Source organism: Excalfactoria chinensis, chromosome 3 (assembly GCF_039878825.1).
Source record: "Excalfactoria chinensis isolate bCotChi1 chromosome 3, bCotChi1.hap2, whole genome shotgun sequence".
In the NCBI taxonomy this organism is placed as follows: domain Eukaryota; kingdom Metazoa; phylum Chordata; class Aves; order Galliformes; family Phasianidae; genus Excalfactoria; species Excalfactoria chinensis.
In genome coordinates, this window is record NC_092827.1 from 28427956 (window position 1) to 28695452 (window position 267497).

Consider the following 267497-nt stretch of genomic DNA (forward strand, 5'->3'; position numbering starts at 1 on the left):
AACATATCCAGGGATGGCGATTCAACCACCTCCCTGGGGAGCCTATTCCAGTACCTAAGTAGTAGTTCTTGTTTTATTTAGCCTTGTAGCCCTGGCTATATAAAGCTAAACTATGGCTTATGATGTTATCAAAGCTGAGGTGACCTCCTGAGCAGATAACCATCTCTTCATGATCCCAACAGGATGAAGCTCACCACATACCAAACACCTATACTGAAGAAAGCTATTTGCTAACACTGAACTGAGTGCCACCACAGCTGTTCATGGCACATGAAGAATTGTGTGGCTTTAGCAACTTTGTGCAGTCCAAGTAGTTCCTGAGGTAAAGATTCTCTCTGGCTGCAACAACCATCCATCAGAAACATCAAGCAGGAAAAAAAACCTGAAACTGGTGAGCCTCTCTTTCATTCTCTTCACCAAACGCGTCACAGACTAAATTTTGTTAAAAGCCATATTCATACCTCAGACGGTGGAAACCTCTCCTGCTTTCATCCACCAACCTCAAGATACCACAACCCAAATACTGATTTTAAGACTATTCCCATTCTGGTTGACTTTTGGTACCCAGCATCTCCAAATGGTGGAATAAATATCACTACCCAAACAGAACATGCAGGCATCAGACTCAATGGGCCTTTCAAAAAAATGAAGAACCACATAGAAATTTTCAGTAGTTTTATTGAAAAATGCCTCTTTCATTTCAGAAATAAATAATATAAGGCAGTGAAATTCACAATTTGCAGTTAAAATATAAAAGCAGCAATTCTATATCCATAGTCTTGCAAACAATTTCCAACTGCTTTTGATAACTATGAAAAACTGTATTCTGAAAATCAAATTCCATACTAAATATACAACATAAACATGCAATTCCATCTCTGCAGGATTGACTGCAATTTGGCATAAATGATGCTGTGTCTACAAACAAGGAGATTTCAGGCATTATTAAACTGTATCCAGTTGATACAAAGATTTCAGCTACTTAATGTTTGTGGTGTTTAAAGAAGATGTATAAGAGCAGTACACGCTCTGCAAAGTGTAACTAAGAATAGAAGAAAATGACAGTGATATCAGAAGGATAGAGAAGTTTGGGCTTCTTTCTTTTTCAGCTAGATAATGCAGACTTGTGACCTGACTGAACTGCACACATGCATTTGAAAAAGAAGAAAAATGTAGAGCTAAAGCAGACAGTCCTCAAAAACCTTGCAGCAGCTCTGTGGTTATTTTTGGTGTTTTTTTCCTTCTTCTTTTTATTCCTTTTTTTCTTTTTTCTTTTTCTTTTTTCTTTTTTTCCTTTTTTTTTCTTTCTTTCTTTTTCTCTCTTTTTTTTTTTTTTTTTTTTTTTTTTTAACATTATTTTAAGGAAAAGGCAGCCCTGGGATAACTGAATGCAGATATGAACCTGTATGCAGCCCCTGTAAGCAACAGTATTTTACAAGCATGTCCAGAGCATAATGAAATTGCTAGTTACACATATTGCTATCCCCACACAAGCGAGATACAGAACAAGGGTGCGTCTGATATAACAAGACCAGAAAGCTACAGTTCTGCCAAACAAATGATGCACTCTCCCTGTGTGTATCTGCAAATGCAAGTATAGCAAAAACCACCAACCAACCCTCCCCCCCACAAAAAAAAACCCCACAAAACAAGACACAGATCTCTTATGGCTTTGTTTTTGCTTTTCTTGACAGCGATCTTTTCCAGCGCATGTGCTCAGGGTACTCTGGTGAATGCATTTCAACTCCATAGTCCTCATACTCGTCCTCTCTCCTTTCTGACTCCATGGGGACTATGAAGGGTTCACCTTCAGGCTGATAGGGTCCGCTTTCAGGCACGTATGGTTCTGGTTGAAAATAGTTGTCCGATTGAACATTATAGTTATCGCATGTCTTTGAATCCACAAATACCATGACAGTTAGTTTGTCTACACAATGTTAGTCCAATCTTATTTCCATATAATAAATATATAAATTAATAGTTCATGGGGGTACTTTTCAGTTTTGTTCATTTATAACTTTGGCAGCAAAATATTAAAAACTTAAAAAATTAATTTTTAAAGGCTTCGTATTTATAATACACAAAACATTGCAGAAAGAGTCTTAAATTATGCAAGGGACTGAATATTGTTCAAAAACAAACAAACAAACAAAAAAAACAACGCAAAACACCACACAACAGACAAACAAAGCAAAGCAAATAAAATTATTATTTTACAGCTAATTCAGGAAACCCAAGCACTGGACTTTATTTTATACTGCGTAATTAATAGAACACATGGAGTACGTAAAATGGACAGGAGGGCTCAGCATGTACTATTTTTCTCTGAGACTGGGAAAATAAATGTACACGTAACTATCGCCAGCGGCAATATACAGTACATGTCATTTTCTTGTGCTGTTCCTCGAAACAAAGCGAGTTACAGCTGGTGCTTCAGGAACACCAAAAACTACAGCAAAACAGAAGAAAAATAATTATAAAACTTTTGTAGTTATAACTGTAGGTACAGAATCCAACAAGATTACATACAAAGAAAAGGCACATGCCCCGATTCCGACATGTTGGTAACAAGCAACAGACAGATAGATTTCTTACGTTGTCAAAGATGTTATTCTGGCATACAGCAAGCAGCAGCAGGCTTTTATGCAAAAGCATCACATAGAATTGTTAACAGATTTTAGTGGGTACAGTCCCATACAAATCATTTACAAGCCACAATTAGTTTACTATTTACATAAGTCATTTCTCATTTACCGGGTTAAATCTGTCTCTTCAAAAGCCATTACCTTTGTTGGTTAGTAGTTTTAAAAGCCTCCTTCACCACTGAGACTTTAGATGGTCTGGGTCTTTTTTTATAAAAGAAAGACTGTCTATTTTGTATTATTGAAATGCAACAGGCTGAATGAATTGACATCACTGTCCTTTATCTCATTCACAAGTCGTGTTAGTAAAAGGAATCTCCCCATTCTATGAGGCCAACATGGTTCAAAAACCATATCCGTGGTGAAATATCCATACGGACTCATTTTCTAATAAGCACGTGCGCAAACATCTCAGAAACAGGATTTTCATGTATTCAAACTGTAAGCAGCACTGGCGACTTAGAAAATGTGTTAGCCGAAACCTGAAACAGGTCAAAGATGATGTTAGTCTTTTAAAAAGTCCATCTGATGTGCAAAAACATACTTTCATCCAACTAAATACATGACAGTTAATTAATAGACATATATTTATATATGTATACATATCTGCTCACTAGAAAGAAGAACATTGCTGAATCACAGGCACAATTTTCTTCCTCTTTCATTTAAATAAGAATTTTGTGAGATATTCACAACCATCTGGCTCTTTGGCCAGCAGCACTGGGTCTGCAAGTGTGTACATATATATATATATATAAAATAATATTTTTTTTCATGAGTACATGCACAATATACTAACAGCAAACGATATTCAATACTAGTATCACATACACTAATTTTGAGATGTTGCAATGCATAGTTATTAATTTGTTAACAATAGTGTGGTCCTGCAGGATCCCCACATAAAGCATACTGGAATCTTTCCAGTCAAAATTGGTGACCCTGTATTTGGTTCCAGGAGCAGCCTACTGTTTTAAGATTCAACACAGAGCAGAAGGCTGGTATGACCGAGGGCTAGTCAGAGACTCCATTGGGTTTAAAACAGCAGAAATTTTAGGACAGTGGTGTTTTTCAGTTGCACTGTACCACCATGATTTCCTTTGTGGGAAATTTTGATTTCAGGTATAAATTTGGTATAAATAATCCTGACATTGCTCAAAAAGAGACACACGGAAATTGCCAGCCACAGCATTCTTTTTATTTTTCAAGAGAAACATGGAGAATTCAACCTTGTTCTGAAGATTGGAAGGGGCGGGGAGTGGGGGGGAAAAAGAAGAAGAGAAAATGGTCACTTAAATCCTATGCAAAACATTTTCAACTAACCTTCTATGCTAATAAAAAACAAACAAATAAATAAATAAATAAATAAACACTGAAATACTTTGTTTCTACTTCCTAAAGTGAATCACACATAACATCAATTAAATCTGCATCCAAATACACATGGCTGCTCATATGCCTGCACATTACAGTGAGGCAGGCCTGCTTACTACAGCATTTTCCTCTACTCAGTACGTTCAGGCCAGCAGGAATGTCTCATGTAAAGCAAGTCAATATGAACAGCCACATCTGTGAAGGCTATTTATGACAAAGAGCAATTTGGTTATTCATAACCTACCTGGGAATCCTTGGCCATTATAAGGAATGCTAGCACACTGGGATGAATCACAATATCCTGGTGGCCCTGGAGGACCTCGAATACCCGCATTTCCAGGACGACCTGGAGGGCCGGGTGGTCCTCGTGATCCTGTAGAGCCTGGTGGACCTGTTCTGGATTCTCCCTGTGGACCTAATTTTAGAATTGGAAGGTTGGGGGGTTATTTCTTTTAAGAGCCAGCTTGATAAAAACAACTAACATTATTGCTGTCTAGACTACAAGGTCTATGTCATTGGTGAGAAAACATTTGCATTGTATAGCTTTATGAGGGTCAACAGAAAGAAAAACAAAACTAGAAATATGACTCATCATTAGTTGCTTCCCTGTGTGTGGCTTACATAAGGATTTTTTTTCACAGAAACCGATTCAGAAAGGTTCCAGCCAACTAAGAAACATCAATGAATTCTCTGGTTTATTTCCCCTCTGTGTAAGATAGGAAGATCTCAAGGGAAGCTACTAGATTAGACAAACACACTGGATTTCAATTAAAATATCGGAGTACATTAATTCTGCTACCCTGCAGCCCTAGGATAGATGAGGTAATGTTTTTTTTGGAACAGGTCTTACTATAGTTAGCAGAAAAGCAAAGCTTCAAGTAACCGGGATCACAATTTGCTGCATCTTATGAGTCTTGTAACAAAAAAAACCCCACATATTTAGCCTAGTGAACTAAAAGCAGAAACAAATGATGCAGCTAATTTCAGCCAAGGCATCAGTGAACAAAGCTGCACGATGGAAAGAGCAAAAGCAACAGTAAAATCATCAAACTCTAACATCTAGTAATTCTGTATATGGGCTTATTTTGCAGTTCTTGGACAACTCGCAGCTCTGTAATTACAAATTAAAGAAGAAAATGGATCCAGGCACTCTGAATTTGTACAGTGTATTTTCAGGAAATTTCACACTTTCACACAAACAAGCATGCCAGAAGATTAATTTGTAAAGGAAAAATAAATATCTACTAGCCACATCCAAAAGTCTCTAAAATAGCCCATTTCTGAAGAGGATCCCAGTAAACTCTAATGCAAACCAAAAACAAGAAATGCACAAAGTAAAGCACATTCCTTTACCATATACAGCCTGGTTCCCTATGAAGAAATGTTGTCTTTTCTCCTACTTTTTTGTAATCTGATTTTAATTAAAATGAGAAATATTTACCAGGTGGTCCTGGCAAACCTCGTGGTCCTTGAGATCCGGTTCCTCTTTCGCCTTTCTCTCCAGGCATTCCTACAGAATTTTTTTAAAAAGCAATAAAAACCAAGGGAAGGAAACTACATTAATAAATATTTCTTCATGCTCTCTCACTAATATTAATATTTAGTTCCAATTATTTAATAGAATAGAGCTGGTCAAACCTTATTTTGTACAGATGTCCCAGTGTGTACTTAGGGAATTACTTAATTCGAATATAAATATACTAACCTAAAACCAAAGTAGGATGTAGAGGTAATTTAGTGTAAATAAACTTTTTCAAAGCATAGAAAAGTATTTGAGACACTTAAAATGTCACAGAACCTTATTATTTTAAAATGCCAACAGGAAGTTGTTTTCAAGCTTGCATATTTCTGTATAAAGTATGCTTTACACTTTCTCAGAAACAAGTATGAAGAAACAACATTCAGAAAGAGTTCATAATTCAGAAATTCAATATTCCTTGCTTTAATCAAGGTCCTCTTTTAAAGATATAAAATTTATGCTAGAAAGCATAGTGCTGAGTCTATACTACAGTTAAGCAGCTGGTATAAGCAAGGGCAATGCCATAATATGGCATAGACACTTCATGTCACTGCAGTGATTCAAGGTAGCCACAAATTAGATATAGCCATACGCTCAAATTCACTTTAAAGTCGCGTCCCTCTCTCAGGGTAGTGCAAAAGGCCAATGACATAGAATTAATTCTTTCAACTCCTTTTGGTTCTTTTTAATGACTCGCTCTCTCTCTTAATCAGATGACTATTCTGCAAAGAGTTGTGCTATTCCAAACAGCCTTTCAAGATGTAGCTGTTTAGTGCCAGAAAAGTTCTGAGAACAATCTCTTTCCTGGGATATCCTGTTCATGCTTGATACAGCAGCCAAAAAGTTACACCAACTTGTGTTTTATGAAACATGAGCAAGGGAGAGGCAGAGGACAGAACTGGTGTAATTAACCTTGTCCACCAGGACATGAACATTTCTCAAGCAATCCGACTGACCTAACTGGCTTAAGTGTGAGCTTCATAGCCTGACATGGCAAAAGGATCAGACTTCTCTTTTGGCAGTCTCTCCACTACATCCATTGTGAAATATACAGCTGCCTTGGACATTACCTCTTTCACCAGGTGGTCCTTGGACCCCAGGAGGCCCTGGGAATCCTGGTCTTCCTCCAGGTCCAGGCTCTCCTCTTGACCCAGCAGCTCCTGGAGGACCAGGTGGTCCTGGTGGCCCTGGCTGGTTACGATTTGAATAATAATCGTTCGGGATTTGATTCAACATTTGATTGAATCGGCTCATTTGGCCTTAAAAATGAAAGAGAATACTTCAGTAAATCATGTGAAATGCATAATAGTCTCTTCTCAGAGTGGGAAGGCATCTCTTCATTAAATCCTCTCCATATGACCATTCCAAAAATTAGTGCTGAACTGGACTAGATTAATTAGGAAAACTTAAGATGAATGTCTGATAAGAAGGCTCAAAATAAATGGAGGAGGGAGAGAAGGAGGGTAAGTGGAATTCTGGAAGCTGACAACATTAACAAAAACTAATTCTAAAGCAATTAAAGTCACAAAAATATGCAGTTTACAATCTGCTGCTCCTCAGAGCTGTAGTGACATTGTTTCTACTCTGAAGAACAGAAATGACTTGTCCCAGTTCAACCAGGGAAGAGGATCACATTTCTGTGCAGTCTTAAAGCTCAGAAGTTTTCACAGACATGGGATAAATTACTTGTGTAGATTAAGCAGGACACTGTGATGTGCATGAATTTAATTTTCAAAGAAAATTCTCTTTGAACAAGACCAACAGCATTGTGTAGCTATACAGAAAGAAGCCCATTAGGGGAGGGGCCACATCTGTCCCTCCCTGAATTGTATTATTCATCAATCCTAGAATAACCTTTAACCACACTTTCATGGGATGCAGAGCTGCATTCTGTAACTACTCCCTGTGTGGCAGTAAAGGACTGAAATTCCACTTGGAGTCCTTATTGAAAGCAATAGCATTTTTACTTGCGTAGCATAGCTGACCTTGAGCACAGTGTTTACCCAAAGCACATCTTTCATTTCCCAATAGCAAAGCACCCACACACTTGGGGGTGGGGGGTGTTCAAGGAAAGACTGGATGTTGTGTTGAGGGACATGGTTTAGTGGGAGCTATTAGTAATAGGTGAACGGTTGGACTGGATGATCTTTTAGGTCTTTTCCAACCTTGGTGATTCTATGATTCTATGACCTGCTGTAAACATGCCTTTTCTCACAGATTCCCTCCTCCTGAAGACCTGATTAATGTGAAAACTTACTTTATAACATAGATCTGTTAATTTGAGAAGAGTGTGACAACAGGAAAGTCACCTGCACTGTACCCGCAAAGGTATTAGACTTGTATATACATTTCCAGAGGTCACAGATTAGTTGATGATGAAGCTGGCCATTTCAATCTGGCAAGATGTAGTGCTACATCTTTCCACCAAATCACTGGCATTGGACAACCAACATATCACTCAAGCTTGTTTTGCTGTGTGGCCAGTATGCTTCACCATCAGCGTGAATCACTGTTTTCCTTTTTAACAAGGAATCTGGTAGATTAGGATGAGAAACAAAGCAAGCAACAGTGTTTACCATTTATCAATTGTTCACAAACTTGTCTTGCAACTGCTCGCATCATGTTCTGAGAAGCAATGTCACCCTAAACAATCAAAATCAAAACAAGGGTTTTATTACAAAGTGTCTGTGCTTTTGGAGAGATGGCAATTAATTAAAACGATCTAGCAGAAAATGAGTTTAAAGCGGACTTACTCTGTCACCTTTTTCTCCCTTCATTCCAGGTGTACCCTAAAGTAAAAACATTACAGTTATAATTTTATACTGCAAAATAGATGGCAGCATACTTGCACAGGAATATAGACAGAGAAGGTCCAAAGTAGAAATATTACTTAATACAGGGAAAAACAAACAAACACTGAAAGAATACCAAGACCTGTACTTCAGAGCTACTACCTAGAAGAATTACATCAAGACTGACAAAAACACCTACCAGATGTACTAAGTACCCAAGCTTCTGCTGAGCAAAGCTTTCTTATCTGGAAATTAGGTAAGACAGACATTTATGTATGATGCATGGATGCAAACTGTGCCATGGATCTTATATTTTCAAGTGGTTTTCAGAACATTAAATTAGTCCAGGAAAGGGATTCGTCAGATCAACGCAACTCAAGCCACGTTCTGTCAAGTTAAAGGTTAATCACTCCAGGGGTGAAGCAGCCTTGGAACACAGGAGACTGCAGCCTGAGACACACAGCTCTAGAAAATGTTCTGACTGTGAAGAAAACAGAGCGGGTCTTTCTTGAACTTTATATTTCAGAGGTGCTAAAGGAGGTGCCAAGAAAGACAAGCCAAGTAGTCATCTTTTGTGCATGATCACATAGAGAGAGAAGAAAAACTCTGAAGAAAAAATTCAAATGAGGGCCAAAGAAGCTGATACCTTCTGACAGAGGAACATACTGGAAGTTTTAAAGCTGAATTTCTAGCCTCGCATTTCTGTAAATGGTGAATATCCTTGTATGATTTATATGTGACTGTTTGTTTTAAGTCTTAAGCCAACTCATAACTAAAGCAGAAAAGACAGGAAGAATAGTATGTGTCAAGGAAGGGTTAGCTGTCTCCTTGAACCCACACTAAAGAACTGAGCTGTGTTTAGAGTGCTATGCACAGATAACAAACAGGACAGATAAAGATGACTTGAAGTGCTTATTCTACTTACTGTGACAGCTTCCCCACTAACTTGCAAGTGTTTCTAGTCTTATAGAGATGCTTTATGGTTGTTAACATTTGCAAAGTACTAACTGTTGCCTAAAGCTATTTCTATTTGCCTTCAAATGTTGTTTTGGTTTCTTTGATTTTCAAGAGTATTGTATAAGAAACCTACCAGGAAGACTGATTCTGATTTATATACATGCATGTGTCTATTGCTGGAAAAACATCAGGTATGCCATAAAGATGTTTTTAAGTGCTGAACTAGAGATACACACACACAGTTTAATCTGCAAACACATTTGTGCATGCAACTCCCACACAGTGCTTGAGATTTTAGTCTTATGTTTGCATTCCACTGCTAGTGAAGAAAAGCATCAAGAGAGAAAGCCATATTTTCATAGGAAAATTTAATTACAATGCTTGGCATGATCGATTTGTAACGATTTTCAAAATAAACAGTGATGATCATATTTATGGCTTATTTTGGCCTATTTGGTGCGATTTAGGTCACAGTAAAAACTGTAGATGCCCATTTAAAATAAGGAGTCAATTGCTTTAGCCACTGGGTCACTCTGAGATATTTAAAAATCTGCAAAGTGATTCTTTCTTTCTACAAAAGAAACTTATTATTTAAAATAAGAATAATAAAACCAACCCTGCATTTAGCACAAGTCCTGCTTAGGGAGATGTCATATATATGGCCTTTCCAATGCTCTTCAGTACTCATGGAGGTAAATGCTACATGTGTGAAAAATTCTAGAGTAATACAAATAAAACTTCACCCTAAACCATGGTTACTGAAGTGGCCAGTGTGAGTTCTAAAGGTGACTTCAGTAGAAGCAGAATTAAGCCACAGTTGAGCCTTCCTAAACATCTGTCCTAAATTCATCTGCCACAGCATGTTCACAGCACACCTTTGCTTGTTATTTAAGCAAAAAGGTACTACTGTGAGTTCAAATAGGTTTTCACTTGTAGTATATTTCCCACGCCCTTTGTATAGGTACCCAGACACCTAAGTATTGCTGTTTTTTACATCTTAATATTTCTTTAAGGAGTCTGTTTATCACTATTAGCAAAGCAAAGGCTGTGTAGGCTGCAGCTGTTTTTCATAACATTCCTACGGTACCCACAAATACATTTCAACACAAGACAACAAAACATTCCATCGCAGTCACAGAGGATACAGTTCAAATACAGTGGCATTGTTTCATAAATTTCCATCGAGGTTTTGGACTAAAAAAATCCCATGGGCAATGTCAAAGTGTAAACTCATTAGGTTGCCCAAGCTTCTCTGCAGCAGTGATATATGTTCTTACCCTCTAGCATATCATGGAAAACATGAGGTATTAATGAGTTAAGCAGTTGCTATGTAATTTATTTGCATCATATATCACAACTTGTTCATGCAAAATGAATTGTATAGACTCAAAGAAAGATTTAGAATGGTCAGACTATGATTTTTTTTATTTCATTTTATTTCATTTCACTTTTATCACTCATTCATTCTTTATTTCATTTCATTTCATCCTAATAGACTAGACATTATGAAAAAAATATTTACTGTGAGGTTGGTGAGACGCTGGAACAGGTTGCCCAGAGAGGTCATAGATGCTTTCTCCCTTAAAGCATTCAAGACCAGGTTGGATGGGGCTTTGAGCAACCTGATTTAGAGGGAGGTGTCCCTGTAGGGGGCTGGAATTAGATGATATTAAAGTTTCCTCCCAGCCCAAACCATTCTATGATTCTAAGATTCATTTTTATCCTTTTTCTGTTTAGTCCACAGGGAACAAAGGTCTGTCCTTCAGCAAAGCCATATGATGAAACAGACCACAGATCTGCAAATGCCATAACCAAAATAAACTTCAACAATTAAAACCATCAGGAAAATGTTACACTGTTATCTGATATTCTCTAATTAAACTTATTGGTAAATGTTGATGTCCTGAACCTCTAAAAAATCCGTACTTGGACTCTCAGTTCAACAGACATGCTTTGGCAGGGGGGTTGGACTCAATGATCTCTAGAGGTCCCTTCCAACCCCTACAATTCTGTGATTCTGTAATGCCTTGGTTCTAACTACCATGTCTCTGAAATACCTACAGAGTAAAATAGTAGGTTTTTTTACTGCACAAATCATTAACAAATAACCTGGTGCTTCTCCTTCTGCTTACAATTCAGCAATTTTTGCAATTTAATGAAAGCCTATTTACTTGAGTTTGTCTGCTGAGTACACAGTTATAATTCCTACTCATTTTATTGTCATTCCTTTCAAGGCTTTGATAGAACAACTTTGTGTTGTTTTGACCAGAAACTAATCAACCACTGTATTTTCACTCACTAGGTAAGTGCAATCTTTAGAAATCAGACCCTGACTTCTAGTTCATTGTCCTGGCAATATTTTAATTCCTTCTTCAGACTGCCTTGAGCCAAAATCTCTGATGATTAGAAAAGATTTTGTTCCAGAACAAATGTACAGACTTGCTCCGATGCAATGCAAACAAATGTCCTCCAGCTAGAAAAATGCTGAGTCTATTCATTAATTGTAAGCAATATACCATCAACTTTACAATTCACTGAAATCCAATGAGCCTCATTATTCAATTTGTGACCTTGCAAAGAGACACCGATTTAGACTTATGATTGGAAACACCTAGGCTATTCCTAACTAATCTTAAAACGTAAAAATTAGAAGCTGACTGCCTATGTTAACAACAAAGTTCATCTCTCATTTGTGTATATTGGAGATATAATTTCAAAAAGATCATTACAACTGCTATTATTGAGTTGCTATTTGCATCTTCCTCCTGCTTGGCTAAATTCTGCTTAAATTTCAGTTTATTTTCTTTTAATAGACAAAAACAGGCAATTTACCAAATGTTTGCCAGCATTTTGAGAAGCAGCAGCTGCTGCTGACATTCCGCTTTCTTGATATCCTGTGCTGAGTGAGTCACTTGGGGTCAGCGCAAGGAAATGCTAGTTCATGCTGCATGTGGGATTTTTCTAAGCTGTGGGATGAAGGCTGGGGCTGTAGCAGAATTCTACAGCTGAAGATGGACAAAACAAAGGAAAGCTGCTATTTTCATTTTAAAAGATAATGCGTTCTGTTGTTTTCCCCAGACGAATGCTTGCTGCCCACAAGATCTGCCAGTTTTCTGCTTTCAAGGCACCATCTTTTTGATACCTCATCTAGGATCTCTGCATAGATGGATGCAAAATAAGTAAATATACTCCAGCAGAGAATGGAGAATGCTTAAAGAAAATGCACTGGACTCAGAACAAACGTCTCCTTTATGAGCTCAAGATTACCCTTTAAAACTTTTCAGTCTGTTTCATTCTGGAACCACCAGTCCTAATAGCACCTTATATATACAACATAGATGTCTTGTACTGTTTTTTTAGGACTTCCTAGATCAACAAAGTCAGACTTTGCTGTCACAAACACCATGTCACAGAGTCTGTTTTATTAGCAAGACAGCTCCACCATAAGAAGGAAGTCTGCTTACTCATTACCATTCTTTTTTTCCTCACACCTATAAAACAACAATACCATCGCTTTACTACTCTGGTAATCCAAGATTTTCTATTTCCTATTACACTTATACACAGAAAATGAACAGCCATTTTTTCCTCATCCAATATCCTCCTTTAGCTTAATAGCTCTTTCTTAGCCTTGAAGGTTTCTACCACATAGTACACATGTTGACTTAGTAGTACTGAATTCTGTCTCACTGACCAGACAGACAGACAACGGATCACAGAATGACACAGAATCACAGAATACCCGGGTTGGAAGGGACCTCAAGGATCATGAAGCTCCAACACCCCTGCCTGGCAGGGCCACCAAACTTCCACATTTACTAGATCAGGTTGCCCAGGGCCCCATCCAATCTGGTCTTGAACACCTCCAGGGACGGGGCATCCACAACCCCCCTGGGCAGCCTGTTCCAGGACCTCACCACTCTCCTAGTAAAGAACTTCCCCCCAACATCCAACCTAAATCTTCCCTCTTTCAACTTAAAACCATTTCCCTTGCAGATATTTAGTCTTTTCTAGAATAAACCATCTGTATACATTACTGACTCATTTATGCTCTTCCTTTCTCAGTCATTTTGTTACTACACTGAAAACCCACATATGTCTCTCCTGGAAGTACGTAAAAAGCAGATTATAATATCAGATTTCCCATTTTCATGTCAATAGAGTTAATGCTTCAAGTTTCAGCTTGTTTTAGAGTCAGTATATGTTGAGGTAGATAAATGATCGATAGTGATAGGACAAGGGGGAATGGTTTTAAACTGAGACAGATGAGGTTTAGCCTAGATATTAGGAGGAAGTTTTTCACTTAGAGGGTGGTGATGCACTGGAACAGGTTGCCCAAAGAGGTTGTTGATGCCCCATCCCTGGAGGCATTCAAGGCCAGGCTGGATGTGGCTCTGGGAAGCCTGGTCTGGTGGTTGGCAGCCCTGCACATAGCAGGGAGGTTGACACCAGGTGATCACTGTGGTTCTTTTCAACCCAGGCCATTCTAAGATGATTCTACAATTCTATGTTTACAGCCACATTATTGGTGTGGTCTGCCTCAGCTTAGCACCTTAGTGGCATTTCACACATAAGAGCTTCAGTTGACTGCATTCAATCGGAATATAATTTTCATGCAACAGTGTATCCTTGGTCTGAGATGTTATGTGCTGCACTTTGTAGGGGTCTATCACCCCTCTTGTGGAACCTTGGGTAGAAGAAAAAAATTGGTATGATCTCATTGAAAATTATTTGTATGTACCAGCAGCAATGTGAAGCCTCCTTATTTTTCTCCAGGACATGAAGTTAGAAATCCAGGCAGGCATGAACTATGACTCAGGACATTACAAGTTGTATTTGGCCACAAGTATGCACCTTTGGAATTCTAATGCAGGACACAAAGGAAAGCATTGAAATTCTGTCCACCAGGAGTCTGATAAAACATCTGTGCAAGGTGCAAGCCAGAATTCCTGCTGGGATCTGTTCTAGAAACATAAGAATTGCTAAATACAACGCAGAGTGTCACATTACAAGAAGCGCAATAATTGGAAAAAAATAAATTCTAACTGAAAGGAACTCAGTTTAGGAAAACCTATGTGTGGCGCTTAGGCGGGCATTGACTGCCTTGCTTTGTAAGAGCACTGAAACTGGCCTTGTAGGCAGATTCCCTTCTAGTTACATTATTTACCTTCAAAATGTCTTTGCTGCTGCAATGGTGCAGCAATTCAATATCCAAGGTGAAGGAAAATTCAGATAAACTTGATGCTTTGGGACTCATTTGTTGGTAAACCACAGCACCCTGTGTCTCAGCTGTGTTCGCCAACCATATGACCTAGCATGAATATCACATGAAGCTTAAAATCCTTTCTAAAATAGCCAGTGTCCTCTACTGCAAGGAAAATGGGGTATATAGGCTGACAAACGCAGACAATTCAGCAAGACTATGAGAAAATAACCCAGCTTCCTGATGCTCCTGGGAACTTAAAGTTCCTAATCATCACACTGCCAACCTACAGTATGTAGTCCTACAAATTACCTAGCTGCTATGAACACAAAGACATTGAAGTGGGATGGAAAATTTCTGCTGACTGACAGACACTGAGATACAAAAAATGAATGACTTCACATTTCAGTTGTTGTCTCCACTCCTGAATCAAACATAATTCCTCAGGGATTATATAAATGAATTCAGTTCAAATGTCTTCTGAAACTATTGATCTTTCACCCTAATTTAAAGTGTACTTACTTTCGAGGTTTGAATAGAATCCATGGAATCCACTCTCAAATCACATTGTAGAAAACCAAAACATTTTCAAACAAGAAGTGATTATATAACATTACCAAAGATTTTCCACCTTCAGCCATGTACCACGTTTTTACTACACAAACACACACATATGACTTTCCAGCAATTTTACTGATCCCATTCTTCAAGCTTATGCAGTGTAGGAATATATATCTTGGCACATGATAGTCTACAATCTTTTTAGTGGAAACCAGAGACCACAGTTTCCAGCCCCAGCTATTAAACTCAGCAAAAAGTCATACTATAAAAATAAGATTTTTGAAAGAAGGCTTGTGGTCTTAGGTCAGCTTCAGTGTATTAACCACCATCATAAGTGCAATACAAGCATTTAAAATAAGGGTAAGTCTTCTTATATTCATCAACAGTGTAATTTTAAAATTGATACTCCAAATGTATCATTATCTTACTGGTGTCCCACGGTCTCCTGGTTTCCCTGGCTTTCCACTTGGACCAGCAACTCCTGGAACTCCTGGGGCACCCTACAGAAAAAAAATACGTAAAATGAATTATAGAAACTTACTATGACATGATGATAAGAAATGTACTATGGTGTTAAAAAGATCAGAGCAGTACTGAAAAGGGCTCTTATCAGTTTCTTTCTGTTAAGTAAATATCAAGCTTGAAAAATTCCCTCCAGAAAATTAAAAAACAAACAAACAAACAAACACCATTATTTATGGAAATATGTTCTTCTATGCAACAGGCATTTCTGAATCTAAAGATGCAGAGGTATCTACTGAATTTCATATCTCTCTTAGTGACAGGCTCCTGAAGGAATACAATGCATTTGTGCCTACTAGCTTGCTCTAGCAGGTGTGCAATCCATTTAAAAGTCCGTTACAACAAGTCCATAAAATTCATTACTGTTATATCAATATAAACAAAACATCAGTGCTAGGTTATGTGATAAAACCTCATCTATACACCCACAGAACAGCACAAAGGAGGAAAGCAGGAGCAGTCCAAATTAATACCCTGCCCTGGAAACTCCTAGGTCTATTCAAAGGAACAGATTGGTATCAGTAGATTTAGCAGTGCTTTTAAATTTTGTGGTTAAGGAATGAGGCAAAGTGCTTATTTCCTTTTTAACACTGAAAAAAAAATAATAATTTCAAAACCACTGGAAGTCAAGTGGGTAAAAGCAATGAAAACCAGACAAACTTTCTTGAATGTTTATGAATAGAAGCTCTATACAGCTCTCTGCTCACCTTTTAATAATAATTTATCAGATCCATTTGGGATATTAAACAAAGGATCCATTTCATATTTAACAGAATTTGGAAATGCTAGCGTAGCTCTCTCTTGGCTCAGGTTTCTCCATTCATATATATATATATTCATTCTTTGTATACCAAAGACAAAATTGTACTTACTGCTGGTCCTGGTGGGCCTCGGGGACCTGTGGGACCATCTTTTCCTGTGAAACCCTATTCAAAAACAAAAGTATGATAAGAGATTAACCTAAGATTGTAGCAATCTCCTGATTAAAATGGTCCTTACAATTATTTAATCACAATACTCATGATTACTACTAGCATGCATTTTAAAACCTATCCACAATGATATTTACAAAAATAACCATAACAGCTAGAGCGGGGAAAGGCTAAATATGGAACAATAAGCTTGAGCCAATTTAGATATTCAACTGCTGTTGATTAACTGAGAATGGAATTAATATGTATTAAATTAATATCAATATTTTAAGAAAAGGAATTGCTGCTGCATACCAGCGGAGGGTTTCTTTTTGCTGTTCTCTCACTTACAGATTAACTGAAAAACCTGAGATTTCTACTTAAATGATGAATAACATCTCCCTCTCAGCTATTTTCCCTTCAAAAAAAGATGTTGAGAAATCCCTTTCCCAAACTAGCAGTGATGATCCATGGCACATTAACCACCCAACACTCCCACGGTATATTCTTTGACAAATGTCTATCATGTGGTTCTCCATTTTGATTTCTGGCTATAAATACCCAGTAAAGCGCAATTATAAATGCATATATCAGCTATTAATTTAGACTGTCAAAGTAAGTCAGTGCTTCAGTCATCTCAAGAGTAATGTGGCACTGTGAAAACAGAAGAGATTTGCTCAGTTGGTTCCAAAGAAGAGAGGGATTGCAACAACCTGTAAGCTTCCCCTTGATTATGAAGACAGTTCAGAATTCCCCCATCCAAAGAAAAGTTCTTAACTTCAAATAACAGTGGGCTAAGTAGAAAACTTGACCTTCACACTAACATTACAGACACATTGTTTAAGGATATAACATTTTGCTGATGTCAAGAGAAGTAGACTTTTCGTGAGATCGCCTACAGCAGCAACAGTATGTGAAAGACAGCAGGGTTGAGCACCTCAGCAGACTCCTACTCAGGAGACTTGCTGCTCATCAAGTGCAGGCACCTGAGAACCTGTTCAGGTCAGTGAGTCTTGCAATTTGTAAAGAAACTATCCAGTTATCGTATGGTTATCTGGAGAGGTTTTCACCTGCAAGTTTTTCCAGTCCTTTCAATTTACCTCCCCCAGTTGGATGTAGATAAAAGGACTCTCTGAAAAAAAGTACTTGAAAACAGAAAGCTGTGATAAAGAACACAAAGAAATAAAAAGAAAAAAAAAAAAAAAAAAAAAAAGAAAAGAAAAACAAAAAACCACCATATTATGTGGTCTTTCAGGAAGGTAACCGAGGAAAACTTACCCTTTCACCAGGAGGTCCCACTGGGCCAGGTGGACCAGGTAAGCCTGGGGTTCCCTAGAGAGAAAAAAGAAATGATAAACTGCATCAGAAACAGAACGAATATACCTGCTAAGCTAATTACCCCAGTGTCTATGCACACATTTAAATATTGGTCTTTAATTTCACTCTTTGACATTTACTAAAATAAATCTTTTAGGAGAAACAATTTAATTCATTTTTAATAGAAGAGTCTTCACCCTCCCTTGCATTCTTAGTGCATTTTACTGCATTCTCATACACTTAAACATAATTTTTCAGTACTACAACCAGAAGTCAGATTTATCATAATTATAAATATATAAATATAATAAATATAATTATACAAGCATGTCTAACAGATGTCAGCTAATCTTTTAACACCCGGTGCTAGCCTAACTGCAGTCACTGGTTTGAGTGTTTCTATCGAAACAAAATATTAGACTCTTCCTTTACTGTTCCTTTCTCTGATCTACTATTTTTAATACTGTGTTGCTTTATAGTGGGCATTGTATATTTTCTTCCTTGTAGCTTCTGGGTTAAGAATGAACACAAAAATAGCACACGCAGGAATGATCTCACTCAACACTCTGTAGGATCAGGGGAATCAACACTGAACAACCTTGTATTATATGGTCCATTTCTTCCCTACTTCTGTCTCATCTCATTCAACTGTAGCATGTCTCTTTACAGGCTATTGCTGCCTAAGTGTATATTTCTCGAAGTTATAAAGAAACACACGTAAAGAAATCACACAATTGGTTGTGGAGATCATTAGCCTAAGAAAATCTGAATTCCAAAACTAGAAGGCAATTAGACAACTCTACTGAAGAAGAGCTCTGCAAAGGTTCTGCAACCTGTAATTTAGGAAGATGCTTAATTACAAGGTGGTCAGAAGTTAAGAGACTTTACTGTGTAGATATAAGTGTGCTTTTCCTAATCCAGTGATCTTTCCTTGTACATTCACAATTGGCCAGATATATATAAGGTTTGACATCTGTTCTTTTAATCTTGCTCTGTTTAGAATGGTTTAGAATTTTCAACTTTTCAGATTCCTAAGTGTAACACGATAGTGTTTCCAAAACTACTGCTTTGGAAGAAAAAATTTCTGCAATTCCTAGCAATGTCAAAGGCAGCTGTCCAGCAGCCAATCCATGTCAGGAATAGTATAAAATAGCAATGTTTTATTATTATTATTATTATTATTATTATTATTATTATTATTATTATTAATATTTTTAAATTAAGAAACAACTTACTGATCGTCCTGGTAGTCCAGGCTGGCCAGCATCACCTTTCATTCCTTGACGACCCTACAGCATTCGTAAATGATCATTGCATTACAAATTCTAAATTGCATTACAGAGTATCAAAATAAATAATCTGTGTAAGCAGATACCAAAAATTATCCAACAAATTTCAATGGAGTCCATAAGTCATCTATGTACTACAGGAAAAACAAGATACATATACCTCTTGATTGAACTAATACTCATAACATTTGCAAACATAGGATGACTGGCTGATATTATAAAAAAAAAAAAAACAACACAGGAGAGAAGGAAGGAGTGCAGATTTCAATAAGGAAGCATCAGAGACTTTACAGTAAGAGAGACCTTATAGTCTCTTTTACTATTAATATATTTATTAATATAATAATAATAATAATTTAAAATGACATTAATAAATATATTAATGTATTAATTGTTTATATTTTATATTATTTATATTAATATATTTATTAATATATGTTCATTTTTATATATATTAATGTCTTCACAAGCAGCAAGGTAGGAAAAGGTAATGTTTTCTCATACCCCATCTTTCTCAGCTGACACATGGAGCCACCCACACCCACAAGAAGAGGTAAAGACTGGATCTTTTTTGAGTATGACATTTTTTCTGTGATCTATAGTCTAAAACTTCTACAACACAAGGTGTGGGACCATATAAAGAGGCACTGTATGAATCTGTGAGAAAATTCAGAACAGCACTGCACACTTAAGTTTCCTACAGTACAGTCTGATAGTATTGATTCATAGAACTTTAAAGCCTAGAAACCATATAGAAAAGTTGTAGAAGATAAAATGCTGTAACACAATGTGCATAACAGCAATCCAATCCCATGCCTTCATAAGCACCTTATAAGCACATGCAGCATCCAGAAGGAGGATTCTGCTGTAATGGAAAACACTTCTTTCAGACAAAGACTTGCTTCACAGTACTACTGTATCACAGGGAAAAATGAACATTAGTGCAAAGCTGCTACCCTCTTCTCAAGACCACTGACTGTATGACACTGTCACCCACACTCCAAATGGCCACTCACCGGTTCACCTGGGATTGAAAGCCCATTGGGACCCTGAGGACCTGGAGGACCTTGGGGACCCGGAGGACCTGTTTCACCACGAGGACCAGGTGGCCCCTGAGAACAGAAAATTAAAACAAGATTATCAATGGCAGCAGTTTCTTATATCTGTAAATGCCAAATCCTTTGGGTTAGGCACTTAGGATAAGTCAGCAGCCTGGAGACCCACTGATACTTCAGAACATGATATTCTCTGATTCAAGTTGGCAGTCACAGGCCAACACATGCTTCCTGGCAAAGTTAAGTGGAAGTATAACCATCTACTCTGTACAGAAGAAAGGACAACAATGCTGCAGAGTGTGTAGTACCATCCACATACATATGATCCAGTCCTCTGATGTGCAGTCAGTGCCTTTGAGGTATATATACTTAGGCTACGTATACATAGTCTTAAATAGCTGAACTACATGTAAATAATATTACCAGTTACATTTTTAATATCCATTCTTAGCTCAGCATGGAACATAGCGTATAGATTTTCATACAACATATCACGACGTCATAGATGCATTCCAGAAAGATACTTACAGATGATCCAGTCAAACCCCTTTCACCTCTCGGACCTTTAGCACCTGGCCCACCCTAAATGAAACATTTGGAAAGAAAACATATCTTTTAGTTCAGAGAAAGCAAGGGTACATCACACTGGTAAGTTATTAATCATTTTAAATCAAATTCTTACATGAAAGATCAAAAATATGAAGTGTTCAGACCACAGTGCTAAAGAGCACAAAAGATGCATTACATAAAAATTCAGGAAAGCCATATAAGCTTCAGCCTAGCCAATTCAACCCATTAAAATTACTGTCAATTTTGTCTTTGCAGATATAAGCTTCTTTAATTTATATTCATTCTTTTTAGATAGAAGAATTATCAGAGTCTCTGGATACCTCCCTAGTGGAATGCTAGGCAACTTAAGCAGGCTTCATACTACACACACAGCATTTGGTTTCAAAGCAGAAGGACTACTGGGCTGAACTGAGCTCCCTTATATTCATAGTATAGGAGTATATCCATTCCACAGATTATTATCAAGCCACATTTAAAATAAATAAATAAATAAAAGTCACTAATTTATTTGCCTGATAATGACTCTTTCCTTGGAATGAAATACTGACCTTGCAATTAAGAAAAGCATTTGCACATTCTACTAAAACTTCCTGTACACAGAGCACAAGACAGCTGAAATTGTGACAGACTCTTTCAGCCTATCAAACAATGAGGAAACATTCACAGTGATTAAACAGGAAGTATGGGAAAAGGCTTACAGATATAGGCAAATGCAAGTGGAAGGAGCAGTTGTATTATAAACTAAGACAAAATGAGAACAGATTAACATGAAGTTATGAACCTGTTGACCGCCAGCTGTCTCTCTGACTGATCTTAGCTTCACAAAATTTGGTGGATGTTTCCACTTACTCAAGAAATGTGAGAACAGGATTATCAGACATTTCACAAGTCACAGTGAAGTAAATCAGCTGGTGTTAGTTCTTTCTGCACAAACCAAAATTACCTTTTTATTCACTTTGATTAATCTGATACTAGTTCCATAAATTAAAACATGAAAAATTATATACAAAAATCTCTATTGCAAATGGTTCCTTACGGCAGGTCCAGGGGGTCCTGGAGGTCCCACACTGTCTTGAGTACAGGTGCAAGCATTTGGAAGAGCTGGGCATTTTGCTTCATCTCTCTGAAAATTCAATCACAACTCTTACTGTCAATTTAAATCAAAATACTTGTTGGTAGCGCACTTTGCTTCAATAACAAGATTCTCCATTATCTTGGTTTTGAGTACAGTAGAACTCAGAGTGAAACGGTGCCTTCCAAATATTTTTCATATTTTTAGCAAATTATTTTCTATGCAAGCAATATAAAACACTAGCAACAGAAACACTGAATAAACCAAATTCATATGGAATTACTGTTTATCTAATATTTTTTTCCATTAGAAAACCAGCTTGAGTTGATTATGCAGCTACTTTTTGAATGCCAATCCAACGTACTTATTAAAGCATATAATGTAGCTATTTATTTCATAATAACTAGGATCTTAAATAGCACTGAAGTGCAAAATATAAGCTTAACACTTTTCACTACTACCCTCAATCTAGCATACTGCAATCTTTCTCAGATGCAGAAGTATGAAATACAGAGTTGTTCACTGATTGCTCTGACAACAGAGATTTAAATGTGTTATCAGTGCAGGCTAATACTGATATTGTTAGATTTGATATCATTAATGATGTTCTGAACAGTCTCTAGTTCATATGTACTTACCATAGAAGGAAGATCACAGCATCTGTCTCTGCTAGTCCAAACTGGACTGCATACAATGTCAAAATTCTGGATTTCTAACTGTAAAAGGAAGGAGAACCCTTGAAAAATAATGTTATTTACAAAATCTAGTGGCAGTAGCATTAAAATTGACTTCTAAAACAACCTCTAATGTAATGATCATTTGTTCACACATTTGGGTTTTTTTTGTTTCTTTTTTTTGTTTTTGACAGTGACATAAAAATTCTTTTAAAACATTATTAAAAAATAACCCTACTTAATGCTGAAACTAACTACAAGATCTGATGCTTATGCATGTCCTGGAGCAGAAGGTGAACAATACTTAAATTATAAGTTCTGCGGAAAGGCTTCAAATAGGGACATTAAGAACAGTTTACTTCACCCTAAGAGCTATAGTTCTGTAATTTCATATACAACCACACATTTGGAGGTGAGCACCAAGAATCTTCTTCAGTTGTTGTTAGGTTTTGCACACACACACCAGATTGCAACCTTAGATCTTCTAATACAAAGCCTGACTAATAGCATTAATATGCAGTAAGTATAGTGATTAATTCATCAAGATAATTGATGTGCCCTCCATTGCAGCAGCCACTTCTTTATAGGTTTATAGATCATAAAGCCAGAGGGGATTACTCTGTCACAAGACAGATCACAGGACTTGCCAGAATTAAAACCATTTCATTACAGAATGTCATGTAGGAGATTAAAATAAAACAATCTTCATTTAAAAAATTTCCAGCAATGGAGAATCCACAGGAATAGTTACAATAACTAACTGCTTTCCCTATTAAAAAGAAACAAAAAATGATATTTATTCTCACATTTGAATTTAATTCATATTTGAATTTACTTTACTTGCAACTTTCAGCTATTAGGTTTCAGTTTTTGCAGTTCTGCTAGAATAAAAAACTATCAAGCCCATATTTCTCAGTTAAGTACATTCAGTCTTGCAATACAGAAACATAAGCTTTGGGTGTGAGACTACTTATTTAGCAGTTCTTAACTTCTAACATATTTTCTCACAAAAGGATTTGCATTAATGTATGGATTAACATTTATCTCTTACTGTTGCTGATCTCCGGTCACCTTTCAGAAGTTTCCCAAGTATTTCATAGCCATCAGTTGTGATATTCCCAGCCTCCTTAATTGGCTTTTCCATTATTTCACTGCAGTCAATGTAAATCTTAATATTTGATGAAGTGACAACAATATGAACCTGAAAAAAAAGTTTAATGCACTACTTAAAAAAAGCATATTTAGTATTTTAACTAGTATTTCCTTGCTTAAATAATACTGTTTTAAATCTTATTCCTGATAATATAATAATTTACTTTCAGGACAGGGAAAAATTCTAACATTAGTAACTTCCTTAAAAGGTGTTAAAGATCAATAAGATGAATACTCAGGCACAGCTATTCAGTACTATTTAATATAACATTTGAACTGCAATGTTCAAAAATTAAAATCCTTTCTTGTAAAAACGGATGCTTTAGGACTGCATAAAAGTAAAAAATAAAAAGAATTATAAAGTGGAAGTCAAGGTAAGCTCTTCTTGTTCTCTTCTAATGGTGGGAGCCACACAATAGGTTTATGGGTCTGTGACTGGCTAATAGGTTCTGTCTCTAGTTCACAGAGTAGATCACTTATGATCCAAAAATCCAGGGTTCCATTTCCTCAGATGATTCATTAGTAGTTACTCTGAGATATAAGAAGAGAACAGAATAGCCTGTCCAGAAAATATACATATATATAAGGGACAAAATAATGGAAAAAGCAGAAATAAATTTCCAGGATATAAATTAGACTGCAAAAATGTTTGCCAAAATAAGGCAAAAACAAAGGAGGAAGGATTAAAGGATTAATTACTGGAAATAAATGAAGTTCCAGAGAGAGAAAAGAATGGCTATAACAAAGGGAGGAGAGTAATTTTTCAAGGAGAACAGTGTTTGGGTTAAACACAGTAAACTGTATTCAGAACAAGAGAAACAAAAGCAAAGGTTTGCAATCTAAAAATCTGCAGTGATTTATCCCGCAGTGACTGTACAGGATTAAATATAAGACAATTTGTGAATAAACAAAAGGACAATCTATTGCTCAAAGTAAACAAGAGACCTAATGTGGCCACATAATAAATACAGGTGAATTTCCTCTCTATCTATAAAAACAGAAGACCTTCAGACAACTCTAATACAGAACCAGGGTTTGAGTTTTTAGTGAGTGCAGTTGATAGAAAAACATCTTAAGGCAATGTAGAAGTTTTCAGTGGTTTTATATAGCTTACATACCACAAGTATTTTATATACATTATAATATTAATATAATTGTTCAAATCAACATATTTATGTTTTAAGGCTTCTGTCATCACTGTATATAACCCTTCAGAAAAATACTGCTATTCAATGACTACTTTAAAAAAAAATGGCATAAAGTGGAGACAAGGATTCCCTTAAATGTCCTGAGTCAACAACTGCCTGAAAAATCTTCTGGGAAATTGCTTGTTGGTTTTTTTTTTCATATTAAATATTTTCCCATGTGGATTGTCTCCAAGGCATCAACACAGCTTATCTCAGACTCTCTAAACATTATGTACTTATGCTTTATATCACTGGAATTAAGGCTTTCAAAACTGTTCTAATTTTTTGTCAACTGAAATTCAATCAGCATCACAGTTCAGTTCTCAGAACTGTGTAAATGAGTGTTTTTTTTAATTAACATTCCTAACATTGTTCACCAATCAAATAAAAAATAGAGTGGGAAGATAATGGAGAGAGTTTAAAGTATATTTTGTTTATAATTAATTTTTATAAACAAAATAAAATAAGTGGTATGCCAAAACTTGAAATTAATAACTTGAAATACATAATAAACTCAGTCATTTGATCATACACATGAATTTTACAGGTAAATGGCAGCATCAAATGACACTACAGATGCAGTTTGTTTGTTCAAAAAGGTACTAAATGTGCAAGACTTTCTATTGGAACATTAACTATTTGTCACAAATTAAATAAAGCAAAATACATTTGCACAGAGAATGCATGTTACTTCATTTTCATTTGCACACAAAACTTAGGAGGCAAATCTATATCGTATTGCTGAACATGACCATCAGTTTGAAAAGGTTCAAACATCAGTGACTACTAGAACATCATCTACCCATCCAAAGAAGCAGCAATCTAAGCAGTCAAAAATATTAAGGACTCCACCAAGACACCAACTCAGTCCATTCATTACTGATTTAATGCCAGTTCTGAACTCCAGCTTAAATTTCATGGCCTAGACACAAACCTAACACAAATCTACTGTTGACAGTAAATAAAACATAGAATCATAAGATAGCTTAGGTTGGAAGGGGCCTTTAAGACCATTCTGTTTCAATTCCTCTACCATGAGCAAGGTTACTAACCACTAGATCAGGCTGCCCTAGACCCCATCCAACATGTCCTTGAACACTTCGAGGGATGGGGCACCCACAGCTTCTCTGGGAAGCCTGTGCTGGTACCTCACTACTCTCAGTGAAAAATGTCCCCCTAAAATCTAACTTAAATTTCCCCCATTCTAGTTTAAAGCCATTTCCCTTTGTCCTATCACTATCAGATCATGTAAAAATTTGCTGTCCCTTCTGTTTACAAGCTTCCTGGAAGTACTGGAAAGTGGTAAAGTTCTAGGTCTCTCTGGAGCTTTCCTTTCTACAGGCTAAACAGCCCAGCTCCTGCAGCATTTCTTTTAAGAAGAGGAGCTCCAGCCCTCTGATCATCTTTATGGCTCTCCTCTGGACTCACTCCAACAGCTCTGAGAACTCCACATCTCTGTATTCAACGCCATTTGATTTTGTTTTCAACAAAATGTTACCAGAAATGCTCACTTCAGTGTCTAGCACACTAAAATAAAGCATCACTTCTGACCATTTACAGTGCCAGAAGGCATGAATTTTTACAAAAGCAAACATTTAATTAATTTAATCTCTCTCTCTAAGATCAAGTTTGATAGCATTCTGATTTTCTGCTAAACGAACCACATGAATAAGCTATGCAAAGTATTATCCCATATGTACATCAGCAGAAAGACATAAACCTATTATCAAATTTCCTGTGGCTAACTACTGCAAAACTGCCATCAAAAAGGAAGTCTAGCGTGGTAATAATAAGCAAGTAGAAGAAGTATGTCTCTCCAAAACATTCAGTTATAAGTTTAATGACTGTCTGAGGCAGTCAGGATTTTTCCTATGGGACGTGCCAGGTTCAACAGTTTTCACCATAGCTATGCTACAGAGAGCACTCAAGTATGCCAAAATAAATCTCTCCGCGCACGGTTAGGTGTAGTTAGCTGTGCTTCACTGAACGAGCCAGTAAGTCATCTAGCAAAAACCACAAAAATGTTTGACATTTTGGAAAACATCTTCTCGTCTTTTAAAGACTTGTCATTTCTTTGAAACTAGATGGTAGAAGAAATTGCAAAATTACCTTATGAAATGTGTTAATCTTACTTTCCTTCCTTCATCCAGTTGAAACTACTGCTAGCCCTTATTAGGAACTAATCAACATGGTTGATACATAAGGCTTTCCCAGCGCATGAGCTGGGGAGTCCCATGATGCTATCATTAACATGACTCATGCAGCAATCTCAGTAATCATTCTGGAGAAAGCCTAGAGAAGTCTGCTCAGTTATGTGGTGTAAAGTCATAAGTAGAAGCTATTTAAGTCAAGGTTACTCCAGTTACATCAAATGCTATCAAAATCTGAACTTTTAATTCCTTTCTGGGTAAAGAAGAAGGGAGATCAGCATACTGCATGGTTCACTGTGCTTAAGATATAGTCGCACAAGCAAGAATCTGTAGTTTCAGAGCTTTAATGTAATTTGCCAATAGCTGCTACTTCTGAACATTTTTCACAATCTTCAGATTGTTTTCTTATGTGTGAGTGTATGTGACAATTAAAATAATGCAAAATTCTTTAACTGCATTCATCAAAGAATGTAGTAAACAGTTATACAAGAATGCTTTTGTTGCTGGGGTTGCAGGTTGTTCCCCATTTGCACTGATTCACAAGCAGAACTTCAATATAAGTGCTATCAAAGAATTCTCTTCACCTCTATCACATCTAGAGAAACTACAAGGAAAAACGTGGCTCTGAACATCAGTGAACTTAGCAGTTGACACTTAAAACAGACTGCTGCTGATGCGGTATGTAGAGAGCTTCATATCACTGACCTGAATAATGCAAGTCTCATCTCTCATACTGATATGAATGAGAAATTCTCAATGCTATTCTGTGTTTTCACTACTCCTTGGCGATAAGGTGGCACAACTTTTAAATCAAAACAATACATAGTCTAGCCTTTGCTGACAGTTTGTTTTTTTTTCCTCACCCCAATAGATTAACACAGCTCCTGAAAATTCCAACCAGTCCAACTAAGCTACTAAAAAAAGAGAAATGCAAAAAGACAGATGCCAAAGACAAAATAGAGGCTGTATAATGCCGGTGTGATCCAAGCCTACTCCTAAGTAGCAGTTACAAATGTCACAAGACAAACATTTATTTACATATATGAAAATAGTCATTAAGTAAATCATAATCACTTCAACAATTAGACAAGATACATAAACAGTTCGGTAATTACCCTCTCCCAAGTTCTGAAGAAAACAATAACTCTTATAGTACTGACTGATTTTATAGTGCTGTGTTTTAAACAGATCAAGTCTCAACACATTGTAATGATGCCAGCTTTCCCTGCCTTCAGCTGTAGCAAAGCATGCTTCACAACCTGGCATCCAGTATCAGAAAGTCAACAGAGGCAACCCCTTATCAGTATTCCCCAAGGAATGCTTGTAGTGATTGGTCATGCAGGAGAGGGTATCATAAAGAAAACAAATGCTATAGTGCAGCCATATTTAGTCACCAGAGGAAAAACTAAACTAAACAGAAGGGAGATAAGGGAAAGCGCCAGAATGTGCATTTCAGCTTACTGACAATGATGCAAATTGCAAGACACTAAGACACTTACTTGCCTTAAACACATATGTTTAACAGTGGGCAAATATTTATGAAGTTGTAGTTTTAGGAATGCATGTAGCCTGAACTAAACACTTCTCAGTGTCTAGAGGTAAGAAAGTCTGGCAGGATCAACTTGTCATAATTTGATCCACAACATTTAAAAGCAAGCACAGAATTGCCACATCTGTAGGCAAAGGCAAATTTCAATGGCCATTCTGACAACTAAAAAATGTGAGTTCCACTGTAAATTTGAATCAGATTATACAATCTATTATGTGTTCTCTCTCACTGTTTTTGTTCCTTCCAGTAATATTACTATAATCATTACATATATTATACTACTCTATAATATATATATAGTATTATTATAAAATAACATGGAATATTTTAGGTCTAGAGAATCTAAAGCAAAAAATATTCCAACATCCTTGTACACATAGAAAATAAGTAAATATACACGTTATGTTTGTTAATCATATAAATCTCATTCATATTCTATTCAACTACCAATATTGGCTCCTTACTTTCATTTACAAGCCAGTAACTACTTAGTTTCTGTGGCTACATCTTCCTCTTCTCTCAATGAATCCAAATCATTACATTCCACCGTCCCAGAAAAAGTTTTCTCATCAAATCTTTCTTTTCCTTTTTCCTATTTTATCTTTTTTTCTTTCTTGAGTCAGGTAGGTTAAGATGCCTAGTGGCATTTATCTCTCCACTTTCACATTGCTGACAAAGCCGTCTTTTACACTGGTTCAACATAGGCCTTACATTCTATAACCAAAGAAGAACTAGAACTTCAGAGAGCTTGAATTATGTGATCTGTAAGCCTGTGTGTCACAGAATCACAGTGACAGATTTGTAAGTGTTGGAAGGTCACACAGATAAGCATGAGATGTGTTTTGAATATCTTCAGATGAGGAGATTTGACAGTCTCGTTGTGCAACTCATTTTTCTCCCCCAGCTCTGACACCCTCAAAGTGCTTTTTCCTAAAGAAGTTTCAACCGGATCAAGGAAGGCTTCCCATATTCCAGTTTGTGTCTGTTGCTCCTGTCATCTACAGGACTATAAAGGAACTGGATACAACTGGCAGTAGCTTCTGCTTGCTTGTGCTCTGTTCCAAAGAACAGCATTTCAGAAAGTAACCTTCATAATTTCAATCCTTTACCTTGTGGAAGCTTCCATAAAAGATTTTCTTTACTTCATCATTATCAAAAGTTACAGTTTGAACTTCTCCCCTTGTATCCTTGTTAAAGAATGACAACACTTTGCTGCCAGCTGCAAAAAAATAATAATAATAATATATTTCATTTTAGATGTAAAGCTGAAATCATCATTCTCAGATGTACTTGTGGATAAAATGTGTAGCACTCTGGTGAGTAAACACAGACTATAGCTGGTTCAATTGACATGGCTACATAGATGTACGTTCCTTTGTTTTGAGAGGTAATACCAAAGGTAAAAGGTATATTAGTTGAGAAATTAAACTGTGTACAAAGTAAAAAAGTATATATTTTAAAACTGAAATTATTTAAATCTGTTACCATGTAATAATGCTTTGGTTTTGGAAAGATTCTGGAATAATACATGCAAAGTAATGTAATGTATGAATGTTCGGTTCAATAAGTATAATCATCCTTACGATCAAGCACAACTCCAACTTGTGGCTTGTAATCTCTGTCCGTAATTTGCCAAATAGCAAAAGGTTCATTGGGGGATTCAGGCAGAAGACGGAATAACATGATGATAGTGTATGCCTGTGGCAGTCCCTCTGGGTGAATCTCCCTGTTAAGACAAGATGAAGATATTTTTTTCACATGGAAACGTATGAGGAAAATAAACAAGCTCTTTTTCAAACAAATGGGGTAATGGGGAAATAACAATGTTTAACAGAACTGTGCATCTTAACTTCTAGCTCTGTAAAAAAAAAAAAAAGTACTAAGTACTTTGTGATTTTTTATAATGAACTCACAGCTTATCTTAAGTTGGTTGAGGCACCATGATTATGGGGGCAGCCAGAATGTGACGAAGAACCCTGTGAGATTTATTCTTGCAGCAAGATCTACATAAACTACACATATTTTGAATACTTTGATGGTTTCTAAAAATCTGTAGTCTTATTTCACCTGGCTCATTTTAGACAAGCACTGGAAAATACTCTCTTTAACTATGAATGGCTTTCAGGAACAGAGACAATGAAAGAAACAGTTAATGTATTCCCTGCAGTGAGTGATGTATTTGGGCCCCACCTCAGCCACTGGTGGCTGCTGACATTTAGATCTGTGATGTTCAGAGTGTTAAACATTAAAAAGTCATAAAGCTGGGAATAAACAAAAATACACAGCTGATGGCCTCCAGCATTTTTTGAAGGAGACATGCAGAGTGCAGGAAAGTAGCTGCAAGAAGGAAGACAGATCATGTGTCTCCTTCACCAATTAACTGGAATTGAGAGAGGGATTAGTATCATGAGCATAAACAGATAGACCTTGACATGAATATTTTAGGCAAAACTTAATTACCCACATGGTTAGGAACACTTTCCAATTACAGTCATATAAAAAAATCAACAACACACAGCACAGTGCAAGAAAGAAAAAAAATAAAGTAGATATAGCCATTCTATTTATATCTCTAATAGCAAGTTATGTCAAATATGAAATAGCTATTCTACTAGGATCAGCATGCTTTTATTGCCTTGCTGACTCAGTCTAAATTGAGTTTTATATTCTGGCTTCTATTGAAAGCTAAGTGCCCCAGATACTCTGCCAAGTCTATTCCACCTCCTACAGCAGGCAATAAACTGCATGAAAACATTCTAAATGACCTGAAATAAACAGAAATGTTTTTGTTGTTTGTTTTTTTTTTTATCTTCTTATCATCCTACTTCTCCTGTTTAATGCATCATTTGTATTTATGTAACAGAAGCGCAAAACAAGATACTACTGACTGGTTTTATATGTACTTCCCTAAACTGTAAAAATCCAGGCTGTCAAGGATCACTCCCATAATTGTACTGGCACATCAATGAATTCAAAAGATCCTTTAGTCCACTCAGCTTTTAAAGCTGTGAGCTGAGAAGGCCAGCAAAAAAGAAATTGTTACTTTGTACACCCTAGTACAAAGCCTGTACATGTGATCTGATCTTTACCAATCTGGCAGGAGATTTCAAAGGCCTTTACAACAACAACAACAAAGAATAATTTTCATTAAATTAAATAGGAGTAATGGTATATCTTCAGGCATCTTCAGGCCCTTTCTGAAACTTAACCTTAAGTAGAAGGGTGAGGAAAAAATGTAGAAGAAAAGGATTTACTAGATTCCTCCTAGTAAAACTGCTAAATTTCTGGAGTGTCTGTGATAGTTGGAAGGAATGATCACTTATTACTCTTCCATTAGAAGCTGTAAGTCTACAGGCCCTTTAAATCTCCACTCCATTGGTCAAATACAGCAATTCAGCTACAAGAGAAGATACTCCAAATCAGTGGTGTCAGAGTGCTGCTTTCTGCAATAAGTGAAGTTCACCTATCTACACTGAAACCATTTTTCCTTGGCAGTGTAGAGCTTTTTGTATTGAGGAGGCTGCTGCTCAACTCAGCCTGCTGCCAGGTTCTATACTGTAAGTAAGTATAGTGGTTAAGAAAGACAGTGTCAAAAGAACAAAAAGCAACTGGATTAACAGAAAACACACTGCAAAGGAAGAAACAGATAAGCATTTAACAAGAACAATGATGGATGTTCTTTGGAGTATTTTTCCCAGATTTCAGTAAAAAGAACATCAAATAAATACATTTTCCATGAGACACTAATGCTACTAGTTACAAACTCAGTTTATCCTTCCCCACCTGTTTGCTCTGAGTCCTTCTCATTTACTTACCTTATTGGCTGGCTGACAAAGGCATTTTTGTGGAGTCTATATGCTACATAGCTTGGGAAAGAGCCTGATTCCAGTGACACACCTTGCACAGAAGCAAAATGCTTCTCTGTCAGATTATATGATTCCAACATCTTGAAACCTTTAAATCAGGAAAGAAAAAACAACAAAAACACTTTAGAGCTGGATAAGACAAAAATGAACCTATGCAAAATATAGGCAGTTTCTTACCAGGTGAAGTATATCCTTCCAAGTAAATAAGAGGACAAGCTAAAAGAGATGAAAAAAACATGTAAGTTAAAGAATATGACCCCTACCACAATTTGAACATGTACGTATTTAGACAATTTTATTAGCAAAAATTCTGCACTAGTATAAATTGGCAGCCAATTATTGCTACAGTTGTTACACTGTGTTCTGTTCTGAATTAGATGGACTGCTAAAACCTTTACTCATTACATTCAGTTGGATATTTCTACCATGACAAATTGTATGGGACAACAGATGAACCCCCAAAATATTTTGAGTCTAATTCCTAAGAAGAAAGGGGCACAGTGACTCAATCTTTCCATAAATATTAGAGGCGTGAGTCAGGCTGCATATTAGCTGTCAGAATCACAGAGAAAAACTGCAGATTTATATGGCTCCTAAGGAGCCAGCATATGAAGTTCGGGAATCACACAGCTGCAAATGACAGGCCTGAGAATATTTTCATTTTTGCCATTGAAGGATAACTCTTGAGTAAACAACTGACATTTAATTTCAGTCATTTTGAAACAGCATCACACACTTCACCCACGCTCTTACAGAAGACTGGACCGGACCAAAGTTTAATGAGACCAGTTTTGTCCCCCAGTTCATATTAGGCATCATTGTACTTCCTTATAAGGAGCAGAACTTCTGTCTGTTGCTTTTGTTCTACCTATACTTTTGAAATGTCAGACAAGATTACACTAAATGCAATAGTTACTTTCAATATTAACAACAAACAACTTTTGCTCTCTCAAACTACATGCAGTTATTACAAAACTTTTATATGCAAACATGTTTTTGAAGTATTGTAAATTGATTTACAAGTATAGCAGCATATAAACAAATGCATCAGTTTGGGAAAAGGGAAAATGTATTTTCTGCTCACTTGAGGTAGCTGTCTCACACACAAAGGTGACGAGGTTATCTTGAATCTTTTCAAATGCATCAAAGTCATCAACAATAAATACATGACGTTCACTGGGCTTGCTGGCAATCTTGGCCAGCTCATTGTAATCCACATCAGCCACACCAACCACAAAGACACTGAAGCCTGTAAAAATAATGTTTGTTACTTGAAACATAGTAAAAAATACATAACAATTTTTCAGGTCAATATTTCACAAACACTATCATTGTCTTGTCTATCCACTGCAGTATCCAGCCTTCATTATGAGTACACATTCTGGTCATCCTTTCACTGTAACAAAGCTCAGGAGGGTTAAATTGCTTTTTGCACCTTTCTTTCAAAATTTTCTCCTCTTTCCTTCACTGACTGCTATCAAGGACAGATTCAGGATGCAATTCAGCTCATCTCCTGAGCTTGTAAAGTTCAGGATAAAAGAAGCTGTTTTTCTGTAGATGCCTACCTGTTGCTCTCATCAGTAAATATAATAGTGCCAGCACCTTAGTCTAGACAATTAGTAGATGCAAAAATAAAATTAGAAGAACCCAGTCCCTAGAATTTAATTACATCACCAGGTGTAAAAGCATAATCTTTCCCTTTGTCAGGTGATTTTCCTCTTCAGATCCTTAAAATGGAGTCTCCTTGCCTTTTATGTCAAGCTTCTGTTCTATCTTATGCCCTTAACATAATTATTTTTCTGACTCATCTCTTCTTTTCCCTTCTTCCACCTAATTCTCTATATGATAATTCGACCTCTTTTTATTGTACCAGAAAACAGGAAAGAATAAAAACTGTTCGTTACACAATTTATCACTAAAAAGAAAAATTTCTCCAAAACAAAACAAAGAAATTAACAAGAAAATGCACAAAAATGTTGGTTGGAAGTTGAAGGAAGCTGAACATTTACTCTAAGTAATAAGCCCATTTTTATTTGCATATTGAATTTTTCAAAAGGAGATGGGAAATAATTGTCCCTCTGTGGTCAGCACTGATGAATCGCTGGCTGAAATTCTCTGTCCAGCTTTGAACACAATATTTAAGATGTAAAGTAACTGAAGAAAATAGCTAATGAAAATGATAAGAGGTTTGGAAAACACAATCAGTAGGAGATTGAAGGAAATGGATTTGTGTTTGTTTAGTCTAGAAAAAAGACAGAAAGAGGAAATGACAACAGACTTCAAGTATGAAGGCCTGTTACAGTGTACAGTTATCAACTGCTTTCCTGGTTAGCTAGGGAAATGAAGACAGCAGCTTCATTAGCCTGAAGAAACACTTAGGTAAAGTGTGAGGAAAAGCTTTCCAAATATCGGCATAAGTTAAGCACTAAAGCAGATTATCCACATGGACTGTAGAGATTTTTATGAGTAGGTTAGCCAAACATCTTTAGATGTCATATAGATGGATCTTATTGTTCTAGATCACAGAGGAAGACAAGATGACCACTTGTGGTTTACATGACAGTGATTTCCAGAAGGAAGTACATCTTATTCAGGAAACTGCATTCCTGGTGGTTCATGCAATGAAACGCAAGACTGTTGGGCAAGTTCAGTAGAGGATGCTGAGAGCAGGGAAAAAGGGTACATGCTTAGACACACATCTGCCACACTCAGTGTCAGTAGTGCAATGTTTCTCAGCTCAAAAGGCAATGAAGAAGTCAGTTCAGATCTAACTGCAGAAAAAGCACTTCCTTTCCCTGGAGCTCCTGTAGTTTGTGTCAAGGAAAACAAAGCTCAGAAAGCCAGGCCCATCTTAGCAAAAGCACCAGGATGGAGTAGTCTACACAGTGATGCCTGGGGTCCACGGAGCAAGGAGAAAGAAGTAACCAAAAGTCAGCCTTATACAATAGTATTCATGAGGAATTCCTTGAAAGCCCTGGGAAGCCATACTCTCCCACAGAGGAGAGGATAGAGAAAGAAAAAGTAAGTCTGGTCCAGAAAGTCTAAATTCTTTAAATAGTTCTGAGTCATTCTAAACAATCAGAATAAATTTCTGAATCCACAAATGGTAGGTAAAGAATTCCAAGACAATTGAAGCACCACTTATAAATTGCACTGGTTAACATATTAAGGAAATGAAATAGCTTGGTACAGTGAATTGCTTACCAGAGTGCTGTATGACCGTTGCTGCTTTCCTCACCTCATCCTGTGAACGACCATCTGTGACAACAACAAGTACCTTGGGAACACCTCGCCTCATGCCGCTCTCCCAAGTCAAAACCTTTTCTTTGATAAATGTTAGGGCTTTGCCTGCAAAGTGTACAACAAATGAGTCAGACATGTTATCCATTTCCCATGAAGAAATCCCTTACTTTGACAGTGACAGCCACTCAACTAAAACAGAAAAACCTAATCCTTTGTCCATTAAATATCAGGATAATTAGGCGATTTATCTTACAAAAATAAGATTATTGCTCAGAATTACCTGTCCGTGTGTTTCCTCCTCTGTACTGAACATTTTGAAGAGCTCCCAGGGCTTGAGCCTTGTCATCAAATGTATTCAGTTTAAACTCAGATTTTGCTTCATCGCTGTATTGCACAAATGAAACCTGGGAGGGAATGCATCACTGTGTTCAGTCACATATCTCCAGTTCAGACTCAATTGAAATATGCATTGTGGTACATTAGTAAGCATTAAATAATTGAAAAACTGTTCCCACATACGTATAATGCACACACATACATCTTTATGTAAACAAACACTGTCACAGCAATGTACACACACATTTGTTTCCTTTGTGCATAAAATGATTTTAAATATGGATGATTAAGAGATTTCTATTACTATCAAGCCAGTTTCATAATATATTCTCTCTGCTTTTGAGTAGCTATATAACGTCTAGAAAATTAATTTGTAAGAAACTTTGAAGCAAAAGAGTGGTATTTATTGCACCCTAGCAGCAACCTTATCCAGTTTCACATAAGTAGAAAAAATGAGTAATGGTTAAATTAAGAAGGCTGACAGAAAATGTCTAACCATAATCAGCAAAGAAAACTTGGAGGTCTACTCCTCTTAGCTGTTCACACTTTAAATATTCTTGAACTGAGAAATTAAAACACAGTCCTCACTCAACACTCTGACTGTCCTCAGAACAGATTTCTTATAGCCAAAAGTTATTGTATAACAACTAGATTTATTATCTATCTTATCCCTTATTATCTACAGAAAACCTCAGCCTCCTTCTAAAATGTATTCAATGGAAATAAGCAACCTACCTGGATTCCAGCAGGATTAATCAAGTCAAAGGCTCCTACTGTATTAAAAACAAACTTTACTACTTTATTGAAGTTATCATCACCAATACTCCAGGAGGCATCAGTCAAGAATACTATATCTGCTTTGGCACCTCTGCATACTGAAAGACCAAGAAAAGGAGCACTTGAAATATGCCATTTATAGCACGATGAAATAAAGAGCAGTGCTTCAAAAATTTGAAAGGTGAATATTTAACAAACTTCTACTACCATACCATCAAATGGCAAGTGTTTTATGCTTAATATGGAAACATTTATTAATCATTCTCAAAGAAAGGTGAAAGAATTAAATCAATAATCAAATGCAAATGCCTAAATAACATTTTTTTCTGAACAGTTTTTATAAAAATTCCATTGAAGGCTATGCTGGCAGATTTGTGATAGATCTACAGAATACCTTGATTTTTTCCCCAGATCTGTGTATTCACCTTTCCATTCTAATCCAGGAAATTTCAGAAACCAGTAAAGCAAATGGAAGCAACTAAGAAATTGATCACAAACTTCAGGCCCTAAATTACTGTGCTAGCTTTAAATCTATTTAAACTTATGAAAAATAGAATTAAGCTCTAAGGCAGTGCAGCAACAATGTAAAAATACTAAATAGATCTACAAATAAACCTACCATCTCGAGCTGGAGGGATTGTGGGAGGTGGAGGAGGAGTAGGTGGTGGAGTTGGTGCCTCTGTAGGTTTGAGAACTGAAATAAAATAAAATTTTTTTGGCTCAATATAAATTATTTCATTCAAGGAAAACTCCAGATTATGTATTATATTACCATAGAAAAAATCATAACTTTTCTCACTAAATTTTCTACTGTAACAAAACTTCCCCTCAAACTCCAGTTAACATTACACTGACAGAAAGAGGAAGAACTACTTAAAAGAAGTACTGAAAGACATTTAGAAACAAGACAAGTTCTACCACTGAAACAAGACAAGTTCTGTATTCAAAACTTAATGTTTACATTATCTATTACCTACCCGTATGTTCCCTCACAGAGACTGGAGGACCCTCAAGGTTAGGGGTCTGAACAAAGACAGTTGCATTGTATTCTGTGTCTGGTGAGAGGCCAGTAAAACAATGGCTTGTTTCTGATCCACGTACTGTAATTTCCTGTCCTCTAGATCCTGGAAAAACAAAGACCAATGGAATGAAAATAAGAACCCACCATTCCCCTTGCAATGTGTGTACAAGTGTAGAAAATGGAGACTTTTTGAGAGGAAATTTGGATAGGCTGGATAGCAGTCTTATTCTTGTTCCATAAAAGCCTCCTAGACCAAGATTAAGATTATGAACCCTGGAGCATTCAGAAAAGCAGCAACATTCCAGTGTGCATGTAAAACTCCAGTAATGAAAGCTAACCTGATAATAAGCAGTAGTTCACTTTGCAGCTTTTTCACCACCACAGTGTACGTACAGACCTTCAAAGTTCAATAAAATGCAGCATGACTGATAGTGGAGGCTTTCCTCCATCCCAAATATGTCATCCTGCCCCCAAAATATGACAGCTATGTTTTAGAAAATGCAAAAGTTCACTTACCATCAGATGGGTTCAGCTTTAGTCTGTAAGAAGTTGCTGACCGGTGAGCTGACCATCGGATACAGAAAGTATCCCAGCCAATTTTATAAGTTGTTAGGTCTGTGACATTCAAGTATACTGTGAGCAGAGAAAGACAAAAATTGCTCTTTGGAAAGCAGTACACCAAAGATGTTAAAAGAGCTACATCACACTTAAATATTTATTAGCAGTGCTGCTCCAAAATCTGTTTCTGGTTTGTTTGGTTTTGTTTTTGTTTTTTTTTTTTTGCTTGTTTGTTTGAAGGTTTACAGAAGGAAAGAGCAGTTCCAGTCCAGTTTCTTCATATTATCACATGCCCTACAGATAATGACCTAGTAATTTACAAAGACACAAAGCCTGATAACCTTTCTTGGGAAACAGCCCAATTTATCATTTTTTACCCATGTAAGTGGAGTTCTTTGCACAATAAAAAATTTCAACATATCAGAATCTGACTCATATATGGCCGTATGAAAAGAATGAACTTAGTCAACAGAACTCAGGATAATTGATTCATGTTAACTGAAGAAACTTTAAGAAGCTTTTTAACTGAGTGCATTGACAAAATTATCTCCTTTTGAAAAGGTGAAGTTTCAGTTCCTGAACTTCCCTGCATAATTATGACAGAGTAGCAAGAAGTCTAAACCTGCTTAGCATGCTTACATTCTGTAGTATCCTGAATATAACTACAGACTGAAACTAACAATAAAATTTGAGGAAGCAGACTTGAAAATTTTACATTTTCAAATCATTACTTAAAATTATATTTCCATTACTGTTCTGAAGCATAGTGTTTCTAGAAACTACATCATGGCCAAGTGCCAAGTATCCTCTATAAGAGGATATACAAATCTTCTAACAATTAGCCAAGAAATACTGTCTTAATCAACATTATCTCAGATCAGTATACATATCAAGCATGACTACAATAAAATTATTTTTACTTACATGTAGTGCCTTGATCTGTCAAAGGTATGCTCATTCCAGAGTCATACTGGGCATAAACATTCACGTCATAAGTTGTACTGGGAGACAGATTATGCAAGGTATAGGACGTCACTTCCCCTACAAAAACCTCCATGGGCTCATTTGAACCTTGAATTGAAAGGAAGCATCAAGAAAATGCAGAGAGAAAGATTCATCATAAGTGAGCTACAAAATTATCTGGCTCCTTTTACATGTCATTATCATTAATCATCTCATTTTCTTGAACAAAACATGAATTTACAAAACATGAATCTTAGAACCTAATTATCTTTCCAATACTCATCTCATGTATGCCAGCTCACATTCTCAAAAGTACAAGTGGTACAAAAGAGACAAAAACCAAGTCTGGTTTTTCAAGTTACTTCATCTAGTCACTGGTTAGATTCTGTAGTAAACATCAACACAGTTCAGTCTCTTTAATTGACTGTATGAAACACTGTACTTTGTTGTGCTTCTTATAAAATACTTATAACAAGTCCTAAGCTTCGAGCAAAATAAGTTAATAAAGGAAAAGAAATAAATCTTTAAACACAAACATTTCATAATATGTATGATTTCTATTCTGATCTCCCATTATCTGCTCCCTGTTTTGAAAGTGCTCTACTCAGAATGAATGAATTTTCTTACCCACAGGCTTGTATACAATTTTATAGCCAAGAACAGGGGATGGTGAAGGATCCCAAGAAACTCTGAATCGTGTATACCATTCATCAGTTATATATATATTTTGAGGAGGAAGCAGACCAACTGAAAACAAAGAAAACCATTCCAATTTAATAGACTAGTGACTGGTTTTAAAGCTCTAGAAACTTATATTGCAAATCTGTAAGGAAATAACCACATCATAGAAACTATAAGCATAATGACATCTTAACAATGTTGGAGTGCTCAAAAAATTTATACCTTACATTTTTAAAATAATATTTTATATTAAAACAAATTACCAGTTCTTCCATTTCCAGTCAACTGTCCACCATCTCCATCTTCATACACAGCCACAACAGTTATTTTATATGGTGTATCTGATTGCAGTGGTTGTAGTATGACATTATTTCTTATGCCCGGAACTGTTGTCTACAACATATAAAAGAAACACACAAATGAACTCACAATATTGTAACTAATCAGTTATGACAGTAAATGGAACTAAAAAATTGTCTATTTTTTTATGTTCACTGCAGATAAAGTTGTTTGATGATGTTGAACATCTTTTCCAACGTAAAGGATTATATGACTATACTTAGACTGAGATGCTGCATTTCCTCCCCCAGATTTCAGCACTGTTCCCTCACAGAAAGGAAAAGTCAGAATGATGTGTTTAGAGATGCAAATAGAGAAGAAAATGCTCTTAAGACAAGGAGGGAAGACAAATCCAGTCACGCTACTCATTAGTTTCAGTTCTAACTCTTCATTATCCTCATGGATACCACTGTCTTAGGAGAAACAACAGCTAGAATATTCAGCAATGTAAAAACTTGCTCATGCAACACCCAGTCTCTTCAACTTCCCAGTGTAGATGTGAACTTCTACTTCATTCTAATCAAAATGTCTGCATAATCCAAAACGTAACTCTGCTCCATAAAATGGCCATAAAGCACTGGAACTACAGCAACTGACTTGAGGTATCTCAATAGCACGTCCCAATCAACGTATTCCATTATTACTTGAAAAAGTATTCAGTTGTTCAAGACTTACTATTTTTACAAAATCACCAATATTTCTTTTCAGAGAAGATGTATATTCAAAGTTAGTTGCATTCTGAATAACATGTCCAATATTGAATTTTCTACCAGTAATTTTCAACATGCTTTGTGTAATATACAAACAGCTAGAGCATGTAGATAGATTTCAGACAGCTCTCTCTATATTACATTTTAGCTGTCCGAAGGAATTCCATCATTGACCCTTATAGGATCTAGGTCTGCCTTTGTTATTAACACTCAGAGAATTTTATACATACCAGATTAACCCATGCTATCATTAAGCTGCAGGAAATTAAACAAAAACACAATTCATGTTGAACCTTACCAAAGCAAGCTAGATGCTGAATGAAAGTTAACACTGCAATCTTATTAAACCTTACCAATGTTTTTTCAATTTATAAAATGCAGACATGTTTATTCTGTATCTTAGAACACTGACTTCATAATGAATAGAATATGAAATAACAGATGGCTATTTATTGTTGAATACTACTTGAACTCAGTGTCAGGAAGCAGGCTTTGCTTAGAATCCTCTGATTAATGAGATGACTCATGTCTTCAACATTTTTTATACAAAAGTTGGTTCATTAAACTGTATATTTTTCTTCAATTTTGTGAAAAAGAAAAAAAAAAAAAAGTACAAACAATTACTTTTCAGCATTATCAACAATGAACTAAGAACCCACAAAATGTCCAAAGTGCACTACAGATAAAATAGGTGTTTTTCTGTAGCCTAAACAATCAACTGAGAACATCTTGGTGCTTATAAAATAATTACAACACTTACATATTCATCAATAGGATCTCCCACAGTAGGTGAATAAATGATTCTGTACTGCTGGACTGGCCCATCAGCATGGTCCCACTGTACAGAAAGGCTGTTAGTTGTCTCATCGAACACTCTTATATTCCTTGGCCCACTGCGAGGCACTAAATAAAGAAAATACAGAAGGTATAACAATGGCCTGTCACATCAACTTGTCTTAGATGAACATGAGGATTTAAAGGAGAAAGCAGCAAAACAGTAGTGACATATGAATGCCAAAAACAGTTCCTTTTTACTTCATTTCTTGAATTAAGTTTAAACAAGCTGAGCACAAGTAACTTAAGATGTGACACAGAGGTTTTGGTGTTTAGGCTTCTTCAGCAAAACAAATTAACATTTAGAAGGTAGATGTGTACAATTTTTGAGTAAAATGCAGAAGTCAAAGCACAATTTTTTCCTCTCCATCTTAATGCGCTACTTTTTCAATAACTGATATTTATTAGTAATCACATTTTAGAGTACAGTTTTAAAATTCTTAAACATATATTCAAATTAGTCTTATTTCACAAATGAAAATGAGTTTAGTGATTATGCACGCATCACACCTTCCATGCAATATACCAAAAAGCCCCCTTCCATGGAGGCCTACAATTGCTTCAGCCATAATTCAGATCCATTTATCTCTGAGTTGCACTGAATGGTTTACACAGTTTGTGATTGTAACCAATTTTATAAATTCCTCACACATTAATCTTGACATAGATCTCACAAAAGTGCTGCCTCTTACATGTTCTTCCCTGAGCTTGGCTTGGATTTCCTTCTCCATCTGCATACAATGCTATAACATTTATTGAGTAAGCAGTGTCAGGAGTTAAGCGTTCCAGCATCACATCACGAGTGTTGGCTGGTACAACAATCTGAAACAGAAACAGAAAACACCTAGATAAAAAATGTTTGATTTATACCATGTCTCTTAAAATGAGCAATTTAAACAACATATAGAAAATTCAAGAACTGCATATTTTGTAAGAAGAAGTTTAAAATAACCAAATAAGATAGATAAAAATTCAAGAACAGGTACTGCAGGAAAAAGAAGAAAAGATAAATGCATAAGGAACGCTTATTCTGCAAATGGGAGGGGAGGTTGGTAGATACTAGCAGGTACTAATTGACAGGTTACTACTCATGTGAATATGCTGTTACACAATACAGATGCAGAGAGGTAAAACTGAGCTTCCACTTTCATTATTTTCTGACTTTACCAAGTATAGGTTATGTCTTAACTCATCATTACCTGCAGTAATATAAAAGTTATTCAATTCTCAGTTTTAAGTGGGAGAACCTTATCTCTTATTTATTTCATTTCATCAAAGCAAGCTTTCATTTACAATATAATAAATTCTGCAGGCAGAATCATTTCATCAGGGACCCTTCTAAGCCAGTAGTTGTCCTAAATTCAACAGCCTGTTGCTTTTCTACACTCATTGAAGGAAGCAATATCTTCTGCACACTTTTAAAGAACAGTATAAAAAGTAGATTACTTACAGATTCTGATGGTCTTGGGCCAGACAGTGGAGAGTAATTAACTCTGTATTGCTGTACGGGACCTGGAGCAGGTTCCCATCGAACATTCATGCTGTTTGGTGTGGGATTGTAAACTTGAATGTTTCTTGGTGTTCCTCTCTCCACTAGATAGGGATAATTAAAATTAAGTTTTACAAACCTTCTTAAACACATTCCAATTCTACTCGAATTTTCAACCACGCTCAAAATAAGCTGAGAAATGTATCAAGATAAAGACATCATTTGTTTTACCCTAATATCTGTGCATCTAAGAATCTTAGTTATGACTAGTCTTTACAAGCATCTCTGCCAGGCAGCAGGGCAGCTACTGGCACTAGAATTAAAATGTTTCTGTTGTATATAAGTAAACTATAAGTTAGCTTCACAATACAAGAGCTGAGGTTGCCAGAGACAAATGAACTGAAAGCCTACATTCAAATAAGCAAAGAAAACAAAGCAGAGCTAAAACCATAAATTACGTGTGTAAATCAAATTTTACCTTAGGAAAATTAAACTTCTATAATTTATATAACATAATTAGAACTATTTAGTTTCTAATGATTTGAATCACTCACTCACACACACACATAAAATCCAACATTTTATTTAAAAGGACTATTTTACTTACAAGTTCTACCAGTATCAGATGTACGTCCACCATCCCCTTCTGGGAAAACCGGAATCACAGTTACAGTGTAAGGTGTGTTGGGTTCAAGAGATCTGAGGATAACATAGTTTGTGTTTCCTGGTACTGTGGTCTACAAATTTAAAAAGAAAGGTAGAGTTATGACATATGCATGAAAATGAAACAAGTTCAGTTTTTTGTATCTCCCTTACTGTTAATACTTATTTTTAGAATAATGCCTGCCTACTGCCACAGCAGTGAAAACAGGTAGAAACAATGCCTGTTGACTTTACAGCTTTTTGTACATCTTTAAGCCAGCTTTATGGTCATGCCCTAAGAATAAAAATAAATAAATAAATAAATAAATTGTGTAGTATTAAATCTGTGTGCTAAGAACCTATCACTGGAGGTCAACTATATAACATCCAGCATCACTATTACAGACTGGAATAAATGTCTTTTACAGAGATGTTCTGCATTTTCTCCACGGTAGATACAAACAGAAAAGCCAGTGTGTAGACAATTGAGACCAACTTCATTCTATAGAATTTCCCTCAGCAGCACCATGGATTGCTTTTTATTTGGGACAGTTAGCAAGAAGGATTTACCATTTCTTCTGCACCTCCAGCTGTAGGTCCATAAAACACTTTGTACTGACGAGGATTTCCTTCTGCGTGATCCCATCGAACATTCAGAGTACTGGTGGTCGGGTCATAAACTAGCATGTTCTTCACAGTAGTGAGAGGTTCTGAAACAGGGCAATAAATAGTCAGGGATTTGGGACCACATCCTCTCACCCTATGCTATCTGACCACGTCCATGCAATGTCTCACTAGGACATAAAAAACAGCAGGTTTAATAGTTCATGTCAAATGTTGTCTTCATTAATCATGATACATGCAACTCAAAAAAGAACAAAAAAAGAGATCACAGAATCAAGGAATGGCTTGGGTTGGAAGGAACCTAAAGGATCATCAAGTTCCAACCCTCCTGCCACAGGCAGGGTTGCCAACCACTAGATCAAATACTGGATCAGATTGCCTAGAACTCCTTCCAGCCTGGACTTAAACACTTTCAGAGATGAGGCATCTACAACCTCTCTCTAAATCTCCCTTCCTTTAGTTTAAAAGCATCCCACCTTGTCCTATCACTATCTATCTGTGTAGAAAGTTAATTTCCCTCACTATAAACTCTCTTTAAGTACTGCACAACTGCAGTGAGGTCTTCCCACTGTCTTCTCTTTTCCAGGCTAACCATTTAAAAAAAAAAAAAATAATATATATATATATAGTAAGAAAAGTTTATTTCTGGATATTATTTTAGAAATTCATGGTAAGTTCACTAGGATTGTTTTCCTCATTTTTCTCCAAACGTTGCTATGTTAGACCTTCCACAGCACGTTCAAATATAAGCTAGGTAAAAGTTAATAATTAACTTCATCAATAAATATACAGTTACTTATACAATTAAGTAATTAAAAAAATAGTGATTTGTTTTTTACACCTAAAGTGCTGGTAGAAGATCACTCAGTGCTTTCTATAGAAGGACAAAAACAGTATCACAGAAATCTATCAAAGCACAAATAACAGATAAACATGATAAATTTCACCACAGAGACATTTTCTCCACTGATTTGAAAAGCAGTACATCAAATCTGTTTCATATCTTACAAGATCACATGCTACTTACTGGTTCTGCCTCGTCCTGTCATTCGACCCCCCTCACCATCTGCATACATTGATGACACAGTAATAGCATATGGTGTGTCAGGCTGCAGCTTCTGTATTATTACACTGTTCTGCCGCCCACCAACCATGGTCTGAAGTAAAACAGAAGATTAAAATGCTTTTTTATGCTGCCTTTTATATGCTTACCATTATAGCTAAGGAAGTAAGAATTTGAGGCTGAGTGGAAAACACTGTGGTGTATTATACAGTCTAATCCCATGTGACTAAAGCTGACAATAAGCATTGAAAAACATTTTCAAACCTTTTCATATTTATCTTATCAAGTAGAAACTGAGTCTGGTGACACAACAACAGTATTCTTTAAGGTTCATTCATATTTCATTTATTTCACTTACAAAGAAACTTTCTTATTTCTACTCAAGTGTCCTAAACTCTCTTCAAACCATAAATTCTTCCAGTCTCCTACTGTGGCTGACTTAATATTTTTGCATCTATTTGCCTTTCAAAATCTGGCCCTAAGCAATAGTGATGGTCTCTGCAGTTTGGTATGTAGTTTACATTTGTAGAGCTGTATTCCAATCACCTGTGGTCTCCCCTGATGCCAAGGACATCAGACGTCAGACCAGTCTTAAAAAAAAACAAACAATAAAGAACTTCTAGAAATTCAATTTTGAGTATGTCAGTGGGGACACTGCTACAGTAACAGCAGTTTAATCAAATATCACATTGACCAAAAAAAGCAGACAAGTAATTACTATCATATGACAGACAATTACTTGCAGACAGGCACTAACATGCTATGAAGAGAACAAGAAAATACTCAGAAAGAGGTATTTTCTCCAGCTGCCACTGCTGGACTCCACCCAGTTGTGAATAATTAAGTCATTAAGATTCTTTGTCACAGCTTAAATTTCCACAGAATGCTCTTTTTTTTCCCACTTTAGTAGCAGCAAGTATAGATATTAATTAACTGTGCTGCCATTCCTTATTCTTTTAATGATTTCTCACTAAACTTGCATTCAAATCTTCATTTCATTAATTGTTCAATTACTTCAACTGAAACACATATTCTTTAGAAGAGGATAGAAATGGGTACACAGGCATGTAAGTACCCAACTGATTTATAACGTTCCTAGATGTGCTTCTGAACATGGCGATCTCCAATTGCAGGAACAAGATAAATGCATGTGGTTTTCATCTGAGATTCTGAGTCATGTGGCAGTAACCACAACAGTCTCCCAGCACAGAATAGGGCATCTTTAAGTAGCACTTGATTCTGATAAACAGGTTGGATGAATTAACATTCCCGGGCTGTTTTTCTTGGACCACAGGTAATCAGCACAGTTCTTGTTGATGATTCAGGATAAGTTGGCTGACTTCCTGGCTTTCCCTTTCAGTTCAGCTGCTTGATTACATTAGAAGACAGTAAAATACTCTAAAGTCTTCTTTATCATGTTTCCCATGGATTCGTTTTTGCAGTTACAATTTCTCAGAGGTTATTCTGTTCCCAGCATGGTGAGAGTACCAAACAATTCTCTGATTTTTAATAGCACATGAAAGGCAATACTATGTAGGTAGTCATGGTAGTTTATATTGTTGATTGAGATAACTATCTATCTGCGACTTGTATGTGCTGATTGTTTCTTTGAAAGTAGTGCCTCTTATTTTATTATGTTGGCCTATGATGTCAGAGGCAGATATTGGTAGCATGGCAGTAGAGGTTGAGCCTTTCCACCAATATTCCATTACATGTTGTTGCCATGTGACAGACAGCAGCAGAGGGACAGTCTGACAAAACAGGGTCTGACATGCAAGTGCATAAGAAGCAAAGGTGCATCACTGGATTCCGCCATGTGGAATAAATGGCACCCACTGACATCCATCACCCCTTGCTGAATGTTAATGGAGACCAAACAGTGAATGCAAGGCAGTGAGTGGTATGTTCCAGCAGTGGCAACAACAGTGGGTCATCTCTGCTTGTGCAAACTTTTACAAACACAGCATGCAGGCTCTTGTGCATCACTGGCAAAAATGCATAGCTAATGGTGATGAATGTTGAAAAATCGCCTTTTGTAGCAGAGAATTTTCTCTATCAAACAGTGCTCCTCCTATCTGTTGTGATTTCCATAGAAATAAATAGGAGGCAATAATTTTGGATCAACCTACACAGTTAAAGCTGTAGATTATATGCATTTTCACAAAATAAAATAAAATGGGCTATAACCAAAACTGCTGGGATTTTTGCGCTCCAAAGAATATTCTATCTTGGATTTGAAAGCAGAGAAAGAAAAACGTGAGATTACATGCTTAATTACTATAGTTAAGTTTTCACCTAAAATATGATTAAAACACAGCAGTGCTTTGTAAATAAATTACTCTAAGTGATCAATTTGCAGAACTCCCTTTAAGATAACTACAGGACTTCAAAAGTAATTACCGACTGTTCTGGGCTGTCTCCGTTGATAGGCTGGTAAATGATCTTGTATCTCTGCACTCGACCACTGGCAGGATCCCACTTTACAGTTAAACTGTGTGAAGTTGCATTGTACACTTGAAGGTTTCGTGGACCACTCTTTGGGGCTGAGAAAGGTAGCAAAATAAAGAATCAGTATACAATTCAAGCAAAAAGCAAGGACAAACACTTCATACTTCTAAGTTCTGCATGACTGCCAGACCAAGAGCAGAACATATTAAGACCAAAACAACATAAATTGCATTGTTTGTAAAATAATAAACATGTGGTAACCTAGTGTTTAGTAGTCTTCCAAATACACAATGCTGTTCATTAAATGATCTCAGCTTTTTAATGTCAACATTCTTCTCAGTTTAGAAAAAGGTAGCTATGAGTTTTCTGTATTAATACCATACCTGGAAATTCAAATTCTTACCTGGTGTTGTAATAGGTACCAAGGGTACTAGAAAAAAAATAAAAAAATAGAAAGAATGTTCAATATTCCTGTATACATATGCTTTTTGATTTAATAACTATGAATAACAACTTGCAAAAACCCTTTGATTACTTACATGTTCGTTCACTGCCAATCAAGTCATCGCTTTCTGATTCATCAGGATAGATGGCAGTAACTGAGACTTCGTACAGTGTATCTGGGTTCAGATTTTCAAAGAGCAGACTGTTGACATCTCCATTTACAATACTCTTGTGGGGGAATAAAAAAAAAAAAAAAAGAAATGAAATAGAGGAAAAAGACAGAGAGTAATCCGAGTAATTTTTTACATGGTATCATTACTACAAATGGCTTTGAATGTGTTTTCTAAATCTTCTCACTGAATTTCAATTGGGCACAAGAGGAGGGCTTGCAAGATACAGGTGATTTATTATTTACATTTCTGATTCTTAAAATATGCCCTCTAAGAGACTGCCCTCAAAATCTTACTGTGATTACTCTTACCTCCTCTTTTTCTGATCTACCATATGGTCCCCAGGTTATTCTATAGAGAGAAACATCTGGAGCTCCATGATCCCAAGTTCCTCTGAAACTATTCTTGGTTATCTCTGTGATTCTCAGATTGACTGGTGATGGCACAGGCTCTATTGCAAGAAAAGGAAAAACGTAACTAAAAAATAAGGTTAAATCAAGGAATTATACAAAGAATTTGGAAAATTATACACAAGATTCAGATCTTAATTGCCAGGATCACAACAAAATGCTTTGGTATAACCCAGCCCATCTACACTAAGTAAATTGCCCTTCATAATTTCACAACACCAGGTCATCACCTGATAAAACAAACAGTTCTACTGACCTCAGAACAACTTGCACGCCTACTCACAACAGTTGAAGTTCCAACTCTTAAGCTTTGTAGTTAGAATGAGTAATTATGAACTCCCACATACAGAAGAGAAGCTCCTGCATGAGTCCCTCCTAGATCTTAAAATTCCTTATTTAAGCCAAAAGAGTAATGACTGAATTACAAAACTGAATTAGACAGAATTCACAGAGGTTAACCATAGGTTAAGGAGGCAAAAAGTTACAGCTACTGGAAAGAAATCAGTAAAAAAGTAAAACCAGAGAATTAAACTAAAAATAACTTTTGGCTGATTTTTCCTCTTTATGCATTCAGATAAAAAAGTAACTACAGACTACAGGCTCACACAAAAGCTAACTAACAAAACACACCAAACTTCAAAAAATAAGGGAAAAAGAGAGACAAAAAAGGAGACAGAACATATATTTTTTTTCTTTTTTCACATCAGAGTAATGGTGCACGTTAAGCTAACTCTGCCCATTTCTATGTATTCCTAAAACACGAGACAACATCAAGGTGAAAGCTTCCCTGATATCAGCTTGCTCTTTTCAGTTTGTCACCTCTCTTGCAATAATACCTGGTCTGTGCAACACCATTTTCTTGTGTCTCTTTATTACTTTAGCATTGCCTTTATGATTCCCTGGATAGCGTCTCTAAAATTACAGGCTGATTTATTATTCCGTGTACAAAAACTCTGGTATCAGAAGCAAAATCACATCTCTTTAAACCTCCACTATGTCCCAGTTTCCCACTGACTTTCCAAAATTTAAAATAACTGCACAGACTGAGAAAACCTTTCCTCTGCACTCACAGTCTCTCACTAATTCTAGCCCTATGGTTCTTCAGTGCCTTAACATGAAAAATTTAGCTTCAGCTGCTGCTCTGTCTTCTCTTTGAAGATTGCAGCTTCAGTGTTTGCTGCAGTAAAACACAGTTCACCTGGGATTTCCAGGCACTATTATCCCGTAAATAATGCTAAAATCAAAATATTTCTCAGATAGATGAAATTATGTCTCCACCTTAACATAACAATACATTGCAACACATGTAAATAGAATATAACATAAAAATTGAAAGAAGGGTAATAAGGAAAACTTACGAGTGACAGCCTCTGCAACTACTGGTAGAGATTCCCCTTCATCATACACAGCAACAACCTTCACATTATACAGTCTTTGGGAAGAAAGGTCGGTAAGAGTAGTGCTTGTTTTGAGTCTGTCAACTTCCACCTAGGAATAAAAATAGTGACTTAAGAATTTCAAACTGTTCTATTTCTGACTCTGAATTTGATTTCATGGTAGGAATCCTTGTACTGAAGAAAACTGTAAAGTATTTTCTACAGAATGTTGTCATTTGTCCCCCTATATTTAGATCTGAATATTGAATGCAATCTACTAACTGCACTTGTGAAGCATAGTCTCTCAAATATTACTAAACTACTTGTAATTCTTTCCCTGCTTTCGTCGTTTTGGAAATGAGAATACAGATTGCATCTCCAGAAAGTTCCTAGTCACTTACAAAAACACAGTTAACTCTCAAAGACTTGATTCAGCTCTAGCAGTGAAATTACAGTAATCTTGCACATAACTGTAAGAAATATATCCCTACCAGTGAGCTGCCAGTGGGCAGAGGGGCTAACATACCTTTAATCTACAATTCTTTTCTCCTTATTGTAAGCTGTTCTTAGAGCTTGGCAAGATAACACTGAAGCAGAGAGCAGAAATGTTCATTTATCAAAGCACAGAAGAATCTCCAGTCAGTTTTTACCTCTCTTTAAGAGAAGGTGGTAGAATACATAAAGAAATTAATCTCATGCTAATTCAGATTCAGAGATATCAGTACACTTTCCTGACAGCAGTCACCAAGAACTGATGTTCTCTGCTCTTAATAGAGGCTTGTAATATTGCCCTTACTACTATTTTAATAGCCCAGCTCCTCAAAATAAAAAAGATGGTTTTATTTTGCAAAAAATTTTCCTTTTGGTTACCTCCTTTATGTCAGCTTCATCAGCTATTTTGTATCTTATGATGTATTTTCTGACTTTCCCTGGGGCAGGATCCCAAAGGACATTCATGCTGCTGTGAGTAACATCCCTAATTGTCACACCTCTTGGTCCAGGCAAAGGCACTGTAAAAATAATGACAGTAGTGAGTGAAAAATGCTATTCGCAGCAGAAGTACAGGTCCCCAGAAGGAATTAAATTAAGTATTTTCATACACTGCATTGAAATTAAAGCGCTTGTTTTCCTATAAGTTAATTGCCCTGACCATTAAATGAGATAGCTGTAGAACATCCTGCCCCAACAATAAGCAAAAAGGCTAGAAACAAGTAGCTTCATGTATGTAAACTATAAGCACAGTACAGAAGTATCAGAATTATCAGAGACTAAAAGCATAACCTCAGATGTTCAGTTAGGTGCTTACCATTTTTAAGAACCTAAGAATAATAGTACTAAGTGCATCACACCCAGAAACATGCCTCTTGCAATAGGAAATCTTTAAGAAAAGATGTTTAAGGAAAGGCAAGCTATGTCTAAGCCATTTTTAGATCAGTTTTTTGCTTTGTAAGGCATGTTTTCTTATCTTTGGCTAATATTTCCAATTTTATTAACATTTGGGAAACCCTTGTCCTTGTGTATTTTGCATCTCAGAGAATGTCTCTAAAATTGTGTTTTACTGCAGTTCTAAACGCAAGCAAAAATGCATTTTACTAAAAACACTACAAAGCTACAATCTCATTACTAAAGGGGAAAAAAAATCCTCCATAAAAACAAAACAAAACAAAACAATAATAATAGTAGTAGGAACTATTTTCACTGAAATTGCCCTTTAAGATCTTTTGGAAATGTAAGAGCAGTGTAAAATGCATGAAATACAGAAAAGATGGTCTTCTAAATGAAACAGAGTATCTAAAAACTGCTGCATGAAATAAAACCAAAGTTCAGTGCTTCTGAAGTAATAACAACAAAGCAAAAATCAAGATGTCCATACGTGTCACTTCCTGAGAGGTGAGTGGGTCACTGGTGATATCACCAAACAATACATAAGCTGTTAAAGTGTACTCAGTATTGGGGATGAGGTCTACCAGCTGAACCTCATTCACCGATGGTCCAACACGCATCTGCACATGAAAAATAACACATCATGTTTAAAAACTGAAGACAGCAAAACGGAAAAGCAAGCAATGATTTAACTTCAAGGGAATTTTGTTTGTGAGATTCACAGTATATTTACAGCTTCCTGACTGATGTCATTGTATACGATACCCCAGTAAGTTCACTGCGCTTTGAGTACAACATATCAGTCTCTTTTTTGCTATTGTGATATAACAAGGAAATTTTCAGTTTATATTGGTAGAGAACAGGAAGCAAAGACAAATTCTCTTACCTCTTTCTCTGAAGTTGGGACTGTGGCATTCACAGGCTCATATGTTAACAAATAACCAGTAGCTCCATTGACAGGTTCCCATCTCACTCTCATGGAAGTTGATCCAATGTCATAAACATTCAGGTTTCTAACTGAGGACAGTGGGTCTGTCATAAAATATACACACATATATATATAAATTTTTTTTCTACCTTTTTCACTTTTCACTTTTTATCACTTTCACATCACTGATAGTACCACTAAAAGACTGCACAAGGGAACTGAGGTACAGTATTTGTATCAGAAATTGATCTACAAGTTGTAGTAATTTAAGTGGTGTTTAACCTAAGAATGAAAAGTGGCCATCCTGTTTTGATTGTGCTAGAGATTTGCTACGCACACAGCTAGAATTATCTTACAAGTCTGCACTGGAATACTTGAATATTCTAAAATGCAACATTAACTCACAGTGATCTAATAAGAAGCAGTATGTCACTGTGATCTATACTTTTAAAAGGATTTTATGTGCTTTCTTTACTTCTGTATTTCTCAGAATTACCACAGTCTTTATAAAAATCATTTATGTACTTTCAGGATTTATGACAAGACCAATGCAAAACAGTACAAGAAGTAAAAATGTAACCCTAACATATTATATTCTTGAACAGACAGCAAAGTCATCCTATGTTGCATTCAGCATCAACCTACCTAAAATCAATCATACAATTAACAATAAAAACATAATGGTTGTGTCTCTTAAAAGTGATTTGTTTTGAGTGGATTTTTAATTAATCTGGTAGAAATAGAAGAAATTTTGTATAGCATTCCATCTGCTAACTACAGGAATTAATTATCTAGTACGGAAATATATGGAATATATACTTGTATATGATCAGATTTATAAACTCTGCCTTGTAACTCATCAATATTGCAGTCGTCTAAGAAGATGTTATACCTGTGCTTTATGAACTGAGAAGGAAGCTGGGATAAACATTTTTGACCACTCCACTGTTTCTCTTTGCTACAGCTTTCCAGACAAAATCTCAACAACTAGTATAGTACAACACAATTCATGCTCCAAGTTCTATTGGACAGTTCTCCACCTATCATTTTGTTCTTAACATGTTATTCACATTACACTTCTTACTTACAAGTTGTTTCCCTGCCAATTAGAGGTTCACTGCTTTCGTCTTCTACCACAGAAAACACATTAACAACGTATTCTGTTTCAGGTGTCAGATCTTTCAAAACAGTTGTAGTTTCCATCCTACTTACATAAAACTACATAAAAGAGAAGGAATGTTAACAACAGTACAGAAGACATGTTTGTAAACTTGTCTCTAAAAAAAAAAAAAAAAAAAAAAAAAAAAATCCATGTGAAACTTCAGAAATCAGATACTTGTTTTCAGCAGGGCTGTATATTTCTGATATTTCTGGCATGTATTCTGCACACTGCTTTCACTCATGGCATTCACTTTCATATTACTCAGCAACATAAAATGCCATTGATAGATGCTCACACCTTGGAAAAGTATTTTAAACACTGAGGATAATCTAGGTGGTTACATCACATGCCATTAACACCACCTTGCAGGAAAAAACCTGTACACTGGAATGGCTGCTCCAAACCAAATTCACAGTCCAAATTCCAAGGTCATGTTTTACAAAGTCCAAACTCTCCACAAGTCATATTAGTTAAAATCTAAAAGCTACATACACATTCAGAGCTAGACACATAGAGATGCCTAACTTCATTCTCCTAAATACTATTCTGACAGGTTGAAGAGAACGAAGACCAATTCTGCATCAAGGATTGCCTCTAACTCGCTATTTGTGTAGAGAAATAATAATCACAGGATGAGTTTGGTCCCGTACATTAAACAGTTGAATCTGTGCCTAAACAGATCCTCCGAAGTACCATCAACAGTGTTAGCTAAGCACTACATGTCACAACTCATATCATCATCTTTTTTTTTTTTTTTTTTTTTTTTTTTTAACCAAGGAAATGGATTAAAAGAACAGTAAACCAACCTGAGAGCACGCTCAAAAAATTTATACGATAGACTTAATTAAACCTATATATTATAATGGAATATGAACAGAAAAGAATTACTGGAAATATCAATAAACTCTTCTTAATAAATATATTTGACTTCTAGATTAATGATTAATAAAGCCACCTTTATGTTCCTACTTTATGAAATTTTTCTTTATCATTTATTGAAGCATGACATTCTTGAAATCCTTTTTCATTTACAGCTATACCACACACAGACCCTAACAAGCAAAGAGTTCAGAATGACATTCTAAATGACTTCCATGTGATGTGGAAGGCCCATGTTATTATGGACACCAGAGATGAACATTTGGTACTAACCTGTTTAGGGGGACCTCCAGTGGTAGGGTAATATTCAACTCGATATCTATCAACACTTTCTGGAGGTGGACTCCATCTCAGTCTGAAAGAACGAGGTGTTACCTCTGAAATAACTAGGTTAGAAGGAGGTGGCAAATCACCTACAAGTGGATACAAGTTAAAAAATGTATTAATTGTATTAATTTATGTCATCAGGAATTGAAACACAAGGTATAATAAGACCAAAAAAATATCGCTTATGAAACAACAACAAAAAACAACAACCCGCAATGCTTTGCACATTTGTTACCTCTTTTTTTCCTCAGGAACACTTAAAACAACTGAGTAAAGAAATGGCTCATCATCACGCTCTCAGCAAAAAAAGAGTTGCTGAAATTTTTGTTATTGGATGACTGTCTTCAAAGTATTTGCCACACTTAGCAACATAATTACTTACTATGGGAAAAAGTGGGCATTTCCAGTCATGTCATGCTGTGTTAGGTTTGACAGTCATTGTTAAGAGGAAAAGAACCCCTGAAGGGTAGACTAGGTGGTCTGAACAAATTCCCAACGCTAGCAGCTGACAAAACAGCTCAAGGCTACGCAGTGTTCCATGTAATATAAAAGAATTAATAGCTCAAGCATATAAATGGAAAAAGGACAAACTAGATTGAAAATGGAATGTACCTGGACCTTTCACGCTATTACACAGATTTGTGGTTACATCCTCAACAATGGTAGCCAGAAAAGAGAAATCTGCAACATTGTAGGCATGGATGTCATCTGGATCTGTTGCAATCTGCTTCAATTCATTTTCATCTGCGTTTTTAATACCTTACAGAGAAGACATGAAAACAAAACTTGTTAGAAACAACAGACATGAAACGTAACACCATAAACATGAATTCCTAAATACATTCATTAAATTCCCTTCTAAATACTTATGTGTTTTTGTTTCCCCATACATTTAGCAGAGGCATGAGAGGGAGATGTAACAGGACATATAATACTTACCAATTGCATAAAGTTCCACTCCCTCATCTCTGAGTCTTCTTGAAGGGGTGACTACGTCATCTTGTGATTTACCATCAGTAATGAGAACACCGATTTTGCGAGCTCTGGGCCTCAAGCCTGCATCTTGTTTAAAGTTGTTTTTTAAGATGAAATCCAAGGCCATTCCTAGCATGATACAAAGAGCATAACTATCACCATAAACCATTTCAACATACTGGTAAAGGCCAGTAATTCATTGCAGTGACTTCACACTGACAACATCATTTCACAGTTTAATTCTTCAAGGACTCAGTCTAGTTGTCGGTCATCATCTACATGTAGCAAATGATGTTATTTCAGCTCTCTCAAAGTCTTTAACATCATATCTTCTATGCATTACCTTTCTATATGACTCCCTTTAGCCTCCCTGCTAGTTCCTCACCTTGTCTTCACATCAACCCTCATATGGAACTATCTTTTCTTCTTTTCATATGCTCAACATAAACCCAAACTCATCTGATTCTTCAACACTTACAATCTTCCATCCTTCTCTCTTTATCCATATCTACACAGATAATGCATGCCCATGTGCTATGAACATTCAGTTCCAAAAATACTGAAGTTAACCGTGAGGCCCTTTCATCATGGATGAATTTGAGCTCACTGAAGAATACTAGGGTCAGCTACTGGAACTCTTTTTCATGAAGCTTAAAGAAAACCCTCACAGTATGACATACCTGTTAGAGTATTGCCTCCTTTGTATGGTAAGTTGGCTACTGCCTCTAACAAAGCCTCCTTCGTTCTGTAAGCATTGAGATTCCATTCTGTCCTGGGATCTCCACTATACTGTGCAAGACCTGGAAAAAGCCATTATTATTCAGATATTACGTGGCCATGCAGCAAATATGCCTCATTTTCCCTTCTACATGTGATGACTTACCAATCTGTACTTTGTCAGGGCCAATATCAAAAACTTCAACAATACGGGAAATGAAGCTCCTGACAGTTTTAAAATTTGGCCTCCCGATACTCCATGAGCCATCCACCAGTAGCACGATATCAGCTTCTGCTCTGGTTCTACATTCTAAACCTGTCGTGTCAACCAGAAAAGTACAGCCTTAGTATGACAACTTCCAACCAAGAAGAAAAAAAATACAGCCTTAGCATGATAGCGTTCTTTCCCCATCCTCTTTTATATGACATATGTCACGAATTAGTTTCCAAAATAGCACTAGTTTTATTCATTGGAACTCTGCCAAGTATGACCTATTTGTGAATGTTATTCACACCAGTCACTGGTTCCATGGCAAAAGCTACGTAAATTTCTTCATGTATGTTTCCTCTGAGAAGTCTTCTAAAATACCAAGGGCAGCGCTCTTCCCTATTGTCATTTCAGTATCTATTTTGGTCCTGTAAGATGGCTGACAACCATCCTTCAGAGCTTCAGAGGATATGTAAAGCACTACAGAGCTAACCACTGGCATGGCAGTAAGCATTATCAGATTACACAAATAATAATGATTTTTGTCTACTGTGGACGGCTATACTACTGCTCAATTTTTCAACTATGTAGTAGGGAATTAACAGAATATATTACAAGCATTTTCAAATAAATAGCATTTTTGAATTTGGGGGGCAAAAGACATAGTAACACAGATGGTACAGGAGCTCGCACATATAGGAAAGAAAGATTACAATTTAGAAGACATGTACACATAAACAGAGACAAGAGATAGAGTGGGGACAAGACCACACACTTATATAAAGGCGCAGTGTTCTGAAAAGGTAAGAAGTTATTTCAGATATCTTCAATTTACAAATTACAGAATACAATATGCATCAGAATGTTTTCATCACAAGGCAAATCATAAAATATTTATACAGAGCAGAAAGACACAACAATTATATCCACAGCCATTTCGCCATTTCAAAAATAATAATAATAATAATAATAATAATAATATAATAAAAAATCCTCGCTCTCTCTCTTTTCTTGTAGATTGTGTTACCAGCTGCAAATTTTCTGGCTTCCTGCCATCAGAGCTTCTGGTCTTTATATGGAAGAAATCCCATTGAGAAAAATCAGCCACACTCATCACAGTTGAAAGATATTGTGATTTCATATATGTTCCACATAATTGATCCAACACTGCAGACTCATGAATATAACTATTCCATGTACCTGGGGGTTAAAAGCATGATCCTCTTCTGCATAGAAAATATAGATCTAGTCTTTAGTCAGGACAATAAAATAAGTTGGGAGTAGAGTTTAAGTAAAACAATGTTAGGTCAAAAAATTGCATGCATAACTTTTATATAGAAATAAAGCTTTATGTACAGTATTAAAGTTAAATTATTCTGAATGTTATTCTTCTTCCAACTATCAAAGTTCCCTAGATGGAAAATTCTAGCAAAAGCACTTAGGCTGATTTTTTTTCTCTTTCTACTAATAAATAATGTGCTATTACATTTGCAGTCACAGATATAAAATTCATTTTTCACAGTTACCATGACTAAAATCCATGCATTACTAAAACTAATTAGCTTAAAGAATATAACACTCAAGACAGAAATGACAGCTGGCATAATAAAAAATAATGAACCACTCCATGTAATTATTTTTCTGCCAGACTTATTACAGCTTTAGTGTAATGTCACTGATGGCCTATTATGTAGTTTTTCTTAGTTTTACCCTCTTGCATTACACCTAGTGGGACAGCAGTAACTTCAGAAGTTTCTAAATGTGTTGTCAATAAAAATGCTACAAGGGTATTATTTTCACATAACTCATGAAAAGAGGCTAAGTGAGAAGAATACAGAGTCAGAGAGCTTTTTGTTAAAAAAAAATAAAGCCCTGAGAGGCCTTTGCAGTTAGCTTCTTTTTCCTCATAAAGTTATCTATTCTCCCTGATGGTTATACAAATCTTAAAACAGTAGAGGAGAAGTATTCACTTCTGCAGGTATTCTTGGCTATTAAGAAGCAAAGACCTGCTGCAGACAAGCACTTCATGGTCTCCATGAAGGGGGACTGAACCCTGAAATTCTCTTCACTCAGTAGTAATTGAAAGTGTAGTGTCCATACCTATTCAGTGAACATACAGAGGCCTATTAACCACATCAAGGGAGCTGCTGTCATAACAACCACTAAACTTCTCATTGGAAGATTACCTACACAGGAAGATAATCCCAAGAAGATACTAGAGAACACCCAGCAATTGCATTACTGTACTAACTCTCCTCCTTCTGTAGTAAAAGTGATGAAAGTTCTGTTGCATATAAACTTAAGCATTACACAATAATGCTGGGACATCCCCAGCTATGAGATGTTTTTTCATTACGCCACCTTAGTTTTTATATGGTCAATGGAGGCAAGAAAATGGCTAAAGATCAGCTTAAAATTCTTTGTTCTACTCCTGTGAACACCCTTGTGGATGAGCAATGATTTCTGTTCAAGAATTTGACCTTATGTAATTCAAGACAGATGTGGATGGCTTGAAAATGTGATGCAGATGGCTTTCAATAATCAGCAAAACATGGGTTGCCTGAATTATCATTTTTGTAAGATCATCTAAAGGGTGCAGAGGACTAGAAAGATGAACTGGGACATATTTAGAGGTAATTTCAGATCAGAGGTTATGTCATCAGGTCAGGGAGTATACTGAATCCTGTGAATAAATATTTATGTGCATCATAAAAACAATAGGAAATGCTGGAAAACTTTCAGTCTCTTTTATCCAAAAGCCAAGATGCAATTTTATTCGATTCGGTCATGCTTACCTCTAGATAAAAATGGCTCCGTAGTAGTGTCTGAAAGAGTGGTCATCTCTTGTCCAACCAGAGGGTTGCTTTCTCCTCCATCAAACATTCCAAAAACATTTACTTTGTAGGTAGTTCCTGCCCTGCAATAATTAAGTGTATTGTAACTGAAGATACTTGGCTGGCTAAATGCTGATACTTCATTTAAGAAATCTTTACCAGTTTACTACACAGAAAAGAAAGTGCTAAAGTGTGAAGACTAGTTCTTTAACAAGACAGGCAATTTTTCACTATTTCAGAGTTGGTTGAAGATTCTATACTTACATTAATAGCTTTTTTGTTCGAGTAATTTAAGATTCTTTTAATGATCCCATTTTTAATGTGTATACAAGTCTAACATGCAAAAAGGTCATAACAGACTTTGACATTCTCTGAAGCCTACTTCATAAATTCTGGCCTTTGATAAAAGAAACAAGAACTAAACTAGGCTTTTTTACATGAGGTAAGGGCCCTTTGGAGAAACTTTAGAAATCCCAGCTGTCTTCTCCAGCATCCCATTAACACTCTTATATGTGAAAATAATAACAACAGTTTTGCCCACATCTTTGCCTTTTTCAGTTACTGTGAGAACACCAAAAGTTATGTGAGTAATCCCAAAACCTGTTCTTGTCAGATTCTCTTCAAAAACTGCACCACAAAATCCTGATAACATATTGACAGAAATACTTTCTAGTTTACAGTAGATTTTAACAGGTATTACAGTCCTAGATTGCAATTAAGCAAAACCCTAAGCTAATAATAATAACCCTAATAATAATTATTATTATTATCATCATCCATACCTAAGTTCCTCCAAAACCACAGTGCTGTCATAGGGCCCCACAATTAATTCTCCAAGATTCCTGTCATCTTCAGTAGGGTGGAAAGTCACTTTGTACCCCTTCACTCGCCCAGGGGCTGGCTCCCAGGTTACTCGGAAGCTGGACATAGTTGAATCAGAAGTTCTCAAATTTCTAGGAGGCTTAAAGGGAGAGGCTGTAAGGATGGAAGAAAGGGATTTAAATCAGGCCAGCTTCTGAAAAAAACTCCAACAACTATGCTTTTATTTAAAAATGCAGCAAATCCAGCATTAGTGGCATTTCTATGCTCTTTGTGCCTTTCCTTTGACACATAGACAATAATCAAACAAGAGCAGTTGTCATGGGTTACCCTAAAATCTACCTGCACCCATGACAGGGGTAGGCCAAGTTTGTTATCAAGGCTCTGTCCAGACAACAGATTGAAGGATAAACAGCAATTTATTTCATCCATCTTAAATATCTATCCAGTCTTGCAATGAATGCTGACAGTAACTGGACTAACCACCTTGTCTCTATGATAAAGACCAGATGATCAGATTAAACTACTACTTTGACGTGGCAAAGAGTAGGCAGAACACATTGACTGAAAGAGGGAAATGTAAACAGCTTCTTCAAACCAACACCAGAAAAGCAGAGTTTGTGGCAGGCAAAAGTCACACTCCTCCAGCACTCCGCCACCAGTATCTCAAGCTTCTCAAACTGCTTCATCCTCAAGAGTTCCAGGTCCCAAAGGACAGGGCCCTGGGCAAGGGTTCTTTCACAGAAAAGGTTCTGCACTCAGGGCTTGGCAGCTCAAATAACTTCACCAACCACAGGGATGGCAGTATGTCAAAAAATAATTCCTCAAAAGAGTGACAGCCAAACAGATTAAGGTTTTGAAGTCAAGACCTACTTCACTTAATAGCTATGCAGCACAGGTCAGTACTCACAGGTAGAATAGTTAACAAGCCTACCGTTAGCTTCTGCCTCACTTTTGGTTCTGTGTAAACCCAAAGTGCATTCCAATATCAGAAATAGCACAGTAATGTAATCTCAAAATAGCAAAAATGGGAATCAGATTAACCAGGAAGTAGCTTTGGAATGAAAAGCTAAAACAAAACAAAAATGGTTGGGGGTGGAGGCAGCTTTCTTACCCCTGTGCCTATGCAATTGTCTGCCTACAGCTGAAAGATAATAGATGCCCACTGAGTGAAAAATACATATAGTAGATACAATACCCTTTCTAATAAAAAATGCAGCCTCTTTGTATCATTACCCATGACATCACAAGAGCTTCAAACAGCCAGATCATTCAGGCTCCCCTTGCTTTCAATGTGATTGCCATCACAGTTATTTACACTTAAAGCACCACATCATATCTATATTAAGATGAACATGTGAAAAGTCAAAAGAAGATGGATGACCTGAGATTTAATTCAACGTAATTTTGAAGATTGAAAAAGTAGGCGTTAGTCAAGAGCAGATCAAGTTTTTGGAACTGCTTTACATCAGTCGCATTCTAATTTAGTAAGACTTCCTGCAGTCAATGTGGTGCCGTTATCTCCACTGCTAGAAGACTTGTTTCTTGCTTCCCACCTCCATTCAATATGGTGTATGTCCAAAGATTAGAGAATGTCATGGAGTTTTTACAGTGTACCTCAGCCTACCTCTGCACAGAAAAGGCATAAACATCTTGGAATTTTTTCTTTTTTGGTAATAGCTTTAGATCTGGAGAGCAAGAGACCATTTCCATACAAAACAAAAGACCAACATCAGAAACAAACTAAATGAGGGGTAGAAAAAATATTTTTGTTTTGAACTCAAAAAATCCCCTCACCAGGAATTAAAGTACGTTTTAGAGTTGCTGGTTCTGAGAAAGAAGACTGCTTGCACAAAATTTTGTGGTCACTGAGGTCAGATTTCCACTGAAGACTCTTTAAAATCAGCTAGTGATTTTTTTTAATAACTTCAGGTTTCCCACAGAAAATACATAAGGTAGCTATTTAATTGATATTCCAGACCAAAAATGTAAATAATAATAGTAAAAAACCCTGACGACATTTGATTAAATGCTGTCTTCCTTACAAAACACTTTAACTTCTGGTGACAGCATTTCAAACAAGTCTAGTATTTTAATTCAGAATATACACATTTATATACTCAATATAATAGCAGATAGTTGTGTTCAGCTCTTGTAACAAAACTTTAAATAAAACAAATGCTCCTTTCTACCTGTAGTATTTTTTTTCAATTTGTCTATTAAGTCATGACCTTGGCAGTCCCCACCACAGGTTCTTTATGTATCACAATTGCCAGTTTACAGCAAAAACCTTTGATTATCAAACCCTATGTAGACACATTGTACATACCTGTTGTTCCTTCTGCTTTTCTTGATTTTCCTTGTCCAAAATCATAAATTGGAACAACACTGAGGTCATACGTAGTTCGAGGCTTAAGTCTCTTCAACACTATGCTTGTGGCAGGAGCATTTACTCTTCCAAACATCTGCCTTCCTCCGCTGCGTGGTCGGTAGTACACACGATAAGACAAGACCTTCCCAGGTGAGGGCTGCCATGAAACTCTCATTGTATTCTCTGTCTCGTTGTCTACTGTCACAGTCCTGGCACTCTCTGACACTTTTCAGTGTAAAAATATGGATACATGTTTACTTTTTCACATAATTTCAAATGCATGCCTACAAAATGTGTGCAGCTTTATTAAAATTATTTTTTACTTTCATTAAAATGACGGTATTTCATTGGGAGAAACAGAGGTAACTCGCTTAGGTCATTGTTAATTTCTTTTATAGTTGTAACGGACTAAAAAAAAATATAAGTTCATTTTCTATTACAAACAAAAAAGTATAGATTATACAATGACACAGCATAACTAGGAGTTCTATTTGGTAGCACTTTGTGGTAATCTGTTAACTAATGGATTCAGGACTCTCAAGTGAAACTGATTATTTATATGGACCTTATAGTTTACAGACAGTACAAACATTAGGAAAGAACTGAAGTAAAATGAAAGGTATGTAATACTGCCTGCCAGTCTGCACAACCTATCTAGACTCTGGCAAAATACAATCTTCTTGGCATGCCAGAATCAGTCAGCATCTCAACACACATTAAGGTAGTCTTTGCAGGCTACAGTATCCTGTCCTGGCTCTGTTTGCACAAGATGTTAGACTATGGTCTGAGTCTCTTGATAGTCCAGGTAGTTCATTCCTTCAGGCAAAAACTTACTGTAAGAAACCACAAATCATATGGCTAAACTGCCTTCTTAGTGAAGAGAGGGTGCTGCTTCTCTTGGAGAATGAAGAAATATGTGTGTCAGCAGTCTGCTTTGAGTCTGGGGCATCATCTTTTACTAATGGCAACAGACACTGCTCTTGTGGGACCTTAAGAGCAGCTACACTGGGTTAAAGGCTGACCTAGCTCAGCAGCCTGCCTCCAACAGTTTTCAAAACATGCCTAGGAAATAATATAAAAATGGTTAAGCATACATGATGCTTCCCCAGAGCACTGCCTTAGACTTTGCCTTCACATGGACCCCTCAGGCAACAAGAGAAACATCAAAGCTGATCCTCTCAGGGCATCTGACTCCTCTAATTAATGGTTCTATTCCTGATCTCTGAAGACTTTTCAGTTTGCATATACTGCAAGGGAAGCTTGAGCTGCACAACGTTTTGCAAATAAGTAAAAAGAAGAGCCTTGGGAAAGGTGAATAACAAAGATCTACATATGCATCTAGCTGACTAAAGTAAGCCAGTTTATGTAACATTTTTATATCTCAGCAAAGCTTTCAATATATTCCTCATATCATTCCTCTGGACAAAATGTCCAGCATACAGCTAGACAAGTACTTTGAGTTAATAACTGATTCTGCAGAAATTTACCTTGCCTTCCCTACTTACTCTATCCATACTGTTTATTCCAGCTGATTTCCAGTAGTCACAGTAAGATTCAAGCAAATGAAAAGCTGTCCTCATCATAATTACTGGACAAAACCACTTCTCAGGTTGGAGGTAATTCTTGCTAAACTGAAGCCTACATGTTACAGAAGAGACTTTCCTTCTTTAACAGTCAAACAAAAAGCTAGAGTTGATTGATTTGGTGTGGGATTTTGTTTTGGGTGACTGTTCAGTAAACAAAACTGAAGACAAATAAGGTTCATTTTCATTAAATTATGATAATTTCATCAAGAGCGGAATGCTACAAATGGTGGTTATGCTGTAGTATGCTCACCATCAGTAAAGGCCTCTCCTTCTACAGGATCTCCTTCTCCACTGTTGTAGGCTGCATATACTGAAATCCTGTACTTAGTCTCTGGCTCCAAGCCGTCCAGCACTGCATCCACTCTATTTCCAGGGACAATCTTCTCTCCCATTGTGTCATCATAAAGTGATTTCCACACTATCCTGTAATTATTAACTGCTCCTGGAGCTGGTGTCCATGATAACCCAACTGTAGTGTCAGTTATGTCTGTGGTAATCAAATTGCGAGGAGAACCACGTTCTAAAATACAAAAAAGCTGACGTTAGCAAAGTACAAATGGAAAACTAGGATGACCATAAGAGCAGAATCAAACTTTTTTTTCCTCATCTACACTAGTTCAAATAATGCACATTAGTTGTTCCAGGAGAAAACTGACGGTTTTATTCAACAAAATGATGAAAGTTAACTTTAAGATGGAAATAATCTATCCCATACTATGCAGTTGTGCTTTAGAACTTGCAAAATGAAAACTATCCTAAGCAAAAACTTGAAATGAAGCCAGTGCTTATATGTGCTGCAGTTCATTTGAGCAAGTTTTAACTGTCAAATAATTTTACTGCAGTCATTCATCTTTTTTTTGTTTTTTATTTATTATTTTTCTTTTGGTGGGCAAGGGTAAATGAAGAAGACTTTTAACAGAGTTAAACAGTCCATTCAAATTCTCTGACAACCTCATTTTTTATTATTACTATCCTTCTCTATATGAGTACCGCTTGATAGATCTATCGCCTATTTCGTTTTATCTGTTTACAACTAATTTGCAGTGCATTTACATCAGAGAAGAAATAAGTCACCATCCTTCCATTCATACCTATTTTTCCCCTCACCATAGTTTGTACAGCCAGCTTGGAATGAAGGAAACAGCTCGTTAGTCTATGAAATCCAGTTGTCAGCTTGATGACTGAATCGTGCTTAAAAATGGAGTTCATTGGTCTGAAGCGGTGCAGTAAAAGAAGTACCTCTGCTTAATGTTTAACATACGTTTATAACATATGTTCAATTTTCCTACTGCTGGCTTTTGAGGCAGGAAAGGAGTCCTGACTGTTGGTTTTAATGCAGTGGCCTCACTGTAGCAAAATCTGCAAAAGGAATCTACAAAACCAGATCCATATACACACAGAAGGACTTGGCTCTTCAGTAAATGTTCTATATGATTTCTCTCACTGTACAGGACATTTCTGAGAGACTGCTTAGTGAGAGAACCTAAACCCTTGAGGTGGCCTCACGGCACCGTAGCTAAGTTTAACCTGCAGTGATAAAACTATATCCCTAAATTATACCAAAGTAACTAAAGGACCGGGTTCAAATTCTTTGAACACAGAGAAATTCAATACCTTTCCACTACTTAATCTCATTGCAAGCACAGACCTCACTGTTTTCAGAAGTCTGAAGCAGTTTCGATCCAAGATAAAGCAACAAGTTGCTCACAGCCATAGTCTGCATTTTCAGTTTTCATACTCATATGTCCTTCACTTCCACTACAATTCTGCAATGTTTCCAAACATAAACCCACAAGAACAAAATAGGGCTACTGTACAAAGTCTTCATTTTGGAATTATTGTGTTGTCAGCACAACCTCATTAACACTGAAACCAGTGAATCCCATGTGCCTTAACGATGAATGGAAATTAATATCAACTTTTCTGAAGGCAACGATGATGGTACAATAACAATTATCAGTTATATAGATTACAGAATCAGTGGGTACCATTCCAATCGCCCAGCTGACTCTTTCAAACATAGTTAACTGAGCATATTAAATAATTCCTTTGTGCTGCAGGGTTTCTTTTTTTCCATCTTAATTCACAGCCATGGAACATCCCATCAAGTTTTTTTCTGAAGTTAATTCTTTTTCCATCCTAACATGGTATTACAATTTTATTCTTCAAGTCACATTTTAGCTTCACGATATAAATTAACACTCTTTATGGTATCTTCTCTTGAAAAACAAGTTAAGATACAGAGATTTTGGTAAAGTTCAATAGTTTACCCTTTTACAAAAATAGCAGTTGCGTATAATGAAAAAGTTACAGTGAGAAGACCCAATTCAGCTCATGCTTTGTGCTGTTTCAATGAATTCAGTGACTGTGTTAAATTAAAGCCAGGACAGAATCTAAACTCCAAAGGCCGATTTTCCTGGAAGCCTGAAAAAGGATTTGCCTTCAGAAGTAAATTACACCGATTTTTCTGTCTGCTCTTAAGCTTCTACTCCCAAATCTTGGCTTTTTTTCATATAATAATAATAATAAAAAAAAAATAAAAAAATAAGGCAATCCAAATGGAAAAAATATGGAAAACTTAACTTGGTAGAATGCACAGATGGCTCACAATAAAAACCTTTCTTTCCATATTTTAATGTAATATAAATATACAAGTTACTTTATTTTGGCTACTTTAAAACAAGGCTCTGCCACAACATGATTTCAGTAATAAAGTATCTGCTACCACAGCACAATTTTTTCTAAGTCTACTCTTGGACATTGCAGTTAATGATATACATTGGAAACACTGCAAAAAATAACCACATATTTAAAACTGTTATTGATTAAGTCATTATTGAGGTCATTAAACAACAGAGGAAAATAATATGTTTGGAATAGTCTGTAATGAACACCAGTTACTGTAATGTGTTAGTTTTGAAGAAAATATCCTCTGGAACTAAATGCCTTTTTTTATAAGGCAAGGTAAGAGAGGGAAAAGGGATTGGGATTCCTACCAAACCACCAGACCTAAATGGAAAATTCTGACTTCAAATACTTGGAAACTGCTGACAAGACAACTTACCTACTAAGGGAAATTAGACTTTTTATATGTTACACTGCAACTGAGAACATTTATTTAACATAACACACTAACTTGATTTGCACCTCGTGTGTGAGGTGAAGTTCACAGACAGCTTTGTTCTGTTTCAATAGACTCTCCCACAAGTGTTTTTGTATGAGGGGAGCAGCTGTGTTTGAGATGGAGTTCAACTGTAAGTCCAAAATTATTATCCACCAAGTATTATCTAGGCTGTTATGTTAAGACTCAAGAAATTCATTCACACTCCACAATAACACTAGTATAATTTAGTGACCAGAAAACATACGAGCAGACCTATGAAGCATTTTTCCATTGGATTAAAATAAAATATCTAAATCTTGTGGGTTTTTTTGCTTTTTTTAAACCTACTGCTGTAATACCGTAGCAGTCATTCTGTTCTTTGCTGCACATGTTCAGAAATGCTCGTTTTACATCTGCTTCTCACCTACGTCTTTAAACAGGGCAGAAAAAGAGTCCATGTAGTTCCAACTCCCACACCATGGGCAAAGACACCGCCCTCTAGACCACGTTGCTCAAAGCCCTGTCCAGCCTGGCCTCATATGCATCCAGGGAGGGGGTACCCTCAACTTCTTTGGGCAACCTGTTCCAGTGTCTCACCATTCATCCTCACAGTGAATAATTTCTTCCTTGTATCCAGTCTAAATCTACCTCTTCCAGTGTAAGTCCATTTCTCCTCATCCTGTCACTACCTGCCCTTGTAAAATGTCCTTCACCAGCTTTACTGTAGGCCCCCTTCCAGTACTGGAAGACTGCTATTGCGGTCCCCCCAGAGCCCTTTTCTCCAGGCTGAATAACCCCAGCACTCTCAGCCTGAAACTTAAAACCCCTGACTGAGGAAGCAAGACAGTCACTTACTTAAGGCCATCCAGATTCTCCTCAGTGGTACTTAGCTGAGAGCTACCATCTTTTTACAGTAACTGTTTATTCCTACCATCACTCCAGGCAGGTACACTCCCAAAAATTAAGTTGGTGACTTTCAGACACGTGCTTTTACACCCAGTTCTGGACCTTTGCAATGTCCAGTTTCCATATTAAGTTTTTCCACTGCAGTATGCCAGAGACACAATATAATATTTAAGTAGTTTCCCTGTGTCTGCTTGGCTTGCTTCCCACAGCTCTCTAGCAATCACTGTTGTTACTGAATACAAGGCCGTGTGAATCAGCTAATATTAAAATGTTAGCATTCATAAAAATCCAGTGGTTTTATTCAAATGCCCTTTCCCTTCAGAAACATTTATACAACTCCAGCTGGTTTCAGTAGGAGCTGTACAGGCAGTTTGGGCCCAAAGTTTAAACAATTTTCTGTACATATTCTTAACACTAGCTTTCAAAATTGAGTTTTAAATGTCACACAAATCACCGTTTCATTTAAGTTAAACAGAGAACTGATCTATGTCAACATCCTAAAAAGTCAAATCAGCTAAATAAAGGAGAATTCTTCTACTGAGACATATATCAGTTTTTTACAGCATACAGTGGGATACATCAGGATATCCCAGGAAGTCAGCAGGATAGGGCACTGCAGCAGAGCACCAAGTGCACACAACAGATGAGATGGTGCCACAATCATGTTCAGGTTTACTCCAGTGGCCAAATTCTCCTCAGCACTGGAGAAGGCACTTGCTTACTCCAGGAGTATCAACCCTCCAGCACACTGGCAATGTGAGACAGGATGTGCATGGGGCACAGAGGAAAGTTCTGAAGGACTTACTACACAAAACAAGCTTGACATTGTTAGAGCAAATCTCTTTCCCTTCTGTTACTGGGAATGTAAAAGTTTGAGAAGGTGAAACCAAGAGGACCCTGACTCAAATGAGAGACTCTTTTTGTTCAGAGTACTGAAGTCCACACTCTAGGAAAAATCCAGCAGGAAATCACAGTCAGCCCTTTTAATATTTTACCTATTTTTCCAACTGTTAGTGAGTTCATGCAAGTCTCAAATGTGTAGGAACACTTTTTGGTAATTCTTTCAGCCTTCCCGTGTTGATTTTTATTTCTGGTAAATATTAGATTTGCTACATAAACCTACGATAATTTTCCAAAGATTAACAAATGTTGGTTTCAAATGTCAGACTCAGAAATCTTGGAATGTATAATTGTAAAAAATGCATGATGCAGCATTGTATCTCCTGGAGACACTGAGTTCTTGTTTCTGTCAGGATGGAAGAACTACGCAGTTTGAACTTTACGCAAAGTCCCTGTGATACGCTAAAAACCTCATTGTAAGAAAATGTCACATGAATTTGTACTATTCTGCCTGTAGGAGGCCATTCATTTCTAAAGCATTTTTACGTTACTATAGAAACAGCAAAAGCAAATCATTTATTTACCAAAGAGCCACTATTCATTTTCTGAACAACAGCAACAAAAAATGGATCCCTCTCCCACCAAAACCCTCAAACTTAGTCTCTAAGAAATGTACATAGCAGAAAATAACTTATAACTAAAAGCTATGCAATGACAACTTTTGTCTCTAGTGCATTGTTTCAGTTAAGCCCAATTCTCACAGCACAAAGAGCCACTCATCAAACACGATGGCTGGAGTGGGCCCTACATCACTCAAACACAAACATTCTAAAGGGTTACAGGCTGTGACATAACTGTATGAAATCTGTCATCCAAAAATAATAAACCATGCTGACCATGCTGTGTTTGGTTAATTCTGAAGTGCACAAATGGAACAAAGAAAATGCACTGATATCTCTGCTAATGTAGACTAACAGTCACAGCTATTTTAAAAGAGCCACCAGAAGTGTTACCAGGCGAGGTGGTGATACAGGTGGAAATAGTTTAAAATATCAGTGTCAGCAAGGTGGGATTCTGACCACTCAGTCTTTTCCTGAAAAAAATTTGTGCTTAAAATGCTTCAGATTTCTATTGCATTTCTGCTTAGAGTCAGCAACTTTCTTCAAACTGTTCTGAAAAATACATAACTGCCAGCAAGAGGACACTCATAAAAAATTTGATCAACAAATGTCAAACTTTTCAGTCATATATGATGTTTAAACATTTCTGTGTAGGCTGCTTAATCTAACAGTGACTTTGTTTTTCTTTAAAATAACTGCAAATAATTTAAGTTGATGTATTTAGCAGCTAATGTACAGTATGTTCTTTTCATCTGACAGAAAGCCTTTGGGCAGAAAATGAAATTCTTGTCAGACTCGCAACTGCCTCTCCCAGATTAAGGAAAAAAAAAAAAGATTAGAAAAACAGTAGCTCTCACAGAACTCTCAGTGACTGCTGCAGCACTTGCACGCACTGCTGTCACCGTGTTTGCCATTCCATTTTACTTCTGCTTTAAGACAATTTGGATAAGATCACACATCCCCAAAAACCTGAAAACCAAATGGATTGTTTGGGGGGGAGAGCGAGTTTTCCCTAAGGCTTTCTTGTGGGTATTTCTTGCTTGTTCTTCATTTATCAATTACCATCAAATATAATGATTTCTACTAATTTGTTTAGCTCCCCTTGCTGTCACAAGCCTTGCTCCATCAAATGGCAAATGGCAGCCTGCACTTTAGCAGTTTCAACGTCTTTGTGAGCTGGAGGGAATGTCAGCCAACAAAATGTGTCTGAGGAAAATTTTTCCATGGCACCGTTATAGAAGGGCTCCAACCACAGCTGTCCAGTGATGGATCACCATGCAATTTTGAAAGAGCAGGTATAAAAGTGGAGCTTTCTGCAGTACATTTTTTGCACGTGCAGTTATGTTTACTGCAATATGAAATATAAAGCTCCAGAATTATCACCTCTGGGTGGTTACTTCATAACTGCAGACAAAACCAGCCAGTGATTCAAAGAGGCTGTCGGAAAGATCAGGGCACTCTAAGTTTCCTGAAGTCTGCATTGCTGAAGGAAAACGTAGTGTTTTTTACCTTTAACAGAGGGGGAATAATACTTATTTGCTAAATTGTGGATATTGTGTTGTCTATGAACAGTTAAAAAAAGTTCTGATCCTTTCGCATATCTTTGTGCTGGAACAGATGGCAAACAGTTTACAGAGAACATTAGCTACAGTTTCTTGGGGGAATATTTTCTCTCTCGCTTTTATGTGGAGAAACAGTAAGGGCAAGCATACACTTAGTACAAAAGAAAAATGGAAAGAGGAATAGAGAACAGGCTGATAAATGATATAAAGTGCAAACAATTCTAGGTTTGTATGGATTGACTTGGCTGGGTATCCTGAAGAAAAAACACCTAAAAGCATTGACAAATTGCCGTGTAGGGCAAAGAGGAAGAGGAGGACCTTCCAGAAGCAACTAATAACTGCTCCAAAATACTTTAGAGATAGCATACATAACTGAAGGACCTTCACCGAATCCCTAGGCAGACATGTTCTTGCAAATCACATTAGAGAAGTTTAAGAAATTATCAGCTGTAAGATTTAGGTTTTCTCTCTCTGCTGAAGGCTACTCTTGCAACTGAGATAAAGTCACTGCCCATGTAAGTTCTCTTACTACATGCAGTGCAAAATAAATCATTACTGAAGGCAGTAAGAATGTTTGTCTACACCCTTAATCACAGGGGACCATTTAGTGATTCAGAAAAATTCCACAAACATCTGAGAGTTTGCATTTTTCATTTCCTGTCACTTTACTATACACTAGCTGGAGAAGCTACTGTATTTTCTATTCTCACTTTACTGTTAGTGCTGAAATGTTCACTGTGCCCAAACTGACTTCTCTCAGATCACGTATCAATACCAGAGGTTCACAATTGTCCCAGTTTGAAAAGCAATCTTAGCCCTAGCTCCTGCCATGATAACAAACTGAAGTGGCCAGCAACTATGGCATCTGACTGAATGGCTTTGGAGAGCATTCATATGGTGAAGACATTAAGTAAGCCCCACAGGGATTCCTGATACAGGAAAATACTCAAGTACTCAGTACTTCAGTGTTGGCAACGAAAAACACCTCACTATTTTGTTTTTTAAATGCTATGGCTCGTGGAAAAAACTAACCAAAATACTAAACACTTTTTTTATGCTTCCTTTCACAGCTTTTTTGTCATTACTGTTGATAAGTTTATTTCTCCAGGAGTTAAGACCTGTCCAGTTCCCAACCTCAGTCAGACAAGTTATTTCGGCAAATGATTATTCAAGTACTCAGTGCAACATTTTCTGGAGCAGCAGTGACAAGGTTTTCCAGTTTCCAATTTCCAATGTTCAAACAGTATTTGTTTGAGACATACCTTTTTAAATGGTATGAATAATTTTTTATTTGATGTTCTCCCAGCTGAGAAACTGATAGAAAATAATGCAATTAAGTTGCATGCAGCAAGGCACGTGCCCTTCTAAGATGCAACATCCATTTCAAACTCCACCTGAATGCATAAAAACTACTACTGAACTACAAACAGTTATCCTCTTAACTTCCTTGACTCTTTAACCAGTTTTCAAATTGTTTTTCTTCTTATCAGCAATTTATTGCAGCAGGCCGTAGGAAGTCTACATGAGAATCAGAGCCCTCCTGCAGGAGGGAGCACTGGAAGGACACCACAGCCTTCATCTGAGACTCAATTCTGTTTTTCTGATGGCACTGTTTGTTTTTTTTCAATTCAGCTGTATTTCACCCACTGCTTTCTTTTTCTTTTTTAAGAACAGATTTTAACTGAAGCCTTACAGCAGATTAAAAAGCTAAGTTTATTTCATGAACTCAAAACACTGGGGTACTGGGGGGCTGGAGCCTAACTCACTACTCCTTTTATAGTCAATGGACAGAGAAATGTTCCTTTGAAGGGAAAATAAGATCTTAGATGGACTACCTGCCTACTGAACACATCTGTCTTTTTTCATTAATCACAGAAGAATCCTAGAGATTCCATGCTGCAAACTTCAGCATTCAAATAAGTGCCCAAATTGGAACTGATTATCTTTTTTAAAGTAGGTTTCCTGATTTGTTTTTAAACTTGTGCCATAAAGAAAAAGAGAAACTGACTGTCAAGTATATTGTTGCTATAAATTCATTAGTGTCAGTGAAGGAATTTTAATTCCATGTAAATCATCTGTAAGATGTTTTCAAGTACCATGCCTAGAGAGCTGGAATACCAGGCTTTAGCAATACATACCTGGCCAGCATAGAGCACAGTCCCACTTCCTTTCATGGCCTAGGAGGCAGCCTTCCCTATCCCCTGACAATTAACAGATGACACTGAGAATGCTCACAAGGACCAAGTCTGGGAAATTCTCCATTCAAAAGTATAATGAGAGCAGTCTCCCCTCCTTATAAGTCTTTGGTTCTGATTTAGGCACTTGCCGGCATCCTGTTAATGCTCAGCACCAGGTTCTTACTCCTCAGTTATAAGCAAGTTCTGTTTCTTTATTCCTCTACGTATACGAGAAGTTGTTTCTCTAATACAAAATGGTTCCTGCACATCTTTCAGTCTCAGTACAGAAGAAAACCTACAGATTTTCAATAGGATGGAACATATTAACCATAGTTCTGGAAAGTCCCTGTAAGGAGATCTCTGTAGAATGTATTTTTACCTACTTTTCATTCACATATTTACTTCTGCAGAAATCTCAGAAAGATAATACATTTTAAGACATCTTAAACAGTAACCATACAAATGAATAACTGTACAAAACCAATAATTACCTTCAAGTGTTTCTCCCTCTCCAGAAAGGGCTTCTCCTGCTCCAGAGGCATACAAGGCGGACACAGTCAATGCATACCTAGTGGCTTCATCTAAACCTTTCAGCACTTTAGAGGTAGTGTCACCTTTCACAGTCACTTCCTTAGTTTCACCTCCTGCGACTGGTGTATAAGTGATAAAGTACTGTTGCACTTTGCCAGGAGCAGCACTCCAAGACAGCTTCATTGTTGATGTTGTAGCATCAGAAACTCTCAGATTTCTTGGATTTCCCCGGACTGCTCAACAAAAAACATTGAAAACAAATTGAAGCAAATTTTATTTCTAGGTTTAGTTTTCAAATTACCACAACATAGATTTTAATGCTGAAGAAAATCATTCCTGATTAGCCTGCACTAACACTGCTATATTATAATTTCATTGTAATCAAGAATGTACAATTCCATCCCCACTTTCCCTCTGCAAAAAATGCTCAGTAAAACTATTTTGATTCTTTTTGTTTTTCTAGATAACTACAGACTCAATCCCGGAGCACTTATACGTACTAGCACTTGAACACATGCTCAGCTTCAACACACCAAGATCCATACAGAGGTCATTGACTGCAGAATCAAGTCAAAGACAAGCAATAACACGTGAAATAAATACCTTACAGTTATCTACAGATTTCTTTTTGACTTTAGCTTTTCTGGCATCTACTAAATTAAAATCTCAATGAAGCTTCACGAATGATCAGGACATTCATGTCTCTGTATTCTTTGGATTTTGTTCAATAAAGCGTGACACTTGCTAAAAGACCATTAATGTTATGTCTAAGCCAAAGTTAGGGGTACAGTGATAGCTTTAGTAAATTATATGCTTCCCATTCCTTGCTTCCCATTCAGCACAGAGTGGGCACGAAAATAAACACAGTTTGTATTGCTGACCACATAATCATGTGGACAACTAAGTAAACATACATGGAGACTCTTCACCCAAATTACTTTGCCGTAGTTGGTTCTGGAGATTCAATATACTATATTTGAAAAACAAATATTGGTTTTGATAAATTCTATTGGCACTGAACATCTAACACCTCTCAATGAGATTTCAGTGATTTTATAATTCTTTGCTCATATAAGATATCTATCGTCAATATGGATTATTCTCTTTTCAGTGTGAATACGTTAACACACAGTGAAGTTTTCTCAAGCACACTATGTTCATAACATTGATCATATACCTTCATCAGTTTTTGCATATCCATTCAGTGCATTGCCAGGCCCAGACTGATACTCAGCAATAACAGACACTTCATATCTTGTATCTGGAATCAAGTTCTGCAGAGTAGTTGATCTTTCATTTGCTGAGACAGTCAATTGTCTCCTTTCTCCTCCAGTAAGTGGTCTGTATACAAGCCTGTACCTTAGAACATTTCCTGGAGCTGGAGTCCAGCCAACTATAAAGCTGTCAGTGGTTTCATCTGTTATTCTTAAGTTTCGAGGAGCACCTTTAACTGAAAAGAAAAAAAAAAAAAAAAAAAAAAAAAAAAGGAAAAGCACATATAATTTGTAAGATGCAGTCTCAGAGACAATAATTGGCTTGTTGCACATGAAGCTGTTTAAAACCATTGTGTGAGCCATTTAACTTAGTCCAGTCCTTGACAAAAGTTAAGTCTATAACTCATATGTCATTTCATATCAACGAGGTAGACACATAAATGCAGAACTTGGGTATTGGCTATTCTGACATACATTAACATCTAGTGCAATGCAAGTTGTATAGTAGTGGTTAGAATTTTCCTTCAGATTAGTTTTAATGTTTCAATTTTTATCATTTGCTATCTGAAGTATAATTCAGCTAACAAGGTGTGCTAAAGCACTGTTCTTCATTGTTCAGTTACAGACCTATTAAGAGTGGAGCGATTAACACTCCTGGTTTTAAAGAGACGAATTTATTTTTTTCTGGTCAGAAACACAACATTCTATTTAAAATTATTTACAAGACTTAAATCAATGTTAGTTGTCAAGAGAGCTATCAGGACCAACTTGCTGCATGGAGCAGATCTGCATGGAGAGCTGATGACCTTTACGTGATTATGGAACTCGGTCTTTTCAGACAGGTTAAGGTTTCATCAGATTAAAATGTATCAATTGCAACATGAGAACATTGATTATTTTTATTCAAGTTATTCCACCTCCTGTCCCTTACACCCACATATTCTATCAGTGAAGAATTCGTCTTGGAAAAGGAAAGAGTTCTGTGTGGCAAAAACATTCGTACTGGTATAGTCATGGAAATATGCACACCAACAGTGAAATCTGTATCTTCCAAACTTGCCATCCAAACTAAGCAATTTTATAAATGTGTTTTTATATCAATTCTAAGAGGAAAGTGCAATTAAAAAATTTCCATGCTGTTTCTTTTGCTCATCAAAGGTCACTAATGACAGCATGGAATAAGGAAACAGAGTGGATTAATATTAAAAGAAAAAAAAAAAACAAAAAACAAAAAACAACACATGGTTTAGGCTAGACTGAGTATCTAACTACTGGAATAGAAAACAAAAATGACCTTAATATTTCTCCTTTAAATCAGTGGAGATGCATCTTAGCAACTCCGTCAAGAAAAAAGAAGTACAGCTACCATGCTTGAATTCACAGCCATTGATCACAACCTCACACTAACATCAATGGAATTTTTGAATCAGTAAGAATTATTGGATCAGGTCCACTAGGTTGTGATGAAAAACAGGTGGACATAAACCCTTTAAATCTATTGCATATAGAATGGAATTTCTGTTAATGTAAGCTAAACATGTAGACACAGCAAAGTACATAGGTACATACTTGACTTAAATGTATTAAAGTCAATGCACGCACACTCCAGCATCAGTCATACTAAGACTGTGACTACTAAGACTAATATATGACAGTGAATTTATTATTTACAGCACAACACTTTATTCAAAAATAGGTCACTGCAGAGAAACAAAGCATCCATCTAATTTTCAATCAAATCTTAACAACCCAACATTGGTGTTCTGCTGGGATTTTGTATCTTTAGCAAACACACCCAGAGACAACAGTATGTATTCTCATCTCACATAACAGTACAGCTTCTCAGCCCTTGCTGGCTGTTTTGCATAAACACATTCTCTTAGTGAAGCACATTTTTATTGGAACATATGACTCTTGTACATCAAAGAACAAAGGAAGCCTACCTTCTAAGGTGGTTTCTTCTCCATCTAAAGGAGGGCCATCGCCATCTTCATATTCAGCAATCACACTGACTGCATAAGTAGTCTCAGGCAGCAAGTTGGTGAGAACTGAGCTAGTACTTGAAGCTGGTACTGAAACAATGAATTCATCTCCACCGATTGCTACTTTATATTTAATGAGATACGACAAAACCTCAGATCCGGCTGCAGACCAGCTCACTTTGAAACTGTCAGATGTTACGTCAGAAAAGACCATGTTCTTTGCAGGTACGTAAGCTGTGTGGAAGTGAAAACATTCAGTTAAGACATACTTGCTAGAATATATATTTTTAACAAAAATCTCTAAAATCTGTGAAAAAATGACCCTTGATCATTCAACTTCTTCTAATTGACAAGATATTTTGTTGTACATGCAACAGTATTTTTTCATACTTGCTTATGGTTATCAGATTATATGAAGATGATATCTAGTATCTCTCAAATTATACAAGAATGAGAAGAAGCACCAGTTCAGTGATTTCTAGATCAAATGAGAGCATCTCACCTAAATAAAGGTCGTTTGGAAAATTTAAGTAAGAATATAATAATCAAGCTGGGTTCTCTCTTCTACATGTCTCATGAACAGCAATAACACTTTGCCCTCAGTGGGAACTAGGAATCCTAGGGTTGTTTGTTTTTTAATGTAGATTAGAAATAGGACAAAATAAATCCCAATATGTTTTTAGGAATGGAGTCAAAGTGGAAACAAGGAACTTGACATGAGGCACAAACACAAACCTGACATCCTGGGCTTGTTTTGGTAGGCCTAGTCAGCCTAACAGTGGGGATGTTAAGACTGCTTGAGCCCTCTAAAACAAAGGCTGCTTTGCTGGTTTGTTCCTCAAAGCTATCCTGAAACAAAATGCTTATTTTTAAAGAAAGTGGAGTTTTCAATGCTAGGGACTATTCAACATTAATGTTCTAATAAACATAAGCAGGGACACTGAAGGTGAAACTAATCCTAAGTAACTTTAATTGAACAAAAGCTAGAATTTAGATTTTTTTTGAATAGCAAACAGTATGCAGGCTTGCCAAGCACAGATGCATCTGAAGACTTTCACGTCCTTCTTTATTTCAGGATTTATAGTCAGAATGAGATCAATGTCACCTAGCATTCGCTGACTTACATCATCTTAGTTTAAGCCCATCTTCCTTACAGCTAGGGAAGACAGAAGGCCAGTTTCCAAGGCATGTTTACCTTATTGTAAAAATTGATCAAATCACCTTCTGGAGATGCCTACATCATTCCATGGCCTTTAAAATTCTGTAACACAAGGTCTGATTCACAACTTCACTTTGAACAGCTAAAGAATGAACTTTACTAAGTAACTGTTTCACTAGAGACTTAACTGAAGCTACTTTGCTACAGGGTAAAAACAGAGGACAACCATACTGAGGTCACTCCATATCAACGTACTCTAAGAAGTTTCTAGGCAGTTGTGAAGGGAGGAAATATTTCCTCCTGTTGCTTTCAATATACATCAAAATAACAACCAAACCCCAGCTATTAAATTTTTTATTTGCAAATGGTCAATTTCGACATTAATTCTTTTATTTAGCTAAAACAACAAGGCATTGTTTCACTCTTTTTTCATTGCATTTTCTATATTTCTCTAAGAAGTCTTTACTTACATTTTTTCCTAATTGCAGCCAGTTCCTGCTCAATCCGTAGGCAGACAGACTGTGTAAGTTCAAAAGATATTCTTTGGAAAGCATCAAAATCTTCCACTGTGTAAACATGGGTTTCAGCAGGAGGTGATGCAATTGCTTCTAACTCTGTACGCACTGCATCCTTCACACCAACTGCAAATATTTCTACGTCTGCATCCCTCAGCTTTATTGCAGGTTCTTTAAATGCATCTGATGATTTTCCATCAGTGATAAGAATCATGACTCTTGGCACATTTGGTCTTGATCCTTTGCTGGTAACAAATACTTTTTCCCTCACATATGTCATTGCTTTGCCTGTATTGGTAGATCCACCTCTGTAGGGGAAGGTGTTAATAGCTTGAATTATGTCTTCCACTCTGTTGTATCTGTTCAAAGAAAACTCCATATGGGGATCTCTGCTGTACTGGACAAGACTTATCTGTACTTTTCGAGGCGATATCTCAAAGCTTTTAACTAACACTTCCAAAAAGGCTCTTACTTTAACAAAATTGGCGATACCAATGCTGTAGGAGCCATCCACTAAAAACACAACATCAGCTTTTACATCCACACCACGTGAGCACTCTGTAAAGAAAAAGAATCACCACTATAAACAGGTGTTCAGTAATGTTGGTATTTCAATTGTATCTGCAGTCCATGCATTATATCCAATTGCTTATAAAGGAAATAAACCATTCCAAGTAAAGCTCTTATAAACAATACAGGTATGGTATTAAAGCAAATATCAGAGGTTCAGACAAAAAGCTACTGCCTGGAAATAATGCAGTAGTTCCTAACTCACCCACTTGAACTTTGACTTGTTGTGTTTTCTCCATTATAGTTATCGGCTCGCTGGGGGTCAGTCCTTTCATTGCATAAACATTAATTTGATACTCTGTGTCTGGAGAGAGATCTTTAACATTCAGAGCGGTAGTCTGAGGACCCACACTCAGCACATGTTGTTTTCCACCAGCTATCATTGGGATGAACTGTACCCGATAGCCTGTTATTTGGCTTGTGGATGGATCCCAAGTGATCCTAACAGATTTTGAGGAGATCTGAGTGGCTACTAGATTTGAAGCAGGCTCCACCACTGAAAGAAATTGGAAGTAAACACAAATTATTAATTGCAATTATAAACATATTTATTTGCACATTTTTATTTCTTAAATAAATTCAGTCATCCTTACTTAAAAATCACACCTATTTTTAGCATAAATAAACATAACTGAATTACAGGAAATCTCACAAGGGGCATCAGAGAGAGGGTAAAAATATAAACAATACATTTGTGGAACCCCAAGTTTAGTGAAGTCCCAGGAGAAATATTCTTTTCCTCTAATCCTGTTTCACTCAGAAGTGAAAGCAATACCCATAGGAACACAGGAGAGTGCCTGAAAAAATGTAGACCTGAGCAGATCATTGTAACAGCAGAGTTATCCTGCTACCTTTTTGGGCAATGGATTAATACTTATTCAGAATCTTACAGAGACAGAAAACTGCAGTGACATAGCTTGATGTCTGTGTTCTTTCAGGATTCTTCAATTTATTCTTTAACATTTAACCTATTGCATATTCTGCCCTTTCATCAAACAGATTTTTCCTTTTCATGCATTTTCTCCATAGAAGTGAAGCCAGTGTCCAAACCAAGTGTAGAAGACTCTGATATCTGATCATCATATGGTTGCCCTTGAAACTACAGAATAATGGAGCTATTCCAAAGCTACTGCGTTACACATTTTGCCCTCCCATATTTAAATGCACAAAGCTGAAAAGCTATAACCTGCTAAATGAAGCAATAGATGAAACACAAAAAAAAAAAAAACAACAAAACAAAACACAAACAAAGCAAAGGAAGTAGGGCTAGTCTCCTTACACATGAATCAGAATAAACTGACAACAGTAACTGCATTTATAAAAGTATCTCACCTTCTTCTCCACTAACCAGTTCACCCAGCTGTTCATCCACTCCAGAGCACACTTGCAATATAATTTCATTCTGTATATCTACAATTCCATCAAAATTAGCCACATTGAACACATGTTTCAGTGAAGGCTGAGATGCAATTAGCTTGAGTTCTTTTGCATCCGCTGCTTTGATTCCTAGAAGTCACAATAGACAGGACCATGTTAAGAGGCTGTAAAATACAAACAACACCTGTGAATGTACTGATAAAATATCAGAGTATGATGAGGTACAGCTGTCTTAAATTCAGTTCTCTCTAACATCATTATCAGTAACCATACCAATAAATATCTAAATGCAATGAAGTAATACACTCCATTTTCAACTTAAGAAAATAATATGGTAAGGCCAAGGGTCAAACTCAATTTGTCAGCCTTCTTAGTCTCCATGAAGGAGCTACAAAACTACTAGTAAGTTAACACAACTCATATGTTCCATTCTGAAGGTTACAAATACCCGTTTCAAGGCAAATATATATGAAAAGATTGGTATAGCAAAACTTCAAAACCAGAATCTGCAAAATGTATAACTGATTGCTTTAGAAATGCTAATCTCTCAATCATCAAAAACATACCTAAAGAAAAAACTTCAACTCCTATGTTGCGAAGCTCTCTTGCAGGAATTTCAACTTCGTCTTGAGCTTTTCCATCTGTAATAACAATTGCTACTTTGGGAAAGCCTTTTCTTGCTCCAGCTGACTCAGTGAAAGTGTTTTTAACCAGGTAATCAATAGCTTCACCTGAAAAAAAGACAAGTTGTGTTTTTATTAGACATGCATGAACTAAGACTTAAAGCAAATTTAAAATAAGAATTACATGCTGCGTAAACACATATAAGGGAAATATGTACCTGTCATTGTGTTGCCACCTTTATAAGGTATCCTTTTAATTGCATCAAGAAGGTCACTTCTTCTGAAATACTGATTTAAATTGAACTCTGTTCTTGTATCTGAACTGTATTGAACAACTCCAACTCTTGTCTTTTCTTCCCCAATGTCGAAAGCTGATACAAGGGCGACCATGAAGTCCAGAATATATCTGAAGTTATTTCTCCCTACACTCCATGAACCATCTACCAGGAATACTAAATCTGTCATGGCACTTATGGAGCATTCTGGAACACACACATACACAAAAAAAAAAAAAAAGCAAAAACAAAAAAAAAAACCAAAAAAACCTGTTAATAGATGTGCAGTTGTATTCTTAGAAATCAGAGAGAAACATCAGAGAGAAATAGTGAATAAAAGATAAAATGAACAGATTTTGAATAGACTCATTATTCTCTGGAATTATCTTACTTAGGGAAGCATTATTCACCTAGGTGAACACAGACAAGGGACTTTTAGCTGTCATTACAACAAGGGAACTGGCAGCTACAAAATCAGCTTTGAGATACCTCTCATTTATTTCACAAGATTTGTTATCCCACAGCAGGTGGTAACTTACACATAAATTTTTTGGAAACAGTTCAGTGCTAAGGTAATGCCATTTTGTTACCACTTCTGCTTTCCATTCTAATCATAATTCATAATAGCTCCATTGCATCTTCTGTAGTGCCTTGAAAAGACAATGTATTTTCTTGATAGAATAGGATCTTTATAGAATCATAGAATTTCTCAGGTTGGAAAAGATCTTAAAGATCATCAGGTCCAACCTCAACCTAACCACACTACCATAACTCTAATCCTAGACAGCTTTAAAATTTAACTTTATTGCAAAGGAACACAGCTTAACTTTGTAGGTCCCTGAAACTTAATCTCACTTATGTCTAAAACATCTGATAAACAAAATACAAGACGCACTGATAGACAAAACATCTTACTCTGTATTTGATCTTCAACCTTCTTTTCCTCTGGTATGCCTGGACCACCTGTCTGAACTGCATAAAATATAATATAGGAAGGATTAATAAAGGAAATCAAGTTAACTTGTTAAAATCAAAGAAAAGCGTGTAAGGAATTAGGGGCACAAATCTGACAAGCCTCAGAAATTGAATACAGAAAGGCAAATTATAACTACATCACATGTAATTGAAGAATTGACAACATAGCATTCAGGATAACAAAAAATAGAAAAAACGTAATAATTAGAACTCACACATTTCCAAGTAATATCCCCCAAATAAAAAAAAAAAGGGGGGGGCGGGGGGGGAGGAAGAAGGCTGAGAGGCAACCTGATTGCTCTTTGCAGCTCCAAGGGGAAGGAAAGGGAAGCGGGAGGCCCTGCTCCCTATGACTGATGGCAGCATACGCAGGAACAGCTCAAAGCTACATCTGAGTAGGCTCAGACTGTACACTGGGAAAAATTTATTCATTGTTCTCAGACACCGAAATAGGCTTGCTTGCAAGGTAGCTGGTGCCCCATGCCTGTCAAATATCAATAAGCTTTCGGACAATGCCCTCAGTAACATGCTTTAACTTTTGTCTAGCCCTGAAGTGGTCAGGCAGTTGCACTCAATTATCTTCAAAAGTCCCTTCTTATCGAACTACTCTATACTACTCCATTCTCTTCCATAACCTGTATTAAATGTACTTACTTGTTAGTTGGCCAAAAACAGGTAGACTCTCTTCTACCTCATCATATGAAGCTATTGATACTACATACTCTATATCAGGTATAAGATCTGACAAGACAGTTTGGGTTGTGCTAGGTGAAAGAGTAAATTCTTTAGTTGGTCCATCTGCAATAAACACATAAAACAGTTAATGCAGTAATTATATCCAGTAATATCAGTGACAAGTTGATAAAAAAAAAAAAAAAATGCAACAGAGAATAACCTATCTAAATATCCAATGACAATTTTAAAATGATACAATTCTGTTTTCCTGAAATATTTTGAAACACGAAACTTCAAACTAAGCCATTTTCAGTACTGAAAAGAAATTACTGAATTTACTACGCATGTGTCTCAGCACCACACAGCTGATTGCTCACACTCCCCACTTCCTAGTGGGATCGGTAAGAGAACTGGGAAAAAACAAAGCAGAACTTGTGGGATGAGAAAAAATTATTTACTAATATAGATAAAAGGAAAAGGATAATAATTTTGACAAATATAAATGTATATAATGAGTGATGCACAAGTAATTGCTCACCACCACCCAACCGATGCTGAGCTAGACCCTTAAGCAGTAAAAGTGAGCAAGATGTACTCTCACCCTCTTCAAAACTCTTTCCACATGATGTCATATGGTATAGAATACCCCTTTGGCCAGTTTAAGTCAGCTATCCTAATTCTGTTCCCTCCCAGCTCCCCAGGCCTTTCTGTGGATAGCCCTGGCTCTGTCCAACACAGCTTATAGCATCAGATCAGATACCCAGAAGAAATCAATTCCATCTCAGCTGAAACTAAGAAAAAATACACATACAAAATATAATTTAACAAGTTACTGCCCAGTTACTGATTATATCTCCAAGTGAAACAATAATTAGTGTCTTATGCAACCATTATTATGGCTGCATTATGGAAGTTACATGGCATCATTATCTGACATGTAATATTTCCTTTACGAGATGTACTTGAAAGAAGACCAACACAATTCCCTAACTTTAAGGTGAAGGCATAGAAGAAGAGCACAGTGAGGACTTTACCTTCTTGTTCCTTGCAAAGGAAAAGAAACCAAAACTTATTACTTACAGTCCCCAAATGGTAAATGCTAAGGAAAGAAAAACTCTAATTTGGAACAGTCGCTGCTCCTTTGTGTATGCCCTTTGCTGTTACCCAAGCTTCAGAAAGATGTCATTCACTGTTCTCATAACTAACTTGGATAAAGTAAAATTGTACTCAAGATTTCAAAAAAAACAAATAACAAAATGTTATTGAACTCACCATTTGTAGGAACCACAGTTATCCTGTAACCCACTATTGCATCTGGTGGCCTTTTCCATGACATATGAACATTATGTTCATCTATAATTGTAAAATTCAAGTCTGACGGTGGATTAACTGCAAAAGATTTATACCGGATAGGTGTTTAAAAGTTTGAACAAGCTTTGGCAAATGAAAAAAAAAAAAAATAATAATAATAATAATAATAATAATATTGAGCAAAGCTTACTAAAATTGTCTTTGCATAAATTTGTTTCCAACAAATATAAAGATATGTTGTTGGAAAAAGAGTAAAATAAAAGCTGACAAAATATGACACAACATCAAAGAGTATACACGTTACAGAGGACAGCACAGAACGTATGTTTCTTGAGTTGCCAAGACATTCAAGAATGGCCAGCAAAATCAAGCACAATAGAAAACACATTTGGATACATGTACAACGAGTTCACAGATAATCACCACATATGCAAACATTTCACATAACAATTAAAAGGAATTTCTGTACATGCTGGGTGCAATCCGTACAAGCATGCCAAATCACAACCTGCTCACAATACCAAGAGATCATTAAGAACATTGAGAGAACACAGCGCTCATCTTAATCAGACTTCAAAGAATTGGTCTGCTTTTGAGTATAGTCTCTGCACAGCCATATTTCTTATCAGTTTCACTGAATCTAGAATTTGGCAGAGAAAAAAAAAAAATTAAAGAATTCAGGGAATACAAATTGGCCATTTATCGCTCAGTAAAACAATTTCTGATAGGGTCTAGATAAGAATATGCATCTTAAATGTATATCGGTCATAATGATATACTGATGTATCATTTTATTTCAGAATAGGAAGAACTCCACCCCTTGGTACCTAGAAGCCTCTAAAGTGACATACTTTGCATATGGCTGCAAAGATTGGAGGAACTAAGAGGTGGATAAATGAGGACAGGAATGGTTGGAATTTGCTGACGTATCTGAGCCGGCGTGAGAGCTCATAAAAATAGGATTCTACATGTTTACACCACATTACTGTAAAAATTCAAAGGTGTAAACTACTGTTTTCTTGTTCCCCTTGCAGCAGGTGCACCCATACTGCTAGTGGCATTTTAACATAAAATGCCAGTATGGTTCCATACAGCACAATGGTTAATTATGAAAAGACAACACCAAAGTATATTTATGGACATTCATTTTACGGAATCTATAGAGAACAGCAAAGAGGGCACCAGTGATCCAAACAAATGACTGCAAATAAACCTTATAGGAGCTGATGACAGAAGTAACTGAACAGTACAGAAAGAAATAGTTTACGTATGCTATTTTGCAGCATCATGCATATGTAAATGAAACACTGATTATTATTTTTTTAGCTTCCCACGATGGACAAAAGCCTCCATGTACGAGGTTCATTACACAAAGACATTTCATAAATATTTTATAATGATATTCTCTTTGTAAAAGTGTCATGCTTACTCATGCAATATTTTACTGACTCACTGTCAGTGCATGGTAGGTGTATTACATATTATTGTTTAAATAGGTCTACAAAATAAGATGAGATTCAGCCATACTTTCCTTTACTACTGCAGACCATTTTGCAGGCATTCTTAATAGGCAGATCTCCTCCATTTCACAGAAGATCTCCATCATTACTCAACTAAGACTTTTGCCTAGCTTTGGAGCACAATTTAAACAGCTGATCAAGAGATAAATGCTAAAACACATACTTATGAACAGACACCATCCAATTGCAGTAAGTAACTCTGAGATTAAAAAAAAAAAAAAAAAAAAAAAAAAAAAAAGGAAAACAATTTTGTAGGCCATCTTTTTTCTTTTAATTTGCTGTTATTTCCAACCATAGGATAATATGGCTTTGTAATGCTGATAAAATAGATAACTAGTATTGAAGTAATTGTTATTTTTCCTATTGTCCATACACAGGCAGTGAGATTAGACCATTAAAATGTGCATGCACATTTTATCCACCATTCATTTTATGAGTATCACAATGCTAGAGATTGCAGGCTGTTTTCTTAGTATCAAAACCATGCAACACATGTTAAAGAGTACAATACATTCAGGTAATAAATAAGAATATCATTATAAAATATTGTTTCAGTAGCAATGGCTCAGGACAAATTTAATGCAAAGGCAGAGACAACTGACCTGAGCATGCTTTTAAAAAATATTCAGTACATGGAAAAAATAGCACCACCAACCTTGCAAGTAAAATGGTATGTTGCAGCAGAGACTTTAGGCTTTAGCTGCTGAAGGACAGCAGCAGCCCAACTTGTTGATATCCAAATGACCGGATTCCAGATAAACTGAAAACATGACTGTGAGGAAAAGTCTTCAACATTTTAAAGGATTTTAATCCATTTTATGAAAATTCAGATGTGGATCTTGGCAGTTGAAAAGAACAGTACATCAGTATATAATTAACACGTCCATTCATTCAGCTATTCACAGCTTTTTAGAACAGCAGTTTTGCAGGGGACATCAGAAAGTCCCCTAGCCTTTCCCATGATCAAGACACAATCAGCCATCCCATGTCATTCCTGACATGGTTGCTCAGATCACATTTTGAGACCTCCACCATTGGCAAAACCACCTGCTTCCCACAGAAATTACTTCAGTGCCTTAATTCCTCTGTCCCCATAAAGTTGTTCCCAACACTAAGCCCAATCTCTGTTGTTGCACTTTATATCTGTTCATCCTTGGCATATGGCTGGCTCAAAAGTTTTAATCACAGTGTGCTTCTTCCATGGAAATCCAAAAAGGAAATTAGTCTGAGTGAAGAAAAGTGAGTTTGGATCCAGTGTTGTCAAAATGTCTTCTGGATGGCCTGCAAGTTTTGATACACAGAACCTATACAACATCCACTGCCCTTCACACGGATTGAATTTAATCCATGTGAAAATGGCTGTGGGATCAAGACCAAAGAACAGTCATATGACTGAGAGATGCAAGTTGATCTGAAGTACATCAAAATAGTTACATGGTAAAAATCTTACTGTCGTCATCAAACAGAGCAACTCCACCAGCCCTCCACAAAATTCTTCTTCTAGACCAGAACTCACCTCTAAAGAAACAGGACAGGTGCAATATGAAATCAGACCAGGAACTAAATGGCCCTTGGTCTGGTGGGGGTTTGCCCCATTGCAGGAACAGCCCTTAAAACTCCATTTCACAAAGGCTTAAGTTTTACCTGAGCAAACAGTCTTGACGTAGGACTACCTGCTCAAATGAAGCTGTGCACATATGTAAAGTGTAGTGACAGTGACAGTCTATCTAGCATTGCTATATCAAAACATAGGACAAACCTCTCTCTGACATATCAAAGTGCAAGACTGTGATTGTAACATGTGACAATATTGTACTGTTCCCTTCATACAGTGATTCCATTGCTACTGCACAGAAATGCAGGGCTCCCCTACAGCATTCCTGTTCAGTAAAATCTTAACTTGCTCTACTGCAGTGTAAATTTGTAATGTTTACAGTGTTAACTCTCACCACTCTTAGAACTATGAGATGACAGCTTCCTTGATTGCATATCCTATCTTACAGACCACAAAAGAAAAAAAAAAAAAAAATTAGATATACTTCATTCATTCCTTCCATTACATGCATATAATACAGCAGTATATTTTCTGAAATAAAAAGAGAACAAAGCATTTCCTCGTGTTATGTATGTCTTAGACAACTAGTTTGTATTACTCAACAGATTATACATATCTGTTTATCAACAGACATGCTGATAAACGTGACTGCTAGAGTATCCCAACAAACATCTTAATAAGATAGAAGAAAAATATAATCACCAGATCAAGCAATTCAATTTGATAACCAATCTTAAAAGTAATATAACTTGGAAGTAGCTGCACTCCAAAACCCTTATGTGACACAAAAACTGTAATTCCAACACTGAAAAAGATTTTTGCAAATTAGCATGAAAAATAACATATTAGTTCCTGTTAAAATAGCATACAGGCCATGGTAGTGGAAGAATAAAGCCACTTGTGGTCTCATTGAGATAAGCTCTGCTGAGGCTGGAAGAAGCCCAAACTCCTCATGTAATGTTTTCTTCATATTTGGCATGAATATGACACAGCTAACTAGATCACAACCCCAGTCAAGGTCCTTTGAAGTTCATCTTGTTAATATGAAATAGGAGAAGGAATGAGTTATAGCTTATCAGTGTAGAAGAGAACAGCTTCTCAGTCTTGCAAGATCTTCACTGCCAACAGTACATATACTTTGTCACCCGTAGGTCTGCATTTTTTGTTTTTAATTTCACACTCTATGTGAAATTTATCCAAAATGCAAGATATGCAGCTCACGTAAGTGCATTTGGAAAGAAAATCATTTTAAATGTGTATCCTTTTTTTTTGTACATGTAATTATACACATTTAAATGTAACGTAACAAGTAACTGCGTATATATGTACACACTACATGCATGAATATTTCCCAAATTTTGGCATGTGTGTTCACATGGATGTGTGCACGTGGGTGTATATACATAAACTCACATGTACGCTTTGCTTCTAATTCTAATTAAAAGTGAGAAAAAAACCCAAGAATTTGTAGTCAGTGTCATCCATATACAAAACACACCTTCACACTTAAGACTAAATGGTTCTCTCTTCAGGGATTTGAAAATCAACAGCTAATTTCTCAAAGGATAGAAATCACAGGTCAAAAGGGAATGCACTAACAGTCCCACCAACCAATTCCAAACCTGAGTAGGTGGTTAACCTTAGGAATTTCAGCAATCCTGGGCTCAGTGATGCCCTCCTTCCCTGTTCTCTAGAAAACAGACCTTTCAGGTCTGAACCATTCCCAAAATACTGGAAAGTCAGAACCATCACATGCTCAATGGTTATGTAGAACCAATTATTTCCTCATTCCTCTTCTGTGCCTTTGAAAATCCCTCTACATTAGCAAATGTCACACACTACAGAAGCCAGGACACCATAATAGCACTACCTTCTGATTATAACAAATGGGTTATTTATAAGGAATCAACTTGGTTCAATTATGACTATAACAACGAAAACATAATCTTTTAATAGAAGGACGCAGATTTCCCTCCAGCTGTATGCAATCACAGATGGAAAATACACTGTGTCAGAAAGAATTCTTGACGCAAGGACATACACCAAATACACCGCAGTTGGGCAGTGCTGGACTGAATTGGCAAGAAACAAAGAATGCATAAAATAAGGCATCGTACACAAGATGCTTAAGGTCATAGACAGAGACCAGAAGGACTGCAAATTAGAACAGGTAGAATTTCACTGTAAAAGTAAAAACACAGAGCTTGAAAACATATCCGCTGACTTGTCCAAGGTAAACAAGTAACTTCCACAATGAAATGCTATGAATGCATGACTATGTGTTGGTTTTACCCATTCTACTGTCACAGTAAGTATCCAAAGAGAAACCCTTGCTTTTCCATATCAAAGCTCTAACACCATTACTGCACCTCTCTGCTTTGCCAACAGCAACAGAGCACTGCTCTTGAGAAGAGCTCACAGAGCAGCCGTGATGAAGAACCAGCTTCATCCTGGAGCATTTAGGAAGTGGAACAGCAGTTTCAGAAACAAAATATCAGATCTACTGCCAGGACAGACTGAAAAATGGAAGCTGGAGGAAGGCAGAAGAAAAGGAGCATGTTGTGATTCCTTCCCTTTGCTTTCACACCAGCTTCCCATCACAGATCAACAACCTTGACCACATTGAGTGCTCTTCTCCCTTAACCCTCTCACACTTTTTCATTCTACCAAGTGCCTGCGCACAGAAAGAAAACTCAGAGTGCATCTCTTGTTACCAAGGTAGCAGGAGCCAAGGGAATAAAAGAAGAAATCTAAAAACAAAACAAAACAAAATGCAGTAAAGTACAGTCACGGAACTGTACTTAGCACTAGCAGCCTGAGACAGGACTGGCAAGAAGAGGGTTTTGGCACAGCGTGGTTTGGAAGTTGAAGGAACAGACTGAAGAGACAAATATCTGTAGGAGAAAATCAGTTCAGCAGACAGGAGTTAAGTTGGAATGAGATCAGAACTAAAGTGACTGAGATCCAATATGCAACGTAGAAAATGATGCAAAATAGAAGCACAATGTTAGAAGAGTGCAGAAGAATGGCCCCTATCGCCCAGTCAAAAACCACAGTGAAAAAAAAGGCTTTACAACAGCAGCTCTCACCAGAGCAAGTCCTAAGGTACTCCTGATTTTGAATTTCTATTTTCAGCTTCACTGTTTCTCACTGTACTTCCTACATAAGGACACTTTCCTGCTCTTGCTTCAAAACCTTGCAGCTATGAGAAGTTGCCCCAAAGCCATGCACTTTATTTAATACAAACTTCCAAATGCAGAGCAGCATAAATCTACCAGGAGTCCCCAACAACTGACAAGATTAGGCTTTGTCCATTCCTCTGCTTAACAGTGGCGCACACACTGAGATCTAAACAGCCAGCTTGACTGATAATATAGCTAGCTTCATCCTTACAAAACAGTTGTATGCTTCTCCAACACATATATCTAGCTTTCATTAGCACTCCTCAAACTGTGGCTGTTTCAGTCCACACCACAGCTAAATGAAATGCCTTCACCCATTTTGAAATAGCTCACTCCTTAAACATAACCAGTGGTGCAGCACAACAGCAACATCACTCAAGCACTGAACGAGCTCATTCCTAGAAGTGGGAAGCATGCACAAATACATCCACTCCCTTCTTCCATCAAAACTGTACATTACTTCTGCTTTCTCTGGCACAGTGGTCCCGCATTTGAAACGCAGTTCTGAAAAGACTTTAAATGACCTTTCTGGTTGTTCAGCCAACAACAACGTAGCATGAGAGGGAGGCAGTGAGCTGATCCCCTCCTAGGGCGACCAGATGTATTACTGACAATAGAAATGCCATACCTCCCAGAAAATTGTCTCTTTTATGCCTCTGTGTCTCATGACAGCAGCACAGCTGTGGGAAGAGACATCTCAGAGGCCTCTCTCACACACTGTACTTTTAGTAGCCATCACCCAGGGCAACTAGGTCCAGAAACAGAAAATTGTGATAGGCCATGATCAGAGAATTTTTTTCAGCTCAGTATGGAAATAGGAGGAGGGGAAAAACTGAATTACCAGACACTGGCTTCTGTTTTTCCCAGTTCAAATACAGGGCACACTCTATTGATGGAGCTGAGTCCCAGAGGTCAGACCAAGTCACTTCAGCATCCAGCAGGACCTTGCATCTTTGTATTTCTCTTGGCAGACACTGCTAACAGAAATGCTGTTACTACTGCCTGGCTCACACAGAGGAGGTTACCCTACACTTACATCCAAGGGTGGCAGAGACATCACAGCAAGCACTGTATATCCCCGCAGCTGTAGGCAGGGAGCTGCCAAGGACTGACAGGAACCTCCAGCAAGACCAGGGGCCCATGAGGAGAAGAAGGAGGACGAGGAGGAAAAGAGAAAGCCGCTCTGGGGACAGTGGTGCAACAGAGTCTCAGAGCCCAGCAGCCACAGCAGGGTCTGGCTCAGGCCCGGCCACCCTTTGGCTGCATATGGGATGCGTGATACAATGACATCTGCCCAGAGCTGTCCCCCTCAACAGGACCATCGCGAAGGCCAAAGAACCTGGGGAAGGGTAGGGCCGCCCCAAGGACTCAGTCAGGGGTCGCCCCACCGAGCATGGGGGGCCAGAAGACCAGTGGGGTGAAGGCGAAGGGGCCAGCCCAAACAAAACACAACAGGCGCGGAGAGCCAGACTCTGTTGGAGCATTTTATTTCAGAGCTGCAGGTGGTCGGGTGGTGGATTTCTCCTTTCCTTGCTCAACGTGACTAACCACGACTGCACAGCCCAGCGGCTCCGGCAGGCACAGGACAGTGGTGTGGGCCCCAGCAGTGCCCGGGGCTCCTCGGGACACTGCGTTCCCCTGGGGCGGCCGCCGGCCTGCATCTCTGCTGCAGAGTGGTGTGGACAGCACACCAGAGAGACAGAGAGAGAGAGCTACATTCTGACTGACCAGCCGGGAGAAACAGAGCACAGAAGGAGCTGGGCAAGGAAGGAGAGGCGTTCCTCTGAAGGAGAGAAAGAGAGAAGGTGAAGGAGTGACATTCAAAAAGAGAGAGGGGAGGTGGCAGCTTGGGGCTGGTGGGTTGTCTCATGGGGCACCCGCGCAAAGGGGCAGGGGGGGGATGGTTACCTTCAGCCTCGATGGAGGAGAGGAGGGTGGCGGCACACAGCGCAGCCACCGCCGAGCACAGCGCTGTCCTCATGTCTGCCCTTTCGACTCACAACAACATGAATGAATCTGCAGCAGTAGGGGCAAAAAGAGGAAGAAAGGAAATCATATGCATGGATTAGAGGGTTGCGTGGGTGTATTCATGAGACATAAGAAAGACGAACGGGGATTTCACTTTGTTCCCTTATCCCCGGCACCCACCCACGGGACCAGGTTAAAACCTCTAGACTTGAAAGCGGTCCAAAACTGTAACAGATCTGCATGACTAACTCAAGTCCAGCCTCGCAATAATGTGCCTTTTGTCACCAAACCCTTTCTGATCACGGTAGCACACACAGCTCTAACCTCGCCAGGGTTAACGCGATGGGGGCAGCGCAGTGAAGCTGTGCGCCTCCGCACGGCAGGAGCCAGGAGGGAGCTCCATGACTTCATCGCGAGTGCGATGATAGCTAATTCAGAGGTCACTGCTGCCTTCAATCAACCAAATGTCTCTTTCAGCTGGGGATTTTATTCGGCTCCTTTTTCATAGCTGCTGAAGCACTTAGTTAGCTGGGTTTTAGTGGTCTCGAGGCAGTTTGGAAACCGTAATAAAACTTTTTTTCGAGGTGTTCTGCCTACAAATGTGCTATTCTTCATTTCTCGAAGGTCTGAAATAGATTATACAGAAGTGTATGTAACACAGCTGAAACCTGACACGTCTGTCTAGCCACGATGTTTCAACATCTGATAATTCATTTACCCACTCTAAGAGAAAACAGATTTAAAATACACCATAAAGAGCAGACAGGCCAAAGAGTCCTGCGATCCCTGCAAGTTGTCTAGCAAAATAGGTGGGACTGGGACAGGTTAGCGGCTCTTAGATGCAAGCAGCTCTGCCTGAGTTAAAATAACCTAATAACCTCTACCTGAGAGTTCAAATAACTCTTTCTCTGCTCAAAGTCATGTCAAACGGCTCCCACTTCCTCCAGCAAAACTGAATGAATTTTCTTCTAAGTAAGGGCTAGTCTGCATGCCCCTCCTAGCATGTGCATATAAGTGTTTTTTTAGCTCAGGAAATAGGGAGGGGTAATTTGGTTGAACAAAGCCATAAACGCATCACATATCATCCATCATAATTAGGCTGGAGGAAAGAGAACTCCACAAGCAATTAGGCAACAGATTTTATCGGGAAGGTGCTAAGAGCAAAACAAAAGAAAAATACATAACTCGTTAGCCCACAGAAACAGCCAAAGGGGAAAATATTCTTCTGCAATCTAGGGAACTAGCCAGCAACGCACATTCAGAGGGCAGATCCAGGAAACGCTACCGAGATCCAGGCATGCCTTTCCCGGTTATTGACACCGAGCCTGAAAGGCTTCTGCCGGCCGTCTGCAGGGCAGCTGGGTGCACTGCCTCAGCCAACTGCACATAGCATTAGAGCGAGCTCAAAGCAAAACCGAGCGATCATTTCAGTCCAGCGACACCTCCAGTGCGTAAGCAGAAGAGCAAAACTGACCGCGTCGAGTCCCGCACACTAACACGAGCACCAAGGCTGGCATTAAACAGCCCTAAGCTCCGCGATCCTGCCACGGCTCTGCATGGGAAGCGGCTGTGCTCTCGTGCAGCTAACACCTTGTGCAGAGAGTTAAGGATCGCCTAAGCCCAGCGTTTAAAAGGACTTTAGTCCTGGGAATCTTGCGTGGGCTTGGAGTGCCATCTTTTGATCCTTGAGAAGAGCAACAGAAGTCAGTCATCTCGCAGCGGCATCTCGGAGCGCACTACTGCTGCAAGTCTACTGCTCCCGGTCTACATTTTTCTTTTGTGCAATAAAACTTCTCAGCCAAACACCCATTGCCCGCCTCGAAACACTCCGTTTCCTTCTCTCAAACCTGGACGTGTGAAAGCAAGCCTGCAGGCTGCAGGGAGAGCTCCCTGTGCGGGCTCAGCTCGACCAAAAGCCACCTTCGCAGCACGATCACAGCTTTTATCTTGAAACCACTCTAAGAAAACACCGGGTTTGCACCAGTAGCAGTCTGATCTCACGCTAATTCAAACCCGCAAAGGTTAGCCATAGCATTTCCAAACGGTGCAGCGAATGAAATTTACTATTTTCAAGCTGTATATATATATATACATATGTATATACACGCACCCTCCAAGAAACAAAGAAAACAAACAGGAGAACCCAGTAGATGGGTCAAAAGGCATAAAAACTGGGAGGAGAAAGAATGCCGTGGAGCTGCAAACAGCACGGGAGAGGCAGAGAGCGATCCCCGGCAGCCACTGCCCGGGCATCCCCAGAGGGGACGGGGCTCCCGGCGCCGGGCAGCCCCGGCACACGCTCCCAGCCCCGGCTGCCGCCGGGCTCAGAGAGCCGTGCGGGACGCGGGAGGAGAGCAGAGCCCCGCTGCCGGCAGCACCGACCTCCGGGGGGCCTGTGGGGGCTCCGTGCCGGTGGCGGCGCCCGTAGCAGCGGCCGTCGGAACCGGAGAGAGGGAGTAGGAGAAAGGATGAAGCTCCGGGGGCACCTGGTGGAGGGAGCGGCGCGTAGCAGCGGCGGCGAAGGAGGAGCGGAGGCAGCAGCCGGGAGCGGGGGAGACGCCTCGATGACCGTAGCTCCCGACGCGAGGGGTCCGTCGGGGAAGACTCGCCTTCTCCAAGTGGGAAGAGTCTCTCTTCAATCTGCTACTTAATAGAGGGCTGTTCCCAACTCTCAATTTACCCTCGTAAGCGGTTACGAAACTGCAGGGAAGGTGGACTGCTGCCACCGGATGATATATGCGCCGCTCCGCTCCAGCAGGGAAGGGGATCCGCTTCTGGAAACTGGCGCATACCTCCGCGCATTCCTGCGGCATGAGGCGGGCGGCAGCGCGCCCGGGGGCAGGGGCCGCCCCGCCGCCCCCTCCCGCCTGCCCCGCCGCGGCGCCCGGGGGGGAGACGGAGCGAGCGGCGGAAAATGTGAGTCCCCGAGCGCGTGGGGTGTCCCCGCGGGGAACCTCGAGGCGGCACGGCGCGCAGCCATCAAATAAGCCATTAATAGCCATCTTCACGCAACCAGTCGCGTTCGCCCGCCAGCCTAAGCATCCTACGTACACATACCGTGCGCGCGTTAGCCCACCTCCTCCCACGTACGTTTGGGGCCCTGGGGGCGAACCCCTCGTACTGCCCGACAGCGAAAACCTTCTGCACCAGTCGCTCCTCCCGAGCCGGGAGCCCGCAGTGCCGAGGGGCTCCGCGGGGCTTCCCCGTTCCCGGGCGTCTACCCAGGCACGGAGCCGGGCAGAGCTGTGAACAACCGAGGGGGCCTCGCTCCCACCCCTGCGAAAGAGGCTCCTCGGGCACTCCCGCAGCTAAAACCACGGGGTCCAGGGACACAGGGGGAGGCTGCGGCTAGAAGCCGGGGCACGCAGCCCGCCTCGCCCCCGGCCTCCCATGCCGCGCGGCTCCATCCGCGGGGCGGCGGCGACCCCTGGCGGTGGCGGCGGTGTGGAGCGGCCCGGCTGTGAGCGCAGGTGTGGGGTGGCAGAGGGTCGGGAAGGGGCGGGCTGAGAAGTACAAAATAAATGTAGAGAGAGAAATAAGAAAGAAGGGGAAAAAAAAAATTAAAAAAAAAAAAAAAGAAATTAAAAAAAAAGGATTAACGAAGGCCGCGGGAAAAAGAAGACAAAGGGGAAAAAAGGAAATGTCAATGCAAAATTGAGGAGCAGGCCGACACTTCCCCTCAGCCTGCTTGGAAGAGGTCTGGGAGATTTCATGGTGTGTTGGCCCCAGGTCAGCTTTCTGCACGGACGTGAGCTTCCGAAGGATCGGGACGGGGCCCATCTGGGTGGAAGTGGCCGATAGCGGGGGCTGATAGCGAGTGGGAGGACGGCTCCTGGGCGCTTTCCTCAGGATTGGGAGATCAAGGACGTGTCGACAGGAGGACGTGTCCCTCCCGAGCTGAATCCGGCTGCCTTCATCCCTGCAATAGTCCAGGAATCAGCAACAGAGTCCGAATGCTGAAAAGGAGGTGATAACCAGAAGACGTGCACTGACATTTCCAGCCACTTTGGAAGTGAGTCAGCTGCTCTCAGGGACATACCATGGCTTCGGCTGTCTGGTGTTGATAACACGTGCTTCCCAAAAGCAACATCTCTGCTGATAAACCCTCAGATACTCTTGACCTGTTCACCCTTTGCCCAGCTGTCTGCTTGGATTTTCTCCTTTGGCGTTTTGTCTCGAGGAATTTCATTTCTTCCTATCCAGAGCTGATACGTACAAAGATGGGTTTTCTAAGAAATTAATGTCGAGGTTCTAATTTTCATCTAATTTCCTGAGCAAACACACCAAGAACATCAGTGTCATGAAAACAGCACTTCCAGGAGATCGCACCCCATGGTTTGCTATGAAACGGCCTTCCACAGGAGATGAAATAACACCGGAGAGGTGCTTTGATCACTTGTGCACCAAGGCCATTTTTCACAACATGCTGTGGGTTTCTCCGCCATGGGATGACCGAGATTTTACATCTAATTGTTGAAATCAACTAACTCAAATGATGAGAATGGAAGATGGCATGTATTATTCTATTAAAAGATTGAGTCACTTGGAGAGATTGTTTTAAAATGCCTAAATTTTTGCTGTTGGTTTGATATCTGGATTCACATGAGCGAAGGCGCTGGAATCAGCAGACCTCACTGACACTGACACCATATGGATGAGTGATGTAGGTGTGACGAGGGCACTGTCCCCCTTTTCCTCAAGTTGAGCAGATTTGCTTCACTTTTTGGAGCAAAATAAGGCTCAAAGATGGCAAGAGAACGGAACTCATTGACTCCAAGGGCAGCAGGATTTCATCCTTCCATGATTTTTTCCAGCCGTACTGACCGTGTTCCCACTAAGATCGTTCACGTGCAAAACATACCAACCAACTGCATTTTGGGTTCGTGTGGCCATATATCACAGCAATTAAAAGGCAAAACGGGTTGTTTTTAATCAGCTCTGTTGCTATGTACATTCATAGGCTGAGTGCATAATATGTGATGCAGAAGGCATGTCTGAAATGCATAAACATTTACTAACACTCTCCTGCCTGCTTGCTTCTTAGACAAGTGTTAAACACATTAAGACCATGCACTCCAGCCCTGTCATTTTGTTTGCTATTTAAACTGAAGAAAATGAAACTTTGGGACAAATCTCAATGTAAAAATCGAGACTTGAACGTGTGTTTATACTTTTAATAATGTTTCCCGTCTCTTTTTTTGGTTATGCAATAGCAATTTTGCAGGAATCCAGGAATTCCTTAGAAAATTTGGACTGGTTTGGGGTCTAGACTGAACCGGGCTACTCTGTGCTTCTGGCACCTCTCCTTGTTTCCTCAGGATGTGTTGCCAGGGCAAAAGAAAACAGGACGTCCCACATTTCAGGACCTTGAATATCGTTCTCCATGTGGATATCACACTAGATTTGGCCTCTGTGGCTTCCTGACAGTTGCAGCTGCTCTTATGCATGAATGTGATAGAAGCTTTATTCATATGTATGCATACAGCCATGTAAGCATTGCACAGGGGGGAATCCAGAAAGGTGTAAGCTCCTTGAATATCAGACTGCACAGACACAGCATTCAGTGCTGCCTTGCAGGCTAAGCTGCTACCAGTGCCCTCTGGAACCTCTCTGCATCTGTCCCACCTGCAACTCTGCCTCTCTCACTGCATACATCACTACAGCGTATTGAAATCAGACATCGCTGTAGTACAGTCACTGAGGAGGCTCATTCTTCCCTTACAATACAAAGGTGGACCTTTCCAGTGTATTGTTTATTCCTTCTTAAACCAGCCATCACGTTAATATTGCACAGTATTATATCTGCATCCATCAGATGCTGAAGGCAAAACATGGCAGCCAGCTTCCTACAGGCCCGGCCTTCCCTGAGAGATTTCCAGTCAGTGGCACGAGAGGAACTCAGCCTGGTGTTTATTTATTGGGATAATTTCACTTCAGAGTGGTATTCAGAGAGCAGCCCTCATCTGACCTCTCGTAATGAGGAATGGCTTCTTACACAAACAGTGTTGGGAGAAAACTTGGTCTGCCTGAAATCCACTCATTTACTGAAGCAGTGCCCCTGGGGAGTGCCACAGCTATGGAATTGTTCTCTGCCTCTCCAGGTGTGTTTTCCTCAGCGACTGTTTATCTCTTTGATTTCTGCAACTGATTTTTTTCCCATCATGTGATGCTCTGAAGGAAAGAACGTGGCTCCAAATAAGCAGAACTGGAAAAGCAAATAAATCATTCAAATGCAGAGGTATAAATAGAAGGGAATGGGGCTTCTTGATGTGATCTGGGAGTATTATGAAAGCCAGCTAATCTTTAGGCGGGCAATTCTTTAAGTATCAAAACTCAATTACTAAAATCATTTAAAAAAAAATAAATGCAATAATTGTATAATCCCTTCCATATATATTGAAATGCATTTCATATTAAAACATCCTTAAATTAAGATGCTTCATTTTGAAGGAGCTGATTCATTGGTTCACAACAGGATCCTGATCTTCCTGTCTAAGAGGCACTTCCCAGTGAAACCAGTGCAATTTTCCTTAATGTATATGTCAAGTGTCACACTACATCATACTGCGTTCCAGTCACAGTCACAGGGATAAGGGATTCCTACTAAATGATCCTCTGCTTTAAGTAAATTGTATATGGTCTACAGTTGGACAATGAGTACAGCGATCAGAGATAAGTCAACAACAGACTATAAACCTGATAATTGAAAAGAAAAATGATTTAGAGGGGGAAAAAAAAAAATCAACCCAACACTGGAGAAACCTGTATTTTCTGATGAACCCCCCAAAATAGTCTTGGTTTAATATGAAAAAAAATGTTTGTGTAATTGGCATCTCTGCAAACTCAGGCTGAGAGTAAAGAAGTGGACTGGGAGTTTCCTTCCTGCACGTGGCTGCCAAAGCTATAGACTCCATCAGTCTTGCTCAAAAATCTTCTGCTGTTCCAGCACGTCTGCATGTAGATTTTTGGCTTTTTACAGAACTTAAGGGCAGTTGCACTCCATGGTCATTGCCTCTCCTCCTTCCCATCCCAGCTCCAGTCCATCAGCACCCAGACATGCAGGTTTGCATACTCACCACAGCTCTTTGCTCTCCAAAAGAGTAAAAGAATATTCACAAGGGGCAAAACAGGGGGCCAGGACGTGGCCAGGGAGCACCCCAGGCACCTGGATAGTCCAGGTTATAGGTTCATCCATAAGGCCTATGGATCTTCTGTATCTGTCACCTGCCACAGGAAACTCCCGTTGATGAGCATGGAAATTCTGAGGTTTTGTGGAATAAAAGAAGAGTGAAGCAAGAGCTCAGGTCACAGACTTTAAAAACACTGCTTAGGAATAGCAGATATCTATGAACTCCACGTGAGCTAACGTTTAAAAAGAAATGTGTTTCTCCTGCACAAGACATAATTGTATAGAAACTAAAGGGGAAAACGCACTGAGGAAAGCAATGCAGATTTAAATTGCTATTTTTTAATGCAGCTTTGTGGCTGCTGCTACCCAATATGTTGAATGCTGACAGTTCCAAATACCAGAACATAAGATTTATTTGGATTATAAATAGATGTTGCCCTGTGCTTCAGTATCAGGAGCACTCTGTTGTGTAAACAGAAAACAATTGGGTTTGGTTTCTGCTATTAAAGGATACTTGAAAGCTGCTACTCACCCTTTGCTGGCAGCCTGTTTCACCTGTTGGTGTTCAGCATCTCTCACATGTATCAACACCTCTACTGTTTGCAGAGAGACTTCACAGGAAGCTGTTAAAATGTCTCCTCTCATATGCCCTTTCCTCCACTCTCCTGGACGCGTTCCATCTGGCCTCATTACTCTGTTAGTCACTCCCATTTATTGAACGTGCCTGATTTCTGTTATGGTGTATTCTTGGTCTGCAGAAACATGCTTGCTGCTAGATGCAGGGTCTTCTGTTTTAACGGCTATGAAAAACAACAACAACTACAACAAAATGGACAGTATTTTTAAGCAAACAGTTTCTCAGGCACAAATCACATTCTGAAATGCTACTCAACTTTACTCCATTGTTCCAGTCCTCCCTGGTTACAAGTTACAAGATGAAATCCCTTTTACTTTTTGTGCTACGAGTGGTTCTTAGGACATCAACTTCTAATAAACAGAACATAAAAATAAACATAAGCAGAACACCCTCTCTAACCTCAACAGAAACCAAGAAGGTAGACAAGAGGTTGTGCTCCATAGCGTGTGTCTCACCATCACAGCTTTGCTTCTCAAGTCTGTTGGCTGTATCCATTGCTCTGTCCTGCATGGTCACTTCAGGTAGCATTCAGTTCCAGGTTAAGATATCCACATTGAGGACCTAAACTCCTCCAATGGCTAATAAAGACCAAGTTAAGGAAATCAGCAGTGCCTGAGCAGATTGGATGTGATGTTGATCAAGAGCTGCTTGGATGAAAGTGTTTTCTAGTCCCAGCCCTTCTGCTTTTGGATCTCAGACTGGTACAGAAAAGTAAGGGTTGTGAAAGAAGTTCCTGTCCAACTGTAAAATAGATCAAAAGCTGCTTTTACTGCCTGGTCATATAGTTGATGTCCCTCTTGCACTATTCCTGAGTCTTGTGACTTTCTTTTAGAAACTGCTGGGGTAACCAAAAGTTGCCATTCCTTTCTTTTTTTCCCTGAAATATGGTAACTTAGTTTGAGTACTAGTTCTCAAAATAACAACATCCATCAGTGCAATTACTACAAGCTTGTTTCTATTATTTCTATTATTTTAATAGAAGAGATTCTTGGTACTGCTCTTCTAAAAACTCAAGCTATTTATGTAAAAGCCTGAATATAAGTTTAAGAGTCTAACTTTAGGCATCTGTTTCTGAAAACCTCCGCCAAAGGGAGGAGGTGTACCCACCTCCCAGCACACTGCACTCCAGCACCATGACACAGTGGCCCCAGGCAGTTGCTCCACACGTACCACATATTAGCACAACAGATTATATTTAGCAAAATGTGCTCTACTGCTCCTAAGAGATCACTGAATAAACTGATAACACAGTTGGCCTGGCTCCTTTGGGTCTTGTAGCTCCCTGCTGGGCAATAGAGATCATTAAAGTGTTTAATCATATAATTCCCTTTTGCATAGTGTTACAATAGATAGGACTGCATGTGCATGTGTCAGCCTTTCCAATATAAACTTCAGGTCCTGTGGCATTAGTCATCCAGAGTAAGTGCATGCTCATGTTGAGATGAAACGTTGTGGAACCATTTTGATACTACATGAACACAGATAATTCAATTAATGAAAGAGTACATTTAAAGGTCTTGCAGGAACCCCAACCTCCTCTTCACACCCCACTGGGAACGAGAGCTGCTCACAGGCACTGGGTTAATTTGGTTAATTATAGAGAGATCAGGTGCTTAGTTCCCGCACAACCTAGCTTTTGTGGGGAAATTGGGAAAATTCTGTGGAAAATGAAAGACAGCCATCTACAACTATGTCTTTTTTTTGTTGCTGTTTGGGATGTTGGTAACACTGAGCAAACAACCACACACCCCTTTCAGCCCTCAGAAGTGCCATACAAAAATTTTAATCCAAAGAAATAAGGTGAGACGGTTCAAGTTGTCTCTGGATCTTTGTGACAGCTGAAGCACGTGAAAAGTACTTCAACTGAACACCTTCAGCAGCTCTTCTGCTGCTCCTGGTGAAATCATGGGGAGCTGCACCTGCAGGTGAGCTTCACAGACAGCCTCAAAAAGACTAAGATATCTTATTATTGGACTGACATATCTTCCTGCTTCCCCTTACTTTACGTGTCCATTAGCAATCAAACAAGTGTTGACTGAAGTGATTGCTTATTGTTATTATTTTGCCTTATTTTTTTCTGTCCTATTGTACTGTCTTTTATCTCAACTCACATGTTTTACCTTTACCCAGTTCTCTCCCGCATCCCTATGGGGGCAGAGTATGCAAACGGCTGTGAGGTGTTCAGCTCACTACCAGGCTAAACTGCAATATTTGGTCATCCCATCTATGGTCTGTAACAACTACATTTAGAAAGACTTATTTCAGGTAATTCTAAGCCTCCAAGACTCCTGTTGTCTTGTCTACTGCAGCATCTTCTAAATTCTGCTGCATGTAAAGCTTAAATATTATTTGACCTTCACTGATTCAACATTTTTAGTTTATTCCCACCATCATCAGAAAGCCCCTTGTCTTTTCTGCACCCAGCAAAGCTTTGACAATACAGGGAACAGATGGTTTCTCCAGGGAAAAGAGCAAACTGGTTGTAACAATAAAATACCAGGATGGGAGAGGAAAGATAATTACAAGCACTGCATACGGCAATCAGGAAAGGAAAGATCCTTTCACCTTTCTGAAAGTTCAGATTGCTGGCCTGGAAACTCAAAGAAGGAAACACATCAGGAAAGGATAGACTCATCCCTCATCAGGAGTGTTCTCTATGAGGCCGCAGGCTACAAGCAGTGGGAGGGGATGTTTTATGAACAGAGTGCACTGTGCACAGGTAGTGGCACTCCCCAAAGAGCTGAGCTCAGGACAGCCTGGTTGAGACTGCGTGGGGTAACAAACTTCTCTCATATCCTTCAGCAGTCCTTCAAGTGAATTCAGCTCGCCACAGCACTAACAAGCAGGAATCCTGGCCAAGTAGCTTTTAGGGGATAATGTGCCTTATGGAGAAAAGAGATAGGAGCGTGTTCTCGCTTACCAAGTTTGGCAGGGAAGTCTGTGATCAACCAGTCTTAGAGAAAACCTGCGACCAGGAAGAACAAATGTGGAGGAATGTTGAGACAAGACCAAAAAGCATCTCACAGCTCTTTGGTGCTGCCCGACGAGCTTGAAGTCTTGAACACTTGTATTCAGACAAACAGCAGAGTACAGCCAAGGGATCCTTCTCAGATTGCATTTCTGGACAAGCCATTATTTTTACAGCAGCTTTGGCTGAATGATGAAAAAAAAATAAAGAAAAAAAAAAGAAAAAAAAAACGAAAAAAAAAGTGAAAAGACTCAGGCAAGCTAGAACAAAAAGGGGTTATTATTAAAAGAAATCTCCTTTGAAATAAACCAATTTCACAAGTACGCGCATGAAAGATATGTTGGTTCTGACTTACTCATCACATACACGCCTCACTTGAGGTCAAGTCAGGTTGATCAGATTTGATTTTGTGTGCCTTTGAAGGTCTGACTCATAGTAGTAGTTATGAAGATAAACCTCCAGCTCCTTCATATATAAAAACATTGGAAAAAATGGTAGAAAAAGGAAGGATGGCTTAATGTGAGAGATGCTAAAACAAACTCAGTCTTCTCCTTGTTCAGAGCAGTGACACCTGAGGTGAACAACATTGGAGAAGTGGTATTTTCACTCTGAGATTTGGGGAAAGAGAAAGAAGTACAGGTAAGACCATTTACTTAGAAATCTCTTTGGCATTTTCATTTTACTTCTGAGAGTTTGTGAGAGTTTCATGCTCTCTTTTAGGAAGCTGCAATATTGCATATTAGACTCCTGCTGGGGAAATGTGTGTGTGTGATGGGCTACCCTGGATGTATGTGTGTATCCAGTAGCCAAGAAAATGTAACCCAGGGCACAGTTCTAAGATAGCTCTGAGCCACCTTCCCAATGGAGAAAGTAAAACATGTTCTGTGCACCTGGAGTCACCAAAAGGGATGTTTAGCCTAGAAAGACATGATTTTTGATTTAGTTATCATCTGTTGCATCTGTCTGTTTGTTATTCAAATGATCACTGCTCTGCGTGAACATTGCTTTTCATTCATTCAAAGCTGACACGCCAGAAGTTTTCTGTATTAACCTTAAAAACATGTAAATTTAACAGGCTATTTAAATAATGAACAATAGGGTGGCAAGGAAAGTAGCAGAGGTGGGTTACTCACTGCCTACCCTGTTGGGATGGTATTTAGAACAATCCAGCCCTGCAAAGGCCATGACAGCATTCCCACAGCCTTGGCTTCAAGAGGTTTTTCTCCTTCCCCTGGAACATAAAATGACAAAAATCACAGCTGCTGTTTCTAACTAACAGTTAAAGTGAAGAAAAAAATAATAAAGTTGACATGAAGCAGAGCTTCTCTCTGGAAAAGAGAAAATACTGCATACACGAATCAATAACAGGGCCTGCAGTAAGGTAGCAATATTGTGCATCAGCATAATATCTGGCTCCGGTATAACATCTAGCTTCAGAAAGAACTGATGGAAGGGCAGTAATTAAGCATGATGGTAATAGAAACAGGCAAGGAAAGCGCATAATTTGAGTGTGTTTACTGGTTAGCGAGCTGTGACTTATTACTTTTTTTTCTTTTTAATCAAGTTAGCAAGGAATTGTACAAACTGCTCATTTTAATTTCTTCTGCTCATAAAAAACCCACAGGGACCCAAAAGGCGTTCAGATAATTCTGATCATTTTCCATTAATTTTAGCCCTAAAGAAGACAGGGCTGCACCCTGCAGCTGCTCCCAACATCCCAGTTGTTCTGTGGAGACACGGGGCCACGCCTTCCCTTGGGGACAATGTCCCCTCTAATCCTGCCAGGACAGCCAACCCACATGGACCAAAGTGATATTCAATACTGCATAATATCACGCTCAGTAAATAAAGTGCATAGAACCACAGAATATTCCCAGTTGGAAGGGACCCACATCACCGAGTCCAACTCCTGGCTCTACGTAGCATCAACCCAATTCAAACCCCGTGTCTGAGAACACTGTCCAGACTCTCCATGAACTCTGTCAGCTTGGGGCTGTGCCCACCACGCTCCAGTGAAGAACATTTTCCTCATTCCCAACCCTAATCTGAGCACACTGGCCCTTCCCATTTGCCTCAGGTTTAACAATCATATTCTGATTGTCTGGAATAGCAGTGAAAAGCTTTAAGCCAACATTAACCCAGAAGAGGCTTAAAATAGCACTGTGATGGGAAGTTAGATTTCTGCGTTCACTGCCACGTTTTGAAAAACCCACTGTGTCCTTAAGAGGGAAACAATGGATGGAACAAAATATGATGAATTCTGGTGGATGATTTTAGAAGTCCTATTTGTTACACAGCCAACACTAGACTAACAAGGACATAAAGGGAAATAGAGGATTGTTTTGTTACCATAGGATGTCAGTGCCAGAGGGAGAGACTGACGGGAATCGCGAGATCCCACCCCAGCAGATGCCTCTCACCTCCCTGGACCATTAACAAACGTTCCACATACAGAACTGCACAGTGGGAATATCCCACATATGAGAATGGTGTTTCCAAAATACACCCTTCTAGGATATGACCCTACATCCAACTTCCATCCGTAAGCGTGGGACCTGTAAATGCTCCTGAATGCCACTGCAGCATTGTCTGGATGGTCTGAAGTAAAACAAGTTGAACCACACAATGAAGCCCAGGTACTGACTTGACAGCAAGACCAAAAAGGCCCAAACTATGTTTAGGAACATAAAACCTAACTCAGAAATAGTTTCTCAGAAATACACTACCTCAACAACCGCAATAGTTAGCCCAGTATGAGGCACGAGGGGAGCTTGAGTTAAATGATTCTCATGTCATCCACCAGCTTAAAAAGATGCTTCCTAGAGGCAGCTTCTATATAGCAGTCATTCTCAATAACAGCATGACCTACTTCAGATGCAAGTTGTTCCTAAGAACATGACAGCAAGTAGTAATTACAACTGGGTATCCTCAGGCGATCTTCCAACAACTGAAGCTGACAGCCAACAATGCAGAATTACCAAATTCTCAACTTACAAAACCTACATGGAAGTGAGATTTTGTCTAATTCTGCTTATTTATTTCAAGATAAATTTGCTCAGCTAAAGCAAGACGAGATTTCTGTAACAAAGAGAAAGTGTCACTTTCTTAAAAGGATTTGGGGTATTTAACTCATCTCTGAAGTACCAACATACTGTAAGATACTTAAGGTACATGTAAGGTGCTTACAGTGAGAGTGGGGCAGGTCTCTTCTCACTGGTGACAAGTGACAGGACGAGGGGAAATGGCCTCAAGTTGCACCAAGGTAAGTTTAGGTTGGATATTAGGAAACATTTCTTTACAGAAAGGGTAGTTAAGTACTGGAGTAGGCTCCCCAGGGAGGAGGTTGAATCGCCATCCCTGGATGTGTTTAAGAGCCATTAGGATGCGGTGCTCAGGGATATGATTTAGCAGAGGGTTGTTAGAGTTAGGGCACAATGGTTAGGCTGCAGTTGGACTTGATGATCTTCGAGGTCTTTTCCAATGTGGGTAATTCTATGATTCTATTATAAACCACACCAGAAAACAAACAAACATCCACACAATTAAGAGATCTGCATATTGATAACTCACTGTACACACACCAAAAGTAAAATGCACTCTATTGGAGAACATATGATATAGTTCAAACCACCTCAGAGCAACATAAGAGCTGCTTTATTGATTGCAGTTAACATGTTATGGTTGGATTAGGATTTCAAGCATTAAACCAGATGCTTATAGTAACTATAAGCTGCCATCATAGTCACATGGAATCGGACGAAGAGATGCTAGTTACTAGGGCATCCTGGAGTCATTTCTGCTTCTTGGGCATTGAAGCCATCATCAGTTCATAAACAACATAGACTGCTCCTGAAAAAAAAAAAGAAGTAATTTCAGAGTTAGCAGCCAGCTTTCCTTTCCCAGAATGCAGACGACAATAAGCAACTGCACCTCAGACGCAGCACATTTCCATAACCGGACCTCAACAATTATTGTTCTTTTTTTGCAATTGGTATTTTATAAAAACAAACAATTAAAAACAAAAATTATTAAAAAAAAACCCTCCACGATCTGCATAAAAGAACCTAAAAGCAAAAAAAAAAGGTGAAGAAAAAATAGTGGTGTGTTACAACTACATTTTATTCCTTTCCAATGGATTCCTTTACATGGATTCTAAAGGAGTATCCAGTACATAGTACTGTGTTGGTCAAGTTGAAGATTATACCAAAGAAAGTATTTTAATCTTAGCAGGTTAAAAAGTGTACTAAAGCATAAATGTTTTACTATGAGCCTTACCAAAAACTGACAAACCCATGGTGAATCTGTACAACAGACCATCCATGATCCCACCTTTAAGATACACAGGGAGGCCATTATCCTCCTAATGGAAACAAAGAGACAAAAATAAATCACTTAAATACAGTTCCTACAATATTAGGTTAATGTAACCGGAACTACCCGGAAGGTTTCTTTCCCCAAACTATCTTTAGTACTTCCAGAAGACTCTGAAAATCTTGAAAACCTCATTTACATTGAGCTCTGTGCTTCAAGTTTTTGCTCTGGTATCAAGTGAGCACCTGCTATCAAAGTGTAAGTAACAGGGTGTGTTTTCATTTCTAAAACAGCAACTGATACATGCTTGAACACTGCTGGCACCATTTGCCAGACACCTCAGGCCCACAGTAAGTGATTACCATTCCTTCCCATAAGTCTCCAACGAATTCAAACTCTGCCATAGGGAATAGGAGCAGCCTCTCTCTACCATTACTTGTTCTTAAACAGGAGACTGTTTTGCTCCACCTGAAGTGACACTCCCTGAACACTGGATCCACAGGATCGTTATCCTTGCTGGCAAGTTTATGCTGCTTTGGACTTCAAGCCTGCCCCTAGCTGCTGACAGCTTAACCTGCTGTCACACAAGAAAGGAATTCGAAGAAGAAACAGTATTTGGCAAGCAATATAATATGTAGAGATTGATTGCCTGTCAGCAGAAACAGAATCTCTGACCACCCTCCTTATCAAGATCCCACTTCCCATAGCATTCAGTGAGTACTGCGCTCCTCAGGTAGTGTCTCAGCAAGACTGACCTTCTCCATCAGCAGAAAGGAAAGTGGCAACACACAAAAACTACTGCATTGTTAAACTATTAACACTTTGCCCCTTTCACATTGCTAAAGCCCAGCCTCACCTACCCTCTGTAAGAAATTACTGCTGAGGCACATAGCTGGGAGTATACTCTTAAGCACCCACTGCTTCAGCATTTGCAAAACCACTACTGCTCACTAGGTGGCACAGCAACCTGAAGAGATGTATTCAGTATCTCAGTACATAAAGGGAAGCTACAGGAAAGAAGGGGACAGACTCTTTAAGGAAGGCCTGTGGTGATAGCACAAGGAGAAGTGGTTTCGATCTTAAAGGGGGTAGATTTAGGTTAGATGTAAGAAGGATGGTGAGGCACTGGAGACTTTCAAGGTGAGGCTGGATCAGGCCCTGGGCAACCTGATATAGCTGTGATGTCCCTGTTCACTGCAGGGGAGTTGAACTTGATGGCCTTCAGAGGTCTCTTTCAAGTCTAAATCTGCTAAATCCTTGTCATCATATTGCCAGTGTTTTCTCAATACCTGGAAGAGCTTTTGTTTCTCGGGAACTCTGTTCTCCAGCGGCCTGCGCGAAGCTGTGCTTATGGTCCTCTGGGAAACTTGACGAAGACTCTAAAATAAAGGAAAAACGGTATATTTGAAACAGTGAAAATCTTTAGTTATAACCACAGCGGTATTGAAACCGCTCCTTTTACAATTAAGATGGAAGTGGAGGGGGGGGGGAGAGAAGAAAAAGCCATCAGCTTCACCCCAAGGCAACACGGGAGCCCCCCTTTCACGGTCTGAAGACGTTCTGCCGCGTCCCAACCCAGGGCCTGTTTGCAGACAGAGCACAGAGGTGCTCAGAGTCTTCTGATGCCCACAGTGTGCTGATGAGTCCCCTGAGCCCACAGCCCCACCGCCCAGCCCGCATCCCGGCTCTGCACTCAGTAGCCCCCCCCTCCCCCAATCCCGGCCCCGCTGCCCTCGCCGCCCCTCAGGCCAGCCCGTGAGACCGGGCAGCTCACCAGCAGATTCCGCCACATCGCGGCTCTTGGTCCCTTCACCTCCTGCCGGCAGCAAGGGCAGCGGAAACGGAAGCGGCACGAAGCGCCGCCCCGCAACGGCAGGCGGCGACAAAATGGCGGCCGCCAGCGCTGAGGCTGTAGGGGGGGGGGGTCAGCCCCGAGGGGGCGGGGATAAGAGCGGCAACCCTGGGTGGGCTGCGGCACTGAGGGTATAAATGTATATATACCCTCAGTATATAAATATATATGTGTGTGTGTATGTGTGTGTGTGTGTATGTATGTATATGTGTATATATGTATATGTGTATGTATATATATGTATATATATGTATATATTTGCACATATACATGCAAATTGAACTCAAAAGTCATTTAAGTGATTCACAGTGTATAATTGCAGATGGGGAAGGAATACCAGAAGTGTATGAACACGAACCTGTTTGAATCCGAAGGAAGAATCTTCTTGCCCTTTAGGAAAAGACTCTGTTAGCCTCTGGTTTCTGCACTGCAGATCCTGCCCCTGCCTGACCCTGCAGAACAGCCCTGCCAGAATGCCACTTCCCAGCTCGCTGCGGTAGCAGGGCACTCAAGTCTGGGTATTAAAGTGCTTGTGCTGGTGCCAGAGCTGATGATGAATAATCTGTGTCAAAGACAGCAAATCAGTATTTGGCACAGTACAGAAATAACAAACTACATCCCAAAGCACAGCACTCCCCAGTCCGATGGGCTGCCTCAGAAAGGTGCTATAAAAGAATACAAAGATGGAAAACTGAGCTGAGTGCAATATTAAAAATACCATTTATAAAGTACAGCTGTAGGGAAAAATGATGCACCGCCACAAAGGAAGAATTCAGATGTGTTGTTTAACCAATATTAATAAAAGGATCATCATCTGCGGAGAAATAAATGTTGCCTCATTTCTGCTATGTGAACTATTTCCTGAAATGTCTGAATCCGAGCTTCAGAGCTATTGCCTGAAGTTCACACTTAAAGCTTGCTGTGCAGTTATGTACTGATCAAAGCTACAGGAGGGTTGCCTGGAGCAAGCAGAAGGGCTGCCTTCAACACTCACTGCTTTAAGAAGAAACAGCTTGAGGGAAAGGAAGAGAAATGGCATCTTGCAGCCACAGGGCAAAGGCATTTCACTAGAAGCAAAGTCAGACACATTTTCCCTAACAGGTTAATTTTAACATACATTGTATTGAAGAATAATGAAATTGGTAATCAAGGCTGTTAAGCCGTTTTGTTTAAGCCTGACCGAACAGGGCTGTTCATCTGTTTCTGATTAACAGTTTAATCTTTTTTTTTTTTAGCAGGGTTTAAAACGATACACAAACATCTGAGTTCACTTTCAGCCTACCTGTCAAAGTAGAAAGCCCTGGAGCAGTGGGATAGGTGGACATGATAATGTTTGAGCTTCTCCTAGATGCTTGCTTGCCTGCTGCATGATTTGTTCTTGCATATGAACTAGCTGACTTGCCCAGTTAAAAGCTACACTGTTTATGATGAGAGAAAACATGCAACTGGAATCATTTTCTAAGTTATTCTCAGTTGTAGAATACACTAAAATTGCATTAAAATAACGTAGTATTACACAGCATAAGCTCTGCTTCAGGACTTGGGTTTTTTATGGACTGCCATGCAGTAGGTCCCTCATTCTTATTTCAGTTTCACATCTTAGGAAGAATACTGCTGGAAGCACCATGTAGATACAGACAAGCAGCTGCCTTCTGGGATGCTGCCACATAGTTTGCTTTCAGCATCAGAGTCAGCAGCTTGAAAAGGAAGCACTCAGGACCAGACATGGCTCTGAATAGCTTCACTTCCAGCTAAACAGAAAGTCTCTGATTGCAGTAAGAAGCTGGAATGTACTACTTCTCCCCAAAACAGAAGCTTTATACAATGGTTCACATTACAAGTTTCCTGTCTTTCTGTGATCATTCCCCCTACAAAGCTGAACAAGGATTTGTTCCAATGTTTACAAGCGTCTGCTGTCTACTCATTTAACTACTTAACTCTGGATGTACGCCTAGAAACAATCATATTCTCATTTCTTCCAAAAATATCACGTCTCGATCTTTCATATTTTCCTAACAGAATCAGCAAGATCATCAATGATCTTCCTGGCCCTCCAACATTACTTCAAACATCTCACCATTTCATTCTGTGACATCCAAGCACTATCAGTTAGTCTTGCACGTAACTCTTATACTAATACTAAACTTAATACTAAAGTTTGCTTCGAGGTCACATTTACCTGAAATTAGGGCTTAGAAAGAAGAAACCCTATCCATTTTCTTTCAAATTAATTGCTATAATAATAATAATCCCTTTAGCTTCATTTGTTATGAGTCATGCTTTTATTTCTGCTTACTTATATCCAGCATAAAATGAGAATAACTATTTCCAACAGCAGAAATTGGCATAAGGTAAAGCAACAGACATTATTACTATAATTCATGTGCTGGTTGAGCAGAAGAAAAGAGTTTCTTATTTGCGACTCAGGTCATATAAGGATGCGAATTCTTATCAGGCTTATGATCACAGTCAATCTAAATCAAAACTGTCAAGAGCTCCCATTTAAGGCATACTATGCTAATTAGATCATATTCTGTGAGCTACAATGCATGGAACTGCTACATGAAAGTACTTCTGCTGATCCAAGGAAGAGATGTAACTGGGCCTTCTATCTTAGGAGTCCATAAATCGACCACATTGCTAAAAAGAGAGCTGGAATAAAAGGAGCATGACCATTCACTTCCTCCCCGTACCAAGCAAGAGTTTTCCTTTGGCAGGCTGTTCAACACAGACACAAGCACTCAAAAATGTCATTTTATTTATTTTTAAGTAACTGTTTGTAACTAGGTCCATACAGCCCCTCATAGGACTACCTTGATATGTATTTGTTGTTATTATTGTTGGGACATTGCTGAAGGCTTTTGCACCGTTGCCCTCTTCCTTTATAACTCTTTAAAGTTAGTTCAGTTGTGGAGAGCAACGCGCAGTAACAAATATAGAATTTCTATAAAGTAAATACAAAAGATATTGGTCTTATGTAGGACCAAGGTAGGATCACATTTTCAGGCAAGATTACAGACCCCACGTCATAGCAACTGCAGACAGAAAAAGAACAGAATAATTTTCAGCACATACAAAGTACTCCAAGGTCACAACTTGTCCCTCTTAAGCAGATGCCTTCCAATCAGTATATCTTACTTTATTTTTAAATCAATTCAGTGTTAGGTTTAGCCACGTTTTTCCATTCAGACACTTCAGCTGAATTCCCAGTATCTGTGTGTCTACAGATGAGTAACACTGATGTTGCCCCAGTGCAGGAAGAGCATTTGAGAAAGGTGCAGTTATTAACGCCTGCAGTGAACCCAGGGCAAACACCCGAGCTTTCCTTGTACTACCTGGCAGATTCAAGATGTTACCTGACATTAGATTGTCAAAGATTTCTATAAAAAGACAAGTCTCGTGTTCTTCGAGGCTTAACATTCATAATTAAAGCAAAACCAGGCTGCTGACAATGCGGTTTCAGTACCAATGTGACCTTCAGAGGCAAAGGCTACAAAGGATTCTTCACATTCAAGTTTTAAGGTGATAACTCTTCCCTCTGACTCAGCTAATCACAACCAACAGCTCTCCAAATAGCCCAAAGCAATTTAAAAGTACCCAAGGGGCCCTCTGCTTTGCTACAGCTATGCAGATTTTAACAAGGCTGGAAGGAAGATGGGCACACACAAAGGATTTTGTTTTAAAAGCTCCTGCATAAGACAGAGACAAATCCTAGTTTCCCACATTAATTTCTCCAGGAAAGATTCATTCACAAGTAGGCTCTCCTAACACCACCCGCTTCCAGGAAGCCTGTAATCTCATGCTTTGGGCACTGCCTCAACAGGGTGGGATTTGGAAAGTGCCTGGCTGGCACTTGGAAAGGAGAGGCATTGCTTTCCAGATCTGAACGCCAGCAGTGGTGCAGAATGGATACCACTGAAGAACCAGGTCACAGGTGGTCAGGTCCAACACATGGCACCGAGCACTGGGACAGCGACACTGCCCTGACAAGTGTCAGATAGGGACACTGTGGCTTCATCTTTGAACGCATGACACATTGGCACCTTCCAGGAAATACAAAGTCTAAGAATCCCAATAGTTACCTACATGCTCCCAAGGCAAATGAAGAAGAGTAAAGCAAGAGACTGCAAGTTAAACTTAACATTTTGAGCTCCTCAGGCATAGTGTTCATATTGTCTGACAAGTATTTCGTGCTACAGGCTTTCCGAAAAAAGGCTTTATTTGTAGCAAGAACCAAACAGACAGCAATTCTTCTCCCGGTGCACTTCATTAAGAAGATCCAAACAGCAGTGACAGCTGAGCTCAACAGGAAAAGAAAAAAGCACTGAAAAACATTTCAAGGTAGAGATAGAGAATTATTGTTTTCCATTTTGAACGTAGCCCAAAAAACCCAGCATTCCCTACTCAGAAAAGATAAGGGGTCATGAATAAAGCAAAACATTTACCTTTCAAGTGACAAACAGTTTAAAAATCAAAACATTTTAGTGAGCAGTAAATGGAAAACATCTCACTTGTTTACTTTGTTTTGGACTAAACTATTCTACAGAGGAATGCCAGCTTAATGTTTTGTGCAACTTCTCATACTTGCAATATACAGAGTTCTATATCCTTATCCTATATTTCCAGCAACAGATACAACACTGCAAAAAAAAAAATCTAGAAGACCTGAATGTTTAAAAGCCCTGCATTGCCACAATGTACTGTGTAAGCAAATTATATGCCTATACAGAAAGCCAGCACCATGGAAACACTGCTTCATTCTGCAGTGTATGCAGACCTATACACGTGTAAACCGCAAGCTGAAAAAGATTACACAAGTAATTGAGTAAAAATAGTTTTGCATTTCTGTTCTAAATGAATACAGTGTTGTATAAAGCTGGCTGTAGGTGTTGCATTGACTTTTTTCTGTAACTGTCTGAGAAATACAACTTGCTTAAAAAGCATTCATTCTTCATGAGAACGGCTTTTCACCCGGATGACAATAAATGCATGTTCAAGAACAAAGTAAAATCTCTTAATAAATGGTTTGCAGAATTTATTAGGTCTTTTTAATACACTCAGTACTTATGAAGCTAGTTGCATATAAAGTGATCTCCACCATATACATTACAATTTCTGTGCATCATCTAAAAAGAAGTCAGATAGTATTTTACAGATTAGCTAGCTTCAGATTAACCCAGAAGTGAACCCTCCTGCTGTTTATGACACTAAACCTCACTGCTTCTAACCGCAATATTTCAATCAGGTTTCACTGCAAACATAAGCTGCACTGGAGTAACAAAGATCACCGTCATCAAAACTTCTCCATTTCTACAGTTCAGTATCTCAACACTGCAAGAATTTATTGTGGCATCTATTCCATATAAGGAAACAGAACGTGAGATTTCCTTGACAACAAAGCCTGCTCAGCAGAATACACGTTTCAAGAACCTCTTTTAGTGAAAGGAATTCACTCAAGTTTGTGACTGGAACAGACATTTTAGATTCATCTTGCTTACTGCATGGAGGTACTCTTTAAAAGCAAAACCAGCAAGCACATCAGGAAAACTGCTGTTGGATATAACTTAAAGCAAAGAGAACAACAAAACAGCAGGTTCTACCTGCAACGAACATCTCCCAGTTTAGAACAAAATTTAAGAGGAACTCATACAGATAATTAACAAATAGGTTTCCTGATGCCTTTATAAAATGCCATTTTACTGGCCAGACACATTTGTTGCAACTATTAAAAGGAATTCCAGGTGTTGCAATTCGCACTGCATTTAAAGAACCTAATGTAACAAAGGACACAAGAAAAAACATTTAACTGCTAATATAAATATATTAAAATCTCATCCAGAAGAGTCCATGCACACAAGACAGTAAATTGAAAAAACACTTAAGACTTGCCTTTTCCTTTCAAAAGCACCGACACTCAAATTCTGCTAAGTTAACAATTTACATGGTATCTTACAACGGTCTTCTTCACAATCTGTATGTACTGAATCATACTGACGTTACACAGCACATGACAAGCAGCAGATGCATCAAGGGAACCGGAGCTACATGCATCAAATGGCCTGCCCAGCCAGAGGCAAACATCAGAAAATTGTTTCTGACAAATGCAGAGATACAATCAATACAGCTAATTGTAAACCTGTCATTCTGAGAGTTAATCCACAGCAAAGGGAAAGGAGATCTTTAGATAAAATTATATACCCAGCCCCAGAAGTGACATTAGCAGAGATTTATCTTCCAACAGCTGGGTCCGTTCTGGACTGGCCTTGATGCACATGCAGCATGGTTGCTTTCAAAACATGACATTAATTGGGAATGTCTGCACTGGTGTTTCTATTTCCGTATTTGTGATGAATGATCAGCAATACAACTCCTAAGAAGAAGCATATGGACCCAACAGTGATGTACGCAATGCCCAGAAAGGGGTTTTTGCCTCCCATCCATGAGATTGTGCTTAGGATCATTCTTTTTCGTCCATCAAAACTGTGCACGGGATAATCTGAGAGAAAACAAGGAATATAGGAAAACAAGAAACACGAAGTACATTTCCAAACCTAACTTAATCAGGCACACTAACATGTTGGATTATCTGACTCAGGCTTCTGACACAAACAGCTTTGAATACTCAAAGTGTAAACCCTGAAAACGTAGCTGTTCTTCTAAGCAAAGACTAACTTGGGCACAGTCAACTCCTCCAAGAAAAATGCCACAGGGGTTATCCACTTTGTAAGAGAAGAGTAAATGCATAGTTTTATGGGTCTTTTGAAAGCAACTTCAATCAAACGAAGGAAATACACCGAGGAATTGAAATCTGTATTTTAGTTTTTCTTAATGAATTTATGTAGACTCTTTTTTTACATGGACTCTCTGCTGTTTTGCAGGGAAGAAAAATATTGCAGTAACTACCTTAATGATCTTCAGGAGCTTTCGGGTTTTAAGAATTCAGTAACTATGACAACCTGCCTCCTCTAGTCTCCTACATAACTACCTCATCTTCTGTGTGCCCAAAAAGGAATGACAGATGTGCACCTGATCCACAGCTCTGGCCTCTAAATTCTGAGCTCTTCACCTCTAAATTCTGCCTACCCTAGGTCACATATTGTCATTATGCCCTGAAGAGTACAGGTTTAGAATGTATACTCCAATTTCTAAGCTACCAAGTCTTCCATTCTTTCCTTTGCTGCATTTCTCTCTCAATTTCTTTACAGCATCCAAGACATTAAACTTTCCTCTCGTTGTGAAGCTAGTAATTTAAATTTATGCACTGATTTGAGCAGTCACAAAGAAGAACAGGTTGCTGTGGAGCAAGTCTATGAACAGAGTGATCTCTGCAGTACACAGAGCCATGGGAAGAGGCAAAGTAGGCCACGACTCCTGAATGAATGTTCATTTTCTGCATCCCTGAGAAATCTCTCCCCCTCGTATTCAATACCCTTCACTGTTAAAGCACTCCACAGAAAAGCAAAGAATTAGCAGCACATATGCTGAAAAGTAAAAAATGGACATTGCATTTGAGCATGTTACCAGCCTGAGCATAAAGTATGTCCATGCGGCACTTCGCAAACTGGAAAAAAATAAAACCTGTGACTTAGGCCATGTAACAGGTTTCAAAAAGACTGAACAGCTCAAGCAAAGAATCACCTGAACTATGCCTATGCATCTTCCTGTTAGACAAAATGCAATCTGTCTGCTTTTGTATCTACCCAAAAAATTATCGCATGAATATGCTCCCATGCAGAGACTTCAGCCTCAATCCCTTGAAGCAGGCAGCAGGGACTGCAAGGAGCCACGTACGTGAACAAGCTGTGTGAGACCAAGGGTGAATGAGACTGACCATACCCCTCTAAGCACTCAAGCATACTGAGAAGGCACTAATGTCTAGACTAGTGTCCTTCAAAATTTGCTTACTGGGCAAATTTTGCACTGAAATATTCCCTAAGATTAACATATCATCTCACAAAGGCCTCTTTAGAAGACTGGGGTGCTGTTTGTTTTTTTTGTCCCCTCTACTCCATTTTGTGACCTCTGAAAACAGAAACAAAAAAAACCCAAATAATATTTTCATCCTCGTTAAATACATAACGCAGTTCTATGAGAACTACATAATAGTTTAAGAAAATTATGATTAAAACTGTATTTACATTAAAGAATATGAGCCTAAGTGAAAAAATTTGCAATAAGGCTACAAATTTACAAATCAATCCTGTATTAGATTGTATGCGAAGATCCAGCTAACTCTACAACATTGTGCTTTTCTCCCTCCACCCTTCTCATCAGGCAAGTGTGATGTGCTTTCAGTTAAAAATGAAACACGAGAGGGAAAATCCTGCATTTCTAAAGAATAATATTCTCAAAAAGATACTCAATCTCCCTGGTGACAGGATGAGGGGAAATGGCCTCAAGTTGCACCAGAGTTAAGTGTAGGTTGGATATCAGGAAAAACTTCTTTACAGAAAGGGTTGTTAAGCACTGGAATAGACTCCCCAGGGAGGTGGTTGAGTCACCATCCCTGGATGTGTCTCGAAACCATTTGGATGTGGTGCTCAGGGTCATGACTTAGCGGAGGGTTGTTAGTTAGGGTAGCATGGTTAGGTCACGGCTGGACTTGATGATCTTTAAAGTCTTTCCCAACCTGAGTGATTCTATGATTCTATGAAAGTCACCTTGGCAAAATCTTGACCATAAAGTCAACTTCTAAAATATAGTAAATTCTTTGTGACTTTCTATATGGTATAGCCACAGACATACCACAAGGCTGAGTGATCGCATGAGACAGGAACATGGATTTGCAGACTGTCACATCCCTCCTATGCATCAAAGAAAGCTTTCTCTCTTTCCTAGAACAATCAATTTTGGTTTTTAATTAGAGCTACTTCTTATTTGAGCATAACTAGCTCAGACAGCTCCATGCTTCGGGTGGCCATTCTGAAGTCAAAACGACCCAGTCATTTCCCATTATGAAGCTACAGAACTGAATTTCATGATCTTAATGGAACAAACACAAGTTAGTCCTATAAACTACATGCAGAAGACAGTAATTATAAAGTCTCATTTGATTTAAACTTCCTTAAAAGTCTACCCACGTAATCCAGCCAACGCTCTGAGGAGTTTTTAAGGGCATTTTCAAAGGATACTGTATGTGATATTTAAAGAATATTTTCCAGCCTGTAGGGTAGGCTGTAAGTTACTCTTCCTTTCAATGAGACGATACAGCTTACGAAATGTTGGCAGAGCAGCAGTACGCATCCACACAATGAAGTCTTCATTGATAAAGCCATTGTTGTCAGGATCAGATTTGTCCAGCATATACACTGGTTCAGGCCAGTTTACTGGTTTTGTTGTACCTAAGATTAAACAAAAACAACAATAAAACATTTCAAACACAGGACTAAACGAAGCACTGGGTCACCAAAACTCATTCTAGTATCATAACAAACATGCATTAAATCCTAAGCAGTATGAAGAGCCAGGCTGGCTCATTGTTACTGCAAGATTACTGAACTGCTCAGGAACATTAGAGTACGGTATCTGCCTTTCCAAGGGTAACATCACTTTGGTAAGGTCACTTGGCCGTGACTAAGCAAGCAACACATATCAGGCTAAACCTAAAGCTATTTTCTATCTTACATATACACACAGACCCTAAAGCCCAGAAGGAAAACTGCTTTTAGACTTTGTCAAAGAAACTCCGACTTACCAAACTGTACTTAACTACATTTAACCTTATAAGCGAGAGAAATGAGTTAATCTGATCAGAAATAATTTTAATAAGCACTGCAAGATCTACCAGTAGAAACATTAAAGAAGAAAATATCACACAGTTTGGTTAAATAATCACAGGATTTCTTCTGAAGTTAAAACCATGTATTATAGCACTGCACTTAGGAGGATTTTCTCAGTATTCAAGGCATAAAAAGTTATCAAGATCTATATATATAATATATTTATAGCAGAATTTGATTTGATATTTCAAGATCCCAAACGGCAACAAGTAATTGAAATATCACTTAAGCCAGGAATCTTTACACCATCTTAACAAATTGGATTAGTTGCCAAGGCAAAACTAATCTGATGCCAAGCAACTGACAGAAAGAGCTTTCATGAAACTTCAGTAAGATTAAACAGGAAATAAGCCCAGGTTCTATTTTAACATGTTAAATGACTACAGTGAATTTAGAAAAAAACTATATTAGTTCTGCATTAAATTTGCAGCATCCACCATTGACAGACAACTCTTCCAGAATGCAGAGTAGTCCTTAGCTTGGACTTCTTCATAAAACAACAATATTATTAACATGTTCACTACAGTGTCACCATTGAGGTAAAATCCATGGCAATCAATGTGTATGAAATCTTTTGTTCTTAAAATTTCACACATTTCTTACCTTGGAAGAGTGCAGTTAAATTCTTTCCATCTCCTGTGGGATTCCTGAACTTCACATTTTTATCTGTCCACCACGCAATGCCTTTTTTAATCAAAGGAATAGGGGTCCTTGTGTCATTTTCAATGTGGTACAATTCCAATGTATCTATGGAGAAAATCAAATAGGAAGACCAGATAAGACTGGCTTTTATGAGATGAATAATCCTGATAGGCAGTAAAATAATTATCTGCAGGAAAAACAAAAACAAACTGCCACAATCAAAAACCGTTCTGTAAGAATCCACACACATACAGAGCAGTGTGTTATACATGGATAGCATCTTTACCTCTATTCCACAGCCATAACAGCCACTCACAACAGATGTTTCAGTCCCTTGTGTGCTATCAGATTAAATTCACTGTGATGGTTATTAATGATATTTTAATCTGGGCAAATTCCAAACAATTAAGGTGTGTTAATTCAAAACAAAACAATCCACGATAATACACAGAATAAAGCAACAGCACAAAGCACACACAACACAAAAACACCTCAGTGCTAAACTTAGAAGCGTTACCATACCATTAAACATACTGTTGGCAATAGCCCCACAGGGAGCAATGGGTTTATCTTCGTTTGTGCGGTAAGGTTCACATTCCTTACTTGGATTCTGACAGTTAGAAAGAAAAAAGGCAGATCAGTCTGTGCTGGTTTATACTTCAGTACTTCACACACGTACACAGCTCACACTTACTACAAAATATTCTCAGGAGTGAGGTTATTTACATATACTTCAGCATTCATTGCTAATCGATATGATTGATTTTTGTCCTTTACAAGCAGGAAAATATTCTAGATAAAATATGAATAAAGTCAAAAATCTCATGATGGTCATTGTCAAATTAAGACTGTGCTTGGAAACTTGGAACATTAAGTATTCCAGCATTCTTTTAATAAAGTTCCTCCACCCCCCCCAAACTCCCAGTATGCACAAGTGTTAGAGATAACACACTGCAGTAAGTAATGAAGCACAGCATAAAATGACAAGATTGCAAGCACGCAAATATCAAGCCAAAAACAAGCACCCTGAAATCCAGTGTCAGACATCAGCTGTAACTTCCTGGAACTGCTCTTTTCCAATTTACATGCAAAAAGAAGGAATACTTTTTGCAGGAGTGAGAACCCACATGTACTTCTACTCCTTGCCAAAATTAGGAGAAGCAATCTGACTCAACACAGTGCTTTGAGCAGAGTACAGAGTAGTGAGGTTTTCCAGTTACGCGGACGTTCAGTATCATACCAGATTCTGTAGAATCAGATGTGTTTAGCTGCAATATCCAAACCAAGTGCTAGGCAACAGTATTTTATACTGAAAATAAATGGGTACACATAGGTACTTATCATCTGAAGGTAAAGAGTTTAAAGCTCTTTGATTTTGAGCTGTTTGAGATACCGCACTGCTGCCCACTGAACAAATAACTGCCATGAAGTTACAGCATTTTACATTTTTTAATAAAAAAATATATAAATTCCTTATTGTTGTTTTCTGGAACACAAAAATTCTACAGCTACATTATTATTAAACTACATATTCTGCCCTGTGATAACTTATGCAAGTCAGCTGTTCAATGCCTATTAGTATCTGTAAATATCAAAGCTGGAATACCTACAAGTAATGAGCTGTTGTCTCCGTTTAGCTGGCTGTCATCTCGAGATTTCACATAGCGACGGTGGTTTTGATAGAAGTTGGAAAGTCCGTAATACATGAATACGTTACTCTACAAGAGGGGTTTTGATTCACACAACAGATCAATAAACACACAAGCATGCTGGTTAACTGAAAGCTGGAAATTCAACCTCTCAAATTGTATTTACTTTAGAGTAACACTCAAAGGAGTGATGCTCAAAGACTCTCTTTGTACTGAGTACACACAATACTATCCCAACAAAGTCAAACAATATCAACGTGCCATAAACCAGCAGCAGGATATTCATCAGTACTATCCCAGTTCTTATCTTGTCTAACACCAAGCACACAAGCCTCATTATTTGCCTCAGAGCTTGCATCTGGTGCTGCTGCTTCCTGCTGAACTCAGTTTAAGTTGTGCAGGAATGGCTCATCTACATGTCAAGTACACGACACCCACCAAGGACACAGACAGTAAATCCAGATGTGTAAAAGACAGGTATCCCATTTAACACTGTGCAATTCCAGATAGAGAGGCACCAAAAACCATCTCATCTCTGCTAATGAAAAGACACACAGCCATCAAATCCAAGTTCATAGGAATACTAGAAATAATCCTATAAGACAGACACAAAGTAAGGCTGTGGGAATGCAACTTTCCTATCACTTACAAAATAAACCACATCAGCAGTTCTCATTTAACTTTGCATGCAAGGTTACATACCTCAAATGGATGTTCCAGTGTGAAATTGATTACGCAAGTACAAGGCGGTGTGCTATCCCAGGACACATTCAAACACTTGTTGCAGGGACTGGAAGGCTCTATTCCTGTATAATCAATCTATAACAGAAAAAAAATATTCACATTAATTTAGAGTGGGAAAGCAAAGAAAATTGATTAAGAAGCCAGAGAAATTGGTGCGGCATTTATTTTGCAACATTACTACATCCCAGTTCCAAAAGCCGTTTGATGATCTCATGGTCCCTTCTAACCCAAACTATTTTGTGATTCTGACTACATATTCTGTTTCAGCCTCAGACAAATCTGGCACCAGTGTGGGCCATTAATGCTGGAGAAGAAGAGGAAAAAGAACAAACAAAACAACCCACCAAAACACACCGAGCAGATACTCAAGGCACCACTTCATTTCCAAACACACTCAATATATAACAAGCAGATCTAAGCTGCTACATGCTTTCCAGAGAAGTCTCGTTTTTAAAAGCCTACAAAGATATTAAATAAGAAAAAGGTTTTGCTTTAGAAAACTTTTATTTACTGCCTACGTTTAGGCACTCCATCAGATTTTTCAGAGACAAAGATAATGAATCACAAGAATCACAGATCACAGAATGACCCGGGTTGGAAGGGACCTCAAGGATCATGAAGTTCCAACCCCCTGCCTGGCAGGGCCACCAAACTTCCACATTTACTAGATCAGGTTGCCCAGGGCCCCATCCAACCTGGCCTTGAACACCTCCAAGGATGGGGCATCCACAACCTCCCTGGGCACTCGAGAGCTCTCTTAAAACAGGGAAGGTGAATACACAAATGCCAAAACCAGTAAAATACCAGATGAAAAAGAAAGACGATCGCTGTTAATGTAGCTTATCAAGTATCTGTCTTTTAATAGTTTAGCAACAAGAACAAAAAAAAATTACCTGAAATCTGCACATTTGGGCTACCTTTATGATATACAATGTATCCTGAGCACCTGGGGCTCTAATCCTACAGCCCTTGCCAACAGAAGTTGCTTGATTGCGTTACACTGCTCTCTCCTGCATAGCTGCAAGCAGAAGGAAATAACTGCCTTGGGTTCGGCAGGTTAGCGCTATGTGTAGGCGAAAGATTCCATCTCTTTATAAACTATTATTTCTACACTTAAAAAGAGGTTCCTACTTAGTAACAGAACTCAGATCAGTGCGACATGCGACAAGTTACCAAAACAAAGTGCTCTGAACTACAAATCCTGCTCAGCTTTATGAAAGACCGCTGCAAATGGCATCTTCTGATTTACAGTTGTGGTCAAACATTACTGAGAATCAGAATGATTTATAATCTGCCCAAAACTCCCTATTAAGGGTAAATTAAACAAGCAGTTTCAAGGTTCAAGGAACAATTGAAGCCTATTTCCCTCTGGATCTTCTTCAAGGTCTCTCTCCCCACAGATTCTTTGATATCTGCTAAGAGCTGCATCTCTTTCTTCAGCAAAGGCATTTCAGTGATCTGTGATCTGCTGCCAGACTTCTGACAGATGAAACCTTCCTCTGACAAGCCCAGCTGAAATAAGTCAGATTCAAGAGCTGTTAGGTGAGGGAAAGCTTAGCCTCTCACTAAATGAGATGCTGCATTTATGCTGAAGTAAATATTGGACTTTCAGTATTTGAAAGAAGCTTATAAGCAGAAGAGAGAATGACTGCTTATGAGGGTGGGCAGTGATAGGACAAGGGGGAATGGGTTTAAAGTAAGACAGAGGAGGTTTAGGTTGGGTATTAGGAGGAGGTTTTACAGAGGGCGGTGATGCACTGGAACAGGTTGCCCAAGGAGGCTGTGGATGCCCCATCCCTGGAGGCATTCAGGGCCAGGCTGGATGTGGCTCTGGGCAGCCTGGTCTGGTGGTTGGCAACCCTGCACATAGCAGGGGGGATTGAAACTAGATGGTCATTGCAGTCCTTTTCAACCCAGGCCATTCTATGATTCTTTATTAAGTAGCTCTTCCTCAGCACTCCTTCAGGGCTTGGTCCAGCTGCAGCACAGGGACCAGCAAGATCTAAACATTTCACCTACATGAAGAACACGTTACTTGTTATGTCCCATGAACAACTGAGTGAAAGTGACAGAGGTATGTTTTCATCTCTTGACAAATAATGAAACCACTGCTTCGAGAACACAAGAACTGATGCACGGAGCCAAGGCAGAAATCCGTGTGACCCAGCACCAGGGCTCCAGAAAGCAACAGCAACAAGAGACTACAGACTCACAGGGAGCTGGTAACTCCCCAATGGCCCAATGGCTGTTCAGATTGTTGATGTCCTTCTCAGCTCACTTGTTTCTGTAGTGCAGGAATAACACAGCTATTGTGCATACACATTCTCCAGACCACCTGTGGTCTTTGTAGGCTTCACAACTGTTACAACTGGATGCTACTAAAGAATCATAGACTATCTTGAGTTGGAGAGACCCATAAGAATCACCAAGTTCAACTCCCAGCTCCACACAGCACCCAAATATCAATCCCTGTGTCTGATAGTGGTGTCAAAATGCTCCACAAACTCGGACAGCTCGGGGCTGTGCCCACTGCCTCGGGCAACCTGTTCCGTCCCCACCACCCTGCGGTGCAGATCCTGTCCCTAATCCCCAGCTGCCCCTCCCCTGACAGCTCCATGCCGTTCCCTCGGGCCCTGTTGCTGTCACAGAGCGCAGAGCTCAGCACTGCCCCTCTGCTCCCTGTGAGGAGCTGCAGCTGCCATGAGGCCTCCCCTCAGCTCCTCTGCTCTGGACCTGCAATTACTATCCTTGGCCACTTCCTGTATAAAAGGCATCCAATCAGTCTGTTGTTTTGTTGTTTTTTCCCTCTATATCCTCTATATCTAATCTCGGCAGATTTCATTAAGTTCTGCATCATTTTGATGATGGGGCGACTAGAACCGCACACGGCACTGAAGATGCACACGACAGTCACGCACCTCATCTCAGTTCCTCATTCCTAGCAGTGCCTTCGGGTCTGGCTTTAATTACTGTTAAACAATTCACAGCAGCAACCACACCACCGGGATGTGCTTCCTGTTCACTCAGTATCCTGAGCATTGCTCAATTTACATCACATTTTAACGTGCTGTCAACAGTTCTTATGACTTCTAAAAACAAACGAATGAAAAAATAGGCCCACATTGGCCTTCAACAGTATAGGGCAGAAAATAAGCACTTCTGAAGCTTTTTCCTCGTGTTTTACTCAAATGAACAATTTCCCACGATAGACCGCCTTGAAACAGTGAGAAAAGGACAGAGAACAACCAGCACACACACAAAAAAACAACCCATTATCTTCATACACTTAAGATTTTGGATATCTTCCACATTTAAATTCAAGAGAGCTTCTAAAGGAAATCAATGGAAAGGCCACATCTCACTGCTTGCACTCACATAATAACAGCGCAGTTCTCAGAGGCTGCGGCATCAAGTTCCAGGACAGGCCTAGGGATAATATGAACTGTACACAAATATGTATTTGGGGACATCAATTATACACCCCATTCAGTTACAATACACCAAGCTTTCAGGCTGCTATACACAGAGGCACCTCATGAGCAGGCTATTGTCTGAGGTGGGTGTAAATAAGTAGCTCTGCTTCCTCCCCCAGCTACAATTTTAAATGAGCTTAGTCACTGCACCTCGCTTTTAGAAGCCTTGTCTCCCACAGTTACATCAGTGGCTCTCTGGGAATAACATCTGGAGGTTACTAAGAAAAGCCAAAGCACCAGGTAAGGACCTGAGGTAGATGTGCAGGTAGTAGATGTGCACACACACTAACCCTCCTCCACAATTACTGTATTAAAACACTTCACTGAAAAGCAGTAGGATCAAAGAACACAACACAAACTTCCTCCTTTTACTTGCATACCCAAACTGTTTGATCACAACATCAAACTCACAGACCCTATTCCCAGAACCATAATCATCAGGACCACAATGATCATCCAGTTTCAATCCCCCCTGCTATGTGCAGGGTTGCCAACCACCAGACCAGGCTGCCCAGAGCCACATCCAGCCTGGCCTTGAATGCCTCCAGGGATGGGGCATCCACAACCTCCCTGGGCAACCTGTTCCAGTGGATATACATACAGCAACAGCAGAGCCACAAGGAGCCAAGGAACCATTAAGGCTGGAAAAGATCCTTAAGATCATGTAGTCCAATCATGAACGTAACCACCGCCATTTCCCCACTAAACGACATCCCTCAGTACTGCATCTAAACGTTTCTCGAACTCCTCCAAGGATGGTAACTCTACCAGCTCCCTGTGCAGCCCATTCCAGCCCCTGACCATCCTTCAGAAGTTCTTCCTAACATCCACCCCGAACTTCATTTACAGTTCTGGACTCAGAGGAAACTCTGATGAAGTTGTTATCCTTAAGGATCAATCCAGATCCGATCAGAATGAAAAGACATGGGAAATATAATTGGATAATTGGATTTCCCCTCGTCCTGTCACTTGTCACTAGTGAGAAGAGACTTGCCCCGCTCTCACTGTAAGCACCTTTCAGGTACTGGAAGAGAGCAATAAAGTCTCCCCTCAGCCTCCTCTTCCTCAGACTAAACAGCCCCAGCTTCCTTAGCCTCTCCTCATAGGGCTGATTCTCCAAGCCCTTAACCATCAAAAAAACACGTTAGCCTGCTTTTTCTTTTAATGCTTATCGATGTAGTATCCTGCTGAAAACAGGCACCTGCATCACCTTCCCGAGGGCTGTAATGTGGCACAGACAGCGGCGTGTTGCGAACAGAGCAGCGTGCTCTGAAGTACCAGTGCCAATTTCCAGACGTGCATATCCCTGCAGCTTCCAGGCAAGAAGCTTAAATGCAGCACCCAGACAGCGCACAACACGCCTCACACTTCTATTTCCCCCTCAGTCTTTCCTTGACAGGAACTTTAGTTCCTGGGACTCTGTTTCCCAACCTCCTCCCGACACAGCTGTCACCTCCCGCTTCCTTCTTTCCTCCCTCCCTCCCCCGGCCCGGCCCTCCAATGCCCCACAGCTGAGGGGAGGCCCGGTCCCCGCGCACCTCGTACTCGCGGATGTTGTTGGAGGTGACGAAGATGCCGATACCGATGGGGATGAAGATGAGGCCGATGATGAAGAAGGCCGGCAGCACCGTCCCCGCCGTCAGGATGGGCTGCCAGGCGGGCAGGCGCTGCTGTTTGAACGCCGTGTTGTCCGGCTTGCGGGTCTTCACCGCTCCGCCGCCTCCCCCCGCGGCCACGCCGCCCGGCCCGCCGCCCGCGGGATGCCCGTCCGCTTCCTCCTTCGCGCTGTAGTTGACCGCCATGGCGCCGCCCGCCGACACCGCCGGCAGCCCCGCCCGCGGACCCACCACGTGACCGACGGACGCCGCGCCTGCGCTCTCGGGAGAAGGCGCGCTGTTGATGACGTAACCGTGGCGTCCCGGTGGACGGGAAACGGCCGCGACGAAGCTGCGCATGCTCAGGGGAAGAGCGGCGTCTGTGCGCAGCGGAGCAATACAGGCCGTGCGCTCATTGTCTCCTTCCGCCTGGCCGGAGCGCAAAGCGCATGCGCAATGGCAGCAGGCGCCTGTCCCGCTCCCCCCGCCCAGCCTGTGTCTGCGTGTGCTCGTGCTGCTGGCTGTGGGGCTGCTGGTTGGAATCGTAGAGTCATGGAATGACATGGGTTGAAAAGGACCGCAATGATCATCCAGTTCCAACCCCCTGCTGTCTGCAGGGGCACCAGCCACCGGACCAGGCTGCCCAGAGCCACATCCTGGCTACATCCTTGAATGCCTCCAGGGATGGGGCATCCACAGCCTCCTTGGGCAACCTGTTCCAGTGTGTCACCACCCTCTGAGTGAAAAACTTCCTCCTAATATCCAACCTAAACCTCCCCTGTCTCGGTTTAAAACCATCCCCCTTTGTCCTATCACTATCCACCCTTATATGCACATGTATTTCTGAGCGCCTGTTTTGTCCGGAGTGGGGCACAGCACAAGGCAATGCAATGTAGATATTGTGTATTTCTCCTGCTCCTCGGCTGCAGACGGGCACAATTTCCCCCAGAATGAAGTTTGATACTCAAATACACCAACAGGGAGCGCTGGGGAGGCGGGCGTTTGGTGAGGAGCAGCGCCGTGAGGCTGCGCCGGATCCTGCCACTCCACAGGCATCTACAATTTGAGAGTGATTTGGGGCTCCAAGCGATTATCCAGGGCTCGAAACTGAGTCACATTCCTTGCGGCATCTGTGCTTGCAGCTGTATCTCATTCCTGATGTATCCCTCTGAGCTTCTGGCAGCAAAGCCCCTTCCCCTGTTATAACCCTTTTCTCTCTTCTGTCATCAAGTCTGGCAGCTTGTGCTCCCCCAGCCTCCCAGAAGATCCAGTGAGGGAACAGAACTGCATGTAAATCTGTGCTGTGAGGTGGCAGGAGGTTTCCTTGGATGCTGTCAGGTTCAAGAGGGCCCTTTTATCCTCTGCATTTTATTGACTACTCGGGGAAAAGCATCACGTTCCCTCTGTGCCACTATGTCACCTCCTGGACACCCAGCGTCTTCATAGCTTCCGTCAATGAAAGATCACCTCAATGCAGCCACCACAGAAGCCTAACGGAAAGGCATCCCTCCATCTGTGCAAAGACACAGGGGACAGCACAGGGCACCACGTTTTGCAGTCCCAATTGGATTGGTGCTGGGAACTCTGGCACAAGGTTCATCAGGTGGGGCCTGCTGTCCTGTGGAGTGAGAACTAAATGCACCTTCTGCTTCTGTGAGCAGGTGGTTACATTGGGTACAAGCTGTCGGCCCTTGGGAAAACTTACTTCCATTCTTTAGAGAAATAAAGAATATTAGCTTTAATACTTCATTATTTAAGGGCTGGGGAGGAATTTGTAGGACAGGTCTCACAGGGAGCAGCTGAGGGAACTGGGATTGTTCCATCTGGAGAAAAGAAGGCTTGGGGAAGACCTTACTGCTCTCCAGAGTCACCTGGATGGATGCTGTGGCAAGGTGTTTGGCAGCCTCTTCTCCCAGGCAATAGCAATAAGATGGAGGGAATGGCCTCAAGTTGCACCAGGGAAGGTTCACATTGCCTATCAGGAAGAATTTCTTTTCAGAAAGAGTGGATTGAACTGTATCGGAACAGGCTGCCCAGAGAAGTGGTGGAGTCACTGTTCCTGGAGGTGCTTAAGGAAAGGATAAATGTGGTACTGGGGGACTTGGCTTAATGGGTGATACTGGTGGTAGGTGGGTGGTTGTACCAGATGATCATAGAGGTCTTTTCCAACATCAGTAATTCTGTGATTCTGTTCTCTCTCTGTTTTACTTTACTGCCTGTAAGCTAAGCTCTCGGTTGAATATTATTGCTCAGGTTTATGTTAAGGCAATTCATTTATATCCAAGCAAGTACAACCTACAAAGTTCACAGTCATGCAGTTTTACACTGAGGTGCTGTGCAGTATAGTGCGCTTCAGATTGATTTGTGTGCAGTCGTAAGAAAAACAGATACAGAACAAAAACTCCTAATAAAAATACACATTCGGAATGTTCCTTTTGAATGTGTGGGAAGGTGAAGTGATTTATTAGCTCTGCAATTTGGCAGCTGCGTTGGTGGTATAGTGGTGAGCATAGCTGCCTTCCAAGCAGTTGACCCGGGTTCGATTCCCGGCCAACGCATTCCAAATTTTTGCAGGCAGTGTTCTCTTTAGTCCTTCTGGTTGGAGAACTGGGATCCAGGCAGGAGGAGAAGAACAGACTGGTTGAATGAATTGAGTGGGTTTGTGATTGATGTCATGCCCAGCGCTTTGGGTGGTGTGATCTAGGACAGACCTTAAACTGGGAAAGCTGATGTAGGATAGGATACAACTGACCAGGAGGGGTAGAAATATGCTTGTCAGCAAGCTGGTATGGCTCATCACCAGGATTTTAAACTAGATTTGATGGGAGAAGGGCCTGAATGTATTGCTGAGTAACAGAGAAGACTCAGGGAACACTGCTACTTTAGGAGGCAGTGGTGGGGAAAACCTCAGATTTATCCCAGGAGGTTTTGGGAAGGCTCTGCCCAGAAGGTAACGTGGCCAAAAGCCCAGCTGAAGTGCCTCTGTACCAACGTGCTCAACATGGGAAATAAGCACGAGGAATTGGACACTACAGTGCAATTGGAAAACTACTGTCTTATTGCAGTCGTGGAAACATGGTGGAATGACTCACATAACTGGAATGCCATGATTGAGGGCTATGAGCTCTTTAGAAGGGATAGGTGAGGTAGGAGGGGGTGGGAGAGTTGCCTTCTGTGTTAAGAAGTGGATAGACTGCAAGGAGCTGGCTCTGAGAAACAGTCATGATCAGGATGAGAGCTTGTGGGTTAAAACTAGAGACAGGACTAATAAAGGGTATCTGGTGGTCGAGATCTACTACAAGCCACCTGATCAAGGCCTCCTTCTTGCTTCAGCTGCAAGAGACATCATGCTCACAGGCTGTCATCCAGGTAGGGAAGTTTGCTGATGACACCAAGCTGAGTGGTGCAGTTTATGCAATAGAAGGGTGGGACGTGGACAAGTTCTAAAAGCAGGTACATGAGAACCTAATGAGGTTCAGCAAGGCCAAGTGTACAGCGTTGCACTTGGGTTGAGGCAATACCAGGTATGAGTACAGACTGGGAGAACTCATTGAGAGCAGCCCTGCAGAGAAGGACTTGGGGGTCCTGATGGACAATAAGCTGATTCCAATCTTATTAAATCTGCACAGATATTACAAAAATGACTGTACTGTAGTTAATCTAAAAGACCGTCAAGTGGCATTTACTTTTTAATCGTATTTCATTAAGTCTCCCTAAACAATCTTCTTCTGGCACTTACTCTATCACATTATCTTCTTATTTCTAAGAAGAAAAATAATTGATGCTTTTTAAAGTAAAATCGAAAGAAATAAAACTTCATGCTGTTATAACCACTAATACAGAGAATAGCCAATTAAGGCTAATAAAACTGCCAAACAGATCAATTCAGTCAGCAAATCTACATAGGAAAAAAAAAGCATTAAGTGTAAAGCCTTCAACATAAAACGAAATGTAACTGTTCAGAGGAAGAGCTAAAACTGAGCATTTCACAGTAGAAAGTGGAGTATTCAGGCCAGTAACCTCCATTTTCTATTTCTGTCATCTTTTCTACATCACAGATTGTTCGACAAAACAGCGAGTTTTATCTCCTCTTTGTGTCCAACTGTTTCTCACAATGAGGCAAATGGAAAGCGCGGTGTAATAGAGTCTTCCTATAGGAGTCAAAATATGCCAGATTTTTTTAATAGATGTCGTATTTTATCACCTGTAGTTATACTAAAATAGGGCTTTGAAACCTTTGTAGGCAATAATAGTATTTGAAGGGAAACGCTGATCATTCACTGATTTTCCATTGCTTAAAAGTTACTGCTATCCATAGTCCAAGGTGGCCTCCGCTTTGTCTTACTGTGAAAGCTCTTCATGATTACTTCCTTTGTAACAGCAATAACTGTAGAAATGAATCCCATTTTTAATCCACATTATTACCTTTCTTCCTGAGTGTCCCCTGAATATCGGCCAATTACGTGGCTAATGCGCTTTCTTAATTTGTTTTAGATTCAAATACAGATTTGGTAATGTGCAAAATGGGCAGGAACATAAATGCATAAGATGAAATACACCTGTCAGAGCATGTGTGAACTTGACTGACTGGATGCCTTAATGAAATACTTTGCTTCCTGCAAAGTGTCAAAAGAGGATTTATTATTCTATCTGCATAAAGCAGTATCGTTGATGCAATACTGTATGTCAGCAATGATCTTTTGTGACTGGGGTTGCTATTCTCCTTTAGAGTGCTGCAGTTCATTACCATGCATTAAAATCTAAATGACTTCAAGTACAACACGACTGTATTAATGCTTTAAACAAATCTTTATTTTTTTAAAAGCTTAAAAACTTAATGCGTTTGCGAAGCCGTAAATGTTTGTGTATTTGTTTAGGACTCAGAAAACAACAGGGGACAGCTTATGCATACACTCACACTGAATCAGCTTTAAATGAACATCTAGACAAGGAAAAATAGTTTATTCCTTGATTGGAATTCCTTCTCAAATCCAGACTCAACTCTGAAGTATGACTGTACTTAGATTTTACCCATAAGTAGAAGTTCACTTCAGGCCTGTCAGTGTCACTTTCAAATAGCTGGCACTTCCATTCCTGGTGAACTCGTGGATAGTTCTTACTTCACAAGCGATGCTTGGAAAATAGGAGATTTTGGTCAGTACTACATTCATTCTACTGCACAGTAAATTGAAATGTGGCACACAGTAAACATGCTTTACCTGAATTTGTTACTCTATGAAAGCTGGAATATTGAACTCACTCTAAAATACTGCTTACAGACACTGCTGTGTTTATTGGCACATATTGTCAGCTGTGAAAACAAAACAAAACAAACAAACAAACAAAAAACCACCACAAGCCTCCTTAACAAACATGGTGTACCAGCTGAAGCTCTGGTGTAGTCGAAAGCTATACCAGGAAATGAGTTTTGCAAGCAGAAAAGGCTTTTGTTTTGTTTAGAGTATCCAGTAGCTCCCTTGCATATCAGCTAACTCTTCACAGTGCAGATCAGCTCCACAAAAGTCCATCCAGGTTCCAGAATATCCTGGCTCTCTAGAATTTCAGTACTTGGTACGGAGCTCATATCAAGAAGAGCCAACAGCTCCCATGATTGGCAAGCAAACCAAACCATGAAGATCAAATTGACTACATACCACTGCGTTATTCCAGCTTCAAAGGTAGCTGGCCTACTCTTCTCAGTGGGACCCTGAGTTAATGCACTGGCATCCCACTTTGCATCTCCTGAAAGCAATATTGTTTTCTCTTCTAGAAACCAGTTTATCCCAGTAGCTTCTACAGTAGCTGTAGCGTTTGAAATATGTGCCAATGACTTAGATTAAAATAATTAATTATGAACCACGTAAGAAAAAAAAAACACCTCACCCTGCAGGGGTTGTAACCAGCTTTATGTGTAGTTCTTTCAAACATCATTTTAAGTATAGCTGCCACAGAGCTCTCTGGGTGCTATTTGAAAAGCTGCCAGTGTAAAATGCACAGTTCACCACATGGCATCTCATTCATATAGTCCTATATATATAGTGATATAGATCACGTCAAGCAAATGTATCTGCCAAAGCAGCGAGAGCACCAGGTTAGAAACAATGATGTCATTAAGCACGCGGCGATAGATCCCTCATTGTATCACAAACAATATTAAAACCAGTTTGACTACGTGCATCACTGTGATACCACAGTGGAAAGTAGTCAGAAAAATTAACTTCCAAAGCTTCCCTGCAAGCAAAGACATAACCAAAAATACTGCCAACTTCAGGAAATTAATTTCAAATGGAAACACTTGATTACATTTGCATAGTTGTGAAAATTTATTAGTTACAGTGTAATGAAAATCAACTTGTTTTTTTTTTGGTACAGGCATAAGTAAAAACATACATTGTATAGAAAAACATCACAGCTTTAAAAACTGACTTACGTTGTCTAATATGAGTAAATCTAGTTGTATTTCAAGGCATTGGCCTTTATACTTAATTTTATGCCAAACCATCACACAGTGCAAGACATACAATGCAATAGTACAAATTCCATACAGCAGTCATCGGAGTATTTAGTCTCACAGAATGATATGGTGGCAAAAAACTTTGCTGAGTATTTTTTCCTTTTAAACAGAAAATATTGTTGAAGTTATTTTTTTCCTTTCTTTACATTCGCTCTACTAGAAAAATATCAGGTCGCAGATTTAACAGTGTATTCTACAAAGAAACGCAGCACGGACAACAGGAATTGCAACGTTGGGACAGGTACTTTACAGAGAATATTAAAAAAATAAATTATATGGCAAACAAAATCAAGCACGTGCCTCAGGCTTTGCAAATAAAAGTGAGATTCAGCTGGCAGAAAGACTGCTTCTCTCCCTCTGGCTGTATCAAAACAGTTTCTTAGTTCTTAAAGCTCTATCAAGACAGAATACATCAAATCTAATGGAAGCAATAAGTACTCCCATGAATAATCAGTAGCACAGGTGACCCTGGTGTTGATGGTAGAGGGCTTCTACAGTGATCCATCCAACTGGTTAGGAGGGTAGTGCACACAGAGAGTATATTGGGGTGGTAACTCATCTAGAGCTCATGCGTAACTGGTGAATGATGACACTCTCTAAAAGAAAAGAGAGCAAAACATTTGGTTTTATGAAACTGGAAACAAATTACAAGTTACTGTCATGAAGAACAATGTCATTAGCAAAGTATTTTTCTTCTGGAAATACCTTGCAGACTTTCTCTAACATCACTGTTTGGTAAATACTGCCCTGTTTAGTGCTGCGGTGAGAAATCTAACTAGTACCATGCGAGGGCTCTGGAGCCCTTGGCTCCCACTTTACTGTCAAATCCATCACTTGGAAAGAAAGAATAACGTAGCTGAATAAATTGAACCCCAGGAACACGAAGGCTCAGCCCCATACCTGAGTCCTGTGGAGGACAATTTGAAGTTGGGTATCTTGAATCCTATCTATCTGAGCAAAACCATCAAAAACCTGCTGGTGATTCTAAAGCAGGGATGAGAAAGAGGTATGCGGTCATTTGTTTTTAATTGATTTTTCCTTAGAAACTGACGCTGCTTTTATTCAGCAAGTCTGCTGAATTTTGCTATTGCCTGGAAGATAAATTTCAGCCACAGTATGCAAAAGGAAGTATTATTTGCCTTCTCTTTGAAAGGCACAGTTTAGTTTTGCCCCGAGTGTAACATGAGAGCTCTCTGATCCATTTCTAGGTTCTTTTGAAAGGCTGGCTCACAGCTTGGTCTTCGGTTTTTCTATTTAATATATTGCTCCGACAGGCGATTTTTAACAGAAGAATTTAGCTATCAGTCAATGACATTATCTCTGAAAAGAGGTATTTTGCCCATTTCAAATAATATAACAGCACCGATGCTAACGAGAAGTACGATAATATGATTTCATAAATGCTCATTTTCTTAATTGAAATGCTGTTGGGTTTTTTAAAAGATTCTTTCCTCTCTTAGTAGCCTGAAGATTTTTCAACAAGTGTGCAGCCCAAGAAACTGCACTAACCGTGCCATTATCCCCTTGGGCATTTCTGTTCACTCTTCGCCTTTGATTGCTTTGATATTTGAAAGGAGATTAAGCAAGTTACATTAGATCACTCATTTTGTGTAATCATTATGTTGCCACTAGATGGCAGATTCCAGTTAGGTTTTTCTTATGTGTGTTGACCCAGAAAAGCACGGCCGAGGCAACACCCAAGGAAGTATGGTGTGGCAAATGAAGTAATAGATTTTCCTACATGAAAGCGTTTCATTTTTATATAATTTACATCCACAGATGATTTTCAGGAATATACGTGTGCTTATTCTCAGAAATTCGAGCAATGAAGACTAAAGAACATCAAACGGCAGCAAGAAAAATGACAAGCAGAGCTGCTCTCTCACTTCATGCTCTTAAGGAATATTACGCAAAAAGCTGCATTTAAGATCAGGTTATAATATCGAATGAAATCTCCCATTCATGTCAATGGGAGTCACGTGAATTCTATATGAAACACTTTTCCTTAATAATCAATTTGGATGTGGTCTATTTATTCATGGTTTAATAACAAAATTCTAAGAATTGAATGGTCTGTAGAAACTATCACCTTCCTTGTGAAGGCTTGATACTGGATGAACAGCAAAAATACAGTGGGTTTCTGAATCAGCTGTCCTCCTACAGACTAAATATAATCACTTTTAAAGAAAGTCAGAAAAATATTAAAAATAAATAATTTCCATTTCTTGTATTTATTTGTTCATTATTTTCTCACACTCGTTTATGTGCATGGACTAAGTTGTCATGTTTTTTTTTTCCCCTAACCATTTAGCTTGCATTACATCGTTATGTATAATATGTATATGTATGCATTGTGTACATAAAATCACAGAATGGTTTGGGTTGGAAGGGACCTTTAAGATCATCTAGTTCCAATCACCTGCTATAGGCAGGGACACCTCCCTCAAAGCCAGGTTGCTCAAATGCACTACATACTACATACTGTAGCTACTAGAAGAGGTATTCAAACAGTTATTAAACCGAAACTACAGTAGGATAGATTTTGTCACAGTTCTGTAGGAGTAACCTCTGTAGGAATACGATATTTGTAGGATATCATTATATACATTTTCCTAGGCTTTTAGGTCTGAACATTTCAAGGATCTATCAATTCACTTAAACGCAACTGAATTTATTCTAATGACAGGAGAACAAAGGTAACATAAAATGATCGTTCTGATTTCAGTCTCTCAGTGTAAGCTGGAATATCTCAGGCAAACACAGCATTAGCGATTGGCCTATCAAAAATACCAGTTCTCATAATGAAGCACATCGACTGACATTTTAATATATGTTTAATGTATGTATGTAAAGTTTAATTTCTTCTTACAATATATACAAACAAATAACATCAAATGATACATAAAGTTGCACATCCAAGTAAAGAGAAGCAAATCATCTATTGGTATCTCTATTTTTATAAGCCCGTTGAAAAAGAGTTCTTAAAGTGAGGAACCATTCATACCTGAATGATTTGTACCTGAATGATTTTGTACCTGAATATCAGAGCTGACAGCTCTCAGTTTGAGAGTAGTTAATCCTCATTGCATCCTCCAAAAAGCTTTGTAAGGGCAACGTAGGTAATAATGGAGATTAAAAGTGAAGTTAACATCTTCAGTGAGAAAAGTTGGATAGAGGTCTGTCAGAGTGCGCTCAGTCAGAATTAAGGGAAAGAGGGTAACTCACACCGATGCAGGGGAGAAAAACATTTCCCTAAATGAAAACAAGTTCAAAAGATGAGCTCACAGAAACTCCTGCCAGAAAACTACAGGTTTCAAACAGATTCAATGAAGTTGGCCACTGATGTGTGACAGGAACATATAATTGGTCTGAAAATTGTCCCGGCTGCTGTGCAGATTATGCCAAGCACCTGAAACACCTCAGGATGGTAGATTGCTTCTTTAAAGACGTGACTTTCAGCTTCTGATCAGAAAATGCTTGTGTAAATATTGAACACGTTTTAGAACACAAGTAGCACATTTCAAGCAGTAATGTGATTTGGCATCTAATTAGCATGAACCAACGTATTCATGTGACTTCTGAGATTACTCACATGCGACTAATTGCTATGGTGATGTATATGCTGTGGGCACATGAAGAAGAGTCACAAAGTGTTTTGTGCTTTTTGAAGAACCACATTAATGGGCGCCACAAAAGGAAAAAAAAAGATGCCCAAAAGAAATAAGAATCTCTGTTTTCCTTCTACTGTTTACTTTGTTTAACAATATGAAATAACTCCTCTAGACACTGGAGATGAAGTTCTGCTCTCCCTCATTTTCAGTCATACTTATGCAAACACTGCTCTGCTTGTGACCGCATTAGCGATACCCATGTAACAGCATTCAGGTGGCAGGATCTAATCTTGAGAATGCAGCAGAAAACTTTGTTATGGGTCTACAACCAAAATCTCACACATCACTGTATGCTGATCTGTATCTTGTCACGAGTGGGTTGACACCTTTCCTGTTCTCCTGCCATTCTACCTGAGCCATATGGGTTGGAATTATCACTATGGCTTGTATGGCTGTGCAGTCAGCCACAACAAAGCATTTCTCCTTTTGGCATTGAAGCCTAACCAAAAAAAAAATGTTCAACAGTTCCAAGTGAGTATGAACTTAGGCTTTCTTAGCACCAGAACAGGTACAAGGGAAAGAACTGATGTCAGAATTTAGGTGCATGCTAACCCTTTCTTCTGTTGCAAGTATGCATATTGATTAGTTAACATCTATTACTGACTTATTTTCTGATTTAAAGGGATGAGGACAGAGATTGCAGCAAGAGATGTTCATATTAGGTACAACATGTTGAGCAGGAAACCATCTAAACCTAGCCAAGAGAGTAATGCAGAGGACAGAGTTGTAACTTCTGAATCCTGCCCTGCCTCCGCACATGAGGTGTCTTGCTAAGCCTTGCCAGGGGCTCCTTCCTCTGTTCAGCACTCAGCAGTCTTCTCATGAGAAGAGTAGTAAATCCGTCCCTTTCTCTCAATATCCTGAAAATATTTGAAGTGTTTAAAAGAAATGGAAATTTTCACTTCTTACACGGACAGTCCTTGTTAAGAGTAGTATTTCATAATACTACTATAGGTTCAGATTTCACTTGTGTCTGATGGGATTCAAATCTGTACCTCCCTGCTTTCAAAGACCACTGTATTTACCTCCGTTATTCTGAGTTGAGTGCATTTTGCTATCGAATCTGTTCCACTGCATTGAAAAAGTCAAGACAGGGAAAAAGGGAAGGGAGAGAAAGAATGAACATGAGTAATTCCCGATGATCACCTGAGTAGAGGAAGCTGGTTTTCTCCACTGTAACCCACTCATGGTAAAATACACATAAAGAAGCCCTGTAAATAAAGGCTCGATTAATTTCCTATGCATTTATGTCTGACAGTTTGATTCTTTGGTGCCTAGTGAAATCTGAGGTCTGAACAAGGCTTGCCCTTGTGGCATTTGTGACATCACTCTCTTGTGTTTGTTCTTTGATGCTGCTTGAAGGTGAGCTCATGTTGCATTCTTTCACACGGTGGGGTTCTGCTAAGGTCTTGCTCCTCTTCTCAGTCACCCTTTTCATTAAACTTGAAGAACTTCTTATTCTCGGACCTCTGTTGTTTTGTCAGGTTTGGCTGAAACTGGTGGATGTGTTCAATGTTATTCATCAACAGAGGACAGATGGATGAACACAGACATTTCATCTTAGTAGCCTTCTTTTCACAGAAGGCCAGGCTTAAAAGCAGCCTTTGGAAGAGGGACCAGAATCTGGGAGGACTTCCCCCCTACTTCAATATGCTGATCACTCAACCACTCTCCTGTTTCTGCTCAATGAATACTGAACTCCTCCATGCAGAACAGCACAGCCTTTACAGAAGGGAATGAGAATGCCGTTGTCAGTCCCTCAGCTGTCAGTGCTTGCTGAATTTGGTGGAGCTGATTGGAATTATCTCAGGAACTGCTGAGAAGAGGGTCCTGAGTCATGTCTTTGAAGAACAGATTCAATCAAAAGCTTGTTAAAATAAGTAGCACTACTATGTATCCCTGTGATATGTGATCTATTAGGAGACGTTAATGATTCTACAACCACTTTAAAACAGCTACTGGTTTCCCACACCTTCTCCCTTTCTTTTTCTGGCCCAAGACCTTGCACCTTGGCTAGGTTAAAGTTAGACTTTTTGTCAGTTGCCAGATTCTTTTCAGTTCACATCAGTTCTCCAGGTAAGTTCTAACACTTGTGCCAACTCTTGGGCCAACCAGATGGAAGTCAGTATTATCTTGGGTTGGAATTGCCAAAGACAAGACAACAACTTCTGACTCCAGTGGTTGGTTATGTCCTGACTTTAAATGACCGTGAAATTGTGCCTTTATTGTTGATTTGATGTCTTGAGAGGACATGAATACCTAGAGTATGGATTTCAGTTAGGTTCAGAGCTTGCACTGCTAGTTGGGCCACCAGTAGGCCAGTGCAGCGGCAGAACTTCAGGTAGATCTTCAGAGCGTCTCTGGTGCTCAGACAATACCAGGAGAGCTGGGAGCTGAGCTGGGGCATTATGGACTGTATTTAGGCTTGGTTGTCTAAATCACCCTTTGGAGCTGACCTACTGAACAAGAGAACTCTACAGTAGTCACTAAAAATACAGTCTTCAGATTCAGAAGAAATTCCAATAGTATAAAGACAGTTACGCTTCAACTTTGAAGACTTCTGAACTACAGGCTTTCCTTTTTTAAAATAATAATTTTTAAAAGTATTATTATCTTACATTCTTTCTGCCTTTACAAATCAAAAATCTCAGCTCAGTCAGAACATGTTCGAAGTGCTGAGTACAACTAAATACGTATCTGTAGCTAACAGTCAAACTAGCTGCCTGATTCCTACTCTCTGGAATTCTGCTGGGTTGACTATGGAGCAAAAGCTCTTTTTTTGTGTGTATGCTGTCCCCAGGAAAAATAACAGCATCCTTGGTCTGACCTGTCTGGAATTTCTCAAATCTGTCTCATATAATCCTTCTGACTCTATAGAGCAGCTCCTAGCTTGTGTCTGCAGTCCTGCTTCAGCTGTGCTAATTTGCGTGTCTTGGATTTCAGGTACTGTAAGTCTGGCTTATTTCTGAATTAGTTTCTCAGACCCCAGGCAAAACAAACCATTTTTTTCAACCACAGGCACTCTCAGAACATTGCCCTGGGTAAGGCAACAGTTAACTAAGGAATAGGAAAAGGATATGAAAAGGAAGGCTTAAGCCAGCTGTAGTTCATCACTGTATCCACATTAGCTTGGGGCTCGTGTTTGCAGTATTATTTAAATGATTGTTTTGAACTAAAGATTTGTTTGAGTGCCAGTATTTAGAGGGTCTATCCAGCTAAAAGCTCTTAATAAGTTTTCTTCTAACATCTGCTTAAAAGTCCACGTTACAATCAGAACAGTAAGATCTCAGTAACCATTTATTGTCAAACCGAGGCTTTTAGCTTACAACAATTAGTTGAGGGGATCTGATGCACTTCTGGAATGGTGACTTATATTGCTTGATAATTCCAGTTTCTGAGTTTTATCTGAAATAGTGGGAACTGAGTGCTATAAAAATTTGAATCTGATTTTCAGGTGCCATAGGAACCAGAAACATAAAACTAGCAGGTACTGCAGGTGCTGTACAGATGGAGAAAAGGGAGCCTATTTCTTCTCGTATGTGACAGCAGCTTTTGTATCAGAGACAAAATGTCCTTCATGTTAATAATAAAATGCCAGCTGTATTCTGGGATAATGGCCATATCTGGATCTTAAATTGGAGAGCACTGCAAAGTGCAGACTGAAGATTAAACATTGTTTGGATTTAATATGATTTTGTCGACCTTCTGTGGCAGATTCTTCCATCACATTTCTTCTCCCGGACAGAAAGCTATTTAATATTTCACACACTGATGCATTTTTCTTTCCGTGAATTGTATTTATTATTTATTGGTTGTCTTCCTGCTTTTCATTCTGAAAGCTATTCCTAACCAGTCCTATACAGCTTTCTGTGGTGGTTGAGGTATACAAGCTTTAAACCCTAATTCATCAGCCTGCTCAGCTCAGTTTCTTTTTTTGCAACTTTCTTCTTAAAGGAAATGCCCTTTAATAACTTTAGTGTTATTAAATAAATCATTGTAACAACCATCAGTATTCACACCATTTCCATGCTGGAACAATTCCTTAAAACATGCTTAAAAATGCAAACATATAAATGAAGAAACCAAAAAGAGAGAAGAAGAATCTCCATGGTACTCTGAGGCAGTCTGTACTTAACACAGAATACTTCAAACAAATGAGAATTGACCATAACTTAGCTATCAGACTTAGCTATCTCTTTCCCTGACCATACCTGAACTGTGTCTTTATGAAGCAACTGCTGCCACCAGCAATCTGTGTTGACACTTCCTCTAACACATAAGGATGCTTGACAGCTCAAGTTTATCTATAGAGCACAAGTCCATCCAAAAGAAAAACTGCAAGCCCAGTGAAGTCAACTAAAGGACTTGCTTCATAGACTTTCATGGTTTTTGGAGCAGGCACAAAGGGACTTCATTGATTGTAGCCAGATCAACGTTTCTCTGAGGCTTGTTTTAAAAAGTAAACACCTTTTGGCCCACTTCCTTCATCTAACCCCAGAGATGGCAGTAACCCAGTCTAAGCCACAGAAGAGAGACTCAGTTGTAAGCACTAACTACAAGTGTAGTCAAGGTTTGGAAGAAATACACAGCTGTTTGTGCTGCTGCTGCGTAAATTGTGCAACCTCCCTATAGCCCTGAATTTGGTCACTGCCTTGAGAAAGCAGCTCACAGGGAGAAAAGCAGATCTAGAGGAGAGATTCCTAGAGAGAAGACTGGTCACAACCTGTGGTCCTTTCTCTCTGCCTCTGCAGTATGTGAGGCACTAGCTTTTACTGAAATAAAAGCTCAGGTCCCTAGGTACCACAGCATCTCAAAAATGTGGTTACAGGCAGGTGCTCCACAGAGAAGCCAGGACAGAAAGCGATCTGTTATGCTGGAAGATAGTTGTTTAAACGTGACTGATCTTCCTTCGGTCTATTAAAAAGTCACCAAGTCAAGCATTAAGAATTCCTAGGCTGGATTAATAATTTGGTGAAGTTGCCCATTCTCATTTCCCAGGCTGAATGCATTCCTGATGTACACTGCCTTTCTGATGGTTCTTTTCCTCCTTCAATAAGAAAACAAAAGGATGTTGTTACTCAAGTAGTCATCACACACACTCATTAGTTGGTTGTGAGTGACAGGTGAAGGGCTTCGTTAGTATGGAAAATCATGAGCAACTCCACAGACAGAGGGCTGTAGTTCATGGTAGCAGTAACAGCTGCAGAACATACCCCCTGAACCTGCCATCAGCCCTGACCCCCGCCCAGGGAGCCAGAGCCACTGGCTGAAGATTTCTTCAGTTCTATTTTCATAGACTGAGTCTCGGCACGAGGCTCGAATTTTGTCACATTTCCTGCTCCCGAGGCTGCCACTACTGGCTTTCCTGCTTTCATACCTTTTGACACGGGAATACGGGTGGGTGTAGGTCTCAGGGATGACCCATCCTGTGCTGTCTGCAAAAGAGACACAGAGAGAGAAATGACATGAACTGAGGAGTTTTTCTTCTCACATATTCTTATATATTACACTTTTTACAGTTTCTTCATTTACCGCTCAAGCAACAGTGTCCTAAATCCTGCCTATCAGCAAGTGAATGTTCACGTTTGAAATGTGTCTGTAGCAAATACTACTAGAGTAGGACCAAAGGCACAATATCAGAGTGAAACTAGTCTTCCAGAGCCAGGGACCAGTGTTTTAGATCATCATATGGATGGGAATCCCTGCAAATCTCTGACATTGCAGCGCACCACAATGCAGGGCTCATTCAGAGGCTGCTGAACCAAAGCCAAGCTGTCAGACAGGTACAATATTAGCATCACATGTGCACACTGATGAGCACAGGCCCTCAAAATAGAATAGCCACATGAGGGTAATTTACTAATTGCCATATTTTCAGAGCTGGGACAAGCTCTCTCAGTCACATAAATAAAATTGAACTTTGCTTCCCCTAGTTCAATGGGCGATGACTAGGGCTGGTTATTTCTTCACTGGGAAGTACAGGGGTAGGAGGAAGCAAATAGGGCCAAAACAGAGAGACCAGGCTAAGATTTGAATTTCCCTTTCCTGTTGCTGCAGGAAAAAGGATGTGGGAAAGAATTCTCTTCCAGGAGTCACAGCCACAGCTTGCTGACCTCTGGGTCAGACCTTGCCAGGGCTACCTCAAGGCAGGGCAGACAGCCATTCTACCAACTCTGTCTTGGCAACAACCTCCCTAGCACTCTTATCCTCAAGTTTGTGGACTTCAGCAATAATAAACCAAAGCCTAGAACAATTTTTAATGTTTCTTTATTCTGGAGAGAAGCCAGCTGAGGACCCAACCCTCCTGCCTGGTGCTGGCAACAGCCACAGATCTGTGCCCAGCTAGAGTGCCAGTCACAGGCCAGGCAGGCCTCCCACAGCTCTGGGAATGGCAATCCACATCCACGTTTAGGCAACTGAATTTCATTGTGTAAAGATACAAGGACCACTAGGATGGGACAAAAAGATTCAAAGACAACACGTCTTTTCTGCCCAGATAATGTTGGCCAGAACTGGAAGTTACCCCCTTACAGACCATGACCTCAAAGAAATACTCGTAATCATGACAGTTCCGAGAGAAAAGCATCTCCTACCTTCTGCAGCATGCAATATAGAAATGTTAACAATGACAACTTGTGCATCTCTGCTGCAAGTCAAGTTTGGCTTTCTTTATTTTCAGATAATCAATGAATACGTTGTTCTCACAAAACAGAACACGAGATTCAGAAATCCCAGCTACAGCTGTCTGCTAAATGACCAAATCTTGCAACTTAAGGTATATAAACAAAATAAAAGCAAACCTCTGAAGAACACTGGGTTAGAGGACTGCATTAATTCTAACACATATTCATTTACTTTAGAGTGTTTTTTAAAAGTGCTCCATGAAGGAACATTTTTCTCTCTTGAAGGATTTCCAGCCAGGAGCATCAGAGCCGTCTGTCTGCACCCCGAGTATTCAAAGGAAAACCATTCCTTAATCTTCTAAGGCCAGTTCAAACCTCTGTGTGTACACACATACACACACACAAAATCACAATTGGAAAACTTGAATGCTGTCTGCCTGGCAGGAAGGAAGCCATTTTCAATAACTAAAAGCAACACTTACAATAGTAGTCTAAAGGCTAATATGGAACTCACATGTAGATGTCAAAACAAGTTAGACCCATACAATTCTGTAGGGCAAAACATGCAAATGCATTCCATCAGCCTTGGAAAATATGTCAACATCCCAGGGAACCTAAATGACAAACATCTTGTGTTCCCTGAAAGAGCTCCACAGTCTGTAAACATGAGGCAATCAAACGAAGTAGCTGGAATCCCAGGCATTTCTTCAGCTTTATTCGCATGTAAATTATTAACGAAGGATTTGGGTGCTTTCAAGTTACTCATTTCAAGCCTAAATCGCTGGAAATCAGTGTGAAAAGGACTCTAACTGGCTTTACATTTTTTTTTAGCTTCCTTCGTTGTGGCATACAAACATGTTGATTCTATGGAAGCTAATGCCCACTTCCCAGACAGCTGCAAGAGCATTTTGTGTTTGTTAAGCCAAGGAAAACAGCATAAACGTAGCCCTTCAACAAGCCATCCCCTTTGGCAGGGTAGCACTGGAAGCAGGCAAGGGACACGGTACACTTCAGCAACGTCTGAGACAGAAAACACATACAAACGTCTGCCTCTTGGTAATTCCTTCCAAGAGCCAACCTGCAAGCAGTCCCCTCCAGCCCCGTGTGATCATAGGCTGTATCTTTTCTTCAGGTTGATGCAGGAATGCTCTCAATTCTGACGCAGCCTGCAGAGAGGCTTTACAGGAAGGCAGGGTGAATTTACAGTGGCTCAGACCTGGCTATATGTGCTACTGGAACACTACGGTCAACTTTACTGTATTTGATGGATGTGCAGAAGGAGTGAGAGTATTCATGTATATGATCGCTTTTGGAATATTTTAATAACAAAGATGTGTTTTCAGTATTTGCTCTTGATCAGATCAGAGACCAGCCTGTCCTAGACAGAAACGGTTCAATTCCCTGGCTGACATAAAAGCATCTATTGCAATTTGAGATGCTGTGGGCTATTCAAGCTATCTGCACAAGGCCAGTTGATAAAAGGGGATCTAAAGAGACCTGCGACCTCCGATAAAGCAGCTGGAAGCTAGGTAGGGTACTTGAGAGTGCTTGAAATGGCACAAAGGAGGTATGTTTAGGTGACTAAATCCTGAAAGGCAGTTACCATCAACTGGAAGCTTAAGGGTGGGTTTGGGTATTGAAATCAAAGTGGCTATGGTTATATGTTAAACACTGAATTCAGTCTAACTGGGATAGCCTCCATCATATCAGTATGGGGCTGAAGGATGCAACAGAACTCCTACCTTGGAGGTCCAGGGAATCTAAACAGAGTTTGTAAGAAGGGGACAGACTCTTTAGTGGGGTCTGTTGTGATAGGAAAAAGGGAAGTGGCTTCAAACTAAAAGAGAGGAGGCTGCATTAAGGAAAAGGGTTTTTACAATAAGGGTAATGAGGTGCTAGAACAAGTTGCCCCAAGATGTGGTGGATGCTCCATCCTTGAAGAAATTTAAGGTCAGGCAGGACCAGCCTCTGAGCAACTGATTTAGCTGTAAATATCCCTGTTTATTGCAGGGGAGTTGGACTAGATGAAATTTAAGGGACTCAAATGAGTCTGTGATTCTATGAAGTACCCCCAAAACTTCGAGACCCCGCTCAGAGAAGCCAGTGAGTTCAGGTGCCAGGGGAGACAGTCACAGAGAGATACCTCTTTTGACTGATCTTTTTGGTTAACTGCTCAAAAACCTCCCAACTCTCCCGCAGGAGCCTGGTATTTCTTTAGACCAGTGTCCCCTCTTCTCTATGTCAAAACCATCACAGACTCAGAAAAAGGCTTTACTAAGAGAGACGGATAACTGCAGCCACTCTACCATATGGGTTGCTGCCAATCAACAGTAGCACCCCTCAACTCTCCATCTGATCCACCATGAAGCCACTGTCTCTGGTTTTGGTCTCTCGAGCAGGCAGACACCACAGGCTGAACCTTGAACAGTACCACATGTGCACTCTATAGAGTTACCTTCACCTGCAGTACTAAAGATCGGTCTACAAATTAAAATTGGAAGATGGGTTAAATGTTTTCAAATATAAAAACAGTAGCTGCAAACTTGTTGTTGTGACAGATAAGAGCTAGAAATTTCAGATTTTCCCCTTTGCACTGCATTAGAATACTGTAAAAAATACCTTGTACAAAGAGAGCTAAGAAAAACAAGCAAAACCAGTGAGCCGAGAAAGCGGCTTTGTTGTAGTTTGTCTTCTTTGATTTTATGAGCTCATACCCTCAAAACATTACCCATGTTGGTTTCTTCGAAGGTTAGTAAATGATTACACCTTATTTTTCCTGTCTAGGGGTATTGAATGTGTTTATAAACCAGCCACTTGCAAAACACATGGTGAATATACAACTTCTATTTTATTCAGAGTGTTAGGGAGGAAAAAGCACTGTTGGGCTTGTTAGAAGTTCCCTGCTAATCTGACGTGTGCCTTAAAACACAAAGGAAAGCAAAAGATAAAGTAAATCCAATGGTTGAGCTAGTTCCTTACACTCCAAATCAGCGATGAAGTGATGAGAGAAACTACGTTTTAGCCAGATGAAAACAAAAGAAAAAATGTTTTGTCTGCCACAGTTCAGTGCATCGCCACAGAAGAGTCAAACATCCAGTAAAAAAGAATGGGGAATTCTCAAAAATAGGCTTTCCAAGCTTCTGAGAGAGAAAGGAGTGTATAAATGAATTAACCTGAGACTTGAAAAAATGAACAGTTGCTTCTAGAATACAGGAGTCCCTGTAAAACATCTCCAGTGAACTATACATGTGAGGAGAGATTGCACATGCAATCCCAAATAGATCAGCATGGCAAATGCAAATTTCTATGAGTCAGAGGCCTTAAATGGAATGGCAACCTCTGCCTATAAGTGTGGAAGTACTTCCATATCTTTGAAGGTACTTTAAATACATTTTGACATTTCAGCTTGGCTAAAGAATATGTTACCTGAGTCCACTCCTAAATGACACGTGCAAATGAACAGGGCATGACTGTTCAGTATATGTCAAGACAGAGACTGTAACCAACTAAGGTATTGCAGTAAAAGGTAATAAAAATCCCCAGCATTTTTCTGTAGCCCGCAAATGAATTAACTGCCCTATGATGTTGTGGGAACAACAGAATAAACAAGTTCAAAACACAGAACAGATAGAAGAAAACACCACTACAGTCTGTTAAACACAAAGATGTGGCTACAGGCTCTGGTTCAGAAAGAAATACTTACCTACTGCCAATTGGGAACAGACACTGACGAAAACATTACTCTCTGTTTATCCACTTAAAATAGTCTTACCCTAAGTAACTGCTACAGGCTAATGTCTAGCTAAATAAGCTTTGGGATTAATACGGTACTGCTGCTTTTGTGTGTTGGTCAAATTCTTTTTCCCAACTAAAACATTGCAAAATGATGTCCAAGGCCTAGTAAATCTTTAGGGAGGGAGAGCACTAACAAAAAAAGGAACCAACATAGACAGAAAGCAGCAAAATTGTGGTAGAGAGAGCACTTAGAAAAGCTGATAACATTAGTGGGGCAGGAAGAACCCTAGTATCCACTGGCTGAAGGAGAGTTGGAGCACAAAACAATGGTACCAAGTCTGGCTATTCATTCCTTCAGAGTCCAGTATTACAGCAGATATTGATTAATAATAAATATAACGAGATTCTACCAAAGAAATATCAGCCTGCACTATCAGATGCTAAGGACTCTCCAGCTGGGCCAAAAACCACTAAGAGTATTATCAGAAGTCAGAATCTGTACTTAGTAAAAATTGCTGTCATCTCCATCATTCTCCATCTCTTTCTCACTTGGAATTTTACAGGACTGCCATTATACTCAGTAGTTTTGCATGGACTTCCTTTCAAAATTACTCCTTTGGGAGATAATGACAAAAGTATACTAAAGGGTGCTTATAAACAGGAGGAAGCCCAACTTTTTACATGAGCAGATAGTGATAGGAAAGTGGTAAGATTTAGGTTAGATATTAGGGAGAAATTCTCTACTCAGAGGGTAGCAAGGTGCTGGAGCTGGTTGCCCAGAGAAGTACTGAAAGCCAGGTTGGATGGAGCCCTGGGCAGCCTGATCTGGTGGGGGCAGCCCTACCCATGGCATGGGGTTGGAACTGGGTGGTCTTTAAAGTCCCTTCCAAACCAAGTCATTCTATGATTCTGTATCACTGTCCAATGCTGACATAAAATTACTCATTTCCATCACAAGCAAATTCAGATCTTATAGCTAAGCCTATATATGAAACACATGTAGGGCAGCCTAGAGTTTCTCCTCTTCTCACTTATTCTTTCCCTTTTGGTCTCTCAAACCATGAAGGTTACAAAATGGGACTGTGCTGCTTACCACTGACTGCGTTCCTCGTGTGGAGGATGTAGTCACAGGTGTTATAGTGATAGTACTTGTCACCTTGCTTGCTGCAGGCCGTGGGGACAGGTTGTTCCTGGGTGACCGTAGGACAGTACCAGTGACAACTTCTTTTTCAGCTGCTATGTTCACTGGTCGGACTGTTATCACAGGACTTGCACTGTCTGGTGCAGCAGCAGGAGAGCGCTTAAACTGGGAACCCAAATGGATGTGGATTTTGTTGTCTTCTGTTGTAATAATATTAGCGTTGGAGTTGTATTTACGGATCGGAGATGGGACAGTTTGTTTTTCTGGCGTTACTTTGAAAACAGCCCTTCCCATGGTCATATCTTGTGACTGCGGAGAAACAGAGATTTCTGCTGGTGCTGCAGATGTTGACACTGTCATAATCTGAATTGGTGATGCAGGTCTGTCAGCGAAAGGTACTCTGCCTCCCTCTGGAGACTTTTCTCTGGAGAATGTTGTTATAGTGACTGGAGACATGGAACGGTCTGGGCCCAGTGGGCTTTCATTTCCTTTTCCTTTCGAGGGCATAATATTTGGAGAGGGAATGATGGTTATCCGTGGCTTCTGATTTCCCAAAGTAGGAATGACAGTGGTACTTGAAAAAAATTCCTCTGAGGTTGGGCTGGTTATCTCCAAAGTAGCTGTGCTGTTCTCGTGGTCTGGTGTCACCCGAATATGAAGAGGCTGACCCTGCTTTGGTGAAAGGACAACCTCCCCAGGATGTGCTGTGTTACCGTGGGTTCGGGCTCCTTTATCTGGACTAGTCTGAGCGCCAGGTTCCCTCTTTCTCATCCACGGTATCCAGGATTTCCTCATTGCAAGTTCATTTGCTGCTGGGGGGTATCTCTCAAGCACTGAAGAACGCTCCATGGGTTTTTTCAGACCTACCTGTCGCAGATTGCTCATAATGTGGTTCTCCTCCTGGAAGGATTTCCGTATAAACACAGCTGGAGTTTCTTCTTCTGCTGCTTCACTGCTCACAGCATCTGTTTGCACACCTGTGGATGTCACAGGAACATCAACCATTCTTCGTCCATTTATGCTGGGCCTCAGAGCACGGCTGTAACGCTTAGAAAGTTCTAACTCTCTCGTTAGATTCAGAACTTCCTGCCCCATGCTCTTGTTTTTATTTTCTTCTTCTATAAACCTTTGCTGCAGAACTGAATAATCAACTTGGAGCTGAGAAAGCTGGTCTTCTTTGTTCATCAGCTCATGGATTTTTTCTTTAAGAGCTTGAACTTCTGCTTTCAAATCTCTGCTTTTAGCCTCTTCCAGACGAAACCTGTGCCTCAGTTCTGCCTCCTGGCTCACTGCTTCACCTTTTTCTATTGCTTTGTTTTTGGCAATCTGGAGCTTCATCTCCTCCAGCTGTTGAGAAAGTAAGTTAGCTTTATCCTGCTCAGTCCTAAATTTCTGCTCTAGCTGATCATATTCATCTTCTGTCTTCATCAAATCTCCTTCAACCACTTCTAGTTGTTTGAGCCGTTTTTTCAGTCTTTCAATTTCAATAGTAAGTTCCTTAATCTTGTTGTCCTCCTGGCAGCCATGCTCTGGTCCTTTTCTGGCTCGACCTCTTGTAATTTCTCTCTCCACTTCCTCCATACCATCAATTCTTTTCTTTAACAGATCAAATCGACAGCTTAGTTCTGAGGATTTTTCTTCTTCACTTTTCAGTTTAACAATTAACTCATCCCTTTCTTTTGTCAAAACAGACACCTTTTCCTCCATTTCTGATTTCAGTTTCAAGAATTTCTTACTTTCTTCTATCAGTTTCTCCGTTACATCCATAACTTTCCCTTGTTCAACTTTAAAATTCTTGTTTAGACCCTCAACCCTTTTTTCCTCCTGCTTTATTTTTTCCATCATATTTTTCCGTTCATCAACCAACATTACAGTAAATGACTTCAGCTTCGTTAGGTCATCTTTTAAGCTTATTTCAGCTTTTTCCAACTTACTTTCTGATGCCTCGAGGTCTTTCACTCGAGTCTTAACCAGTTCCAACTCATTTATCAAATCCTTAGTTAAATTCTTCTCTTTCTCCAAGTTTAAGTGTAGCTGAGTGCATTCAGACTTACTTTTACTGAAAGCCTCTTCCAGCTTCTCTAGTTCTGACATTCTCTTCTGCAACTTTTCCACTTCAAGTTTCAACTCTTTGTTGTGGTGCTCTTCCTCCTGCAGTTTATTTTTCAGCTCTTTACACTGGGATTCGGTTTTTGTGATCTCTTCATCTTTTCCCTCCATTTCAAGTACACGCTTGCGGAGGTTTTCAACTTCTGCCATTAAACTAGAGTTCCCACATTCCCCTTTTGCTATTTTATCTCTTAGTTCCTGAAGTTCCTCCTCAGCTTTTTGAAGACTTCTGTTTGTTTCCTCTAGCTCCTCTATTCTGTGAGTCAACCCAACCAACTTGAGCCTTAGCTGTCTATTATGTGACTCTTGATTAGCCAGTTTAGCAGTCATCTCTTCATGTTCTTGAGAAAATGATGATGTTTTGTGTTCAAGTTCTGTTTCTAACCGCATCAGTTTTTGTCCATCTTCTTTTGTTTTTGCAGTAACAATTTTAAGCTTTTCTTCTTCTTCCTTTAGTTTTTGATTTAAATCTTGTATTTTCTGGCTTTGTTGATCAAGTTGTTCAATATGCATTTGTCTTTCATCCACCAGCATGAGTGCAAATGATTTGAGCTTGACTAGTTCTTCTCTTAGTTTACTGAGTCTCTTTGTGTGTTCTTTCTCCTTCCGGGCTTGATAGATCTTCTCCTGCTCCAGTAGTTTCTTTAACCTGAAACAAGTTAGAACAAATGCATTAAACTACAATATATGTGTACTTGGTGCATTTCTCAATTTGGTGTAATTCTCTCTTTTTAATTCACTTTCAGCAAGTTTCTTTTTATACCCATTAATAACCTATGTCATCTTTCAGCAATTAGCAACCTACCACATTTACATTCCCCAGCCAAAATATCTTAAATTACAAATTTAACTGAAAACTGTATCAAATCATCCTGAATTCAGACACTGGGATTTTATACACATCTAGATAGCAGAGACGTCAGTTTTTAATGCTTTTATGTTTATTTCTCATTTAGGATGACGTTGGTAAGGATATTTCATATCCTATCAGGATATAGTTATTATCTACTCACCAATCCATTTAATACTGAGAGAAATTTGCCAGCACAGTGATAACGGATGTTAAAAGGTTTGTTCTCCTTGTCACATTGCCATCTACGGGAGCAGATGCTGACTACAAAAGTCATCAAACCTTTGGCTACAGCTTACCTTAAATGTATTTTCAAGAAATACAAAAGCACAAATCAGATTTATCCTCAGAAAGATAATATAGACCTACATTTTCCAGCATGGCAAATTGCATTATCCATTACCCATGCAACATTTCAATGGGGAAATGAAGCACACTCCCTATTTTATATCTATTTATATTGAGAATACACTGACATAAAAAATAAATAGTTGCAAGTAACAGAGGGATATATTTCTTACTAGTGCATTAATGCAAAAGCAGCAGTATGGTTCAAAAAAGATGACAGATAGGTATGGTGAATTTAATGTGAAATGGCACATTTTTCAAGCCACTGTCAAAGCACCAACTTCATTATAAGGAAGTGTAGTGTAATGATTCAAATCCACTTGCTTTGCTCACCTGTTCATGAAACAAATTTCTTTGTAACTGCAACACACAGTGAAGTGCTAACAGCAAAGCAATTCACCACAGTTTCAGTTGTAGCAATTGAAACCCACAAGTTTCAGCAAAGACCAACTTTATCAGGAGGGCTGTCTGAACTTCTGCACTGTAAGTGGTAGTGAGAGAAGCACGGTTACATATTCCCCTCTGCTGCCCCAGGAATGAAGTGCTGCAGAGAACTCTGGGGCTCAATATGGTGCACCAAGGATGTCTCCTGAGCCCTCACCTGAACTCTAAGCTCATAAACCAGCCAGCTATTAATGTTTCACTCCTCATCCCTCAGGGACCAGAAGGAACTGGAATGAAAAGCTATGAGAAAAGAGAAGGAAGCCAGAAAGCAGAACAGGATACAGTAGGTAGGGAAGGAGAGGGCTGAAGAATGCGTTCGAAAACAAATCAGATAGGATGTAAGAGAATAGTAGGAACCAGCAGGAGAGAGAAAAACAAACAAACCTTGCAGCCAACCTTACTGGGTCACAAAAAAAATCTCTTTAGTTTTGGCAGCTCTTTGGAAAGGACTGAAAAGACAAGCTGGTCTATGTACGCCTCATTATGGGTCACGTTGGAGTATCAAAAGCTAAAAAAAAAAAACCTGCTGCTATTCACAAGGCACTCACTTTTCACACTCAAGGACAAACTTTATTAGCATGCAATCTATTCCCCAGCTACTTTATCACACTGCTTTATACTAAAGGCTCTGCCAAGAACTCTCCCTATCTCCCCCAGGCTACATTTTTAAAGTAGGACACATCCTCTCACAAAATATTTTTTGCCACAACAGAACAGTGGGAGCCAGCCTGGTGGGGCTCTGAGCAACCCATCTCCCCAGTCATTAACTTGTATATGAGAACACAAGATCTCATAGAAAGAGAAAATTTGAAGGTGGCCCCTATCAATTAAAAAAAGAAAACAAACCAACAAAACAACAGAAGACAGCTTTGTTTCTTTTTTAGGATTTTTTCCATTTGAAAGCCTATCTGCAGATGTTCAGATCATTGCTTATGATTCTGAATTGCCAGGCTGTTCATAGAGAGGATGTGTGTGATTTTACCTAGCAGTACAGGTAGCCAGGATGCGATGCAGAGCACAGAGCAATTCACTGCCCCACAGTTATCTGAGAGCCTATCAGGCTGAGAAAGTCCCTCCCTAGAAAACAAAAGGAATACCTGCTTGTTAATGTGAGACAAAGAAATGCCAGGGATGAGGCTGAGCAACACAAGAAGAAAGCACAACAGCACTGTCACCACGCCATGCCTATCAGGAGGCTCAGAAGTGTGGAATAACTGGATCTGCAGCACTGGGAAAGGCAAAAATAAACTAGCTTAGCTGCGATAATACAACCTGGTGACGTAGCTTACATGTGCATATTGAACAGGGTAGGAAGCACCATGGAGTATTTTATCTGCCTCAGCTTTTAGAAGGTGGAACCAGACTGCCCAGGGTCTGACAAGTGAGCTTTCACAGAACGCTGATGCTTGATGACGCTTCTCTTTTCCACATTCAGGAAAGCTTCTTCTTTAAGGGATGGATGGAGCACATCCAGATCTGCACAGGTGCCAAATGAATCAACAAAATCTGTGTCTTTTCAGTGTTATTTCTAACCACTAAAATAACGCTTTTTTTTTTTTTTTTTTTGAGCTTGCTCCTGCTTTTCTGTCTCCTGTCTAACTCCTACAGCTCAGCAGCTAAACCAGAATTTCAGCAGGACTGTGAAATGGTATTGCTTCATCCTGACCCTCACCAAGGGTTTGTTATCAGGCTTCTCATCTGACTGCTGCTGCTGTTTGCTAAGTGACGCCGGCCTGCATGGGCTCTGCTAAAGGCTGAGAGCACTGCAGAGACTCACAGCACGCGTCCTTAATGTGTCATCTAGAGCATTAACTGCATTCCAGGTTGTCAGGAGGTTGAAAGCACCTGCATTTACGGTCAAAAGAAGCAAAAAGGAAAAGAGGGGAAAAAAAAAACCAAAAAACCTTATAGCACTTTAATAATGAAATGTGAGCTAGTGACAACAATGACAAGGCCATAGTTTGGAACTCTGAGCCCCGTCCCTGCATTTGCTGTCTTGTTTTGCTTATCTCTTTATAGAGGTGAGGAGAACTATTTGGATAAACTTATATAACCCACAGCCATCAGTAGAGTCTCACGGGCTGAGCATCCAGCTCACATGGGGGATGAAGGCAGGTCTGCTCAGTGCCTTGTGATGGCAGATCCTAACAAACAGCTGCTTGTCAGTGGAAAGCACTAATGAGATTAGTTCTTTACTATGAGAGTGGTGAGGTGCTGGCACAGGCTTCCCAGGGAGGCTGTGGATGCCCCATCCCTGGCGGTGTTCAGGGCCAGGTTGGATGGGGCCCTGGGCAGCCTGGTCCAGTATTAAATGTGGAGGTTTCTGGCCCTGCCTGTGGTGGGGAGGTTGGAGCTTCTTGATCCTCGAGTTCCTTTCCAACTCAGGCCATTCTGTGATTCCCTACATATTATATCAAAACAAACAGTTCAAGTCATGCATTGAATGCAAGGCCTCCTCTGCTGTGAGGATCCAGGTGCTCCTCCCTCATCTTTCTTTCTTTTTGTGTCAGCAGAAGGAAAGCTGGTGGGTGCAATGCAGTGGGGTTAAGGACATGGAGACATCTGTAGATCAGTCTCAGCTTGCAGAACAGGAAGACACAGTAGTAGTGGGATAGCAGCTAAAGACTGGGCTTTAACCTTCTTCACGAGCAGTGTGTGCTGGAAACTGCCAACAAGAGTGAAGGGTTGGGGGGAAAGGAACCAGCCCTCCCTTGTCCCACTTCCTCAGAGTCTGAGGCTGAAGGGCCTTTTTGCTTCCCCTTCTCTCCTAGAAGCTTCAAATGAGCTGGGATACCAACAGCTGCTGAACACTCCAGGGAAGTGGCCCAGCTACTTCTGTCAAGGTTATGTGCCTAAGCTCTGTCCTAACAGTCCTGAATGACTTGCTCAGGCTGGGGCTGAGCACTCTGTCAGGTCTAGAAGGCATTTTTTTCCATAAAGGAAACCTGGCCAAAACCATACAGTTTTCCCCCTCAGCTACATGCCTGCTGCCAGCAAGTCTGGCTATTGTGTCAGTGTGTTTGTAAGAGACAGTGCTGGATTACAGCACAGACTTGGTTTGTAAGACCAGCACACAGGGTGTGCTGGGGAGGTGCCCAACGCCTCTTCTATGGTTACAGACTTAGTTTAACCACATGTATGGTTTTTCCTGCGTTATTTCAGCACGTGCAAAGTTAATTCACTGAGACACATAGGAGGAACCTCACAGTATCATCTTCACAGCACCTGTCCTCAGACAAGAATGAGACTTCACCACGAGCTACAGCTTACAGCTGGAGAATGATGCTTTGGTGGCTCATAAAGGCAATAGCCTCATACTAGAAAAGCTTTGGTGGGTGTTACTAAATTTTAGATGGGACTGAGTTTATCTGTAAACAGTAAAAGAAGTAGAAGAAGCAAGAGCTGAGCCAAAATCATACACCAAGTGTTACCTACATTTGCAAAAGAAATTACAAAGAGCGATCGGTAAGCACTGCCTTGCTTTCTAATAAACTTCATGAACACATTTGAAATACAACAAGCATAGGAAACCGGGAAGTGCTGCCTGGTACTGCTGGCTGGTAAGAGCTCTTCTCCAACGTGGCGACAGTATTTTAAGAAAATGTAGAAAGGTTTCTAGTTATCCAGGGTAAGATGCACAGTGATTCCTAAAAGATGTGCATGACCTGGCACAGGAGCATTCAGACTCCGCTGTGCAAGAAGGCTGAGGTGAGCTTCCAAGAGATCCCCAGGTGTTCAGCTGAGAACCCATGAGAGATGTAGAGTGATCCAGAGTGGTGTGAAGAGCTGTTCTCCTACCATCGAGACAGGGACAGCAGAGTGGGAAGAGGGTGGAAAGCAGGTGAGGTCTCTGGGGCACCTTTTAACTGAACTCATACAGAGCCCCAGGGTCCACAGAACTCCAGCACAAAGCCACCTCAGAGATACTACTCCCATAGCACTCTCTTCTACCATTATAACTCACACATTTCTTCTGTTGGGGTGAAATGACTTCCACCCTGCTTTGTGAGCTGTTGAGATGGCAAGAGAAGCAGCCTGATGAGGGTAGGATGGGCTGGCTGGCAGCTGGTGGGGGCGGCAACCCATCACCTGAGCCAGTCTGCAGTAACTCACATGGCTGTGGTGGGGGAGCCCTGGAAGGACTTCCCTCAGACCCACCCCATAGCTACACACCCAACTTCATGCCCACCTCATATCCAATAGCAGAGAGAAGATGGGTGACATCAGGTCCTAGGGCAGGGAAAGTCATGAACTACATTTGTTTTGCTTTTTCTTTCCTATCCATCAAAAATGAAAGCCATCTAGCAAAGAGACATGCACTTGAATTGCTATGGAACTTCTCAAGCTGTTTGTCAATTGATCTGACCTCAGAATCTATCAACACTGAAAACGAATAAAACTTGTAAAAAGAACAGTTATTATTTCTGGTGAACACAGGGAGAAATTTTTGTGGCTATTCTCTATGCAAAATTAAAGTGCAAAACAAAAGCATGCACTCTTTACTGCTGAATTAACTTCTGAGAAGTGACTGCATCAAAGCATATCCAAAGCAAATCAACACTTGCAGCATCAGAACTACATGACAGTTTCCAAATGATACCATGGGAAACATTTTCTCCATCTAAGAGGACATGCAGCTTGTCTTTGTAATTTCTTCCCCTCTGCCAATTTCTGGTGCTGACTTCGTACAAACACAAACATTTCCACCTCCCCGACCTCCCCACCCCGCTCCAAATCAAGTCACCCACACTGATGCCCGCATTGCCCAACCTGCGGCTCTCGGAGCCCGAAAACCCCCGGTGCACCTGCGGACTCCATAGCCACCTCGGCACCGGCCCTGCAGCTCCTCAGACCCGGCCCGGCCCCGCTCCTCGCTGCTGCCCGCATCCCGCAGGCGGGCGGAGCGCGCAGGTACGAGAGCGCCCGGCACCACTCAAGGTAAACACAGCGAAACAACAGAAAAGATAGTTAACAGTAATGGAAAGGATAAGTACTTAAGCAAAAGATAACAAAAAAAATGAAAAAGAAAATAAAAATAATAAAAAATGAAAATAGTGGAAAACGAGAATTTAAAAAAAAAAAAAAAAAAAAAAAAAAAAAAGTACAAAGTAAAGATAACACCAACACAATAAATCGCCAAGATCTTACCTTATAATTAGACTGCTTTTGTTTTTTTAAAGCTACCAAAATAAATCACCTGCAGCCACCGCGCTGCCCCCGACGGCGGGACGGAGCCGCGGCTCAGGTCTCTCCGCGTCCCCGCCGTGCCGCTCGCGAAGGGCCGCGCCGCCGGCCGGGGCAGAGAAGGGGTGGAGCGGGGAGGCGGCGGCCGTGCCGCGGGGCCGGGGCGGCGGCCGCGGGGCGACGGCGGGAGCAGGGGGGCTGCGAGGGGAGGGGGCCGACCTGCCCGCCCCCCATGGTGGGCTCCGGGCGGGCTGCGGGCGGCACGGCGGCGGGCGTGCGGAGGAGCCCGTCTCGGGCCGGGGCTGAGCTCGGGGCTGCCCGTAGCAACGCGGGCCGCTCTCCAGGCCCCCCTGCCAGTAGCCAGCGCCGGAGAAGCTCGCAGCCCCGCCAGGCGGGCAGGTCGTAGGCGAGCGATGGAAAGCGCACATTTGATGTCGGAGGTTGCTACTTGCCCTGAGCCGAGCTACTACGCACAGGAGAGGTTCCTCGGTTCAGCCCCCGCGTTCCATTGGTGCGGGGCGGCAGAGCCGGTGCTGGAGGCACGGAGAGATGAAGAAACCCTCTGGGGGTCTGATGCACGTGCATATTTGGTTTGGGAAATTCGTACACAGCAGCAACAGATTGTGTATGAGGTCTGAAATCACCATTCTGACAGATCCCTGTAATAAAATGTCTTCAATCGGCCTTTTTGTTCCCAAAGTAACACGAAGGGATTTGGGGATTCCTTCCATTTTCCTGACAGCTCCTTCCATTGGCCATGGTCACCTTTCCAGTCTCATCAGGAGAACTGGAAACCACTCTGCTCTCCCCCTTTTCACTCCCCTTCTCTTTCCCTCTTTGCTCTTCCCCCGTCTTGCTGCCCACCCCCTATTCTCAGGAAGCCTCTCCTACCCCAAACCACTGAAAGCATATCACATCAAATGCAATTATCCACAGAAACGGGCAAGTGTGCATTTACGTTTTGGGGAAACTATTCAGTTCCTTTCACTACTTTTCCTTAGGACCCTTGCCCCTCTCAGTATGCTGGCTGAGCAGCGCTCATTTGCAAAGCAGGTGCTTGACAATTGATTCTATGCTCACATTTTGTGGCCTTATTTTCCGCATGCCCATCAAACTGCTGAGCACAGTTGCAGGTTTCTGAGTAGGAAAGAGAAAACCTATGGGGTGGGGGCTGGTGGGAACAGTGGCTTCAGGGTGCTTAGGACATGACAGTTGGGTCCCAGCCCCATCTGCCTTCGAGCCCTGGCACATCCAAGCCCCAGCCTCAACAAGCTGCCCAAAATGGGAGTTATGCTCAGTGTAAAAACATCATAACGCATGTAAATCAGCTTCATGTGACTTTACAAGTGCCATGGAGGAAATGTGTCACATGAGCTCAACAAGGGTCAAGTCACACTTTCCAGGGAAACACATATTAGCCTGAATAATGCTCTCCCTTTCCATTCTCCCCTAATTTCATGAACTAAACACTTTATGGAATGAAGCTACTTTCTAGAATCACTGCTACAGACAAATTGATGCCTCCTGTATGCAAAGCTGATGCATCCCAAAATATTTCTGTTGCTTTAGTGTCGAAGGAGAAGCTTCTGCACAAAACCCTCATTTGATTACACAATTAGAAATGATCACAACCCACATGCCCTGAGCAGACAAATGTTTTGCTTCATCTACTTACCCTGTCCTTACTTGTTTCCTTTTGCAGACCTACTAACTGTTCTGGTAGAGCTACACATTCTTTAACAAGGGAAAACTACACATACATAATGGAAACCACTGAAATAAATATTCACTATTGAGATAGAACAGTGTGGCATGTAGAGGGATCACAGTTGTTAGATCCTTTAGATCACCTCCATGAAAGTCTGCGGCATGAGTTTTAAAATAATTGACAGCAGTAGCAGGAGGGCAGCCTCAAGGCAACCTGCTCCCAGAAGCACAGAGCACTCTGCAAGCAGGTTTCAGAGCTAGCTACCTGCTGGCAGAGGGTTTGCTCCACTGCTGCTGCTTCTGGCTCAGACCCAGACCTGGCTGGCTGCAGACTCTGCACTCCCGGCACAGCCTGTCCCAGTCCTGCAGCAACCACTGCTCAGTCCTGGGCTCCTCCTCACCACTCTACTCCATTTCCAGCTCTCACCTCTCCTAAATCCACAGCCTTCTTAGATGTTCCTTCCTGTTGGCCCTAGCTCTTCTTTCTTCCATTCCAGGGATGTCAATGGGATCCTTACTTGATATTTGTATTAGGAAAGGATCTGTGTGTCTTCAGCAGCCAGTTTTGCACCGATATGATTTAAAGAAGGGAAAACCACCACAGGTTCAGACCCATCTTATCAAATCTGACCGTTCACAACAGCCATGTGTGTCCTGTCCATACCACACACCTCAAGGTGTTACCGCTACCTGTCACCAATTTGGCAGCAAAAAATCAGTAGCCAGAACTAATAATAAAAATAATAAACTATAATAATAAACTAAGAAATAATAAACTAATAATATGCCGTGAGAAGACCAGAGGTTGTTTGAGGGCACTACCAACGTCCCTGCCTAGTAAGGGACACACAAAAGGCCATACCCAGAGGATGGCCCAAAGCCTGCCCCAGTCTAACCCACCACCCTGGTGCAAGCAGAGTCACAAGGACACCAATGACGTCCTCTGCAGGGTGCCAAATCACAAAACCACAGTCTGATTGAGGTCAGAAAGGACCCTGGAGACATCTTATCCAGGTGTGGGCTGAAAGCAGGCCCCATTGGAGTAGCTGGCACACAGCCTGCTCCGCTTGAGTCTTAAGGACCTCTGTGGATGGAGGCATCAAAGACTCTCCGTGCAATCTGTTCAGGGCCATCATCTGAAAGAGATCTTGATTAGGCCATATCACAGAGACAAGGCAACATATACCATACATGTTGCCTCAAGGTAGTCACCAATGGCACCTGTGACCACCAGCTGATAGGGCACTTAGGATTGACCATCAGCTCCTCTGTCTTGCTTTATAACCCAGAAATAAAAGCACATGAAATGAGATGCAGACACAGAAGTTGTCTGGATGTGAGCCGACTGTGCAAGATTTGTTAAGAGAAAGCAGAGCACAGTAGTGCCATACCTACAGTCTGCACTAGCCATGTTTGGACCATCACCAGGCCAACCCCTCCAGGTACCCAAGACAACAGCAGCACCTGAGGTACAGAAGACATCTTGTAGGATGTCACAGAGAAGGTCAGCTAGACCTTCAGCCTCCACAGCTTTTCTTTCACTGGGAAGACATTGTCCAAGAACCACGTTCCTGAATAAAGCAGTACTTGCAACATTGTGAGACCAGATAAGAAAATCACAAAAAATAAAAGCAGGAGAGTGAATAGATAGGAATTCCAAATTCCTGCTCACCTCTGAAAGTCAGAAATTGCCCTGTGCATCTGGCACAGTCTCTGCTATAGAGGAGAGTAACTGGGAAGCAAAAGATGGAATTGGTTTAACTGTTTAATGGTGTGCTAAAAGACTACACATTTCTTTGACATGTTGCTCTCTTTAAAATCCACTGAACTGGGCACAGCAGTGGATTTTTCTTGTAGATTGTAGAGGTTTGTAACCAGTGATAGACTTAATACAAAATTTTCTGTAAGCAGGGCTTTGTAATCTTTCCAGGGACTCCTCTACTCTCTGTTGGCTCTTTATCTTCAGTGTAGCAACATATGTAACATTTATGAGGAATGCAGCCCTTGCAACTCTCTCCAAGTTTTCTAACATGATGCAAAAAGCCCAAATATTTCTGTTTGTTCAAAGCAAAACACCGGGTTTGTGCTTAGGTACATAGAGAAGCACCCTGTGCGGCTTTCCAGACTGAATATTTTGTTCATAAAACCCAAAACTAAAAGCTTTCCATCATTAATTTTCCTTTTTTTTCTTTTTTCTTTTGGTAAGTCAAACTCGTCTGGTTAAGTCAAACTTGTCCTTCACTTTCTGTTTATCCAGTTGCCTGCTATGAGCTTAAGAGATACGAGTTCAGTGCCATTTTGATAGAACATGAAAACTTCAGATACTGAGGGAGGGCAGAGGCTGATATTAATTTGCTGTTAAAGATGATACCTTGGGCCTTCCGAATGCAAATAAATAATGAAGATAGAGGTAATAAATTCTTGAAACATGACTTTGTAGGAAAATCTTGAGAAAAAAGATTTCAAGTTGGACTCCGTGCTGTTATATCTCAAGCAATATGTTTTATAAGGCTTACGTCATGCACACTAAAAACTTAATTTGGTGAGCTACACTGACAACTGGCTTTGTTCACCTTTGTTCTTATTTAAAACAGGTTGTTCCACACAGCTGTTAAAAAAGCCATGCACGCATACACACGCACACACATTCACACACGGGCTTTTTTATTACTCCCCAGATCTTTCTAAATATGTAATGCTGCTTAGATTTAAAATTCTTTTTCTCTTTGCAGCATGAGCATTGCCCTACACCAGGATTTGCTGCCTTTTATGGACGCGTGATCCAAAAGGCTAACAAAAACAATTCTGGCTTTCTTTTTCTTTTCTACATTTTTTTTGTCTTCTATTTTTCTACTGTCATCATATTTGTGTGTATCATGTTGGTACCTTGGAAAGATCAGTATCTTCAGTATTGCTTATGCCACTCAGATGTTTTACTAAATAAATAGAGTTAATTAACTACTTTAACTACTGTATGATCGTTTAGTGCAAACCAGTCCTGGGAAGATCCAGTGCCTGTGTTATACTGTGCCAAACAATGATTGATGTGATGACTTCTGCTTTATTTTTGCTACATCTTTAGATATCCTTTTCTTGCAGTTTTGTGTCTTCTCCATCTTTTCCTCTTCACCATCTTTCTTCCCTCTGCTTTCCACCTAACCCCACTCTACCTTCCCCAACACCTGGTAGTGGTATCTGGAGTCACTTTGACAGGGGCTCAGGAATGGGAGGATCTTTTACAAGTAAATGAGTGGAGAGGCTTAAAAATCTATATTTAGGAAGCATCATCATCCATGTAATTGCATGCACTGTGCTTGCAGGCTTTGTCACAAGCTGCACTGTACAGCAGCCAGGCGGCCTCAGAACAAGAGTTTGCTCAAGTGGAATCAGTAGAAAGGATCTCTCCCTCAGTGCAGGGTCTCACATTTTCTTAGAAATGCAGGCTCTGCTAGCAATATTTTGTTCTACATTTTGCTGCCTTAATCACAGTTTGACATAAGGATAAAGCAACATGCACCTATAATAACAGAGAAAAATAAATCATCTCATAGAGATTCCTTTCTGACTTTTAAATATGAGCTCCTATGAGCTTCATAATCACTGAATTATCAAATAATGAGTCCTCAGTAGAAATTTAAGATGCTGTGCAAGAGTAGTTGGCTGCTGCTCTTATGACTTAAACTGAGACTGATAGATTTTAACATCAGCACTGAGTAATCCCAGCTGTCACCACATCTTAATATGCCATGTCCCTACCGTCAGTCTGAAGAACTATGAAGGTATTTCTGTTACCATTCATGTCAGGACCCTCAGCTTTTACCCTGAACATGAAGGAGCACACACCTGCCCCCCATATCTGTCTCACAGCCATATCTTTATCCATGCTTTTTGCCCATGTTCTGGAGTTGCATCATAAATGGGGAGGTGAGGGGGTGGGGTGGGGGGGAGAAGTAAAACATAAAATTCCTTAATCTGTACAGAAATGCTCTAGTGTCACATAGCTAAATCATACAGCTCATGCATTTGTTCTGTTTGCTGCTTGCTTTGTGTCTACTGAGAGGCAATTATAGCAGAGAAGGAAAGATGAAAAACTCTACATATAAATCTGATTTTGAGACAAATTTATATTTTGGTCACCTGGATTTGCTGTTTCACATCCTTGGAAGTTCTGTCATCTTACCTGAGCTCTACACTCCTTTACAGGCTATCTGGGATGCCCAAAAACAGACATTTTACCCAGACAACAGTGTGGGAAGGCTTGTTCTGAGAACCAAGGAGACATGGGCTGACCACAGTGTTTAATTAGGGATGGGAACCATAGGTGCTTCCACTGGAAGGAAGAGTTGCAAGGGGCTGCCTCTAGAACCAGCACCTGCTAGGTGCTCAGGAAGGCACCTGGTTTTATTCTTTTCTACACTGCTTTCCTTGCTGCTTTAAAGTGTTACCGTATGTACCTCCCATGACTCTAGACCCATCAGCTGTGTGCTCACAGTGATGTTAGGAATTTATGTTCATGACAATACATCAGTCCAGTGACAAAAAGGGGCAAGATGTTTTCCCTCAACCTCTGCACAGCCCACATGCACCCCCCCCAGGCCCTTCTTCACACCTCAGGGCAGTTGAATGATAGCTGGCAGGGAAGGGAAGGTGGCACTGCAAGGTAGGAGGCCATTCTCACACAATAAGCCCAGATTAGAAGCTGCTGCTTCTCACAGAATCACGGAATTTCAGGGGTCAGAAGGGACCTCAAGAGATCATCCAGCCCAACCCCTCTGCTAAAGCAGGTACCCTACAGTAAGTTGCACAGGTAGGCATCCAGATGGGTTTTGAATATCTCCATAGAAGGAGGCTCCACAACCTCTCCAGGCAACCTGTTCCACTGTACTGTCATCCTTACCATAAAGAAGTTCTTCCACATATTAGTACAGAACTTCCTATGTTCAAGTTTTAGCCCATTACTCCTTGTCCTATCACTCCACGCTCCAGAAAAAAACCCTGGACACATCCATTTGCTTCCCACCTCCCTTCAGGCATTTATAAATATTTATCAAATTCCCCCTCAGTCTTCTTTTTCCCCAGGCTGGACAGACCCAGGTTACTCAGCCTTTCCTTGCACAGAAGATGCTTCGGGCCCTTCATCATCCTGCCTCTGCTTTCCTTACAACTTCTTTTCCATCACCTCTGCATCACCCTCTGAATAACTGTACCACTGATGTGTCCTGGTCTCACTGAATGCTAATTGTGTGTTTATTGACTTTTGACTTCCAGTGAGCATCCTTGCTTACAAATTGGTGATATTTTTCAATATGTTGCAGTGGTGCAAGTACAAATGATGCCTCACACAACAGGAGAGGCAGCTGTTTGGAAAAGCTTACAGCCTTCTTGTCAGGATCAGTAGTCAACACTGACCGAAAAATAATTCAAAATAGTTCAAAATATGTATAAAGACATCACTTGTCTATAGAAATTGTTTTAATATAAGATTGTCACGAATGCTTATTATCATAAGCAAATGGAGATAGAAGTCACATAAAAAACATAAAGGAAGTAAGGATGATTTATTTTGCTGAAGAGCAAGCTCTTATTCAGAAGCCATAATTCCTCTGAAGAAATTATAGTATGTAATATATTCACATATACATAATATTACATATTTCTAAATGTATGTTTTTGTGGGTATGTGCAGACATGCACCACACTTCTAGAGTTCTTATGCAGAGTCTCATTTAACCCACTGATCAAGAAGAGCTCTAATGGCTTCAAAGGAGCTGTGCCACTCCCACCTTTGCGCTCGTGGAATCCAGACACAGGTTGGTGCTTTTATGGATTAGTTATTTTCTAAGAGCCAAAGAGGCTGGATGGAGGGAGCTCAGTGTGCTAATGATGGGCACAACACAATAGTGCCTGCCAGCAACAGCAAGTTGTACCATCAAGACTTGGACTGCCAGATGAGGACATGAGCCAGGCACACCAGGTCATGGGCTTCTCTATTGAAGGATTAATACAAAGCATGAGCTCTGCAACAACTGCAAGCTGTAGCACTTTGTTCCCCCCTCCACCAGTACAGTCAATGTTCTGCCCTGAATATTTTTGGAAACCAGGGTTGTATCTCATCCAATCATTTGCAACATGAAAAAATGTTGAAAGCTATGCATCATTCTAACATGAATTAAGTCATCCAGGAAAAGCCTGATATTGAAAACGATGAAAAAAGAATACTTCTATCCATTTCTAATTCCTCTGAAAATAAACATTCTAAATGGAACTGTAAAGGATCTTTCATCTGTGATGTATACACTTATCATCAAGAGATACTTTTTCACCTATGACATAATTGCTATCATCAGAGAAGCACTGCTGTCACTCTGCCATAATTTAGCTTCATTTTCTGCTAATTTCTTTCCCTTTCTTCATTAAGGCATTACATACGTAGCTATGTTACTATCAATCATTCCCTGGCATAAGCAACTGGAAAATAGAACCGTGTGAATAATTGATTTTTCAATTCCATAGCTAAACCAAAAATTCAACAAGTAATTATCAAACAAAAAGAAAGGGGAAAAAATCTTTATATTTCTCTCTAATTCGAGTGAAAAAAATGTTTCATGTGGTTTTCAGTGAAACCTTTGTTCATCTTGAATGAGACTTTTCCTTCCGGCTTTGTCATTTTAAGAAAAGTAGCAGACTAAGAGAAAATTGCCACCACTCACCAAACCAACAAGTGAGAAATCTTCCCTTCCCAGGAAATGCAGATTCCTTGCTCTGTGACTTCCTGTGTGTGGGGAATGTGAATGCCCAGGCACTGACCTGCAAGGACACTCTCACCCCTTGTGTGGAAAGAACTCAAAATTATGTAAGTGATTTGTAAGAGGAGAATATTATACCTGGGAAGAGTGGGAACACATCTCTTTAGGAGTGTGTGACTGGATGGCAGCCTCCAAGGGGTATGTTCAGATTCCATCAGGATTTGGATCCCCCAGTTCAAGTGAACTGCACGATCATACCATCATTGACATGCTCTTTGAATAGCCACCAGATTTCCTTTGGCACTGTTTGTAACTATATTCTAAAAGGGTCTTTGTAAAATATATATATATATATTTAATAGTCTGAATACAAACCATGGCAACACAGTATTATCATCATAGGTACTTTATGAATATGAGCAGAATTATACAATTTGCGTTCTGCATTCCTTTCTCCTTAAATTTGCTTTGGAAGTTCCAAAAATAATTTTAGTTTGGATTTTTGCATCCCCTTGTTTGTTTGTTTGTTTGTTTTCAGTTCTGCATTAAGATTTTTCAATGTATAAGACTTAAAAGGAGATGAAATTGAAATGATGCGAGTATAAAACTAATTACTGCTAACCTTCACTGTTGATGCCATGCCTATAATCTACCAGCTATTTCCAGAGATCTTAAATAATGTCGTTGCTTCATGGTACTTGGCACTTAAACTCACAAGTAGAAAGAACTTCTGCCAAAAATCTCCTATGGGTGGCTTACATAGATATGAGAACATAACAGGAGCTATGCTGCATCAGACTGGGCTTGTTCATTCCCAATATTGTGTCTTTAATTATGTCTGGGGAGATGAGACTACAGGAAGGAGAAAGACAGGGTCTTGCCTGTGGCTTCAGCTCACTCTAGCAGCCCTAGCTTCCTTCCAAGTAACTGGGATTAATTCAAAGCCATGGAGGTAGCCTTATTGATTATTATCTCCACCGTTCAGAGTCCACACTTCTGTGTGAAAGGAAGACAAATACAGCATGAAGAAGTGAAATCACTTTTTCAGGTACCCAATTTCAGCGCTATCATTAAGAGTTCAGTTTTAATTAAACCTCTTTTTGATCTTAGGAACTCCTCAGGTGAGACCTTGAGTCAGTTTTTGTTTCCCTGAATATCTCTGTAAGTAACCCTGTCAATTATACCAAACTCACAGAGATTCACTTAAATCCATTTCTCTTCTAGTTCTCTTCTTTCTTCCTCCTCTTCACTGCTGCTCTTGACTATGTTCTACTATTTCATCAAAATTCTCATAACAGCAAGGAAAAGATACTTGAGACCCTGCCTTTGAATGACAGAAAAAGATATAAAAACATTGCATCTGTTTAGGGATAGAAAAGCTCCTATACAGGCCAACTGAGTCAGAACAGCTTGCAAAATCAGGTGAAAACTTAAGGTTCTTCATTTGAGTTAATGGAAGTTATTTAACTGTAAGCAAGTCTTGAATGTCTGTAGGACATTAATTTACACAGTATGTCATATTCTTTGCTAGTCATTCTGCATATCTCTGCACAGGGAAACTTCCATTTAAACACAAAGCAAATGTTCAACATATTCAAGCCCAAATACCTTTCTAGCATATATTCATCCTTGCAAATAAGTGGTATCTGTATAAAAAGTTTTAAATTTCAGTGAAACCTAGCATGTCCACTGAAATCTGTTTCTAATATTTCTGAATGAGGAAGCAATTTTCCCAACATGACCCCGATTCAGATTTTGTTTTCTTTGCCTAAAAAAACAACAACCTAAAAAGATGGCCTCAATGGATCTGTGAGCTGATATTTATTTCAGTAGTACAACTCTGAAATATGCCAAAGGCCCTTTAAATGTTAAAATTGTTACCTATTGCACCTTGGACAGCTTTTGGGTCCATAAGCAGATTTTGATTGAAGTATTTTCCAACCCCAACCCCCCTCCCCACACACACATCTGACCCTGAGAGTGTTTGAATCAATGATTTTAGCAAACAAACTTGCTAGGAATAACGACCTACATATAGTTTTGTATAATAATTCTCTCTCAAGGGCTGTGAAGCTGATGCCTACTTAGAAATAATTTTGGAAGAATAGCTGAAACAACACATGATGCTTTTTTATATGTTTCCAGAAGTGACTGAAAGACTGGACAGTTTTGAGGACTATCCAAGTGTGAAGAGATGGATTTGGACTAGTCCCAGCTCATGGCAAGCCTCGCATTGTGTAAGACTCAAAATACTTTCCCATTGTTTCTTCACAGTTGAATGTGGCTGTTTGTTCTCTCACTTTTAAATTACCTTTGGAGCCATTTTGTTGGAGCCTGGGACAAAATTCACTGGTCGAAACATAAACTTTGAGTAAGTCTCAAGGAACAACAGCTGCTGCCTTGCAGTCAGCTAGAGCTGTAAAATAGGACCTGTAAAATGGATGACCTTCAAATTTACTTAACTGTGCAGAAATGGCATTTGTCACTGCCAGGCTTTTTTAATTCACTTCTTCTGGTAGACTACCACAGAATCTGTAATCTGTGATCCTAGGAATATATTGCAAGGAAAAGAATAAGAAGTGTTTATATTTGTTATTAAACTGCTGTCCCTACATTGTAAGATTAAAAGTTTAGAAATGCAATTACTGAAAAGTAGACAGAGAGTGACTCAGTGCTTCACCACAGCCAGCACTGTGCGGTAAGATGAGTAACTACTGTAGGCAGTGGTGAATTCCCACAGTCCCACTGGGCTGGCTTTCCCTTTTTTTTGGGTCACAATTTGGAAACCAGGACAGAGAAATAACCAACAGATGAGAAAATCCAGTCAGACTAAGAACATGGCTAAGAATTCTTAGAAGAAGAAAAAAAAAATAGCACTTAAAATACATACATAAATATATATATATTTGTAAATAAACTTAATTTCCAGGCTTTAAAGGAACAAATTACACAGCTGCAGGTTACTGCCTGTGCTGTCTATTTGCACCGTGCACCTCGCCTTAATATCTCTGTATCTCTTATCACAGAATTTGGCCTTAAACTGATAAACTATAGAGATTTATTAGCCTTGATGACTTCATACCTTTGACTTGATTTTTCTTTAAACAAGTAATTGACTGATGGATGTTCTGTTCTGTTGTTTTTCTGCCAGCTTTGTTATTTTACAGTCTCAAGAAATATCAAGAGAAAATGCAAACTAGAAAGGTAATACACACAAAATCTCCAAGTGATCCCACAGCCCAGCCTCTCTACTTGCCTGGGTTAAGTAAATAAAGGGAAGCAAAAATGCCCAAGTGCTCCATGGAGAAAGGCTTGGTGCTGCCGTCTCATGGGAAAAGGGAGAAGGGAAGTTTGGGCAATAAAAGCAGAAATGTAAAAAGGGAAAACAAAAAGAGGATTTTCTAAAACTTGCTAACATCAACAGTCCCATTTTTTGTTTAAAGATGGCTGTGTGCTTTATTGCTTGCGGATCGCTTTCCTTTGCAGGTGATGCGGGCCCAGAATTACATCACCAGTGGAGCAGCCAAGAGCATCCTGGTGCCAGGATGACTGAAGCTGAGAGGAATGTATTATCACAGACCGCAGAGGGACTCGCCAGTGCATTCCTTGCTGGGGGTGCTGCGATGGGGGAGGCAGAGAGGAGATGATTTTACGCAAAGGCTGAAAGGAAACTTTGTAGAGGAAAGATCTGGGGTCACAGTCCTGCTGTCTCCTCTAAGCAGATCTAATTATGGCTATGTACTTCAAAAAGAGGGTTTGACTAAAACCAGATTCAGCAGGGCACTGCTCAGGGAGCACAGAACGAGTCTTCTCAGCTCTGTCTTTGAGGAAAATGCAAAATGCCTCAGTGCACTGGGAGTGCAGACACTTTGGTTGTAAAGAAATACTTGACACCACAGCAGGAGCAAGAACCAACTTAAAATCATTGCTGCTTATGTGAACAAGAAGTGACCATACATAATATAAATGGATTCACACAAATAATGCTAATGTTAGATATTGGGTGTGCATTTACTGACAGATTGTGTGATGCAGAAGTCTCAGCAGTTTCAAGGACAATGCAGGAAATTATCAAATCATAGAATCACAGAATGGCTTGAGTTGGAAGGCATCTTAAAGACCACCCAGTTACAACACTGTCCCTTGGGCAGGGCTGACCCCCACCAGCTCAGGCTGCCCAGGGTCCCATCCACCCTGGCCTTGAGTGCCTCCAGGGAGGGAGCACCACAGCTTCTCTGGCCAGGGCCTCATCACTCCATGAGTAATACATTTCTTCCTAACACCTAACCTAAATTTCTCCTCTTCAGTTTTAAACCATTCTCCCTTGTTCTGTCACTACTGGACTGTAAAAATTTGGTGCCCCTTCCACTTATAAGGTCCCCCCATGTACAATGAGCTGTTGCACACAGCACCCTCAGTAAGCTCCAGCAAGGCTTTGCTGCCACATCTCACCATGGCTGTGACAATCAATGTCCCATGCCTCCAAAGGAAACTCCCTACTTGCTGGTGTCAGGTGGCTTGCAGACTTTCTGCTGTCCCACAATACTGCTGAGACCATCCTGACTTCAAGCCTCTTTCTGTGCCACTAAAATCAAGAGGAGTTTTCCAGTGCTTTTAGTAGAAGCAAAATAAGCTGTCAACAAACTAGATTTAAAAAGAGACTACAAGACTAATTGCTCAGAGATAGGCACCTGATCGTCTCCTAGAGCCACACTATTTCAGTTTTCAATACCTACAAAGATGCAGAGGAATCCTGAACTCTATACGCACTTAGCAAGCAAAGGTAAGGAGTAGAGGTGGTTCAAAACTATACACTAGTGAGTAACTTCAAGCCTTTCCTGGCTTTTCTGTCCTGGTCTGGACATGGGACAGAGGGAGGAAGACATGGGAGGAGGACCCTAAGGGGAGAGGAATGCGCACGCTTGGTTTTCCACATTTTTTCATGTGCCATGTTCTTTCTCCTTGGTCACTACTAAACTTAATGTGATTTTTCCCAATTAGTGCATTGAACAACATGGATTAAGTAGCAAACATTGGATTTCTATTGTCACTCAGCATAAAAAGCAATGCAACTCTTCACCTGCAGTACAGAGGGAATGGCAACTAAAGCTGGGGGACTTGGATGCTCTTTAAGATCTGCTTTCAATACAAGTTCTAACTCAAATTCTTCTTTTCATTCCTGTTTTTCCATAAAGAAAAGTGGAGTGTGGGAAAACTGGAATTTAAAAGACACAGAAGAGCAGTAAGAGTATGAAAAAAATGCCCTTGGGGATAGACTCGATATCTTTGCAGTAGTAATGTAAGACAGAAAAGTTCTAAATCAGTTCATTAAAGGATATTGGTTCAAAGCAAACAGTCTATAAACTTAGGCTGCTTAATGGTCTTCAGGAGCTGGAATAATAAGAAGGCAACAAGTGATAAATTAAAGTGAATTTTAAATGTAAAGAGAAACACAGCTTTTACTTTTGTATCAATTTAGTTGCCCGTATCTCCACACATACAGAGATATTCACCACAGTGAAAAAATGTCACAAAAGAGAATTAGGTTTGAATAACTCCTTATTTGGAAATACAGCAGATTTTAGATTTTATCCTATGGGAATGAAATCGTTAAGATATAGACATATTTTTGTTCTTTAAAGTTTGCCAATCAACACAGGAAAACAAAGAATCAGAAAAAGAACAGCCACTAAACCAGGAAATATGGTCACTGTAGCTCAAGTGCCACCTACACATAGCTGGCATTGAACAGAGCTCAGGAAATTCATTAAACAGTTCAGCTCCTGGCTTATTGCAATAGCCTGCCACCAGACTGTGGTTTCCTCAAAAGCATTTCTTCTTTCAACTTGCTCTAAGTATTCTTCTCAGAGCTTTTTGGTGTTTGTTTTTTTTTTTTCTTCCAAATTTTGTGGTTTGATTTTAAGCAGTTTGGTATGTGCATGAAATTTCATATTGAAAAACTTGGGCTGTTACTGAGTGCTCATTCTTCACCTAAGTTAGGTGCCCTTTCTTTTCTGTGACTTAGAGAGCAAATTACTCCTACCATGACAAACACTTGAAGGAAAAAAAAAAAACGGAGCACACAAGCATGCTAGATATACAACTACAGGCAGTCCATCACAGGCTGGGCATGTTTTATAAAATACAAACATATTTACTTCCAGGGGAATGTAGAACTTGCTTGAGGCACGTTCCTTCAAAAACATGAAAAATAATGCAAATTGTTTGTAACTCTATAAGCCTCAATGTGAAAGGCAGGGCAAATTCCCTACCATGAGTGTGCCAATATCCGAATATGTGGTTTTCCTTACCCAGTCCTCCTGCTGTGACACTGTGCCCTGTCATTCACAAACTGTGCCGCCCAGCTGAACAAGCCAGCCCAGACCTTAGCCAACACAAATAACATCCGATCTCTCAAAAGCTACCAGGAGATGAACTCGAATGGGAATGAATAATACAACATAAATTCATTTACAAATTCAAGCGCACACTGAAAGAATGTTCTGTGGTATACTTCCAGCTCTAGACTTCCAAAATAATGCAGCATTAGTGTCAACAAAGTGACATTAACAAATGGGTTATATGAATTTAGTGCCACTTAAACACAGAAAAGACCAGCCCATGTCAGTGCTGAACTTAAAAGTGTTGTGATATTGAGGGCATACTTTGCACTGTCTTGGATACTCACCTCTCTCGCTCCTGCTCCAAGAGGTTGGTAAAGTCATCGCTCTTGTTCATGTAATCTGTATGTTTATGCTTCTCATTTTCAAGCTCATAAACTGTGCGGCGATGGCATTTTTCTGCCAAAAGGAGCTGTTCCAGCATGCGTCGATATGTCTCCTTCTGCTTTTCTTCAAGCCTGTCCAGCTGGATTGCAGAAAAGGAGAATAGGCTGTTTCAGAGGTCTCCTGCTTACTTCATCTGATTTATTAACAAACAATGTCATGTTTGCTAAATGTGAGTCCCATAATTTTATCTCTTGTGCTTTACATAAAGCAGTGCCTAAAAATAGGAGTAATTGTCCCATAAAAATAATGATATTTTTTTGACAGGGTGTTTGCAATAAACATTTGCATAGCTCTTGGGTACACAAAGAACAAGGCTTCATGTAGTTATAGGGTAACAAACAATACTGTTGCAGTGCAGAATGCCTCCTGTGATGAGGTGCTGCTCAACATTTCCTAATTTCACATGAGAACAGCAGCAGCAAATCTCTAGGACGGATTTGAACCCTGAGTTCAAGTGCATCTATGGGGACAGACACCCAAGTGAGTAGCATAAGGTATAAACTCAAAGCTGAAATCTGAACTGTGCATCTTGAACACAGTTATACCTGTATGGCTACTCAGATAAGAAGTATGAACAGGCCCCGTCCACCTCCTGTATGATTCTCATCCCCCTCTGCCCCAGCTTCACCAGGCAGCTGCTATTTCACAGGGTGCCTCTGCAAACTGGGGGAAATAAGAGAGCAGGAGGACTGCACTGAAGCAGCTCTTCAGAAACTGAATATGACAGTCAAAAAAAGTCATTACATTTTATGCCAGGATATCTTTTGTGCACTCAGGAATTTTCGATACCATCCTTTTTTAGCTCTCATGTAACCTCTGTAAGACGTGGCAGAGATTGATGTACACTGAGGTCCCCTAGCCAGCATTTTATGCATGGTCTCTAACACTAATGTTTGCTTTCCTTACTTACTATCACCCCTTCAGATCCCAGAAGATACCATGATGAAAGTGAACAGTACAAAAGTACCCAGTGGTAGACAATTCCTGGGGAAAAATCCTGTATGTTCTGAACAGAAGAACTATGAAGAATTGGACAGATGCTGCAGTGCATTGTATGGCATGTTGTTGCATGCTCTTTTTTTTTGTGCTCTGGACTGCTACAAAACTATGACCATGAGCAGTGGTTGCTTATTTTGGCACTCACAGTGGCCTCAAACATTCCCAGATCTATTATAGGTTTATTTATTATATATTTATATAGTTTATTATATTTATATAATTTATATATATTAGATTAGATTAGGTTTTAAGCCAAGAGTTTAAATTCTTGGCTTAAAGTCTCACAGATCTCCTTTGGGGGCTGAGCTAACTTCATAGCCCTGGTGGCGAAGAAACAAGATATGATCAGGGATTTGTGATCCTGGAATTATCATCAAAATCCATCTGTCTCTGATGGTATTCTTTTCTGAACTACTCCTATGCTAGTGCTCTAGTATGTCGAAGGAAAGGAATTGGGGATACAGCTGGATTGATGGCAACATGGACATAAGTCACCAGTGTGCCCTTGCAGCCCAGAAAGCCAACAGTATTCTGAGCTGCATCAAAAGAAGTGTGGCCAGCAGGTTGAGGGAGGTGATCCTGCTCCTCTACTCTGCACTGGTGAGACCTCACCTGGAGTACTGCATCCAGATATGGAGTCCTCAGTACAGGAGAGACATGGACCTGTTGGAGCACATCCACAGCAGGGCCACAAAAATGATCCAAGGGACAGAACACCTCTGCTATGAGGACAGGCTGGGAGAGCTGAGGCTGTTCAGCCTGGAGAAGTGAAGGCTCTGGGAAGACCTGAGAGCAGCCTTTCAATATCTGAAGGGGGGCTATAAGAAAGAAGGGGACAGATACTTCAGCAGGGTCTGCTGTGATAGGACAAGGGGAAATGGCTTCAAACTGAAAAAGGGGAGATTTAAATTGGATATAAGGAAGACTTTTTACAATAAGGGCAGTGAAGTACTGGAACAGATTTCCCAGAGACATGGTGGATGCCCTGTCCCCGGGGACATTCAAGGCCAGGCTGAACAGGGCTCTGAGCAACCTGATGTAGCTGTAGATATGCCTGTTCATTGCTAGGGAGTTGGACTAGATTAGCTTTAACAGTCCCTTCCAACTCAAATGTTTCTGTAATTCTGCATTTCTAAAAACAGAAATGCAACACATGAAGATTTTACTCTCACTTGCCCTCACCAGCCCTAAGGAGCATACAAGCTCTAGATTGTGTTCAAACCCTGTGATTTTTGTTACCCTTATTCAGCAGGTTAAGTTAACAGTATTCAATTCAAGTTAAGATAACAGTATTCAATTTTTCTTTGATCTTCTGTAATTTCTACCAGCATTATATTATCCTCTGTAATGTTTTGCATACACACAAAATGCATGCAATTTCCCATCTGGTTAGGAATCCACCTGCACAGACTTGAAGATGTAAGCTGAGGAATTTTTACCTCTGAAATTGGTTTCTCATAAACATCTTCTCCTATAGATTTTTCTTGGGCGAGGATGGCGTCCCTGTGTAGCACTCGCAGCACACTCTCTGGAGCTGCAGAACCATAGTGAGCTTCTAAAACTTCAGGTTTGGTTTTCTCTGTCTTCAGCATGTGGATCACATCCTCCCTTGCCTGTAACACAGTACCATAAACCAATCTGTTAACCAATGGGGCACTTCATACATAGAGACTGCATACAGAGAAACAGTATAAATGAGAAGAATGCTGGGTTGCCAATGCAAATACAAAACTTGGGGAGATATCAGAGTAAACACGATCTGTGTAAGCCAAATGCAGTCCCTGTAGGCATCATTTATTCTAATTCTTCTTGTCATTACATTTGAATGCCATGGATTTTTATCTGGCTTGAAACTAAAGCCAAGGAACATTATTAATCTTCAGTATTTTTTCTCTTATTTTGTGCCCTTGCTGTTCTCTGACTGCATTTGGGGGATAAGTAAAACAGTAAAGCAGCACAAACGGGCTGAACCACTATTTTTCAGACAGCCTCACATCAAATATTTCCAAGTAACCCCCTACCTGACTTTGTGACTATGGATTATCTTCAAATACTTAAAAAAATAAAATAATAAAATAAAATAAAATAAAATAAAATAAAATAAAATAATCCTAATTTTTGCTTGCTTAAACAAAATCTCTGGAAAGAAAATCCGTAAGGGATGTCCCAGGTTTCCTTGGAGCATGTACCTCCCACGAGCCCACAGCAATGGAAAGCAGAAAGGTGCAGCACCATTTTTTCTCTTCCCTGCCCTGCTCAACCCATGTGAGCCTGGGAAATGAGTTAAGAGCTAAGGAAAAGTTCAGATATTTTAGGAAAAACATCTTACAAACGCAGCCCCAATGTGAGCAATGACTATTTGGGATTTATGAACTGGCCAAGGCTTCATGTTTTTCCAGTGTTCATAATGGCACTCAGTGTTATCACAGTAGCAAATCCTAAATCTTTACCCAATACCACAGAGACATCGCAGCTCTACAAAAACACCTGCTTTTAAAATGAGCAAGGAAATAATTTCAGAAAATGGCAAAGACCACTTCATCTTTCCTTAATAAAATAATCTGAAAATAAACAAAACAACAACAACAAAAGTTTTCGAGGCAAAGTTATGCCACTCAGCTGAGAACTAGGTGAACTGTAAACAGTTATCTGTAAGGGGTTACCCCGTATAACACTTTGTAACCGTAAGTAAAAGCCATACTTGCAGTTCTGCCTACAAGATACAGCTAACAGACTGGAATGGTAACTAATGTTTTTTCAGCATGAGTGCGGAAGGGTGTATTGCTGAAGGATGTCAGAACTACAAATGAATTATGTGGACTAGTCCCAGTGAATGCCAAGAGAGCCTGTACACCTCCCTGCATCATGTTCTGGGAATATGCCACTCTCAGAACAGCAAAAAAAAAAGTTATTTTAGGAAAGCTTGAGACAGTTTCAAGAACATACCATATATTCTTTTTACATGTCTGTAGAAATAACAGTTATTTTAATGTCTTTGTTACTAAGAGGTTAGTGCTTCTAATCTGAGTGTTTTTTTCTCCATGGTGAATGAATGTAATAATCATCATCATACACTCTGGCAAGGCAGAGAATAGGAAACCTCTCCCTCCCCAGTCACCTGGCTATGACTGTCAGACAGTGACTAAATGGGGTTCCTAAAACAGATGGTCCAATATTCTTGGCTCCTGCTTCTTCTGGTTAGCATCTCCCACTCTGTCCATTAAACGGCACCTGGGGACCCTGGCCTCAGTTTTTGAGCCATCTGTGTCCTGTCCCAAGGCACACTCAGTGTCTCGCTGTGGGCTCAAGACCATCTCTCTGCAAAGGGAGCACTGAAAATATGGGGACAAAGAGAGCAGTACTCTTCTGCCCTGTGCACCAACACCAAAGACACACCGTGCTGAAACCTCAACTCATTTTGGTCCTAAGCACAGGAAGCTTCAACCCCCATTTCTCAGGAATGAGTCTACCTCGGAAGACTCAACTAGAAAGAAGGGAGGAAGGATGAATGTGTTCACTCCTACTGCAGCTACCAGGCCCCATATGGTGTAATTAAATACTGAAAGGCAAAGCAGAGACAACCATCGCTTGGTGATTTAGTGTCAGTAGGTGCTGTCAGAGGAACCTAATGCTGCCCTTCCAATGAATGCCCTAACTCCTGTCCAGGCTGTGCATACTTTCCTTCCAGACTCATTAGTCTTTAATCATTATCAACTGAAACAGAACAACTTCAGCAGGAGAGAATATGAGTGTCCCTGAAACAAATCTGCCAGTTAAGAGATGTTTTTGGATGCTGCAGTTTTTGGTCTCCAGGAGCCTGTGTTAAAGGAGCTGGGAAGTAGGTGATGCTAGACAGAGGAACTAAACTCCCAAACAAGAAAAAAAAAAGGGTGTCCAAGCTCTGTCAGATCTTTGAAGGATGCTCTTTTCCACAGCACCATAGAACAATGGGATGGCTGAAATTGGCAGGGACCTCTGCTATGAAGAAAGGCTGAGTGAACAGTGCTTGTTCAGTCTGGAGAAGAGAAAGCTCTGGGAAGAGCATTCCCAGAGGCATTGTGGCATCCCAGTACTTGAAAGGAGCTTATAATTAGGACGAAGAAAGGGGGGAGATGTTAGATATTAGGAGAATTTTTTTTTCACAAAGAGTGTGAAGAGGTTGCCCAGAGAATGTATGGATACTCCATCCCCAGAGGCACTCAAAGCCAGATTGGATGGGGCCTTGGACAACCTCATCTAGTGGCTGGCATAGCAGGGAGTGTTGGAACTAGGTGATCTCTTAAGGTCCCTGCCAACCCAATCCATTCTATGATTTATGATTCTATGGAAGCCATTTGGTCCAAACACTCTGCTCAGGTAGTAAAATTCAGAGCAGGTTACCCAGAACCATGTCCAGTTATTCATTTCATCATCTTTAAGAGCTCCAGAGCACAGGGCAGAGCCTTGGAAACCCTCAGCAGAAGCCCCTTGCTGCAGCACAAGGGAAGGATTTCCAGACCATGGGACACGTCAGGTGGTACTCACCCACTCATGTCCTCCTTTGTGGACAGTCAGGTCTTGAATACCTCTTCCTAGCTAGGAAGAGCTATACTGGCAAGCAGCTTCTACTTCCATGTCTATTTATGTCACTTCCTTGCTCAAAAGCACAACACTGTTTAGCATAAATCATAAGCAAGAGATTTCAAATTGGAAGTAAACTTGTATATACAGACTACAGGTTTTGTCTGTTTTGGTATCAGAAACACGGTGCTTGACAGAATAAAGTCCATTTTTATTTTATGGATGTGTGCTGATGAGATAGAATATTCAGGCGTCAGACAGTCACACACTGCAACAGCTTTCAACACAATGAAAATTATTTGAGTAAGCCCAGAAAACTGCAAATATCCAGAAAAGCTCTTTAAAGTCTAGGTACAGAATTTAGAAAATAAATGCATCTTCCCTTACAGTTTTTCATTACTTAAATTGTCCTCTGGAAAACCCTAAGATAAGCTTCTATTTGTACTGTTGATATTGTTGTTACTCAGAAAACAAAGACATTTTTTTCTGTTAACAAAGTGCCATCAAACAGTTGATCCACTGAACTGTAGAACTGATCGAGACAGATGAATGAACTGGTCATCTTAGAAATACTCAGAAGTTGGGAAGCACAAAAGGCCATGCAGGTTGAGAACTCATTTTCTTCAGGAGCAAAGTCTGCTGAGAGTTCATCAAACTCTTTCTACAGACCCTGCTGAGAGGAACTACATCAAACTGTATCATCTAAGACTTACTCTGTCCTTATTGCAGGTGCCAAAATCTAAAGGACTCTCAAATTTCCAGTACTTTCACTGAGGGGCTAAAATTCAATGAAGTGCTGCTGTTCCACACAGCTCCTCCTGCTCTGCTTTACTGCTCAGTTGCTGTTGTGCCTATTTAAGTTGCGAGTCTGTGTTTCTACCTGTGAACTTTGGGTTCTGTGACCATGGGGCAGTTCACTCAGCCCCTGGCCTGCTGTCCATCCATGGAACCTGCCTATCTCAAAGGGGTAATGAATCCTAGTGCAGGAGCTAGTGGTGTTTATGGAAAGAGCTTTAAACTAGCTATGATGGGGGAAGGGGTCAGTGCTTGAGCCAAGGGTGAGGCAGATGACTTGGCTGAAGTGCATCTACACCAATGTACGCAGCATGGGCAACAAGCAGGAGGAGCTGAAAGCTGTGATGAGGAGGAGGTTGGCCTCTTCTGCCAAGCAGCAAACAGGACCCAAGGAAATGGCCACAAATTGCATAAGAAGAGGTTTAGATTAGACATAAGAAGGAACTTTTTATCTCAGAGAGTGGTCAAGCACTGGAATAACTGCCCAGGGAGATGGTGGAGCCAATGTCCCTGGCAGTGTTCAAGAGGCATCTGGATGAGGAACTACGAGATATGGTTTAGTGGTTTGCTGTAGGTACAGTAACAGGAGGATGGTTGGACTAGACGATCTTGTAGGTCCTTTCCAAACTTGCGATTCTATGATTCTATGAACTCTCTCTCAGTACACGGCTCTCCTATCCTAGGAGTGCATGCTGTCTGCTCTGCTGGAAGGCTGATGTGGGACCACTCTTCACATGGTTCCCTTGAAATACTACTTTTTGGCAGAATAAAAGAGAAAGGCTTTCTTCGGCTTACTGGCTTGAGTGGAGAAGGGGTCTGAGTTCCAAACCTCACTTTAATACGTGCCTAGTAAAATACTTAAATAATATAGAAAGGATGTAAAGAGGTCCCTGCATAAAATTGAAACCATTTAGGAAACAATAGCATGACTCTGCTGCTTGTAAAAGGGGACTGGCAGCCTAGCAACCAAATTCTTGGTCAATGGAAAGACTGTTACACAAGCACAGCATTCGGACGTGCTTCCTCCCTCCGCCCTGCCCTGCCAATTTACCACAGGCCTGTCTCCCCATTCCCACAGTCTTTGGCCTCTCCCATGAGACCGCCAACAAAACTTAGCACCCACTAAACGGGGAATTTTTGCAATAGCCCATTTATCACCTGGGAAATGGGACTGAGCTGCTCAGACTTGTTTCATGTAAGGCAGCTAGTAAATTGGGGGAAAAAATCAGTTGCATTCGAGATGTGCTGAATGGACTCAAAGTAATCACTGTCAGATGAGAATAAAATCCAACTCAGAATCCTTCGCCAGGCCGTTTCCTAAACTCTTCTCCCAAATTTTGTTTGTTCGCAAACTGCATTCCTGGAAATCTACAGCGTTACCACTGTCTAAATCACCTACCAGCACTATTTTCCCTCATAGCTCAGTGCTCCATCTAAGGTACACCTAATGACTTCAGAGAGATCTAAATACTTTAATAATATGATGATAATCCTCTCCACTTATTTAAAGAAGTTTTGAAAATTCAGGGCCAGAAACAATTTTTACAGGGAATGCACTCACAGAATATTTGGAAGTTCTGATATTTACACCTTTTCTTTTGCACATTTTTTTCTCAGTTACCACAGCATTCTGTTCTGCCTGTACAAGTGAAAGCACCAAGTAACAGAGGTTTAACTTGTATAAAGGCAGGTTTTTCTTGCCAGTGATTAATGGCAAGAAATATTGATCAAACCACAGCTTAACTTGTTACTTGTGGTGCTGGTACTTGTATTTCACACAGTTCAGGTTATTAATAGAGCAGCAGCTGCCCTGTATTACATCAGAAACTAGATAAGGTCACAGGTTCTCACTGCAAAGTTGTAATCTTGCCAGTGGCTGGTTTCCTAAATTCCAGTAGACTTTAACAACTTTTCACCTAGAGCTAACAAACATCATGACCAAGGCATACTTCTAAAGGAAACGGGGAGGATGAACTCACACTGCTTTCTGCACTAACCAGGACACACGCATGCTGTGTCACAGCCAGGGCAGGAATAGTCTTGTGACAGAAAATTCCCATTAGAGACCTCAGAGAGTAAATACAGTATGTTTATTTACTCTGATTTAGTGAAGACAGCATCTTCAGGAAACTGTAGCTGAAAAATTATATCTGCAAAGTTCCTAACACAACTCCTGTTTAAACTCAGTCACTTCCCTTCTTACTTTCAAATGAAATTCAAACAATTAAAAAGAAAGCAAATTTTCTGCATTTTTGTTTCATGATACTATGAGCACGAATAAAGAAAGTAATTAAAATTATCCTGCCTACTGGAAGGACATTTCTGCTAAAGATTTGCTTTCCCAAGCTATCCCTGCATTCTGCTATAGTGTCTGGGTAGAAACTTGTTTTCAGAACCATAAGTATTTAGTGTACAAAGAACGCTTCAAAGCTGTTAGATGCTCTACTGTATATTGCATCATGCAAAACTCCCTTTTGCTAAAAACTCAAGGAATACTTTTTCTCTCTTATACTGGATGTCAAGTAGCCGTGTTTACAACATTCACCCAATAGTTGAAAATGATGGCTTAATGACGTGGTCTAATACTGTTAGAACAAAGGGCAGTGGCTTTAAACTAAAAGGGGAAATATCAATTAGACTTTAGGAAGAAATTACTTGCTTGGAGAGTGTCAAGGTGCTGACACAGATGCCCAAAGAGCTGTGGGTGCCCATCCCTGGAGGTACTCAAGGCCAGCTTCAGTGTGGCCCTGGGCAGCCTGAACTGGTGGAGGGCAGCCCTGCCCACAGCAGGGGATTGGAACTGCCTAGCCTTTATGGTCCCTTTCAGCCTAAGCCATTCTATGACTACTTCTGTGATTTTATGACATTAATGTATTGATTTTCTTGCAAGGAAGGCACTTGCCCTTCATCTTAGCTAAATTTCCCAATACTTGAAACTTCGCAGTTCACTTGCATTAATTCCTTTTAACATTTCTGGACTCATATTTGTGTGATTTGCACTGGGAGTAAAGACTGAGAGTGAGAAGTGAATTTTTGCGTGTACGGTGGTTTAGTGTAATACATCAGGAAATGCAAATAATCTCTTGTGACTGTGGGGATATGAAACAAAGTTAACCTGTCTTGGGCACGCTGCAGAGAACTTTCTGGCCTTGTACAAAGCTCTCAGTATCATCGTACCCAGTGTACCACCATGGTCAGAGTTATCTTACAGTGATAACGCAGAGAGTTGTCCTAAAAACAATGCTGAAGAAAAGGTACATGACAGACCAGCTCATCTGCTGAATAAATCCTCTGAAGTGGCTCCAGAAGAATTACATCAGAGATTAATTTGGTGTCTTATATTTGAAAACATCCTTGCTAAAGATTGCAGAGCAGGGGAGAAGCAGCACTGAGAAGTATAGTACTTCTTGCAGCAAGCTTCGAAACAGATCAAATGAGCACTAGAAGACATCTGTCTGTTATTTCCTGCCCACACAGCTTTGTTCTGCTTTATTGCCAGAGAGCTCCATGGATGATGTCACTTTTTTTCTGAAGAAAACAGGCCACCAGAGCCTTTCACTGACATAATTAATTATCTGTAGTCTGGGCCACAGCCAGAAAATTCCCATGGCAAGGCCCTGACAAGTATTAACTCCACACTGCTTAATGTTCTCAGAATTATTGGGGTTTGGGATATCCTACCTTTTCCCCCTGAAAGAGGTTTTTTGCTCAGTAGTATCAAATCATGGGATGGTTACTGCAGCATGCAGAATTGTTGTTCCATGATCCCATCAGCACAGAGAGATGGGTGCAAGAGGTCACTGTCAATTATGCATACAAATCTGCACATTGGGATGTGCTTTACATGCTTCAGGAATGAATCGCAGAAGCTAAACCCACTGGTTTGGGTTTACCATATCCAGCCATACATCTCAGCCAACATTAAGCGTATAATAACATTTTGCACATGATCTGAAGCCCAGCAGTAAGCAGAGGCCCCAGATTGATGCAACTAGTCAACAGGGAAATGGAGGAACATCTGTTAAAGCACCTTTTTGGACACTTGAGCAGGGAGAATTGTTCATGACAGCACAAGAAGAACTGCATTCACAATTCAGGGCTTGTCTGTGGCTGCTGTGTTGCAGTGCACAACCTAACAAATGAGGTAATTAACAAAGCAGCTTTAGATCTCTGGGCAGCTGTGAGAGCACTGCTCACCACGATGCTTGCACAGGCAGAGAGCTCCCTGGTTGCAGTACTTCAAATCAGACATGGAAAGCTTCAGTGGTTCCAGTCCCTGTTCTGCTTTATTCATGTCAAGGAAGTGATCTGCAGCTTTCCATATCCCAGATGAATGGCAGATCATGAGCCACTGTAGCAATATAGGAAATTACTAAAATCGTAGCACTTTTCACACACATTAAGGAAACATTTATAGCTGGATTTGTGTAGTAAGGCTGCATTCCTTCAGTGACCACAATTTATTTTGTGATCAGTGAGCACATCTTTAAGAGGAAAAAAAAGATGACTTGTGAAAGGATAATAGAAAAAGCATTAAATTTCCTCTTTCCTGTGTTATCATCTTCACTTTCATCTTATGGCAAACAGCTTGGCCCAAAACTGAAGAGATCTACTTTCTGTTCATGAACCTCTTTCCAGTGGCTACCATATACATCTTGTGATTCCCTGACTCTGTAGGACTTATCCTCTCTCCAAGATAACAAATCCACCCATGTGTTTTTTTCTACAGTGCTCTGGCTATCCTCTGGCAGGAATCATCACGTGTGGAGTAGGACAGGATGAGAGACAAGCTGGTGCCACTGGGGACACAGCCGTCAGGATGATAAAGTTCAGAGGAAATCCTTCTGCCTCTCCCACAGAGACTGAAGCATAATCCAGAGCAAGCTACCAGCAGACATAAGTGTGTATACATGTGTAATAAACTGTATACACAACTTTCTCTTGTCCAAGCATTTTGTTGGCTTCAACAAGCTGTTTTTCAGTGCTCTGTGCATTCAAGTTACTGATGACTGATAGTAAGTATAGCAAGTATAGTAGAATTGCATTACAGCGAGAACTTACCAGCATAGCCACTTATTTAAATAGAGGAATCATCAAAGGAGGGGGGAGGAGGAGAGTGCACTCTCTGAAAAAAGTCACTTAGGGTAGACAAGGAAAGACACAGAATAAGGGCCCTTGCCCATGCCCTCAATGTTTTCACAGCCTTCTGCTGCCTCTGAAGACCCTGGATCTTGCTGTGCTTGTCCTTCCTTGTGCCCTTCCCACACCTCCCTTAGGTGTCCCCTTCCCTTTCCATTGCTCTACTGCATTCCCAGGAACAATAATGGAGTTTCTCAAAATGCCATTTTGCCTGAAATGCTGAGGCTGCCTAAACCAAGGGAAATGAGTTTTCACTATAAGGCTAACTCCATCAACACTTCTATTTGTTCTGTAAACACTACATGTTTACAAAGGCCGCAATGTCTGGAAGTTACCATGTAACTGTACTTAGGTCAGTCAGTTCCACTAATTTTGCTGGTGTGGAAGAATTGATGGTTTTGTTTCTGGTGTTTTTGCTTGTTTGTTTGTTTGTTTGTTTTTGTGTGTAGTTTGGTTTTGATTTGGTTTGTTTCCCCAAAGAAAAACAATCATTTCCAGAATAAGAAACACCTGCAAAATCCAAACCATTCCCTTTTTAGAGAAGGACTTCCTTTAATAATCTTTCAGCAGTGCATCAGTTTGGGTGCCACGTATGCACAGCCCTCAGACATAAGTCACTGAGCTCGTTTTACTTTGGACTTATGCAAAATTTTACACTGAAGCCAACAGTTTCACAAAGATGTGGCAAGACACAGGATGCTCAGTGTGGTCAGCTGCCTTCTATGTGAAAATGTTGCAATTCTCTTGTTTTAGTCAACCAATAGGTGGAGCCTTTAACCCTAGAAACAAAACACTTTCTCAAGATACGTTCCCACAATTGTTATATAAAAGCTTATGTTTGTTTTTATTAAGGATACTTTGGATGGAAAATAATCAGTTTTGCTCTCAAGAGCTTATCTGATCCTCAGCTGGAGAACAGGAGACTCAAACTCAATAAACACACAATTGGGACGGCAAAGTTAATAAAACTCAGCTACAACAGAAACGTTAAATTAACAACTGATGACTCAGAGAACTGGACAGCAGCATGACACATAAGCCATATGCTCATTGCAAGCTTTCCCAAGAATCCCAGATATTTTAAAGCCATGCATCTAGAGTTTATTGCAAATGGATTGGCCATGTTCTCTCCCACAGAGTGAGCCTTCTCCCAAGAAAGTGAGAAAAGATGATATAAAAACTCTCATTAATGTTGCAGCAAGTGTACAATTTATATTGAGTAAATGAAAAAAAAAAAACAAAACAAACCAAGCAGCAAAACAACCCCAAACCAGTTAAATGACGTTAGCTGATTAAAATGATTTGAAAAAGATCGGATAGGAGGATCAGTTAAGGACACTGATCCCAGCAGAAACAAGACCAAAACTTAGAGCCGGTCTGGAGCAGGACTTTCTGTATGGTTTTGGAAAGAAGATTAGTAAGCAAAAAAAAAAAACACAACCACACACTAAAAAAAAAAAAACAACAACAAAAAACCACCAACAGCAACAAACCAATCTGCTCATCCTCTTCCCTCCACTCTAGATGAGATGTTCAATGGAACGGATACACCTGCTAGTTATTCTTCCCTCTTCTGCTTCTCTGAATGCGTTCAGAGGAGGGCTACGAAGCTGGTGAGGGGTCTGGAGCACAGGCCTTATGAAGAGCAGCTGAGGGAGATGGGATTGTTCAGCCTGGAGAAGAGGAGGCTCAGGGGAGACCTTATAGCTCTCTATAACTTCCTGAAGGGAGGTTGTAGTGAGCTAGGGGTTGGCCTTTCCTCTCGTGTAGACAGTGATAGAACTAGAGGCAATGGTTTCAAATTGCGCCAGGAGAGATTCAGGCTGGACATTAGGAAATACTGCTTCTCGGAAAGGGTAGTCAGGCACTGGAATGCACTGCCCAGGGAGGTGGTGGAGTCACCGACCATGGGGGTGTTCAAGAAACGTTTGGATGTTGTGTTGAGGGATATGATTTAGCTGGGAAGTATTGGTAATGGTTGGACTGGATGATCTTCTAGGTCTTTTCCAACCTTGATAATTCTGTGATTCTGTGAATCTATGCCTATGCAACATCTAGCTCCAGTGAGTGCAGCTCAGGCATTAGCAGAGAAGAATGTTAAAGCATCGTTGTAGAAGAGGTTTTTGGCTTACAGCTGTTCAGTGAGAATGACATTTTAGTAAGGATAATGATTTCAAAAACATAATTCTAAAGCAGTTTTATGACCAAAGAGATCGTTATCATCACTATGGTTGATAGCAACCCTGCCCTTAATTTCAGAGGGAGCAGGAAGTTGCCTGAGTAGAACAATTTAACTCCTTCAGTATATTGCCTTATCTTTTTTTCTCTCATAACACAGCAGGATCTTATTTTATTTTATTTTATTTTATTTTATTTTATTTTATTTTATTTTATTTTATTTTATTTTAATTTGTAATTATTGTGACTGGCTAGACAAGATTGGTATCTCTTGCATTTTTAACATAAATGATTACAAACTACAGGAAAACATGCTGCTCTAGGGTAACAAAACATATCTGGCTACAAATTATTCAATGAAAATAAAAGAGCATTTGTGGTCTGAAGTTTACCCTAAAGTGATTTTTTGTCCTGCAGTAGCCTGCTTCACTAGGAAAACACAAACAAGGAGTCAGACAGATGGGAGAGTTTTTTAATTCCTTGTGGTGGTACTCTTATGCCAGACATTTTTAGGATGCAATATGGGTACCATCTTAATTCTTGCTTTCTCTATTTCCATGTCTCTAGCTTGGATCCATTTATTGTTGTTGCATCCCCCTTTTATCACACTCATTTTCTTCTTGTCTAACCTCTTTCTTCTCATTCCATTCTCCTTAAATTACTTCTCTCTCTTCACATTAACCCTACCTTCATTTTTTTCCACTGTAGCTCTGTGCATGCCAAAGATCCTCTCTAGGGGAATTTGAATTTCATCCGTATGATATGCTCAGAAAATCCTAAACTCTTCCAAATCCAATTAACAAGACTTCACAGTTACAAACACTTAAGTTGCTCCGCATACACTTCAGCGTGGCTGTATATATAGTTTTCACTCAGGCTTCTCTTCAGATAACTATAGATGTTCAGACTGTGAGATATGGCTAATGACCATGTGGAAGCTCTTACCTCTTCACTCTGCTATGTACTGTTTCCCCTAGATCAGTGCTGTGGCATCTTTTCCAACTTTCTTTTGCAATTTTAATATTATCCAAAAGAAACATTCCTGACTTCCACCCACCTAATGAACATCCATTGCTCAAATCTTCAGGCAACTCAATATTCAAAAATATCAATTCAAGGGTAACAAGAAAGATAATGAAGAAAAATATAGGAGTTTGTACAGTGTTTTTAACCAAGAAGTACTGAGGGGGCTGTACCAATGGTGCTTCTCAGGAAATTCTTGTTTCCTTGACAAGAATTGCAACAAAAAAAGAAGTTCAAGGCACTGTGTGAAAGTTTACACATAGTAGCAAGAGGAAAAAAAAACAGAGAAAAATAATGCAATTACGATTATAGAGTCAAATTCCTTCACTACCAAGTGATGGGAGGGTCAAGTAAAGCCATTTCGGCATAGAAAAGGAAATATCAAAATCAGCGTGCAAGGCATTGCACACAAAGCTCTAGATGCAGTAATTTAAGAAAGACAAAGCTAGGCACTAATCAAGGGATGACCAAAAGTGTAGGAAGCCTCTTCTGCTAGAGGAGACTAAAAGAAGGTGACACAGCTATCATAGAGAAGTGAAGACTCAGAGTGTGTGTGCCTGCCATCTATAAACACAGCAGACCTTAAATCACAGGGAAACAGGCAGACTATTTAAAAAGCGATTGGTGGCACAGAGTTCATAAAGTTTCATTGGACACAATTAAAATTAGACCAGAAATTAAAAGGACAAAAAAAGTTCTAAGCATTAAAGCTTTTCAGTTCAATAGAATTAGCCAAGGTAAACAACCTACCTAGTCTTAAAACACATCCTGATAAATCCACAATGAAGGCTAAATGAACTAATTGTCTAAAGAAGGACTTGTTACGAAGCAGATGAATGGTTTTTGCTTGTCAAGGACTTTAAGGAAAATGGGTCAATGAACTCACCTACAATATGAGAACGAAGAAAACCTTGTATTAGGAAGTGGCAGAAAAGTAGAATAAGGAAAAAGGTCAAAACTGGAGAAATATAAAAGGGAAAGAAAACAAAAGAAGGGGGAGACTTTTCTTAGGAAAGAGAACAGAGCATAATTATCATAGAATAAAATATATTAATAAAATGTATGTATGTACAGAAAGGAAAGAAAGTAGAAAACAGGAAATGGAATGAGCTAAGCTTCAAAGCTTAGTTTTATGATAGAAAGCTGATAAATGCTAAAATATCTTATAAAATATTAGCATGCTTAGTTAGTGTATTACCAAACTCATCCTGCTGTTTGAGTTTGTTATGAGAGAGGATTTATCTTACGACAGGACATATAGCCACCAGTGTCTAAGTATTTCCCAAAGGCCTTCCCTGAGACAACAAGACAGAGCCCTCACCCACCTCTGCAAATCCTTCCCTGAAATGCCCAGGGCAAGGAGAAATCTCACAGCAGCCTGAGACAATCTCCTTCTGGTTCAGCCAGGTAAGACTCCTCCCCCACATGGTTACTTTACTTCAGCTAGCAGCAATCAGACCTGTAACTGCCCCTCAACAACCCCTCCTGCAGCTGACAAAGCTGCCAGTGCAATGCGCAGTTTGATAATCAGCAGCACAAACGCAATTAACCTACTAAGGCGAAGGTCCTCCAATGCTGTCTGGCCCATGAGAGGCCAGCAAGGTTGGCCAGGGACTACAGCAGACAAGTCCCAGTGTAATTACGGAATCATAGAATCACAGAATTGTAGGGGTTGGAAAGGACCTCTAGAGATCATCGAGTCCAACCCCCCTGCCAAAGCAGGTTCCCTACACCACGTTGCACAGGTAGGTGTCCAGGTGAGTCTTGAATATCTCCAGAGAAGGAGACTCCACAGCCCCCCTGTGCAGTCTGTTCCAGTGCTCCGTCACCCTCACTGTAAAGAAGTTCTTGCACACATTCGTGTGGAACTTCCTATGCTGAAGTTTCAGCCCATTGCCCCTAGTCCTGTCCCCACGCACTACTGAAAAGAGACCAGCCTCGCCACTATGGCTCCCACACTTCAGGTATTTATAAACCTGGATCAAGTCCCCTCTCAGCCTTCTTTTCTCAAGGCTAAACAGACCCAGTTCTCTTAGTCTCTCCTCACAGGGGAGATGCTCCAGGCCCTTCACCATCTTTGTGGCCCTCTGCTGGACTCTTTCCAAGAGATCCTTGGGCTTCATCCCAAGAATCCAGCCAAAAGACAGGTCTTCTAGGTCTCCCAGTTCTGATTCTTTCCTTTGGCTTGAGGCTTGAAAACAAGCCCTGACTACCACAGAAAGGAGCTTTCCTTCACATGTGGAAGGTCCAAACTTCAAAATCGACTCTGGCCTCCCAGTATTTGGCAGTCTTAATACAACATCCGGGATAATGTTTTGACTAGCAACCTCTACAGAAAGACCAAATCAGACTGGCCATTATAAGAAGGGCTGGTTGCCAAACCAAGGATAGGGATACTGGTGGAGTACACTTTGCAGTACAGTGGATTCTGCTCCCCAGAAAATGGGAGGCATTTTCTCCTGGTTACTGTTGCTCTGAAAATTGGGTTCAGAGGAACCATTAAATGAAGTCTTAAATAAGTACAAATTGAAGGAAAGAGCTTCTTTAACACCAGAGTCATTTGGACTTGAAGGAGGGAAGTCAAGCAAATGGGTTTACCTCTGAACATCTGCTACACAGTATTTCCTCTCAAAAGTAAGTATGAAACCAATCTCACATTAAATTATTTGGAGCTCTGAAGAGTCCTCAGGTACCGTGTCCTGTGGTTTATCTATGTTTTAACCTGTATCTTTTACAGTCACATTCCCAAGATGTCACATTTCAGATATTGCCCATCCCATACAGTAGATACCTTACTACATATTTCATGCAAACCCCATTCCACAGCCACCTCTGAGGAGCACATCTCTGCTCCTCCACAGCAGCTACCCAAGGGAGTGTGTCCACCTGTCCTTACTCATGCAAGGGAATGGGAATGGGTAGCTGAGCTGCAAGTGATGAATGCCAGTTCTGCACTGAAGAAACAGAATAAAGCATGGACTATGACAAAGGCCTCAAGTGCATTAGTTGCTCATATTTTAGTTGGTGTGAAATATAGAAACCATCTCCCAAGCTAATCATCTGTCTGCAAAGGCACAGAATCTAGATAAGGAATTGTTTTTTTTCTTGAAAAACTCAACGAACTGCAGTGGATGCTGCATTTGTAAATAAGATTTTATGATTGTCCTTTTAGTGAACATGCAATAAAAGAGCAAATCGTAAAAATGTATGAATGCTGTTGCTCATTTCCTCTCAGGCCCCTAACCAGGTAATGCTGGAAATCAGTTTTGATATTGCCAGAGATAAGCAGCCTCTGCTCAGCATACAGGAAATATATGCATGACAAACACATGGGCCATTGAACAAAAATCTGTGAGCCACAGGTAGGAGGATATCATCACTGTAGAGATTTATGCTGTCTGTGCTACTCCATAATTAGTAACATTTAGATGTTGGTTTGACTGAAAGCCTGAAACAATCCTACCAGTTAACACTGTGCCTTCGTGGCCCAATTGATTCTACTGATACTTGAAATTTTCTGTTCAAATCAGTTTTATAGCCTTAAAAAACTATTTTTTCCCTCTTGTACAGGAGGAAAATACCTTCATGGAATTTTGCCTCTGTGTATTCAATATTCAACATGTGCTTAAAGACCATGTAAACACTTTTTTTTAATATAAGTGGTAGGATCCCACAAGAGAAAAGATACTGAACTGAGCTACAATGGCTTTAAAAACAGTTTCTGTCATCAGTCCATTTGCTTCTTCCTCTCCTTCTGAGACTTGCACTTAAGAACTCTCCTGTCATGTACACTGGGACACATTTTCATCACTGCAACTTCTGTATGCTTTTTTTCCCCTTTCGTTTTCTTACAAAATAAAGCCTAAGCTACAGTGACCTCAGCTGTTGATGAAAACTTTGTCTCCTCTACATGCAGTGGGAGCATAGGGCCCAGCCAGGAAATCTGACAACAGGCAAAGCTGAGTCCAAGTTGGCACTGGAGGCTAAAACAAAGGCAAGCTACCTGAGGTCATTATAATAAAGGAAAAAAAGAGAAGAGACATAAACATCACTGCTGGGGCATGCTTACACTGTTTACTGGCACTTTCATCTTACAAATTACAATGGAGAAATGAGGTCCCACAGTAAGGATTCAGAACTGATACCGGCAGCCATATATGACTTGTGCCTGTGTTTGCTGTGATCTCAGATGGTGTGCACAGTGAGCTAAGCATATGAAGCACATGCATACATTAGCAGTTTATGTTCCTGAAATCCATAGTTGCCATGACCATTACTCCCCTAGCTGAGATCACTGTTTGGTGTGTGCAAGGCAATGTCATCCTGCACTACATTGGCTAGTGCAGATCATGGCTGCTGAGCAAACAGCTGTGGTATTTAATGCCATTCTTCTTATAGAAATAATTGGATGACCTTACTAGTACAGCCTGCTGTTATTCTCAAAACAAAATCTTCTCATGTATGCTTATACATTGCTTGCTTTGCCAATATTGAAGTGTCTTCAAAATAAACCACAGCCTGATCTACCACCCCAACAAAATGCCAGCCAGCCACCAGCAGTGTCTGTACAGATCTGAAAATGAAAAGCCACAAAATGACTCAGTGTATTAGGTCACTGTGACAGCCAGGAGGTAATACCAGAGGATTTACTTTGGCTGAAGCCTTCCTTGGCTCATCTTCGCTTGCAGTGTCAAAGCCAGGCTCTCATCTCAAGCCAAAGAACTATAGCTTGCCCACTTCAGCAACAGTTCAACAGGTATGATGTAAATAACTAATTCAAACAGGGTTTTTTGAGATGAAATTAAAAACTCATGAATAAAACAAAATGATTCCTGTCCCTGACTGTAGGGAAGCAGAAAAACAGACACACTTTACAGTTATCAGTGTCTTTGTCCTCACAACTCTCCTGTGACACCAGGATACTTTAACAGCGCCTAACATCTCTATAGGTCTTGTAATTTAGGGGAACATCCCTAAAAGTATTGTGCAGGACAACGGATTTATAAGCTTGCTGAGAATTTTCAGTCCATGTTACAGAGAAGTTGGCAGCTATCCCCATCTTCCTCATGGAGATAATGAGGAGATGGACAGTCCTTTAAGGTTTGCAAAACTTGACTCTGAAGTGTAAATTGATGGTGAAGATCTAAATTTCCATGTATTGAACAGGAGAGTTACTCAGGGATAAGACTACAGACCATATTTATTGCAACCCAGGAAACATTAGTGACTTACTTGGAATTCCCTTTCAAGATCAAAATGAAGGCTTCGGGGTAAATGTTTCTGAACCACATGAACATCATACATTTCTAATCAGGTCTGGCTTTATTCTACCTGCATGATAGCTTCATCTTTTAGGAACTGACACATAAAAGCTTTTGTATAAAGTAAAATTAAACACTATAAATGTGGGTACTGCCCTGCAATGATACAAGTTGTTTTTTTTTTCCTCCCAAGACTGCACTCAACAGATTTTCTTGCTTTTTCCCAGCTTTTCACTGTAAAATGATGGACAACCTAAAATGCATGGATAAATAGAAAATATAGTAGGAAAAAAAAAAAAAGTAAAAAAAAAAAAAAAGTTTAATTTACCTGCAGTTCTCCTTCCATTATACTGAGAAGTTTTATCAAGTCCTCTTTAGAAAACTCTATGGACTTCTTGTTCTTTCGTTCACTAGGTCCAGGTGATTTTGAGTGCCGTTTGACAGTTGCTGAAACCATGACCTCATCTTCCTTCCGATGAGGTTTGTTCTTTTTCTTGGCATCATCCTGGAGTTTTTCGTTCTCTGCATGGCTGATGACAGGCTTGGAACTGGAGAAGTGCCCATTAGACGAGCTTTCTCCGCCTTGGTTTCGGGATCTCATCCCTACCTAGAAAGAAATAAGCGTTTTATAAACAAAATTACTCACAAAAAACCACAGCAGAAATACTGTCTCTTGGAAGAACAACAATCTTATAAATACTAAAATACACTGTTATACTCAAGGGAAGGGCACAGAAGGCTCAGACATTTCAACAATTTTGTGCGCGGTAAACACTGAATCCAGAGCACTGATTATAAATTTAAGACGGTCCTAAAGAAAGAGTAACTATGTTTATCAGTATGTCAAGACATTGATATGAGTTACAGGGTATGGAGCTTTAAGTGTTGCAGGAAAACGATAAAGAACATTTTCCAGGGTCTTTCACCAAAAGTCAACATTTTGATCATTCACAATCTAACACTATAAAATAAACATTTGTTGAAGTAGATCTTATTTTAACATGAGGTTTACTTGAGAGAGAAGAACGCAATTAAAATTTTTAAATGCATATTTCTTGAGTATAAATTCTCTATGAGAGTGCAGTGACTACCTGATAAACAATGGTTACTCTAACATTTCCCTCAGCAAAGCACTGGTTTTATTGATTATTAGGGGCAACTAAGAAAACTTGAGAAGGCAAACTCCATCTTTGGCTAAGTACTGTCTGAGATTGTTAGTCTGTGAGTGCCATGAAGGAAACCTGAAGTTTGGATTAAGAGCACAAGAGGGCATTAAAACATTAAGAAGTAAATGGGCAGGATCAGAGCAGTCCTTCCAGAAGACTAGGTTTTCCCCAAAAAGTCAGGTCTTGGTTATTGAAAATTCACAGCTCTGTTCTTTTAAGCATCTACACTGCATACTGGGGCTATTTCTATTCTAGGACATCAAAAAGTGACAGTAAATGTCGATGGCTGGTCCTGGACTCTGCTACTGGACCTTCTGTATCACCAAATTGTCGGCAGCTCCTTGGCACACTTTTGGTCCAGGAGAATCACCACTGTTCCAACCAGCTCCAAGGACTAGTCTCAAAGAACATCCAGTTGCAGCCATGCTGTCCCAAAATAGAAGTCTTTAGTAGTGTGAGTACAGACAGATTGCACAAATTGACCTCACATACAGAATGGGAGCCTTGGGATCATTCAGTTTACAAGTAATGGAGCTTTGGTTTCACATAAAACACAGCTGTTAAAATCATCTTCATCAAACAGTAGTCTTCTTGGATCCCATCAGCAACATCAAATTAAGCCACTTGCCCTTATCTTCAGATCTTTTCACAGTTCTCTTTCTTACCATTTCAAGTCCATTTCAAGTTAAAATATATGCAACACATTCAACTAAAACTAGCCTAATCTGCCTGTTTTCTCCTCCAATAAAAATGTCTTCTTTTTCTTCTCCCTTGACAGTGCAGACTGGGCCAAGGAGGTTGACATTCCCTAAAGACCCATTTACGCTGCAAGGTTTCATCCTGTACCACTGATTAAAAATAGCCAGAAGACAGTAGAGATTCATCAGTGTGTGTTTTAATACTTATCAATATTAAAAAGATGTACATAACATACTCAGACATGTTTGCATATGGATCTATATTTCAATTCTGTCACCTTCCTATAACGTAGTTATAGTCCATCTAGGACTGTAATTGTACTGTTCTTATTGTCCATGAGGCAGTCTTGATCACTGCTTGGGATCAAGATATTAATGCCATACAAAATAAAAGGCAATAGTGAGTTTAGGCTTGGTTCAGAATCAATGTAAAAGGTAAAATGTGAGGCAGTGTAAATTTAAATTAAGCTGGTTTCCTAAAAAGTGTCTTATTTGAAATGGCTTATATAACAGTCAAGGGAGACTCTCAGAAGTTCATGTTGCCTTACTCTGATCTACTTTTGAATATGATTATATCTTCTGCAACCTTTTATTTTTACTTTTTAAACCTAGTTGACCTAAAAGAATCTAAGAACACTAGGAAGGCAAGATTTGTGAAGAAAGCTATTTTGGTTTAGATCAACTACAATCTCAGTTGCCTGAGCAAAACAAAACAAAACAAAACAAAAAAAAGAAAGAAAGCTGAGGAAGGGCCTGTATGCCTGAAACTTGCCTAGTTTTCATATCAGTAGATCTAATGAATAATATTCCTTTGCTTCCAAATCTTTCATTTAAATTCACCTCTGGATTTAGTTTGCAGCTTGTACGTTAGTCAAACAGATGCTTCTCAACATTGTTAACATCACACACTTTGCTGATAAGGATCTCAGGGCAGCAGATTGGTAGTAATGGAGCAAACCCTAAAATAAATTGACTAATCAGCTTGGCTAATGTTATGTTGGGCTTGTTGCGGCTTGCTACTTACTTGACTCAGGCCAGCGTTATAAATCTCTTGCTCAGATTAGCTTAGTATTTTGGTAGTTTCACACTCAGCAGGAAGATAGGGTTTTTATTATCATTGGTTACTCATGCCTTTACTTCATTAACTCAGTGGAACTCAGCCAGCAGCCTAAGCAAGGAGCAAATTAGACACAAAGTTTTAGAGTGCAAGAGTTTCATGATGAGATTCCTTGCATTGTAGGTCTGCTCCTATCCAAACAATGGGTGATACAGGTATACAATGGCCTTTCACTTCCTGAATGCTTGCGCAGTGTGTTTTTCATCAAATAGCTTGGATTAAACACATAAATTACGCTTTCTAAAAACAGTTCTCCATTATAGCCACAAACAATACCTGAGAACCACAGGAAATCTTTTAGGTCTCAGGTTTGTATTAGAAAAATAAACATTGTACTATGTTTCCTCTCAGATAGGGACTTTCAATTTGTTTAACTTTAATGGGTTTTTAACTTTCCAGCCATACTTCCTCTCAGGAGAGAGCACTTGGGATTCAATCTGCCTGTATTTTCTGAGTATTTCCTTCTGAGTCCCTGTGGGCCACAGCCTCCAGCTACTTTCATCTCTTAACCATGGCTTATTTTTCATGGCTTACGGTGAATGGCCTCATGGCTCTAGAACATCCTACATGTTTTAAGAATGAATACTGCAAGTCTGTCTTACACGTGTTTTCCACTGGAAAACAGATTATTTCCTTACACTGCTTAGTAACACGTTGCGTTAATGATCCCTCTGTAGAAAGATGACTCAACCTGAAGGGGCACAAATGAATTGACACTTAACTCATGACTAGTTGAGACACAGCATTCACCTCAAGCACAGCAAATCAACTATATGCACTGAGCTGCATATGCCAAACTTCATGAAAACCAGTGTGTCATCCTGTCACACCATAACTCGGGACTGCCATTTTAATCCACCTGTCCCCGTGGGAACAGAGATAGCAATTCTTGAAGCTTCGTAAAGACTGAATAGTAGACTATAGCTTTGTAAGTATGCTAATGAAGAAATGACAAATACGCATTTAAAGCGCTCTTTAACTCAGTGTAAACCAAGGTAAGTCCACAAGGACAAATGACAATTCGTGTTTTGTTCAGAAGTCATTAATACAGAGGCAGAGTAGCTTAACCAGCTGTATGGAGTTTTGCATCAACTAGTTGATTAGACTATGACTGTCACCAAAGAAGTCAAACCTTTGTAATTTATAAAATTTAGTTGGATTTAGATTTAGAATGTAGATTTATTTTAAAAAGAGATAAAATAATTTAAAATTATGTAGATTTAAATGTAGATTTATTTTACAGCAAGCCTTAAATCACAGTAAGTGTGGCAGTCTCCTGTTCAGGGACATTGCCCTTAATAGCATTACTTTATATAAAAGATTGCTAAAATCAGTTCAATAATGACATGTGCTCTTGTCTTCAGTTAACAATGTTGATACTTTTCCAATCTTATCCAAACACAAAGGTGTTGTATGCTGAAGCTGGAGGTGCAGGTGAACTCAGGCCTAAACAATGACAGGAAGGGCTGGAATTTTGATGTTCACATAGTAATTTCCAAGGAGCTTGAGGGCCATAGTCAATGGTATGATCCAGCTGTTCCACTGTGCTCTACAACTACAAAGCAGCTGTAAGACTGATTTCTAATTAGAGCAGAGTGAAGCAGCCAGAGCATACCAGTGATCTTGGCTGAATTACAGTGTTTGGGAATGAGGGCCTAATATTATCATTCTGGATATCCATCTGCATTTCTGAAAGCAGCATGGTAAACAAGAAAAGTTTCTGACCAGTTGCACAACGTTATTTCAGTCTTCCAAACTTAGCATATTTGTTGTTTCATTCACGTTCCTAACTTGGTACTAGGGACGTTGCCTGTCTAGCACTGTTAGCAAATATTCTTCTGCTGTCCACCCTGATCACATCTCTGTGCATTACAGCATTCCTGATTTGCTAAAGCTATTGTGATCCCTGAAGAAATAGCTGGTATGATTTATAAAGACTTCAGCATTTAATATTTAATTCTGCTGTGGTTTTTTTTGTTTTTTTTGTTTTTTTTTCCATCCTTCATCATACTGCACATTAAACTGGAAATCTTTCCTAATAGTCTCCAATCAAACAAGAAGGCTTCATATGATTAGTCACCTTAATTTTGACATTTATTGGCTACTTATTTCAATATGTTCTCACAGCATCGGTACTTGGCAGGGGAACTCTTCAGTCTCTCTCCTGTTTCCTTCGTCTGTTAAGCTTTAAGCATTAAAGACAAATGCTATGATTATTTACTTGAGTCTGTATTGTTGCTTTGGGCACAAGTCCTTCAGTTTTCACAAGTTAGCAATCCACACAAAATTTTATGAAATAACCTTTCTGTTAGTTTTACTGACACTGGGAGGAAATCTGCGAGGAATTTGCTGAGCAGGATGTCAAGAGAGGGCAGGCTGCTTGCTGTTCCAGACTTTTCCCTCATCGACAGCAGTTTGTTCTCCCTACAGCTCTTTAAATGATGGATAAGATTAGGCTCCATTATTTGTGCTATTAGAATCAGAAAAAGTAAAAGGGTTCTTTGAACTTAACCTGTAGTCCATCCTGCTAACTGGACAAGCTGACTTTGGCTTGGTAGTGCTTTCTCCTAGAATAATAATAACAATAAACAACAACAACAACAATAATAATGTTGTAATAAATAAATAATGTTGATTTACAGCCATTAGATGGTTGTTGCCTTTGGCTGCAAATTTGTAGTCTGGAGTTCAGTTGAAGATCTAACTAACTGATATCACATGAAAGTGTTGGGTTTCTGACAGACTAACAATGAATTGCAGGGTCAGTACAATTGGGTTATTTACCAAGCCAAAACTGGAATTGTTTCTCAGCTGTGGCTTTCAGAGCTGTATGATGGGGAACTGCATCTTTCAGGGGCTGTACAGACTGCAGGAGTGAATTCAAGCATGGTGCAGAAGGTCTTGGTATGTGGCAGAGACCTCTGTCAGGCATGAAAGACAAATTAAAATATGCTCCAAGTGGAGATCAAAGCAAATAACTCCCTGATAAATATGAAACTTCCCATAAATGGGAAAGAGAACTGGAAAAATATTTAAATAAAATTAGTCCATATCTGCAAGCAATAGGTACTAACAAAACAAAACAAAAAAGGATGACACCCTAACAGACTTCAGGAAGAGAGGAAGATAAGGACATCAAAATTGACCTTGTTGTCTTAAAAGCCTTCAGTAAGGTCCATCCCATATGAGGATGGATGGCTTTACCCCCAGGGGATCTGGGTAGCCAGAACAAAGCTGTGTGGCCTCAGCAGTGTGGTCATTACAGGACAAACATTTAGAGACATAACTGTTCATGCCACCTCAGATACTGGCTAAAATTACTAGCAGGTAGGTAGTTTTCCTGAACTCTGTATTTGTTACTGCTGTCTTGACTGACTTGAAGAAACCAAGGGGAACCAAAGTACCAGTGGGTTCCCACAGGAGAGTGGGGACTGATGGCTGAGCAGTGCTGCCCTGTTGGGCTTGAGTGCTGTACAAAGCAGATGTGTGTCAGACTGAAAACTGTCAGCAGCTAAACAACAGTGTGCCAAGGGAACACAGACCACATTCTTGGTTTGCTCTCATAGATGACTCCAGTGTTTGTTTCAGTCATGCTGGTCAGAAGAGATCTTTAAACCAAGTGACTAATACAATGAAAAACAGAACAAGTATCTACCCTTAGCAGTTCTGGAGTTTCCTGAATTTCTAAACTTTGGTATGTGGAGCACTAATTATTTTTCTCTTGATCCTCCCATGGTCTGCTGTCCTCACACAAACCATGACATCTGCAAAAGTAAATAAAGGTCTCTGCTCCTTCTGACAGTATTATGCATTCATTATATGTGTAGTTTTGTGAGAGCTTGCACTAGTTGCTTACCCTCAGTGTTGGAGTTTGGCACAGAATTACAGGTACTGTGTGAATCAGAACAGTCCTCTAGTCAATGAACAGCATGAATAACCAAGCTCTCTAATTATTATGCAGACTAGGAGAGGACTTGTGGCTACTACACAACACCACTGCTGCCTTCATTCCATCACCTGGTCTGCCTCCGGAGCGGGAAAAGCACTTATCTTATTGGCATGACAAGCAGCACCTAAGCACATGTGCTGGGATCCGTGCACTGAGGATGAGATGTTTGCATACACCTTCCTTCTGATACTGCCGGGATAGCAGGACCACTTGTCAGCTGCACTACTGCCTGCATTCAGGAGAGGTGGCGAGGTCATGGCATTGCGCAGGGAGCTCACACAGGACAAAGACACTACAACATGACAGAATGGTGTCACTGCGCCTTTCTCATTTTTGGGTACAATACACGGAGTTTCATAGGCAGAAGAAATTTGTGTAGCTTTAATTATAAGAAAGAAGGATTATTTGTCCTTATTAGAAGTATGATAAAAATGCAGTGACTGTTTCAGATGCAGAACACACCTTATTTATTTTCCTCTGTCAGGCCACTGCTAGCTCATTAATCCCTAACCTGATTTTCTCATTTTTTTCTTTTATGCTGCTAGCAAATAGGGTAGAACATTAGCAATGTTATAGCACATATACTTGTTGACGTATACCATGAGATTCTGTAAAGCCTTTTTGCTTCATCATATATTTCTTAGAGCTCCTATAATTGATTCTAAGGAGCATAATGACACATGGATTATATTCATCGAAGAGTACATTTCATAATAGGCATTTCACTTGAAAAAAGAAATGAGAGGGGTAAGCATGAGTGTTTGAAAGAAGAAATGAAAAAGATGCCTGAAAATTCCATATTCACATGCCATTCTGAATGGTTACAATCTACTTGAAAGCAGAAAATAATTTCACAAAGCTAAGAGGAAACCCAGTCATCACTAAGGCAGATTTATACTGCTTTAACATCATTTTCTTAATTCCAAGATAAACTCTTCTCTGGCTAAACTATGGTACAGCTTTACAAATAACAGAGTTTATGCTGGTATAGTTCCATTAATTTTGTCATTTTCAGACAAACTTGTGGTTTCAGCTGGAATACTTTTGCTTGAGTAACACATGCTGACCAAACTAAATAGTAACATAGTCTTGTTTCACAGAAATTCATGTCTCCCAGGCTTCATCTGGAAAAACATCTTGGATACACGAGGCATGAGGAATGATAAGCTATTAGTTCATCACAGTCAAAGAAAATCCTCCACTTTTATGTATCACTCTAATTGTGTTTTGATCACTATGTTTCCCAGCTGCCAGAAGGTACAAACAGGAGTTATAGAGAAGATGCCTCAAGCAACTGACAGCACTAGACAAACATGCCATTGGGACCAGTGGGGGTTTAGATATTTATTCACCAAACTGGCTGAAAGAGACTGGCCAGGAGCAAGCTAGGTGGCAAAAGTGCTTAGGGTTTGTTGTGCAGATTTCCTAGCGTATTTCAGATGAGTTGGAAGAGATGGAAAGCTGGCTCCCACTCATCCCTCTTCCCAGGCTGTTTACATCCTTCTAGAGTAGCTCATGCCCAGGACTACTCCTGATATGAAGGAAAAGGATAGATTTCTGGAGGAGAAAAATACTCCTGCTTGCTGGGACTGCAAAGCTCACATGCAGGTCACAGGGTCTGTGACTGCTCAGCATCAATCAAGACATGGCCACCCTTCAAGGGCTGGATTAGCACTGAGTCCTGTTTAATTATTGCACCCTGCACAGCTTTCAGCCATTTTGGTTATTTCATTTTGATTGAAAAATCAAACTGTGAATGTCAGATGAAGATAAAAATTGCAGTGTCACATCAGTTTCGGTTTGAACCTACTAAACATTTGTTTTACCACCTGACAGCCAGAACATGCCTGGAAAATGGTAAGGGAGGTGATACAGATTAGCTGGCCTACCAAACATTCTTCACTCCTGCAAATGGGTAGACTTCAGTGTTAAGTAAACATTAGTCATTTCTGTTTTGTTGACAGTATGCAATCAAGCTTACAATCTCCAGGATCAAACATGAGCGATGCTATACCTCTTTTAAGTAGTTTTTAGAAGATTGCCGCCATTATAGCAATGCATTTTCTGCTGCCAAAGTGGCAGAAATCTGCTGAAAGCAGCACTGGATAGGAGGTAGCTGATAATCATCCTGGCTTGTGTCCCCACGACCCTTGTCCTTGTCCTTACAATGACCAAGCAAAATACCTAAAACCAGTTTACTACTGAGGGAACGCAGCATGGAAAGTAAAGTCAGTCTGTGGTCCTTGAAGTTCCACTTAAACTAGAAACATATTTTGACAAAATGACACGGCAAATAGGGAATGCTCTTAGAAAATAAGGAAACTACCATTAGCTTTCCACAAAATCTATTTCAACTTTTCACTACAAAATTATACCTTATTTCAAAATTACCTTGGATATTACCAAGTGTGAGACAAGACAAAAAGCTAAATGTCCCAAAAGCCAACTTCAAGGTTTGGGACCAGGATAGCATTTTGCTGTTTCCTGCTGACCAGACATGATTCTGTTTTCTTTTCAGTAACTGACTTGCAGATTTCCAGAGCTCTGGTTTTACAGAAGCTGGTAAACAAATATTGTTATACTTTGCACTTGACCCATTTTTATTTCTCTTGTTTTATAAAAATAACAAAAAAAGAAGAAAAAAAAGAAAAAAAGAATAAGAAGCATGTAGATACGCTCTCAGATTTTACAGCAAAGAAAAAAAATTATACACAGAACCTCCATCTTCTACAGATTTTGTCTCCAAGAGACAACAGTGAAAAAACACATCTGCAGCATCTCAAATTTCAGCTGTCAACTAAAGCAGGGAGTAAGTTCCAAAACTCTCTCAGTGACTCCTTTGTGGGAAGTTCCAGTTGTTGATAGACATAGAGTACCAGCTTGCACATGAATGCCTGGACTATTGGTGAGAGGTGAATTTAACTCCTTTCATTAAACAGAGCTGTGATCTACCTCCCAAGAGGTTCTCCTCTGTCAAGGCTAACTGGTTTCAAAACAGAGTTAAAAATTCCCCCTGACACTAAACCTGCCAGTGGGTTTCACTATCAGTTTTGGTGAGTTTTCAATAATATCTCTCCTGTTGAAAAACAAAACAGAACAAACAAACAAACAAACAAAAAAAACCAAACACAAATTCTCTGGCTACATGTATACTAGAGATTAACCATGGCCAGGGCTGCTCTCTGCCTGTGAGGCCAGCTGTCCTGGAAAATCCTTCAGGCTCTTAAGCCCTCTTAGCATCCATAACGTGCTGGCTGTATCCACACTGCTCACTGGGAATAGCTCCTACCCCCTCCTGACTCCCAAAACATGCTTTAAGATGGTTTGGGAGGGTGTTAAGCGGCCTGTCCAAAAGTGTGCCAAGGACTACTCCAATTGTTTAAGAGCACATTCACTTCTCACTATTTGTGCTCATGCTCTGGCACCACATAATTTCTAGCCTGCCCTTTTTTCTCCTCCACAGCCTTCTCCTTTACAAACAAAGGAAATGGAAAACTACTCAGCTCCGCAAAAAGAAAGTGCAACTCCACATAAATACTGAGAGAAACAGAGAGAAAATAAGCTGAGCATGGTGGGAAAACAGAAAAGAACACATTTTATGTACATTAGGTCAAAGCGCACAGAAGTGAACTACTTATCCTGGAGGTGTATTTTTAAGCTAGTACTGATGGATGGTGCAGCAGTTTGCTGCAGCTAAAAGAGAGAGGTTGCACAACTTTCTCACTTCTTATCAGGCCTTTCATAGCTTTTGCTGATCTTGGTGGCACAAAATTTGAGGTCTTCTGCTACATGAACATGACACTGATAAAAGGACTAGATCTGCAAGGCTTCAGTGGCTCTTGCATTATTGAATCATAGAATGGCCTGGGTTGAAAAGACCCGCAGTAATCATCGAATTTCAACCCCCCTGCTATATGCAGGGTCACCAACCACCAGACCAGGCTGCCCAGAGCCACATGCAGCCTGGCCTTGAGTGCCTCCAGGGATGGGGCAAAATTGAATTGAAGGCCCTGGCCTACAGTTGTGATTACCATTTTGTAAAGAACTGAAATGAAAGGAGAGTCTTACTTCATTCCTGGCAGTGCCAGCCTCACTGACTGTCATTATTTCCCTGTATTCCTGCGAGCTTTCCACTGACTTGACATGTGGCGAAAAAAAAAAGTAAAGTAAATGTCAGTCTAAATGATTTAAATAATGCCATTACTGACAGGGAGCAGTGCAAAAACCCTGAGATACTTCACCTGGGCATTGATAGAGGTCACATTTGCTTCAACAGTTTTCCTGTATGGAAACCATTTTTAGGTGGCCCTTCCTAATGCCTTGGCTTCAGAATCCACAGACAATTATTTTATTTTTTTTTCACTTGAACAGAATGAAGTTTAACAGTTACACTGCATCTACAGTTTAAGCTGGGTTTGATTTTTTTGACCATCTTCTCAGTGTTAATCTGCACAGATTTTCATCTGGCCTTTTAGTTCACCATAAAAAGTCAGGCTTAACTGGAAACACAGCAGAGCTGCCTTCAGTAGCAGAGGAAAAGAGAGGAAAAGGCAAATAAATATCTGAGTCTAGTCTCACAAAAACAAAAGTAAAACTCCTTGCCTGCCAGAACCTCTGAACTTCTTAAAATCCAGTTTCAATGAGGATAAAATTAAGTGAATTGCATCTACCTCACTGTAACTAGGGAAAAACAAAAAAAGAGAGAGAGAAAAAAAAAAAAAAAAAAAAAAAAAAAAAAGAATTTTCTTTCTTTTCCACTATGTTAGAATAAAAACATCATAGCTGCTTTTCTTAGAAAGTAATTTCAGTTCAGAGCCATGAAAATATATTAGAAGTAGCTCCTCCAAACAGAGCGGGTGTTTTACAGGTCTGCCTGAAGATAAAATCGCTTGCACTGGCACAAATTCACACTGTTCAGCTTTAAGTATCTCACTTGTGTGACAGGGCTAGGTTTAGGTTTCATCTGCAGTGTCTCTGAAATGGAGTCTGTGCTCTCTGAGGCTTTGTCAAGAAGTCAGGACTGGTCTCAGCTTCAGTCACGCAGCCTCAGTGAGCACTGCATTCCCTGGCTTTCTTTCCCTAGAAAAAAATGTGCTGTACAGAGTGCAGTGGAACTCCAGCCTCCTTGTGAGAGGACCTGGCTGTAGGACAGCACTGCACCTGGAAAGATCTGGGATATCTCCACTTTGCCCTTTAGAGAGATGACTGAGTCTTTAAAAAGTCTGTGCCCCTAATTTGGGCACTGCAGTTAACTGGCTGATAGACCAGAGCTGGATATATAAATGCAATATCACTTTATCAATATCACAAAATGCTGATTTTGCTGTTGGGTGGAGAGGTGGGTGGTGCCTGGGATCTCATTATCTGCATCTGGCAAAGCACCCACTTGGTAGCAAGAGTTAGAACAGGATGGAGGCTGTGGGATGTGCTCCCATGTTCCTTTATAATCACTGTAATTTCAGAAACAGCAATAAGCAATGGATCTATGTTAGATACTGCTGAGGTTTTTGTTTGGTTTGTTGGTTGTTATTTTTTAGTTGGAACAAGTGAAATAGATCAGAGACTCATTTTTGTGAATCACGGTAAGTGTGGAAAAAAAAGAAAGAAAACATAAAATTTTCAAATACCTGCTTCCTTTGAAGTGTCTGACAGAAGAGCAATTTGGTTCTCAGCGTTACTGAAGGGAGCTGGTGGGTGCCTCTAAATATTACAGCCTTGTAATGCAAATTGAAAAGACTGATTTGACCTTTCGTAAAAAGACAAAAAAATAAAAAATAAAAAAAAAATTAAAAAATGGGGAAGCACATACAGATCTAATTTGTAAATGAGGCAAGAAGCCACATAAGGAAGTAGCATATAGAGAAATCACTGTCTCTTTTCGGTTACTGAAAAACTGTCTGAGAAAATATTTTCCTCAGCACTTATGTAATGTCTCAGCATTACTTATTTGTTTACTTAAATATTTTTCATCTGCCTTCAAGGAAGCATAGGTGACTGAGAAATTACTTTGGGCTGTTTCTCCCCTGTGTTGTGTGGTGGACCTGTGGCCTTGGCAAGGAAGTGCTACAGGAGATGCTGGCAGTGGCTGCTGGCTTATGGGGAGGGAGCCAGCCCCCAGCTCAGGCTGCGTGTGGGATGCTTGGAGAGACAGAGATTTGCAACAGCTAGAGGGTGAGTGAACCGGGACAACAAGGCAACAGCACATGAGGAAGGCTGACACTGCCGGGCACTATCAAATGCACTGGAACAACTTTGAATAAAATATTCTGTCCTTCCCAAACTGCTGGTAAGGATGGGGATAGGTCTTAAAAAGCAATAAGGATACTAGATGAAATCTGATATGCTATTGATCATGTGGAGAAAGGCTGTAGCTTAAGCAAGAGCTAAATGTCAGTTTTCCTAAGTGTAAATGATGGGTATGAAAGCTTAATCCTTCCTTCTCGGTCTGAACTGCACAAAATGATATTATTAACGCTTTTAAGTTTCTCACCTATGGTTTGGGAAGAGGAAGATTAACTTGTTTTCCTCCTGTGAGGATGGAAATTCACCTCCTGCCATGCTTCTTTTAAAATCTTGTTCTTTCAGCTATCTTAAGAAACATGATGTAACAAAGTAGCCTCATGCTCATTTTTTTTGCCACTCCCCAATTTATTCCCAGCAGAATAAACTTTACTCAGGTTTCTGTCTCTCATGCAAATACCAGGACGAGCTTTGAGTACAACCTCTTTCCCTGCACAGCCTACCGATAAGAGCTTATCCTTATCTGTATGAGTTCACATGCTGTCAGAAAAGACAGATTTATTTTTTCAGACCTGCCCAGCTGAGTTAGACCATAGCACAGGGAGCTGAGCGGTGAGCTCAGCCCCTCCAGGAGAGCACTCTCTGAGCAGCTGAGCCTCTGCTGGATGTGTGCTGCTGGGAGTACTTCAAAAGGATTTCAGAAAAGTCAGGACAAAGTCTTTGAGTTAAAATATATATATATATTTCTTGACTGTATAATTGAGGATATTGTATGCCTTGAACCTGAAAGACTGCTAAACAAAATGCAATTTGAGGAATACATTTACTTATCATTAAAATATTTATCAGCTGGGAAGCCAAACTAAATCTACCAATTCATGTTCATTTCTATTCAGTTATACTTACTTTTATCTGCAGTCTTTTAGCATTTGTACATTGCTTGCTTAGAGAAACCATTAAACTTAGCCAAAACCCCAAAATATTATTGCCCTCCACATTAAATTCTATAATTCATTTAATCAAGGTTAATTTCAAAATCTGTTATCCTACTATGTACTTTAAATTCATCCCATACAACAACATTGAGCGTATGTCAGAGAGCATAAATACTAAAACAATCAACCATCAATTTTCCACTTGGCTCTGGGACTATAAAACTGATCTGGGATGAAACTGCCATATTTAGAAAGTCTCTGTATAGCTGGGAGCTTGTTGCATGAGAAGGCTAAAGGATTATAGTTAGAGCAATGGGAAGACTAGAAAGTAATATTGTCAGAACCCAGAATTTAGCATTACGCACCAGACTGGTGTGTCAGCAGCACACACTTCTTCCCTGCACTCAGCACAGCTGCAGTATGAAGCAATGTTGTGTACTCAGCACTTCTACAGGCAGCCAACTACATGGCATTATCCCTGTGCAGTAAACAACAACAAAGCTGGAGAGGTCCATATGCACACCTGTCACTTAATCATCTCTTCTACCTTGAAAAGATATTTCTAAAAAGGAAAAAACAAACAATCCACAAGAGAATTGTTCTTCCCATTGAATCTTCCAAAAAGCCTGAAAAGAAGCATTTTATTTGGCTTTCCCAAACCTCACAGAAATTTTTTCCAAATTCCTAAAAAGATGGAGGATTAAGTGGTTTGTTTAAGTAATGGAATAGTTATTGGACCTCATCACACATGCACATTTTCAAATAAAAAAATGATACTGTGAACTTTTAATCTGCTTAACACACACACACACACACATATATATCTGTTACCTAGAAAGCCATCATTTACTGTGTTCACGTTGACTTTGTACCAGAGAAAAACAAACTTTTCTTTGAGTAATGTTATTAGGGAAAACAATCACTATCTAAATTTAAGAAATAATCTTATTTATGTCAAGTTAATGGAAGTTAGCACTATGAATGATAGTATAAGGAGAATTGTATGATTTACTTCAGGTTTCAACCAACTTAAAATAGAAAGGCTATACAAGTCATGAAAATTGCACAATGTACAATTTTCAGTTCCAGGAAGATCATGTGCAATCCTTGACTACAAATGGAGTTGCCTTCAGCCTGTTAAGACAGATCTTCTTGGGCCATTATTAACATAGACAATCCTGAGCTTTCCAAATGAATCAGATATTTCATAATGTGAAATGATGTTGGGCTTTAAAGTTGTGAGATTTTTATAAAACCATTTTTTGAACTGAGTTCAAAATTTCAAGGTACAGCCCAGCACCATGAAACATTTTAAAACTGGAAATAAGATCACTGTATTACTAATGTGGTTCTAGCAACAGGGCTTTTGTAAGAGAGGTGAAATACCAAACAATATGAGACACGCAATGTAGTCATTGGAGTCTGTGGTGCCTGCTGAAGAGTTCATCTTTATAATAACTCCTGAACTCAAAATGCTCATTATTGACTCATAAAACCTGGAAGTTTCAGGGAAAATAACTCAAATTATGGATGTCCTCAGTAATTCCTGAGAGCTCTGGCAGCCCTGAAATTCAGATGAACCTTTGATAGGCAGCAAGTCATTTTCTTCACCTCCTGAAGCTGACACCTGCAGGAAACTCAAGAGGTGAGTTTCCAGCCATGCTATTGCAACGGCAACTCTTAAATGTTACTAGTCTAGGAATGGGGCTCCAGGTGGCAGCTGGACAGCCCCTGGTGTACAGCAGTACCTGTGTTTAGGAATGCTTCCAGAGCAGGGGCTTCACTAGAATCTAGGTCCGCATTGGGGAAGAGGGGGTCAAGGAGGCAGCTGTCCCTGTGCTCTGCTACTCTCACCTGGGGTGGGGCTGACTGGAGTCCCTGCTGCTCCCTGGAGGAAAGATAAGGCTCAGGGGCTGCACACGATGACAAAATGGAGAAGTGGCATCTTATACTTGCTCAGCCTGATGGCCAGCTGGCCAGCTGGAAAACATGGGCTTCCAGTAAAATGGCTTAAAAGAATATGTTTTGTTTGTTTGTTTGTTTGTTTGTTTTGTTTTGTTTGTTTACCTTAAAGATTCCCTCTACAACGTGAAGAATCTAGGCAATGCATTTGGCAATACCATGTAGTAATACCAATCAAGGCAGTGTAATCTCCTGCTGCCACCTGAGAGCTGGTGCCACAAGTTGAAGCTCTCTGCTTTAATTTAGCAATCAATATCAAGTAAAACTCTCCATCCAAAAGAGAGCAACTATAACAAGTAAAGGATAAAAATGGCAGGTGATGTGCTCAGGTTCCTCACTGAGTAGACTAGGCACGACTCAGTTCAATGCAAAAATAAAATAGAACACAGAGAAGTAACCCAACTTGCTCAGGCCATCCTGTCATCTCAGTGCACATAGTCTGCAGATTTCTCGTTGCTCAGACAGAATGCATAACCCCCTTGGCTGGCCAATCTGGGCAATCAGCAGCACAGCACAAGCTGCAAGCCAGTTTCTTGCAGGGCTTGCAAGGCAAATGAAGGCTGGGATCATGGTGTCAGCTCCAGAAACCAAGGAAGTATAGCAGACATGGAGAGAATTGAAATATTGAAGGGCGCACAGGGAACAGAGTCATAACACTAGAGGAAGGAAAGATCTCAGATTGAAAAAAAGTTCATTTGTGATTTGATTAGTTTGTGCAAGCAAGCAGAATTTGAATCCATTTTTCACAGTCCTTGAATATTACCTCAACTTTCTCAAATGTGCAGTGCAGTTATTTAATAAGTAATGTTTAGTAGGTTAAAGCCACTTCAGAGACAGCACGGAAAGAGCAAAGCCAGGTGGACCTGAGCAGTGGGGTGTCTGTGCAGGCCCTGTGGCAGGACTGTGGTGCCAGAGAGCTTCCGAGAGCACTGAGAGGATAGAGCTTCTTCCTTTGGCAAAACATTTGCTCAGGGAGAACACAGTGATCTCAAAAATTCTCATCTTTTTAAAGAAATAGGTAACCATTTTGTTCACCACTATACACTGCTATTTAAATTACCTATAGTGTTCTCCTAATAACAATGCAGTTATACTGGGGGGTCTTAACACAGGACTACTGCAGTGTCTAAGCTTAAAACACACAAAACAGTGCATGGCACATTTCCTCATTATTTACAAACAAACTGCATGTGAATTCTTGCAAAGTAGTAAATACCAGCTTGGCATTTGCAAATGACTTTTGTCCCCATTCTGTACTGCAAAGAACAATTAAGTGGATTATGAAGGATGCAAGGACAGACACAATAAATAAGTCTCGGCTAGCTCCAGTCACAGTTGCAGCAGTGTAAACCCCTTATGTTAAACTTGGCTACAGAGATTATTTCACTGATAAATATATTTTCTTGAAAAAAACTTCAGTCTTGAACATCCAGATCAAGGAGAAAGTTGAAACTTTCTTCTTGTTGAAATTACTTATCACAGAAAACTTTTCCTATAAGCACAAGGATTCGGGTTATCTCACAATCATAATCACAAGCTCTGACACATCTGACATGACTGTTTATAAGAGGTAATTTGGAGATAATTTGCATGAGGCACATGAACAATACAGATAAAATTATAGTTTGTCTATCAGAAGAGACAGTGAATTTTTTTCTAATTAATTGAAAAAGAGGTAGCAGCAAAATACAGCATACAACGATCTAGAGATGATAAAAGACAGTGAGCCATGTTCTCATAATGAAGACCTTAATTTTAAGTGCAATTCACAAATAATAAGAAATAAAGAACAGTTTTCTGTCAATCAGCTCATACTAATGATTAAAAGTGCAGGGCGAAGTAAGGGCGAACCAAAGTATATTGGGTCAAACTCTGACTTCTCACAACTTGACTCTTCTGAGTTTACAAAATCACTCTGAATTTTTATCAACCAAAATGAGATTAAAAAAAAAAAAATCAGATGTACTTAATAGTGATAACAGTAAAAAAGTGGCTTGGTTCATGGTTTTCAAAATCCCTGTTCACAGGAGACTTTAAAAATAGACCTGTCAGAGTACTTTGCCTCCACAATATATAAAGCCATCTTATGCACGTAGTAACTACTCCTAAATCTTCCCAAGGAGAGACAGAACAGTTAGAACCTAAATCATTCAGATCCTCTCAGGTTTTACCAAGCACCAGGATAAGGTTGAAGTTTAAAATTACCCTGAAAAATGTTTTTCTTCATTAAGTTTTAAAATACCGTGCGATAATATTTATGACTGTACATGACTTATTCTCCATTTTAAGTAAGTGATGCCAAATAATACAGTGAGTAAAACAGATAGGCTAAGCATCATCATCTTTCAATGAAAATACTCCGTGTTACACAAAATTGTGTTAATGAAGTCTCCGGGATTCTGCCACAGACTTGAATAAATCTGGTATTTCACTGAATCACAAAATAACAGTGGTGGAGGTCAGCAGGGACCTCTGGAAGTCACATGGCCCAATCTGTGCTCAAGCAGAAACACCCAGAGCAGGGTGCCCAGGGCCATGGTCAGGCAGCTTTTGAGGATCTCCAAGAAGAAACTCCATAGCCTCTCTAAGCAGCACATGCCGCTGCTTTGTCACCTACACACAGTTTTCCTGCTGCTTAGGAAAGATTTCACTCACAATGAACACACAAACACACCAAAACTGCTTTTAACTACCCTCTGAACTAACCAACACAGAAGCTTTCCTGCTCCTCTGGCACCTTTCACCTAACAGGGCTGCAAAACATCTCACCTCTTGCACAGCAGGATGCCTCTTGGACTACTCTGTCCCTTCTCTGATTTCACATGCCAGTCATGTAGGGTGTTAATTGCATGCACTAAGTACATTAGTGTATGACATCAACAGATGAGGTCTGTAAAAATTACAATTGAAATGAATGAATGTAAATAAGTTAATTTTTGTTTATTGCTCACATTACATTGATCTGAGAACCAAATTTAGCATGAAGAAAGCTGAAATCCTTTTTGGTATGCTAGCTAATATATTCTAGCAAGATCTTTGATGACATTTCCCTTCTTACCAATGACTACTTGATCATACTGGTGATGTTTTGTCTCATTTGTGGACACTTGTATGAATTCTATGTCTTTATTTTATCCAGTTACTCTCAGTATTTTTTCTCCACAATTTCAGTTCCATTCAATTTTTTGCCTGGATCCTAAGAGCCCAAGATGCCACGTCAACCCTGGGGCTGTCAGCCCCTATCTCAGCAAGGCCACAGCAGGGCTGGATCCAGCTCCCCACACCCAGCCCTACTTGGCCATTGTCCCTGCCCAGCCTGGCCTCAGTCCATCCAAGACCCCAAGATACCTGGTGCCATCACTCCCAGCCCTTGGGCATCAGGGAGAAACCACCCATGCTGCACTCAACACACATTAATTAATTGTGTACTGAATTGGCTTTCAGCTGTGGTTGGTAATCTCCTTTGCTCCCAATTAAGAAATTGCTTGTAATTTCAAGAGCATTTCATTTTACTGATCTTTGCATGTATGTACAGCTTAAACTGAGCTTTCCTACAATGTATTGTGAAAGCCATTTTTTCCTTTATTCTACAGGACAGGCAAAAGCTAGAAGGAAATTACTGTGTTAATTCCTGTGTGAGAAAAAAAAATAAATAAAAAATTGAGGAAGAAATGCCTCCCCTTCAAACTAACAGTAGCATCCGACACAACAGTGACTGTGGCTCCAAGCTCTATCACAGCCAGTTCAGCAGTTTTATTATAAAGCTTGTCATCAGACTTCATGAAACCCTTGATTCGGTACAGATTTAATGCAAAACAAACAAAAAACACAGCTTCACAGCTTTAGCAGATGGGAGTTGGGAGTTTCCTGAAGATTTCCAAGAAGCAACAGAACAAAACACCAAGGGATACTGGATGTGATTAAATATCTTTTTCTATACCATCCTTGGAGGTGGTAGGTTCAGTTGTCCCCATACTCTCTTTGCATTCCAGTGCCTCATGTCAACAAGGACTACAGTCCACAGCACTCACTCCAAGGGACCTCCTGAATTCTGCCACTGAAGTTTCTTAAATACAACGTGTGAATGCAACTGTGGCTTCTCTGGGACAGATTTATCATGTTCTATATAGTATTCATTGGATTTTTCTCTGTTATTACTGACAAATAAGCCTTCAACATCTCAACTTTTTTCAGTGATTACTGTCAAAAATTTAATCAACTGTATATTGAGCTGGCTGAAACTCTGATCCAAATCATGATTTTCATTGATTTCCAAGCTTTCAATTAAAACCCTAAAACCTTTGATACTGTAATTTCAATCAACTGCTTAGAGAAAAGAAAGAAAGAAAGAAAGAAAGAAAGAAAGAAAGAAAGAAAGAAAGAAAGAAAGAAAGAAAGAAAGAAAGAAAGAAAGAAAGAAAGAAAGAAAGAAAGAAAGAAAGAGAGAAAGAAAGAGAGAAAGAGAGAAAGAAAGAAAGAGAGAAAGAAAGAGAGAAAGAAAGAGAGAAAGAGAGAAAGAAAGAGAAAGAAAGAGAGAGAGAAAGAGAGAAAGAGAGAAAGAGAGAAAGAGAGAAAGAGAGAAAGAGAGAGAGAAAGAAAGAAAGAAAGAAAGAAAGAGAGAAAGAAAGAGAAGAAAGAGAGAAAGAAGAGAGAGAAAGAAAGAGAGAAAGAAAGAGAGAAAGAGAGAAAGAGAGAAAGAGAGAGAGAGAGAGAGAGAAGAAAAAGAAAGAAAGAAAGAAAGAAAGAAAGAAGGAAGGAAGGAAGGAAGGAAGGAAGGAAGGAAGGAAGGAAGGAAGGAAGGAAGGAAGGAAGGAAGGAAGGAAGGAAGGAAGAAGGAAGGAAGAAGGAAGGAAGGAAGGAAGAAGGAAGGAAGGAAGGAAGGAGGAAGGAAGGAAGGAAGGAAGGAAGAAGGAAGGAAGGAAGGAAGGAAGGAAGGAAGGAAGGAAAGGAAGAGAAGAAGGAAGAAGGAAGGAAGAATAGAAAAGAGAAGAAAGAAAGAAAGAAGAAAGAAAGAAAGAAGAAAGAAAGAAGAAAGAAAGAAAGAAAGAAAGAAAGAAAGAGAGGGAGAGAGGGAGAAAGAAAAAAAGCATTCTTTCTAATAAAGATCCACTTAAAAGATTTCAAAACCTTTACTTAATCTCCTAAATATTTGGCACTGCACATCCTCGCAAGCCTGAAATTATTACTCTGTTTGCTATTGGCTCTTTTATTATGCTATTATACAAGACTGTAATACTGTTGTACTTAGTCATTTGTAGCAAATTACCTCAGACTTGTTCAGGTACAAAGATGGACTTCTCTGGTGGTCAGGGAATGGGGAACCTATGATATGAGAAGAGAGGATGAAGAGCTTGGCTTGTTTAGCCCAGCAAATAAAGGCTGTTAAGGGATCCAGTTGCTGTCTATAAATATATCAGGGAGAGAAACATCAGGGAGATAGAAGATCCATTTAAACTAGATGATAGTGTTTGCAGGGGAAGCTATGAGCACAGCTTGGCAACATTTAGTCTATGCCAAGGTTCTCACACTGAGCAGAGAGTTAGTAGCAATTTTCTAGTTGAGTAACAACAGCAAAAGTTCTAACCATAATTACAATGAAACTTGATAAATTATGAAGGGGATTTGCAAACTGTGATTATTGCAATAGTAGGAGAATAAGTCTGATGGCCCTTTAGAGCCTTTTCAGTCTTGTATTCCTGTACAAGGTACACATTATCAATTCTGTGACCTTATACCATGCACATTCCAGAACAAGATATTACAGCATACCTTATATGCTTCATACTATTTAAAACAAAACCAAATCTGTGCAATCTGGTCTAGGGAGCCTACTTTGGCAGGGGGGTTGGACTAGAAGATCTGTAGAGGTCCCTTCCAACCCCTACAATTCTGTCATTTTGTGAAAACAAAACAAAAAAGCCCCCCAAATAGATCAGTTTAGTAAATGTGTTTGTTCAGGATAGTGGTAGAGCTTAAGTTATTTTGTCTCCCATGACAACAATAAATTCAATACAAAACAAATGTTTTACAAAATAAACATATTTTACATTCATTTCCCCACCGGTGAAATTCCTCAGATTATTGATCATTAGTCATACTTGCCCTCCAGCATTATTTAAGATTTATTACAAATTTCATACAATATTTTATCCATGACTTTGCATCTGACGTTCAACTGTTATTTCTGGTATTCTGCTCTAAGCTATAAATTAATTAAGGACAAGCACTTTTCTGTACTAATGCATTTTGTGTTGGAGGGTATCCAAAAGATATAGCCAAAGGAACAGAATTATGATTGTTTATCATTTACTTGGGTCGTAGCATGAGTTGTACATTTTGTTAAAGAGAGAGCTTTCTGTTTATGGAGAAACTGTACATAACTTTAGTCTTGTCATGTTTAAAAGAGAGCTCATGTTGAACTTGAAGCAAAAACACAGAAAAAGAGCAGAAAACTACTTAAAAAAAAAAAAAAGAAAGAAAAAAGTCTGAAAAAAATAACTACTTTCACCAAAGACAGTAACATTTTTACAGAAAGTCAAATTCTTCTTCAGCACACACACACACACACACACCTCATTCTGCAATGGAACAAAACCGTAGTCACAATGGAGTCATGAGTATTTTGACTTTTCCATTGCTCCAACATGAAATTTTGAGGAATCATCAACATGCTATCTGCATACCAAGTTTATAAGTACAGCAAAAGCAAATTTAACTATAAAGATGCCCAAAACATTACCATAAGATTTTTTTGCATCTTAATTTCACTGATCCTACTTTCACCTAAGTTGGTTTCATAAACCTAGAGACAGTTTTAGTAGTTTTGTTACTACATTACCAGTTAATACAGAATCTGCAATTAAGAACCTTTCACCGTTTTCTTGTGAAAAAATGCTAATTTCAGCTCTTCAGATTCAGTAGGACATGCTCAGAAAGAAAGGATCCAAGAGAATGGAAAACATCTCTTCATTATCATTAATTAATAGATGGCATAGGACTTGAATCATTGACCTTCGGTATCTATCTTGATAAAAATATCTTTTAAAGCACACTAAGCTTCTGGTTTAATTGAGAATGCAGAAAAGTAAGCACCCACTTATGTATGTGTTTGTCCACATATTTTTATATGCATTTTTTAATTATAATTCTGTTGTCTTTTACTAACGTGTTGGATTATACTTATCTTTATTACTATTAAATATTAAATAATAATAAAATAATAAAAAGGGGGAAAAAAGAGATGGTTGGGCATTTTCTACTTTTCTTTCTCAAAGCTTAATATTTATTTTACTCTGTAAATAGATTGATTTCACTAAAAATCATTTTCACATCCAACTATGGTGAATTGATTGAAGCAAGATGAATTAAACAGGGCCGATACACTTAGAAGGATAAGTCGGTCAATGAAGAGATTGGAAAAAATATCTAAGAAAATCCTAGCAGGCCACTTTATTTCATTGAGCTATGTTTCTCAAATACAAGAGATGGCTTCACTAAGGAATCTTCAGCACTATGGGCTTTAATTCTGCCTTATGACTGGTATGAGTGCAGTAAAAGCTCCCTAAGGACAGCTGCTTTCTCCAACCCTCGGAAATACTAGAGGTAAACAGACTAGGAATGATCAGAAAGACTATGGTACTAATTCTAGAACTTGATCCCATGGCAAGAATTCACATGGAGAATTTTTGTTTACTAGCTGTGAGAGGCAACCCTGTTATCAACACACTCACAGACTGATCTGATCATTTCTGTGCATTGTGCAGGTCAGCAGACATTTGCCTGCACCCTTGCTTGTCCATCACTCCACAAACCGTGTCTGGGTAGGAAGTCAGGAAGGTGGATAACTTTGTCTCTTTTCAATTGATAGAGCTCTGTTAGAAAATCAGTCTATGCTCCTGTAGTGTCCTACCTAGCACCTGATCTTTTTGGTTTGTACAGGCCTTCAAACAGTCTCTGCAGAACAACAAAGTGAGGTGGTTCTTTGTGTGCTGAACAGCAGATCTGTAGAGCTCCTTGCCTCTGGATTCAGAAGCTTACATAGCTCAGGAGAAGGAGAAATACTTTTGAGAAACACTGATGCTAACAGATAAATCACATCAGCTTCAAGCACCTCTAAAGCTGAAAATAGCAGAACATAGGGAGAGTGCTCAGAGGAAGATTCACATCCCTGTCCTATACTTGCTTCCCCTGGCTATCTGCTTTAGGCCACTTGTTTATTTGGGTGTCTTTTTGTTTTTCCAGGTCAGAACTGACACAGATTATGTAGTGGGGTTTCCTGAACTTCACTGAATTGCAGAGGTTAGCTGAGCTTTTTTAAAGTAGGCTTAGTAATTCTGACATGAAAAACAATTTAAATCACCAAGGATGCTTTCATCAAATTGTTTCAAATGTAAACATTACATTTCTTTTATTGTCTGAATGCAAAATTCTTCTACTTTTAGAATAAAATCCTGTAATTCATATCCTGCAAAAACATAACTTAATATTTTCCTCAGCTGAGGTACATGAAATCGTATCTCCTGGCAGGTGCTCTGGAACTGGTTCATGTCAGCCTTAAACCACAAACATTTCTTGTCATTACTGGGCAGTTCAGATGACAAAGCTGTTCTTGCAAATCAGTATTTAATGGGCCTGAAAATAAGAACAGAGCAGCAGGGAACTACAAAATGTTATCTTGAAAGCACTTGCCTCACCCCTAAATTAAATCCAAAGTCAACCATTCCCACAGACAGAGAGGAGGGCAGAGAACATTGTTTGTCACTGCAAATGAGTTACATGCCACACCTCAGATGTCACAGCACCCTTTTCCACAATGTCTTTTAAGTTTCAGTAATGCCTCAAAGCAACTAAAATTAAAGCTGAATAACTTGAACAATGAGGAACTTAATCTTACGTACTTTTAAAGAGTAATGCTTATTTATATAGCAATTGCTCCTCAGAAACATTTCAGACCAGTTACTGCTGGAGTTGTAACTTTACAAAAAACAACTGTATCCAAATCTTTGTTAAGCCAGAAAGACTATTTAAGATGTAAGTACCGGAAACACTAGCCACATTTTCCAAGCTACAGTTTAACAGTGTATTGAATTGCTTAATTGCAGAATGGACCTGAAACCATTAGTGATGCTCACAGTGTATGTCACAGCTAAAACTCCACAGAAGAATATTTTTAAAATTATCTCTTCTTTCTCTTAGCTATTTTGCTCAAGAATCCCTTTCTCATGTCAGAGTTGGTGAAACATACATCACTCAAAGCACAAAGAATACAGGCTGTGCTCTGCTTTATGTCAGATGATTTCATCAGCTCCTGGAGAAGGACCTTGAATAAGGATGTTGGCAGATACAAGTCCTTTTGGCTTGATTTAAAATTGCAATGAATTAATTTTTAATTGTAAGGAAATGTACATTGTATGTGGGGCATTGGAAATGTGTATGAAAAGAGGTGGTCTTTTGGAGGCTCTAAAGGCACTGTCACTGCCCTTCCACAGTGGAAGAAGGGCAAGGGATTCAGACAGCTTCAAATCCTTATGAGTTCCTGCACAACCTAATGTAATCCTAATGTTACTCCTGCATACAATAATATGGAAAGCTTCATATTAATCACATAAATGTTTATGCTCCCTCATGCCGGAGCCAAAGGTACAAACTGGTCATTTGAGTTTCTGGTTGGTTTATTGGCTGTTTCCAGTTCAGCCTTTGATGTATCACTGAATTTATTATTATCTCCTCTCACAGAGCCTGTGTGAGATTTTTATGGTACTCATTGAACTGCAGTTCAATAAAAGTCAGTCCTTCAAAACTACATATGGTTAAAATAAGCATTTTTGCTAGCATTTTTTCTTTGATTACATGTTTCTTGTTGAAAAAGAGATAAAGCCAGTTCCGTAAAATTCTGCGCGCTGTAGCTAACACTAAGCTCTGTTTGTCCATGAGGAACTTAGAAGAACCAAAGGAATGTTATTAGCTTCATCTAATCAGATCAAATATCATCTGCTATGCTCATCAACAACAGTAGTTCAGGAGGAAGCATCTGCCCCCAAGCTTTATTAAAATTGTGTGGGCGTTTTTTTTTAGTTGTTTTTTGTTGTTGTTGTTTTTATTCATCTAATGAAAGAACAAGGAAGCAGACATTTGAAGATGAACAGCAAAAAGCAAAGGTTCACTCAAAGGAGATACTAAAATAAAGCCTAAACCAACTTTAAAAAACAAAGAAAAAAAAAAGTTTAAACATCATATTTTTTTTCCAATGTTAGAATTTTCCACTGCTGGAAGTTCAAAATATTCTTGGAAAGCAGTCATCCTATCTGTGATCTCAGAGAAGTTTGATTCAATAGTAATAAAATATTTGCCTATAATGCAGAGGTTTCATGAGTTTGTTCAGACAATCCCAGGCACCTGATGCCTTCAAATGAATACAACGTGGGGATTAGGGAGGTTAAATAGGGCTAGGGCAGAATCTTGGCACAGCCAACTAGCAGTCTTCCTGGAATGGCCCTGCAACTAGCTGGGGACATGCTTGGCCAAGTGCTGGCAGACTGGACACAGCCAACCTGCTCGGAAGGCCAGGCAGGTTTAATAATGTAGACCTGAGCAGGCAGTGATAGAGCACTCAGGGCTAGAGAATTTCCTGATAACAAACATAACCAAAGTTCCACTCAAAAATCCTTAACACTTTCTGCACGGCCATTACCACACTGCTTCCAAACAAGAACACAATTGTAAGAAGTTGAAATGCACATTGTTGCTCTACAAAACCACAGCAGAAGTGCAAAGCCCTGTTTTCTTTTGAGAGGGGGACAAACAAATGAGAAGTACTTAGACAGATGGTGTAGTCAGAATGAATTCCTGAGGAGGATCTCAGCAGAAAGAACAGGAACAGTGAGCATGGCAAAAATATGTGAACAGCAGCTGCCATAGCTGCTCCTACAAAGTAAAACAAGTTGAGCAAATTGCCTGAGGAGTGATCCCAGATCCAGAGGGGAGAGCTGAGAATACAGCTTTGCAGGGAAGCATGGTGCCACACAGATGGGAGGTGTAGGGCAGCTGCTGGAGAGGGAAAGACAATTTCAAAAGCTCACAGATGGAGTCAGCCACAGTATATGTTGAGACCCAGAGGACTGTCCAGCTCAGCAAGCAATGATGAATGCCAAAGAGAGCAATGACAAAGCTCAGACCACAGAGAAATGCAAGCTGAGATAATGTTGATTCTGAATGAGTCAGCTGGAGATCCAGATAAATTGCAAGTAAAAGCCTATTTGCAATGGCATGGTGCCAACAGCTGATGGTCACCCTCTGCCTTCCCAAGGAGCATTTCCTTCCCATAGCAAAGGTGATAGATGATGCTTATCAATAACAGAGCAATTTCAGCTAACAGGAAAACAATGTTACACGATGGCATGTCATTGTGCTATTCCTCTCCACTCTCTCCCTTCCCAGAGGCAAGGATAATAATGGCGTACACACATTCTTCCCCACTGTACCACAGGGTGCTGAGAAAGACTGACTAAAACAGGAGAAGGAAGATCCATGACCTCAGTTTTCACACTGTGGTATCAAACAAAGAAGCAATGGTGGGAAGGGTACGGCTTAACCCTGCGGCCCTGAGATAGGGGTGTTTGCTGGGAATAGGGTATGTGTAGGGCAGCTGCAGCAGGTGAGATGTGAGGAACTGAGATAGCGTGAGTATACATAAACTACTTTGAGAATTTAGCTACCAATCCCCATCATGTAACCTTACTGAAATACTTTTTTCCATGGATCTTGGCCTGGCATAATTTTCTCAGGGATGGCAAAAGTCAGTTTTCTGCCACTGAGCAGTTTCCCAGCTGAACTTCAGTAGATCTCTCTGGAGCACGGCAACATTAAAACTCTTCAGCAAAATGGTTACAGGATTGCTTTTCATGGGCAAACAACCATTTTTTTTCCTTTTTTTTTCTCCTCATTCTTGGAAATGCTTGAAGCATTCTAGTTGGAACTTCCAAAAACAATTCAGATTCAGCCAGAAGTCCAGCTTGAACAACTGAAGTCTGGCAAAGCTGTAAGCAACTGCATTCATACAATATTCAATTTTAAATGAAAACTGTCAGGCAGACTTACTGCAGACCAAGCAGATAACAAGACTGTTATCTGTGTCTTCTCTTCTATGCCACATCTTAATGTCATGTTAGCAAGTCAACTGTCACACCTGGCTTTCAAAGTAGCATAACATTTGCTCACATTCTTACTTCCAGATTTTATCTACTGCTACTTCACAGTTGATTAGTTATATTTGTCCAACATGATATCAAAGCATGATAACAGAGATCTTTTAAATGCACCTCTTAGCAGAGTTTCAGATTATTTTCTAGGTCAGAGAAATCTGTGTAAGCCTCACAGAACTATTTAGATGAAACATTCTGTTTTTTCCCAGTTTTCCCATGAACTCAAAAAGAAAATTTAAGAGAAAGTATCGGAAGCAATTGACTTTTATCAGCTAGTTCTCTTGCTACAATTAAAAAGACGGGACTGAGAGCATATCCATGTTCATAAGACAATATATCCATCCCATTCCTTTTGTGTTAAAAAACAAAAACAAAAACAAACCCCTATTTTAAAAGATGCAAAAAATAAAGACACAGCTTTTATTGCTATAGTTCACATATTCAGTATATTTTTGTTAGTACACAAAACATCAGAAGTAGTAGCTGCTTAGCTGTTCTCACATTCACTACCATATTCCCTGCAGATTTATAGTTTCTTAGAGAGGACATGAAAAAAGAGGCTTGCAGATTGGTGAGCTGACAAACACAGTACATTCCCAAAGATGCCCTTAGAACCGTCTAAGTATTCCTTATAAGAATTTCAGCCAGACTTACTAAGTCATATTCTTTACTTGATCTGCAAATGACCAATTCTGGCAACACTCTGAAAGTATATTAAAAACAACATAACATCTGCAATTCGTGTGTTCCTGACTGTAATGCTCTATGACAGCATTTTTAAGATGAACCTGACACTCTGCCAGACTTCTCTACAATATCCATGGGAATTCTGACCTATTACACTACAATGAAGTTTCAGGCAATGCTTCTTTCCATAAAGAAACAGTTTTGATTATACAACTTGCAGAGATGCAATGCTACTCTTCAGTTAGAGTCCAAAAGATTCTTCTGCACTGGCAGAACCACATAACAGCACGTGTCTGCCACCCTTGAGAAACCTATGGAAAAAAGAATTGCAGCAAAGAAGAGATTTATCATTAACCAAAAGTAAAATACATAAAATACATACAGTAGGTGTTTCTTAAAACTGTCAATGTCTACATAACCTAATAACTCCACTGGATTCACAGTAGCTCAAACACAAGAAACCTTGTTTTTTTTCTTTTTAATGGTAGATTTATTTATTTATTTTCAGTGATAGCTTTGTGCTTAACTTTTTATACATATATATGAATGCTTGCCCAAGGTGAGGCAGACAGCTCCACGATTGAAGACTGCCTCCTCCAAGAAAGAAAGGAGAGTGATAGTAGTGGGCGACTCTCTTCTCAGAGGAACAGAGGGTCCAATATGTCGCCCTGACCCTACCCATAGGAAGGTGTGCTGCCTTCCTGCGGCCCGGGTCAGGGATATATCTAGAAAACTCCCCAGCCTTATCCGCCCCTCTGACTATTATCCTTTATTGATAGTTCAGGCTGGCAACGATGGGATTGCTGATAATAGCCTGAGGATTATAAAAAATGATTTTAGGAGGCTGGGGAAGTTAGTTGATGGAGCGGGCATACAAGTAGTGTTTGCCAGTATTCCCTTGGTGGCAGGGAGAAACACAGAGATAGGCAGGAAAAGCCACCTTGTAAATACATGGCTAAGAGGCTGGTGCAAACGCAAAAATTTTGGATTCTTTGATCACGGGGCGGTTTACTCGGCACCTGGCCTGAGGTCGGCTGATGGGAATTGCTTGTCTCTGAAAGGGAAACAGATACTTGCCCAGGAGCTGGCAGGACTTGTAGAGAGGGCTTTAAACTAGATAGGAAGGGGGAAGGGGATAAAGTCAGGCCTGCCAGAGATCGGCCTGGGAAAGTGGTAATGGGATTAGGAGAGAGGCGAGGGGCTCAGCTGAGGTGCGTCTACACTAATGCATGCAGCATGGGCAACAAGCAAGAAGAGTTGGAAGCCATTGTGCGGCAGGCAAACTATGACCTAGTTGCCATAACAGAAACATGGTGGGATTGCTCCCATGACTGGAGTGCTGCAATGGATGGCTACAAACTCTTCAGGAGGGACAGGCAAGGAAGGAGGGGTGGCGGTGTGGCTCTCTATGTTAGGGAATGCTTTCATGCTGAAGAGCTTGAGATTGGGGACAATGTGGTTGAATCCCTATGGGTTAAGATCAGAGGAAGGGCTGACAAGGCAGATATTCTGGTGGGCGTCTGTTATAGACCGCCAAACCAGGTTGAAGAGACAGATGAGGTGCTCTACGAGCAGCTGGCACAAGCTGCACAGTCATCAGCCCTTGTCCTCATGGGGGACTTCAACTTCCCCGACATATGCTGGGAGTACAGCACATCACAGAGGAAACAATCTAGGAGGTTTTTGGAGTGCATAGAGGATGCCTTCCTGATGCAGCTGGTCAGAGAGCCCACAAGAGGAACTGCCCCACTAGACCTGCTGTTCACGAACAGGGATGGTCTGGTAGGAGATGTGGAGGTTGGGGGCTGCCTTGGGCAGAGTGACCATGAAATGATACATTTCTCGATTCATAGTGGAGCTTGGAGAGGGAATAATAGAACTGCTACCTTGGACTTCCGGAGGGCGGACTTTGATTTGTTCAAGATACTAGTAGGGGGAGTCCCCTGGCATTCAGTCTTAGCAAACAAAGGGGTCCAAGAGAGCTGGTTGCTCTTCAAGAAGGAAGTCCTAAGGGCGCAGGAGCAGGCGGTCCCCCTGAGCTGCAAAATGAGCCGGCGGGGAAGAAGACCGGGGTGGATGAAGAGGGAGCTGTTCTTGAGGCTCCGAGAGAAAAAGAGAATCTACCGCCTGTGGAAGGAGGGACGGGCAACTGAGAATGAATTCAAGGAAGTCGTTAGGATATGTAGGAGTGAAATCAGAAAGGCAAAAGCCCAGCTCGAATTTAACCTGGCCGCCGGGGTGAAAAGGAATAACAAACTCTTTTATAAGTACATTAACAGTAAGAGGAGGACAAAGGAGAATATCCACTCTTTACTGGATGAGGCTGGGAATGTGACCACTGAGGATAAGGAAAAGGCTGAGGTTCTGAATGCCTTCTTTACGTCTGTCTTTAAAGGTCAGACCAGTTATCCTCAGGGTACTCCTCTCTCTGACCTGGTAGTCTCGGCTGGGGAGCACGCTAGCCCCCCTGTGATTCTGGAAGAAACGGTCAGAGACTTACTATTCCAGCTGGACTGCCACAAGTCCATGGGGCTGGATGAGATCCACCCGAGAGTGCTGAGGGAACTGGCAGAGGTGGTAGCCGAGCCGCTTTCCATCATCTACCAACTCTCCTTGTTGACTGGTGAGGTCCCAGAAGACTGGAGGCTTGCTGACGTGACTCCCATTTACAAGAAGGGTTGTAAGGAGGATCCAGGGAACTACAGGCCTGTTAGCCTGACCTCGGTTCCAGGGAAGGTTATGGAACAGATAGTCTTGAGGGAGATCACGCGGCATGTGCGGGATGACCGGGGGATCAGGCCTAGCCAGCATGGGTTCATGAAGGGCAGGTCCTGTTTGACCAACCTGATCTCCTTCTATGATCTAGTGACCCATCTGCTGGATGAGGGAAAGGCTGTTGATGTGGTCTACCTGGACTTCAGCAAAGCCTTTGACACTGTCTCCCATGGTATTCTCCTGCAGAAGCTGGCAGCCCGTGGCTTGGATGGGTACACTCTCGGCTGGGTAAGGAGCTGGCTGGAGGGCCGGGCTCAGAGAGTGGTGGTAAATGGAGTTAAATCCAGCTGGCGACCGGTCACGAGTGGTGTTCCCCAGGGGTCAGTGCTGGGGCCTGTCCTCTTCAACATCTTTATTGATGACCTCGATGGGGGCATTGAGTGCGCTCTCAGTAAGTTCGCAGATGACACTAAATTGGCTGGGAGTGTGGATCTGCCTGGGGGTAGCGAGGCCCTACAGAGGGATCTGGACAGGCTGGAGAGCTGGGCTGAAGCCAATGGAATGAGGTTTAACAAGGCCAAATGCCGAGTCCTGCACTTCGGCCACAACAACCCCAGGCAGCGCTATAGGCTTGGGGCGGAGTGGCTGGAGGACTGTGTGGAGGAAATGGACCTGGGGGTACTGATTGATGCACGGCTGAACATGAGCCGACAGTGTGCCCGGGTGGCCAAGAAGGCCAACGGCATCCTGGCTTGTATCAAGAATGGTGTGGTGAGCAGGACTAAGGAAGTCATCCTGCCCCTGTACTCGGCATTGGTGAGGCCTCACCTCGAGTACTGTGTCCAGTTTTGGGCACCTCAGCACAAGAAAGATATGGAGGTACTGGAGCAGGTCCAGAGAAGGGCAACGAGGCTCATGAAGGGCTTGGAGAATCAGCCCTATGAGGAGAGGCTGGGGAAGCTGGGGCTGTTTAGCCTGAGGAAGAGGAGGCTGAGGGGAGACCTTATTGCCGTCTTCCAGTACCTGAAAGGTTCTTACAGTGAGAGTGGGGCAGGTCTCTTCTCACTAGTGACAAGTGACAGGACGAGGGGAAATGGCCTCAAGTTGCGCCAGGGCAAGTTCAGGTTGGATATTAGGAAGAACTTCTTTACAGAAAGGGTGGTTAGGTACTGGAATAGGCTCCCCAGGGAGGTGGTTGAATCGCCATCCCTGGATGTGTTTAAGAGCCGTTTGGATGTGGTACTCAGGGATATGATTTAGCAGAGTGGTTTTGTTTTTTTTTTTTAGAGATGGGGTACTGGTTAGGCTGCGGTTGGACTTGATGATCTTCAAGGTCTTTTCCAACCTGGATAATTCTATGATTCTATGATTCTATGAAGAGAAAGGGGAATATGATACCCATCCCCAAAGCACTGAGTCAGTTCTCATGGCCTAGAGAAATTCCCATTACCAATGGACTGGAAATTGACAGCCTAGTTGGATTTTGCAGCTGTAATGACGCAGGGTGATATCTTCTAAAAAACAATTTATTTCACCTAAAAGGACCATTTGATTACTCTGAAGCAGATTTAGATCTAATTCAGTATATAGTTTCAGATACGAAAATGGGCTGTAGGAACTTCACTATTTTTGCTTTATTATTTTTCCCATACTAAAGTCACAAGATGCCAGAGGTAATATCAGAACGAGGCAGAAATCTAAGAAAATTGTTTGACATCTTTTTTCACTAGCCTTTCAAGTCCAAATACTGTTTAAAGTTCTTACTATACAGCAAAAAGCAGTTGAAAGTGACTACATGATTCAAAACAGGTATTTTAACATGACTGAGTACTAGGTCAGAAGGTGTAACAAAAATTCTATGACTTTGCATTTAACTTTAAGTCACCTCCAGCACTTCCAAGGATGGCGCATCCATCACCTCTCTAGGCAATCTGTTCCAATGCTTTACTACTAGTACTGTGAAAAACCTTTTTCTCATATCCAGTCTACATCTCTCTTGTTACAGTTTGAAATATTTCCCCTTGTCCTATAATAACAGATCCTGCTAAAAGGTCTGTCTCCTTCTTTCTTATACCCCTCCATTTAAATACTGAAAGGCCACTCTCAGGTCTCCCCAGAGCCTTCTCTTCTCCAGGCTAAACAGCCTCAGTTCTCTCATCCTGTCCTCATAGGAGAGGTGTTCCATCCCTTGTATAATTTTTGTGGCCCTCCTCTGGATGCACTCCAGCAAGTCCATGTCTCTCCTGTACTGAGGACTCTACGTGTAGGCACAACGCATCTGGTGAGGCCTATGTAAAGGGGCAAGATCATCAACTTTGATCTGATGGCCATGCTTCTTCTGATGCAGCTCAGGATACAGATGACATTTTCATGGTTCTAAATTCTCATTTGTCTTTCTGTTCTTTAAATATTGACAGAAGAGCCTCATAGAAAAAATAGTGTTTGCTACCTGCTAAAATATTTAATCCAAATAATGACTAATGCACCTCATTGTAAATCCTAAAAAAACATAGAGCAAAGCATTTACATGGTTTTGTTTTAGGTTTGGTTTTAGATAGATATCTGAAAAATACAGGTATGTGTACTATCTTAACCAGAAGTAAATTTCCTGGTAATCCTTTCAAGGACTAACTGAGCAATGTCTCCCTCCCACAGTTATTTTTGTGTCTGGCTGCTTCTCAAACCTACCCTCTACTTCCCCTCTCTTACGTTTTTGGAGGTTCAGGGGCAGAACTGGGAGCTCTGGAACAAGTAGAAAAAAAAAAAACAACATTTCAACATTTATATCTAGGAGGAGAAGCGTTGTATTTGTGAAAATTCTCTTGTGCACAAACCACTATGGTATCACTGAGTGATAGAATACCACACAAAAGCTTTTGTAAACCAAGAAATCAAAGCTGTATTTATTAACCGTAACAGGTACAACTACTACTACAATATATCTAAGGTAGCAACGAATGTAATGGTAACAGCTAGCAACTGATATTGCATAGCAATATATGCATTATTACTTTTTTATTCACAGATTCAAAAGCACAGATATTTACTTAGAGTGTGGGAGGGGATAAGAAGCAAGGGAAACAAGAGGAGCTGTTGTTGCACCATTAGAAATCGCTGCATGGCTCAAGGCCCAGAACATGACATGACTGCAGCCATGGTGGGCTTCTGCCCACCACCCTCGTTCTGCCTGGAGCTGCCTCAAGGCTGGGAAATCCTCCAGTGCTTTGCCTCTGTCAGCTATCCCTTGGCTAGCAAATACTACTCTAGTATTACATAAAACTCATACCTGCAGCCTTTAAGAGACTGGCCGCATCAATTACTTTATTCCTGTATCCCCCTCTCACTGACTCCACTCAGGCACTCTGGTGTTTAAACTTTGCTGTAAAACTATTTTTTAAGTGTGTATGTGGTTCATCACAAATACCCACTATGACTAATTTCATAGTTACACGGTTGTGCCGTGATGCAGGTAACGTCATGAGGAAGCCAGCATTTTCAGCCTAAGTAAGGGAGCCTTGAGACGGGGTTGATGTTGGGGTGAACTGAAATGCTATCTGTCAGCTGTAGCTGTCAGCAAAAATATTAAAGAAAGAGCAGCTGCATCATGCCATGAGCCAGGGAGTAGGGCAATCATTGCTCCAAATAGATTTTAGAGTCAGATGGAGTTTTCTTTTAATGAACTCTGTTAATAGTCATGAACTGTTTATTTTCAAACATCATTTGAGCCAGTTGTTAACACTCCTGCTTTTAAAATGTTCAAAACAACAACAAAAAAAGCATGAAATGCAAGCAAAGTAGAGGTGTTTAGAATGGGACCTACTGAAAGATATGTTAATATACAACACAATTTGTCCTAATTATTCTCAGCTTCTGTGTTCATGAATTATCCCCCACTGTTTTAGAATATAAGTGCTAATACAGCAGTAATAATGATATAGCAATAGAAAATTACAGCCTTCTCTGTTGGAAGAAAAATTCTCATCTTACTGTAGCTTCTGTAGCATTTTTTTTCTTCCTTTTCAGAACACTTCATTAATAAGATACTTAACCATCCTAGAAATATTTATTGAAAAATAACATCTTGCAGTCATTTTTGGGTAGGGATTAAAGAAAATAATAAGCTACAGCTTCTTCTGGATCTTGAATTCCAAGATAAATGTAATAACACTTGTGGCAGAGTGTTATTGTTTACTGCTTGGAAAAACTTATGCAAGAACATAATACTTGTTCTGATTGCTGCTGCAATGAAATACAACCAGACAGGGTATATTGCCATGAGTCAGGAAATCTGGATGTTTCTGGACAGAGGCCAAGGGAGCTCAGACACATCAGAAATGTGATGTATATGCATCATCCGGGGGAGACGCACAGAATTGTTTTGAACATCCTAAGCTGCCTGATTCAAGCAGCAACCAAATGACTACCTTGAAATGTAATTACTGGCTGTATATTTTCAGATTCCTTTGTTTTAACATCGGGAAAACCAAAATGAAGTAGGCTTTCCAGGGCAGCTTAGAGATTAGTTATTAGGCTCATCCTTGAGACAGCAAGTCCAAGCACTCAAAGCTTTACTTTGTTCTTTCACTATTATAAAGAAAACAAAAGCAAACAAAAAAATAAAATAATCCCACCACACACACGCACACACAAAGACCAAGCACAAATTCCAAAAAATCCCTGAAATGCTACAGTTTACCATGAGACTTTACAATTTCAAACTCGTTGCCTGCTCAAGAGTGCTAAGTGCTCTAGGACCTTTTTGTAAGAGTATAGGTAAGAAGTGCCCCTCACCGCAACATGCAATCATTTACTGAAACTCTGCCACATTTCAGTACAGTGCTGTGGCATGCATACAACCTCCTATCGCTTTTGGAGAGTTTCAAATGTTAGCATGGGCTCTTATTTTTCAAGAGAAAATAACCAGTTCCATAAACCAACCTGGAGATAACAGAAACAAGTAGCGCTGGTTTTGTTTCCTTTACACTACCCATTCCTGTAGGTGAATATAACCAACACAGACTTTTCACTGCTCCTACTCCTTCTCAGTAGCTGTTTGCCTTCTCTTCCCTCAACCCTTCCCCGTATCTCATCACAGAGGAGGACTACAGCTTTCACTTCTGCCCTGCCTGTCCTGTCAGACATGAGGGTTGCTTTTTGGACTTCACTGTTTTGCACGTCTTATTTCTGTCAGAGGAAGTTCTCTCAATAAAGAGCTGATATTCCCTTCATTAAATACACATAAAGGCAATTTATTACCCAGTTCTCTCTGTCCACAGGAAGCCTCTCAAGTGAACATATAACCCTCAGTTCTCCTCCATTGCTCTGGACTAGATTTGGGCCCCTTGTCACAGTTATCCCTGCCTTTAAACTGAAACAGGACATACAACATGGAAGTCTTGGGCTGCTTTGTGCTGTGTTTAAGCAGCTGTGCCTGCCAACCTTGGCCAGTCCTGCATGTGATGTGGCAAATTTGTGAGTGTTGTACTCCTTCCTGCTGCCAGCCTCACTGTATCCCCTGTGTAATGGTATCAGGGGTCATGCCCATTTAAGATCTTGAGTTAAGCTTGAGAAGTCATGGGTTCAAGAGATTTTAAAGTCATACATCCTGGAGTCCTGTGGGAGCCCTTCTGGTGTCAAATCATCTAGAGCTTGTAACATTCAAACGTTGAAGCTCTGAGGGCTGTATATTTTTAATTGTTTTTTTTTGTTTGTTTGTTTGTTCTGCTTTTAATCAAAGCTGACAGTCATATAATGGCAATATAATTTCTAGAGCAAGTCCTTAATGAAATGGCAGTTGCTGAGAGAGCCATCTGAGCAGCTACCATTGCTCTAAACAACTGGCCTGAAGCCTCAAACTGCTCACTGGTCCTGTAGGTGTCAGGCAGTATAGCTGGCCATTACTTTTCTCCTGGAGCTCTTTCCTACTCCAGCTGGTTCAAAGGGTTGGTGAGCATCCCTTCAGGCCTGCAGCAGCACTGGGATGCCCATTTTCTTTTATTATGGGGTCCTTTTCGCTCTTCAATACCAGATGATATGGGACAGCAACATGCCAGCTGGTCTTTCCCCATCAGGCTTCCCTCAAAGGTCTTTTTCAAGCTATACAGCATTTTCCTCAGTGTCCTCCTTCAAAAAAAGCAAATAGACCCCTGCCAATATCACTAGAAATCATGGGAATTTCTGATATCTTTAACTTCGTAGAATTTTTTAGCAAAATAACAACACTCCCAGAGCTGACAATATCTTCTTTGTGTACAACTGCACCTGATTTTTTTATTTATTTCTTTAAAAACCTCTACATAGTTTCACTAGTTTGCTTTCTATTTTGGCATGCTTTTGCTCTTGTAGCCTTCTAGTCACAACTCTAATCCTCCTTTTTCTGCTGTATATAGCTAATTTCTTGCTGCCCACAACTCAGGGTACAGCTAAGCTTCCCTCTGGAAAGCTCCTCTAAAAATATGTATTCTTGTCACTCAGATAAATTCAATTGCTATTCCTACTTCTCCCAGTAGAATCTGGTTTCCAAGGAAGGCTATTTAAATCTCCTTATTCAAAGCTGTTGACATGATGTTCAACACTGCAACATCTCAGGGTGTCAAAGTCACTGCTATATTTATCCTTGTAACATCCCAGGTGTTATTAAGAGTGTAGAAGTAAATAACTTGCCAAGAGTCACACAAGGAGCCACTGATACGAAAGCTAGACATTTAACCAGCCTCTCTCTGTCAATGGTGTAGCACCTGACATTTTACAGTAAAAGTATCTGAAAAGTATAAACAACAACATTCAAACACAGTACGAATATTTTGGCGAGGAAACCTGAAATTTGCAAAGCGTTTCCCATTAATAAGCAATCTATCAGATGTCATGTCACTCTTACAGTCTATTCCCTGCAGTGCAATTTAGTCTTTGTTTATATAACTAATGATGGATATATCTAAGTTAACTCTCCTTGTGTGTAGTTATACTTGCCACAAACTTAGATACTCACTGCTGCCTTGGAATTTTTGAGCTGACAGCACTAGTCCACAGAACTGGTGTCCCCGCTCTGCTTATTTCTTAAGAAACTAAGACAAAACCTGAAGTTAAATCCAGGGCATTTAATTAATAATTAAATAGGTTATATGATTTATTCCTGATATGTTACTTCATGCATTTCCTTCGTGCTAAAGGAGAAATTTATTTTTCTGTCTGTGCTTAGCTCCATTTATCTTTCTAGCACTTCATCAGGTGCCAAAGAACTGTGGAGGTACAGGTTGCGTGGCTCATACATATACTGAGCAAGGAATAGAAACTGGTGTCACTACAGGGAATTCACATTTCTACAACTATGCAACTTACACTATCACAAGGGAGGTTCCAAAGAGATCCTCCAAGGCCCTCTTGTATCACAACAATATCACTGTACATTTCTATTAACAAGTAGATCATATTCTGACTCACTTTCATGTAACTCCCTTTTCTCATGAAAGGAAGTTTCAAACTAATACTGTGGTTAAGAAAATATTTTCTGAAAGTGGGAAAGTCAGTTCAGTGAATTTTTTTCCAACCCATTGCGTGGGAAAAGAAGGCAATGACAGTATCTTCTACTGGGATACAAGCACAATGGAGTAATAGATGGTAACAAGAAAAGTTAGCTCACCCTTTCCAACAACCAGCAACAGCCCAAGAGAAGTGCAATCACTGTCCAGAGAGATAATGCTCCCTCAGCTGCTAACCATTAAATAAGGCTGAGGAGGGGAGGATCCAGGCTCCAACCCTTATGATCATTCAGGTGCACTGCTTGCATCTGAGATCCCTGGATTATCCACTCCTTCTCACCTGGTGCTCAATCACTGGTTCAGGCCATGACCTGGCAATTCCACTGCAACTATAAACTATCTGTGAAACCATTGGCCATATAGATTTATCTGATTAACATGTGACTTAGAAACCTTGACATTTAAAACACTAAGTTTCCTGGTCCTGTGTTGAAGCACCTCTCATCTGTTTTTGTACATTCCAGTGTTTTTCAGAGCATGGTCCCTTCTTCCTAAATCTCAGTAGCTTTCTCGCTATCTTAACTACCACTGTAGCATATAGACAACCTGTATTCAAGAAGGGTAACATGTATGACCTATGAGCAGATGATGTTAGCTCAAGTTCTTCCCTTATGAAACAAGTATTGAGTTTGCTGTAGCTCTAGTTTTTTTCTATCCATCTGTACTGATGATGGCAAACTTCTAGTTACAGTATCCAGTTTTAGGAATATTATTTGCTGATCCATCTAAGAGAAACAGAATGCTCATTTTCAGTTATTAGAAATCCTGTACGGAAAGTCTGCCTGCCCCATTTCTTTGAGATCTACAAGACCACTGTTTTGCCTTTGCTTTATGCTACAGCAATCATCATCAAGTAAATTCAGATACTTCCACAACTATTTTTCTAGACCAAAAAGAACCCAAAGAACCCAAGCTAGTCTCAGGTTAATCAGACTCCATCTAGGAATCCTGTTTGCCATATATGCGTCGTGCTCTCTTCCCGTTTAGGATACAATTAGAAATAGATGTTCAGTAAGAAAAGTGAACTTGGTAGCTGAAGGCAGTCTCCAGGGTTTCCTTCCTTGATGTTTCCCGTCCTTATTTGCTTATTCTGTGCTATCTCTATGCTATTATTACAATTGGGCAAAATGGAAACATAAAACTAGAATATATTTTTTCCATTCATATTACATCTGAATGGAATAATTCAAAACATTTGGCTTCCAAACAAAATGTGTCATGGAAGCTGTTGTAAGCTAGGATAGCAAATTAAGAACAACATTATTAGTTCTTCTTGTTTTAGGACAGAACAGCAAATGTTAAAAAAATAAGTCCCAATATTACTTCATTTGCATTTTTCAACTTGTTGACCAAAGGACTGTGACTTTTGTTATTCCCAACCACGCTTTATTATAGCTTATGGATGGAATACATTGATAATCATCATCAGCAAAATATTCCTCAGCTAGACATGTTCAGAACTTTGTGAGTCAAATAGGATGTAAGACCTGAAAGAACTTATGATAACTGAAAATAATCAAAGACCCGAGCAAACTGATCAAACTGCAGTTAGCCCCACTTTGAGTGAGACTGAACAGCTTCTGGCAGTTCCTTACATCTAAATTCTGGTGCTGGAATTCCATGGCAGCTTCCATTCAGAGGACACTCAACTATGACTCTGCCTTTTACTATTTGCAATGCGATATCTTTTGTGACTTGGATTCCAGTTTCTGGCTTCTGCCACTCAAAGCATTAATGGTTCTCATTGCCAGCTGCCTCATAATATGCAGTTCCTCTGGCACTCAGCAGCTATGTTGCCATGTGTGTCCCTCTGCACAGAAGGGACATCTTGTTCTGTGCTGTTTGACATGCTTGAGGACATCTAGGATGGCATGGTTCCCTTTCTTCTTTCTACTGCCCAGTGTCAAAAATCACAATGTTATTTTTTCTTTTAAGAATTCTACCAGACTGAAGAATTGAAATTGTTATCCATTGAAATACAATTCAGGATTCTGTTATTAAAGAAGTCCTTGTGAAATAATAAAAGGAGGAAAACTAAGACATGGCAGAAAACTTACCTCATTCTTTAGCTTAAAATGTAGATCCAAGAAAGGTTTTTGCTCTCCTTTCATGTACGCTCTTGCAAACAGTTTTTAAATGAGTATTTTTTCAAGAATCTGAATTATGTATTTTAAAAGTAAGAATGTCCTTTGAGTCACTTAACCAGACGGGATATTCATAAAACCTTGTACTATCTACTATGTTCACAAATTTGAACTTGAGGATAAATTGCGTATGTTTTCTTTAGTGTGTATTTGTTGTCACAGTAACTGCAATTTTCCTAATAAATGGAAATTGCATCGTTTCCTTAAGTATTTAGGTTATTGCACTGAAATAGCATCATGAACTCACCGCCACTTCTCCTTCCTGTTGTCAGGCTAGATCTCATTTAGTTACAGGAACAGGCACTAAAACAGGTTAGTTTAGATGTGTGCATTATTATTAGATATGTGTGCATTAGAAAGCTGTAGCGGGTCTGCTTAGCCCCATTACATTCTATGACTCATGCATGTGTGGGAAAGACCTTATTTTCACAGAGATCTCTTAGATAAACAAGTCAAGTTGGCAGGAATTCGATTGCACTGATGTTAAGCATCTTCTGCTTTCTGTTGCATTCATTTGGTTTATATTTTCTGAAAAATGCAAGCAGTCTGATAAACTCTAATGAAAATTCTTCTACCAAGGACACATGACCTTTCATTTCAGTTACATTTTTTCAATAGGAGCAGCCTTAGAACCAATTCCTAAAAATTTCAGTTGTGTTATTGCAGTAGAAAAAAAAAAACACAAAAGAAACAAAGATACCATGTTAGTGAAGCTGTAGCTCTTGTTATCCATGGCCATAACACACTAGCCAAATGTCCTCTCCCACCTCTTCAACTTACAAGATTCTAAACGCTGTGGACTTCTAAAAGAAAATTGATTCAGCTTCCGGAATATTGGAACAAACTTTTGAACAGGATAAATTACAAAACACAATACGCTTTCAGACCATTTCCCCTAAAAAGCAAAGAAAGCATACCTTACTCTATTAAAGAACCATGAAAATATAAAAATCAAAGCAATCCTTACTGTATTAAAGAACTGTCAGAGAATACAAATGAAACTCAGAAAGTTTTTCGCAAATCTATTGAGGTCTTTGCTCATGTTCTGAAAACCCACTGCTTTATACTGAAGTGAATTTGTTCACATCACAGATAATTAATATTTTAATTGAAGTTTTATCATCTTTGAAATGAAACTTACTCAGATAATGTTCAGCAATCTTAGATTCACACACCCCTTGGCTTGTGTCAGCTAACAGCAACTGGATGAGTTGCCCATTTAAGGGAAAAACTACAGGCTCCAGCTTATTTCCCTGCACTTCACATGTGTCTGTCCCACTCCTTTAGCAATGCATTCTGTAATGCCAAAAAGCATTTCTTCTTTTACATATAGTTGTGCCTTTAGGATAAATGCTCTTAATGGTAGGAATTCTTTCATTCTTTGTATTTGCAAAGTGTGTAAATCATTTTCGGAGGCAGCCACAATCTCTGTGATTTTACACATCACCTTTGCATGCTTTACTTTGGAAAAGATTTATAGTCCAGTCAAAGCAGAATGAATGTGATAAGGCAAAACCATCTTGAATGTAAAAACAAACAACAACACAACAATTTGTGCCAATTTAGAAAGACTCTGTTTGCACTGACTTTAGTATGTGTTCTGTTATGATACCAAGAATAAAAAGTAATGCAGAAAATGCAGATCATCTGCAGAAGCTGAAGAAATGGATGAAAAAATTAAAAAAAAAAACAACCAACCAAACAACCAAACAAAAAACAAACAAACCCCAAACCTCTAAGAAACATTAAACATCACCAGAGATCTTCACAAATCCATTAGGCATCACACAGTCTGCAATGCTAGAGACTCCCACTGCCTCTCCTGAACAGGAAATCAGTATAATTTTTTTTACCCTTTGGACACTAGTACCTCAAAGAATAATAACAGGATTGTGTTATAAATGTTAGTTTGTTTCCAGTATCACTAACTCGGTACAAATACTAAGCAAGAAGAAGAGAGATTAAGAAATATTCATTATTTATAAAGCCAGCATCAAAATAACGTGTATTCCCCACGTAATTCTAACTTCTCATGAGTTTAATGCAACAACTGACTTCTGAAATTTGCTGGTATAATGCATAAAATTAGGAAACAATTTTTAGCAGAAAACGCTGGCAGCAATGAAAAGAGAAAAGGCAAATGATGAAAAACACCAGAATAAGATGACAAAGCTGAAAACTACGAGTATTTGTGCTTCTTGTAAAGTGCTCAAATGTTAGCATGTAACAACACCATCTTGTCAAATACATGTTCTTCTAGTTCTTATCTCAGGCTTTAAATATTAAATATTGTTGTTAAAATAGGAAATATGAATAGTTGAAATTCCCTCTACTTTGTTTTTTTGTTTCATCTGGTGTATTAGCAGACATTATAGCTCTATTCTCCAAGTGGCATTTTGGATATCTAGATGGGCAAAATCCCTGCCCCAAAATTCAAATTATATATTAAAATAGTATGGCAAGCTGCAACAGTCAGTCTTGAGAAAGGAACAAAAGATACAGGAAACGAGAGAAAATGCAAAATGTTTCTTGAGAAAACAAACAAACAAACAAACAAAAAAAACCAATAACACAGTAATATAGATGATATCTTTTGTTAAATGCTCTTGAGAAAGCAGAAAATGTACATATTAATTATTGCACACTAAGACCTGCTCTCACTATACTTTAAGGAAAAAGCATGATAGAACAGTGGTGAGCTTTGAAGATGAACTTCAAGTCTCAGAAATTGGTGTTAAAAAGAACCAGACGTTCTATAAAGAGATTGAATAACTGAGGTGATGACAAATTACTCAGCTTAGATGCTGACTGTGACTAGATTGGTGAAAAGAGGCCATAAATTGGAATATTCTTATTATGAAGGTGAAAGAAGGAGCCACAGGCTGAACATGAAAAAGGATTCTGAATAGGAGGGAAACACAGTCTTTAGCACCATGAATGGCATCATTCATTTTGCACAGCTATGGGAATATAAACAAAATCAAAATAATATAATGGGAAAAATAAATGAGTGTGCTTGTCTTCCAAGAAAATCTCTGCAAAGGAGAATATTGCCAAAACCGTAATGACTTTTTGATTTGATATAAAATGGAGCTTGGTTTCACAGTAATCATTAGTAGAATTGGCTATTCTTCAAAAATGAAGCCATCTGTTGAATAGCCACATTGCATATTCCACAGATTTGATTGGAAAATCTCAGAGCCTCTTTGTGGACACCTGTTGAGAAGGGTAATTTTAGCCTCCTTCTCCATTTTGAAATGGGAGGGAAGACAGATGTACATAGAATCACAACTCCATGTGTTAGAATTAGAAGTTGCTATCAGACGGTTCAAAAGTCTTTTCATGTGATACAATTTTGTGGCTAATAAATTTGCTGTTAGTAGTTAAGAACTTGGCTGAACGTAAATTGTGCAAGAAAATTAAAATTGTAACACCATACCTTATATTGAGCAACAACTGAAAACAGTCAGTAACTAACACATTTTCCCACATTTTGTCATTTAAATGTATTCAGAAGGTCAAATTTGCCATTTCTCTGCAGTTTTTAACATTTGCCAATTAATTCACTGAAAATAAGAAACAGTAACTTTACTCAAAGTCAAGATTACAAGAACTGTACAAATCGTATCATCTCAGCCTTATTTCTTATTGTACAGCTTTTTTTTTAATGAAAAGCAGAACTTTCTCACGATACGTCTTTATTAAAATGTAATACTGAAGTTTCCTTCTCAGATTCAGACTTAGGATACCATAGAGCTGTAGTAATTCCACAGTAATCATTATCACATTAAATCATGGCCACCAAAATGCATTCCTATTTAGTGCTTAAGTACCGTGCCCCTTGCTTTGAAATGAAATGCAAACTATATGACTTTTGCTTTTAAGAATTTTTCTCTGTTCTAATTTTTTTTTTTTTTTTTTTTTTTTTTTTTCCCATAGGCAGTTACATTCCCAAACACCAAGTCAAAGTTGTTTCAGAGCATTTTATTTTCATTCAATCTGTAAGCATGTCATTGCCTCAATGTGGTACTGATGTGATTTGCATTGTATGCAGGCATGAACCTAGAATTATTTAGCTAAAGCAAGACCTTTTCTACTACCTGAGGCAACCTGAGTCCAGTCAAAGTACATAGGCAGTCAGTACAAACTCAATCCATTCCCCAGGAGAAATATATTTCAGTTGACACAGTTTCATATAAATCTGCAAACAGGGTTTTTGCAAGGGTTAAATGCATTCTTTAAATATTTGCCTTCGTAACTAAATTTGTATTACATTAATAACATTTGCGTCTTTTAAAAATTCATGGATACTAAATGTATTTTGTTTGGAGAAAACAGCTTTAAAAGATGGGGGGGGGCAGGGGGGGAATCTTTCTTCAATTGACCAAACAGCTTTTATTAGTTTAGTCAAAGCAGTCATAGGGAGCAATTCGTCCCCTAAATTACACAGCCATTATGTGACCATAGGATATTCAAACAGATAAACAGGCTTCTATTGTGCTGTTGGGGTAAAAGATCTGAGAACTGATTTCTTATTTATTTTTCTAAATGAAACAAACACCTTAACAGCAATACCCCAGCTCAAGCATATCGGGTTATAATAAATATAAGGTCATTTTTAGGAAGGGTGCCTTATGCAGCTACTCAGTCAAACATAAATAAATATAAGCTGATATAAATAAGTGCAAGAGGAAGAACCAAGAGCTGTTGTCACAGGGTAGTATGAAAGGTTGCAGGTATGCCTGCGTGCTTAGAGCTGTTAAGGAAATGAAAAGAATAAATGTCCTAGGTCAAAAAGTATTCACTTAATTTAGTTACTGAAGTGCTATTTTCTCTTATTTGTCAAACGCTGTCACTGTTTCTTAATAGCTGCTAAACTGTTACTGGTAAGGGGTGATAGGTAATTCTATTCTTAAAGCTTGGTTTGTCTCCTGTCATCACATGAGCAGATATAAAAAATATACAATTAAAAATTTATGTATATTATTTTCATATTACTATTAGCTACAGGATTCTGCTTGCTGTAAGAACCGTAAGTTATTTGAGCAAAGTTTTTCTGTGCCAAAAATATAAAAGTAAACATCCAAAATGTTTATTCCAGCTTCTATCTACTGAAGTTTCCAAACCATGCAGAAGACAGTCCTTAGAAGGAAGCAAACAATAATCACTAGAAAAAAAAACACCAAAAAAACTTGTAAAAAGAATGCCTCAGTCTCAGTTAGCTCAGTCTTACCTGTCAGCAAGAACTTAGGATATATCCTTAACACTGCAAGATTGCAGTAGCCTGTCCCACAGCAGTAGCCTGATCCAGCCCAAGAGAACACAAAGAGAGGAACTTTCCCACTTTTCTGGGTCTACCAGCAGCTGAAGTAATGAAGGAAACAGGGCAGAGCACAGAGGACCGGAGTTGCTTCTCGCAGAAATCCCAGGCAGAAGAAGTAGGAGGTATATACTCTGTCTGTGTCTCACCCAGACTTTTGTTTAAAAGTTTTTTCAACTGTTGCTAGGTGGTGTTAGGCTTTGGCAGTTTAGTTCTCAGATTGTATTTCCCCTCTTCTGGTCTCTTCACACAGTGTTACAGCAATGACTTTGTTGAGCTCAGCTCGCTTGTGCTATATTTAACCAGTGTTCTCAGCAAGTCAAGCCTGTCAACAGCTGAGAAGTTTGGAGCAGGCTTTGCTGAGTTCCTCAGCTGCTGAATTATCAGTGGATGTAGCACTACACAGCCCAGCTACTACTACATTCACCGAAAGATTGTGGGGAAACTGTCAAATCCTTTTATGGGCTTCCAGTGACTTCATGGGGGTAATTACTATTTAAAGCACTAAGTACAAGATGTGTATTTAGGCATACATTTTAGACTGGTAGAGAAAGAATACTTGTGTTCGCAGCAGATGAGTTCAATTATTTATACAGTGAGGATTTTCCTAGGACATGTAGGAAGTTTATAATTTGAAAGGTATGCACTTCACTTGAGGAAAAATTACACGCAGGGAGAACTTTTTGCAGCATAATTTTTACAGAGTTTAAATATGTTAAGATGACATAGATAGAAATTAATGAAAGGCTTAGGCTGGAAAGTTTTCAGTGTGATGTTTATTGCAAAGACAACCTTCTGCTAGACTAAGAACTTCCTATAGAAACTCATACTCTGAAGAAAAGGAAAGCCACACGAGCCCTCATTTGATTGATACAAAGCAGGTAAGAAAGAGTAATAGGAATATGTAACTTTAGCACTGTGTACATTTTGGTGTATCCACACTTGCTTCTGGATCTAATTACTGATGCTAATTCCAAGCCATAGTCTCTTAATCAAATAATCAGTGGGAACATCAGACAGCTTTTCAACCCACAAATAACCATACATTAATGTTCTCCAAAGAAATTTAAGTCTTGGAATCCAGAATAAAGTTGAGTCATACCAAAAAAGCCCCTGTAAACATCCCTGGCAAGTAAAACTGCTGACCCTAACAACTCTTTTCTGACCTGAATTGTTCTTCAGGGCAAAATGCAAAAAGGGGCTCTTTTAGAGTTAGTGACAATTTTAGTGACAATTTGCCATATTCATCTAGGGTTAAATGAAGAGGCAGGAAAGAAAGAAAGAAAGGAAGGAAGGAAGGAAAAAGCAGAAAGATGATAAGAAATTATTTGCTTTCATGCTTGTGCCTGGAAACATGCTATCCTTTTCAGTGCAAAAGCAAGAGACACAAGCAAATCATGACACTCTTTGGTTACACTGGGCCACTGTGTAGATAACAGGATGGACAGCAGAATTGGATCACACTTTTTGCAGTGCTTTCAACATGTAGGAACCTAATTGGCCACAAGTACATGAGATGACAAGGGCTGAGTACAAGCCCTTATAGGAAGCAGCTGTAACTTGGTGCTGTCTCTGAAATGAGACAGGTTTGTATTTTGCTTGATTTGTGTTATTTTCTAGACAAGAAAGGAAAAGTGAAGGAACATTTTCGTTCCTAATGAGCCTATAAGGAAAACATGTAATAAATATTAGATATTATGTCCAGTAACTGATATTTAGACATGGATGGTACATTTATAAATGTCCCAAATGCTTCCATTGTATGAAATATATTTTATTTTGGAGACCAAGTAATAAACACTAATTTCATGTTGTCCATTTAAATATTTAACTTGGACAGAATATCCAGAATGTACAAAAATATAAACTCTTCTATTTTACAGAAAGGGCTTATTTGGAGGATTACTGTAAGAACAGATAATATATTGGCACCTAGCTTGGTGCTGCATGCTTCCACTTTGACCTGAAGTGAGTTACACATATCCACATTCTAAAAGATTATCTAAATTTGTTCCCTCTTATAAAATTAGCATACTGCAATCAGATTTTTGATTACTTTGGCCTTAACTTCTTGTTCAAAGTGCAATATTAATAGTACTTCACTCACCTACAAAAATTAAGAAACAAAACAATTAACTTGGCTCATAAAACTCACAGAAACCAAATAATTCTTAGCATTTCTCTCCCATTAGCTAGTGACATATTCACTGAATGGAAAACAATGCAACTTCTTAGGAGGCAATCTCTGCTGCCAGCCCTTGTGGGTGGGTTTCAACAGTGACCTTGCTGATGCAAGCCTGCTCCTTCTGGTACACTTGCAATTTTAGTCCTTAGCTGTGCAACAAAAACATTAGTCCTATAAAAGTGGGAATAAAAATCTGAGGAAAACAAAAAATTTTGCATGTGAATTGAAGAAAATACAAGGACTACAAGGACATTTGCATGGGAAATAATGCAATTAATCTACATTAGTGAAGCTTTTAATTTAGTGTGGTATAAAAATGTTTCACAGTTATATATGTATGTATGTACATGTTTTCCCTCCTGCCTTGAGAGAAAAAGATAATTATAAAACACCGGTTATGGAGGATGGAGAATAAGAAGATAAATTGAACCACAGAAGAGATTTTTGAGCTTGGCAAACTACATGAGGTCCCATTATCAACACACATCATCCTAAGTCCTAGAGACATCCTACAACTAAATCTAGAAAGAATGACATCTCTGAATTAAGCAATCAGAGTACAAGAATGCAATGTAAATACTTTCTCAGAAGACAATTAATGAAAGCCAAAGCTCTTAGCATTATTTCAAACAAAAACCCAAAGTCATATAAAGCAAACGGGACGGAATGTGGCCTAAGAGTGAACAAGAGCAGGAGCAGGACCAGTTCCCACCTTTAGAGATAACGTTAGACAGATCTGGAAGACAGACTGTCATTGTTCACAGAATACTTAACCATAATTTTATGGTTAAGGGGCTTTTATTATTATTATTATTTTTAACCTTAGCTGCTCTAGAGGAATTCATGGCTTGAGGCAGAAATAGCTGGCAGAAAATCCATTCCTTTTTTTAATGACAAGATCAAAACTTATGTCTTCTTCTGACCTTATTGGTCCCTCTTGACCTTAAAATGCATGTCTGTAAATATGCTTTTTCTGAAATGCATACAACAGTATTGCTATTCAATTTTTATTTTAACTGTACATCATTTAGTACATGACTATCATTCTCCTAAGCCATAGGGCATGATATCATCTTCCTTTTCAAATATTTTACATGATAATTAACTAACTAGCCCAATATATTAGAAACAGTCTAAACAAATGGGCTTATTGTCTCCTGAAAAGCTCTGCTGTGAGTATAATTTGGTGAAAGCAGCCACGGTCAGTATTTTATTATATTGTTCCTGAAAGAACCCTGAAGGATAAAGAGTCATCATTATTTTAGTAATTATTTTTTTCATTTGCTTGAAGGGTAGTGTACCAGGGTCTTCTGATACCCCACTTTCCTAAGACTTATTGTTCACTTCCATAAATGCTACAGTATTTTGGGTTGCACTGATGCTTTTCACTTTGTAATGGCTTTACAGTATACATGGCAGGGAGGGTGGTGGATCATATTTGGATTACCACAGTCTTGGCTGCATCTCCTCAGTCTTTATTCTGAGAAGGGAAGGTATTTTTTCTTTCACTTTTGCTGATGCTCTTGTCACTTCATAAAACTGATACTGCTGTAAACTACTGTTAGACTGTAAACCACTGTAAACATCGGATTAAGTATCTGCTTTTTCAGAACCAAAAGATAAAACATTTCTGCCACTTAGTCAATAGACTTCATTCAGCTATCTCTTTTTATAATCTTGCCAAATTAATGAAACTAAGAAAAACAATCAAAATATCTTCCCAGATACATATATTCTTTTCCTAAGGGAAGTTAAAAAGTAAATTGTATAATTAACACTGCTATTTCTGTTTTACTTACACTTTTTCCTCCCTTTTTTGGTATCTGCAAAACAGATACAATCAATCTCAATTTTGCAAGTTGTAAACATTTCAGATATGTTAAAAAATAAATAAATCAGCACCTCAAGATCTTTGCCACAGCCACAAACTTCCAGGAATGCTAACTTGAGATTATTACAGACAGATACACAGTTACATCAAGACTGTTAGATGCCGTATCAGACTTCGAGGTGCACAACACTGTTTATAACAAAGGACAGTAAAAATAGCAATAATATTAGTACCATGTTTGGACACTTAAGTCTGAAGCCCCAAAACCTGGCACTCACTCCCAATTGGGTCAAATGGAGAGTCTGAAGCCTGAGGGAAAGCGCCAGCTCAGGTCTCTGGAAATGGAACAAATCTGTTCATTTGCTCTGCTGCCACACCCCAGGAGTGGTATGTAGCTTGCTCAAAGACTATGATAAAAATGAGCTGAAGGTGGATTGTTTTTAAGGCCGGAATAGACTATTTTGTTAATCTAGTATAGTCTCCTTCAAAGAAATGCAGGGGAATTTTCCTCAAGGAAAGCAGCACATTTCAGTGAATTAAAGCACAACTTTCAGTAAGATTATATAAATCAAATAGGGGTAATCTAAAACATCAACATACAATGTAGACCAAAAAGCAATTGCTCTTACTATTTCAAACTTATCATAACTTTACGATTTATTTCCAGTTTGTTGTTGGCTGACTACAGCTTCCAGCCCATTCAATAGGCAGTCAGCAACACTCAGCCTCTCTGTGGAATTCTAAACATTTTTCTGCAGAGATTAACACCCCTGTGGAGAAAATCTAAGTCTACAGAAGCTAGCTGGCTTTGTTTTTCCTGTTTTTCTGTGCCACCTTGGAAACAACACAGAAATGTCCTTGGATCACAAAATGAAAAAATTCTTAACCACTTCTCCCTGTCTAAGTGACTGAAAACAAAATTGGTTCTGAGGCTTCTCTTTTCTAGACTAAATTCAGTGAGCTTCCTTCTACCCCTTAGCACCTACTTGCATATTATGAAAGAATCCACTCATATTGCTTACAGTTGTGAAAGAAATAAGCAAGTACCCTACTTGCGTAAGTCCATGATCCCAAAATGGACTTTAGGGTACTGTTGGATGACAAGCTGGACATGAGCCAGTAACGTGCTCTTGCAGCCCAGAAAGCCAAACATATCCTGAGCTGTATCAAAAGAAGCATGGCCAGCAGGTTAAAGGAGGTGATCCTGCTCCTCTACTCTGCACTGGTGAAACCTCACCTGAAGTACTGTATCCAGATGAGGGTCTCCTCAGTAAAGGAGAGACACAGACTTGTTGGAGCGCATCCAGAGGAAGGACACAAAAACTATACAAGGGATGGAACACCTACCCTATGAGGACAGGCTGAGAGAGCTGGAGTTCTTCAGCCTGGAGAACAGAAGGCTCTGGGGAGACATGAGAGCAGCCTTTCAGTACCTAAATGGAGGGGTATAAGAAAGAAGAGGACAGACTTTTTAGCTGGGTCTGTTGTGTTAGGACAAGAGGAAATGGTTTCAAACTAAAAGAAGGGAGATTTACAGTGGATATAAGAAAAAAGTTTTCTACAGTGTTTGCAGTGAAGCACTGAAATAGACTGCCCAGAGAGGTGGTAGATGCCCCCTCCCTGGAGACATTCAAGGCCAGGCTGGATGGGGCACTGAGCAACCTGGTGTAGCTGTAGGTGTCCCCATTCATTGCAGAGGAGTTGGACGAGGTGAGCTTTCAGGATTTATTCCTACTCAAATGATTTTATGATTCTATGATAAAGTTAACTATCAGATCAATATGGATAAATACAGATGAGTTCAGATAAAAATAATGTACTATTTTGAGGACTAAATATTTCATTGAAAAGACACCTACAGTATGTTTCATGAATAATCCCACTGAGTGACAGTAATCCTGTATCTTCTCAAGATTTGTTCGTGTGTTCTTCACCCCTGAAGGGACTCCAAAAGAATTGTTAACTGTTACTGCTATGTAATTTGAATATCACTTTTCATTTAATGTTAGTATGAAGCTTTTCTAAAGATCTACGTGAAAACAAACAAAAATAAACCAAAAAACAAAAAACAATATTTGGAAAGGAACATGGAGGTAATTATCAGTAGCACAAATGAAAAAAATCTTATAAATGCTTACTCTTAATGAAACAAACACAAATTTCACTTACACTTTTAATGGAATATGAACAAACAAAACATTATTCTCCTTGTAGTTCAGCTTAATTGTGCTCAACCCACTTAGCACTACACTCTTTTCAAAAAACCTAACAAGCTGTGAACCACAAAACTCTACAGTCTGTAGATCTATGCTTTATACAAGTGACTGGCCATTTAGCTTTAAGATGGCTTCCATTCTTTCTACTGTATTGCCTTTATTAGTTCATCAGCTCCTAGGACACTGACATTATCGAACAGATGTAATTTCATTCTTGCAATTACAGGTATCACCAGAACTTTTCAAGTTCTTTTTGTTGTAGTTGTCCTTTCTACCAGTTCTTTCTTCTCCATATGAATTTGTCATCTTCGAATGAATTGCTGCAGTAGCACCTCTGTCCTTACAAACTGTCACACTCTCTTGGATTGTAACAGGTAAAGCTCTGCTTTGGACATCCCCAAGTGCACAGTGCCACCTATCAGTACCTCAGGGTTAATTCATGGTAAGAGAGGACCTGAAGGGCTTTTTAGTAGCAACTACTTCAGCAGGATGGTTCCACAGCTTGGCTTCATGTGGATTGGAGAAGGCTCTAGACACCAGCTGCTACTCCAAAAAGATACTGGTTTCTGTCATCAGCTCAGTTCCATGAATGTGTTTCAGGTCAAGCGCTGACTGCTCATACCTCACCTCACTTCAGACATTTTAAGCTAAGCCACTTACATCATTAGTTCTGCAGATTTCATTGACAGAAACCTATATTTATTGTTACATTATTTCTGGAGATGTAGAAATAAAAATTTCTGAGGAGAAAGAAGTTTTAACACATGTAAGGAGCCCGACAGCTTCAAAACATAGAGCTTATGTACAATTCCTATGTAGGAATGGGTGGGCTGAACACAAGTATTTGTTTAGGTAACAGAATTTTGACAGTAACAAGTAAGGATGACAAGAAGATTATTTATCTATTTATTTATTAAAAGATTTTATAGCTTTAATACCAATTTTGCCTGTACTACTGTTATTAATAATCAGCAAACTGTTGGAATAATAGAAAAAGTTCAAACCATAACATATCTGGACTCATTATTAAATCTGTAAGTTAAATTAAGTTCCTACAGTTTCCTTGTAAATAAAAACACAGTTTTTAGAGAAACCAGAGTTATGTGAATGCAGATGAGATAAGGAATGTCTAGTCGAAAGGGTAATATGCAACTGCATGGTGAAGAAATCATGAGAGGAGATACACAGAACCAGAACCAGTGCTATAGCAAGAGCACTGCAGAAAGCAAAGCAAGGCGTATCTACCTCGAAACAGACAGGGAGAAAAACAGAAAATATATTCACTGAACTTTTAGTTTTCAAGATATAAGCAACCTCAACAGAAGGAGGTACATACCAGCTCAAACGGAATCAACAATCACAACTGATAACCATGTTGCTTTTCTTCCTTTTCATTAGCAGACTAATTTCAGTAGATCTATGTTTAACTAACTCCTGAGTATTCCGTCTTCCAGTACTCAAAAAGCATACCAGAACAAATAAGGTTGAGCAGAGAAGCTAGAGCTAGTACTGGCTTAAGAAATTTGTAATAGAATCACAGAATTGTAGAATCACAAGGTTGGAAGGGACCTACAAGATCATCTAGTCCAGCCACCCTGCGACAGCAAACCACTAAACCATATCTTGGAGCTCTGCATTCAGATGCCTCTTGAACACTGCCAGGGACAGTGACTTCACTACCTCTCTGGGCAGGCTGTTCCAATGCCTGACCACTCTCTGAGAAAAGAAGTTCCTTTTTATGTCCAATCTAAACCTCTTCTGGTACAATTTGTAGCCATTTCCTCAGGTCCTATTTGTTGCTTGGGAGAAGAGGCCAAACCCCTCCTCATCACAACCTCCCTTCAGGAAGTTGTAGAGTGCAATGAGGTCTCCCCTGAGCCTCCACTTCTCCAGACTAAACAATCCCAGCTCCCTGAGCCACTCCTCATAAGACTTGTGCTCCAGACCCCTCACCAGTTTCATTGCCCTTCTCTGGACACGTTCCAGGGCCTCAATGTCTTTCTTGTAGTGAGAAGCCCAAAACTGAACACAATAATCGAGATGCAGCTTCACCAGAGCTGAGTACAGGGGGATGACTACCTCTGTGCTCCTGCTGGCCATATTATTTCTTATACAGGCCAGGATGCCATTGGCCTTCTAGGCCACCTGAGCACACTGTCAGCTCATGTTCAGCCAAGCATCAACCAACACCCCCAGGTCCCTTTCCTCTTCACAGTCATCCAGCCACTCAGCCCCAAACATATAGCACTGCATGGGGTTACTGTGGCCAAAGTGCAGGACCCAGTGCTTGGTCTTACTGAACCAATAAAATTATATTACATGCTTCATTAGGGCACACTTTTCTTTGCAAATATTGCTTATCTTTACTTGCAATTTTTATGTATCTATTTTAAGATGGTACAGAATCATAGAATGGTTAAGATCAACAGGCACATCTGGAGTCATTTCCCAATCCTTCTCAAGCAAAGTCTGCCCAGGAACCATATTGAGACAGCTCTGAAAATTTCCAAGGATGGAGTCAATGCACAAAATGAATAGTACATCAGAGACGATTTTATTTCACCTAAATCAGTCATGAAATTAGGTGTACAGTCAGAGCTGATTCACAGTGAATCATTTTATCTTGAAGATATGATTAAATACTCATTTGTGATGGTCTGAGTAACATGAGAAGAATCTGCTCTGCAGTACAATTCCGCTTCTAAATCATTTTCCCAGAGTAACAATCTATATTAATTTAATGAGTATACCTAGTAGTATTTTTCATGTTCTACCTTATGCTGTACTTCTTAGAATGAAATAAGGTTTAGTTCAAACTAGAAAGTAAATAAAAAAGATAACTCTTTTTTTTCCCCTCAGAATTCCTGCAATTGTATTAATTTTTATGCTTTCAAGACTTCTAGTGTGCCAAGACCTAAGTCTTCATAGTCAGTACATTTCTAAGTAAGAGAATCAGGGAGCAATGTGCACTGCTGGTTGCTCAAATTGGAAGTACTTTCACTGAAGTATGTCTTCCAACAGCGAAGAGTGCAGTATCTGTCTTTGAAAGCTGGTATTTAACTGTCTAAGAAAAGTCCAAAGAATTTTTTGAACTGCATATTTAAATGATACTGAGAAAACAGATGATTCAATTATATATTCAGAACTGATACATTCTGCACTAGCTCTGTCATATTATCCCTAGAAAGTGTATTAAGCCTAAGATAGCCTTAACAAGAAACAGATCTCTTTTTGGCAAATATTACCCTCACATTCCTCCTTTTACAGAAAGCAAGAGGCCAAGATTTGTGTTTTGTGTTTCCTTCTCACATATAAACCTTTAAAAATTTAAGTTTATTTTATCCTGTTTTTCCCCACAACTCCTTCATGTTAAGTAAGTTTTGTTTCTCCTCCATATCTATGTAAATCTTTCTAGAAAGTCAGAAAGGTTCTCCTGAAACTCAAATTATTCTTCTCTATTTCTGTCAAAAGGATGCCATCCAGATCATCCACTAAGTGCTTCTACACTGCTTGTTTTTTAGTGTTGCATGTGTGATAGGCTGAGATATAAACATTTTTCAACAGATAACAAATCTTCAGTGCACCGCCACTAAGAATCTTCTAGGGGCAGTTTAGCCTTCAAGAAAACAAGCAGTAGATAAAAAAAGCTAATACTCACCAGACCATGGTGACATATCTGGGAATCAACTCAAGCAGAATAGAACTACATGACCATTTAAAGTTAAAAATAAGACAAATCAGAAAAACATTGCAAAACAAGTAAAATAAATCATTCTCAAAAGAGAGTTGAGAATGTGCTGAAGCTGAACCTGAACACTTAATGACAAGATTAATTTTGCTGTTGCTGAAGGATACGGCTGACTTGTCATATAAAGCTGTAGCAGCTGAAGTCTTTAAAACAGTGAAACCAAACAAATAGCTTGCTTGTCAAAGAGAGGAAAAAGAGACCTCTGCATCCTTCACCTCAAATATCAGTAGGAATTGTATCTTCTCTGTTGATCAAAAGCAAAGGCCTGGAAGGGAAACAGGCAAATCAACCAACCAAACAGGACAGGGATGAAAACAGAAATTTTGTCTTAACACTGACAAAAACAGAAATGAATGAAGATACAGGACGGGCAGTTAATAGCTGAATGTATTTTAGCATAGGAATGCAGAAATTTCAGTGATATGGGTGGTCCTCATCTAACCTACCTAGACAAAAATAACTGTCTTGTGCTATCAGTTTGGCTTACAGTGTTAGCTGACAGACATTGTTAAACACATCTCTTCAAATCCAAGAAAAATACTCTTCAGTAGGCATGTGAGTTCCAAGCCATCACCAGCACTGAGGTTTTGTAAGAAAACCAAAGATTTTAACATAAAGTGAAAGGAAGTCAATAAGACAGGTCTTATGCTAAAAACATGCTGATTCATTTTTTATAAATACAGGAAATTATATAAATACATACAAGAAACCAGTTTGCTTCCAAACACATAACTGAACTTCAAAAACCATTAAAGCAAAAGACATGGATTACTGTAATATGGAAAGAGAAACATGATGGGAAATAATAAAATATGGGGATTTTTAATTGCTTTCTTTACTGATAATTGAAACCAGTTACCTACTGTAGTGAAGTATAAAGTAGCTTTTTGTGAACACAGATGACCTTAAACATTCCTGAGAATGCTTGAGAGAGATCTGAGAGAGGGGAGGCAACACTAATTTCAAAAAGGCCAAAACATTGCACAAATGTTGTGTTTTCAGAGCATTTTTGTTTTTGGAAGAGAAGAAGCAGCAGCATATCTGGTTGTAGTAAATTTGCTGGGTGGGCAATTTGTTTTCTTTCCGTCTGTTTCTGCACATCCAATCATATTGTCACTCAGGCTTGGTAAGCCTTCATGAAGTACAGTGGGAAAAAAATGGAGAAAAGTAAAGAACTGTTTTGTATTTGCTAAACACCATGTTTGGAGCAGGCCTCGGGGATATCAGTGTACAAGGCCAAAGCACAGAGTCACTGAAGCTGAATGGGTGAACTGCATGGTGCAGCAGTTTATCCCAGCCCTCTCTCGTCATTTGAAGGCCTAGAACTGACAGACGTTTGGGAGCAACTGACAATTTGTGTGACACTCCTGGGCTAGCAAAACTATTAAGTCTCAAGTTATCAGGATGCAAGATTTGAAAACAAGATGAGTGAAGAGCAAGAGCTACATGTGAGAAGCTCTATTAGAGCAGACGGAAACAATACAGCTCTTAACTAGCTGCCTGCTACACTTTACCTTCTTGATTATAAGGGATTTAGCAGGAGTGTTGTCGACTCACATAATAGCATAGGATTGCCAGGATCTGAAGTTACAAGCATAATTCCACTGCAAAGAGAGAAGAACTTCCACTGGGCTGGAAAGAAGGGTATGGGCAGGACAACCTTGCACCCTAGAAAAAGGGAGTCACTTCCCAATGAAATGCCGTGTCTTCTTTGAGATCTTTCTCCATTATATCAAGTGAAACCTTTACAGGGGCACTGTGGGAAGGCGTCTTTCCATTACTGTCTACAAGTAATGGACAGAAGCAGGAGGGTTTTTAGCAAATACCCAGTGACTGTTTAGTCACTTTTTTTATACCACTCATCTCATTTATTTAAGTCCTCGATGGTGCATGCCCTTTTATTCTAGCCCAGATTTTTTCTAGGATACATTATAAGAATGAATATTTTTGGAGTAGCCTATTTTTCCATTAAAATCTGTACTTTCAGAAGATTCCACAAAGAACAAAGTTCCATCCAAACATATATAGGTCAAATAAACTTTAAATCTATTTATAGAACTGAATATGAACATCTCTCTGCCCTTTCTGTAAATATTTCTCACATCTCAGATCTTGCCTCAGGTTTTTCAGTGAATACGTAAATACAAGAGTAGGTAACAGAATAATTTCTTCATATTTTAATACTTCTCCAATATTGTTATTTTTACAAATTAGAGTTTTATATATATTATGAAATTACCTGCTTGTTACAACCAAATAAGCAAAACTATAAGAATTTTTTTCATATTCATAGTGTTATTATAGTTAGTATTTATAAAGAACAACTTCAAAAAGAAAGACAACAGATTTTTTAACACTGTTCAAATAGAATAAAAATAAACAAATTAAAGCATAAAAGGAAAAGGAGAAAAACCAAAACATTTGTCTGAAAAATCCCTGATGAACAAATCCTCCCAAATTCCTCTTCTTTGACTTCATGACAATCATTAAATTAATTCCTCTGAATGTAAACAGGTTTTTTTTCTGTTCAACCGCCAACAAAATTACATCAACCTTCACCTCACCTTCACATAATAAGGAATCATAGTGATATATATTTCCCTGGACTGGCCAAACTTCTAAAGCTTCTCATTCTTCCTGTAATATGCCTCATGGTAAAAAAAAATTAATGCACTACTTGTTTAAAAAACAAAAACAAACAAACAAAAAAACAACCCTCTTTTTATATTCTATGAAGATGTCAACAAATTGCATATAGAAACATTCCCTAGTTTATTCACTTGGTACCAAACCCCTATTACTTTGAGAGTTTTGTATCCTAGAGGAAGGAGGAGGAAATAGGGTGGAGCCTCTTTAACCCAAACTCTCATTTAAGCAGTAAGAGGCCCCATCACCGTGATATCCATACTGTGGATCACATACATTATGATTCAGCTTGGGATACAGAAATCAATACTGTTGATGAACACTTTTCAGCCAGCTATCCAGACTCCCTGAGCAACAAGAGAAACAAGCAGTTCTAAAGTGTAGTTTCTCCTTTACTAACACAGCCAGTGAAATCACTCCCTATAAGTATTTATTTCTCTCCACTGATAAGATGCTGAGGTTAAATCAGACTTCTCTGATGTCTGAAATTAGCTCATAAACACTCACCCTTGCTTTCTTAGTTGCTTTGTGATCCTAGGTATCAGTCTCTACCCTAAAAACAGAAGAACTGTATTTCCTTCACAAACTTTCAATTTTCATTTAACCATCTATTTCAAACAGCTAATTTCATATTTCTAGACGTTTTTTTCATTACTACTTCAGCTCTTCTGTCTAGTCAAAAGATTACGACACAAGTAGACATGCAACAAGACTGCTGAGGATTATTAATTAAGAGTCAATAGAAAGTTGTCCCTGTGAACAAATGCATTTAGCTAAATAATTATGCTTTTCTCTGAGTTTCAACCCAGTTTTTCTACTTGACCTTGAAGTAAACTATCTCTGTGGTCCTGCTTACAACAGCTGAAGGCAGTATAAACAAGGAAGGGCTAAGCACAAAAACAAACTTCTTGAAAGCATCCTGGTTATCTCAGGAAAGATTTATTAATTAGATCTGAGTCTTATTTACTCCAGGTCTTCAATAAGAACATTTAAATCATTGTAGTCAGCATGTACCAAACAAATAAACAAAACAAAAAACACCCAAAAAGACACCAGAAACACCAGAAAAAAAATCAACTGCCTCAAAGATACTTTTGTTGGTAGCAGAGATGGTGAAAGAATAGATTGTTTATTTTAACTGTGTTTGAAAGAGACTTTATGAGGTTAAATTAAAGTAATGTATACTTTCAGACCTTCTGTTCGCTATCCTAATGACAAACATATGGGATGGAAAACCTCTTCCTGTAGCAATCAGCTGAAGTGCCTACTCAGGCACCAAAAAGGCCACCTGCAGATTTTGGCAGTGTCCTGGTTCTGACAGAGAATGCTACCCTGAACATCTCTTATGACTTGCATCTCTCCACTTCTTGCCAGTTACCAACAGAATGTATGTATCACCAAACTCTGGCTGTTAGAAGACTCATTCTTTCAGGAAAGCCTATGCCATAGAATCACAGAATGGTTTGGGTTTGAAGGGGCCTTTAAGATCATCTACTTCCAACCCCCTGCTATAGGCAGGGATACCTCCCCCTAGACCAAGTTGCTCAAATCCCCATCCAGCCTGGCTTGAATGCTTCCAGGGAGGGGGCATCCACAACCTCGCTGGACAACCTATTCCATTGTCTCACCATGAAGCAGAAACTGTGAGAAGCATTAAAGGGAACAGCTCCCTTTCTTATTTCATAGGTGCTACTTGGTAACTTCTCTTTTCTGTTGGCAGACCTGTTCCATGGTGAATTATGCTCATTCAGTTTCAGGTTCTCCCACTGCTGCACCTGCATCCTACAGCTGTCTGCTGCTGTCACTCTTCTGTCCTAGTTCTGAGAACATCCTGGGCAGATGGCGGGACTGTCCCAACTGTACTTTCATACGGTGTAACATACTGATGGGGAAATGCATCAGGTACATCACTTAGTGCAGTCCTGGGCTTAGAGAAGCTGCACCAAGAGGCACGATCCTATTCTAAAACTTTATACTTGAAGCCTTTTCAACTTATTACAAGATGTGCACTTCTTGCATGTGATAGGTAAGCTTTCCCCTAAGCTGATAATGTAGCATCCAAAGTCTGACCTACTGGGACTGCAAAGAACTGAGCCAGAGCTTTAGCCTTTTCTCACTGTAACTAGGGACTGAACTCATTCAGCTAGTGAAGTGGGAAAGGGCTAAAGATTGTTTTTGTCTGTTTAATAAATTTCAGAAATACAAAATTCTTGAGGAACCTAAACTAACGGTATCTTTAAACAAGATTTATGAGTAAGTAAAGCTCATTTTTTTTTCATCAGTATCTTGAGAAATTTAAATACTGAATTTGTCCTTACTTGGAAAGGTGAATCAACAAGAGCTGGATGCTTGGATAAAAGCAATCAGCACTGGGACTATTAAGACAAGCCTTTGGATTATAGGTATTGCTTGTAGAACACAGGTAATTGAAAAACAATTTTTCATGGATATTTTCTATCATTATGAAGCCATCATAGCAACTAGGCTGCAGTACTCTTGGTAGAGATACACTAAGGGTGCAGATTTTGGATCTGAGTCTGGATTTCAGGCACAACAAAGATCAAGAGTAATGCATTCCACAAGCTGGTGCCATTCTAAACATGGGGAACATTTGCAAAATTCCTAACTGGAAATCTGTCTTAAATATCATCAGGGTTTAGACTTATTAATCTTCTGGGTTTTAGCTGAAACCCATCTGTAGCTCAAAGTCAAGGCTGGATAAAAATAGAGAAACTTCATAAAAAAACCTTACATCACATGCGTGCATTGCACTCACAATGCCTTGTCACTTGCTCCCATTTATAATATAACTACATTTTCTACAGAGATCATTTAAAATATGTATTTGCTGCTAGTCTGAATGAATAAGCTAGTAAATACCAGCATGCTGTTACATAAACAATATTCAAATTTTGTATCCTATGTCCAGCTCTTGCACTGATACCATTCTAAGCTCTATGATATATTTTTATTACTATTTAAAAACTAAAAGATTTATTTTGGTGCAGAGTTACTCTGAGCCTTTCACATTATCTGTATGTGCTATTAGCATTCTGTGCTTCTCCGTGGGTCTTAAATGACTACATAATGCCATCTAGAGGTGTGGGGCTTCTAGCCTTCTGAAAACAGCTAAGTTTTAAATCAACTTTGTCACTCAGGAGATCTAATTGTGCAACTTGTGACCAAAAACCATCACAATTATGACTCTGATGTTTTAAAATCAACTTTTCTTCTAAACGTAAAAGTTTCAAACCTTATTCATATAGATTACAAAGCGTGTTATTGTCCATTTATAGCAGGTGCAATAAATATTGAGAGTCTGAGAGCAAACATACAACAACCTTTCTAACGCAAATGTACTTTGTCTATCAGAAAGAAAACATGAGGCATATAAGAAAAATAATAATGACGCAATTATTTATTTTTAACTCTTTACATTTCACATATATCTTCTCTCTGTGCAGTTCACACCTCAGAGCCAGTGCAGAACATGCCACTTGGTACATAGCAACAACAGCACAGTCATGTGCCCTGTACATCAAGATAAACCCACAGGAGCTCTTGTTATACAACTCCTTTGGACATACAACCCTTCAGACAAGCCTTCACATGTCTCCATTTTACCAGCTTCCTTAACCAAAGGCTTGGTTTCTAGCTTCACCATCCCTGTCTACATCTGTGTCAGTAAATGATACCTTGGCCACATGGCATTCCTTTAGCTGCTGCCAGACTGCCTACTAGAAGTAGTCCCTGTACTGTGCTAACCAGAACCTTTCCCAGACACTACCCTGGAAAGTGTTTAGTCGGAACAAGCAAAATTGTCACTGAGTCTACTCCAATAATTTAACTGTATCGTCATGTGGCAGTGCTCAGGCTACTATTTTGAACCAGTTAAATTTACCAGTAAAGAAGTATCTTCCAGTCTTTCATAGCTGTTCTTTCAGCTACATCCATAAAGCTCAGTTTTCTACTGGAGAGCTTACCACCAACCCTGAGATGTTACAAAAGATGAAGTGGCCTGCTAAGAAATAGTCAGGTGGAGCAGTAAATGGTTTTTCAGAGTTTTTAGACTACTATGGAAAGAAATGATTTCTGAATATTTTCAGCAGCACTACATTAACTTTCTCAGGCCTATAGCACAATCAGTGTCACTGCACAGCAAAGTTCCTGTTTTAGAAACTCAACTCAGGATTGATATTTAGGCACATGAAGCATTACATATGCATTTCCTATTTTCTTTCCAAGGTAAACTACTTACAAGTGGACATTCCTCTCACAGTTCATGTATACTAATACATTCTTGAGCCATCTCTCATTGCCCTTTCTTAAGAAGCTGTCAACAATTTTGGCCTTAGATCGCCATATAAATGATGGATAAAGTTAACCATGTATATTTCCTATAAAAATATTTCACAAACTCTTTCCCATTCTCCATTTGCAGCTCCTCTTCTCTACAGAGAACACAGAGGGAGCATTTTTGATGTTCTATTACACGATGTTTTCTGAACAGCTGTTGCAGCCTAAGCTTTCATTTTCACATGGTGTGTTCCTAGACATATTCACTGCAGTACTGGGTAACACTAAAATTGCATGGTACTCTTCTCATTTTTTCAGTGACTTGTCCTAAACTCTCTAATTCCCATTCAGTTGAACACCCTCTTCCTTCCTCTAGAAATGTATAACCTTTCGTCATGAGATTAGTAGAAGTGACCAAAATAAATAAATAAATAAATCCTAAAAATGACAAATTACTATTTTTCCGAATGTAATAAACTTACTAAATATCTCACTAGTATACATTTCATGTATATACATACACTACAAATGCAAGTATCAGTATATATCTCCAAAAAAATCCAAGCCAAATAGCATAGACATTAACTACAGAATATATGCCATCAGGTCTTAATTCATACTACATCATGGAGACCGTAACTGAAAACAAGAGAATAAGTTTATCCACTGAATTAAAATATAAATTAATTTTCCAACTTTTTTTTTTCTATAAGTGTTATAATATAAATCTGAAGTTTAAAAAAAAACAACAAAACACACTTTCTTACCATAGCCTTTGTCACTGCTTTCCAAAAGTTTCTGGACATAATATTTTGTTACCGAATTCAAAATTGAAGACGAAAAGAACAAAAATCTTGAATGGTAATTTCAAGTGTACTGAGAGTAGAAGGTCCATTCACACCCAGAAAGATTTCTTAGAGGGCTCAGCTGAAATTTGCAAAGACAGTATGCTAAACGTCTGCCATCCGGTCTGTATCACTGCGTAGATTCTAGAAAATGTCTTAAAGAGTACTTTGATTCTGTGTAAGTGTGGGATGTACTGTCCACAACAACATTATGCATACTTTTCCCTTACATAATGTCCTGGATACAATGAATAAGGTCAGTACACACTAGATTTACCAGTAGGAGTAATGGCAGCACGGAATAAGTATTTGGCATAATTAATACGTTTCTGTTTTTCCCGTTAACTATTACCAAGGGATGCTTTAAAGCACGAGAACTTTACATAATAAATATGTAAGTTTTGATGTAGAAAAAGGCAAAGGCTAGTTGACATCTTGTTCTTTTAAAAACAGAGCACAAATTTCAACAATAAGGTTCTTTAATGCCTTTCTTTTGATCTCAGAACAATCACCACTCTGTACTTCATCCCACGTACCTCTGACGTGCAATCTGAGACCAGTTATCTAAAGCATTTGCTTTTTGGTAACAAAGCCTGACATCTGAAGATACATGAATGTATATGTACAAAGATGCGGAGAGATATCATCTCATGTAAATAATTTGGGTTAGAAAATGGGATCAGAATGTAATGTTTCATATGTATTACTCAAATGTAAATTCCTTTGGAAGAACTTTTATAACTACATATATTTATACAGATTAAGAGAGATGGTGAGAGAACGAGAAGAGTGGAGGGGAATTGACACTACTAGCTAGATTCTGTCTTTGTTTTCTTATGATTGTCTCATACTTTAAACATCTAAGCTGAAATTTTCTACATGCAATGTCAGTTTCTGACTCAGGTTATTTTTATTCAATTTGAGAAAATTTATTTCAACAAAAAAATCTTGCGGCCTTGCAGTAAAGACCGATTGCAAATTCTGCTAAAATTAAGGTTCATTTTTCCTTGTTTGCTTTTGTTTACATAAGAGGCCTGATATTTCTCAAGGTGGGTCGCATTTATGCTTCCAAACCACTATTTGCAACCTCCTGAATTGTATGATCTATGCTGAAGGGGCAAGTGCTTAAAACTTTATCTACCTATTAGAGTTTGGGAGGTAGAAGATTCATTCTGTATAATGTTCCATGATGGAATAAAGAAAACTGTATTTTGGTGAAGTCAATCCCTGAAATTCAGGTAGGTTTCCTTACATATCATCATCTCTTTCTTTTATTTTCCCTTTGCCAGGTGTTCACATTTCTACTATGCGTGGTCAGAGCTGCAAGATAATTTTATCTTCTGGTAACAGCTCCTTCATATATTGATGATATACTGTTTATATATTTATTTTGCTACAATCATATGTACTAAAAATGAGACGTTCCTCAGTTCTAAAATTCATTCTAGAAATACTTATTCAAAATACTACAGTGGGTATTCAGTACAAAACACATTTAATTTCCTACATCAAAGTTTAGGGTATCTTTTGAGCTTATTTGAGTTAGATACTAGTCTGTGTTAAGTGTTTAAGGTCTTGAGCAGTCTTAACTTGAAAAATCTGTAAGTGGCAGCTCTCTTCCTCTTTCAGTATGTGTGTATATATGTGCGTGTGTGTATATATATATATAAACATAGTGAGGTGCAATTATAGCATAAGTAAGATTGCTGTTGCTTTGAATTCAGTGAATATCGACAAGGAAACCTAGAATGTTACATTTCAGCAGAGAATGAAAAGCAAGGAATGAGTAGAATACATAGGAGAGAAAAAGACATACTGAAAATGATGAATATTCGGGTTAAATAGGTATGCATCCTTCAACTCATTCGGCTACTAAATTATTTTAGTAGCAAATAACAGAAGAATGAGGTAAGAATATACTGCTTGCTAAAAGTAAAGGGTAAAAGTGAGAAAAGGACAGAATAATTTTTTAAGAAAAGGGTATATTTGTGGAACTATATTTCTACTTTTTAAACTACCTTCAGAAATAAATTTTACTTCTCACAGAACCATGAAATCCTTTGAGTTGGAAGGGTTCTCTGAAGGCCATTCAGTCCAACTACTCTGCAATGTACAGGGACACCACAACTACATCAGGTTGCCCAGAGCCCAATCAAGCCTCACCTTGAAAATCTCCATGGATGGGGTATCCACCACATCTCAGGGCAGCCTGTTCCAGTGCCTCACTACCCTCACTGTAAAAGACTTTTTCTTTATATCTAACCTAATTTTACCTTCTTTAAGCTTGAAGCCATTTACCCTTGTGCTATCACTACAGACCCTGCTAAAGAGTCTATTTCTTTCCTGTAGCTCACCTTTAGGTACTGAAAGGCATCTATCAGGTCACCTCTGAACCTTCATAGCATTTTTAAGCAGTACTACTAAGTGTGAGACAGAAGTTTTGGAAGCAAGCTTTAATGAATCAAGTATTTCTCATTCACATTTATAAGTTATAAAAATTACAAAAGTGGGAATATCTAACCATTTGTAATGAGTGACTGAACACTATGAAGTAGAGAGGTAAGTAGAGTGGAAAATTCATTACACTATGTTGTTTCATCTGATTTCTTGAATTAAGAGATTACAAATAGAATATCCCTGATAATTACAGACTGATTCAGTCTGTAATTAAAATGTTTCCACAAAACTCTAATCACACAAAAGTCATATTAAAATCAAACTGCATGCAGCAGTGTACCTCAAGATTTCTCAAATGAACAGCCTGCACACACATCTTTTGCAGATTGTTACTGCTGATAGGGGAAAAAAAAAAAAGAAAGAAAAAAAAAGAAAGAAAAATAGATGAGCCAGTACAGTACTAATCTGCCCCCTGGTGACAAACTATGAAAAACCACTAGATCTGCAAAATCCATCAGAGAAGACAACTTGCCCAGAAACGTCAACGAGGAAAAGGATAAGCAATTGATATTTGAGACACTTTGATGTGGCACAGAAAACAAAAATCATCCAGTATTCTCCTTTTCAAGACTAGGGATGTTTCAATGCTACCTTGGAACTCAGATTACATGTTTATAAGATTCATCTAATCCAATAGAGACTCCTATGCTAAAGAAATCTATGTCTGAGCTAGGCATCTAAATTCTCTTTATAGTAAATTGAAAGAAACAGGGGATTTGATGGAGCAATTTAACTCAGGTATTTATCTAAAAATATCTCCAATAAATCATACCTTAAAAGTGCCTATTCCTCTCTATTAAGCAGAAAAGAAGGGCAGACCTTTAGCTCAAAAGTAGACCAGTTCTGTAGTCATCTAAAGGTAAGGCACTGTCTGTGTTTCTGCAACAGAGGATAACTGCAGTTCTGACTTCGATAGAAGAATTTTAAGGCATTACAGGCTGTGAATAGCTCAAAGATCAACTTTTTATGGGGCAGGTAGCTGTAATAATTTTATCTTTATGATAATATTTATAGAAAAATCTTATCTCTCAGGGTCAGTTATTTGAGATTTTATATATGTGTGTGTGTACATAAATATATATATTTATATACTGTTATTAATAGTACCTCACTTCATCCATATATTTTACAAAAGCTTGTCGGTATTATAAGTACTATTACAGCTGTTTCCTAAAATACAATGTAAGGCAAAGTGCTACTTTTCTAATTTCATATTAAATTGCCTAAATAAATTGCCTAATTTTACAAAACATTCACCAGTTGCTCCTGATGATGGACTAAAAGACTTTGATTTGTATCTTCTTCTCCTCTTCCTGTAGTCTTATCTCAGGTATTTTTCTGTTCTCAGCTTGAAATACACTGTTTTCAGTTCTTCAGATTCTTTGCTTTCATAACTGAAAGAGTTGCTGTATTCAACAGCTCCTATCTGAGACCTGAATGAATTACCTTCATCACCTTCTTTCAAGATCTTGTATTAGTGCTTAATTTAAATTTGAACAAAGGAGAAAAACAGGGTTCTTCTCTTACAGCTGACTGCTCATTCTCAACCTTCTTAATGGTACAGTAAAGCAAAAACATAGTAATCTAAGGGTTAATTTATCTCATGCTGACAAATGCTGATAATGCAGGTAGTTGTTTATTATGTTTTTGGACCTACGAAACAACACACTTAAAAGCTGCATGATTGCTGTGAATTATAAGAACTTGCACCAGAAGCTCCAGTAAAGAATTAAATATCTTTCCCCATTGGCGTGTTTCAAACAAGGACAGATGGTAGACCTCTAGTAAACTAACTTAAACTCTGCTGTAGCAATATATCCACAAAATTTTACCTCTGAAACATAAACTGCTGATTCCTGAGTTCATTCACCACAAATTGTGGCTATCTCTTAAAACAGAGCTCAATATCAGAATGCTATTACAGTGTTACAAAACAGTTCTGAGCTATTTCATATGTACACACCTACCATGGTATTATGGTTTGCAAACATCCTGCAAACACTAATAGAGTATAAGAACATCAAAAAAATCCTTGTGACCAGAAAAAGGCAAAGACTGATGATAATGATGACATGATTCCCTTGTGCTTACCTGTGAAGGCAGGATATTTTCACAAGGGCTGCTCTAAAAGTAGTGCCTCCTGTTTTGTAACGTTGGCCCATGGCATCAGAGGTGGATGTTGGTGCTGTGCCAATAGAGGCTGAATCTTCCCATCAATCATCCATTCCTTTGACCGATGGCAGCAATGGGGCAGTCTAACAACATGGCATCTGACATGGGAGTATGTACAAAGCAAAGGTGTGCAATTGAATTACTCCACGTGGAAAGAAAGCAGCACCCATTGACACAGTGCCACATTTCAGCAGTGCCAACAGCTCTCCCTCAGCTGGTGCAGATTTTTATGAAGGCGGCATGCGGGCTCTTGTTCATCACTGGTGAAAAAGTACAGCTAATGCTGGGACTAGGTTGAAAAATGGCATTTTGTAGTTGAGAATTTACTGTATCCGACAGTATCATTGTGTTGTTTGTATCTCTTGTAGTTTCCGTGGAAATAAACAGGAAGCATTACTTTCGGTGCAACCTACAAACCCCTCCACAGGCACAGGCTCGAGCCGTTACATCTCTTCCGAGCGTGAGGGCCGGGCCGCCCCGCCCGCCCTCTGCCTCAGGGGGCGCGAGGCGGCGGTGCGCGGCTGCGTGCCCAGAGCCGCCCAACGGTCGCTCCCTAACAGCCTTTGGGCAGCTCCGAGCAGGTTGCTCGTCCCCGAAGGCAGGAGGGGGTGAGGAAACCTCAGTGTTGGTGTCTCCTGACAGGTGAAAGCTAGTCTTTCTGGGCTAGACACGTCGCTTTCAGGTTTGTTTTTTTTTTTTTTTCCCACACGCCAAGGCTTTTTTGTCCTCTCTGGGCTCATAAGCCTCCCCCGTGGCAACGCTGGGAAGATGTTTTGCAGTCCTGTTTCCAAATCTGCTTCCTTCAAAAAGTTGCTTCCAACATGTAAGTAATCACTTGTGATAACGTTTTCAAAAGGAAAAACAACCAAACCTGAGCACGTGACCTAATGTCTATCAAGGGAAGAATGCTTTCACCTGTAGGCTCTCAGTGCTGATGATGGGCACTGAGGCAGTTACACTGATGGGGTTACACTGCAGTTAGTTTAAGCTCGTGGCTCTCCTTGGGTAGGCTGCTATGTGCCCTCTTTATGAGGAGCTGCAGTTACTTCTTGTTGAGGAGGGCAAATTATACCTTCTTATCTCTGAACTTTGCAACGTAGGCTAAAGGCGTATTGACCCATTATAGGGAATGTTTTCAACTTCTTTTTGTTAGCTTAGAAGGCAAATTGTTAAGGAGGTCAAATAGCCCTGCTTACTGTTCTGATTGCTTGAGAAAATTTGAAAGTCTCTTCCCTGGGTGTAAGAGGGAGTTAGGTAACTTCATACCTCCGTTCACAGTATGGAAAACTCTTTCAGCCTGTGCTCTGCCCCACTGGCTTTTCTGAGCCATTCTTCAGTCTCTCCTTTATGCATCATTATGCTTTTCCTTTGTTTGTTTTTCATATTTTGTTTCTGTATTTTCAGTCTGTGCTACTTCTCCATGCCTACCTTAACCATTATCTAGAAGAAAACTCATTATTCAGACCTCAAGATTCCATGCATTTCCTTTCTTTTCACCCCCCAAAAATCTCACCTTCCTCCCTATTTTCCTCCTATTTTAAATGCAGATTTACAAGTAAATGTATGCCTTCTAAGAAAGTTGAATCCAGCCTAGCAAAGTATGATTACTATCTTGTAATGTCCTTGAGAGCCTGATAGAGGGTATTGGTTGAATAGTTCCTCATTATTATTTCTCTGGGGATCTATTCAGTATTTCAGACTGCTACCCACTTTTAGTTGGACAAACCGTCTGTTATTGTCCACATATTGTAATGAAAAAGCAGATTCTTCAGGGATTTGCCAGTCACCTCGTTGTCCAGCATCAGGTTTCTTTAGAGATAACAGTGCTTGAATACCAAGAGTATCCACCTGCTTTGATGCTAACAACTGTCAGGACATTGACCAGGGCTTCATTGTAGATTTTACAAAGGAACTGAATAAGGAAAATGTATGCTAGAGTCCAGCTGAGCAAATGGATGCTATTTCTCTGATTTGTTTCAGGAGTATTTCTTGCAATGACATTCCTTGTTTTTCTTCATTGTGTTAGGATTTTAAAATTCTCTCCAAATTAACTGATTACCATGTGGTTGGCCAGAGTTTTACATCAATGGCATATAAAATGTTCCCAGTTCTAAAAACACAGTTTAAAGTTATGCTAAATTACCGGGGATATCAACTTAATCCTCTTAATCTAGAGCCAGGGAGGAAAAAAAAAAGAAAGAAAAGAAAAAAGAGGGTTTCGTTCTCTTGAATTGCACGGCCTAAACCAGCATCCAGAATGAGAAATTAAAACTCATGAGTTGGGTGCTGAGGTGCTTTCTGCTGTGCCTGTAATGAGATGTTGTAGGCTCTCTGAGATGGTTCTGTATCAAGAATGTCTTCAATGTAAAGTGCAAAATCCATGTTAAGGTGGCCCTAAAGTTTGATTGCCTATTTTGAGTTCCTTGGTACTTCCATGTACTTGGTACTACCATGTGCCCCTTCATGTACTCGTGAAGGGCTTGGAGAATCAGCCCTACGAGGAGAGGCTAAGGAAGCTGGGGCTGTTTAGTCTGGGGAAAAGGAGGCTGAGGGGAGACCTTACTGCTCTCTTCCAATATCTGAAAGGTGCTTACAGTGAGAGTGGGGCAGGTCTCTTCTCACTAGTGACAAATGACAGGACGAGGGGAAATGGCCTCAAGTTGCGCCAGGGCAAGTTTAGGTTGGATATTAGGAAGAACTTCTTTTCAGAAAGGGGAGTTAGGTACTGGAATGGGCTCCCCAGGGAGGTGGTTGAATCGCCATCCCTGGATGTGTTTAAGAGCCGTTTGGATGTGGTGCTCAGGGATATGATTTAGTGGAGGGTTTTTAGAGTTAGGGTACTGGTTAGGCTGCAGTGGGACTTGATGATCTTCAAGGTCTTTTCCAACCTGGGTAATTCTATGATTCTATGTAGCTGCTTTCTCTGAAAAGTAATCCCTTAAAAGTTGAAGAGTATTCTTGTATAGTGAGGTATGTATTTTTTAAGAAATATGAAACATTTCCTCCTCTAATTAACTACCTTTTATATGTTCTATATAGCTGGGGAAATAGATAATTGGTGTAACAATAAGCATGCAAAAAATTCACTTGCATCCAGAATTTGTGCTAATGATGATGTTTTAACAGCAGCTTGCGTGAAAATTTCCGCTGGTATTTATATACATGCAGTACTTCTATGTGCCACATTGAATTTCCTTTGAAGGCACATATACAATTTTCCAAGTTTTTGTGTAGTTAACTTACCTATTAAACTGCGGTTCTATTTATGGAATAATATAGCACTCTCTCTAGCAATATGTCGTCAAAAAAAAAAAATAAGACCCTATCACACAGACACAGGAGGAGACAGTAAGGTTGCTATGGGAACCTTAGCTCTAAATGGTCTGGCTTTTGTTGGCTTAAAATCTCAAACACTGTGCTGCATTAATTATGTTTTTGTTGAGGTTCTTTGCTCTGAACATGAAATCTGTTGGATCGCTGTTTCAGTTTTACATATATGTGTGCGACATTATTAAAAACAAAACGACTTGTGTTAGCTAATGGAAGAAGGGCAGAATGTGTCTTTTTATCCAACTGAATTACAGCACTAAAGAAAATGGGCTCAACAGGGACTAGGTTTTATTCATCTAGGTAAATTTCAGCTATTGCTACCCTCAGTTATTGAATATGGCTCACGGATAGCAACAAATATAGAATAAACAGCAGTGGGAGAGAGCTGTAATAAAAGGCAGGAATGGAGTAGCAATTGTCAAAGGAAAGAGTTGGAGAAATTTCTGTTGGAAGCATGGGAGGAATTTTGGTTCTGGTTTTGGTAGGGGGAAAGAAGCTGAAAATGGAAACTAAATATAAAGAGCCACAGAGAAACATTTTGGGGAATACTGGGAAGAGAGCTTGAACAATGACAGACAAGAAGCTGAAGGATTGCTTTTAGTGCAGGAGCCACAGGGAGAAATGAGATAAATGGATAAAGAGACTCTGAAAACAAGGTGAGTCTGTCTGGTGAAGGGGAGATGGCAGCAGATGGGTTGCTGCTAAATAGAGTGATGAGGGCAATAATGAGACTCAAAATGAATGTCTCCAATTTGTGAAAATATTATTAATCATATCCTGTTAATTATAAACCATAAAAACATATTAATATATTTTGACATTTTTAGCATATATGCATATCTCTCCAGAAGTAATGCCTCCTATTTATTTCCATGGAAACCAGAGCAGATACAAAGAGCACAATAATACTATTTGATAGAGCAAACTCTCAGTTAGAAAACACTGTTTTTCAGTGTAGAAACATCGTATAGTATTAAATACCTTCCCAATACTTTTCTAGAACTTTTATTATTTGATAATTTTCCTCTTAGAAAGCAGCTTGTGAGTAATGAATATGACTTAATTGTCCTTTCCTAAATTCTGTTTCTTACTCTTAAAAAGATTCTATTTTATTTGTTGAAATGTCCAGAGAACAATTGCGATCATTATCCATCCTTATGGGTGGTACAGTGTCTGGAATTTTTACG

The 267497-nt window shown here is 39.5% G+C and overlaps 4 protein-coding genes, 1 long non-coding RNA gene and 1 other non-coding gene across 18 annotated transcripts; 1 reads left to right on the top strand and 5 right to left on the bottom strand.

Moving 5' to 3' along the window:
• Positions 1 to 666: 666 nt before the first annotated feature.
• On the bottom strand, positions 667 to 96816 carry COL12A1 (collagen type XII alpha 1 chain). 8 transcript variants are annotated; one of them, XR_011903020.1, is made up of 67 exons: positions 95806 to 96357; positions 93260 to 93367; positions 85056 to 85172; positions 83763 to 83906; positions 83049 to 83105; positions 82077 to 82340; positions 81802 to 81966; positions 81191 to 81364; positions 80064 to 80354; positions 79244 to 79846; positions 77576 to 77848; positions 75596 to 75868; positions 74379 to 74651; positions 64930 to 65199; positions 63052 to 63318; positions 60686 to 60878; positions 59865 to 59986; positions 57028 to 57177; positions 56825 to 56944; positions 56109 to 56273; positions 55782 to 55928; positions 55116 to 55255; positions 53890 to 54019; positions 52760 to 52905; positions 52364 to 52493; positions 51361 to 51500; positions 50473 to 50602; positions 49016 to 49155; positions 48630 to 48762; positions 48494 to 48520; positions 48043 to 48185; positions 45607 to 45736; positions 44526 to 44665; positions 43921 to 44050; positions 43275 to 43417; positions 42517 to 42646; positions 41751 to 41893; positions 40205 to 40334; positions 39888 to 40007; positions 39222 to 39368; positions 38256 to 38372; positions 37696 to 37842; positions 37338 to 37412; positions 36677 to 36816; positions 35886 to 36009; positions 35567 to 35710; positions 33447 to 33611; positions 32540 to 32578; positions 32312 to 32450; positions 30080 to 30222; positions 29606 to 29715; positions 23510 to 23659; positions 22423 to 22500; positions 21749 to 21835; positions 20671 to 20724; positions 20104 to 20199; positions 19034 to 19087; positions 17760 to 17813; positions 16443 to 16496; positions 15477 to 15548; positions 8289 to 8324; positions 8112 to 8178; positions 6606 to 6794; positions 5458 to 5526; positions 4261 to 4431; positions 2787 to 3124; positions 1756 to 1846 (listed from the first exon to the last, which is right to left on the bottom strand). XR_011903020.1 is itself a non-coding variant. In XM_072331153.1 (66 exons), the coding sequence occupies exons 2-66, from the start codon at positions 93330 to 93332 to the stop codon at positions 1665 to 1667; spliced, it is 9369 nt and encodes a 3122-aa protein (XP_072187254.1). In that variant the 5' UTR covers positions 93333 to 93367; positions 96410 to 96816; the 3' UTR covers positions 667 to 1664. The 8 variants fall into 8 exon arrangements, 7 of the variants coding, with proteins under 7 accessions (XP_072187254.1, XP_072187253.1, XP_072187251.1 ...); XM_072331153.1 differs by lacking the exons at positions 2787 to 3124; positions 95806 to 96357 and adding an exon at positions 96410 to 96816 and having other exon boundaries at positions 667 to 1846; XM_072331152.1 differs by lacking the exons at positions 2787 to 3124; positions 95806 to 96357 and adding an exon at positions 96377 to 96816 and having other exon boundaries at positions 667 to 1846.
• Positions 96817 to 107685: 10869 nt separating this feature from the next.
• Positions 107686 to 110276, bottom strand: COX7A2 (cytochrome c oxidase subunit 7A2). The gene is made up of 4 exons (XM_072330806.1): positions 110139 to 110276; positions 109654 to 109743; positions 108329 to 108413; positions 107686 to 107902 (listed from the first exon to the last, which is right to left on the bottom strand). The coding sequence occupies exons 1-4, from the start codon at positions 110154 to 110156 to the stop codon at positions 107844 to 107846; spliced, it is 252 nt and encodes an 83-aa protein (XP_072186907.1). The 5' UTR covers positions 110157 to 110276; the 3' UTR covers positions 107686 to 107843.
• A 4960-nt stretch (positions 110277 to 115236) lies between these two features.
• Positions 115237 to 128378, bottom strand: TMEM30A (transmembrane protein 30A). The gene is made up of 7 exons (XM_072330814.1): positions 128042 to 128378; positions 122989 to 123105; positions 122248 to 122355; positions 121160 to 121247; positions 120599 to 120742; positions 119348 to 119557; positions 115237 to 116712 (listed from the first exon to the last, which is right to left on the bottom strand). Exons 1-7 carry the CDS (start codon positions 128303 to 128305, stop codon positions 116519 to 116521), a joined length of 1125 nt encoding a protein of 374 aa, XP_072186915.1. The 5' UTR covers positions 128306 to 128378; the 3' UTR covers positions 115237 to 116518.
• Positions 128379 to 130584: 2206 nt separating this feature from the next.
• On the top strand, positions 130585 to 130656 carry TRNAG-UCC (transfer RNA glycine (anticodon UCC)). Its single transcript has one exon. It is a non-coding gene; the product is annotated as a tRNA-Gly (tRNA).
• A 3075-nt stretch (positions 130657 to 133731) lies between these two features.
• On the bottom strand, positions 133732 to 240956 carry FILIP1 (filamin A interacting protein 1). 6 transcript variants are annotated; one of them, XM_072330811.1, is made up of 7 exons: positions 240498 to 240956; positions 194242 to 194520; positions 176397 to 176570; positions 173859 to 174037; positions 149735 to 152540; positions 143661 to 143718; positions 133732 to 135208 (listed from the first exon to the last, which is right to left on the bottom strand). In XM_072330811.1, the coding sequence occupies exons 2-7, from the start codon at positions 194512 to 194514 to the stop codon at positions 135168 to 135170; spliced, it is 3531 nt and encodes a 1176-aa protein (XP_072186912.1). In that variant the 5' UTR covers positions 194515 to 194520; positions 240498 to 240956; the 3' UTR covers positions 133732 to 135167. The 6 variants fall into 6 exon arrangements, with proteins under 6 accessions (XP_072186912.1, XP_072186909.1, XP_072186913.1 ...); XM_072330808.1 differs by having other exon boundaries at positions 135167 to 135208; positions 143497 to 143718; XM_072330812.1 differs by lacking the exon at positions 133732 to 135208 and adding an exon at positions 206471 to 206589 and having other exon boundaries at positions 142436 to 143718; positions 240498 to 240580.
• LOC140250793 (uncharacterized) lies at positions 231416 to 233259 on the bottom strand. The gene is made up of 3 exons (XR_011903277.1): positions 233222 to 233259; positions 232571 to 232646; positions 231416 to 231705 (listed from the first exon to the last, which is right to left on the bottom strand). It is a non-coding gene; the product is annotated as an uncharacterized lncRNA (long non-coding RNA).
• Positions 240957 to 267497: the final 26541 nt, after the last annotated feature.

Bases quoted from the DNA above. Each gene is read 5' to 3' on its own strand.
- COL12A1 (XM_072331153.1), bottom strand. From the start codon at position 93,332: ATGAGGACAGCGCTGTGCTCGGCGGTGGCTGCGCTGTGTGCCGCCACC. The intron at 36,010-36,676 runs GTAGGTTGCTTA...ATTCCCTCCCAG, and splicing joins TTAATCCTGCTGGAATCCAG to GTTTCATTTGTGCAATACAG. The intron at 30,223-32,311 runs GTAAGTAAATGA...TTGTCTTAACAG, and splicing joins TTTGTCAGCCAGCCAATAAG to GGAGATTCACCCAGAGGGAC.
- COX7A2 (XM_072330806.1), bottom strand. The intron at 108,414-109,653 runs GTATTGAGAAAA...TGTTTCCATTAG, and splicing joins AGAAACAAAAGCTCTTCCAG to GAGGATAATGGCCTCCCTGT. The intron at 107,903-108,328 runs GTAAGGCTCATA...TTTTTTTTTCAG, and splicing joins CATGGGTTTGTCAGTTTTTG to GAGCAGTCTATGTTGTTTAT.
- TMEM30A (XM_072330814.1), bottom strand. From the start codon at position 128,305: ATGGCGGTCAACTACAGCGCGAAGGAGGAAGCGGACGGGCATCCCGCG. The intron at 121,248-122,247 runs GTAGGTATTCCA...TCTAACTGTCAG, and splicing joins GAGACAACAGCTCATTACTT to AATCCAAGTAAGGAATGTGA. The intron at 116,713-119,347 runs GTATCCTTTGAA...GTTTTCTCTCAG, and splicing joins TTCTTTAAATATCACATACA to ATTATCCCGTGCACAGTTTT.
- FILIP1 (XM_072330808.1), bottom strand. From the start codon at position 194,514: ATGAGATCCCGAAACCAAGGCGGAGAAAGCTCGTCTAATGGGCACTTC. The intron at 176,571-194,241 runs GTAAATTAAACT...ACTGTGTTACAG, and splicing joins TAATGGAAGGAGAACTGCAG to GCAAGGGAGGATGTGATCCA. The intron at 152,541-173,858 runs GTGAGTATCCAA...AACTTGTTTCAG, and splicing joins TTGGAGCAGGAGCGAGAGAG to GTTAAAGAAACTACTGGAGC.